Below are 246,808 nucleotides of genomic sequence, written 5' to 3' on the forward strand. Positions count from 1 at the left end.
ATGTAATTTTTTCACGTAATATTTGAAAAATGTATACTTAATTTAACAACTTACTACAGTAGAGTCTTTATGTTTATTGTATATATTATACGTATAACTGATATGTGTGGTAATATTCTCATAAAATAGGTAAGTAATAGGTATGTATGTATTCATAGCATAACTGTAGCTATACGAAATGTACGTGGCTTGTCAAATGCATATTTCCCATTTGGGGGAGGGGGCGCAATTGCAGTGGTTCGCCAGGGGCGAATGGATTTCGAACGAAATGCTTTTGGCGATTAACAGCAGGTCTTCTGAAACATTCGTTAAGATGTTCAACCGATGTTTACGAAAGTTGGTTTTCCTATATTAGGTGGAAACGGTTTAGACTCTAGACTACTACTTCTTCACGAAAGACCGGACAAGCTCACCATTAGTTTGTATAGCTTTCGGCCTCTCATTTGCATGCTAAATATAACTGATAAATCATTTGAGAAGTTTCTCCTTCTGAGGCTTAACGAACACCTCGATCAGACTGGCGGACTATTCTTATATTATTATTTTTTATTTTATCATGAGATGCAGTACGACCTGCAATCGCCCGATGAGTTATTAATTGTATTATGTATAATGTATATGTATTACATGTTTGCAGCATTCGTATACATCAATAAACGATGGCAGCAGAGGAGTAGTATTATTCAAACAAAGCTGTCGGTTAACAGGAAAAAAAATATACGTACAATTTTTTTGCCTCTATTTGGTGTTTAATAATAAAATAATAACTGTACAAACATTTTTTTACAGGAATACAGTTTAATATGATAACAAAATCATAGAATAAAGAAGGTGAAATAGCGGCGAATGATATATATATATATTATTCTAGTATTAAAAGATAACAGTCTACTGACGATTATCATTGACACGTATAAAATAAGTCTGTTGGATTTTAATCGCAGAATTTGAGATACTGAGTAATGACATCATTAGATTTTAGATTAGACAGTATTATTATTTGTATTGAATACGTTTTAAATTATTAAAATAATATTGAAACGGCGTTATTTAAGTTAAAATTAATACTACGCTGTAAAGTGTAATTTGTTTGGTAATTTTTCCTTTCAAACCGTATATTTTAATAGTTTTTACTTATTACCTATATCATACATTTATATTGGTTACTACTGCATAGTAGAGTTGAAAATTTATTTTATGATTTGATCATATTTACAAATATAATTTAATTATCTGCATAATTATATTATACAACGTGCCTGTATAAGCGTACTATATAATTTAGTAAATATGTTTATAGATAAAGTGGTTATTTTGAATAGTAACATTGGTTTACTATATGGTATATTAATACTATACCTGCACTATACTTATAATTATTAGGCTATGTCATTAAAGAAAATCACGATATTTACGATGGGACTTAATAACACTGCCCCGCAATAAAATATTTTAAATTTTTTACTTTTATTTGAATGTTTGAAATTTAACTTGTCTGAATACAAATCGGAAGGTCTTGATTTAATTATTATTCGCTATGGATCAAGTTTGCCTTTCACGAATGTATTTTAATTTAAATGATCCGTAAAAAATGTGTATGAATACATTATTATAATCAGATTTTATTTGTGTTTAGGCTTACTATTTTAAATATATGCATAAGGAATTTATATAAATATTCACGAGCATTGGATACGAATATATACATATATATATATATATATATACAAGGTGCATTATTCTGAGTTTTGAAAACATTAGCACGTTTCTTAGTTAATTTATAAATAATACTGTTTCAGTAAAATATATTTTAGATTTTGAGTGGAGCGATGAAAGTATTGATTTTACAATGATGTGTGTTTTTAGAACACCGGATGTAGCTTGTATTTTAGAGAAATAAAAATTAAAAATAAGTATTTTTTTTTGTAATTGGGAAAAATAATCAAAAAATTAAAGGAAAACAGGAATTTTTATGCTAAACCTAGGCTGAACCAGATTTTGACTAAACTAAGATATTTTGTTATAATTCAAAAACGCATTAACACAGACAATTTTCATCATAAATTTATATTATCATTTTAAAAGTATTTTGATGCAGACTTACTGGTGTTTAGTCATGAGGTAGACACGGGATATTGAGTATAAAGTAATTGCCTTGAAAAATATTATTTTAACAGGCTCAATAAATTATTATAAGTTTAATTCATATACGAGGTATAATGATTCCAAATTACGGAACTATACTATGATATAAGCGATATTTTTGTTGAAAAATTAATTTTTATGATCTTTATTGTACTAAACGGAAAACGCAATCGACAAAAAATGGATTTGGATACACTAGAGAGAATATAACAATGGAGAGCGTCAAAGAAGACACTTGTAGTATTGTCTGTATCAAGGGACAATGAGGTCAGTGCTCAATTATAAGATGCAAGAAATTTAATTACCTATGCTTGTGTAGTCAGCCTTTTTGAAATTAAAAAAATGCGAGAATCCTTAATGATAAAAAATGATGATTTTTAACTAAAGAAAAAATCTGTTATAATAGAAATATTTCTCTTCACCTATTAAAACATATTGATAAACATCCAATGCCATTTATACATAAGCGTCATACCTGTAACCATAAATAATGGAAATCGTAGAGATTGAGTTTTTACATATTTTACAATAAATAAACATTTACAAATTAAATTTATTTGTATTCATTTATGTGTGTCATAACTTTAAGTATCTTAGTAATTGAATAAGAGTTTTAAGAAATATATTATGGTAAAATAAACAATTAAAGTGTATAAATACACTTAACGAGTGTACAATAACCATGGTGCGTAGTAGCACTTTAAATAAATCTCTAAATTTAAAAATAATAAAAGTTGGTCACAGATATTTTCATAAAATATATAATATTTTTTTAAGTGCTGAAATAGCAGGAGGGAAAAATAAATTATTAGCTAAATTATTTCAAGTAATGCAAAATATAAATTACCATAAACAGATTTCACAGTGTTTTGTTTTAATTATCCATAGTTTTCTATTAATCTTCCTGGTTATATGTAATGGGAATTATGATTTTAAGAATTTAGTAGTTATTACTTATATTTATTTTAGAGTCTTGGTCTTTTGGAATCAAACTTAGTATCTCATTAAAAAAAAAAATGTGATTAAAAAAATATATATAAATTTATTATATTTAATATAATTAAGCGTGTCCTTTGTTTACAATCATTAATACTCGTAAGTAGTGGATCGTTAAAAACTAAGAAAAAAAAAATAATAATTGTAAATTGGTTTTGGATTCTCGATTAAATGATTATTGAAAGGAATAAACTTAAACGTATGCAATAGTTATATGATATGTAACCATGTAGGCTAAAGTTATAACTTATTGTGATAAGTTTTAATTTTGCCTGTGCTATAATGTTTGTTAATAATTTATTTTTGAACTTTTGACGTGTATTTAACCCGCTTTCTTTGAACGATTTATCAATGATCGTACGAACAAAAGACCTTTTACTAGTTTACTATCTGGCACGCATCATGCATCCGACACCTCAACGAGTCAATACTTCATATTATTGTAGTAAAACAAATAAAGTTCGTTTGGTGACATCAACGTCCGACATAATACTATTATACTATTATAATAGCACGCGTGAAAGTGTTAAAGTAATATATATATATTATGTACATATCTAAGTACACGATAAATTCCTACTTGAACGTATTGAGTATAATATAATATGTCATACCTATTGTGTACACTAGCTTGTCCAAAATAATATTGCAATATATTTTTAATATAGTACTTGAGTTGATTTTTTTTCTGTTTTAAAAACATATTTCTTTAAAAAATCAATAACCGTTTCTGCATAATTATATAATGTCTTGTGAATTCTATTGTTGTAATTATATTTTTACTCTCAATTTTCAATTAAATCAAAAATTATAACTATAAAGTATACGTATTTATTATTCATCTATAATCTATATAATATTAACCTTTAGGTATATATTGATCTTTAATTTAATACACTGGGAACTTTTTATACATAAATATTTTTTTTAAATTTCAATTAAAAAAGTAATAATTAAATTCATATTCTACCTGCTAATTATTGTGATTAATGATTTGAAATAATATGTAATTATTCTAGAATAATTATAATAAATAAATTACAGAGTCTCGCAAGGATTTACTTATTTAAAATTTTGGAAACCACATTACCCCGCCACTTCAAATCAGTTAATCCTCATGAGACATCCTGCATATTATATACAGCATTCAACCAAGTTTAGAACGAGTCGTATAGATAATTAATTATAAAACTTTTAAAAGCATTTTGGTGTATGATAGTGAAGTACTCTATTCGTAGGTAAGTATTTTATTTATTTATTTTCAATAATACATTTATAAATATTTAAGTTATACTAATAAAATAACATTAAGTTTCTACATCCTATAAAAATGTATTAATTGTAATTTGGAACATATTAAATCTTTCTTATATAAACAATTTTCGTTGGATTTTTCGTAATTGATTTCTATAAATAATTCTATAGTGAATGAGAAAAAATAGTTAAAAGTTTCGTTTCAAATATTTGAAAGTATTTTATACATTTGTATATACATAGCTATATATATATATATATATATATATACGATATATGCATATTATGATTATCGGTTACTTATTTAGGATAATGATTTTAATAATTGGATTTGAACATTGTTACATTGTTAGAAACTGCGTTAGAATTTTAAATGACTGATCTACTGGTTCCAATTAAAATCTAACTTACACACATTTTCTGGAGTACTTGGAATTTAACAATTTCACATTTCAATGAATTTGTATTGTAACAAAAATATACTTTCTGAATTTTTGATAATATGATATAGTCAGATGTATAACACAACAAAAAATTCAAACATTTAGAATAGAGTTTAAATATCTTGTTAGTTGTCCAATTTAAAATACATATTGAAGTTGAATAAACTTAATTGAAAAAAAAAATGCGAATAATAAAATGTTTTAAATTTATATTATTATGATATTATATCGTGTTCATTGATCTCTCATAATTCTCATAATTTCTTTCTTTTTGGGCTTAGAAATTTATAATTTTGGCGTACAATATGAATCGGTAAAGTATTTACGCGTTTGTTCATATGATAATATTGTATTTAATGTTAAAATTATTTACAGACATTTTTACCGTCCTCCATAATATGTATTATATTTATGCAATTGCTTGAACGTGCAAAATATAACATATTATTTCATACAATAAATCAAATGAGTATCATAAATCGTAACACGTATAACTTGATAATGCACTCGAAATGTATGCATTTATTAATGCTCCCATGGTCGTTCAACAAAAATATATATTGTTAAATCGTAATTTTGGAAATACGAAAAATCGTTATTCAATTTTTGTATATGCATATGAAGAGAACCACCGAAGTCACTTGCAATACAGCAGGTAATTATTAGTGTTTGACGTCATTAATTAGGTTATTGTAACTCTGTAAATTTTAATTAAAAAATTAATTAATTAGATAATTAAAAAGACGATTCTAACCGATGGTATACTTACTGTGTCTGCTTATAATATTTCTAAGGATATTATATAATATAATAGATATTAGTTATTTAATTGATATTCGCTGAAACATTGCATATATTTTAAAATTTTATAGTGATTATAATACTGTTTCATATAACATTTTTAGCTGATACTAATGTATACAAACATAACTACGTATTACGTGATGTAGAATGAGGTGAATAGATAAACAGCTTAAAAATAAGAATATAATATTTTGAAAATGTCATTATTTATAGAAATAGATTTATGTTGTAGTGAAATATTTCAAGTTTCTATACTTAATACTTTTTAAACAGTAACAAAATAACAAAAGTTATATATCTATCCAATAGCATCAACATTTGAACTTAAGTTTCTCGTCATAAGTTAATGTGGATCAATATTTAATTTTTTTTTTTTGATAAAATTCCAGTTATAAAACTTATAAAGGACTTAGCATTAAGTTTGTAAGTTCTTTAATCGAGTATTTATTTTTTGTATCAGTTTTTTTTATTGTGTAAAATGCTAATATTAATATCTGATGAAAATGTCATGTATCCATTGTTACTTTTTTTTAATAACAAATGAAATAACAAAATCGATTTATTGAAAAACTGGAGTAACGTAAATATTCTCATTTTACGTAATTTATTTTTAGATTTTCCTGATTATTGAGACAATTTACTTGACAATTTTAAATTCTAAGAGGATAAATTATTTGAATTATTACGAATATTGATTTTATAATAATGAGTTTTATACTATTTGTCAATTTTTTGTTATCTTTTGGGCAGTACAGATGGTTTGATTTGCAATATTTCCGGTGGTCTATAGTTTAAAATTCCAGTTTTTGATAAAATCAATTTTATTATTTTTGGTGTAATTCAAAAAGCAAATTAATCTTAGATAATTAAAATTTTCACCAAATTTTTATATTAGTATTTTGTAAACATGCTATGATTTTAAAAATATTTTGACTTTTTTTAACATTTTTTTTATTTATAAATGGCAATAAAAATTATTTCACTGCGTAGAAAAAAATTGAAAATATAATGCTAAGTTTTTAATATGTTTTATTATAGTAATTTAAAAATATTAATTAATGTACATACATGGTCATTAATACAAGAATTCGAAATTTGAATTTTGAAAAAATTAGTAGAATAAATCATGGAATTTGAAATTTTTTTTGTTGTTAAAAATATTTAGTGTACCTATTCACTGTTTAATGACAGAGACTATCCAATGACAACTGACGAGATACATTCGATTTAGAGTACCGCCAACAGTAGATTATTTACCTACTTATGGTATTTTTGAATTCCTGGTAGGCATTAACTAGATATTTTAACAATGATTGAACCATTTTTTTTAGTTTTTCTAGACACAAAAAAAAAAAACACATGTTGTAAAACCAATATATTACATTCATTTATCAACTCAGAATCTAAAACTAATTTCATAAAATATTAAAATTCAAAATTGAATTACAGATAAAAGATTTACTATACATAAATTATAGACTGTTGTCTATTAAGCGGAATAATACAATTGTAAAATATAGTTTATGTTGTACGTACCTATACTGTATATTATTGTATTCGTATACGCGATTCGGCTTTATAATTCTTACTAGAATATTATGTAGTTCCAATAGTTCAGTATAATCTTACGTGTATACAATAGGTATTATTTTAACATATAGGGTACCATTAGATATTTATTGCAAGTTATGCAACATTAAACGTGACAGTCCACATAATACGAGTATACGAGTGGAATTATTAGACTTGCGTTATTATAGTACCTAAGGATTTTATCGTTGTATTCTGGTTATTGAATATTTTTTGTGTTCAGTGAACATAACCGAAAAACATCGAGTCAGGAGTTATGAGAAAAAAAATCCATAAGATAGGGTTTAAACATTTTGGCACTGCAACGGAATAGTGTCATCGTCCTATATCGGCAATCGTCCCTCAGTTTTAGTCTGATTATACTGATTATATCTGTGCGAATATGTATAATATGTATATACATGGATGTAGATTCAAGGCCGGCGTTAGCAAATATTGATGGGGGGGGATATAAATATATGGATTTGTCGACTACATTTTAAAACAAAATCTGCAAGTGTTGTCTCTGTCGACAATCTCACACACATTAAAATAGAGTAACATGGACAATTTTTCATTCAGAATAATTCAATAATTAAAATAATCCATTTAGTTATGTTATTTTACAACTAGAGTAAATTTATATATTGTAAAATTTAATGATAAATTTATTATCCGGGCGTATTGGAAAATGTTATTGACATTTTAATATTGAAGAAAGTTAGTATTTTAAAATTATAATCTTTTTGTAGATTTTCAAATTAACATAACTTGCTTCATGTTTAAAATATCAATAAAACACTGAAATGCCCTAGATAATAATCTTTACTTTAAATTGTACACTAATTTTTTATGTACATTATTAAAAAAATATAAAAACAGCACCTTTTTATCATATTATGTAAATTATTTTTATTAAAGTCTTATAGTTACAATGGACATTTGTATTTGTATTAGAATCGTGGGTAATACAATAGCGATTATTTATCCACACTTTCAAAACATGTTCACCATTACTGCTACCTATACATTTTTGAAAAACACTTGTAATGTCGAAACTATAGGTTGCTGTGATGGTGAGAATGTTTTAACTTCGTGAACTATTAATCGCTATTGTATCATCCATTATTATAGAACAGTACTAAGTTTTGTGTTCTACAACTCCTATTGCCATTTGATAGAATCATTAACAAATGTAGGTAATTGGATTAGCCGGATGGTTCCGGTATGAAATTATCTGTCTCCAGAACCGTTTCATCAAATTCCAGATTATTTGTGTTTAGATCGAATTCCGGTATATATTGAATGTCTACGCTTGGTAATGAAATATTTTTATTCTCTTTCAGAGTGACACTAACACTATTTTTGTCTATAGCTTGTACATCATGTTCCACACCGTACAATAAATCCTTTAAACAATATTATGATTGAATTATTTTCAGGTATTGTATATTTATTAAAAGCGCAATCTGTAGGATTAATCTTTTTTTTTAGTAGGCGTCCTCTCTATTGCTTTATCTTATTTCTGTTACATAGGGCGTTACCACAAATATTTATTATATTATTTTTACACAATTATTATACTAAAAAATGATAAATATTATCTTGCATTATATTTTGTACATGTTGATTGTTGAGTGTTGTTTCGTAAGAAACTTAACTATACATTTACTGATCAGCTATAGACGTATATTTTATGAAAAAATTCTTAAGACTATTTAATACTGGCCAATTTTTCCGTCAAAAACTACCCATTTAACTTCAATAAATTCGATCATTGTATTGAAGCAATAAGACTTCTGAAAATGTATATGAATTCGGCATGAAGTATATTTGAGATCGATCGGACTGTTTTTTTAATTTTGACCTTAAAATTCCACAAATTTGATTTAAATTGTTTGACTTGAAAATCACTCGAGACTTAAAGTCTAATCTGCGAGTCTTGGTCGTGATAATACGCACGAGTGTATATTTAGCTGTTGGCCTCGTATACACCCGCATAATACGATATACTGTATAATATAATATAATATGTCCGTTTTATAGGTCGTAATCAAGGGTTAAGGCCGACAATAATAATATATAATGTCGGTTTAGGCGTATACGCTCGGCGCTGAAATCATCGGTTAACGAGTGAAGTTCAATAGCAGCAGCAGTATATAGTGTATACGTCCTACGAGTATATTATACGCATATATTTTGAATATAATACGCCGTTGATGAATAGAGGCGCCCTCTAAATTATTCCTACAGCTCACAATAGGGTACAACAATATAGACGTATAATATTATACGACGTGCGCGTCATATCGTAAATGCGAATCCTTTTGTGTCCCCGTAATTATGCAGTTCGTACCTGTGTATTTTGTACGCGCCACGTGTCTGTGGTTCACCCGACGTGCACTCCTGTGTAGGGGCTGCTTTTGGTGCCACGTTGGGAGAAACACATCAATAGACGTTTAGCAATTCGACTGCGTGTTTGTTCGCAGTACATTGTATTTTTACCGCAGTTATACGATTGCAGGACCGTCCTCGAGATAAAAATTGCGAGGCGTAATGTAAATAGAAATTTAATAGTGTCTTTAAAATGGCTACTCGCTTTTTCCATTCATATCAACAGGTTCAAAACTAACGAATATCTGTAGAAGAACAAAATTGTCATTTTTTCGGTAAAAATAGAAAAACAGTGCAGTCTTTGAATTACCAAAAATAAGTTATGGTTGGTTGGTACGGATACGATACTATCATAATGATATATCACCAATAAGTCAATATTATAGCTTTAAGTAGTGTACGAAACAAATAAAAATAGACTTTAGTGTTGTCTGAAAGTATAAGTATGGTAGTACTCCCTCCCCTTGATTTGTCTTACCATATTTTCTCCATCATCATATATTTTTTGTCTCAAATGCGACAATAATTTATTTATCAATTTTATTTAAATGTATTTGTTTTTCTGTAAAACATAATTTTAAAACTATGGAAAAATATAACTTTTATTTTTACATGATGACTCTTCTAGAATGATTCTGATTAGTTGTTGTTTCTGTCAAAGTGGGTTTCAGTGATTGGAAGATCAATGACACACGTCAAAGAGACACATAGAATCCTTATTGTTTTATAAATTTTTTACATCCACAAGGAGATCGCACACTGAATAATTGTTCTACCTAATCTGCAGCAGGGTGGACAATTATTGGAAAAATGATATAAGTTAATCTTTTATATATATAAACATACATTTTATCCATTTAATGATTATTTTTTTCAAATAAATTTCAAACTTTTTTTAGAATAATGTCTTTTATTCACTTATAGAATACTTGCATTATTTTTTATACTAGGTTAATCACTTTTTTTGTCCAGAGGGTATGATTGGTAAGTCATAAACTTTACTTCTGCCACAAACATCTAACGCTTGTCTAGAAGTTTTATTTTTACCAAAATAAAAGCACTGAAGATGCTTCACAAACATTGCATTTGTTATATTGGCCGTTTTTATAGGATTATGTTGTATTGTCTAAAATATGCGGTGAGGACATTCAAAAATGTCTCTGGTCCCAAGGGTGATTAAAAACCGCTTGATTACAGAAGCTGCTGTTAAAATATTCTCTTATTTTAAGCTGCATTTAATATAATATATGAATTACATAACCATTTTGTGTGGATGTAGATTAACGGGTACAGACCCGTCGTAGGGGTCGTATTCGTAGAACGTAATCGTTGGCCGATATCCAAGGTTTTTTTTACATTTAAACTTTGTTTGATAATTAAAATGCTGTGTAAATTAATTTGGGAAATCAAATTATATAGTCTGTATAATTAAAAAGTATAATATGGGAGGTATGTGGAGCACTCAGAAAGGGAGGGAAGTAATTCAATGAGTGTTTAAAGAAATGAGAGGGAAGTTAGGCGTGGCCAAATCGGAAACGGAAAAATTATGTTATGTATTACCTGTAAAGATTTAGTTTCTGAAAATAGTGTTGTATATCCAAAATAATTGTGTGTTTTTTTTTTTAATTTATAATTTTGCTTCTAAGTATTCACTAAAATGGGATTAAATAAATGATTATTTTTAAATTTTAAATTAAATTAAAATTTCACTATAACAAATTGATTATGTATTACATTTTCGGCAGTTATTTAAAGACTAAAATTACATTAATTTGTTATAGGTATTATATAATATCATATGAACTAAGTATACTATATTCGTATACTTGCTCACTTACACGTCTTATAATATTGTTATATGCACCTATGTATGAAAAAGCGGGAAATGGTGTAGCTAAATTGCCTATCCAGGATGCCGTGTCATCTGAATAATCGAAAAATATGATGTTTATCTTTTAATTATTGATATAAACATATATTATATAATTGTATAGTAAATGCAAAATACTCACTTTATTCGTTTTCTAAATTTAGATGACTGTGCAAAACACATTAAATATATATATATATATATATATATTGTAATATATTTTCATTTTACGGCGAATGTTAATTTTATAATTATATATTTTATTAATTTTGCAGTATCATTAAATATCACCTCTCGTGTTTGTTGCTTGGTGTATTTATTGTTTTACTTAATAATATTTAGGATAGCATAGTACTGTTATTCTGAACTACGTGAACGATGAATACCTGCGTCGGTACAAATACAAAGTTCAAGTACATTGGCTGTCATTTTGACTCATGTCAAGTTAGCGTCAAATGTCCGGTAAACACTTATGTGACCGATGACAGGCGTCTATCTAGAAATCTGGAAGTGCTACATTTTTTTTCAGAAAAAATAGAACTATAATCTTAGTACATAACATACTACAGATATAAGATTTAATAATATTATTAACAATTTTATTTATATTTTAAATTTATAGATTTTAATATTATGAACATATTTATTATATAAATAAGTACATACTACATAAAGTTCCCAGAGGAGGGAGGAGAGGTAGTATTTTATAGATCTCCTCGACAAATAATAACAATACTGTGAACGATCGAATAGCCGTTCATACGAATATATTTTGTCACGTGATTTTCGCTTTTATACGCTGCGCATATACGTACTTGGACCGCGTACTTATCGTGGTCGTTAAAACTGGGACATTATCGACGACGGTACATTTATTGGTAGGTACCTACCTCTGATTGAAGTTTTACGATGTATGTTTACGAGAGGGCGAACAAATGTTCAGCTGGTAGGCGACATTTTAGGTAGGTATATATTGGTAGCCGAGCGGATAGGTAATTTTATTTTATTTTTATCACATCTCGCGACCGTCGTACATGATATAATTTTATTGCCGTACCATACTAGTGTCGGGCAACGATCGCGTGCTTGAGCGCTTGTATAATATTTCACGGATAACTGTGTAAAACACGACACTGAGAAGAACTATAATAAATGACAAATTGCAAAAAATACAATACGGGATTGATGACGTAACGCGACTCACCACTCCTGTATATTATTAATAGTGCCCCCAGGGACGGTGAATGTGCGTGCGTGTGTGCGTCCATCGGTGGCACATCTGCCGCAGATTGATTGATACGACGAAATTGCGATAATTAAATGAAATAGAAATCGACGAATTTCATCACGAGTCACGGTCTTGCATAGTAAATGTTCATTTACATTGGCAGCGTTTAATATTTTTAAAACCAGTTAGAGTTAAAGCTGAAATTTTATCCTTCGATTGGCCACTGAAAACAGTTCACAGTTGGTAATTGTAAACAACACGAATTTATAGGAACAAGTTATTAATCATTTTAATGTCAAAATCCTTATTAAATTAACCTCGAAGAACATATTATAAATCACTAAATGACTTTTTTATGAGTTTACTATAATAATTATATATAATAATAGTTTATTATTTTTTTTAGTTTAACTGATTATATGTTATACACATATTATTTATTCTATTTCTAATATCACTATACGGTTTTTACTGCTATCCGCTCATTTAATATTATTAGTTAATATTATATATTATTTTTAATATAATATTATTACGTAACGGTTTGTTTGATATTCATAATTATTTATTATATTTTATAAATTTCAAGTTCCTAATTTTATTACAATTTTTACTTAAAACCTACATTTTTTTTAAGAATTTTCATGATTGTTCAAAACTTAAAATCCACTAATTTTTTTTTTTTAATTCTCGTAGAGGCGTTAGTGTGAATAATTTAAATTATAATTTACTTCGACTACGTCAAAATAATAAACGAAAAAAAAATACGGCCTGTCGAAATATCATTAATAAAGTTTCCTTCGTGCCGATTAAGATTTATTAATTTAAGGAAGAAGTACGAAAACATTTTCACTTGAACGATCAAGTGTAAAATGTTTGGGATTTTTCGGTCCATTACATACAAAAACATATATAGGATATGACGCGCAAAACATGTGAGACGTAGACGAGTAGCTGTTAGAATGGTGTAGCGGGTAGTTGATTAATTTTTTTTAACTTGGAATATGAAGGCTAATACGAAGGCTACTCGAACATTTTACCATCAGACTTTGATTTATGCATGTGCCTGAAGAGTAAGAGCACACACGTTTTCTTAATTCTTAGAATCCCCCTAAATACATAATACCAAAAATAAAAAATAGTTTACTTTAAATTATTATTTTTTTAAATTGTTCTGTATTTAATGAGCTATTACTGTGGGCGAAATTGTTATGTTTTATAATAATGTATACGATATTATAAATTATAATATACTACACGCGTGTAAATGATAAACACTAAGTCGTAGATTAAATTTTCTTATAGCCCGTGATTGCCAATGGTATTCTGGTTATCGCACTATTTACACTGTATAGTTATTATAAATGTATACCTACTGCTAATATAAATAGAAGAAAATAATTGATTACGTTGAAATCGACTCTTCCATTGTACATTCGCTTAAAAAAAATATTATTGAGATTTACGATTAAACCTATATTTGGTACATACAATCTTAAATATAGATTGTTTTAATTTTTCAATGTTTTTATCAATGTTTGTGAGGACCGCTTGCAACGGCGCTTTGGTTTTTTTTATATCAGGTTATTATTATACCATGACAAATCCTGATTGTTTACCGTTTTCTAGAGTATAGCATGTTTTCTTTTGAGACTACGGTTTTGGGTCTGTAACGTAAACTTCAGTCCGGCGATAACGTTCATCATGAACGCACGGTCATTACGCTCGCTCCGTTATCTGTTTTTCATACGCTAATATTATATTATTACTTTCTGCCGTTTACGTTTACGTAATATGGCGGCCCAATCGTCGAATAATCGTGTCACAACTAAAATTAATTCAACTTCAAGCAAAAGAAATCTTTCGTCTTCTTCGCTCTCACCCAAGCCAGATGATAAGAAATCAAAAATATTCATAACTCCTAACCGGTACTCAGTTCTCACCACACTTAAAGACTCAAACGACAACACACAGCCAAACAAAACTCAAACACATACTCAAAATATCCTACCAAAACCACCAGCAGTTTATATCAAAGGCGTGAGTAATTTTTCCAGTTTCACCTCAAACTTGATGAAAATTTTCAATACAACAGAATTTATCTGTAAAACCACACCTTCTTACCTGATCGTCCATACTCATTTCTATGAGCATTACAGACTACTCATTAAATATCTAATTGAAAACAGCATCAGTTTTCATTCATACCAGCAGTATGATAAGCGTCCATTACGGGTGGTGATCCGCAATCTCCACCCTTCTACCTCTACTGAAGATATAATTACTTCTCTATCGGAACTGGGACACCAGGTTACCCACGTTCATAACATTAAGCGCTCTTCCGATAAATCACCTCTACCTCTATTTTTCGTCGACCTCAAAATAGCCACCAACAACATGGATTTATATAAAATCGAGTATCTATTGCACACCAAAATTGTTGTCGAAAAGCCCCATCCACGTAAAGGCCCACCTCAATGCCATCGTTGCCTGTCTTACGGGCACACTCAGGGTTACTGCAACCACATTCCACGATGCATCAGATGTGGCGAAGAACACAGATCTGACGTATGCACTATGTCACCAGAATCTCCGGCCAGGTGTGCTTTATGCCAAGGTAGCCACCCTGCCAATTACAAAGGCTGTCCCGTTTATAAAAAACTTAATTACAGACCACCTCGTCGTAAACATTTCATATCTACTCCCAAATCTCATACAAACTTCCTTAAATCCACCTTAAATTCCAATACCGATAAACCATCATATGCCGAAGCCACTTCCTCCAATCATAACCATTCCCACCTATCTCCTAATATAGAAACTTTATTTACATCTTTTATTACCGAATTCAGTGCAATCATAAAACCCCTCCTGTCTCTCCTAACGGCTTTATTAAATAAAGGTAATTTGTAATTCCATATACCGTTATACGTCCACCATAATATATTGTATCATTTCATTTTATATTGTTATCTAATCACCAAATTATCTAAATTATGCTATAATTAAGATTCTATTTATTGTAAATCTTTTATACATATATTATATATTGTAATAACTGTCGAACTATAATAGTTATATACTGAAAGTTCTAAATAAAAAAAAAAAAAAAAAAAAAAAAAAAAAAACGTAAACTTAATCAATAATATAAATTACTTGTATCGTTTTTCATTTTCTGCGTATAGAAATGTAATTGCCGAATTCGGAATTGCAATTTACACATTTTATTAAGTTTTATTTTTTTCAATCATGGCAGATAACGGTATTCATTAGGTAAAATAACGTGAATCAAAATTATTCATATGGCGAGCCGTTATGATTCGATACGATGTTTAAACTGCATTATTCTATAACCTTGAATTCCCTTCGTTATGCGATGCGCTGTCAAAATACAATATCATGTTTTAAGTTTTATCAGACATATCATATAATTCATTACGACCCTTCAGACCATGTGTCGTCGTTGGGTTTCGTAAGGGAGGAAAATGCGTGTTTGATTACCTATACGAATATATGAGACGAACATTTATAAAGATTTCTGGAAGACACTACATTTGTTTATTTATATTATATGCTATATAGGCATTTGTTTGACAGCGTCCGACCCCTGAACACCACGTCTCGTTCTTGATTTGGGTCTATGTATATATTTTATTTTTGTGCGTACCTATAAACAAAACATGTTCTCACACGCATCTCGGCGAAAAGGCAAAAAAAAAAAACAAAAACAAAAAAACAATCTGTTATTGTCGGAAACAAATATTTCTTGACTTTTTTTTTAATCGACTCTTCAAAGTGCTTGACTTATACAGGTGTATAAAATACATAATTTTACTTTTCGAAACAATTAAGATATCGGCACACATCTGGTTTCATAAAACGGAAAAAAAAATTAAACATATTACATACATAATACAATTAAAATCATCTCTATACTATTTAGTGGAACAATACGTTACGTAGTCGATTAACTTTTGTTGTATACAACACATTTAAATGCAAAATGTCAACAGCGTTATTTGAATACAAAAAATATATATAAATATTGAATAATGTATAACTGTTAACCCTTTAACCGACCGTTGACTATGGTAGTGGAGAAAACGCAGTAGAAATAATATGCGATAGTAGCGTATAATATGTAATAATAATAATAATTAAACATTATATGAACAGGATATATTCTTGTGGTTTTAAGTCAGTTGAGCCGATCAACTAGTTTAACATAAAGGAAGAAAACGAAAAACAAAAAGAACTACATATAATGACGACTTACTATTTCGTTTCTGACTGACAACGTTTCGTAAATGTTAGTTTTAAAATGACTTGTAACAATAATTTATATTATTGATATTGTAAGTCCTTTTTTTTACAATTTTTATCCACATAATAATAATAATAATAATAATAATAATAAAAAAAAATAATAATAATAGCGCGTTAACAAAACAAAAATTATAATTACGAAATTTGATTTAATCATAATTGCCTAATAGTATACAACACTGCAACGAAAATTTATAATAATAAAATAATAACCAATAATAGTTTTGAAAATGAAAACAAATAATAATATTATTGTTCGTTGTATATGTATATAAATCCTATACGGATAAGGATACGAAGCTGTTATATTGTGTGATGTTCCTTTTTAATATGTCAGCACATGGGCCCAACACTCTTTCAAACCTGAAAAAAAAAATAAGAATACGTTTAATTATGTAGTAGTATTGTACATATTTAGTGACAATTCCACGTCCTCTTCTATACACGTGTTATAATAATAAAGATGCGGATAAAATACATAAAATAATAATATGTCCTTTTATTATGATTTATATTTTTCATCTCGGATACTTCTTTAGAAGCCACATTTCTTTTCCTTTTTGTCGTCTAATTGTCGTCATGTTTTACAAAAATAGACTATACATTTAACATAATAATATAACATTTGTATAACATTATATAACATTGTTCGTTTACATGAGATTATATTCTAGCATACAGCATATTCTTATAATGGCAAGCCCGTTTCTATTTTGTTTTCTTTTTTACTGTGTATATCACTCAATTAGTGTTTTGTTTTTCATTATACTTATAACGTAGAGAAATATATGAGAAACACGTTTTTTATTTTATTATTTAGTTAATAATGAAAGTAAATGTAGGTGTTAAAGGTATTATTTTTAAATTTAATTGTTGAAATTTGAATGAAATAGTAAGCATTTTTTAACAACAAGTCAGTAAAATTGATGCGTTTTAATAGAAATATGTAAAAAAATGTAGTACCTATGTTTAATTTAAAAGAGAAATTTATCATGATCGATCTATTAGATGACAAATTTTTGTTGTTACTGTTCTCACTGGTAAAATTCAATACACTAATCGTTGTTGTATTATATCTCAGAAACTTGTCTGACTTGTCTTTTTAAGCACGATATTAATTTTTTTTTAGAGTAAACGTTATATTTTCATAACACATTATCAAGCATTTAGGTGATTTTGATGGATAGGTTTTATATCAAATAATAATAAAGTGCTATAATTGAAAATTGGATATACAGTTGAGTAACGATAATTCAAAACATTTTCAAGTCGAAATAATAATAATTTTATCTCTCTTTAAGATTATTGAGACTCGCCAACGCGAGTTCACCAATTATTTGAAAAAAAAAAACAAATTAAAGAAAAAACAATTCTAATAATCATTGGAACAATTGAAATGTTAGGTACGAATAATTTTCACCAAGAGTAAAATTTAGAATAAATAAACACTTTATTTATATTAACTATAGTTACTCAGCATTATAGTAATAATTATAGTAATTAATTCAACTAGAGGCAAAATTAAAGTACAATTTATATTTGCTTAGTAACTTGTAACAATTTTTTTTTCTAAATAACAAGATAAATTTATTACATACCGTTTATAATAAATCTGTTCATTCACAGAAATTTGATACTTCCGGTTAGTGGATACACGTTATATGACGTGTGCACAATTTGAATATTATAAATCGTTTTTTCATAGTTTTAGTAAAAATTCTAAAGCATTTTTGAAGAACGTCAACATTTTACTACGTTGTTTCCCGTATTCTTGGTACATATTATATAATTTTCTACTCGGAAGACTAGTTTTAATTAATTAACTCACTTCCGTATTTTTGTGAGTGTCAGGTCGTTTACAGATTTTACTTACTGGCACTCGGTAGATAGAATAAATGGCGTATAGGTAAAGTTTTCCAGGCGTGGAAAAACAATAAATATTCTGTGTGCGTAGATAAGGTAAATAGCTTAATTAAATAAATTATTATTTAATACGTGAAAGTCACTGGCAATGAGGTGCTAAAATTATTTAGGTCATATTGTGTAGTAGGTACCTATGAAACACATACGCATTAATTAGGTTACAGATGTTTATATACGCTGTTTAGACAGAAGTCTTATATCGGATTTAATCATCTTACTTTATCCGTATGCAAAAGATATTTTCAATAAATGAGCAATTAATTGAAATTTTTGAAATGCGATTACTTTATTATTTGAAATAGCATTTATATAATGCAAGTTAGTTAAGAGCAAAAATAGTTAATTAAAATCAAAGATATTAAAGGAAAAATGTTATGATAATAAACAAAAATATTTTTAGTAATAAGTACTATAAAGTGTATCTAATATAAAACAGGAATATATCTAAAAGAATAATATTTTCAAAATATTTTTAAACAGACAAAAATATTTAGGTTTGTCAAGATGTAGATATTAAAAATATAACTATAATATATACCTACTCGTTTTATAAATTTTGGATAGTTCGTCGTACTTTCAATAGGAAATTCGATTTAAAATTTAAAATTGAATAAGATAAATATTATTTATTTATTTATTAAGAGAAAACTTTTATTATAAGAGAAAATAGTAGCACTTAAGACATACAAATAATTATGGAAGTGGTAAATTCGACATTTTTACATTTTAATAAAAGTAATTTAAATGACTGCTAAAATTAAATAATTAAAGAATCAAAAATCAATCTATCAATTTTATGATATGAACTAGAAACGTATTTTATGTTTGAACATGATAAATTATTGCTACTATGTGACGTTATTATATTCGTAAATAATAAATACCAGAGCATATTATAAATATTTTTTACACTGTATATAAATCATCTTAATATTATTTATTGTATTGATTGCTAGACTGTATCTACTATTTGATGAATGAAAAACAATTTTGCGAATACCACAAATTATAACGAATTGATTACACGCTGTGTATATAAAATAGAATTACCTAAAGATTATTTAAGAACTGTAATGCATAATGCATATTATAAATGATATATGATTACCATGAAATTATGTTAAAATATTTAAGAAAAATGAAAAAATAACATATTTGTAAACAATTAATTGACAGCGTATGGCTTAAAACGAATAATAAGGTACTAAAAAAGTTTCCCATGTTTAAAATGAAATACGTCTATACCCCACATGATGCCACAATAAAACTTTTACTTTGAAGTTAAAAATTTTTCCAAGTGTAACGAATAAATATGAAGTTAAACTCAATGTTTTAAACTCGTTTAAAGTAAAATTTAAAATTTAAAAAGTGGTAATGCAGTATACATAGCATACAATATATTATAGTTTTATATTCATATTATATCACAAACGAATTATTATACCAATCTATTTTTGGAGTTATATTAATATAATATGGTTTGTGATGTCTCGGGAGAAGGGTATCGCGAGATCCTATCACAGATCACATTTAAACTTTTAATCCCGTGAGGTTTAAAAAAAAAAAATTTTAACGCGTAAATATTGCATCGAACCGCATACGCGGAGTTTTCCCGGGATAATATTCTTAAATATAACTTTAATTCATAGTGCATATTATTTTTGTACAATAAGGGCTTAGGTACACACAGTTTTAATTATGATATTACCATTTAATTGCGTGACGTACTATTTAATATTCACCAGTATATTAAAGTTTTTTATAAGTAATTGGATTGGATGGTATTTGTGACCCAAATAAACTATGGGGGGGGGGGGGTAAAAAGTGAAAAGTCATCCACAGAACAATTTTATCGTTTCGCACTTTATACGAGACACCGACTTAAAAACAATTTCAACTAGTATGAATCTAAGTAGTGATGACCACATCTCATATAGAAAAATGCACATGGTTTTATGTTTTCGTATTTTTCTAAACATACAAACTATACATATATGTATATTGTTTATTATAAAGTTTATAATTACAAAAGAAGAATCAAATCTATATTACTATTACTTATATAAATACGCAATGAATAACAGTGAACTTTCGAACAAAATATATTTTAAGAGGATGGAATATAAATCGTTTTGTTCGGTTAAAATTCTTGAACTGAACTAAAGGAAATGTTCACAATGGAAAAAAAAAGTAAATAATTCGCAGAGACAAGATTAAGTTCTATTTTAGAGTAAAAAGCTTTTAACAAAATAATTCAAGGAAAACTATACATTTTATAGTTTTTGTAAATTGTATTAATTAATTTATCTTCTCAGTAGAAGTTTATAGGTAAACGAATACTATAGCATTAAGCAAGGAAAAATGCGATTATGTATGTGATATGTTGCAAATCTACAAGTTAAAATAATATACGCAAAACAAAAACAATAAATTAACTTGTTAATAATAAAATGAATAAAAGGCTAACTAACCCAAATATATTCGATTATTTAGTATTAGGTAAAAATAAAATAAAAGTGATCAAGAATGAAATTTATTTTTATTAAAGTACTACATTTTAAAAACTATTTGGTTTATTTAAAAACGATACAGAGTTGAGTACTTTTTGAAAATGATTTTACTTGAATTTACATTATATTTACAAGTTTTTATTTCCAAGTATTTAAGAATTATAAAAATATTAAAATCGGCCATTAAGACAATAAATTGATTCATATATATTCTAAATAGGCATACATAGAATTTCCGTTCAAATACATATATTATAAACTACGTACATTGTGTACAATATTTAGTTCAAGAATATGAAACATTTTGATTCCCACCGTAATTACGGTCTATAATATATTATTTTAAACGACTCAAACGTACGAAGAAGTTACTTGTTATCAATATATCTCCTGTTCCAGGCAGACTTTTAAGATTTTAAAGAGTTCTGTGACGCATTACGTATAACATTCAAGGAGGCTTTTAACACCCACCAGATATCCGGTATACAAAAATAATGGATTTCGCCCGACTCATCGTTAGAAAGGTTAAATAACATAATATTATCATACATTACCTGGCCCGATCGAGTTTCACACACTTCAGCGGACCATTGGCGACGACGGTCGCTGCTCGTGGACGGTCTAGTAACAGTGCAATTTCACCTGAAACAGAATGTTTAGAATATTGCAATCATTAGCGATGTTGATCAATTAGCCGGCGGCGTAAACGGCGACGGTATGAGGTTATTGCGCGCATTTCAATCAACGACACGAATAAACGGCGTTTTTCGTCTGCAATCTATATCGGATGTCCTGCGCGCAGCGCCCGATCGATGTGAGTCTCCGGTGGACAACATACGACAGTAGGTTTGGAAGTATACAAATTGAACACATTAGACGCGTCGTACATATATACACGACGGCTGTTGGAACCGTGCCGCCCTTTTACGCGGGACGGGAGATGAAACGAGCAATAACTCGTAACGAGCGTAATTTTTCATCGCATCAGTCGGGTCCGAGTTTCAATTGACGCAGACGGCGATCGAACCGCAGCGATTGGCAAGGTTTTTCGTGCGATTTCGTCACATTTCATCGAGACCGTAGAATTTCGGGCGGACGGAGATCAGCATTCATAGCTACGCGCAATACCTACGCGGTTCACTTCGCCGGATACCGACGAAAAGCCCCTATAATCCGGTGTGCGCGTGACGAGAATTTAAAATTGGATCCGCCGGCGACGAACACGCGTAACGCGTTTATATGCGATAAGATATCCGACTGCGAGTGTTGACGTTTACCAATCATTTTGGGTCATTTATTAGAGAAACAAATAGGTAAAGATAAAATAGACAAAATAATCAAATACAGATAAATAAATAATTTAACATAATAACACATTTATTATATCGTGATTATCCTTTATTTATCACAAACACGGTGAAAACTATCCTGAAACTTATAGTCGCAAAGTATTCCTCCGATCTTACAACTTCAATTTTTTTAGTTACATTATTATTTATCAATTGCGTTTTATACTGAACCCCTGTTGTTTTATACTGCCCCTGCGATAGAACGAAAACGTCTTAATATTATTGAAAATATCTTATAGTGTCGCGCTTCAAGTGAGGTCAACATTTACCAAACACTAATAATTGTAAACGTCAACAGTCGCCGGTGTATGGCCGCGTAGACCGTCAACATGCACATACTGTGGTCGTATACATATTATTATACCGTACCTATTGATTACCGTACGTATATATAACACATATATTCACACCATCACTACGACGATATAATCAACATTTACAGATGCGTACCGCGGTGATAGATTGTGTGACCCGAAGGCGACATGGCTTGGCATTTACAAAGTCCTTTGTACGGACGCGTGTCCTGTGCACAGATCTGCTGTAGTGACGTCAAGCGTGACCGACGACGTTATACTCTATACGGGGGCGCACAATGGTGACAAACAGTCACTTACGCTCTCCCTTTTATCTATTGAAATTATTGCGTTCCTTTCACTGGTTTTCTACAAATATCGGTATACGATTTTTTTTTTAATACTATTTAAACACTGTCGTGTCTGTTTGAATCACTATACACAGAGAGGGCGTGGGGTTAGCCACGAATTATTATTTTTATTACATCTAGTTTTAATGTATGCATTATAAACAAAAATATATTTCGAGTACAATCGACACCGATGCGGTTATATAAATTATAATTGATCGACGGCACCAAATTCCGTGGAATCTATTGGTATCCCTTAGGAGTAACGATTGACTCATTATTATCATACGACTTTTGCGCGCCACCTATGCATATACGTATTACATGCATACACTGTGCGTGTATGCATATCATAACGGCGTGTTGATATCAGGGTGAGTAAGGAAGTGTGTGTGCGGGGAGGGTAAAAAATACAAGAAGCGAGGAGGAGAGCGGGGTTAGAAGAAAGACTAAAGTGGAGTCAATAATTTTATTTCTACCCCACTCTCGGCCCTTTTACTCCAACGTTCGAGTTTCGCTTCTCGCGAAACGTAACCGTCGGCGGTCTCGTTAACTCGAGTGCGTTATCGTCACAAGTACCTATACATTTTTATACTTATAGTATACATACACTGTATACAATATACATAATATATAGAAGGCAAGTATATATACAAAATAGTCGGACGGTGCGAGTCTGCCAACTTCGATCAGAGTCTCTCCTTCAACCCTCTGCTGTAGGACGAGCGCCGTTCCTTCGATTGTAAAAATCGTCCTCCTTGTTCGCCTTGTCTGACAATCGTTTCGCCGTCATCGAACGATACGGGTTCCAGGGCATCGGCCACTGTCAGTCCTCTCCCATTTGTCTAGACTCTCTGTGAACATACATACGCATACAGGTGTAAGATTTATCATCATACATTTATAAATACATTAATTTAAAGACAAGTAAATAAAAAATTAGTCCAATATTTTTTTTTATCAACCCATAATAGAAAACCAATGAAAAATAACATTATTTCTTATATTACGTTTATCATGATATTAATAACATATATAACAATTAAAATATTTATAATATTAAAATGTTTGTACTCATTATTAGAATAGTGTTGACAGAATTTTAAATACATAAGAAAACCAGGAAAATTGTTTAGTTGTTTAAGTGGTTTCGAGTATAGGTATATCTCGTTTTTGAGTAAATTATTTTAATGGATGTTTTAAATTTGAATTCGTCGAGAAAAAATTACATACATTTTGATGCAACACGATTTTTAAAGGATACTAATGTTAACTTTTATTTTTAAGAAATGTTCATAGTTCATTTATATTACTGTGATGGTAATTTATTTTTCAACTAGTAATACGGTAGATTGAACTAATTTTTGGCAAAAACATTGCATTCGTTATATATAATATATATATATCATTGACATTAACTGATAAGTCTAACCTAACGCGTGATGTATAATACAATTGTGTAAATAAGTTCATGGTATAAATAGCTTAAAATTAGTTTAAATATATACAAAAAGTATTGTGTACACGAATACATAGAAAACGCATATATAAATAATTGATAAACATTTCAAGTAAAACAAGTAACGGTAAAATAAAAAAAAAATCGTTGTTTTACGTTAAGTTTACGTCTTATAAAGCTTATTAAAAATAATTTGGATAAATGTAGTTTCAATATGTTGTATGAATAGCTTTTAAAGAACTATATATTAAATGTAATGTTCAAGCTTTTTGACTTGGAAACAAAAATATCAACACAAATTTAAAATTATTTAAAATTTAAAATATCTATAAATAACTGAAAAATAGTCAAAATGATCTATAAATTATACCATATATATACAGAAAATACTAGTATGAGTATTTGGTAATAAATTCAAGTTTTTAAAAATTTTCAATTAAAAAAAAATTGATTTTGTCGAAAACTTGTGTTATGTAATTATTCTCGGTGTTTTGTATTATTATTTTTCAGTTATTTTAAAAAGTATTTTTTAGTTTTTATTTGTGATTATAAACTAGATTAAATGTTCTATCAAAAGCCACCCATATTTAAGTATTTTATTTTCTGGTATAAAAAGCGTCTACCATCGATCGCATCGCCCGTGAGCAATATAGGTACATTATATATGCTTGTACATATTATTAATGGATGGTAATTAATGGTTCGAATAAAGTGCTGAAACAGCTATTTTAATATATTTTTCAATGCGTCTAGTCGCATTGTGTTGATATTTATAAACGATATACACACATTATCGATGTATTATATCCATATCGTATAGGCATTTCGCGTTAAGTGCAATTTTTAATGAACAAAGTTCAATCAAACAACAGTAATGGTTACTGTTGGTAAATATCGACGTTGATTGACAGTATAGAATAATTAAATAAGACTATATTATAGGGATTAATTATAAGGAAATGAGCAAAAAATTGCAAATTAAACGTTTTCTACAACTGTGTGGTACATCCAATATATATTTGACGGTTTTCGACATTGAAATTATTTACACATTATATGTAAATTCATTGGAAACGAGTTTTGAAGTTCTAATTTTCATTTACAGGTTTGTATATTAAATAAATTTATTAATAGGTACTAAGAAAATTATAATTTGATTATTTTTCTACGTGTTGTTAGCAAATAATAATAATATTATTATATTAATACAATTCAAAACAAGTTTCTAACGCACAACCATTTTAACGCTAAAATATCTTATTAACAATTTTCAAGAATTCATTACAACAACTTTGACTGTGGTTTAATTTTGTTCAGACAAATCCACTTACGTTACAATAAATGTATTTAGAAATAAAGATCACGTTCAGGACCCGTATAAAACTAGCTAGACTTAACATCTTTTATTTTGTTTCCCTGCAGGATATATCAGCTAAAGTTAATAAAACTTGGGTTTATAGTTTTTACATACAACCAAAAGTTTAATATATTTTTCTCGCGCTTCTCCGTAGAGTATACTACGAGTGTTGTATATTTTTATAAATGTCCATAAACAAAACGGTAAATTCAAATTGTTGTTCGTTTAGTACATTTTATGCTGATGCAAAAACACTGTATGAGAAAAATATTTAATAAATTCGTTTGGAATAAAATCAAAATCCAGAAGTAATCATAACTGAACTATAGACAATATCTAAATTAAAACTAATTTTATAAAAATCAAAAAAAATTATATAATTAAAGCGGTAAAATCTTTGGCTTTCACACATTTCGTTTACTCATATTTAAATATACCTATTATGCATTTAAATAACTTTTTAAACAGTATAAAAACACTATAAACTTAGTATATATTTCTGACTATTAAAACAAAAAATTCAGCGCAGATTTTTTTGACATGATAAATATCAATATTGGGTAATATATCAGACGATACAATTTTTTATGAGTGCATTATGTACATACGTTTTGTTTATAAATTTGGAACATTTCTACAAATATGGTCAATTTGGCGGAGTTTAAAAAGAATAACATTAACTAAATACTAGTTGGAGTATGTATAAACGTCAACTGACCTAAAATTAAACTATATTATTATTGGTCTATATGATTGGTATATAGAGAACTATAATTGATGTTATTATTGTGCTAAATAAATCAATATCACGGGTTTTGACTCATACGACGGATTAACAGTCATTAATTATAACTAGATTTATATGATAATTGTATATTTTGAATTTACCCTCAAGGATCTTTCACGGATTTCCAAACCCAATATTGTGTATAAATTGTAATATCAAAGCAAATCGGTGTATGATCGGAACATGCTTAAAATCTCGAAAATGTTTGTAAACGAAATAATGTTTTTTTTTTTAAATAGACAAATAGACGCAAGTAATTACCTATTAAGCATAGAAGTCAAAAGACAAGAATATAAAATGATTATTTTTTATATAATATTTTTTAATTTAACTTTCATCATCAGATAATATTGTATCACGGTATCTACGGTACCAATTAAATTCATAATAGGAATCAAAAATAAAATAAGATTTTTAAAATAACATGTTTATATAAACTATAACTACTGGTATACCTATATATACTTATTGCATTGTGTAAGTACATAATTATATACATAAAGAATGATACAATTTAAATAATAATAATAAATAAATTATGTAGTTTGTGATGAAAATATCTCGTAAAATTATTTTGTTTACCTAACTTTTAATACTACTTACTTTAAAATATAGATACACTAGAAATATATTAATATCTGATATAAAATAATACTATCCATTAGTTATAAAATGTGATATTAAATTAATATTAAATTTTAAGTTTCAAATCTGTTAAAACGATTAATCAACCTTATCTTTGCGTATGCGAGTACCTTTAATACGAGTATACAAAGTCACGCAAGTGTGAAAGACTGCAAGTAGGTATAATGTAAAAAATAAATGTTTTTTTTTTTAAATCATTTAAAAACCTAATTGTTGATAACAATTTTTAAGCAACGTGTTCATAATAATAATAAAAAATAGCGTTTTGTACGTATATAACGCATGTTTGGGATTTGTTTTCATGTACCTATTAGGTTCTCACTATTTTTCATCATCATGCATAATCATTAATCATATAAGGTGTTTTCTAAAAACATGATAATGTGCAAACGACACCATATTGTTCTACGGCATTAAAATAATTATTTTCATTGTATACATTAGGTTTTGTTGTTTTTGCCTCCCACGAACAAAAACAATATCCAAAAGACGCGCGAATGGCTCCGTTCTTAATTTTTATTTTCCAGGGTAAACCCTTATAATTATGTTTTTTCTTTCTTTTTATTCGTCGTGACCATTAGTCCTTAACAAAGATGAATGGATCTATTTCTTGAACGTAGAACGGTTGGGGGACGATACTCTTTAATTATACTTTACCCACCATCACTTTACTATTATGTAAATAAAAGGTAAATTTCCCACTGTCATTAACGAGGGTTAAACATACAATTGATTTTAATCAATACAAAGCGAAAAAAATCTGGATCAAGGTTTTAACAAACCATGAAATAATAATCTTGACATTTAGGATGTAAAAAAAAAGAAATTACAACAGCCTTTGGCAATATAATTTTCATTTTTATCGTTAAATGTTGGCATTTAAAAAAATCGTCAATTATATGGTATACTATCAGCTAGCCATTTACATGTTCGGTCGAGTTGCAAAATAAGTTTTAACTTTATTCAATAATTTTGACAGATATGTTCTAGTTTTTAAATTTTTAAGTTTTTGTTTATTAAATTAATCTTAGATTAATACAATTTTTGAAATATTTGTTACTTATTTGGGTTAAACCGTCAATTTTTATTTTATTTTTATACATAAATTAAAATAAAATATTTGTAAAATGTTATTGTGTATTATGTATATGGTAAGAATTTTTTCACACTTGTTTATTTCATTTGGAATGTGAATTACCTACAATTATTAAAATCAATAATAATATTTTTGCATTTAATAAAAAGTAAGTGATTTTTAATAAATTATAATCTGAGAAACTGAAACTAAAAAAAAATTGCTTGTAATAATATCGTATAAGTATATTGTTTGATAATATCATTTATTGAAACCTTTTAAATGATTCTTTGATCAAATTGTCTGTAAATAAGTATGTCAAATATTTATGTTTAAATTATTATTATTGTCGATCGATTATTATTATCAACTATTATAGGAGGCTTCATTAAATGTATTTGTTGAGTTCATGATTGTAAAACAAGTAAAATATTTATTTAGGTATTATTTTTATGTAAATTCGATCTTTTTTAAAACCCTTTAAATTATGTATGATGCGTTAAAAAAATTCTAACAATGTTTACAATACGTGAACAAACAAAATTAGTATTTACAATGTTTAAAGGAAAAATCTGAGTTGAAAAAATTGGTAGGCATACACTTCACAGTATATAAAATGGTAAACTTCTATATTTATACTCGTTCGATAGTATCTTTCAACTTCTTATTTTGATAAAAAATTAAACTGTTTTCCGACAAGTGTAATACATACAAAAAATATACACCATTTTTTTCAAAATAAGTAATAATAATAGTAATAATCTTATCGCGTTATAATATTAAATAGATACCCATAAAATTATTTTTATATACGAATAGCTAGAATAATTAATTGATAAAAATATATCTAATTCGTCAAACCAAAATTCTATAAAAATTACCTTTATATTTTTAAAATCATATTTCTGTGCTCTATAAAATAAATCTATATAACTAATAGTTAGGCTGAAAAAAGTCAATTAATATTTTAACTCGTAGAGTTAACTTTACAACTAAATGGTACTCTTACTTTATAACTTGTAAAAGTAATATGGTAAGTAGAAAGAAGAAACTTCTCTTGATTAAAAATTAGCTACATTTTTTTAAAATTTTAAATAATTTTTTACAATAGATTTTAAACCACAATTAGTAATCATATTAAAATAAGTACGAATATATAAAAACAAAAAAAGATATAATGATTGAAATTTATAACAACGGAAATTATTAATTATTTAGGTTATTATTACCTATTGTTAGTTAATTTTTTTATGAGATCATAGAACAAACGTCTTTTCAAATACAGAGCATTTTGGTGATATGTGATTTTCTATAGTATGTAAACACGTCTTATAAGTTAATTTGATCTTTCTTAAAATATAGAAATAATGCAATATTTAAAATGTATGGTTTAAATAAGAAAAAAAAATTCAGTAAGATAGAAATTAGTTAAAAAAAGTAACTTGTTATGTAACTTATCTCAAACTCTCTTAACTATAATTCTTTCTTCTTTCTAAAAATGTTGTATAGTTAAAATAAGTAATACATAATACAGTAAATCGACAATATTTTGTTCCTGATTTCTTTCTACGTTTTATTAAATTTTCTATGCCTACTAATCCCTTTAAAAGTATGTTGGCGCCAAGACTGCAAAGACTGGAGAATTAATTAGATCTGTATCTAGTACATCAAATGACGACTTGATGAAAATGTTTATGTCCTTTAAATTCGACGTACTTGCTGAAAATAAAGAACTTTCTGACTCGTAGTCTTTACAATTGAAAACTTTGAAAGAAGAAATGAAGAAAGTTTTGGAACAAGTTAAGGAGTTCAAGCTGAAAATTTACTGCTAAAATGTGAAATCGATGCTTTCAAATTAAAATTTACTAGCCCCTAAAACAAAAATTCTTCTACTCGTTCCTCCTATATTACCTCTTAAATTCTGCAATAATCATTTGTACCCTATTGCTGTGAATTCTATAAAATACTTTATCATATGTGTTACGGAATCTACCTATTTAGCAGTTGCTGATCAAATATCTCATAACAAATGTACAGTTGATAAATATTTCAATGCATTAAGGTTAGTCTGTTCTTTCTAGTTTTAATTTAAACTGTTTAGGTTAACAAAAGTCCAATAATTCTTGTTCACTAAAATTAATTTGTTCTGCCAAAAAAGAAGCCAAATTTTTGTTTCGATACAATGACCTCGAGCGATCAGATTTCTCGAAGATTTTAGGCTTGTCAGGGATAAAACAAAAATTGAGCACCACATGGTCACTTATCTCCGATATTGTTCTCTTTATTTGTTAACAATGCGTGTAAAGTTTTAAATCATACAGCAGAGCGATACCCACTTGCCCACTTATTTTTTTTAATAAATTTAGTTATCAAACATTAAAAATATACTTAATATTGCATTTTAAACTGTTTTAAAACGTATTATGAAGTTTTATAAATTAAGAGTGGATTGATAATAAATTCTTAGACATAGTTTATTAAAAATTTAACGCAATATAAAATAGAATATATTTAAAATGCATCAAATTAAATTAAAGAAAACTCATTCAAACTTTTAGTTTCACAACTAAATAAAATAATTTAAAAAAATATATAGTTTAATAAAATTATAATTATTAAATAATAATAATATATTAATTGACCTTAAGAACTTTGAGATACGACAAGAGGTTATCTCTTAAACTGCCCAAACGATTATCTATGTTCGATATCTACTACCTAGAGCAATTTATAAGAGTATATTTTTTATTGTAACACTGAATTGTATTTCTTTATATACATTATTTCTTTCATACAATATAAATATGTAAATATCAAAATTAAATTACAAAGATTGTAAATAATGAAGAGTTACAGAGCTACTGATTTTATAATTATTTATTATAAATATATTATTTGGTAGAATAAAAAAATTATTTTTTTTTAAATAGTTTTTTAAAACTTGAAACATTTTATACAGAAATTATAAGTAGAAAATGTGACACAGATTCAATTTTTGAAATGTCATTCTTTGAAAATCTCAGGAATTTTCGACAAACCTACGATAATATAAATATGTACTGGGAATTTTTATTTTTGAACTAAACTGAACCATATTCAAAGTTGATGATAGAAGAAAATTTATTACTCTCAAGGTTTTGACAGACTTGTAAAATAAAAAATTTAAATATATATTATGTATGAAAAAAAATATATTTATTAATATGAAGTTATTGAATATAAACTGATAGCTTTTTTCTATTTAAAAAAATACATGTTATCTGTCAAGTTATTTATGTGTGTTTTTAAGCGTTTATGTTGCTATAATAAAGTTATGAGTAAGATTAAATTATATACAAATGCAAAATAAATTTATGGTAGGCTGAACAATTTACTAATATGCGAAATAAACATAATTTTAATACTGAAAACAGTTAAAGTCTACGAAAAAACGTTATAGCTTAAATTATTGCAAAACTAAGGAAGAATCTGCAGATAGGGAGGGCGATCAACGAGTAGGATTGAAATCTTATTTGATAGTCTTTCGAAATATTAACTGGTCGGATTTTCATAGTTCAATTCATTGTAGGCACTTGGAATCGTATTGCGTATACAAGTCGCAACGTGCTATATGGTCGCGGATTGTTGTATTGTATGCGAAAATACAAAATAACATTACACACAGGAACGCACAAATGAATATATTATTTTACTGTTCGCGTTTGAGTTATTTTCAATTATTTTGACCTATCAGTGATCGCTTAATTAAACGTATGATTTTACTCAATATTATAGAGTATACAACATGAAATCAGGTTTGTTTGTCATTCGGGGTTTCAATTGGGTCGCACCCTTTCTTTTGTATTCGTAGCATTGGAGCAGTAACCAAAGGTAAAATTGATGGTCGGCGTACGAATTAATATCAGCGTGACATCAGAGTAACCGCAAACAACAATTGGAATTCAGTCACAAAACGATATATACACCTATAAGTGATGTATCAAAGTTTCAAAGTATAATCAGTTTTCAATTGATTTGTATTTTCTATACCAGACGTACATGTTGTATGTCGATAAAAGCATATAATACCTTTATCACTTTATCAGACAAACACGAAAATTAATGCGATTTTAATTATTTTAATATTACACACTACACAGGGTGATTCGCCATGTATACTCGCCCAAATTTTTTCACTTAAATAAAATTTTGATTTTTAGAATTTTCAAGTATCTATACTTAAAATAATATTGGATCTAATATTTATCATACTTGGACAATTTAAATAAATTATAAGTTTTGATAGATAAATATAAATTAATGCATTTTTTAAATTACTATATCCCTCAAATCTTTCAAACGTATTATCATTGACCAATCGTCCTTAGTAAACAAAGTTAAATAATTCTTAAAATACTTATATGCGTTGGAATTTTGATTTTAATACGTCAAAACGAGGTGTCTAAGAATATTGGAATTTGTTTTTCCGCTGTACACTACAATACTGCCATTCGGGTACGCCATTTATGATAATAGTCCCGAGTCGTTGATGTTATAGTTTTATGTCTGTAAAGTTATCATTGGACATTATGGAACGTGTTTCGGGGAATCTACGTCGAATAAAGAAGTAGTGGTACCGAAAGTCTGTCTTTATGATGCAATCAGTTTGATTACCACCAGTTTACTCGTCGCGTATTCTAAACGTCGTTATGGGAAAACTTATTCTTCTACAACGGTTTTCTTGTTTGCGAAAGTTGCGACTCATTAAGAACTTGAATTAATTGCAAAGTCGCTAAGTTAATTGGCCGTATAATAATAAATGCCAGGTTAAAATAATGTTATGATTTTGAAAATGTTGAAATTACTAACTCTTTTTTTCCATGGCTAGAAATAATAATTATAAGTACGTATTTATTGTCGATGACGGTTTGTAAAATCAAACTTTGGATAGATTAGAATTATTAGTTTAATAAAGAGTTACTCCTATCTAGAATGATATAAGGTTCATAAAAACATTATATTTGTCCCTAAACGACTTAATTAGCTTGAAATAATCTATGCAGGTCGGTTGCTTAGCATTAAATTATTATACTAATGATATAAATATAAGTAAGCTCGTATATAATGAAAATAAATGAGTTTAATTAATTAATTGTCTTTCGGTTATTATAAATTATGTTATAGAAGACGAGCTGGAAGGCTTTTTTCCATTTTTATTAACTTTGGTTTGAAATTTAATTTGACACCTACGAATTAATAGTACTATTACGAACTACGACTGATACCAGTGTTTTCTATTTAAGAGAAACATTAAAGTATTATATTTTTTTCATGAATACATGTATAAACCTATATATTACATATACAATACACATGATACATGCATAAATATATATATGTATGTATAAATATTAAATATAAAAATACGGCCTAAGTACGCAATGAACATGATTCATATTTATAAAATCAAGTGGTTTAATTTAATGTTGTAATTACGTACGTAACGGTCAGAATGTACTGACTACGCTTACCTAGAATAGAGACGCGTGACAAGAATTCTTCATACATTTTCCTCTTTCGGATCGTCGACCCCATAAGTATTCTTCTGTAACTGTCTCGATCCAAGCCCCAGAGCTTCATGTCAGTCTTAGCACGTACCGTGGCAGCTCTCGGTGTACCATGGATCAAAGCCAGCTCTCCAAAACTTCCACCTTCACCGATCACTGTCACCAGTTCCGAATTTACGTACACCTAAATCGTGTAACACACAGTGCGCAAGACGTAAATATTTTGTGTAATAATATTTGCGTACAATGTACACGGACAGCCGGATAGGAACAATACAAAATAACGAGTCGTCAGTGACAAACAGTTAAGAAAGTGTATGGGATATCTTACCTCGACTTCGCCAACATCAATTACGTAAAAATTGTCTCCCTCGTCACCCTGTTGAATAATAGATTCGCCCTGTAGAAACGTGACGGGGAACATTGCGTCGAATATATCCGACCGTTCGTTCTCGTCTAGATGAGAGAACAATATGTTTTTGGCTATGGCTTTTGATAAAGCAGCCATTGTTTTGTAATCTTTTGGTACTACCTGAAACGTATCGAAGGATAAATTATTATTGAAACAAACTATAGGTTCCCATAATATTATTCTATTTATACTAATAACTTTTCAATTATCGCAACTATCGCTCAAACAAAACAATTAGAAAATAACTATTTTAATAAATTATGAACTAGGTATATTGGATATTATTCTAGAATCAGCTAATTTAAATGGTATTTTATACGTTTCAAAAATACTAAAATATACTAAGTTAAATTAATTTCAATGTGAGTGGAATCAATAAGTACTAAACATAATTTAATAAATTAACGAAGAAGTTGTACAACTACTGAAATACGATATACATTTAGACTTAGATGTTCTAATAAAATAATAACTTTCACTTTATTTTGATCTAGCACGCGATATGTTTACTAAATGCGTAAAAGGTACAGCTAGAAACGCTAGTTATATTACAGACATTATAATATAAACCATTACGTTATCTAACATATATTTTACAAGTTAATATATTTATAAAAAATTTTCAGTTTTGTGAATGTTCCTTTAGATACTATTCACCAATAAAAGTAAACACTAACCAGACAAAAATAATCCGTACAACAGAATACATATCTTATAAGATACAATTTTTTCTCAATGATCTAATGCGTAAAAAGTATTAAAATAATAAAATTTTAATTTATAAAATAAAAACACATCATTAATTTTTGATAAAAGTCAAGGTGATATACACATTGTGCAATACATTGTATTTTCTTAACTTTATAAGTAAGTTTAACATTTTTTAACTTATCGCCAAGTATTTCAACTGAAAACTTTTATTTTTATTTGAGAGCATTATTATATAAATGATAACCCAAGGTTTTTTAGTCTATTGGTTAGCTTTCGCGAGTCCTTAAAATATTATAATAGTTATTGTAGTAACTGATCTCAAGTTTAACTGTAATATAAATAACTACAAAAATATGAGTAAAAGTATAATGTTAACAGTAAAGTTTATACAGATTTTTATAATACACTGTTCATTAGGGTGAAGTATAGAAAGCTGTTTAGTTGATTGTTTTTTGTTCATACTTTTTTCAAACGGCTGTTATCAAAGTAAACTCGTCTATTGTACGTATAGTAGGTACAGATAGTTTCTAAAATATTAGTACCATTAAAGAAGAAAACATGTTTTTTGTGTTGCTGCCTACGTAACGTCATAATAAATTGTGAAAGCTTAGAGCCCACTATGGTAAAGGTTCACAAAAAGGGGAAAAAACGGAATGAAATAAGCCGAAATAAAAAAAGTTTTTTTTTTTATTCATAACACCATAATTTAAGAGTTGGCATTTTTGGAGAACTGGTGTGACATACTGACACTTCATGAATGTTTTTTATGAGAACAAAACTATTTTTTACGACATTTTTATGCAGTATATTTAATTTTAACTCTGCCAACGGTAAAATATACCAAACGGTCATAATATATCTATTATTCATAAATCAACCTCATTGAAAAGTGACGCACGCTCTTAACCAATTAATCAAAAATGAATAAAAATATAATATTAATATCTAAGTATATATATTGTAAGAATAACTAATTTAAATTTTTTTCTTTGCTTACGTTTAAATTAAAAAATAGATTTTTAATAATTAATATGTATCCCTGTGAATCCTGTATATTGTTTATTCAGTATCTTAGTTTAAAAATAATTGGACAATTCTTGTTCCTGTGTCATCAAAAATATATAATACATATATAATTGTTAAATTATATTTTAAAGAAAATATATTGCAATTATGCAGTAGGTTAGGTTCAGCCATTTGGGTCTCATTTCAGAAATATGTCCAAATAAAGTCTTAATTATTTAGCAGCAGTTGTTAATATTTGAAACAAAAACATACAAGAGTAATAGGGGTTGAGTGGGTAGACTCAAGTTTTTAGTTTCAAAAATACGTGTAGGAGGACTATAGTATAAATTTGAAAGAATAAAACATCTTAAATCTAGATAATTTCATTTATTTTTTGTTTTTTAATTTAAAATAACAACAAATAAATTTGATACTTGATTAAACAGCATTTAATTACAATTTAATTATTTTATTATGTTTAAAAGGCTTACAACAATTAAAATAACATGACAGCTCATCTTTAGTATTAATATTTATGATTTAATTTTTAATTTTTAATGAATATTCAGAATCTTAAAAGTGTGTTACTAAATTTTTAATTCATTCAAATAAATTTACAGCGGGCGAGAAGGGCTTATAGTGAATAATTAGGAAATTTATTTTATGTAAATAAAAGGTTGTGAATATATATATTATTATATACACTCATTTTATTAGTTGTTTTAGATGTTGAGTATACAAACAATACATCGATAGATAAATACATTTTAATACGTCACAAGATTAAAACCTAAAAATAAAAATAGTATTCATAATATTTTATAAAAAATTAAAACATCAATAAAAACACATAGGCAAACAGATAATTTTAAAATCTTCAAATTTCAAGTAAATAGGCTTATGTTTTTTTTAATGTGTACTTTTGATTTGATGAAGCGGAATGTAAAGTTGCTTATATGTCACACGCATTGTCTATACAAAGACAACAAAATTATAAATTATTTTAACTGACTGTCATATTTAATATAAACTTTTTACTTTCATAATAATTATAGATTTCAAATTATTTTAAAATTAATTACAAGCAATTAATATTTATTGACGTTAATCATAGATAATTCAATGCTGTATATGATTTCAATTGAGTATAAAGGTCAACAATTTAGAGAATTATATCTTTTATACGAATATCGTTTATTTTTGTAGCAATAGAACTAGTTGATACTTTCACTCTCAAAGTAGAATAATAATAATAAAAAAATACCAACCAGCTTAATATAGTTGACCTTTGATATTACTTTAACAATTATTATTACTTATCATGCGAATGGGTAATATTAGAATGTGAAATGAGGTTATAATAGCCTGCAAATACCAACGAGTTATTAAACATTGGTCACTAAGTAATAGGTATAATAAGAAAGATATTACTATTACAATTTTATAATCTTAATAATTAATAAAAGATTCAAAATACCTTTAAAATAAATCTTTAAATTAATATATTTCTATAATATTTTTAGACGATTAACTTCTCTTTCCTTCGACATAATAATATTTCAGATGCAGTGCTGACTCTCGTAATAACCTTGAGTGTAAAATCCTTCGTACCCGAACATCTGCATTACGAACCTCATAGATTTATTAATTATAGGACATTAAATTTTAAACAGGAAAAATTACATTCACAAATTATAGTTACTGTTATAAGACGTATACAAATAACATTTTGATCGATGCATTAACAAGATCGATAAAATTTTACGAGTATTTATGTTATAAATGTTTAATTAAATATTTAAAATATAGTTTTGAATATTAAACGAGTGAGATATCGCAATATTTTTTACGTACATGGGTATAATTAAACCGAAATAATTAATCCTATAGTGCATTTTTTTTTTATTTTTAGCAATATTTCATGTGGTCAACAATTTCTAAATACTCGACCTAACATCACTCACTGCTGCAATATATAAATGTGATCGATAAGTATATACTCTTATATAATAAAATATAATAATATATCAAGGGTTATACACGAGGTGTGCACCAATACCAGAGAAATTTATTTGACTGTCATTTTTATCAGCTCAAATCACTCGTGACAAAACTGACTACGCTATTATGAACGACATCATAATAAAACGACGTAGGTACATACGGTTTCATTTTAATTTTTTAACGTTTTTAAGCATATTAGCACCGCGTTCAACTCACTTTCTTGACATAGCTAGTAGCTTCTTCTTCAGAAACGTGCTCAGCCGATATGCCACCTCTTCGCCGGATCGATTGTTGGACGTGACTTGCAGGACCTGACGTTGGTGCCGACTGGAAGAATTCATCTGTTTCTCCATGCTGGCTGTCGCTTCCCTGCTCTTGTTCCTGCGTGAAAAAAAAATGTTAAGAGAAAGTCTAACTTTAAAAAATAATTGATAAATGTAAGACACAATATACGTTTTGTTTTTAATTTAGGAGCCAAGTATTGATACTCTAAACAGTCTAAACAGTCTAAACAAACGCACTAAAAAACCTACATCATTGTCGCTCATAATAAAATATACACAAAAAATATCCTTAAACTTGTTAAGGCTCCTTAAATTATTTAAAAATATAAATATTATGTTTATTATGATAACTTTTCTGATTTTATGTACGAAAAATGAAATTTAATAGTTAAGATAAATAAATTGTAAATAATAAAATGTAAAACTATAAATAATAAACATATAATTAACTAAAGATTTTCTATCAAGCAGATTAAAATAACTAAAAACAATTTAAAATTATAAATAATTATTAAAATAATGCCCTTGAAATTAAACTTTTGTTTAGATTCAGATGTTTTTAAACTAGATGTTTAGCTGAACAAGTACTAGTCTAAGTTTTAGATAATAATTGTAGAAAAAAAGGTATTATTTCATCAACATTTCTCAGGCTTTAATTATTATAAATTATATCGTAAGCATTATATAGCACGAAGGACAATACAGTCCACAGTGGTTTAGATATGATGATACAATAACATTAAAATATTAAGTGTGCAGTTAAAAGAAAATGATACTCGTCTAATATGCCTGGTAATATAAATAAAAATAATATAATAATAAAAATGTAATGTATACTACATAGTAAATATTCACTCTCCAACCACGTGACTCTTCCGTTCGGTGGGTATATTATGATGCGTTTATTACGTTTTTCGGTCGATCGACTGACATCAAACAAAAAGTGTTTACCCTATAATATTTAAGTCAATAAACAGTGTACTAAACATGTGTGAAAAGAGTCAAAGGGTTTAATGTATAATCGATGTTACGCATAATCATACGTTCGTTAACAGGTCGGGGGGGAGGGGATATTTATGTTAAAACGAGTATTTAATTTTGTTATGGAATAAATTGTAATAATATTATGTTGAAATAAAAACCATAAAGTAACATGTTTCCTTCTTTAACTGGTATACGCATTTATTAATCTGACGTTTAGTTAAATTCACGGTTGCAAAACATTAGTTAATAATGATCACCATCCAATTTTAACAATGTTTCAAGAAAAACAATAACATACCTATACCTACTTTAGGCATATTGAATTTAAAATTATAAATATTATGAAAAATTATGGATGGACAATTAATCTTAGTACTTTTTTCTTTTGACATCAATTGGAAGCCGTTATGTTTTTATTAAAATATGTAAATCAACTAAAGTTTTTTTGTTTTTGATATAAAAGTATTTTTAACATCACAACAAAACGGTTATTTTACAATATACCATAAAGCTCATTGAATTAGTTTATTACGAATAATAATAATAATAAAAAAACAGGACAATTTAAAATTACTTATTTTTTTTAAAAACAAGTGTTTTTCATAAATATACCGACCAATTTTACGATGTAAGACAGATTTAATTTTACTGATCGTATAACGATATAAAAATGCTGCAAACATCACTAACAAGAACAGATTTTTAAGCAAGATTAACTCCAAAAATGTAAATAAATAATCTCAAAATTCAAAGAACGTTTTCATGCTTTTTTCTGTTTGCGTATTTCAGTGTTAATACGACGAAAATAACAAAGAAAGACAACATGAGTAAAGAAAAAACATTCACAAATCCGACCGTGCATAATATTCATATCGCGTGTTAGGGCGCATTTGATGTGAAAATAAGAAAAGTGGTCGCTGTTGGTCGACGGCGGTGAGGCGATAAAAACGTAAGATAAGGACTCATATAAAAACAGAATAGCGGAATAGAGGCAAATCGAATATACAATATAAAGGACTAAAGGAGACGAAAACTAAAAGGAAACGCTCAGCCGGAGACAAAAAAAAAAGGAAAAATAAGGATATGGTTTTGGACACACCGAGATATCTGTCACGAGAAATGCAATAAGCAAATCGTCGCGGTTGCCGAGGTGATCCGCCCGCCGTGAACCATATTCTATATATTATTATTATTTTATACGTCCATCCGTCGAGTGGAATGTCTGATCTCAAATTCGCACACGTTTTCGGGACGTGGGTTTATAATGTAATATTTTGGCGTCGAGCGGCATTATGGCACCTTATTTATACGTATATCTATAAATATAAATGCATATTTATTATACACAGAGCGTGGTGTTTTGCTGTTTTAGCTATGTATGGGCTGAGGGCGAGCTCGTGGAATATTTCGATGAATACAATTGTCAACTATAAGTGACGCACTCTGTATTTACGAATAGAAAACGGTAAGATAGATGGTCAGTATAGCGAAAGTATCGATATGGGGCAGTGGAGCGAGGGAGAGGAAAAAAGGAGTTAAGGCTGCAGCGATAAATGACATCATTCATTTTTCATTTCTAGCGATAGGCAGTAGGCACATTTAATACATCACATCATATTTTATATCTACAAAAATAGGTATGATAGACAACCTTATTTTACAAATACCTCATTTAGGGAAAAGATGATGTTTCTAGAACATTTTAGAATAATTATTATTATTACATAAATGAATTATTTTTAATAAGATATAATAAAATATATTTATCGGTAGTAATATTATTGCCTTGAATAATCAGAAAAGCTGAATACTATTATATTATAGAAGGTATGATAGAACGAAAGAGAACTGTGAGGCGTTCTATCGAAATTTTTCTTACATAGGACAAATTAAAAATTGATGCGAGATACAAATTTTCAAAACGTTTAAGGAACTCAAAAATAGGCCAGCAATTAACTAGAACGGAGAATTGAATTAAACTTACGGGTTAGAAAAAAAATCAATAATATTACTGATAAATGGTGAAATGACCAAATATATCAAAATCGGCGTAGAGTTCATAATACGACAAATAGCAATGCGCTCATTAATTAATTTTCCATTAACGATGTGTACCGTATGACGAAGAAAACTACACAATCGTTACGAATTTGTGTATCAGACCCGCGCAAAGTACCTATATAGCGGTCATCGTTAAGTATTTTGGCGATTAATGGCGAAGGAATTTTGACCAAAAACACACTTGTCCCCTCGCAAGAAATGTTGGTTGTTAAAATATTTTTCAAGAGGATTCTGTGGATAGATTATTATTATTATCATCATCATTTCGAAACGCTGTCTGTGCTACTCCGTGGCAGGGGATGCGTGCGTCCATTACTCGATCGTATGACATTGTTGTAATTTCGGCCTCTGGGGCACTTCCGGGAGGAGGAACGAACAGTTATACAATATTATGATAATAATAATATATTATGACCCAATTTCCGCGGGTCATCGTATACTTCTCTTGGAGTGTGTACTTCCGCGAGCTGTTTTTGCGGAAAACCTCCAATCGTTCGATTATACAACTACACAGTATTATGTATACGTAAACTGTTTGACAAGGCGATGTACTCCACGCACACATACGAAACATCAACACAAACCATCTACACATTTATTATATACCCTTGTCGGGCACGTATTGCATAGTACCTAGGTACTTATAATATATGTGTACAGGATTTTATATTATGTAACGTTGTATTACGATCGCTCGGAGTTGGCACCAAGTGTCCTCTCTCGCGTTGTTGTGTTTAAGTATTTTTCCACGACGCATTTTATTACAAGTGATAAAAAAATATCGCGACGTCATACAACGAAATCGAAACAATGACGGTATGAAAAATTGGACTTTGGTATCTTTATGGAAAGAAACACACACATACGCTAACGTTTTTTGTTCAACTGAAATTCCGTCATGAAGATAATAATACTCTGTATTCTTAGAGTCCCGAAGTTTTATGCATTGCGATTTTTCTGTAAAAATATTCGACATCTATGTAATATAATAAACAGAACATTTTTTACCAACGACGTAGTTTGCACTATAATAAATTGTATATGTGTGATGTATGTTGTAATATTATAAATGAGCTTAACAAATGATCGTCTATATAAATTGTTAAAAAAAAAAATAATTTACACGAATAATTATATCAATAATTAATAACGTCTATTAGCTCAATCGTTTCGAAAGGACAAAACTAAAAATATGTCAGACAGCAGTTTATATTAAAACAATAAACTATAGCTGACACGCAATTTTTTCGAAAACTTCCATATGATGAATAATAGTTATTCAATGGAGCAAAATGTGGTATTTCAATTACTCTGAATTTAGTACCTATATTATTATAATAGTAGGTAACAAGCTTTCAGTAATACAAAATACAGGACAATCATCATTTGTCAGTTCTAAAGTTGGAACGATATATTTTTTTAATTTTAAAATCTAGGTCGTTTCAATAGATATATCACGTTTATATCTTTATTATATTATTCATAAAAAATGAAATATATTTGTTCATTAATCACATAATTTTTAAACAGAGACTTTCGAATTCTAGTAAAATATAACATTAAAGTGTAACTGTGAGATCATTGTCTATTATACCAATTTATTATTATGCAATACAATTTATTAATAAAATTGATAAATTAGTAGGTACACTCATTTTAAATTCGTATTTAACTAATCGTTAAAAAATAAATGGTAAATTGTTCAATTTTAAATTGGTTTTATTCATATTATTTACAAGTACCTATATAAGTTAAATAGCAATTTGTTGTCAGATGAAAAAAGTGGACAAACATTAGAAATTGAAAAATAAATGTAATTTGATTGCATCATACAATTATAATAAATATATTACAGGTATATTGCATTAGGTAATGTTTACATTTTTTTATGAGTATATCATTTTTAAATTGTCATACAACAGAAAAAATATGAAATATGAAATTCAGTTAAACTAAATTATAATAATAAAAAAAATGTTAAAACGAGATTAAAGGGTTCTGCAAGTATTGTTTAGTCCAAAAATGATCCTAGTATAGTTGATTTATGAGAATAATAATTTATAAGCAAGGTTATAGGAGTTGCACGATATTACATATATATATTATATTTTGTTGTTTAAAATTCGAAAATAAATTTTAAATACTTTGATAGCTTTTGAAATATCATAAATGTCCACGTCATAACAAATATATCACAGTGGGAGGCATAATATTCAAATATTAATATGAACATGACAAATGTAGGCGCTGTTTGAAAAGAAACCAAATAAAATAACTATAATACACACGAATATAATGATTAGAAACAAATACATATTCATATTATATTGTTTTAAGAAATAAACAAATGTTTTTGTAAGATTTTACGACAAAGGTTTTAAATATTTGATAATAATAATATAACATGTGGCACGGTCGATACTGTGCTTTTAAGTAGAATACGTTAAAACTTAAAGGAATTATATACACTTTAAAAACGCTTTAAAAATGTTAATAATGGGTAAAAATAAAAATGAACGACACATAACATTGACAACTGCTACATTATTATTTATAAAGATTTAAGTTACTACGTTACTAAGTTGCGTGATTTGAAATAGAACAAGAAAATTGTGTTAGCTCCGCCTTCACGGTCAGCGTATTATAATATAGATGGGTGAGAACTAAAAACCTGCAAAGGCAATAAAACTGTATAACGGTTTATGAACATTAAATATTAATGTTAATAATTATGTAATGAATAAAAACTTAAAATGTTATTTACTAGTTTAACGCGTAGATAAGAAATTATGCAAACCATAAATAAATAAATACTTTCAAAATAAATGTTTACAAGTTTTTTTTTTACTATCTATCTTAATTTAATTTAACACGGTAGGAATACAATATGATTTCACAAATGACGATTGCGTAAAAGAATTATTAAATAAAAAATAAATAAATAATAAAAATAATTTAATGTAAATACACCTTCTACTTGTCTTATTATAATTATTCATGGAAGTCGGTATTTTTTAGAAACTATCTATATTCTAAAACGAGTGTTGGGCGTTGGTCTCGAATAAATATCTATGAAAATAGAAGTTAAACAATTTGTTTTTTTTTTTTTACTTACAATTTTTGCTTTTGACCCTTTAAAGTTTGTCAACTTTTATTCATTACAGTTATTTCTAAACTTTGAAATGTTATAATTTAAGATTACGACTGAAACTATACAAAATAATGCTGCGGTATTGTTACCAAACAAAGTGAAAATGGTTTAATCATAGAACAGTATACAGAGTGCGAAACTTTTATACAACCTTTTTAATTAAAAATAAGTATAATAATTTATAATAATATATATGTTTTAGATAAAAAAAAACCCTAAATCTAGAGTTACTCTATATCGATTATAATATAGAATAACTTGGTAGGCAATAATGTTGATGGAACCTTTAGATTTTTTTCTGTAAAAAATTCACATATTTATATGCATAAGTATTTTTTCGTATATTGGTATTATAGAAGTGGAGGAAAAAAACTACAAGAAAATCGATTTATGTAGTGTTCCGGCTGACGTGGGTCGAAAAAAGATTGATAAATAATGTGACCCACCACACTTATGCACAGTATAAAAATCTTAGAAATACTCTCTCGCTCACACACACAGAGAAAGGTCATTAAATCCCTGATCAAATTGTCAATGGTGTTACTGTGGAATTAATCAAACGGTCATTTTGGTTAATTGGTTGCAAAAACTACTTTAAAACGTTGGAAATCACTTGGAAAAAATTTAAATAATGGCAGGAGAAACGCCATTATTATTGATTTTGTTTAAGTCTTTGTTAAAAGAGTTGGTTAGTTAGAATACTTTCCATATGAATAAATAAAAAACTAAATAAGTAAGAATTTAAATTATTTTAGCAGAATTGATTTTATTAAGTACCGACATAGTATATCAAGTAATAATATATTTTTTTAAATATCAATAATTAGTTTTTTATTAATGTCAAACTTTTTTTATATAAATAAGTAATTCTGTGCTTGAATTTAAATAATTTTATATTATACATAGAGATTAAAATAAATTAAGATTAATAGGCACTTTATTGCTTAAATAAAAATATATGCTGATTCCATCTAGAATAGAAAGGTTATTATTATAAAAATGCAGTTTTAAACTTTGAGTTTTTATACATTTTAAGTTTTCCATACATTTGAAAAATTAATTTTATAAAATGACTGAAATTAAATTTTAATGAGTTATGCGTTTGACTAAAGACACAGAATAACAAAAATGTATCACTAACATAATGTTAATGTATTAATACAATTATACTCAATAATAAAGGGCCGTGATTAAACTATACCTATCATGGGAATATTTAATTAATTTAATTTAAAGTACCCGCATCATAAACAAATACTTTACCTTTTATGGCTGAGCATGCCACTTTAGTGGGTGCTATATCAATATTTCAAATTAACTTCGACAGTCTTTACCAACGCCTTTAGAATATTTTGGAAAATTTCATTAATTTAGAAAGGCATTCATTTTTTAATACGGTGAACAATAATTAATGAACATTTGAAGGATTCTAATTATAAAATAATTATTTACAACTTTAAAGTTTTAAATCGAATTTCCGATCGAAAAACCTAACCTTACCTAAAAGTTTTATGTTTTTAAGTATCTTAAAGTACCTGAAAAAGGGGGAAAGAAAAAATTGAAAATCAATGTTCATAATCTATATATACGGTTCGATAATAACTCATAAAGTAAATTTAGTAATCACACTATTAGATTCAAAATAATTAATTAAAAATATAAATTTATATTTTAATTGGTAAAAAATAATTAGCTACATTGATTTACTATGATTTATTCGTTAAACTTAATTTTCATTATTGCCAACAATTCATTTTAATAATAACGTCATGTAGGTTTCCAATACTGAGAGACGCTCTCATTTAATAATGTCTGCTGAAAGGGAAATAATACGATATTTTAAACTACTTGGAGTGTACACAATACATGAAATGCATTATATTATTAGGCCTATATTTGTAGATGATATATCTTAGATAGTATTTTATGCACATTAATAGCAGATTCATTTGATTGTATTAGAATGAAATATATTTTTTAGTGTCTAGGAGATTGTTATTCATATTTTATTTTACGGAATATGTACGTATATACATTATATACATGTGTTGGTTCCAATTTTCAAAGTAGGTTAGTAAATCAATAATTCAATTGAAACTTTTTAATTTGATTTTATTCCGAAAATAATATTAAAGTTTAGTTTTGAAACGAAAAGTGTTATTTATAAATTGAAACTCTTCATCGTTAATATACTAACTATTAATACCAATAATAATTGTAATGTAATTGGTCACCTGCAGTGTGACAAAATACAAGAGAAGGCGTATTTGGTATATATAATACTATTAACCTTATTAAGTATTATACTTGATACTAGTTTTATAATAGTCTTTTAAGGATAATTGAATGTAATAAAATTGGAATTACAAAATATAAATCATAAAGTATAACGGTGATATGATTGCGAATCAACAATAATTTAATGTTTATAAAAAATAAAATTATAGTACTCTTGATGTTAATAATATATAGTAGGTCACAATCATTTAATAATTTATAGCTAAAGAACGCGATAATATTTTTAAGCACATACCTATAGGTAAGTGTATTATATTGAATGGTGTACAATATTATTTTAACTGGACTAGTAGAAGAACTTACAGAAGTTTATATTATGGAGAAGTGTAGACGGTATAGAACGAAATGACAAAATTCCCAAGCGTAGGCCGTATTATGCCTGCTAGAAACTTTGGCGCATCTTAACTTTACCGCAGTTTGCCACAAGATGATTAATAATTCATTATTTTACGTCACATAGATTGGCTACGTATAATGTTTAAACTTTCTAAGATACGTCTGTATATCTAACGTACACCAAAATAAAAATGTCTCGATGTACGTGCTCATTTCATAATTTACCGAGTATATCCTACCGTACACCTACTTAACTACATTTACGTATCAATATAATATTATTTGAAAATTATGAAATATACATATATCGAGACGCACTTGAGACGTCTATTTTGTCTTTAAAAAGTGTAAGACGTGATAAAAAAAACAAAATATTAAGATTAATAGAATAAATAATATAGGCTCGATTAAAACGTATACATATTGAATAATGGATTTATCATTAAGCTACGGATAAAACAAACCAGTTTTTTTCAAGAAGCCTACTTACATTATAGTAAACTTTTCATTGATTTTCACGTAGATTTATGACAAAAGTAAAGTATGTAACACGATTTCTTTTTTAATTTGAATCAAATGGTCATGTAAAATGTCAGTATATCATGGGAAATTAAAATAATTTGTTGAAATATCTATATCATGAATATTGTCAACGAAATGTTCTGAAAGAACAGTTAAAATAGTGACATTTAACTTGACACAGTATGGCAACATTTATTATCACTAAGAAATCCCTTAAATCTATTTTGATATTGCAATAATTCTTTTAATAAATACAATAATTGTTCATAGTATTTCATGATCGAAAATAATTTAACTAAATCACTTTTACCACATAACTGATAATATATGATAAACATATTATCAACTAGATGTAATGTTTATGATTTCAATTAACAAACCTGGTAAATTTAAATGAAAATTAAGACTGCTTCAAAAATAATTGTAGTGACGCAGGTTTCTTATTTCATTGGTGTATTACTCCGCGATAATTACGGTTTTTAATTAAATAAAAAGCTCTAATAACAATGATCCATCAAGTATTATCTCTAGATCATCAATCTTTGGCGTACCACCCATAAGAAAACCAATCCAACACTAGTCGGGGTAAATGTAAGTGGCCGACTTAGTGAGTGCATAACGCCGAGCTTACGGGTAGGGGTGGGGGGAAATACGAGCTTTTTCACGCGCTTCTTTTGCGAATATTCGACGGATAGCCAACAATCCGTCATCCATATACAACCCTGGAAGTACATTGTTAGGCTCGAATTTCGTTTATATGTTTTAGCCTTCGTTTTTGATACATGATAATCTGGACATGATATTCAATATTTATCAAATTCAATCAAAACCATAATGCATTATAAAAGTCCAATGCGTTCATTAATATCAATCTGTTATATTTTTTTGATTAAATACTACATAACGGGTTTAATTAAAAACACACAGTATTGTTTCGGAAAAGACTTTGATGATTGATGAATTATTCATTTTTTACTGAAAATCTCTTTTCGTACTGTTGTTAGCGTATTGAATGAAGACAAAATATATATTTTATAACATAATGTGATTTTATCCCTGAATGCATTATATCCTTATTTAATTAAAATTCTATTCATATGAAAATTAACATAATAATTACCCAAAAAGTTGATACAATAATTATTATTTAAAACCACTAACTTTATTATGATTTCTGAAATAAGAATAATGATATATTTTTATGTATAACATATGTCAAGCGGTATAGTATTTTTGGTTTTGTGTATTTTGTTTGTCAGATAAGGATATATATACGTACGTTTATAAATAACCAGGAAAACGGGATTTGACGACATCAAATGCGCATCGGGGTTTTACTAAATAACTATCTACTAAGTTTGCGATTTGACAACTTAAATCTTTCACCGTTATACACGGTTATAAGTATTTAATCAAGTTAATCGCCATTATTAATAACAGTTTTGATATCTGAGGAACTACAGATAGATATTTATTTATATAATTTAAGTTTATTCACTTATTTTGCCTTAATGTAGAATAAAAAGGTACTCATTAGAAAAACTCAATTTTATTTTTTATAATCTCGGCGATATTGTGCGTAAAATATTAGTTAAATATGAACATATCGTTATTGATGTTGGTAACGAATATTGCTATGTTTTAAAACATTGCGTAAAACGTGATGTTGCATTGTAAAATTATAATTAACGTATCAATTTATTTCAAGGACTTAGTGTTTTTCTTGGATCCGATTATGACTGTATTCAGATCTTCAACAAGGTAATATATTAAAATATTTGTCGACAGTATGTTAACTATACTTGTATTTTAATTTACATTAATTGCAATGAGATCAATGGATACTGGTAAATAATATAGTTCGAATTAAACAGACATTTTCAGTTATTTCATTTACAAGTCTACGGAATTTAATTTATAATTAAAATGACGAAGCATCGGTACCTATTTACCATTTTAAATTTATAATTAATTTAATTATATATACTTAATTCAATTTACTTTTTAATATGTATACTTAAAAAACATTAGATAAATATTTTAAAATTTTGTAGACTTATAGCATAATTTAAAAAATATTTTATCCTATAATGTTAAATTATTTACCCTCGTTTTTTTTACCTAAATTATTCATTATGACGTTTAGCTATGCCATTGGAGACAGAAACTTATTACATGATACAACACACATTTTTTGTTTACCGTACGCGTCAATGCATTGCACAGACAATATATAAACGCGTTTAATCTAAACACGTTTATATTAATTAATAAAAAAAAATTTAACACTATACTTGTGAAATATTTTAATCTTGCCAGTATTAAAAAATGTAATTACAACATTAAAAATATTTTGGAATTACAAAACTACAAAAACTAATAATTAAGTTATAGCATTAAAGTTATTCAGAGTAATTACAACATTTAAAAAACCAAAATTTACAAAGCGCAAACATTTATAACTGCATATTAATTATTATGCAAACTTATTAAATTAAAATTCATGTTTCAACTTCAGATTGATTTCATAAATAAACTAACTATTCAAAGATTATTATTTTTTTTTTTTTTTAGTTCGCAATTAAATACAAAATTATTCAATGAAAATGTTTACAATAAAATAATCGTGAAAATGTTATTAACATTTCAAAGATGTGAATTAATTATTTATTTTTATAATAAACAATACAAAACCATTATGTACAATAGCTATATTGTGTATATGAAAATAAAGTAAACTACTATATGCAATTCAATAATTTTATAATCAAATACAGATGCATTTAATAGTGAAAAAATTATTTCAGTGCGATATAATATTATTTAGTTAACATACACTAAAGGTAGGTACTGCATGGGTGTACAATTATTTAAGATTTTAGTATAGTTGAATTTAGAATTTGGTTGCCAAGTTTTATTTATGATTTGTAAATTTCCCAAACGCGCGCGTTGAAATTAGACAGCCAGTCTTGTTAGAAGAGTTTGCACTACTAATTTAATGGACAAAAATGAAACCTTGATGATCAATTATTATTCGGCCAACGCTGATTGATGACAAAACTTGTATCAGATCACAGAAAGTATCGTTTCTCAGTCTACCAGCGGCGCTCTTGTAAAATCATTTATCAATAGTACAAACGCTGCCATTGCCATGCCAAGTTTGAGTTTTTGAAATGTAATATCATTTGGCCGGCATTCAATACATTCCTAAGTCGTAACATTTTTTTTTACTAAAACTTATTTTAAAACAATTCATTAACTCTATTAATCCAAAAATTATAAATTACTCAAACATTTAATCTTTTTAAATAGGACTTACATATCTCGGGCATGGTATTCAATGTAATCAAATATAATTAAGTGTATTACCAACTTAACTAAATATACAATGTTCGATTTAAGATAAATAATTATTTTCGAATTTTATGAAATAGGTAGCAAATAGCAATAAATATAATAATCATATTGAACACAGAGAATTAAATAAATAAATGGGATATATAGATACCTATATATATATATATATATAGTATATACACATTTGTTTCTACTACGATTTTAATTGAATTTACTATTCTACAAACAAACTATATTTATTATTACTATTTTGAATCGTATATAACGTGTAAGATTTAAATCTTAAACAGTTTAACTATTTTATTTAAATATATAAAATAAATTTAATTTATAGTAATTTAAGTATTTTGATCCTTACAAGTTATAATAAATTAACAATATTTACTTTACTCTTTATAGTTTATACTATCGTAATAACATTATGCAAGTACGTATTATGATAAAACAATATACAATATGTTAAGGTTTCAAAGAATTCTCGGTCATAATGTAGTAAATTAAATGAAAAATGTGAACCCTCTTTTAGAGTATTTCAAAAGCGTAGTCCAAATTAAAATAATTATTTATACATTATTGTTAATATTTTATGAATCGATCGAAATTTATCATTTTTGGCTGTGTTTGATAATATAAAGAACACAATTCGAAACAAAACCCATTATGAAAATTACGCGACACCCTTAAAATATATATATATATATTAATCGATGAATTTGGTTTTTATTCTCATCAACCACCGAAACGAGTGTACCAAGAAACACATCAAGGGTGTTACTCTTGTATAAACGCATAGTGCATTAAACTATTATTATATCGATAGTCATTGCATTCGAAATAACAAATAATATACAATTTATTATATCAGTCAACTTTATTCGAAAGAATACCGAGCGCTCGTCGGATTATTAAATGGTATACACAAAGTGTCTTACCATTTTTTTTAAGTTTATTTAAAAACAATATTTTATATAATTTAAGAGTATTCTGTGGTGAAATAAACTTTCTTTTTTCAAATAAGAACCATATTTTTACTGTAAATACATTGTCAGATACTCAGATGATACTTTAAAATTGATGGCGTACCTAAATCAAATGAGTAGTTTTCGAGTTATTAAACTTTATATTACGAAGGATAAAAGTCCTCAATAAATAAAATATATAATATAATATTTAGTTGTGTTAATATTTAGTCTAGGGTACTTATTATAAATAAGCTCACATTTTAAAAATTTCAAGATTTCACTGAGTTAATATTAATTAATTAAATTTTAAAATCATCATAGCCTTTTATTGATTATTATCATTAGCCATTAGTCCTTAAAGTTTAATAATTTAAAAACTACTATGATTCCAATTTCGATATATGTATATATATATAATTAATAAAAATATCATATTCTTAACAATTTGCAATAAAAATTATGGGTGGGGGAGTATTGACGATTTGGCCATGCTTGTTGAGTCACTCTGTACTTATACCTAAAGTAAACTGGCAGGTAAGTTATGCACGAGGACTAATACGATAATATTCAGTAAATATTAAACAGCGTATAAAGACGTTTAACGATTAACACACGCACATTTGATTATATTTATTGTAATAATATGATGGTAAAAATGACGGGGCAATAATATTATAGAATAATATAGTACATACAACTATATGTAGTATTTTTAGAGACGGCATACAGTTCATTATTTGCGCACATAGTTTACCCGTGCCTGGGGGTGACATAATTACACGTATATTTACAACAGTTATATTATATGCATTTCAGAAATGTTTACTAGACATTATATGAAAGGCAGCAGCTGGTATACAAAAAATATATAATTCACGTGTACACCCACGGCCATCACTTCCTCATCAACGACGAAAATCATCATCCTTAAGAAGGCGTCACACCGGCATGTGTTGTATCCGTCTTAAAAGTGTGTAATATAGAAAATTTACGCTCAGCAGATCACGTTTAAGTCCGTTAGTTTAAAAATTAAAGTGAATCGACCTATAATGAAATTTGATGGTAAGAACATTAGCTGTGTTTGTATGTTGATTTTTACGATAGTTCAAGTTTTTAGCAAATTATACGTATATAGTATATATATATATATAATATAGCATAAATTAAAAATGCTCATAACTCACTTAAAAACTAAATATTCGTAAAAACACCAATATACAAACATAAATAATGTTCTCACCATCCAGTTTCATAATAGGTAGATTCACACTAATACTTAAACTAACGGAGCTAAACGTGATCTGCTGAGCGTAAATTTGTTATGTAGCGTCATAGTATCATATAATAATAATAATAATAATAATATATAATTTAGGTATTATTGTTTTCCTATTTATTATTATGTACTCGCCGCTGGCGTGTGCGTATAATAATTATATTGTTGTTTACCGTGTACAGTACGATACTACACACAACGATGTACCTGTATACTTACACGTATAATACATTAATTGGTTGTCGGTTGTAATCTGATTCAACCACCACTGTATACCTACGCACGAGTAAATAAAGACCGCGCACCGCACATCGCAGGTATATAAACGTTGTTAGTGTCGTATCAGTAACATAATATACTTATATTCATGTATTTGTTTCATTGTTTGACGAAAATTCGTTTAATTAATTTATGTGCAATCCTATACGCGAACACGCGCAATTAAATCAACACACTACGGCCAATTACATATCACGAGTAAAACACTAAACAACGTTTGACGTATAGTTTTATTTTACAGAAATCAAACCCAGCATATTGTAAACCTACGTAAGTCCTCCTACCTATATAATTAATTGGATATAGAATCATTTTGTTTGCGTGCACGATATTTTTCGACGGGGCTTAATACGTATGATGGCGGTACATGTGCTACATAGGCGTTTTAATTAAATAGGCATAATATCAAACCAGGATAACTTAAAAAAAATCAATAAACTTGTATTAAATTATCACCCTCACGTATTTACATTCGCGGTTGCCGATCAACCTAAGAAGGTACACGTTATTCATTTCACTCGAAAAATATTCCTGTTGACCCCAAATTAAATATTGAAATACCTACATAATGCCATTGGCTTTACATGATGGAATGTAAAAAAATTGTCCAAGGCAAAATCACCAGATAAATGCATGTATATAAATACAAAGATACATTTCTTAATGTATTGTTACCGTTTATGTCATACACTACAATACTACTACTATAAACTTTTTTCTCTCGGATAATTTTTACCTTTTTAACGTGCAGTAAATACTCTCTTAGTCGATTTCGAGCACATTATTATATATATATTTATTTATTTATTATAATAACAATAGGTTAGGTGCGTTCTTCGTTTTTAATATATTTTACTTTCCTGCTCTCGGAAATTTAAGCTTCAAAAGTTTTATATTCTCGTGTTCAAGGACCGCGGGGTTTTTATTTTCAAAACGAAACACAACAACAGTCGTAACACTGTACTGCATCCCTACCCACGCACGACTACACTCCGTTGTCATTTAATATAAGAACAAACACGTAGAAAGCACTGCCCCTACACCCGTTTATATGTGACGAATATACATGATACGCGGTGGCAGAGCTAAAAATGGAGAAAAAGGGCTAGCGACTACGATAGCACTATTGCGAACGGGCACAGTACATAATATCAATGATGTAATAACGATAACAGTAATAATTATAATTACAAATAACAAGTTTTTAGAAGCGCGGGTGGAAAATCTCGGGTACGTTGACGACGGTATTACGTGGACACGGATGGTAGCGGGCGACGTCTTTTTAATATAATAATATTATTATGTCGTATTATAATAAATAATAATGGTCGAAAGTTGTTCCGAACGGATATAATCGCCGTGCGCGTTGATAATTGCCGTCTTAAACGTTCGGCAAGGTATTATTATTGTCACGCTGACACACAAATATATGTACCCGGCGTGTCCTAAGGAAATCGGTCGGAATTAATTTTCAGACGATAATAGCGACCTGCGCCACCGTTAAACTACAATTGCGTTATAACATAACAAATGTTGCACAGCGATGCCACTTATTATTACTATTATCAAGATCATTTGACTTTGTTGAACTTTGTATTTAATAATATATCTATATATGACTGATGGTCGGTATAGTGTGGGATTGACTTAGTACCAGAGCGATGGCGGATCGACGTTCGATTTGTACCAAAAATATTAATTGTAGATAATATATTATAAGTATTAATATTATTATATGAACGCGGGAGAGTAAAACCAATTTCCAACTTACGGATGACAAGATAAAAAACGAAAAAAAAAATGATCACATCAATATATACCTATATGTAAACGACGGTGAAAAAATACGTGTGGCCGCCGATACATTATGCGTTATAATAAAGGTATCGTTATATACAACAATGTTATTATTATATACGGTTTTACTCGATCAACGTTAATTGAAATTTAATGGGCTGAGAGTAAAGAATTAAAGATTTTACCGTTTTCATCGTGCATCCACGAACGTAGTGATTCTGATAATGTATTACATTTTATAGTTATGGCTTTTTGAAATATTATAAAGCCGGAAAGGATTAGTAATTTTTAATATATAGATTAAAATACAACTTTTTTTTTCATAAAATTGAACTAACAAACAAGCAATATAAAATATAACGACCATCATATTTTTAATTACGTTAATGCAATGCCATTTATAGCTTGCAAAAAAAAAGTGATATTTATATTTATAATAATATAATATTTATGATGTATTCAAAGGAATTGGTTTTTTTTATTTTTATAATGTAAATTCATACACCGTAATATACGTTGTTAGACTAGTAAAAATATCAATCAATTTAGAAAAAAACTATGTTTATATAATATATTCACAAATAGTAAATAGATAAACAGTGGTTTTTCTTAAGATAATATGAAATGTTTTTATTGAAACTTGTATCGAGTTTAAAATAATATTTTTATTTTTATGAAAACAATTTTTTTTATAGATATGATGAATATCAAAAATTAAAAACAAAGAAAATACATCATACTAGTTTTTTTTTTTATCGTAGTAAGAATTGAAATTCACACGCTTTAACATAAAATTTACTATGGATATATTTATTAAAAAAAAATCTATAGAATATGCAATATAAGTACTCACAGCAATATGTTTATTAATACTTGTGAAACCTACAACAGATTATACTCAAATGTTGATGCGTATTTTTTTTAGAAAGCATCTATTGAACGTATGGGATCATTTCAATATACGACGTATATTATACACGTAGAATATGAAGTAGTGAGACATGTGCAGTAAGTATAACGGAACAAGTACGTAAAAGGTAAGACTGAACTAGAGAAAATTCCTACTTGCAGCAGTTTTTAACGACATAATATACTGGTTCATTCCATTTATTTATTTGTGTTTAAAAAACAGTGGGGATAACATTAGGTGTCGTAGTCTCTACTATACGAGTATTGCAGCGCATATTTTCGAAAATCGTATTTGATATGAAAAATGTTTACTGGAACTCTATATTATGAGCTAATTCAATCAATTTAAGTCAATACTGTTTTTCATAATGACAAAAGTTAATAAATAAATAGACTTCGTAATAGAGATATTACAGGATAAATTACATTTTTAATACAAACAATTATCCATTAGGAATGTGTAAATATAAATGAGTTGTTTTCACATTTTTTTTTTTTCATAAATTCGTTAGGTACTATTTAAATTGAATTTCGTACAATAATTCTGCAGATTAATTTATATTTTACAATTGTGTATTAATTGTATTAATCAATATTGATGACATTTTAAAGTATATTCATTTGGAATGCACATCAGCACAGATAATAATTAACTTTAGGTTTACAATGAAATAAATAAATTGTAAATACGTTTTAATATTAATACCGGAAAAAATGTATTGTTTTATTCAGTATAATAACTAAAGTGTATTTAAAAATCTAATAAAAGAATTCAAAATATGCTTGGCAAACTTTATAGTTTTTTTAAAATTATATACAAAAAAAAAAATCAAATACCTAAACCAATCCGGTCTTTTAACGAGCATTTATACATGGTTCACACACTTTACACAAAGATAAACATTTTTTTCTTCAATTTGAAAATGTGTTAATTATTTTACCCCACATTTATTTATGAATTTGTAGCGGTAGAGGTAAACAAAGACAAGATTTGAAAAAAAATATCAGTTTACTTTAATGATATAATAATATCAAAAATATATATAAATGCGCGCAAAAATAAAAGCATAATATACTTATATAAATACTAATTTTTTCTTTCAAAAATACATAACTAGTGAAAGTACACAAAAGGGAGGTTGATTAGTGTGCCAGTGTATGTTTGTATATTATACATAGATCTGCCAGGCTGCTGCATTCTTTTTATGTATTCGAAACTAGGTCAACGTCAGCTCTCTGGAATTGCGCCCTTTCAGGACTTTGTGGCTCATGGCCGCCTATAAGCTGCCATTATGGCTGTTGATATTGTTTTACCTCCTTCTTTCTTTCTTTCTTTCTTTATGCCTTTATTACTTTGTAACCGATATGAAAAACAAAATATATCATTGTAAGATAACGCACTTAAAAATGAAAATTTAATGGAAACCGTTGTCCAACGCAAAGTTATAATGAAATAATATATACAAAACTACGATAAAAACCAATTAAATAAAACAAATCGTTATCATATACTTTTTTACATTTACCTACTGAAGCTATAGTAACTATTTTAATGGAAGTGTAACTGGTTCAATGACTGAAGCATATATTATTGATATAATGATATCGACAATATTAACATAACCTCAGGGTTTACAATATTTGAAATTTTAAAAATTTGAATAAACCTAATGAAACAATTTTAATTTAAAATAAACGAACTGTCCCAAATAATAATTATTATTATTATGATTATTTGATTCTACAAATAATACACATGAAATAAAAGTCTATTAAATATCATTCTACGAGCTTTCATAAAACAAATAAATATTTTTTATTGTCCATTATTTATATTATATTTACTTTTGATAAAATTCATTGAAGAATTTTGCATTTCAGAAGTTAGTTTAAAATTAAATTAACAGTTATAATAAGGTTAAACTCATAATATTATGATCAAATAAAAAAAAAATAAAAAAATGAATTAATTTTGCTGTGATACTTTATACTTAATGACGTAACTAATTATTAAATAAACTTACGACACATCCTATAATTTATTATTATCTCGGAAAAATAAATTAAATACTATACCTACTTAATTGTTGATTATTTTCACTTTAAAGAATAATTAAATAGAGTATAATTATGACAATAATAATTTAAAAAAATTATTCATACACACATTTAAAGAATTAGATAGTAGTACTAAGTACCCAATAATAATAAAAATTAATGCAGCAAACAAAAAACTATATGAGTATGTATATAATTTACTAATAAGTAATAGTTAAATTTTTAATAGTAAAATGTTCGTTGCATAAATTATTAAAAAACTTAATGTGTTTATAAACAACAACTTAAAATACACAAAACAATAAAAATTACACTATGTATTTGGGTGATAGAGATTTTATCCATAAGATTTTAACATTACTTGCAAGTTTTAATTAAACAATTATCTTAATTTGGTCAAATTATAGATAATTTAGTATAAATATTCAGAACAAAAGAAAATATACAGACTTTTTTCGAGCAATGGGTTATTCTTGATGAGTCACTAGTATATTATCAAATTATTCTTAATTATTATTTTATAATGTATTACGGAATTTTAAACGATTCTCAATGAAAAATATTTAACTTTTTCTTGTTTTTACAAAAATATTAAATTCAATTTAATATCTTTTAAAGTATTTTGATATAATTATTTATTGATTTAATATTACTATACATGGAAGTAATTAAATGTATAGCTTTATTCCTTTAATAAATATATCAAATAATATATATTTTGTTATATTATAACAAAAGAAATAATAAATACTCATCAAAGTTTAAAAAAAAATATATATATAAAATAAGTATATAATATTTTAACTGACATTTTTTCACGAGTACAATAATATATAGTCTGACTATAATACTCGTATATTTGTAATTGTAAAAATTTCTTTTTACTTCAAAAATCTGTAACATAATTTAAAATGATTTTAGTCAGATGATTAATAATAATAAATATTAAAATATATTTTTTTAAATTTAACCTAGTTGTTTTATGGTTGTATTGGTGTGTTATAAAAACATTTTTAACGTTTTCAAGATATTTTTTATGTTTGACCAACTTCTAGGAATGATAAAAAAAAATGAATTTTAAATATTTTTGTTTCAAATTGAATAAAAAAACACAAATTAAACATTTTTTTATATATAAAAATTATTTATTAAATACAATGATTTTAAAAGATGTAGTAGATGTTTTTAATTTTTTTAGGGCCTTAAAATTTTAACCCTAAATTAACTAATAATGATTTATTCAAACAATGTTTGGTGTAACTAAATGGCATACACATTTTACTTGAGTTTGATTAACTGCTTTTCGCTTATTAAGCCTTATTGAAAGTTCAATACAGTAGTTCTATACAGCTACCTATAGTTTATACTTTTATAGGGTCAAACTTCTGGTTAACAGTAGGCACACTTACTATGATGAGCCTACTAATTGGAATTCAACCTTATGATTTATAAGCTTTAATTGATATTTTATAGTCCCCGCGCTAAATCGTTAACAATCTTCATATTCTCTACGTCGCTATAATATTACACTGTTCACCAGAGTATCACCATAACAATACTATATTTCCCGTTAAAATGACCTTGTTTTCGTGATTTATCGTTCCAAACGACTTATGTTTAAAACATAACTTGATTGAGTAGGTATAATACAACCATATAATATACTATATAACCATATAACGTTTATACTAATCGAATCGAAATTGTATTGAAAAGATAATATGTATTCCAGTGTATCCGAGCATCGTAACGTTAGTATACATTGCTATATACGACAGGTCAAACTCATCATGATAATATAAATATATACAAATTATAAATTAATAATAATCGCCAAGAGACTACATAGATATGTGACTTGTATATACCTACAGGCATCACGGGGGGTACATGAATTATATAATAATACAAAACGTATATTATTCAGCGTCAAAGATGAAAATCAAAAACATTTATTATTTCATCATTGCATATTATAACATATTGTTTACTTTCAAACTGATTAAACGTTCGTCGTATTCAAATATATATGTGATGACGACGAACAAATATTATATTTTTCCTATCGAATTTTTATAACAAACAGTCTCACACATCATAAAATATGCAAAATAATTTTACAAAATATACAAGGTACCTATACTATATACCCACATACAGTCGTATACATTATCTGATTATCGCATCACGGCCGTCGATAGTAATACAAAATCTGTTGGTTTTTATTTTATAGTTATCAATACACAATATATTCAGTTTAAACAATTTTTTTCAACGTCACATGAAAAATTAATACATTTCAAACATTGTTGTGCTCCATGTATAATGTATATGAATGCAGTTTAAAATATTTAATTTTGTTTATTAAAATTGAAGCACGCGCGTATTTTGTTACCGAGTTATTGAGAAACTAAAAGACGTTGTCAATTTAAATATGAATTATACATTATTTTGTCGTTCTTCGAATAAATTCATTCTGGAAAGATATTTCATGACTAAAATTTTGTGCATTTCGGTCTTTTGTAGTACCTACATAATTCAATGGTTTATTTCAAATATTGTTATTATATAGCGTTCGGTATAAAACTTTTGTAGATACGAAAAAACAATTAATAATTGAGAGATAAAATATAACGTTTGTAACTATTAGATATGACAAAAAAACTACAAAAATCAAAGTTATAGTTTCTAACGTCTAAAAATTCCATTATTTAAATTTAGTAATCTTGTGTATACCGTTTCAGCAAATCCACATAGAATATATCAGTTTGAAGATTACCTAGATAAACTTTTCAACCTTTTTCCCGTTGATGGGTTTAAACGTCAAGGCAACTCCGTGCTAGTTTATTGTGTTTGTTTTTTTGACATTGAGGGGCTGTTTTTAACTTAGCGTATTGCAGGCTTGTAATTATTAATTCGAGGACGTCATATTCAACAAAATTTACAATTCAACAACATAATATCTTAGATATTTCAAGTAATAATGATATACGGTAGCCTAAACATTCATATGGCGCTAAAATAATATAATATACTTTCACTAACGTCTCATTTTCTTGCTACTTGAAACACGCCCATAAAGTATTATGCTTAAATCCGGAGCCAATGCATAAGTGTCGAGTAAAATAAGTTAAATAACAAAGCGGCTTATTAAATTTAACCGAACACTGTTGTTTAGTAATTAACTTAAAATTTCATTATTTTACATGCTAAATCGATATCTAGAATATTTTCAAAGAATGTAACTGTTAAAAAGGCAATACTAATAATTCATTAAAGGAGAAAATCTAACTTCTGTGATTTAAATTATGAATATAATAATAATATATATATATATATAATAATTAATAATAATAATAATATAAAATATAACATAATATACTATTTTATATAATTTAAGATTTTGATGAAAAATATCATTGTATTGATATTTATTTGATACTAAAATCAAATTTATTAAAACAAAAATATTATAGTATTAGTGATTTAGTTATTTAACTAAGGTCCCGTACAATCAAATTTGACTTGTTAGCTTTAATATTAGAATGAATTGACTGATATAATGGTGATACTTAAAGGTAAGAAAATATCTGTTGTCTCTCGTCGGATTTTTACGATATTTTAATTTTAAACGAGATACGAGAATTTTTATATTTTAGTATTTTACATGCTCATAACTCGTTTACAAATTAAAATATCGTTAAAAACCGGCGATAGATAATAATATTCTTACCTTTAGTTTGATTCTATGTCAATTTATTGAAGCTAACAAGATATAAATGGTTTTACTATACACAAATTTGCTATGTTTTACGTTTCTCAGGACTGAGGAGATAACAAATGTGGGTGTAGTATTCTGTTAATATCAAATTACGTTAATTTAATATTATATTATTTAATTCTTTAATTACTATAAGTTAAGTTAACTGCAGATAAGACAATGGGAGTAATGGAAAAATAATTAAATTTACTAGCATATACTATATGTATTGGAATTAACTAAATATATGTACTTATAATAATAACTTGTAGGAAAATTATAAAAGTAGATATCATTATCCGAGTAATACTTTAAATTGCTTAAAAAATGTATTGACATTTATGCATTTTTAAAAAAGTTAATTTGTAAGTACTTTAATTGAGTTGTGGAGGGATAGAAAACGAATAATATAAAGCTACATGACTATGATTTAATATGAATTTTATCTGATTATACAAAGAACATTCAATTGAAGAATATAATAGTTTTTATTTTTATAATTGTATGCTAAAAATAATATTATCAAAGATACATTACTGTGTGGTTAAATTAAAGGATTGTACTTTGAAACTGTGTATAATAGAGGTCAAATTTTTGGACGGATTGAGCAATCAAAATACAAGTAAAAACTACAGATATTTTCAAAGAATACAACGGTATAATATTGTAGCTTAGTCTCAAATTAAATTATTCTTTATATCAATGTGTTTGTCCTATAACTGCTCTTTATTTTTGTTAAAGTAACGAATACTCGTGTCTTATACACTTATTATGAAATTCAAAACATTTTGCTAAAGGAAAAAAATGTAGTTATACCTACATAATAAGAAAAAAATACAATACAATTTACGTTTGATCCAGTACAATGCACCCTCGTCAAAAACTTATTTTGCACCGAATGACGCGAACAATAAACTGTAACGTGTTAACCTCCTATTTAACAATTATTAAATTAAAAAAATAATATTTAATAATAATAATAATAAAACAGAAATATAATACAATTACATAATCGTACATTTTGTACACGTCAAAACGCTCAATATAGAATACCAAATCATAATAATTACAGTATATTAAGGTAACGGGTTAACGATCCAATAACATTTGTTTTTAGAAGCTATAGGTGTACAATGTACATAGGGTGACTTTAATAGTATATTATATCGTGATGCCTCGCGTTCGTGACTAGTATTGTTTGATGTTACTAATATATCCAATATTATAATTATAAAACGCCAACCATTTTTCGTTTAATCAATTAAACAGAATGATAAAAAGATCGTGCGGCGCACGCATGAGGGAAACGTAATAACAATACTTGGGAAACGGTTCTCGTGAGCTACAGTTATGCTGAATATACCTTGTTTAGACGCCAGTATGAAGACGATCTGACGTCAGTTGACCTATCTATTTATAATTTTAAATCCGGTAGCCAACATTCCTGGTGAATATATTATACAAACACGAAAATACATAATTCGTTTCATATTTTTTTAAAACCCTACCACAACCACAAATGCGACACTCAAGGTTGACGGAAATAATAAGTTCCAAAATTACAATTTTATATATAATATATATATATATATATATATATAGGTGGAAATATCAAATAAACCGACTATCGCTGGTCGAGAGAACTACGACGGAGATTATAAAGAGATCGACAAAAGAATATAAAAATAAGAGCCTTGAAGTGTATACATAGCCGAGAGCGTGTTTGTACGGATTTATAAAGAAAATCACGATTAAGTCTGCGTGCAAATTATTTAGTTCAATGAAAAGGTTTCTTATTTAACACTCTAAGGTCAGTGTTGACCTTTCATAGAATGATAAACAAAATATCTGCAGGGCATATCATTTTTATTTTTTAAACGCATTTAATATTTTCCAAACGATACATATGGATTAAAAACATAGGTGAGATAATTGTATTTTTCTATTTTCCCATAAACCAAGACCGAAAAACAGAAAAACATTGTACAATCTAAAACCTATTATCTATGAATTTAAAGAAAAACACAGAATCTCAACTACCAGTGGACAATTTATAACAACACTCCGCAAAAGAAACATGAGAACCGGAAAAATATACATTCAATGCATTATATATTATATAAAATGAATGAAACAAATATTAATTTATGAAATGGTATTTTAAAAAGAACATATAGTATAATTAAATCTAGTTAAGAGAATCGAGTAGTTCAATCGATAATTTATTGTGTTAGTTATTTAATTAAATTGCAATTAAATCCAAAAAACTAAATTAAATACCTCGATAACAATATATATATATATATATATATATATAAACATCATATTTTAACGTAGAAAAAAATACTGGTTCTCCCTTTTATAACAGCTAGACTAAATGATATAAAACCCAAATGCTAACAGTGATGATATAACAATATAACTTATTAGTGTTATTAGTCTGTATCGTAGATTGGGCTATTACTTATTACATCTATCAAATCAAATCATTCGATTGATTAAAATATAATTGTAACTGTTGAGATAGTTTGAATGTTCGGTATTTTTTATTTTATTTAGTATATTTTAAATGTGATAAAGTGTTATAAGTCATAACAATTTTAATAATTCGAGTGAACATAATATCAACAATTTGAGAATTGAAAAAAAATATATTCTGGTTAGTGATAATAAATATTGGATTTAAATAATATATGAGATAAAGATTGTGTGTAACTGTTTAAGCATTTCGCGTCACTATAAGAGTTATCAGTGTCATTCAAAAATACGATTATATTATGACGTTCGGAGTTGTATTCGCGGTCTATTTTTTGGTTTGGTTCCTAGTTTGTAGTACTGAAGGACTTTTTGAATATTTCAGGTTCGGTACACTATAATATGTTAATCAGGATGGACATGCGGATATGAATGTAAATTAAATTTCTACAAAGGCCAGAAAATTTTTCATTTGAGTGAACTAAATAAATACATCTAGTTACTAATTTATTTAGTATATTCAGCATGATATTATGATACAGATGGTATAATATAAACACTTATCTATTTTATAGGCCAGTGGTTTACAAACTATGAGGCGCACCTCATTTGGAAGGCCCAAGCACTTAACAGATGAGGTGCAAGATAAAATTTGATATTGTACTTATAAACTATAAGTACTAATAAAAAATTTTGTTTCATTTATTCAAGCGAGAAACAAATTAATTTTTTTTTTATTTTTGGGGATACGTGAATCAAAAATGTTTGGAAACCACTGGCAAGGGCTATATATATAAGTATAAATAAAAACACATAAAACCTAAATAAAAAGCTATTGTAGAAACACGTTAACTATTACTTTAGTATGGTCCTAAAAAAATAATTGTGAACGTTCATCGATCTAAACTATTAATGTTATATAATTGTAACAAAACAAATACAGATATATATATATATATATATATATATATATACACATTATAAATTATGTATATTTATTATAGAACATTTGTTTTTTTTTAATAACCTATAAAATATTTTTTGATTTATAGTCAATTTAAAGTTGACTAAACAGTACTTAGTATATGTATACAAAGGCTAGACTTCCTTAAACTGTAGTACCTACGTAGAAGACCACATGGTGATGCGTGAAAAGGCCACATGATAAGAAAAATAAACTCGTATTTTATTTGTTAATATTTGTGAAAGATATAATTGTATTTTATATTTTGTGTGAATTATTATTGTCGTATGTTATTACATAACTATTATCCCGAATCGCGGAAATACGTAAATAATTCGTGATCTATGACACACATCTAAAACTATAACTTAACTAAAACTATAATCAAGTACAACAGAACCTGGCATTTCCTTGCTAATTTAAATCTCAAAACTGCATCTTTATCACTAAAGTTTTGAAATTTTTTGATAAATAAAGACATAATAATATAAAGATATCTATTTAAGTATTATAATTTTTACAGTCTTATTATTTTTATATAAATGTATTGGTATTTTTAACACTTCTATTTTTATTCATTAATTGTATGCGAATAATGAATAATGATTCGTAATAAACACGAGAAAATGGGAAAAAAATGTTTGAAGCCTTTGATATAAGCAATTCGTAAATCGAAGTATTCGTAAATTGTATATTTAGTATACCATACAATAAAATTATAGAACATTCGTATCGATGCCAAACGGAGGTAAATAATATTTTATTCAAATAATCATACATAATATTAAACATACGCGTTGGTGATTTTTTTTTTATTAATTTGGGATAAACGAGTGACTATAAAAGCTACATTAAATGCATATAATATGATGTCTAAATGTTTTTTTTTTCATTTTTCATCGGATTATTAAATTGATCATTTTGGGGGTTATTTTGAAATTTTATAAAGTCATGTCAAAAAAATAAGTGTATGTATGGTCGCGTTTATGGTTTAAAATGTTAGATATGGTATACATCCATTTCCGTTGAAAAATGACCCCGTCCAAAGGGTCAATTTTATTTTTAACCTTAACCACGCAGTTGTATAGTATATATAATAAGAAAATTAGTAGAATTTCATGCTCACAAAACGATTTTTTTTATCTCGTTTTGTTGACTTGGAAACAATTTCCTAGTAAAGTACTTTTAAAACTTTTTTTTTAATGTATTTTAAATTTAATGAAAAAAAATATATAAATAACAAATTACATTAAACAAATATTTAGTACGAAAAAATTTTATGTTTAACATAATAATATATGGTGATATAATAAATAGACATTTAAACTGTTAATCAAATAATTAAATAACATAATCATAATATGTCTATATAACAAGTATACTAATCATGAATATCTATAATATCTATAATAAATATAAATATCTAATATATATAGATTATAAGGAAAAATGTGTTTTATATATATTATTTTATAATATTTTTAAAGTGTTTAACAAATCAATTAATAAAATAGACATTGCTAAGTATATTAGTGGTACATAAAAACTATATCGAGTTCCAATAATTTCGATGTTATCTTATAATTTGTCCGTTTAAAATATCATCGTAATTAATAAAACATTTTAATTTATCGTAATGCCCATTTGATTGACACGGAAATTCGATATAGAAATAAAAACCATAGCAATAGCGCAGCAATAGTGGATGTTAAATTTGGGCGCTAATGGAAAAGTGACGTAATTGGATCATGCGTCTCTTGTCATCGTATAATGGTAATTTCTTTTTTAATAATAATTATTATATAGTGTTGCTTAGAAATATTATCACTTATTTAACGAATAAGTTTAGTAAGTCAAATAGTATGTGTAAGTATACTATAAATGTTTTATGCGTCGTAGCTGGTGTGTACGTTTGACAAAATATATAATTACGCAACTCGCATAACCTGGTTGGTGCGCGGGTGTAGAGCGGGAATTTCACGTGCAAACACGAGCAGCTAAATCTTTGATTTACGATATCTCACCACCCACGGTATTTACAACAACACGTTGTTCGAACTAGCATTCAAATATAATATATAAATGTGTGCGTCATTTTTGTCGCCTACACAAGAATAGGATTTATGCGTTTGTTGTACACCGGGGAAAAAAATGTTCCTACTATGTAGATTTTCTGAACCTCTAAATACGTGAAAAATCTCGAAGACTCGGCAGCGGTCTACCGACGAAATACTACTATACCCTATTGCTTGTTAACTACGTATGCTATACTTGGACACTTGTGTAAAAATATGTATTTATTTATTTTGTTGAAAACAGTCTTGGTCCAAAGTGCAGTATCGCAGTAATATAATAAGTATATAATACATGCAGGCAACAAGTCTGTAGAAGTAAAATTAAACCAGGTAAAATTAAGGTAAGATAATGTGTAAACGTTATTAGCAAAGCATATTATGTGGAGATTTGGGTTATTTGAACTATAGTGATTCGCAATATACTATAGTGTACATAGAGTAACAAAGAAAACCTGCAATTCTTATTTTTAAACAAAGTATATTTACAATCTGAAATATTATTATTTACAATTAATAAATAAATAATTTTGGTAGTATTCGATAACTACAACATGAATAAAGTAAGGGGGAAGCCAACCAGTATGAAAACCTTCAGACTCGAGAGGGGGAGAAAAATATGTAATTAAAAAACTAACTATAATACAATATAATAACTTATATTATTATTATCATAAAAAAAATGTTATATTGATAAGAATAAAAGTTATTATATAATTAGTTAATTAGAATTATTAGCTAATTCTGTTACACACTATATATTTTTTATCCAATTTTCGGGAAGTATTTACTATTTAGTGTAAAAAATAAATTTGTCCACATCATAAAAAAATTTCTAAAAATTAGTTTTGAATCAAATTATAAATTTGTTGATTTTTACCACAGTGGCCAAACACGTAAATATAGCTATGATATTCGATATTACCGATAATCAAATCACCCGTTAAAAGCACATTATTGTTAGTATTATAGTTGTGTATCATAAACAAGTAGGTATGGATACTACGCAGACAAGTCTGGGAACTTGACCGCGTTAGTGTATAATAAAATAGGCTTTCGTGGGCGACATTCCGGCCACCATTAGGTTATTCGATAAAACATGAACAATACACTAAATAACGTCTCCAAAAAAATGATAATATAAAAAGAAAGTAGTTACGAAATATTACAGATATTGCAGAACAGTATCATGCCAATGACGATGAGAAGAAAATATACTCTAGCTATCGGATCACTGTAATATTGGTGTGAGTTTTACAGGATTGATAAACGACTTACAACACGGATATTCAATTCAAAGACGTAGAAATAATTCGGCAGCGGCTTTTTTTTTCTTCGTAGAATATAATACGCAACTATATTTAACCAAGCAGAATAAAACAGATTTCACATTGATCACTCTTTAGTATATTTTTTTTCAAAATTTGAAACACATTTCTGTAGTACTTACAAAATAGGGATTTCAATAAAACTGAATTTATTTTAAAATGGTTTAAAGTGTTTGAACGTCAAGGTAGTAATTATTATAAATATTACAATGCCTAGTAATAATTAAATCATAATTTGTTCATAAATACAAAATACTGTTTATTATTACTTTTATTGATCGTTAAGTTGTATCGACTAATAGCGCACACTTGAGGTATTTAGTACAATGTATTTTACCAAATCGACAAACAGTTAGACATAGATGCCTCCAGGATATTTGTCAGGGGGAGGCGCAGAAAATTTGCTGATTTCTATATAATTAAAGTAAATACTTAAGTAATAAGTAGGGTTAGTTGATAATTATGTAAAACAAAATATTTGCACTACCATTCATTACTTTTAAATATATGTATATATATATATATTTTTTTTGAAAAGCCAGAGGGGCGCAAGTGTCCCCTAGTGTTACCACTTTTCACCCTCCCTCCTTGCGATGCTCATGCAGTTAGATTTTGAAAAGTCCACGCAAATACGCATTGTTAAAATTGAAAAATTCGGTATCGACAATAACTGATTGTGGAGAATTGTTTTTGATTGTATGACGAATGGTTGTGATTTGAGGAAACATTTGAATGTGTACACAACCGTCATTGCAAAAGTTTTTGTTTATTTGACGCATTATATGTTTAATATTATGCTATAAATTAACTTAGTTTTATATAATGTTAATACTTGTTTTTGTTGAATTTTACGCGAAATATTTGACCTTTCAAACAAACAGACAAAAAAAATTAATTGAAATTGATAATATATATATAAGAGATAATATGTATTAATTGTGCACATATGTATAATATGTATACAGCAATACGAATAATAGATTTAAAATGCATTATATATTAAATGTATTGTGTGAAAATCCTAAATACAATAATTAATAAAAAAAAATAAAAAAATTAGGACTATTTAATTTCCTACTGTATAATAACTTAATGCGGAGAATTATTTAGGTTTTGATATAGTTTATTAAATAAATAGTAACTGATAAATAAATCAGTTACTTAATGGTAAAGGTTCTTAAAATTTGCGATATTTGAATAAATATTACATTTAAGATACAATAATAACAAACAAAAAATAAACAAGGTCAGAAACTAAAAAAATAATAATCTAGCTACTTTATACACATCTGCGTAAGATTGTACATTTTATCAATATTTAGACGGAATATATATTATGTTAAATTGTATTAAAATTCTTGCAGATAAAAAATAATATTATCATTTAGACAAAATTATAACATGTAAAATCAAAAGTTAGCGTATACTTCAAAGGAAATTTAAAAAACAAACAAAAAAAATAGTATATAATTATAGGAAAAATAATATGGAATCTAATAAAACCCTATTAGAATATTTAATTTGAGTATTATTTGTTTCAATCGATTAACGCATTTAATGTAATAAGGTTAACTTACACCTTCCAGAAGCCGGGAATACAAGTGCAACATAAATGTGTGCACCTCTATGCTTAATGTCAAAAATCAATGATAGTGAAATAAAACACAACAAACATTGTTAATACAGTAAATATCAAAACACATATCCAAATATTGTATTAGTCACGGCATAACACAATTTAAAGGTGATGTTTCAGAGTTGATTTTGAATAAGTATAAAATACGAAACCAATATAGAATATGTAATACAGTTTTTGAGTGACAGCTTTTAAATTGCAATAGCTTCTTCGACTGGGGTTATATTAGAAAATGACGTTAGATTTACAAACACCATTACCCATATATTGTACATGTTTCATCATTATGAAAGTTTATATAAGTTAAGATGTTTTGCACTAATTGAACTAAATGTTTCTTATAATATACAAGTAAACTAATATATTAAATTAGTTTTAACTTTTTTTTTTTTTAATGTAAGAAGACGTTGTACCATCATCATATTTATCAATATCATTGTTACAAACTAACCATATCTTAGACTGTTTTTAGATGATAATGTTTTATATAAAAGTTTATGAAAACAGTTAGGAAAAAAAATCTTCGTTAAAATATTTTTAACGCAATTAAATATTATGTATATAATATATACATAAGTATATGACATTAAATAAATACACAACTAATTAATACTATTTAATATTATTGGAAAGAGGTATTTATAATTATTAATTTTACTATTACAAAATTAAATGTGTGATAAAAAATAATTACACGTGTTTTAGGATAATTAACATGAGTAATTACTAATTACTACATTGGGATTGTAAAACAATACATAATTATATTAATTATCAATATTGTTTATAACTTTTCATTATCCTATTTCGTTTTAAAGCACTACCTATTTGTATAACAATGCAATTTTTATGCAGGCGAATTCTACAACTATTTTCATTTAAATTTAAAGTCATAATTTAATTTACCCTAATCTTATGATGAACTATTAAAACTTTTTACAACTTGAAATAACTTTATAAGTTTAAAAATGAATTAAATCATTTTTGTTAAAGTATAATATTTTAAGAATAATTTCCACGCTGTAAACATATAAATATAAAATGTTATAGAATCGTCATTTACCAAATATAGAAATTGTTTTTATAAAGCATAATGTAATTATAAAAGAAAATATAAAATTGTGTACATAAATGTGGTATCTACTATCCACAGAATTATTGAAACAAGCAAGCAAGTGCACTTATATATATCGTTACTAGTAACTAATAAGTCTATTTAAAATTCTTAAAATAAGAAATTAATAATTAGAAATGACTAGTGAAATTAAAATATCAGCAATTATCATAGTAAAAAAGCAGAATAGTATCAATAAAATTCAATTAAATGCATAAACAAATAGGTACAATAAAGAATTAAATATATAATGAATTGTGAGTATAGTGATATTATAACTAAAAATACATATTTCCGATAAAAAAAGAATGTACCTATTAATAAAATGGTCATCTGATGAGAAATTGTTCAACAAATATAAAAAAATATATTATTTACACTTTACACTTAGGTTTTCAAATTGTAGCAAACTTCATGTTTATACTATCCCTCTATATGAATTGAAAAAAGAAAATGTCGATTTAACGAAGCAAACGTACAAAAATTCAACCACATACTGTTCGACGTAAAATACATGTAGACAGACGAATCGGACATCAGAATTCTATTCGTTCCCATCAAATCCTTCGGGTTGGAAATGAAACCATTCGACCATACATGAGTATGAACATATACATGTATACGTGAAGAAGATAAATATAAATATATATTATATTTAAATAATTTATGAAGTTCAATGGAACAGACATTTCACAACGTTAAACATTTACTCACGAAATCGGCGTTACTATTTCGAACTTGTCGACTCTGTTGAAAAATAAAATTTCCAAAAGATCTATGAGTAAAATTCATCATAACGGAAATATTTAAAAGCTTAGTAATATACCAGAAACTTAAAATTATTATTAAATAAAAGTTACATGTCAAAATAAATACTACTGAAAAAAAATCTTAGTAAACATCTAATAATATATTTCATACAGTTAATATATGATATATACATAAATATTTAATCAAGCTACTATATAATATATTAAGTTTAAACTTAAATATAAATACGAGTATAAAATTGAACTAAACTATAATGATACAAAATTAAAATTACATTAAATTGTTTTTATGAAATCTAATAAAATTAGGTATAGGCACTATAATTACTAAAAAAACAAACAAGTTTATTTAATAAAATAAATTTTTTTCTTATGAATATATTGAATAGTTCGATTATTTTAGTATTTTAGTACATACGTATATATTTGATATACAATTTAAACGATAACATAAGTTTATGTAATTACGTTGATAAGACATATCATAATTTAAATGTGCACATAAGAAATATTTACTGATGTATTGCTTAATTATTATAACCATAAACCAAATAGATTGAAAGTAAAACAATAGATCAACTTTGTATGATTATTTAATATGTTGCACAATAATTAAGTATATTGTAATAGAGTTGCAAAAATTGTAATTGAAAGTGCAAGAAGATAATTGCAATGTTTAAATGCCATTTTTGTTTATATTTTACTATACTAATAATCGCATGTGTATATTATGTATAAAATAACAAAAATAAAATACCTTGTCTTATTTATTACAAAAAATTTATAAAATATCTCATATTACAAAAAGTATGAGATTTCATGAAGATTCGTCTTTATACATTATAATATTTAAATATAGAGTACTTAATTTAGTAAAGAATGAAAAAAAAACCATTTATACATTACAATGTTTATTATATTATATAAAGATATTTGTTCATATCTACTAATATAATTTAAAAGAACATACATTTTTTAAACAACGTTTTTAAAATTAAATTAGTTCGTATCAATAGAAATACTTATTTACAAAGTATACACATCCAAATATCCAATATTCACACATTCAAATAACCTATTTCAAAAAACAGTATGTTTTTTTTCGTTTAATTAAATAATCATCATTCATAGCCGTCTATGAACGGTTAAATTCAAAGGGCATTAATTTGACAAAATTAATCTGTTCAAATAAAACCACATAATTTATTAGGTATTACGAATTGATCGTTTGAAATAATTGTAATTTTTTTATTTTTTAATGTCATCAGATTGCTTTCTATACCTACATCAAAGTAGTACCTACTACCTATAGATAGTAGCTAAGAATACCTATATACCATATATAAGTATAAGCCTGACGACCATAAAGCGCATATGAGTTTAAACCAGTTTTTTCCCACCAAGCAAGTATAATATTATGTCTTTGGCACACACATATCAGATACTCGTATTTATACATACACATACGCGCGTATTTGTACGATTCAAATAATATAAAACGTACACACACAAATAAAAAACAAATTTTTGCAGAAGCTCATGTTTTATTCAAAGCTAGGATAACCTTAATGAAAATCTGAGTTTAACTTATTTTGTGAATGGCCTATAGCTTTTCATATTTTCATATTTTCAATGTTTTTTGTAAAATTCACATGATAAACAAATTTTAAACATAGTTCTTTTTCTCATCTTAAGCCTAGTAAAATAATGAAATTACTATACATAGTTATCAACAGTGCATAGTTGTTTTACGAACTATTATCACGACGAAGCGTATAAATTACTCACATCCGATAACACATTATACTTGACATTTTTGGCAGATTTTAAACTGTGTATATATTATACATATTTTATTCAAGAATACGTGATGTAATGCATATATACTATTCGTTTAACCTTAAAAGCTATAAAGTAGAAAAATCGTTTAAATAGTGTACCTTGGTAGCCGACATGATTTTATGTGGGAATTCGCAACGATGTCATAAAACGACGAATTGGACGTTATATTTTGATTTTATCCCTCTGAATATAATATAATATATATTATGGCTTGAAAAATCCAAAAAATATACGATGTGACAATTTTTTTTTCGTTTTGTTTTCAAAAGATGACAATATTGCGTAATGCGGATTGCAGTTGTTCGTAATTTAATTTTTTTAAATTTTTTTTTCTTTTTATTAAAATTTAAATCGCGAGAAAAACATTTGAAATTCAAAAAAAAAACCCCGAATTGTTTTACAACAGTCGTAATTTATTTTTAATTTTACTATCGTTACTATTATTTTATCACGGTATATTATAATAATATAATATACGACGAGACAGCATGTAAACGCGGCACACGACACGAGACACCGGCGTCGGCGGCGACAGCGTATCTATACTATAGAGGCAACTGTGCGGGCGACCAAACGGTACAAACGACAGTAACGCCGCCGCGAGGAGAGCGTAAAAGCAGTGGCGGCGGCGCGCGGAGTTCTCGGATGGTCGGAAAGGTATACAGGATGATTCACCAAGCGTGCTAACCCCCGTTTTTTCATTTAATAATGTATTTATTTAAATTCTAATTTTTGAAATGTTTGAATATAATTATTAAAGACCATATTTTCAAATTCTTGAAATTGAATGCACTACTTAAGGATAGTCCTTTGACGATACAAACATCTATTTTTTCAAATTATGCCCCCCCCCCCATTTTACAGTAACTTATTTAGTGGATACTGGATATATATATATATTTATTTTTATTTGGTGTACCTTATTCAAATTTTGAAAGAATAGCCTTTCAGTTATTAAAATGTTTATATAAGGGAAAGTCCTTAAAAATAGTAGTTTTACAAAAATATAAGATGGGTGTAATATTAGATCCATTGCAGTTTATAATACTGAATCACTTTTAAAATGTATAAATGTTGATAGATTAATATGATTACTAAATTTTTAAAGGCACTATAGCCCACATATCTTCCAAATCCACCATTATGTGTCTAGCTATTATCCTTAGTACACGAAGTTATATAGGTAACTCAAAAACTTCTTGTTCTAATTTTGAATTTGAACGCTATTATTTTCAGAAAATATCGAGCAAACAATTAACAATATGAGTTTTTCAAATTTGAAAAACAGAAATTCGTATTTCCACAAGATACTTCTGAAGAAGGTAGTACAAAAAATCTCAAAAATTAGAAAATATGATTTAAAAATATATTTAAAAATTCCAAAAATCAGATTTAGAACAACTGCAATATTAAAGAAAAAAGGAAGTGAGCACGCTTAGTGAATTGAATCACTCTGTATTTTTATATATATAAATATATTATATATGTATATAATAAATATATAAGTAAGCATACACGTATATTATGTAGTATTGGTAGGGGAGGCGCGGCAGCGGTGGGGGAACTTTATGTACGACGACGCCCCCTTGGCGCTGTGAACGCGAAAGTTCTGCCACCGCTGCCGCGCTACCAAACGGACAACTGCTGTATCACGCGCGTCATAAACGCCCGCGGGAGAGCCAGCTACGTATCTTTGTATTAGCCGTACGCATAATATAATTCATCGCAAACCCGCAGCCGCAGGTCTATGCGTATTATTATGATATCTTGTCCAATTATACGTTACCGGAATTACCGAATTAGGTATAGCTATAATAATTATGTACATAAACGTACAATGTACAAAACCTTTACGCACGTATGCGTACGCGGGGGCGGGTGCACTTTGCATTTATACATGCACGTATACATACATAAAACGGGCAAAAATCGAGTCTGAAAGGAATACTTGAACATAAAAAACAGCATATCATATTTTGGAATCACTACTAAATAAACGGTAGGTATACGTGAGTACGTGCCGATGCGTTTTACGGAGCCTTATACGCGCAACACACTTGAACACCTCATCGGAGTATCAAGAAGATTCAAAGTTCGTCGTTTATAACTTTAGGTGCGACAGTACACGTTTTTATTGTGGCAATTAATAAAATTAAAATTAAACATACATTTTTTGACTTGAACAAATAATAGAAATTGTTCCACACAAACTTCTCATATTACCATAAAATCCACTGAGTACTGACTAAAATAACAAATAGAATGCAACAACGACCAATCGATGACGGGCAGGGATGAAACTGGAGGAAAGCATTAATAAATACATATTCTGGACTGTAACGACAGAAATTGAATGTACATTTTTAAACATTAATATGAATGTTTTATAATTTTAACACCACCAAGATTAAATGTCTATATAGTCTTAGACACAGATAAATTGACTACATTTCAAAAATGTAAAGAAATCCTTAATTAGCATTAAGAACAAAGGATCACTAACGATAACATACGTTAAAGATAAAAAAAAAGTAAATAAAAACTGATAAGATTTGTTGATATACAAAAATATACATAATCTTATAATTTTTAATTAATTGTTAAACGTTGCGTTTTATCACGATACCTGATAACATCATACAATTTGATGTCCACAGTAAATTTAAGTTCATTGAACTTTCAAAACACGCTGTATGTGTGTATATATAATATTATATATTATATACATGCCACGGCTTTAAGGTAGATGTATGGAGGAAGAACTGTTTGAGGCATATTTATATATATATATTACCACTGCTTGAGAGAAAAGAATTGAAGTGAAAATTTGACGAGTACCTACTTATATAATATTATGTATAATGTAAATTGAGAAAAGCAGATCATATGGTAGAGTGGACACAACAATCTTCAAACAAAATATTATTATATTTTTACCAAAACAAAATGTCTGTTGTTTCGTTTCATATATATGACAGGTTCATTTTCGAAGAATATTCAAAATTAGATTGTCTAGCAGACGGTCTCCATGAAGTTAGAAAAAAGAGAAAATTATTAAATATTGATAAAGTACTGTTGGAATCTTGAAATAAAACAATAATTTTATTGTTCTAATAGGTATATTATGGCCACTAATCTGTATACGATGTTCTAGGGCCTAGGCTATTATCTAGTAACCGATAAATACAATTATACAATTTATAATTAAACACAACTATGGACTGGTTTTCTAGTAAAGCAATAGAGGATAGAACGTTGCTTAATATATTTTTGTATTAATTATATTAATTTGTGTACATGATTATACAGAATGAGTCAGAGTTCCTGCGTTTTTGTCCCTTATAACTATAACCATTACATACGTTCTTAAAGTTTGTAGTGATTATATTGAAGTAATCATATTATTGAGGAAAAATAAACATCAGTATAAAATAAATATAGTTAAACTAGATAGCATAATACAATTTACTAATCTTAAAACAAAATAAACAATATTTTCTAGAATTTTTTTAATCATAGCACTAATAATTGACCAATGACCACAGAAAAGTCCACAACATTTAACATTAGTATCTCAACCTTCAAACAGAATTTTTTTTAACTTAACGATGTATCGCTGCTACACAATATAATAAAATAATAATAAATAATAAAATTCTATTTTTTACCTTTGTAAATTAATGATGAACTAAACTCTTAGGGAAATTTTATCAATCTCCAGTTAAAAAAATGTAATCTTCAGTTAACATTAATCCCCAGGTTAACTATGATTTTATCATCACTCGATTAATATTTTAATTGGACTTTAACCGCAAATTAATTAATCTGAGATATTTTACCGGTTAAAGAGTTTAAAAAAAGAGCGTACTCGCTTAACTTTTAAACTCATTATGTATAATATATGTATATATAACAATATAACAATAACAATTATTTTAAACGAAATATTTTTTTTTATTAAAAGTATTTGAAAATAAGTTAGACATTAAATGCAGTAGCTAGCTGAATTATCAACTAAGTTATTTAATTTGTATTCAATAGTCATTATAGATAGTCAATAGTCATTACATACATTACACATATTATTTTAATTATTAAAAAACAATAAGAACATAATTGATTAATTGATAATAAATAACTGGTGATTGATGACTATAATAGCTGTATTATTAATATTATTGTAAGGTGAAATATTTATTTGTTATAATTTCCAATTTTAAACTAACAATAAGACAGACTCACATTTTTAAGTATAAATAAATTTAATATAAACCGTATATCAAACAATATAGTGTATAATGTTAGGTGTGTATGTGTGTGTGTGATTTATATGTAGTTAAAATAAATAAAATATATGTATTGAGTATATATGGAGTTTATTTATTTACTAATTATATTTTTTTATTTAAGACATATTTGATTATGTTATTTTAGAAGGCTGGCTTTATACAACTGTTATAACTTATAAGTTATAAGTGACGAAATATTCTACAATGCTATTAATTATTGCCCATTGGATAATTGATTATATTAGAGCAGAAATTTTCAGATTTTGATAATATTTCAATCATTTTTTATACCTATAGAATTTGACCGTTTCATTTATAGTTAGAAAAAGAAGGAGTAAAAAGTAAAAGTTATAGAGTAAAAATACAAATTAAAAACAAAAAGTCGAGTATCTTTTTCACTGTTATAATAATATGGATAATAAGATTTAATATGAGGTTTGTCATGTATGATTAAAGTTATCAATAGAAAAGTTTACGCATTGAAAATTATAAACATAATTTACACCTTCGTCAAACATTACTTCTTCGTATAATTAAAATAGAGGTAAGACTTTTGGATAGAAGTTTGTAATGATATAAGCTTTGAAAACGATATACTTTCAATAGGTGCAACATTTTACAGGCCAATAAAATTTTTACTTATAAGACTATAAACTTAAAAATAAAATTTTGTAAATTGTGGAAATTTAATCTTCGTGTTGAATAATCATTTAAATATCAGAGTGGTATTAAAGTATATTTCTAAGTTTTTAACACATTTACCTAAAATTCATAATTATCTCGAAAAATAATTTAAATACTATATTTAAATCATTATATTTATTGGTCCAAATGAGACTTAATTATATTGATATTAATTTATCAGTAATACAATACAAATATATATATATATTCAATAATTGTGATTATTAATTTATTATATTTTAAATATTTATTTAAAGAATGATAAAGATTCATAAAAAGTTTCCATTTCTGAGAGCATTGAATTTTTTTTTAATTGATTAAAAATATTTGTTTCTATTAAGAAAAATGTTTAAAAAATATAAATAATACTGATGATTAACATGAAATTATTAAAAAAGAATTTACGAAATAAAACCAGGTTTATGGAAAACATTACTAGTACTAATAATATAAATCGGTATACCCACTTGAAAAAATGCTGATAGATACGACGTAACAGTGAATAGTGTGTATTATGAAGTATTCGCGTCAATATTATTAATTGAACAATATTGTAAATGGAAAAAGGGCAAAAACATTTTATGCAAGCATTATTTAAAAACAAATATATAAATTCTTAAGTGGAATTTATTACATTAAGCAAAAATTAAATTTTTTTTTCCTTTAATTTTTATTGTAAAGCGTACAATCTGTAATTATTATTACAATAAGTATACATACGGAAATTTATAAAGCTTGACACATAGGTACATGATAAAAGCAGCCACCCAATGGCGACATTTTATAAACTTAAATTGATCGTAGATTATAATATGCAAATTTATCAATTTATCAATTTTTTCAAATAATATAATTTAAAATATTATCTTTAGGATTTATTAAACAATTTTATAAAATATTATGTTATAATATATTGTTTATGAATGGCTGTCAATCAGGTCATAAAAATATTAAAATAACAATTATTTTCTTAAATATATATCTACCGATATATTTTTTGTTAATTATTAAGTTAATTTAAGTAAGCAAAATATATACAGTTGTTATACTCCTGCAGTGTCAACTAGACAATGGTGACCACTGACTAAATATCCTTTTGTCTCAAAAAACTTCAAAAAGAACGCTTTTTACCTCGTTAACTCCATATTATAATATTTTATATATAATATGCGTAAAAAAAACCTATATATACACAAAACAAAATATACAGAAAAATCTTTTTTTAGTTTTAAATTGAATAATAATTATTTACTAATTGAAATTAAAGTTCAGCAATAAGTATGTGATATAATATGTAGTATATTGGCGTATTTTATAGTGTAATAATATTATGAAACCACTCTTCCGTCAACCGTTTAAAACAACACACCTTATCTAACAAACTAAAAAATATCTTTACAGACATAACAATTATCAAACATTAATTTAGAGTTAAGCTAAAATTGTTTGTCTACTTTTTTTTATATAAATACTATAGACACTACTATTAGTCTGGACATGGTGGGCGTCTATACATGCGCAGAACGACGGCAGTTGTTCTGTTTCCACTGCGTTTGTACACAGCAAGAAAAACGTAAGTACCTTTAGCAACTTTTTAATAAATATTTAATTTTAAACTAATTCTCTAATTAGCATTATTATTGATAATTAAAATAACAAATAATTCATTAAGCTATTCAGCCATATGTCTGCGTTTTATACATTTTATAACTCCTATTTTAACCAGTTTGAACTAGAACTAAAAAAAATATTTCTAAGTCTGTATGGCTGTAAAATTAGCATATTTACTATTTTAAAATACATAATTTCGGCATTACTATAGTAGGTACTGTATCCATTTATTATAATAGTCTAACGCTATGTGATAAACAGTTTACCTAATATGCTACTTGCAGTTGTTATTTAAGATTTAACATACCTACCTATTAATTATTATAAGACTATACTTGTAATAATTGATTTAAATTTATTATTTTTAGCTTATATTATAATAATACACTTAATACAGTATCTTATGCATGATCATATTATGTTGTACTCAATACAGTATAGGGGCATAGAGGTAATCATAATTATTTAAGTACGTATTGACAAGTATTTTATTTACTAGAATAGATATAATATAGGTACTATTGCCGTAAGAATTCAAAATCACAAAATGCTGAATATAATCATATTTATATATATATACACATATTGGGTAGCTCTAAACTGAAGTTTCCTGTAATATTTTTGCACCCATATAAGTTAACGATTTTGATACTTTTTTTTAACTAACAATAATAATTTAAGAGTGAAATTGTTTAATATTTGAATGATATACTGTACAATTTATGATGTAATATTATTATACTAAAAAAAGGCGATTTGATTACTACTTTATAAAAATATAAACTATAATGGGCGTAACACGTTTCCACCAAATAAGATATTGGAATCTAACAATTTCTACAGGTACTACGGTTATATTAAAATTTATATTAATTGAATAGTTTCCAATTTTCCATTTATCGATATTCGATTCTTTTCAATTATTAATTCCCAATTTTATCGATTGATTGTCCATTCAATAACAATTATTAATTATCTATTACAAAATGGTAATGGGTTTTAGTTGTTTTTAATGGAGTCGATATTAATTTTATTGATTTAAACTTTTTTCGCCATTGATATTTAGTCCCGATTCTAATTAAACTTGATATCGATATAATCGAAGTTTTATCGATTTTCATTTGATTTAACCCGATTCTGAATTCTTTGAAAAAGATTCCATCGATTTCTTTTTAACCACATAAGTCAATAACATTAGGAATCGATCCAATCAATCGCTAATTATTATATAATATTATAAAGTAAAAAAGTAATCATTCATTAAAAGTTTTCTAACAATTCACCTTAAATCAAGCGTTTCACTGAATAATAGAAACTTGAAAGCTATTAGATATCACTATAACACTGCAACAAGTTTAGTCACAAGCCGTGTCCAGACCAAAGAAATATTTATCGGAAACACATATTTTCGACAATGTTTCCGATTTCCGCTCATAAGCGGTATCATAAATATTTATCGACAATGTCGGAAATAAATGTTGCCGACAAGTTTTTCTTGGTGTGGACGCGGACACGCGCACAATTATAACAACTTATCGTCAAACACCCGTCGTTATAATTACCCGTGCAAGGAATGTTATTGATAATGTGATGAGTACTATAATAAGTACCATCGATATGGTTACCATCTTAAAATCCTGTAGTATTCAGCCCAATTTTACCGAAATTATTGAGAAATAATCAAGTGGTTAAATATCGTTGAAACTCAACATTTAAATTGTAAATATAAATAGTTTTCAAATAAAAATAATTTAGGTACTATCTAAACCAGTGTTTCCCAACTTTTTTTAATGGCGACCCTCAAATTTACCCCTTGTTGGTTACGACCCACCCCAACTAATAAAAAAAATTTATTTTATTTTATTTATTTTTGGGTAAGTTTAGCCAGTCGCGACCCTAAATTGGGGTCATAGGTTGGGAAACACTGATCTAAATAGTCATTGAGATCGAAAGTAATTTTATTAATATAACTAAATATAGGTAGTTTAGAGACTATAGAATGGTTGAGGCTTATCAAAGTATCGAGATCGAATTAGAATTTTTAATTATTCAATATACTGTCCGTAGCTGAATGTAATTGAAAGTAAGTGATTTAATGCCTTCAATTAAAACAATAATACCTGATAAATAAATTACATAACACGTGTCAGATCAAGTTCATATAGCATTAAAATAGGTAATTGATTATTAGGTATAACGATCATTGAATAGTTTAATTACTTCAAAGTTAAAATATTCTATACATTTTAGATATATATATATATATAAAATGACGCACATGCATGTTGGGATCCATTAAGCACGCAGCAATTTAGCTTCGATGTATTGAGCATTCGGCGGGCATTTACATCCAATTTACATAAAAAGTAGAATCCTAGCTATTCGATAGATATCAAACCAGAGGACTGCCAGGGTGCCAGAATACAATACTGACTAGTAACTACTAACTACTAGTATACTGTAATATTTTATCAATTATGAGATAACCTAAAAATTATCATTATTTTAATTCCAACGCCATATAATGCTGTCGGAAGGAGAAAACCGAAACAATGAGCGATGAAACACGATTGCGTACGGTCTTTATCGACATACGCAATCGTGAACATTTGGTGTTCACGATTGCGTATACGATTTTTATCTACAACTTTGAAGCACTGTTGCCATTTGATTTGAACTAATATTGAATGTACAATTTAAAATTAATCCGAAAGTTTTCATCGAACTTATAACGCTCAATTTCATAGTTTCCATCCTTCTGGAAAGATGAACGAAAATGCAATTAGTATTTAAAGAACATATTGAAAAAATGGAAATGCTGATTTAATTAGTTTAAAAGAAACCATGAAAGAATATAATAATTAATAAAAAAATTATAACATTTGTCAAAAATTAGTTATTTAAGTGATACCGAGGTAAACAATTCTAAATTGAATACACTTTTACAATTCATTATTTTAACCTTTTATTATTTTTAAATATTTCGATTTATGTTTTTGACTTGTCATTTTTTCAAAATTTAATTTTTATTGATCACAAATAAAAACTTAAATGTAGCAATATTGCACAGCAAATCATACAGCAATCATTTAACTTTTGGGGTAAATATTAAAGTTAATTGTTAAACGTACGCCATCGTATTAACGTACGCAATCGTGTTAACATACGCAAACGTATTCCCAAAAAGTTGCATCGTACGCAATCGTGTGGTACACACAATGAGACCCCTATATAATAATATAAACAGGTAGTGTTGTAACCTATAACATTAAGGGGATGCTGCTAGTTTCCGCCAAATTAAAAAAAACATTACTCCTTTTTCCACCAGTTTTAAATTATAGAATTTTAAAGTTTGAGAATCCTTACGTAAAGATTTTATAATGATATACATTTTTAGTAACTATATGTGTGTATATGTACACTCTATACAGTTAAATATAATGATTGTACAATTTGTACACCTAGAAAACTATTTAAATCATTAAGCACGACTTTTTTCAAATTATTATATTAGTACAATATTATAAAGATATTATTTAAATTCTTAAGAAATACTTATAATAAATAAATACTACTGAAATTTGTTTTTGTGAATACTTTTGCCTTACATAATTTTATTAATACATCCCGACGTAGATACTTTATTTTTACCTCTGTACGCTTTACTAAATCTAAAATTATTAAGTAATTATAATTTGTGGATTTTCATGTTTATTACAAATTATTTTTGTGGATATAACTATAAGTCTATAACTTATCTTACTTTAAGTCTCATCACACATTGTCCACTAATCGGTGATCAATACTCAATACTAATAGGTTTCAATAAATCGATCAAGTTTCAGTATGGTATCAGAGACAGATAAGATAATATAATATTTTCTACGTAGATACAGATACACAGATATTAAAACTTTAAAATTCTATGATTTGTAACTGACAAAAAAAGGAATTAGGTACGTCTTTTCTTATTTGGCGGAAACTGGCTATACCTCATTAGGGGTAGTTTTTTTTGGGATCAGATACAGATTTATTAACTAAGACGAACGCGTATCGTCGCAAATGATCAAAATGCATAGTCGTAAAGCGCACATTTATTGAAATGCATATTTTATTATTGGTGCAGGTCTTCGTGCATGGTATATTTTGATGACTAAAAACGAACAAATTTCAATTTAACATTGAAGTGGTGTTACTGAACCGTGAAAACTCGTCGTCCTGGGTTGTTATGTGTCATGTAGGTATGGGTGGGGAGAAAGAAATAACAACAAAACGAATCGAGTGAATGTCAATAATGTTTAGTTTAGTTTATCTTATGATAAAAAGCGCAGGGGGGTTAGCCATCATGGACGTTATACTTAATAGTTAATAATAAAAGTAAGAATGATAATAATATTATTTGTCGTCCAAACGTTGCAACATTGTTACTAGGGTAGCGGCAGTGGGGCGCGTCTCACTGGGTCACCGAGAAACGGTTGAATGGCGGGGAGGTTGGGGTAAAATATACGCGTGGTTGGCAGCAATGTATCTCGATGAGGCATGTGTTTCTTCCCACCTTTCCACGGTCGAAAACAATAACACTGATTTGGCGAATGTTCACGTTAGGAGTCTTTTCGTTTTTTCTCTCCTTGCACCGTCTGCAAAGATTTCGTATGGTTTCCACAGCCACCGCTGCCGCCAATTCCCAGACATTTGAGATTACCGTCAAACGCACACATACAGACACAGCGTGACTAACCCGGAACCCCCTACGACCGGGCGTCGATCTTATGGAATTGAAACATTTCTACCGACTACGTGCAAACGAACATTAGAGTACTTAGTAATAGATAGAATAATATTAATAAAATTAATAGTTATTAGGTGTTTATTATACCTATATCAAATATACGAGAACACTATGGCAGATCCGATAGAGCCAAAAAACATTGCTGACGACGTGATCGGGGCACCTGGTGATAAGAGAAAGATGTCATCTGACATGAGTCCAGAACAGGCCAACGTCATAAAAAAGCTTAAAGAGACCAAAACTCAACCGGGTAAGTAATTGATGAATACATACCGATATTAAACGGAACATTCACTTTCTAACTTGGATTAATTGTACATTTATATTGTCAGACACATTGTGCCAGTGCCCTCAGAAATGTTCAGAACGTGTACCGCAGCGGTCTAAGGATGAGTTATTTAAAATTTTTGTGGAAATGGACAGTGAAGATGTACAAAACAAATTTTTACAGAAGTTTATTGAAGCTCGACCTGTTGCCAATCGATTGTTTAGTAAAGAGACTACAGCTAATGGTAAACTATTAAGAAGGATTCACTGCAAGTATAGAATACCTTCTTTCATATCCGAAGATTTTATGTCAAGTAAGTTATAGACAGTTATTTAGTAAAAAAAATATACTTCATGAATAAATCTGGTATCTTTGAATAAATAACATAAGTATTAAGTAATTTGGTAGTTTAACCTGGATATCTAGATCTAACAAATTAATTTATATCATTTTTTATGAAATAAGCATAAATTATAAATATTATCTTCCCAAAAAATTTATCTATTTAAAATTATCTATAATTGTAGTGTGCTTATTTAATCACTTGCTCTTGTCTAGAATAAAAAAACAATAGAAATTGTCCATTCTTTGTTTTCATTGAATATGAAAATGTAACTAAATTAATCATTGACATTTTAATACAATTTGAAAAATTAATGTAATATATCTAAATATATTTTACAGATATAAATTGTGATTCAGACAAAGACGAAGAATCAGACTTTGATGAAACATCTTCAGTGGCGTCTTTGGATTCCAAAGAAGAGAATGACAAATCATTAGAAAGTGATTCAACTGAGACATCAAGAAAATCTTTAAGTCGTTACAACTGTGTAGATGTCTGTCAAAAAGCATTTCTTAATTTGTTCGGTTTATCAGATAAACGTTTAAAAACTGTTAGAGAGTTATTGATAATTAAAGCACGCCAAAAGCACATGAAACGTATGATGGAAAAGGAAGAAAATCAAATAGAAGTATCTTTAGCAAAGGATCTTGCACAGGGTTGTTTGCCATTGATGGCACTTTTTAACAAAGAAGATAGTAAAAAAGTATCTGATCAATTGATGACTGCTATTAGCAATGACATAAATTTAGTAAATAACTTTTTTTGCAATCAGCTATGGAAACCAGAGTACATTAACCAAAAGCCATCTGAATGAGTATAAATTATTTTTAATATATATTTCGATGATTTTTAAATGTAATTGATTGGATTAGTAATTTGTTTAAAATCAATTGTCTGGTACTACTTTATTATAAATCCAATTCAATATTGTTCTGAATTCAGGGGATTATACTTAATGTACATTTTTATAATATTGTACTAGTTTATTAAACGTTAGTTGACTGGGGTTGTTAAAATATCTATGTTTTCTAACTATTCAATGTTTTTAATCACTTATTTTGGTGTTATACCTAATTAAATAAGTATGTTATGTTATATCGTCTAACAATTTATTTTTTTAAAGTTAAACAATTATATATTATTACAATGTATGTACAAGAACAAATAAACAAAAATACAAAATTTTAAGTTTAAGTTTATTATTATTATTTTTATTATTATTATTATTATACATATTTTTATAGTATAAAAACATAGAATTATGATTGGCTCTTGGTTTATATTATTATTATTATTATTATTATTATTATATTTAATGTTAACAAAAAGAAACCTTATTAAATAGTACAAAGCTAAGTAAATAGGTGACACAACTATAGTACTACATTAAGTTTTTGTTTAACTTAATATTTTATTAAGGTGTCTAAATTATGTTATATATTGACTTGCAGATATGTTATAAATTCAAATGAATAAAAAATAGTAAATTTATTCTGTACATTTAGAAACTAAGAAGTTAGTATTCCTTTTTTAGATTTTAAGATTAGTAGCCTCCATTAATTATGTATGAGTTAATTTTGTCCGAGTAATATTATATTATTGTCAGTATTTATTTATTTTATTTGTATACATCTAATTATGCATTGTATGACTCCATTTTTTGTTTTTGTTTTTTATATTGGTACTTTAATTATTCTAAGGGAGATGATACCAAATCCACATTAATTATGGTGGTCTTAATTATACCAAACACCCAACAACTATTCATTGTAAAATGGGTTACATCATTTTATATATTATATACATTTTTATTTTTTAACTATATTTTTATTAAAACTACTATTATTTTTACATGTAAACTTTAATTCAAGATTCAAATTAGATTATAAGATGTGTTAATAACTTGTGACGAATTTATAATAGTAATACATAAAAACTATATTTATAAAATATTTTCACAAAATAATTTTATATTTTCAAGACCAATGGCGTACCAATGTATAGTTTTATGAATTTAAATTTGTTTAAAGCCTATTTTTCAAATATATATTTTTTCACAAGTATTAATATAATTAAATGGAATACCAATATTTTATAAAACCCCAAGCCAAATAAAAGAACGATATTAAATTTCTTTGTTTTTATTATTATTATTTATATATTATATAACAAAACTTTTCTGATAATGTCAATTTGTTGATGAGAAGAATAGATTCTGAAGGTAAGTAATTACATTTTAGTGTGTTTTAAATAATTGGAAAATCAAAACAAAACTGTTTAGTTTTGATAAAAAAAAAAAATTGTATTATTATATATATAAGTTAATATACATGTTAAATGTTTTATATAATTATGACAATTTTATTTTAAATAAATATTATGGATGACAAAAATTCTATAAATAAATCATTTGAATTCATTAATTTAGTAAGTGCATATTATATAAATATACATTTAAAATAAGTTAGTAACCTACTAGTAATAGATGGTAGATCGGACATTAAATTTATTTTATTTCCATCATCTATACATGGTTTTCAAATTGTATTTAAGTTTTTAAGAAAATTTACTTAACCTGTATTTTATAGATCTTTAAAACTAGACAAGTAAATATTACTCATCTATAAATTAATATTAAACAACAATAATTTATAATAAAAATGTCATACTACTGTATTCATTAGAAGTTCACTCAATTATATTTAAATAATTAGACAACAATTTTTTGTTAAATATGCCACAAATTAGAATTGTTTGATCAAATATACATAATAGTCAATTTTAAAAATTTACATTTCAAAACCAAATTCCCTCTCTAGACTTAGGCATTTTAGACAGTATAATTAGTAACACACATTAACCATTAAATAATATACCTCTTATTATATAACAAAAAACTAAACACAGTTCATACATGTACCGATTTAAACAATGTGTTAAAATATTTTTGTTTACTTGTCAATATACTTTTCATTTAATTTTATAAAAATTATATTATTATAACACCAATATTTCATATTTTCATAATACACAAGTAGATTAAGAGTATGCCAAAATTCATATTTATGTCTTGATACGTTACAGTTAAAATTTGTTTGTACACATAATTGATAAAGGATTAAAGTATTAATAGAATATGTGTACTCACCATTTCCAATTTTTGAAAGTATTGTCTAAAAAATGTTAAAGGCCTTTCTGGTTTTACAATGCATAGCTGAACAATACAGTCTTTTAATATTTGTTGAATATTATGTCGTTGAACGTACAATTCACAGTCATCGACATTTAAATCGTCATAAACATTAGATGTCATCTTGAAATTGTTTATTTTTTATGAACACAGTTTAAACGAACATTCATTAACGGTTTATTGATGGGATCTATACACAATTTTTAAGTTTATGGTAGCATTTGAATAATATAATATTGCTTGAAAATTTATGTCCAATGGAAACTTTCAAATGATAAAAACAAATAACCAATATATAGATACATTCACTTAATAATATTAATTTTTGAGCTAATTTTTATTTTTATATTTTATGAATACTTAGAAAAATAAAATAAATAAATCAATATGAAAATTAGTTTAAAAAACACAATGTCAGAATATTAAAAATTTGTAACTGGTTGACATTTATCTATTTAGTATTTAGTGTTTGGTTTAGGAAAGGGTTATCAAATATAATTTATATAACCCCGTACCATGATAACGAGCGCGTAGAGCTTGCTGATAAGTGACTTAAGATAACATTATCTACAACCACGGTTACACGATTTCATCAATTCTACACTAAATTTACGCCGTAACCACGGTGAGGTTATGCCATTGGTTTTTACTTTTTTGTCTTCCTTGGCTAAAACAGTATCGTGTGATATATAAACATTAAACATGTGATGGTTTTGTCAGTTGTCGAGCTTTGCTGTATTGGTGTCCGCCGTCCGGTACCTTGTAGGCATTATTTGTTATTTTTGTGTATAACAGTGTAAACTACTGAATATTGTTACCGCTTACCAGCCAGTCGCCGGTTGTGTGCTCGGTCAATAATATTAAATCGGAGTGCAACGTTATTAAGTTATAACTTTCACACTTCACAGTTTTTTTTTTTATTCAATGGTTTTCCATTGCCTGTGTACTAGGTAAACGTACATAGGTTAGGTGCACATACATTGTAGAAGACTTGGTACCAACTTTACTGTCGAGCTGTTGGTTCAAGTGAGGTACGTTTTTATTATTTTGTTTCATCAGCATCATTAATATAGTACAATATTAATCTACTTAATGTAGCCAATGTTGACCGAACGAGAGCATAGTTTAATCGAATCATGTCAGTAACATGAAACAATGTGGTTTGTCGACAGTGATAACTGTTGGGCATTGGCGATTAAGTACTACTGTTGATGTTGATGTCGGATGTGAAGCACAAACGTAGTACACCATGACAAGCTTTACCGAAGGAGGTCTGAACAAGCGACTGAAAGAACTAAACTCGTCCCAGCAGAGTATACAGACTCTGTCCCTTTGGTTGATCCACCATAGAAAGTATGCTCATACTGTTGTCAAGATTTGGTCTAAAGAAATATTGACAGGTAAAAACATCAATAGAATTAAATATAGTTAGATATAAACGTTAGTGTTAGTATATTAATTGTTCAGTTAGGTTAAATTATAACAATTTCAATTACCTATTACTCGACCTATTATATTTATATTTGATATGCCTACTGACCAATACTTCAACTATAATAATAAATAAAAAAATATTGAATTTTTTATTACTAATGTTGATTATCATGTTATAAAAAGGTATGTAAAAACAATTGAAAGTACTTATTTTCCACAAAAAAAAATGTATATACATAATAGTTACTAATTACTATAATATATAATGTATCTACTTATTTTCAATATCTAATTAAGAAATATTGTATTTTAAATATTTAAATAAATAAAATATAAAAAATATATTCTTTATTTGGCTTATAGGTACTCTACTATAAAAATATTTCTACCTATGGTTATAGTAGTTACTATTCATTTTTATTTAAAAGTTGTATTGAATAGGTAATTGACTATTTGAAACAAACAATACCTATACCAATTTTAAGGAATATGTTGGTAATATTTTTTTTTATTTTACAAAAATTCCATTAATTATATTATTAGATACTAACTGTAGTAATTTAAGTTTTGATGAAATTAAATACTTACAAAATAAATATAAATAATTATATATAATTAATACATATATTTTTGATTTGATATACGTATTGCAAATCTGTTAGCTTATATTAATAGTAAAAGTTTATTAGATGCGAGAATGATGTTGAATCTATATAATTCATGTTAACCATATTCATAATTAATTGTAAATACTTATATGTTGTAACTATACAAATTTAATAGTAAAATTGATTTTTGTGTTGTTTCATTGCTGAATGAAGGATTTGATATTACTCTGATAAGGTTATGTGGGCAGTTTTCTAATCCATAAATATGTGGATATTCTGTTTTGAAATTCCAATGTACAATTATGGTTGATGACTTGCAATGTCCATTCAAGGTTGTTAGTTATAATATTTGTTTTTCTGAAAATAAATTTAAACACAGCATGTAGCATTGGCATTAATCATTTTATACATTATTATTTGAGTAAAATATATTATAACACTTGAAAATTATATGATAAATAAAATGAATAAATTTATATTTTGGGTTCAATGTTTGGTTTTTTTCTTTTTTAGATTTCACACTAAGAAAATATCTTAAGTATTTTTGTTGTAAAACTGTATTCTAAAGACTTAAATATAAACTTATACTGTACATTTTAAAATTGTGCAAAAATAACATCCATAGATAGGGTTACCATATTGTTTTTAGACCAAATCTTGATATCAGTTCTGTTTCAGGGGGAAAGGGGTAAATTGAAGATAATGATAAAACAATATTGTTATTTCATTAATACAATTTTATTTAGATAATATATAAATAAAATGTCAAAATAAGAGTTATTAGGTTAATTATAATATGTTATAAAATGTGTCATTTATCATTTTTTTTTTTTTTTGTGATAATAATGGGTACGTACTAGGTACCTAGTCACTTATCGTTACGTCCCGGGAAAAAGTATGAGCAAAAGTAGAAATTACATATAACACATTTATATTGAGTGTACACAAAAATTTATCACCTGACATAACTTTTTGTATCATGTTTTTTTCAACTATATTAAACGGTTAACTTTGTAAAATCCGGACGCATGGTAACCCTATCCATAGATCATATTATACATGCAATTATGTAAAATAATACCTTGTATAAGTTTAGTCATTAAAGAACAATTAACATTAGTTGCTATACAAATTCATTCACAAAATATATGATCTATATGGTCTTTTATGTTTCTAATGTTTATAATAAATTTTTTTTTTCCGTTATAACCGACGATGCCACGGAATCTACTTCGCGGCGCATAAAAAATGTACTTTAATAATAAAAATATTAATCTAAGCATTTTATTATTGCTTTCAGGCTCAGAATCCAAACAATTGACGTTAATGTACTTGGCTAATGATGTTATTCAAAATAGTAAAAAGAAGGGTCCTGAATACGGACAAGAGTTTGGCAAAGAATTAGCCAAAGCATTTAAGCAAATATCTTTAAACAACTGTTCCTCCAAGACCAGACAGAGTTTGACTCGACTATTGAATATATGGGAAGAAAGAGGTGTTTACAGTAAAATCCAAATAGATGAATTCAAGGATGCTTTTGGTATAATATTTTGATAATATTTAGTATTCAATTCTAAATAACTTGATTTTTCTTTAAATTTGTAGGTAAAGAAACAGCTAAAAAGACTACAGATGAACCACCAAAAAAAAAAGTAAAACATTCACATAATCACAAGCCAAAGAAGACAAAATCTCAAAACAATGGCATCAAAAAAGATAAAGAAATTATTATTGAAGTGGATGGTACCAAAGAATTGCATGTGACTTTATCTCCTAAAACTCCTGTCAATGATCCTCCTGAACCAGAAGAATTAATTAAAGCTCTAAATGTACATAGATGAGTTATTTATTAAAATATTTATAGAAAAAAAAAACAAAATATTTGAAATCAAACTATTGAAATATTGATTAATTTATTTTATCTGTGTTGTAATGTTATTTTATGAAGTTTTTACTGTATTTATCGATGCTAAAAACATATTGCCGATATTTTCAAAATGGAATTTATTATTTAAATAGCATTCACCAAATTTAAAAAAATATCTACAAAATTTATTTTTGTTCAAATATATTAAGAAAAGAAAACTGATTTGATATATTGAAGGCACCAATTGGATTCATTTATACTATTTATATGTCATAAATAGTCCTAATTCAAGTGAAAAAATTATAACTTTTTCTTATTTTTAACATAACAAAATAAATTGTTAATATTTTTACAAAATTTCAAAAGATCATAATCTTAACTTTTCTACCAAAGAACTATAACTGAAAATAAAATTATTTATTACCTTGAAAATGGAAATTAAATATCCAACATAAAAATATTAATCCTTAAAATCATTGAATAATACATGTATAGGTAAAATTTGTTTTTAAATGTTACAAATATTTATCCATAATAATTGTTATTACTTAGAAAAAAATATATTATTTTAATTTTTATAATTTTTGTGTATTAAAGATTTTATTTTATTTTAATTTTGGTCCCCATTTTAATAACTTTTTTGAACCATAATAATACTATTAAAACGATGTACAAATGTTAAACACTGGACGAACTAATTTATAAGTTATAAAATTTTACAACAAAAATGGTAAATTAATACTTAATACCAGATAACATTTTGGTTTTTAATAATCATCTCAATTTAAAATGTATTGTTATTAAATACTTTAATTAGTTAATTACTCAAAATTTGATTAAAAAAATTGAGTTATGTATGCATTACCTTATAAATAAATATATCTATAGTAAAAAAAATTAACTTAAACTTTTTAATCAAATGTGCAATTTTAATATGTAACGTAGGAATTTGTTTCAATATGCTGAAAATTATTAAATTTATAAAATAATTATATTATACTTTGATTTTCAGGATTTAGAAAATGCACCTTCATGTGATGCGATTGTACGAGAACGAATTTCTAAACTTCCTCCTGAAATTGCTGATGTCAGTTTACTCTCTCAGTTAAAAGGTTACTATTATTTTGTATTATTTTGTATTTTGTTCAGTTCTAAAAAAGTGAATTGTAATAAAACATATGTAAATTGTTTATTTTCTGTAATATATTATTGGAATTTATTATGTTTGTTTAGATTTGAATGAATAATGACAATTTCATTTTATTTTTGTATGCTACATTATGTGTTAACATTTCCTTCAGTATTCCAACCATTTTAATAATAATTTTACGGTGTGTAAATATTGAAATTAAAATGTATTGTTATAAAAAGGAGGTATCCCATAACAAATATTTATTAAAAACAGTGGAATGTACATTATCTTGCTATTTTAAAAACTTGTAATTGCTTGTGTCATTATGCTTATAAGTTTTCAAGTATGCCTGGTAGTATATATTTTGCCCCCATTGTAATAATTGTAGACTTAATATAAAATACTGATAGATAATTCAAACTTGTCTAAATTAATGAGCATAAATTCTAATCATTCAATTAACATATATATTTTTACATTATTAAAAATATTTGATTTTTGTTTTATTATATTTAGGTAAAGACGAAGGTGAAGAACTATTGCGCAAAGTAAATGATGCTGTTGCCTTGTTGACCGATTATAACACTAGACTGGTGTGTGAAATGGAAGACCGTAAGAAGGTCTCTTCTATGTTACACGATTTCATTCAATCTCAAAGAGACCTAATTGATCAAGCTGAACAAAGATTACAGGCAAGTTATAATCATATTTTTATTTATTTATTATAACTGACTAAAAATAAAAAGCATTTGTTCGGTATAATTTGTTAAAGATAATTTTTAATATCTAAGTATCTGCATAATTTATAACCCCAATCAATAAATGGTATATTATTAATCATTACTCATTTCAATAATAGGTATTGTTAAAAAAGCATAAATCTATATAATTTGCTTTACTTAGACAAAGCTAAATTTAATCAAATAAACTATACTTTTTAGAAAAAAAAATTTTTTAAAATGTTTAAAACTAGCCAATAATATACTAAGGCTATAAGATTGTTAAAGCTATTCCAAAAAAAAATCATAATTCTATGTATAAGTATAACGATGTCACATCTAGTGCCCACCATATGTACAAACGTTCAACATACCAAATCCGTGTCCAGTAAAACCAATTTTGTGTTGTTAGCTTTAATATTAGAGTGAAAAAACTTGAATAAATATAAGAATATAAATCTAAGGTATCTTTAACATCGAGTCGTAGACTTTTATTGATATTTTATTTTTTCAGTGAGTTATAAGAATTTTATGACTAGTATTTTATGTTGTTAAAACTCACTTTAAAATTAAAAAAGTAAAATGTAAAATCAATAAGAACCTACAACACAAAATGGGTTTTATATGTTGTATGTTTACATGATAGAAACAACATATAGGGGCGTGGTGTCTTCTTAAAATCTACATTGGAATATTGTAACACTAAGCTGAATATAGAAAATATTAATCACATTACACATTACATAGATTAAAAAAAAAAGTTAAAATCGTAAATATTTCTATTACTGCCTGCTTATTCTCGGCGTTCAGTGTTTTAAGATAAAAAAAAAATATATCAAAGCGCTCACCTGAGGGTTAAGAATACTAAGCTATTAGTATTAAATATTATAAATATAGTTATATAGTGTAAACAATATTTGTTAAAAATACGAAACACTTGAATTGAAGCTTCTGGTCTAAATTGTTATCCTAGAACTACACATATTATAAATATGCCCTTAAATACACTATATGATCACATATTCACCGATACCACGCAGATCGTAGTTCCTAAGGAGACTGTCTTAGTTGCAATTCTTTTAGGCTTTCTAGAAAATTACGTATTCCTAAAGGTCATGTGTTCGTGCTCTTTCGAGTACAAACATATTAAATTTTATGGTTAAGACTTCCCAGGATCTATAGATGCGATGGGATTTCTTTATATAATTCGTCACGATAGTTCCACCAGTTCCGGTGGAGACCTATACATGCTATTGTGTAAGCATAATAACAGACATTATAGTATTTGATGATAATACCAGTGTTGCTAGCAGAAAGACGTACATTTGTTTGGGTGTTTAAAATGAGGGCGTGACCGCAAACTCACTTACAATAGTTGCATTCTGTTTTTAAATGTGTGTCGAACCCGGGGTTGAAACTCATCTTATATAGTTTCGTATTAAATAATATGCCCTATTTTTTTTTATTAAAAATGAAACATACAGTATAATGTTAAAACTTAAAAATAAATAATATTTGTTAATATAATAATACTAAACTTATTGCTTTGTATAATTATAGTAGTATGGAAATAAAATAAAACGAGATTAGTTATTCAGCATGTATAATGTCTGTATTCTTTATACTTTTATACAAATATTATAGTAATATATACGCAGGTACGTCTCTATTAACGAGAATAAATTAATAAGTAAAAACTTAAACAATTTTGGTAAAATCATTTAATATTTTTTGTGTTATTGAGATATAAATACTATTTAAATAAATATATTATTTTTAATTTGTATAGAATCGTAGGTAGGCGCACTTAAAATAACAAACTCTATATTAATATGAAAAATATTCGAATTATTAACGTCTACTATATCAAATTTTACATAAGATTGTTAACATTATAGTTTCACTGCTTTAGAAAACTAATACGTTTTTCTAATCATATCATACTATAATATATTTTATTTAAGAGTTATTACGTATTTTTTGCCTGTATTAATATAATTAGTTTGAATAATCGTAATATTTTTCTTTACACAACTTTATTGGTTATTATTTTGTGATTTTAATTGTATTGAAGACTGAAGTTTATTTTTAAATTATAAATCTCTATAGTCATGACATATTATTATAGTTAAACTAATATTATTTTATTATAATGGAAAAATATGATGTATAATAATTTTACAACAAATTATTTTTTTTAGTGATTATAATTTGGATCATTTAATTAGGTTCAATAGCTATAATATTTACAATTATTCCGATTATCGATTAACACTCATATATTTTACGGTACCTACAAGTTGTAACTATCAATATAACACTTATCGCGTATACTTGCTTTTAAGATAAAATGTAAGAAATTGCATAAAATATCGATTATTCTCGTTAGAACTATTAAAGTTTTTGAAAACTATCAAGTCACCAATATCTACGGTCTGATAAATCATCGATAAGACCAAACTTTTGTGGGGTAATATTATATCGAAAACGTGTATTTTAAGGTTGCGTATACATAGGCTTTATATATGGCTATATATTCAATAAAACCGTTCGATATGAACCAACATTCTGGGTTCATTCTGGTTTCCATATAGTCTCGTTCGATGTTTGTACAATTGAAATTTAATATATTTATCATATTTATGTATTTAATATGCCGCAAAAGTACCTATAGTAATACAATGGCGGCGAAATTCATCCGGTTGCATAATCAATAGTAATTGGTACTGTTAATGTTTCAGGAATATCAAGGTAAACTTCAAAAAGTTTGCCAAGTGCGACAAGAGGTTAACACGCACTTACAAAATCTACCGGATTTAGCACAATTGCCCAGTGTTAAAGGCGGCCTCGCGCCTCTTCCGTCAGCGGGCGATTTGTTCACAGTGGGTTGATGACTATTTTGGCTGTAGCTATACATGGTCACTTAGGCTGGTCAAGCATGTCCAAGATTACGCACGCTCGTCCTAAGTGTTTTGAGTAACAATAAAACTTGTTTGAATTTAAAAACATAACTCCCTGGTTATAATGTGTATTAGTTAAATTATTGTATTAAGTAAAATAATATGGCATTTGATAATAATTTTCTTATTATTAAGCATTACACGATTTCAATATTTTTATTAAGTCTATATCATATATTTTAATGTAATGTATTTTACAGTTCTCAAAGTGTATAATAATATGTTATAATTAATATTAAATTTGTCATTAAAAAAAAAAATAAGTTTTTATGGTGTACCAACAACTCGTGTATTATTGTTAATTGAACCATTAATTATAAATAGTATTTATAATCAATGATTGAACACGTAAAGCTACTTATACGGTCATGAATTCATGATGCGCATTTGGTGGAGAGACTATTACGACGTATAAAATATAGACATGGCTAGAAAAACTTGTTTTTCGTGGACACTTTTTTGGAGCCAATGTGCATGTGTCTACAAATATTTTTGTTTATTATTATTAATACTTTTTTGTCTGTCTGTAGACTCGTATTTGTATCGATTTTTTTTGTTATTGAATAATTATTTCTTAGGCAGGGGTTAAATCTCTACCTACCCCCCTCCCCCCCAAAAAATAAACAAAAATATCAGTAGACACGATCAGATCGTGACGGCGAGTTCAATGAAATGAGTACTGTTGCACTGGCGGCCCGCACCATTTTGCGATGAACTCCAATGTCTGTTTTACAGCCGACGACTGAACGGTTTTCGATGCGGTCATTACTTTGGTCCAGTCATCCTTGATGGCCATCCTTCCGTTCTCGAACGTCACCGCGTTACTCTTTTTTGTGTCGATCACCGGCCATCCGGACACGATGCACACTGGATACGTGCCTCCGTCAGGTGCCGTTAGGTTCGACGGGTAAAGCTTCCTCTGGTCCGATGGCAAACTCTGCAAACCGAAAATAATAATATGTGACATTGTGTAAGTATAGGTTTGTGTAATGTGAATATTATATAATAGTTTTTGGGGTTGACGTTGATTTGGACTTGATCCGAAAACAGTCGTGTGCTGTCGACTTTGTATCATTATGGTTAAGCACGCCCACAATAATACAATTTTACACCGGGAACGATTTCAAAATGTAATGGCTAAATCAGTTAGTATATATATTTGGTTTATTTGTGTTACGGTAAAGGTACATTAAGTATTTATATATAATAGCATTTTACATCATAATAAAATATTTTCATTCAGAAATATATTATTAACTATAATATTCTACAATATTGTGATATGAAATACGCGTGATATTAAATTATGTACAGTTAAATAAATCCCGGGGGTGTAATGGCCCCTTTGTCATTCTCTCTGCAGTTGGTGTCCTGTCTATATGTTATGTGGCGAGCATATCCACTAATACTATAGGCGAAAATAAACTATAATATAATTAGTTAAAAAAAAATACACGAGAATAAGTTAAATTAATTTGGTATACCTCAGTGGCGTTATTTTAGATTTTTAAATAGGTAACGCGGAGAGGTCGAACAAATTAAATTACAATACTAAACACGACGACTATTATGGTACTGAAAATTAAAAAAAAAAAATTATAAGGTGTTTCTTATAAACTAGGTTTATTTCATAGATAAATGTAAGAGTTATTGTTTTGGTTTTAAAATAAAAATTATTATGTCAGTTGATAAAAATTAGTATTAAAACGAACAAATAAAATTATATGCGATTATAATATTATGATGTTACTGTAAAAATGTCCATTTATTGTATCTTTGTAAGTACCTATATTTACTAAATGTGTAACAATATAATATCCGTGTCTTTGTTTGACAGAAAAAGTAGGTAGTATAATCAGCAGGTTATGTTTCTTCAAGCAACAAACACTCACTAAATCTTATACAGGTACACAGCCACATACGTATATAATATATAGGTATTCGAAATTAAAAAAACTATAGTAAAATGTGATTGTCCGCCGTCATATGACCACAATATTTATATAATATTATAATGCGATAAGCAATTCAATAAAGGAACACACATTTAGCTACCTACCTCTATATACAGTAGCGCCACGATAATCCAAACGGTTTCGAGTGTACATCACCCATTCGCCCACATTCTATTATTGTATTATTTGTACTTATATATAATTTAAAATAATTAAAACAATTTTAAGTTTAAAATGAAAGAATTTTGTAACAAAGTCATAGGTAATCCGAACGACCACTAAATTTATTATTTTATTGTTGATGTATAATTTCCTACTATTTACCTAATATTAAATTCTCTCAAAATTATAAAAATAACTAGGTATGTTCTTTCACCAACAACAGAGGCCTATATTGGAGTACATTTAAAATCGGACAGGAGAAAATTTCCATCTACCCCTCCCCCCCTAAAATTACGCCACTGGTCTTTGCGTATAACATTTTGAGGTGCTTTTAAGAGTATATCCCACCATTGTGTACGTTTATACGTTTACAGAATTTTATTCTAAAGTCCCAGTTATTATATTATAAGTTATTAATTCCATGCACCATATTATGTCTTAATAAACTAAACCGTATATAGTTTATATAATATAATGTAGCATTGACTACCCCGAAAGTGGGATTCATCGATAGACTTATTATAATGAATATTTTAAATCAAATTGATGTCATTACAGACTATGATTGCAAAGGACAAAAATATAGACCCTTCTGGAACGTTTAATGAAAATTATTTATTTATCTGTTTTTGGATGATGTTATGACCCACTATAGTTATATTCCTAACAATAATATTCCACCAATAACTGTTGGCGTGGATTTAAAACATGATTGTAATTAAATCGATAATAGCAGTTATTGGTTATGTATATACCTACGTATATTAAAATTAGCTTAATATTATAATATGCATAAATATAACTAACGTAATTTATATATAAGCCCTGTTTTTTTTTTATTATAAATTAATATACACCAATTAATCTCATTTAATTATAATTATTTAGTTATACGCCATCCTTTATCGACTATACCTACCTAACTTTATTATATCTACTATATAATATAAGTACAGTAACTTATAATACCTAAATTGATTTTATAATAAAGTTATTACACTGAAAACAAAATACACCGCAAATTCTGTATCCAATCTGCCACATGCAGATCTCCCATTTCAGACAGATTTGTCCACAAAACGAAGTGCACTACGGATACTGATAATTTGCCCGTGAACTGATTGAACCAAGGTACTAGGTAGTATGTCAAACCGAAACAGAGCGCCGTATTTTATATTTTCTGGGCGAAGTCGGATAATACAGCTTATTTAATAATATATATATATATATATATATATATATATATAAATTACATAACAATATAGTCCACAATACAGTAAAAGAAAATAGAAAATAAAAAAAATATTAATTACAAAAGACTTACATCAACCCTTTAAGAAGGAAACAAAAGTATGCGCTTATATACCATGTAATTATTACGATAACATTAAATACCATTAAAAATGTTTAATTAATTTTTATGACTATATCGCGATTAACAATGACATTTTGTAAGAGTTTCGGGTAATTTACCCTGGATTCTTATAACCACTCATTTTTTTGGAAAGTTCAATTGAAAATTGAATTCGTTAATTTTCATTTTAATATATTAAGGTTAAACATGTGAACGTGCTCAAAAGTTGTCAGTGCAATATGCAATATTTGAAATCCTCAGACCCACGTACTACATAGGTAAAACGCATTCAGGTTAAATAGTTTTTATGTTCTTTGAATAACCATTAGAATAAAATTGTCTATTACAAAAATTATAGGTAATGAATATTATTTTTGATAGTTTAAGATTTCGGTTTTATATTGTATTATTATTCTACTTTGTATTGACTGTAAAAATAAAAAACAAATTGTAAATTCTTAATGAGAATTTAATTGTTTTGGGTCAATATTTAGACATATCGATATGACATAGGTATCCTATTGAAAATATTATTGTCTATCATTTTTTTAATGTAGGTAATATTACATAAAAAAAAAAAAACGATTTTATGATAATGCGTTATATATATATATATATATGTTGCGCGTGGGCCTAAAATAGAAAACTAACAGTGAACTATATCCTCTTAAGAAAAAAGAACAACTTTCATTTTTATTTTTTTATTATTAGTTTATAAATATTATGAGAAAATTGAACGATAAGTTTCCCATTATCAATTTTAATTGAAGTTTATTGCTTTATGGTATGTAATAATTAAATTATACATAATAATAATAATTATTGTTTATATTATATGCAAATATGTACCATTATACTATTATTACCATTTACCATTGCAATAAAATGAGTTATAAAATAAAATACGTTACTTGAATAAATTACGAGTATAATCAGTCATTTATTGGAATACATATTATAATGTTATATTATTTTTTGTATTTATAAAATATTCAATCTATAGGTAACTCTAGGCATGTATGTATATGATAACAGGTAGGTACGTACCTAAATATAATTATGAAACATTTTGAAAAATATGCCGCCCGCTCCAGATAAAATTTAAAACTATGATATAATTTATTTGCATTACAAAAATTAATCAAAATAGTTTATCTACATTGAGGGGGGATGCCAGGGAGTCTTATAATGTAAATATGCATATTAATCTAAACACCGACCGTATATGATATGACTTGAATTATGTGTTCGAAAACCATTTTTAGGTTTATGTTATGTTAATATGTATTTCAAATGTCATTTTTAGGACATAGGTACATATTTATTGTTTACCAATTACGTTGTTTGTATATTATTTTTATAAATGTTTATATTTATTATTTTATCGGTGTATGTATTATCATTTTATGAAATTGTACATATATTATACATGTGTTATAATATAAGCATTTTATAAAATTATTCGAACCTTTGTATCTGGTATTCCCTTAGCTGCACGATAAAATATTATTATGATCATAAATATACATATGAAATCAAGTAGGGGAGGATAATTAAACATTTTACGTGAGCGCAAAATACGTTTAATGCAATTATTTCAAACCATAATTATTGTCATCATCAGCAGATCAATGAATAATATTATAATATGTGTAAACTTAAGTATTTCTACCGTAAAATTATTATAATTTATAACGTTTTTAATCGTAAGTATTAAACGTTTAATTAATTAATATTTTCTTGACGTAAGAAAAAATGAACATTTTTTTTCCTTATAATCAAATTTAACATTAACGAATAAGAGAGTAGGTATCATATACCTACCATATTATAATGTATATAATAAATAAGCATTGAAGTAATTATATACAATATATTACATATTGATTACATTATAATTATTCGTATGTATATAAGGTCGTAAGGGAACCTACATAACTCAAGTGATTTATGCTATAATTGCGTATTTAGGAATTTTTCACGGTTAGAGAGTTTCCGAAAATTTACTGGACAATGTTTTGTGGGGTGTCTTCACCCCAACCATAGATGAAAATAGGTGGATTGAGGGGATTAAGCGTCCAAAAATATATTTGGAAAATAAATTAAATACCTAGTCACGAAAAATATTATCTTCAATCCCAAAAATTGGCTAAGACGGTATACTGCAAAATTATTTCTAAAACGTTGGTCCTCCCAACATTAAAGAACATGTCGAAAATAAAGAGCATTATTATATATTACAAATATTACTATTTGTATATTAAAAATTTAAAAATCTAAAAATTTAAAAGAAAAAACATCTGAAAATAAATTTAAAAACAAATATATATACTTATTAAGTATGTAAATTAATGTAAACTTATATATCTATTATAATACGCAACTTAACAAATATACAGACTTATAAGTTTCTCTACTAACATAGAGAATCGTAAAGAAATTATACTCCCTCAAAGAAAAATATGGTCTTACGACATTTGAAATTTTATGTAAGTACAGATAATCTGATAAACGATAATTATAATAAGTGTCAAATAGTTTTTACAACACTCTTCATTCATTGTAGTATAACGAATAATGATAATTATGTTATCATTACTTTTTTTTATTTAGGGTCACAAAGCTGCATAATATACTGCGGGTGTTGCAGCAAAATGTTGCTGGACAAAATTTAACTCTATCGCAATAGCATCAGTGCTCGCCAAAGAAACATAATTTTACCACCACCAAAGCGCCTTTTTTATTTCTTTATCATCAATGATAATATTCATGCAATCAACATATTTGTATATATTATTTGTGCATTAACAAGTGACAAATGTATCGTGATATTACATTGAATATTGATGCGAAGGGGGGATCGGGATACAGACTCCCCCGCCGTAAATATGCCACTCCTACAATATTGTTACGCCTCTTGCGTGCTTTTATGTTGTAATATTACAATATTATACTATATAATTATAATTATTGATTGTTAAAAAATGTGTTTAACGGGACGTTTTCAATCTTTTTCAAAGTAATTTGAGATTTATAAAAAAAATATTTAAAATGACTTATATAACATAGTTTATAATATGACATTATTTTCTGAATGCCCAACCCTATGTATCTAAATTCTAAATACATTTCTTGTACGCTCCCATAACAAAATCTATAACGTATAGCCAGTAGGTATTAATATTATTGATTATTATTTAATATATTTTATTATACAATCTGGTATGAACTACATTATGGCCACTATGTCTATGATGTATTTACTGTTACGAAAATGGAATTTATGAAAATTGTATAGTCAATATTCATGTATACATATAGTACATACATATATTATAATATATGCATGCGCACGACAATGACAACGACAATTTAAAACTTACGAACAGAACGGGTTGGCGTTTGAATTGCAGTTGGCGAAACGTTGCATCTGTAGTGCGAATGGCAAATTCCCAAGAGCGAAAAAAGGAAATTTATGTACCTACCTATTTTTGTTTTTTGTTTTTCAGAAAAGTTCAAAAGTACTATCTACTTTTCACCATTTCAATTTTGATGAGACTTTAATCGTATTTTCAATTTTGTTCGGGTTATTACATTCTTTTATCAGCAGTAGTACTTAATATAATACTAGGTAGTATAAATACTTAACAATGAATTTTCAATCGGTTTTTTATTAGGTAGGTAAGTACGAACCTTACATACCTATGTGTACAAGTATGAAGTGTACAACTACAAACTACAGTAATTTCTATTAATTTACCAATTAATAATACTTAAGTGAACGTTTAATTATTTGATTCTAATTTATATTTTAACATTATTTTGGTAAATAACATTATAATAATAATTCTATTGTTTTAACGTTTTACGTCAGTTTAAAAGTATGAAAAACTCTGTTTGAGCCTACTTTCATTAAAAAAAAATGATGGTTTAGTGGAAGTACTCATATAGTATACATAATATAAATATATTTTAGATATTTTACGAGGTAACATTTTATAGCTCTCAACTAAACACACAGGACGATAAAAACCTTTTATAACTATTTATACAAGGTAAATTATAGTTTTTCTTTAACCTTTAAGCCTTAAAGCAAAACAGAATAGTTAACTAGTCCATCCTGTAGAAGTAATATTTTTATAAACATTTTTTTTTAAACTCAATTTAAAATTTAATGTTGTTAAGGAAAAATTACCTTTAAAAGAAACATTTACAACCACCCAGGGCCCAGGGGTACTACAATAATTAAACTTTTATGTTTACTATTTAATATATTTTGTTTTATTTATATGAAGTGAACTTTGGTGAGAAGTTTTTAATATTATCGTTCATTTAAAAAATATAACGATTGAATAATCGTAAAATTGGAAAAAAAATGTTTATGTAAAAGCTAGTAACGCTTAGTTAACGTCAATAACAACTTTTGTATGTTTTTGTATTGTAAAAACGATTGACATATTGGTAAAAAAAATATTTGTTCAAAGACCAAAATATCTTTGTAATATTTAATGATTTTTGTTCAGCTGTAAATGTATAGATACAATATAGAACTTTAGATACGTTTAGAATGCAATAAATTGTTTAATTGTTGTATCGAATATAAAATTTAAAAAAAAAATAATAATAATAAAAAATATAGGAACTAGGTACGGATACAATTTAACTTATAATCTAATGAAATACATCAAACAAGTGAATATTTTAATATTCGTGAAAAAATTCTAAATAGTTTATGTGATAAAATACATTTTGATTTATCTCAAGGTAACAATACAATTTTTTTTTAATGAATACATTTTTTTTATTTATTTGTTATTGAGAATATTAATTAAATTATTTTAAACTCTCATAAAAAAAGTATATCTTAATACTTAATAATATTTTAATATTTTATAAATTGTAATTATATACTAACGTTTATTCAGGTGGTTCAAAAAATAAAAACTGTAATTCATATCAACCCATGAATTTTAATCATTAATTTTTCGTAAGACATTCTTCTGCGCATATATTTTTTAATTTTTCTTTTTTATTTATTCGATTGCAATCGAACCTTAAGGTTTACGGCCCGTGAGATCGATACCCGTCCAAATGCGTGACACGAGACCTTATTAAAAAAAAAAGAAGTAAAACGATTTTTGAATGGCGGAGACAATACGACGATTGTCGTACTTTGGACACTGACAGCTAGTCGACTTACATACCGAGTTTTTATAGGCCACTTTATATTATTGCCTTTATTTCGCTTTTCCTATTTATTTTTTCTTTAACAGATTATTATTAAACAGAGCATGATGTTATTTCGTATGGGAAAAACTTCGTGTGACATGACAAATTGTTTTATAAATTAATATAGTATTAAAAACGCATACCACTTAAAATTAATAGAATATAAAAGTATATGTCCGATAACCTTATATAATAAATTGTAATACGGTTTTCTGTGATACCTATGGTGATAAAAGTGCACATTTTGGAAAATGAATCGAAACACGTAAAGAAACTGATTCAATAACAATTATGGTAGTGTTAAAATCAAATTATTTTATTGATTTAATATAAACGAGTGAGTCCTTTTTTTAAGAGATTACAATGTACTCGTAATTATAAAGCAAGTACAAAATAGACTAACTCAGTCAATTGAAGGTTTAGGACCATGGTCGACAGATCAATGTGACTTTAAAAAATTCGACTACTCATAGGTATCTAGTTAATAATTGTAACCCTTGTTATTTTGCCCAAGTGGAGTTGCGAAAGGTATAACAACTCGTAATTTGATCGAAGGTCATCGGGCTGAGTGGTACTATAAGACGTCACAATATATTCCTGTATATATGAAATATTCTAATTTGGTTAGTACGGATATAAAAGTGCTGATATTTAAAATGAAAAATAAAATAAAAAATGACTAAACATTGATTCGAAGAGATTTATTTTGAAAGAATATATAGATTTTATTAATAATACTATTAGTAGTATTAGTCTGTGTGTACAGTTCAGAAAAACTACTTTTCATACACAATTGTAGGTATGTACGGTGTTAAACGTATCAAATTGATAATCTCAACATTACAGATAATAATTAAAATACATTTAAGTGATTGTACACGGGTATAAATATATGAGTATTTGTTTTTTCACCTGACTGATGTCTCGGTCCATGGCGTTTGTTAGAATCCATTCCCTTACTAGTTCGTGTTGTTCGTTTTCAACGTGCATGGTTTGCGGTAGTGGTACATTGGTTGGGAAGTCTGTACCTTGCAAGTCTGTGTCGTCGATCATCTCGTTTTGACCATCTGCTATGGCATCAGTGATGTCCAAATAATGGTTCAGAAAAACGAATGCCTCCGCATTACGATTACCGTCCTGAAACGGAACGAATACATTTAAAGCACTTCGAGACGGGGAACATTTTTCGTATAATAAATAATTTTAATAATATAGTCATTGCGAGTTAACAAACCGAATGAAGATGTCATGACACAATTATATGATGATGATAATAATAATAATAACAATATGCTGTGTGTACGATGTACTTGAGCCAATAAGCATGTAATATTTTTAATTTAATATATTTTTATTGTAACTACAGCATCGCGGCCATTTGGGATTTTAGGAGTGTCACAGTTGTCTTTGAAATAAAGAATTAATTATTAACATTAAATAGATAAAAAAAAAAAAAATAGTTATGTCATATCTATTATAGTTTAATAGGTATTCAACTTATTAAACTTAGGGTATTATAAATATTACTTATAAAAGAGTTTAGAGGTGATGATGACATTTTTTAGTATTTTGATAAAAATGTTTGCTGCCAACCACAAATGTTTAGCAGTGCTTATACTGGTTAATCTTAGCTGTATTAATTATTTATAAAATAAATTTGCATTTTATTTATTCTACGCAAAATATGCATGATATATTTACACATATACGTATCTTATTGTGTAAGTACACAATAACTATGGTATAATGATAATTACTCAATAAGTAAATATTTTATACTATAAATATTCTCCAATTTATAAATTGTATTAAAATTACTTTCTGTTAAATCAATACATTTTAATTTAAGTTAATTTGAAAATATGATTTATAAATATAGTAAAATTGTATATTTAATTATTAATAGCGTTTATGTTAAATTTAAAACAATGAAAATACAATTTGTAGTTTTTGTTCTGGAAGTAAAGGTATTTTCCCATTTTTGCCTAGTGCATCTAGTAATAGTATACCTAGTAAGCAATTTGTTCATTATGAAAATCTACAGCTCAATCTGGTCCACTGACCTTTTGTTGACAGTAGCATTTTATTTAAAGGTTTTCATAATTTATTACGGAATTCTGTTACAATGCGTTTTATGTAAGGCGAATTCCACGTAAAAAGCACATTTTAGGTTATTATATATTTTTATCCATAAGGAGACTGATTGTGACATGACATAAGATAGATATGGACATTATAGTCGATACAGCCAAATGTAATCTAGTTATTGCGGTTATTACCTTGATATTATTTATAGTACATACTAATATACTATTATAATCAGACATTTTACATCCTTAATTTTTTTCGGTGCATGTGTTTTCTAACTTAATCTACATGCAGCATCTTGATAAGTTTACTACTCAGTCAATATTGAGAAGTAATATGGAGAAAAATATGAAATTAAATCAATCATTTGTTTTTGAAAATCTTGATTATTTTAGACTAAACTGAGCTGCGTTTAAAATAATTATTAAAATGCAACAATTTTCCAGTTGAAACCCAAGATACTAATTTTCAACCATTATTTTCCGGCTCACATTTATTAACTTGTAAATTCACAATAAAGTAATACAATAAATAATAATACATTTGTTAGTTCTGATTATAATATATTAATATAGATATAGCCAATATAGGTACGTGTTATTTTTATCGAATACATTATTTATACTTAATTTTCATTAAAAAAATTATTATAAACTTGCTTTTTGAGATAATATCATTCAAATATTTTGTAAATTGAAAAACTTATTTTCATTTTATTATGTGTTTCATGCTTATTAATGTAATGTTGATGAAGATTATTTGATAACAAATAAATGCATATTGGCGCATGAGAAATATTGAAGATGAGTGCTAAAAATGGGTTCTAAAATTATGTTTTAAAGCTAGGTGCCGATTAATTAGCGAACCTTTAAGGGAAATGAGATGAACATCATCGGTTAAAATCGGCCGTTGTTATTTTAGACACGAAACGGATAACGTTCATATACAGTATACAGCACTATACACAATACATATTTATATATTATATATACTCCTCGTATTATTATTATTATTACCGACCTACCCATCTACATTGTTTTCAAATGTATACGAATATTATATTATATACGTACAATATGTATACGGTACCTACTATTATTATTATTATACGCCACGTAGCCAATTTGTTGGTGCTAAATGTGCGGGGATTAATATTGTTATTTATTCAAGAAAATTACGTTTCCAGAGAGGGGACAACGTCTTTTGACTCGTAAAGTCGGGAGTTTTATGTAAAGAGATGATGTATCATAGAAAATAACATTTCATTGTATTACACACAAAGTAGGTAGGTAAATAAGTTAACGTTACCGACCGTGTCTCTCGCACAGTCGTTTTTTTTTCGTTAACCTTTCAACCCATGTAAAGCGGCACACCCTTCAACGTATCGTCCATGAGATAATGTATTTCACCTAACTAAATACATAAGTTACAAGTTTGTTTTTTAATTTTAGCACACTAATTTATTACCGCTGGGAGTGAAAAAGAAGTATTATTGTATACATATTATACCTTCTTTAGAACAATATGGTTATTTTGGATGTAATGATTTTTTTTCTTTAAATTGTTTAAGCACTGTCTTTTAGAATATTGAATAATAATACGCCATTTTAATTTTAGGATAGTTTTTTCACGTTAAGTTAAGTATTATGGTCTGTGTGAAGGACTAGCATGCAAACATTATTCTCATAAATAACATCAACGGTGTTATTAATTAGCCATTTAGTCAAAAGTTATCCGAATTCTTATCCGTTAAAATGTTTATAATAAACATAGTATGTGTCATGTGTGATTTAAATATTTTTACTACCGGAAGTGTTTATTAGTCGTTACAAGATTTATACAATTTATGTACAAAATGGCTGTCTAATATGTATACTAGGGAGGTAGGTACTTGCATTAATAATTGCAATTATTTAACGGTAAAATATCGTACTGTTTTGTTCCCGTGAAATAGATAAATAAATTATGCAATGAAAATTATTCAGTCATGTTACCTAACTAATAAGATAATATTATATCATTCGTCTTTAAAATGATTGAAATATTTTTAAATTTTTGCTTCATACTTTTTATGATGATAAATTGTTTTTAGGATATTATGTTTCACTACAATTAAATTATGAAGCATACATGTTTACAAATAATATTATGTAAATAAGACAAAGTATAACAAGTATTGTATTTTTTATTTTTTATAGGTCAATGTCTTTAAATCGATTACGAGTTTTGTTAAAAATGATCGCCAGATGGCTTATTATTGTTTTTACTATACAGCCAAAATTCGAAAATCGGGATTGGCTCCATTATTTGATATCAAAAATGATCATATTTTAGATTTTGAGCGGAAAAGATAATGTATTGATTTCACAATGATGTGTATTTTTTTTTGGTGTTATCACCTTATGGGGCTGTAAAAATGATTTAATTTTTAACTTTAAGAGTAATTTAAAGTAATACATTGAATTGTATTAGATTTATTTTAAGATATTATACCTATGAAAGTATTCAGACAATTTAAAACTTAAAAGTAAGATGGTATTGACTCAAAAGTTAAAACTAATAACAAATATACATTATTCTAATAATAAAATAAATGTAATGTTCTCGGAAAATATTAAATCAACCTCCCATAATATCAAATAGTATAATGAATTATTTTAATAGAAATATCAGTAAACAAATCATGAAATATACTTCGTGATGATCTTTCTTCAGAATCATTTTTTGTATTCAACAATATATAAATCATTGAATTAAAATTTAACATATCCATTATAGTGACCAACTTCTAATGTATAGTAGAGCGCCAGAGCAGTAAATCGACGCACCTCAGAATATCACGAGGGGCTCCGTATGTCTCCGATCTCATTTCATTATTTCAATGAAAGATTTATATCCTAATACTTGTTACTTATTTTCTCATAATAATCAAAAGATCAAAAAAAAAAATATATAAAATAAAAATTTATTTTAAAGTTATGACATAAAAAAAAATAAGCAAATCGATCTAAGATGATTGAAAATCCGCTATCCTTATTTATTAATGGTATGCATTAAATCAATTCAAACTAGTTGATTTACATAAAAATGGGCTGAAATCTTTTTCACTAAGTCTACTTTTTAGAAATGCTGATAATAAATTATATACGAAAATATCACCGGTAAAGTATTTTAAAAAGTGGTCGAGTTGATTCACAAATTTTTCAAAACATTTTTATAAAATCTCTTAAAAATTCCAATTTAATATTATGCCTTTTGTGTAATATTTTAATATAATTATATATATTATATTGTATGTTAAATTACGTAATAAGGTATTGAAAATACAAATTTAGTGGATTAACATATATTTTTTTGGTGATTATTATATTTGTATGAAAAGTTTACAATTATAAAGTATTAAAAAATACTATAAATTTAAATATGTAGTATACTAATAAAAACTTTTTATTCTTATTATCTCATGCGGAATAAATCTAAACATTGCTACTAGTAAAATGTTATATAATATTAAACATAACAAGTGTATGTTGAATTCATTATTATGACGATGTAACTTGGCATATATTTTAAGAAAAATGTATTTGGTATGTCGCTATGATATTCAATGGCACAAAAAAAGTAAAACTTTTCCATATTAATAAATATTATAATAATACGAATTTTCATCTACCTAGCATAATAATAATTGTATATTTTGAGTTTTAACTTTTATAAAATGTATTTACTGATATGCTATGTTTATAAAATTTGTATAATTGAGAATTGTATAGATACGTGGGGTTACGATGTAGAAAAAAAGTCCTAGACGTTCCGTTTCAAAATACTTGAAATACATTATTGTGCAATGCGTATAAAGAGCAAAGAGTTGTCTACCCCGTTGACTGTTGTCATCAATTCCAAGTTTAGTACTTTCTGCTTTTTCTACTTATTTAAATTTTGTAGAATATATATATTTTTTAAATTTATTTTTACCACTAACGTTATTGTATTAACTACTAATACTTTTAGGTTTTTGTTTATGAAAAAGTTTTTAACGGAGTGATTTTAAGTTAAAATAAACTCTAAGTTATTAAATAGATAAAAATAATTTTTAATACTTAGTATAATATACGTGTTTGTGCTTAAGCCTTTTAATCACCTTAATGTTTAGTTTAAAAAAGTTTTTTAGTGTATTTATGAATTTATGATATTTTATTCTTCACTTAAGGTACCTAGCAATTAATTTAATGTGAAAGTATAATAATATTGTAAAGGTGATTTATTTTCAATGATGAAAAAAATAATATTATTTATGCACTACCTACCTACAATTACTTTTAACCAAAAAAGTATTTTATAATAATATTAGCATTAACAAAATGCATATTTGAAGTTAGACGGCTTCTATTTAGAGCATTATTTTATTCAAAACTTTATTAAAATAGTAATAAAAGATCATATTGTGTTTATTAAAACATAATATAATATTCATAGTCAAATTATTTTTCTTTCAAAATAATGTGTTTCAAAATGTATTTTTTAAATTTAAAATTACTGAAGTAGGTATATAGATATAACATAAATTATTGTTTTAAAATAAAAACTTAATGATAATTTATTGAAATGATTAAACGAATAATAGAACTATATAATATAAGGTATTGTATTTCTATCATACACACAAGATTAATTAATGCCTATTTTAAACAAACAAATAATATTATTAACTTTAATTTAATTTATACATAATATATATAATTTTTAAATTTAATTAATATACTAATTATTGTGAATAATTATAATGTCATGTTAAATGATTACCCTTAAATGATTCTTTAATCTATTTTATAGACAAATAAATAACATTTGTATAGTTAAATACGATTAATTATAATGTTTTTGACATTCAAACTTACCATAATTTGTAATTGTTTAATACGATAAACAAAATATTATCTGTTAATTATTAAAATTATTTGATATAGTAGATTTATATTATGTTGTTTACTCTTGATATACAGTGTAAGACTACTCAAAAAGGAATTTTTAATGTTCTCATTTAGAGATCTTTCTAGATATATGATATATATATATTACACATGTAGATAAATGATTCTCGTTCGTTATCTTGTATTCTCTTTATGATTATAAACCTGACCTTTGATTTTGAATACTATATTAATTACTTCGAATATCACGTTACACCTCCTTTTCTTATTAATATAACGTCTAATATGTACGAAGGACATAGTGAAAGCTGTAATTATCTAGTGAGCAGTGGCTTATAGTTATTTTGAATACAAATAATATGACGTAAATAAAGCTCAAAAATGTTTTTATTTTAATGCAACGTGACAATTGAATATCTAAAATATATCATAATAATAGTCTTAGATTTTATTTAAATGATTTTATGTAAAACCATGATAGTCGCAAAAACCACATTATTTGATTTTAAGTATATAATTTTTTCAGTAATACTTCTCCTTATAGTTAAAAAGAATATCACTAACTTGTATAATGATATTAATAATATAATACTTTACCAGTTTAAATTGTAATTTGATTAAAATAATCACGAGTGTTATAATTTCTTCAATCCTCAGAATTTGAGCAAATACACACTTAATATTATATTGTAATTATCATTACCCCATTGTTTAATTGGTCTTTACATACGCGAACTGAAATTCCTGCTTCGTAGTATCCTTTATCTGCTGGAATAATATCCGTGTATCTTAAAAGAGCAACCAACAATTTCACAACCAATGCGCTGAGTGACGATATTTCACCAAAAGCACATCGCATGGCGTATAAATGAGATATGAACATGTACTTTTCGAACTCTTTCCAAATTTCTGAATTTGGTTGATTGGTATTCTCCATCTAAAAAAAAATATTATATTATATATTACTAATATTGCTTAACGCAGATATTTTTCAAGCATTTGTATGTACATTGTGTTGCGAATTAATCAATAATGTACTGTTTATTTTCGAAAATAAGAATTATTCGATGAAACCAATGTATACTAGATCGGCTAATATATTTAACTATACTTTATAATATGTGGTTTTTTTTAAAAATATATGAAATTACTATTAAGCAGCTATTGTGCTGCAGAGTAAATATTAAACTATTTGAAATATACATACGACAATAATACTAGCTAAATAATTATGCAAAAGTTATTTAAAAAACAGTAAAGTTGTGAATTTATAACTGAAACTTTTAAATTGTTATATGTTTTGACATAGAAATAATAATAAATAAACTATATACATTTGAATTCATATTATAACTCCATCTACTTATACATATTTTTTAGAAATACCTCTCTGAAAAAAAATATATAGAGATCTAATAAAATGAAAATATGTATTACCGGCATTACCACATAAAGAGTGTAAATTCATAGAATACAAGTCTATACTCGTACATTTGAAGTTGAAATTATTATATTATGATCTTTGTATTTTTTGTTTTTTTTTTTTTTATTCAAATTCAGTTGGATCTGTATTGCAATCGAGATCAATTTGAAAATACATATTGTGAAACAAAGGCCTTGAATTATTTATGAACTTTGGGAGATCAAAATTCCCATGAGAATAGGGTCTGTTTTGTAAAGATGGTACCTTTTTACAACGTGCAGCATAATATTTATAGGTATTGTTAACTGCTATCATCGCAAGACTATATGCAAAACCGTTTACGTTAACACATTATATTATGTGTTATAAATTGTAATGAAGTAATAGATGAAAACATATATTTAAATAAATGTAATATATACTAAATATTTTAACGCAATGATTTAGTTAAATTAACAACAAAAAAGTATAGTAAGTTATTTAAATAAATTCCATTAGATTGAATTAAAGTCAATAAATATCAGCAAATTATAATTTATCATAGTTATTGATATAAGTATTTTTTTAGGAGTATTTTAATTTTTTTAGTTACATTAAAAATAAAGATATTAATGAATATCAAAATGTTATTATGTTTTGATAAAGCGTAGTATTATGTGTTTAAGAATGCTATTAAAAAAAAAAAAGTATATAACAATGCCTCAATATATTATTAATAATAATAAAATAATAGCTACTAAAAATAGATCTTACGAAACAAAAGTATAACTTGTACATACATTTAAATATTTAATTAAGATTCTTTAATATCTATTGGCATTGTTTTAGTTTGAAGATGAGGTATATACTATTTAAATAAGAACGTAAGAAATTATATAATTGTATTAACTATTTTTTGATATAATAATGTTTGATTATAAATGTGGTTTATTAAAAAAAACTAATTTAATGCGATTTATTCGTGCTTGGACGTTTGCATTGGTTAACTCACTAAAATGAAAAAAAAATACACTGAAATAAATCAATAGTAATAATATTGTGTAATGTTGATTTTATACCAATTTGAAAAACATATCTCTCAGCTTGGCCCAGATATCGTAGCTTTCTACTTTGTCCATCTCTCGTTTACTGAATACATCTAATGCTATACGTCTGTATATATTGAAATTCTGAGGAAAGGCTGGTACGTCATACTGTGTATATAAGTTCAATGCTTCAAAAGCATTACCTTCCTGAAAAGGAAATACACATTTTGTTCATTGATATGTATATAATTTTAAGTTAGATACATTTTGTATTCTTCCCACACAGCTACATTAAATTTAATATTGCAATTATTTAATCAAAATTGTCACGAAAGCAAATTGTAACTAATAGCCATTAACATCAATCTTGTTTTCGAGTTTAATACAAACAAATAACATACATAAATTAACCAATATATGATTATAGATTTTAATTAAAAATAATCATAAATCCATAAATAAATGAAGATATAAACAATTACATTATTAGTAATATTTCAAAAACGTATGGTACTATAATAATATTTTGAATTTTTTCTTATTTTAGTGTTCTACCATTTAAATGCAGGTACTGTAATTTTATAATATTATATTTTTATTTTTACTGAAATATTTTAATGTTTATTTTTTTTATATTCTTCAACATGATTTGATACTATTTTATAAACAGTAAAGCAACTGGATTGGGTATTACTTCGGTTGACATGTATAACTATAGAATAAGTTTAATCTAAACCTATTTTACCCTAAGCAAGTCTGTGACATATAATGCAATATATTTGTGAAGAACAACTTGTCCGTGTGGTCGGGCGACGTCCAAGCATTTGGACCATTTGCCCTGGGCTGATAACATGTCTAGCGCCTCTTCCACATCCATGTCAGCCAACAACTGTTCTGGTTTTCCTTCCCTTTTAAGACTATCTTTATAACACTCCGAAACATATCTCTCAAATCTGAAAATCAAATAATGCGTTTCGCTTAATTTATTTTTATGATATAATTAATTTAAGTTGTTTGGTTTGATATTAATTCAATTTATTTTAAATTGAAAAATAAAATACAATTAGAAATGAATTACATTTGTGTTTGATGCTAATGACTATACTACTATAGTCTTGACTCTTGGAACATATTAAAAAATTGTCTGAAATGCATATATCATACTTTTATTGTCAAACAGTTAAGTCTTATAAGATTTACTTAATTGCTAAGTAATAAGAATTGTTAAATATTCAATGTTTACGGGATGAAATTAAAAAAATATCAAAATATTTGTTATTTTAAGAATGTTATAAATCAATATAACATTTTAAAATATAATTTTATGCCTATGATAATATTATCAAAATATGTTATTTTTACCTTGCATTTTTCTTAGAGATATAGATATTAATAAACTTACTTAATAAAAATAGGTACGTTTTGAATCATATTTTGTAATTTTATTAGATTTTGCGATATACTTATATATTTGATGAATCGATAGTTGTGGTTCATTGAAAAAAGATTGACACTTTGACAGATTAAAGATAATTAATATGTCAATAAATATAATTCAACTTACGAAGAATCTAGTTCAGAAGATAGTTTTCTGGCTTTAGACCAATAATCACCAGCAATGAATGCATCTATTGCTTCTTTCATCATATCGGCACATACAAACACTTTAGCTGCTAATAAGTATTCTTCGTATTCTATTAAACGTGGTCCTGTAAAAAATCGTTTGGTAGTGATAACAATATAATTCAAACATAAATTACTAAAAATGACATACTTCTTTATCGATAAATGTATTATAATCTTGCATATTTAATAACAAAATAAGACAAAAATATATGATAATAGTTTAATTTTAAGTGACCCACTTTACGTGTTACATTAATTTTCTGTTTGTATTTTTAAAATATCAATTTAAAAATGGTATTTGTGTATTATAAAAATGTTAGATAAATAATATACAATTGTATAAAGATGAAAAATAAATAATAATTATAATTTGTATGTATTGTTATTAGATTAACTGAACACAATTTTAATTTTGTTGCCAAATAATAGAAATTCAACCCAAATTACTTCACTAAATTTCGGTGTTTTACCTTTCAAGATTCAACATATGATAATACCATGTACATTATACTCAGGAAAATAATAATTTAAACACTGAAATGTATGCCATAACGATATAGATTATTAGCAAAAGAAATAAATATTTTTTTAAAAATTATTTTAAATATTTATTTATTGGAATTTTCTTCTTAGGATATTATTATTGAATTTTATCAATTTCCTAGACGACACGTATTTTTATCTCTAGTTATACAACCAACGATGATAGTACCTACAGCAAATCTATTTTATGTATTTACTATTAGTCCATCGAATTTGAATTCAATAAAATTTACCGAAAACATTCCAACATAAAATAATATTACATTTAATTTAATTATGGTATAAAACATAATGAATAAACAAGCATTGTTCCAGAAAATTGTTTTACATTGTGTATACATTGTATGCATTAACAATGCTTTATTATTAAAGAGTGGAATTACCGTTATAATATTATTGTTTAAAATTATCCATAAAGCAGTTTTACAGTTGTTATATACAGATTTTAGGCAAAAATACACGTATTATTTGTGTATCTATAATATTACTTTGAATGTTTAACGCTGACTGACACTTCCAAACGAATTGCCATCATTCCGCCACTTTGTACACGGTCGGTATCAGCTGGCAGCTCGTCGAAAATTAAATTATTAGCTGACCCGTACAAAGCTTTCACACATTATAACTAGTACGTTTAACTGAATTATAAAAAGTGGTAATCTGTCATTTTGCTGATGTAATCCAATAAGATTAACGTTATTAAATCTTCAATTTATTTCCATTAATATGTATCGAAAAAGCTTTATTTCAAGCTAGAAAATCTCCAGAAGAGGCAGTGGAGGTACCGTGTAATAAATTGCGTGTCAAAATCGATATAGAAAATATTCATCATTCTCCTTTGTAATTTCTAGCATTGGAAAAGGATAATGGGATTAATGATAACACTCAATTTATTTTACGAAGAGAAGACGGTGTTTCAACGAAGTTTGTATTAAAATATTAAATTACTCGTTAGCTGAATATAAATTGTATGATATTGTGTTTGTTTGAACGAGTGAAAATAATAATAATATATTTACCTAATTGTTGTATTTGTATTCATACCTAAATATATTTAAATCAGTGACGTTTTAATATTTAAGTACATTTTTCATTATGTGTTAAATTTAACTATTTAAACGACAATACATTTCAAGATTTAAACCATAAATTTCTAAAATCAAAAACTTCATAATTCATACAGTATATGATAGAGTAAATAAAATTTAAAAAAACTTGTAATACAACCTTTTGGAACTTACCTAATTTTTTAGCAGCGTCCACACACTCTCCGCCATCTAAGTATTTTAATGTCATTCGCGTCGCTTCGTTGAGCGTTTTTGATATAATACGGTCGTCTTTACAGTTGGTTGAAGTGACCTTTTCACACATATAAATATCTATTAATACAGTCTATGGATAAAATTTAAAGAGATAACTCAATTGGAAAAATTCTCAAATGTTTGCTTTTGTTGAATATTCCCATACATAAATGTATTTTTAATCAAATATTTCAAAAAACTAAAAATGTTCTTTACGTCTATGATAATATTTTATAATAATATAATGCTTAGTGTTATATAAGTACTTGAATTAATTCTACATGTTTAAAAAGTTTATAGTAGGTATTTAACAATACATTTTTTATTCACGTTATACTCCATTGGGTCTATAAAAAAAAAAAAAAATATATAATATAGATTATGAATTCGTCACGTCGTTTAACATATAAGTGACTTTGGTGTGGAGGATAATGCATTCAAAAAAATATTAGAAAACATTTTTATCAAAATATTTACCAGTGAAAATTAAAGAAAATAAAAACAACATTTACACATTTTGCTAACTAAATAGTTTAGAATATCTATAAATTATAATATAATAGAGTAAAAAATTAATATATAATGATTTCATTGAGTATACCTTGAGCAAACAATCCACAGCTGTTTTGAACTCTCCATTTTGCTCCCACTGGCTGGCTTGCGCGAACAGACTGTTAATGTCTCTGGTCACTCGAGCGCCGCACTCTCTGTCGTATTCTGCTTGCACCTCATCTACTTTGGCTGGCAAGTATTCACGACACGACTTCAATGCTTCAACCCACATCCCTTTTTCCTGTAACACCATTATTTTATTTACATACATTTTTTTTGTTTCTATACTATTAATTTCTTTTTAAATAAACTTTATCTAAACACCTATATAATTTTAAAATTTTTAGATAATAGTTATTACACTTATTACAATTGTGTGTATACTTATGTTATTTTGAAATAACCGAGTGTTATCAAAGTCACTATAATTATAGGAAAAAAATATATTAAAAGAGAGAAAATAAGCTAACTAAGTTTGAAACACTATGTATTATGTATGTAGGCACAGAAAACATTGACGATCAACGGGTCCCAAGAGGGCAAGAGATAGGTATTAATTGAAATATTCTAATGAATAAGTTAGTTCAAAGACTAAAATTATTTTTATTTTCATTTCTTTCATAAATTCATCTAATTGAATTAAAATACTTACTTCTCATGTCACGTAAAATATATTAACCTTTAATCGAGGTTTCGTATTTTATCTTGTAACGATAATTATATTTAAAGTTATATCTGCTTAACCAGTGTTAACTTTAAAAGATAAAAATGCTAAGCAATATCGAATTAAAGAAGATTAAAATATAATAATTTATTTAATGATGTATATATATAATGTATATTTAACTGAATTGCTTGGATCCATAATCATGAAATTAATATTGTTAAATGTATGGTATTATTATATGTATGCATTAAAATTAATAATAATTTCCTATTTTTGTTATACTTAACTACTTTGCTACTATAAAAAAATAAGTTTTAAATATTTTTCTAAAAGAATAAAATTAATGTAGGTCAACTTAAATCAAAATTGGTAATTCCTACAGCTGTATCTGATAAGCTGATAAATATACATTCAAACAAATATTGTATCTAAATAAAACTTTCAACGCCATTTTAGTTTGGTTTAACTTATATTTTATTTTATACAGGTATATGTATATAATATATACATATTTATAAATATATATACACTGTTTTATACACATACTTGTATTTTCAGTTAAACATTTTTTTTAGTAATGAGTTTGTCAGGTCATTAAGCATTAATTTGTGCTTATGTTTCAGCAAAAATTCATTAATAATAATTATTTTTAACGTTTCAGCGATTATATATGATGTTTTTTAATCGAAGATTTAACAGATCAGTATTTAAAATATTTTATTATATTTTGAATTATTTTAAATATTCATATATGTATATGTTCGTATTAAAATAACAAAGAAAAGATAAAATCTTCGGAGTTAAATATAAATTTGAGAGCTATATATAATTAGTTATAGTAAAATTTGGAGAAATGTAGTATTGGTATCATATAATTTAAATTTGTAGTTTTTAACCAAATCAGACTAATATTATCAAAAACTAACTGTAGTTATGTTTTGATGTATAAATAAGCTAAATTTTTAAATAGATATACAATTATATAACTGTCACCGGTGCAAAACTAGATTTTTTTATTTACTAATATAATATATACATAGCTTGATATATTAAAAATAAAATCACTTTGTATATTATAAAATATGTATATATATTTTGATAATGCAATTTATTATGTAAAATAATGTTTAAAATGTTCATTTTATTTTAGATGGCGTTTTCCGTCGTTAATTATAGCTTTCGATTCACTTTGAAAAAAAAGTACACTTCAAAATATTATAATTAATTAGCATTAAGTTAACAAAACATTTTTAACGTACTACTTTTATTAAATAAATTAAAAATGTATATATACAGGAAGATTCAAAATCTATGTTATTTTTTATTAAATTAAATATTATACATATATTCAAAATAGAGGAAAATGCATAATACGAAACATTTTTTTATTAACAAACATCTAAAATGATTTGTAGATTTTATATTCTTTTTACAATATTTTATGGAAGTTTCAGTGAGTCAGCTTTAAAAAATCACATAAGAACGTAAACTTTTTTTGTAAACTTAATTTAAAGACATTTGTTTAATATTAATCAATATTATTGAACAATATTAATTAATACAAAACTCTATACTTAAGGCAATTTAATGATTTTGAAAATATTACAATTATTAAATTTTGACCACATGTGTGATAGATGACGATTATATCATTATTAGTTACTTAGCTAAAACTATTTCATATTGTATTTTTGTTTAATTTATTTGTCTTTAATAATTAGACATTATAACAAATATAACGTATTTGTTTATCAAAACATTTGTTTCTTAAAAGTCTGCACAGAGTGACAATAAGAGAAAACGATATGCCAATCAATCTTAATCTTTTATCTTTTATCGATCCAATAAATTTATTTTTTGACCAAACCAAATGATTTAAAGCGTTTTTCTGGTGAAATAACAACTAAATGTGGCACTGAAAAATACGGATCTCATTTACGAATTACACTCAATTTTTTTCACTGTAAACCCAATCATGTGTATAACTCATTCGTTTCTGTCGATTTATTGATGTCCGTTTACATAAACATTATATTCATGTGTCGCCTGGTTTAAAAAAATAAACAATGCAATACGTTTTTAGGACAAAATATAAAATATAGATTATAAAGCTAGCAAATTTTATTGTCTTAGACAAAATATTAAGATTATTTTGTGGAAGTTTCTTGAGTAAAATACAGTAATGCAATGGTTTACTGCTATATTAATGCACACTTAAATATTAGTAGACAGATTTAAATTTATAACCAATACCACTTCAAATATATGTAAAATACTAAAACAAATATGTTTGTATGGTTGTTTTTGAATAAAAACAAAGAATTGAAATAATTTAAAAAAATATTTAGTTGGTAAAGAATTATTAAACTAACCATAAATTATTTATATATATATATATATAATATAAATCTCTATAAATATATTAAGGGGGAATTCGTTTTAAAAGAAAAAATACTTATATACTGTCTTCCACAGTGCTTAATGGCTTCGTTTCATAAAAAAAATGTATAAGAAAATATATATAATTTACTAAAATAACTATTATCGTGTCATTCATCACTACAAATATATAGTTCTGTTCATGACGGTTTAATTTTTAAAGTTATTTTTTCATGCATATATTTATGTAAGTTATTCTTATTGTTAAACATATTATATTCGAGTACTATAAATACCTTATGGCTTATAATAATATGTTTGTGGACAAAATAGTATTAATAATATACTATTATAAATCAGTATTGTACTATTATACAAAATATATCAATTGGGTTACAATGTAAGTACGTACCTAAGTTAAATTCTGATTTAAATTTGCTTTATAATGTTTAGCTGAAATATGTATTATATTTCAATATGTTTATTCTACTAACAAATTTTAAAAATAAGTTATACAATTATTTTATTCACTAAAAATATTGAAAACAGTTGAACAGAGTGTGTTCACAGTATTAGACAATAGCATCAACTAAATTGATATGCATAATATTAACTGCTAGAGTTAATTTCTAACAAATATTATATTGATTTAAATTTTAGCTATTGTAGCGTTTTGTTTATTGTTTATTTAATTTAACTGTTAGGCAAGGATATTATAATGATATATACTCGTATGATAGTATGTGTCAAATTTAATAAAATCAAATGAAGCATACCCAACCCCAAATAATATTCTATATATGACAATAAATATCATACTACGAGGCATGTTATAGTAAACCTGCAGTTAACCATATTCTATACCTGATATTGTTTGACAATGAGTTCAGGCTTATGACAACGCAACATCAACGCCTCGAACCGCGGATAATTGGCTGCTTCAAACTCTATCTTGGCCCTGGACAGTAGCACATCGGACATGGCGCTCTTGTCGTGTTGTTCGGCAACACGTTCCGCGTTGTCCCAATCCTGGTTATGTATGTACCTGCATGTAGTCCGAAATGGTGTGCCGTTTTAAACATAGATATCATGTCTTCCCGAATATTTAACCGTATATCGTAATAACTTATAGTGTAACAATTTATGTTATTACCTACACTAAATTATTCAACATCAAATTTTATTTTAATAATAAATGTACTCAAACTCAGATTATGACTAGAGTTTTAAGAATGATTTATGTAATGATATTAAAATAGTGAGTGTTTATATATTTTGTGTCTACATTTTAAACAGTAAAAATGTTTAGTTTTTCTTTTTTAATATATTTTCTGATAAGAAAATTAATCTAGTAGGTATATAAATTTTAGATTTTAAATTAAAATATATAAAAGGGATCGATTAATATATTCATTTTATTACGATGTGTTTTGATTTTTTTTTTATGGATGAATTTAATATATTCATATACAAGTCACGTGTGATATATCACATATGATAAGTTGTCAATAAAATGCTTCGATTTTCAAAAATGGTGGTGAATGATGATCTAGTTTGTACTTCAGAGGTAAAATTTAAAAATGATCAGTACTTATTTTTATAATCGGGAAAAATAAACAAAAATGTATAAAAACGGGTATTTTTACGTAAAAATTTTCAACAAAATTTATTTTGGTTTTAATTGTTATAATGTAATTCCATTTTCAATTTTTATTAGTTTTATTTTATAAATGTCGATAAAAATTATACACTAAGTCAAACTTCTTGAAAATGCTATACAAGATTTTTCGTAAGTATTTCATACTGAAACCATAAAACTTTAAAAGATAATCATTTTGTAATGACAATTTAAATTTTAATTTCCAATTTGGTCGAAATTACTTATTTAAATGAAGTTCGATATAATATTGTATACATATTATATTATTATGATAATTAAATTCATATAATATAATAAATTCAATATTTTCGGAAAAAATTACATCAACCTATCCTAATACTAAAAGTAAAATAAATGACTTTAATAGTTATATCAAAAAAACATTATCACTTGGTGATTATAGGCTGATAGGTTGTTTCTACTCAGAATCGTTTTGTGTTTACAATAATATATTATTGAATTCAAATTTAACACATTTATATAATAGTAATCCACTTGAAACCTAATATACAGCAGAGTGCCAGAGCGGTAACCACTTACTTCCTTTTTTTCTATAAATGTCGATAAAAAATTTCCACTAGGTTAAAAATCTTTGAAATTCAATACAAGGTTCTTCGTAAGTTGGTACTAAAGAAGTTTAAAAATATTAAAACTTTATATTTATATTTTTATTTTTTATAAGCATAAATAGCTTAATTTATCATTGCTTATGATTTTATATTCAGACAATTTTTATAATTTTATATTAATTATTAAATGTGAATTTATAAGTATGTATAGAATATACGTAAATGTAGTAATATTATTACTAATTACTATAATTTTAAGTTTTTTCTGAATAAGTTAACATGTATCTAGTATACAAAATTAAATAACTTTAAACACCTTATTTCCAAAGTAGGTATATTAAAAAAGTCATCTTCTTAACAATTTGTATGTAAAAAGAATGATTTTTGATTAAAAAAATTAATTGGAATTGCAGTGTTGCACAGGATACTCTTTAAAAGGTAAACAAAATCTAAATATTTTGAAATATGGTCTTAAACTAAAAATTTCTATAACCAGAATTTGAATAAATTTATTATTAAATGAAAAATGGGGTGATAATATTTGGTGAATCAACCTGTATAATATTATGATATTACACTAATCAGAATTTCCGACCGTAGTTACGTTGAGTTATGACAGAGTACGCCTTCCCCCACCGTTATGGTGTTACAGATATTATACAATATTATGATATTAAGTATTAATCGGCGTTTTCGGCCGTCGCGCGTCGTAACGTCGAGTTCTGTCAGTATCGCTTTATTGGTAGAATATTATCACCGATGGCGTATTATCATAATATTATATTTGGTAGAAACCAACTATTAATTTAATTAAAAATTGGTAAACACTGAGTTTATTGTACGTCGCGTGATGCGCCAATATTAAATTGCATACATTTATTAAGGTCATATTTTATAGGTAGTGTACTTGATTTGGCTTAGTTTCGAAAGTATGCCAAAAATCAAGGCTTAATAATTTGCTATTTGTAAATTACTACGTAATAAATTTAAATTAGAAATTGGCCATAAGGAATTTATTTTTTCGACTATTGCTAGACTACTTTTATCTAAAAAAATTTTAAAATTTCTGTTTATAGATATGTTAAATAAAAATTGAATTGAGTTTTAATAGTTTTAATCAAAACTACATTTTGTATTATTTTATAGTAAAACAAACAAATGTATATTATTATAGGTTTATAACATTATTGTTTTGTAAAACATTGCAGTTTAATTAATTCAATATGGATATGATGACATGATTTACGTTTATAAAATAATTTAACCATTTTAATAGCTTTTATAAATCAACTTACTTACACAATATAGTTCTACTTACATTAATACTGCTTCTTTAGGTTTCATTCCAGCCACAAAATTTTTTTCCGCTTCCTGAAATTTACCATCATCTTCAAGCACAAGAGCGTATTTATAGTGCACTTCAGTCAAACGCTCGGTACCTCCGGAGCGAGCCAATTCGAAAGCAAAATCAAACTATTTAGAAGCATATGTTAATAATATATTAGTACTATAATAATTATTAATTATAGTCCAGTCAAATTAGATCTAAAATCAACAAAGATCTGAAAAATAACCCAAACTTAAATTTTGGTACACAAAAATAGTAGTTTATCATCCTATTGGTCATACTAAAAGCCCCCACCTCTTCTAATAAGTAAAATCTACCCTCCAAGCATTTTCTGTAAAACGTATTAACTATTGAATTTATGAATAAAAAAAAGTAAACAATAAATTATGGATGGCAACACACAAGAGGGTAGGCATGAGGACTTTTTTTTTGTATATCCATTGGAAAAGTATATAGTAAATAAGTGTTTATATTCAGCTTTCGTTAAATTGTTAAATCAATTTTATTATATTATGTTCAAAATTAGTTTATATTATAAAACGTTCAATTATAATGCCACTCAATATAACAACATCCCTGAAATGTACGGTAAATACATGTATTATATATTAAAAAAAAAAGTAAAATATGATATAATGTGTAAAAATGTAAGAATTGAATTTTTCTAATAGAACTATTAACTACTAAAAAAAAATTTAGTTATCGTTATGCCGTGAAAATGTATGTATGAAAATGGTTTATTTTTATAGAAAACTTTAAGACCTATAATTTTTGTTTGTACATTTTTTCCGTAAGTTAAACAGTTATTAATGAGTTATATGGAAAACAGTGAGAAGTTAGATTTAATTCCTTTTTGGGGGTAGAGGGCGCAGATGTTAAGTTTTAAGACTTTTAGTATGTTCAATAAGATAATAAAGGGTTTGTGTATACCAAAATTCAGCTTTGGATCAATTTTTTCTTATTTTGACTTGGCTATTATTTAAAATGAGTGACATATTTCTTATTATTAATAAAATCATAACATAATTAGTATAAAAAATAAATATTTTTCGATAATTCATATTGTTTGAATATTAATATAATATACAGTATCGAATTGTTTTATAATATAATTTATTTAAAATTATTTTTATTTCAAAAATTGAATTTTGTCGTTTGATTATTCATTAATATTAATAATTTACCATATTTTATCAACTTTATAAGAAATATTAATTGTTACATTTAAAATTGCCGAAAAATAATACATTAATAATTAATTATATATTGCGAGTATTTAGATATAAAATATGTTTAACGTCTATCAGAATCAGTGGCGCCGAAGTTTTTAAAATGTGGTCGAGCAATTTCAAAACTTCGTGGCTCCAATACTCATTGGCGTAAAAAAAATATTCAATTGGGGTGACGGGGGTGTAAAAATATAAATTTACTCATAATAAAGTTATAATGTGGCTTACTAGCTGGCATGTCCTTAACATGGATTTTGGCTTTGCTGATCAGAATTATATAATTATTGATATTATTATGGACATAATAATTTATTCTTTGATATTTTTATTAAACCAGGTATAATTTAACCTATAGTATACTAGAGATAGAAAACTCAATGTTACTAGAGGGCAGATTTTTTTAAAAGTGAAAATCTAGTAGGCTAGAAAACATAAAAAGCAACAAAAAAAGAGTCAATAAAATTTACAGTTGACATTTATAGTTCAATACTAGATAAGAATTCATATATGTCTACGTTTAAAAATAAAAGTTATGTTGATATTATTAAAATAATAAAATAAAATACAGAAAAATTCTAACATTTTATACTTTTATAAAGTAATTTGAAATGTAGCACGGGCCAAAAATGGTACGCGGACTGCCAGTTGCCCATCCCTGATATAGACCATAAAGACCGTACTGGATTGGTAACTGTATTTTAATGATATTATATTATTATTTAATTACTTGATAACTATCACTGGCATGATCAATACACTCATTTAGAAGACCAAGACGATTCAGTAACTTGATAGCCGAATCTCCACCTAACGATTTAGCCCACAAAAATGCTACTTGTTCAGCTGCATATTCTCCACCATTGTTTTTTGCAATCTAAAAATATAGTAAAATTATTTATTTTTAATTTATGAGTCAGATATCCACTATAATTAATATTTTCGTCAGAAACAAACTGTCAATAGAAAACTTATTACAGTATATGTTTTTATACTAAAATATTTTTAAATAAAATCGAATTTATTCTTTATACCACAGAACATTTCAAAATTTTACAAAATCATTTTCAAAAATAATAATTGTTTTTTTCCTCGTATGAAATGATTTATAAATCATTTGAGTTCCAATTTTCATGATATATTTTATTGTCACGGTGGTGTAAAATCGAATTAACATCAATATTTTATTTTATCTAAATCATTTTTACAATAACATATGATATAACAGAAGTTTATATTTAATTTTAATATTTATTATTTTAATCTGCATTATAAGATCAATAAATTAAAGATACGTTATAGTATAGAAATCTCTAAATATCTGAAATCATAGTCATATTAATTGTGTTATTGATTCTTGATATGAGGTTATCAAAAGGAATGATTGAAATTCGAGAATATGCTGTGCCTTGATTTATTATTATAAGAGCGGTGTTCTGGAGATTGAAATTTTGTACCTATGTAAAAGGATACGCCAGTTCTGTGATGCATGTCATTTACTCCGTTGCCATGTATACTATAGTAGATGGAATAGTGTTCGATAGTGCAGTAATATTATACATTCATTACCTAACTATATTATATTTAATATTTATAATAGTTACCCGTTAACATATGACGTTATAATTATTGAATGTATTAATATTAATAATTTATAATTCCCTTTTAAAATATTTGGTAAAATTAGATAATTTTTTTTTTAATTTCATTTTTTAGTCATTCTTAATCAATCAAATATTGTGATCCAGTCTAAATAGAATAATATTACGAATATTTAAGACTATCGAAACACGTATCCATTGTTATCAGTTTTTATTTCATAAAATATTGCTAACTAAAAATAAAAAAACTTTTATCAATTATTAATATTGAGCGTTGTTTAAACTTACATCAGACACTTTGCTGATATATAATTAGTCATATGGTTTTATGAATATCAAATGTGATTAGGTTAAGAGTAAAATATTGACTCGCTCATTGTCCAATTATTTTAAACTTTGTTTACTTGCATTCCACAATAATAATATACAAACAAAATATTAATCACACGCACGTGTACATACTCGTATTGTGTATACATAATACAAATTTTTAGGGAATCATATAATGGTGTAGGTACCTTATATGCTTCCTCCCACATATCCAACGATCGATACATTTTTACCGCGAGTTTCCATTCTCCGGCCTGTACAAAATGGTGTTCCGCTGCCCTGTAGTTGCCCCGAGTCTCACACTCGTGAGCTAAATGGACGTGGGTGGTGCTCACTAAATCACTGTGGTACTTGCTCACAAGAGACATCATCTGTTGGAAACGTAAGGTTTGCGTTTTACGCCCGTTGCAGAGGAATAATCGTTGAAACGTACGTACCTCGTCGTATCGTTGACAGTTCTTGTACATGTTGATGGCCAGATCTATTTTTTCCAAAGCTATATAAAGCTTTTCCGCTTCCTTAATCCTGCCCATGTTTTCCAACTTTTTGCCATAAGTTTCTAATTCTTCACTCAAGTCTGTCAAGGTTGGGTTGTTCTTTAAAAGCTTATGTGCCTTCTCCCAATTCCCTGAATGTACACGATAGTGTTTGAATATCAAATGTATATATAGGTACACATATTATTTTAATCGTTTTCAAAATATGATAAATTAATTAAATTAACCTGTTTCTAAATAGAGTTGAATAGCTTCTCTGTGCATTCCACATTCCATATAAAGCTTCTCAGCAGTCTTATAGTCGTTAACTGTTTTAAAATGTTCAGCCAAATGAGATCCATATTTGGTTATCAATGTTTTATCTTCAATGACCTGTGAATTAAAAATGTATATAAAGTTACTTATATGAATTTATATATTATATTTTAACAGGCATGTTCAAAACCTGCTAGACTGCAAATTAGAATTTAACAATTATTACCTAAGAAAAAGTGTTAACACCTCATAAAATAGTGGCGTGTCGTATAATGTACATATGCTATAATAATAATAGTTATTTTAATTTCCTTGAAATAAATTATCAATAAACTTACGATAATATAGACGTTAAGTCAATATAAAAAACTCATCATATTATTTATTTAAATTTTGCGCTATGCTTGAACTATAGGTATGTTTTATTTTTTTTTTTACACAAAAAAGTTGTACTAGGAAATTAATTTGATATACAAAACAATAATGGTTTTAATAAAAAAAAATAACTATACCTAACATTTAAATAAAATCCATTATTCGGTATTTCTTGTCTTTTATAATAATATTTTACAACTTGTAACTAATATAGTAACATAAAATATTTATAACATTAATTGTATGTGTTTGTATGTGTATATATATGTAAGCGCCACAACTAAGTCTATCGCACTTAGCGCTCTGAAATTTGGTACATAGATAATCCTATACTCGAGTTCCTCTTTGAAGTCAATTTTTTAATTTTTAATTTGAAAGAGAGTTATACACATAAGGATTTGTTGCCTCATGAAAAAATAAATATTTTTTTGTTTTTATAGAGTTACCATAATTTTAATAAAATAATTATTATATAAAATACAAGTCTAAAATAATATACAATTATTTTAGATCTATATTTTTTATTAAGTCGAAACTATCCAAATGTTGTGTTATATTTATTTGTAGATTATTATTATTAGTTAATTTAACGGTGTTTAAGATTATGGTAAATTCATTAGCATTGTTAAACTTGTCACGAATGATGCCTTTCAAGATCAGCTATAGTGTATTATATGTTTATATGTATACAATATTTTTAATAAATTATTGAATTTTTGACTAAAATATTTTAATATATGTTTATTTGTATTTAATGTCTTTGATAAAAATATTATAAGGTTATGATATCTATTGTTATAATTAATATTAAATAATTTATTCTTGTATAATTATTATTAGAAAATATTAGCAATATTGTGTAAATATATTATATATATTTAATGCATTTGTAGTAAACTGGATTTAATTAAGTTTATATGTATTTAAATTTAAAATGTTATGTTTAATCAATTTACTTACCTTACTTATCTTTGATCCAAATAATATTACAATACAGATGAATTCGTTTGATCATTTAATATCAGATGTTATTGTCGTTATAAGTAAACAATATATGTAATGTTAAAGCCAAACATAGAATTTACGATATTTACCTGCATAATTTGCATTGATTTTTTCCACTGTCTGGCACCAATGGAAGCTTCTAAGGCCTTTACTGTATTTCCGGATTCAATATAATGAGATATAGCAGCATCTTGTTGTTTCTGGCAAACTAAGAAATCTCCCCACTTTTCTTCTAAAGAAACTACCTCTGAAAAATTATTTAACAAAATAAAGCTCAGGTGATTAATATTTCAATGTTTTAATATCTTAAATGTTTTGGTAAATTGGTCGTGTAAAAGGTGTCCCATAGCGCGATAATACACCCTTATTGCATATATATTGCGTCACATTCTAACGTAACTTTAAAATTATTATATTTATGTATAATAATATTATTACGACACATTAATATAAGTCTTTAATAATAATTATCTACTTGGACATATTTTGGCATCATATATAGACAAAATTAGTATACAAACATGATAAAAGTTAATAATTGTTCATTAGGTACCATATTTGTGGAGTACAAACAGAAAATGTACAAAAAAAATCATCAATAAATGCTTTGAATAGTTTTAATAATTATGTTAGGTTATTGCATCCAATTATCATTTGTGAGTTTGAAGTACAAATAAAAGTATTAAGTAGTAGAACAGAATAGTAGGCAATTGTTTCACAGTTTCATGCACTTTGAAACAAAATTGTAGGTATGTAAACTTTAAGAAAATGACATTCATAAAATGTCAATAAAGAAGCTATATACATTATATTTAAATATTATATTTAACATTAATAACATGGTAAATTAAGTTAAAAAAAATGATTTATAAAGATTGCTGAGAAATTTTAGGCATTCTTGGAAATCAGTAAGTTTAATATAATATTAAAATTCCAAGTTTTTAAACTCAAATTATATTAGTATTGTAATATATAGTAGTAATCTCTAAGTATAATAATATTTTCATACAATTTTTGAGTTATTGTTAGAAAGCATAATAATTATTATCTATGAGTGTACATCACTCGTATCTATGTAAATGTTTGATTAAAACCATTTTCTTTTAAATAATTTATAATTATATTTTTATGATATTAATACAATAAACTATTAACTATAGCAAATTGTATAAAAAATTAGCTAATCTAAATAAACATAACTCTGAATTGATCAAAGAGATACTTATATAATATAACCTATATTAAAACCACTCTAAGTTTTTTTTCATTATATCTACTACGCTATTGGAAATTTGCATATTTGCATATATTAAAATTGACCCACCAATACTTTCAGATGGAACGCAAAAAATATGTCATCATGTTTTGTTTACATACGAAGTCATACTTCGTAAACATATAAAATGTACACCACACCTGATGGGGATATGAATCTTGCCAACTCCACGGCCTTAGCGTATATGTTTCCTCTACAGTAAAATTCCATAGCTTTGCCAGGATTCCCCTGCGATTGACAAAGTTCTCCTGCAACGTGATAGTTTTCCAGTCTTAGCAATCCAGACAGTACTTTTTCTACAACTGAATCAGCCAAAAGTTCTGGGTCATCTTGAACAAGCCTGTACGATTTCAATTTGAATTATATTTTTATAATGTCTGGAGAGAAATTTGTTTGGCGGTATGGTCTCAATGACCGAGGACAGAAAAAATAAATTATATTATTATGTCACACTCACGTAATAAATACAGCTATGTACGCAAAATTCGATTAAGGTTTTTGTAATCATACGAGTATACCATTGTATCACATAAATAATATTATTTATTATAATATTGTATTATACAAAAGCTAAATAGTTATAGTAGTTTATGTGAACTATCCAACTTTTCCAACTATTCTAATTTTTAAAACGATATATGATTTAAATAATATTATATAACACATTTTATTCTTGAGATTAAATATAAAAAATAATTTTAATACATACAATATTTAAAAAAATATATATTTAAACAAGTATAATGTACGAGTCTACTTATTGGAATTTGATTATATCAGAAGTTTACAAAAAGTTAATGGTTTATATGTAAAATTGATTGACTTATTCAACAGAAACTTTTTCACTGTATTGTTAATAAAAATAATATATTTTTGTATTATATGGATATCAAATAAATTGAAGTGGTTCAAATTATATATATATAAATTTTAGCTAATATAATTTTATTCAAAGTTTTTTTTTATTATTATTACGTTTTCCAAAGAATGTCAGTTTTTAAAATACCATTCAAAATTCATGTATAGAAATTTTTAAACCTATCAGTTTATTATTTCAAATACTTTGTACATAATCATTATGGTTAGTACTAAATTTGGTATGAAAAAAATTCACCGAAAACATGAATTGTAAATTTCAATAGTCAGTGGTATAAAATTTAAATTAAAAAGTGTATAATACCATATTTTATTATTTAAAAATGTTTATATAAATAGAAGTATTATGCATCTATACATCTATCATGTTAGATTATCGTGTAGACAGTTAAAATATTAGTTGTTGTGAACCTGTATATTATTAAATCATTTAAATTTTTCTTGATAAAATTATTAATTGTATCTGTTTGAAATTCACAATTTGTTATGAATGTTTACTTTGAATTTAATTATGATATTTTTAATATAGTGAGTTTGTCTATTGAAATTAAAATGTATCTGTTTCTTATTGTTATTAGAAAAATAACGATTTTACAAAAAAAGATTTTAAATATTCCTCGTAACATTATATAATTATTGGAAAAGGGTAGATAATATGATTAAAATTAAATGGCTGATGGTGAAATTTATTTATATTGAATATAATATATATTTAAAAAAATGTATTTTAATCACTGGTTAATTTCGCATAATTTATTTATTTACTAAATACAAATTCATGTGAAAAAATAAAATACAATTTAATATAATGTATGATTTATAGTTTATATTAATACTTTCTTGTTAGAAGTATATCATTAAGTTTTTATCTCAAAAACATATTCAAAAATAATTTTCATTTCTAAAAATATTAAAATATTTTAATTCATATATCTGAATTTAACTTTATTTCTTGATTTTAAATAAACAAAAAAAGGTTATTTTATAATTAAAATTCTTAAAGGATTTCGCTTAAACAATATATATCCATTTCCACAACATTTAAACAGACAACTTCCTTATCTGTCCGACAACGTTATCGTTAGTCCTTGTTCATTATTTTATTGATTATAGCTACAAGCTACAACTCTAATCATTATTCTAATCTTAATGTGACAATTTAATCCGTGGACTACATAATATTTTAAATGGACTTATACTACAAGAATTTTATCAATTTTTCATTTACAATAAAGTAATACTAGGATAAATTATTTATAATTAGTTTTACATTAATATTAAGATTATTATAAGTAAATCGAAATGTGAAATTTTACATTTAAAAAAAGAAACATAATAATATTCTGTATTATATGTTTTATATATATTTATTCTCTTCAGTTTTTATTATTGTATATACTTATTATACTTATACATGGTTCATTATGATGTAATGAATAATTTATGCAAATAATATAATAATTAAATGAGATTAAGTTGTGTTTATATTTAAATTATTTGTATTTATAAAAATAAAAAAATATGTATTATTCATTATACTTGTGCACAACAAATAGCAAACAAAATTTTAATACAAGTATTATACAAGTCGTTAGTTTTATCAAAATTAGATAACTTATCGGTATTAAAATACCACAACATTCAACATAATAATAAAACCTATTCATAACACAAGCTTACACATTGTAATAGGTCACAAATCAAACCCTATTGAAAATATATAAATTATATCACCTTCTCCTTTACATTTGAAGAATATACCTATGCCTATCATATGGCACTTGCATTGAATACAGCTATAGCTATACATAATCATACCAAATAAAATACATAACAAAATTATGACATTAATCTAAAGGACTGAAGATCATAAAAAAAAAATAAAAAATTATAATAATCAAATTGGACCCCTAGGTGTCATAATCAATACAAACTGAAATGCACTAAAAATAAAACAAAATAATAATAACAACAAACGAATTAACTTAAAACAATTTACTTTCATCAAAATAAATATAAATAAAAAATCTATAAAGAAATATATATCAAAATCAAAATGTAGAAGTTACAATTTCAGTCACTACTAAAACCACAGCGTTAACAAAAAAAATATATGAACGACCACTGTTCGATCTACACTTCCACTACCATCGTAGGAAGTTCAATATATTTCCAACTAAGACACACAACAATAGCTAATCCTCAACGACTCACTAAGCACACTAACAAGCCTCCAAAATCCATTCAACCCTAGTGAAATATCAGTCTAAATAGACAATTCAATAAATGGACTTGATAAAAAAAAATCGCTCTAATATATGGATACCCTGCCACATCAACATTCAAAGTAACGAAATAGCAAATACATCTTCTAAAGAAATTGTACAAGCAAACCATAAAAAAATACTAACATACACCAACACCAAAAATCATATAAAAATATCAACTCATTAGAATAGTATAAAATATGGCAAAAATTCGTAATAAAAAACTAAACGAAATAAAAATAACAACAGTTCAGGAAAAAACGAGTTAGATAGATTCCTAATAGATAAAAATTTGCCATACAAAGGTAACTTAAGGTTTCTTAATAACTAAAGAAAAATATATCTCAATATGCATCACTCGAGGAATTCAACTCACTATAAAACATATTTTAACAGAATGTCACCAATACGAAACCGAATGAAAAGAAAAACAATTTACATCAACTTAATAATATTTTGGGATCTTAAATTGAAGCAATGAATAAAAATATTATACAAATATTCCAACGTGTATACATGGTATTTAAAGAACATAAATTATAAACAAAATCAATCAAAAAAATGTAAGTTTAATACATATTATAACACTACCTAATAACCTTTGATGATGAAACGAAATTATCAATGTAAAATAAATAAATAATATGATTGAGGTAAAAGCAGGTCATTATAAAAAATATGTAATTTTTGTTTTTGTTGTTTTTTTATTTATATTTGTAGACGTACGATACAATATTTAAAGCTATTAGTTATCTGTAAAAAAACAATAATGTGAAATAAAAATTCTGGTAAAATAGTTTATATTTAATTTATTGCATTATTTGTCTTCGTTCGGTTTTGAATCGTATATATAGTTCATAAATTCCATATTATAGACCAAAAATCGTATGAAATATGCTCTAATAAAATTAGTATAAAAGTTTAGCACTCATAATATTGTGATCTACATAAGCACGACATATATTATGTGTAAATGATTATGACAAATGCAAAATAATATCGTTTATGTGTTATTATGAAATTAATATTCATTTACACTTACTTTGCAGCTTTGCTAAAAAGACCAGCTTTCATGTATAACTGAAGCGCCGACCTTTTATCTCCTTCCATTTCTTTAATTTCAGCTGCTTTTTCTTCTTGACACGTATCTAGTAGCCAAAAATGATATTGTGATTTCAAATCATCGACGTCTGGACGGTTTTTGGATTCAGCCAAATGAATAGCTAAAATTATAGTATAACAAAATATAATATATATTTAAACAATAGTTTCTAAATTAAATTTTCTTGTTTTACCATTTTCCCATTTATGTAATGACAAATACATCTGAATTGCTTTTTCCACTTTATTTTGTTCTAGGTATAATACTTCAGCTGCTTGTAATTGACCATTCAGTACTGCTATCCGAGCCCACACCTCTGGACAATCCATTCCGTCATTATCTAGAAACAAATAATGATACTACAAATTATGTAAATAATGATATTATACCTATATTTATTACTTAACAATTTTATCATAGAGTATAATAATATAAAATATATTCTTTTGTGAGCAGTTTTACATAAAACATTTTAAATATCAGTATCACGCTGATAATGTAATGTTGAATAATAATGTATAATTAATATATATTATTTTTTCTTATGTCCTTAGATTAATTAATGATAAATTAAAGAAAAAAAAATTACCATATTTTATTGAAATAATAAAGTACCTATTGCAATAAAATATTACTATCTTGACAATTAAAAAATATAATATGCTATTAAGAATTAAGAGGAAGCTGCAATGTATTTTCACCGGCTTACAAACTAACAACATTGAAAATTTGGATTTAGTAAAGCCAAATATTATATTGCTAGCTTTAATATTAGAGTGAATTGACCTATTATCAAATTTAAATATTAGAATATTATCTACACATTTATTATTATAAATAAGTCTTTTATTGATATATTTATTTTTAAGTGATTGATGTCTATGTAAAATACAATTTTAAAATAATCATAGTTCGTTTAAATTTGTTTATAAAAAATACATGCAGGTATCTTCATAGAATATAAAAAAAATTATTTGCTATAACTTGATAACTTGAATTAATATTGGTTATAAAATATATTTAATTTATTTTTAGTAACTGTCAAAACAAAATAATATATTGAATTCAGATCCAAATAATCTGAATTTAAATTGATGTTATTTATTTTTATTTTTGTAAATTCTTTTTAAGCTAGTTAAAATGTTTATCAATTGCATTATCGTCACTGTAGACAAAACACTAATTATTAGTCTATACAAGTATGTATAACTATATATTTTTTTTAAATTTAATAGTTAATTTTAACAATTCACACGATTTATGAATATTATATTAATTAAATGTAAACAAGGAAAACTTTTGTATTTAATTTTTACCTTTTCGAAAAATTAACACCGTTCAAAACAGTTATTTTAATGAATAATAGCTATATAATGTCCTCAAAATGTAAAGGTTAGTCTACTCTTTAGCGAGCAAATTAATCTCGTATTATAATTTTTGTCAGTGTAATGAAGTACCTACTACCTACATTAAAAATTCAAATAATTTATAAAATAATAATGTTCATTCGAATTAATAATTAAAAATAACTACCAGTGGCGTATATAGGGTTTTTAAAAGGCCATGCAACACCAAAAAATAGACACCCACTCACAGACCAAAGTGTGTTCTAGAGAATTTAATTTTTAGCTTCCCTAAAAATTAAAGTTGTGACAACCCATGCAGCTGCATATATTTGAGGCCATAGATATACGCCACTGATATAACTACTATAAGCTACTAAATATTATAAGTTAATAACACTTTTAGTGCTATAGTTTTGGGCGTTTTGGCAGTTTTTTTATAATAAAAAAAAAATGCTTTATGGAATCAACCAGTTAATAGAATCAAAATGATCTGAACCGATATGATCACTTTAAGCGGAACTCCCTGTATTTTGTGTTTTCAACTATCATGTCATGAATACATTTGAATTTGTTTTTAATAGAATTTAGTTTTTTCCATCTCTTTTATTGTCATCTTAAAAATCTAATTGATGAGTGTTTGTAATAAAATAATATCTGACTTTCGTTATATTAAATTAAATGAAGTAAGTCCATATGTAAAAACTGTATTTGATATTAAAGATTATAACCCATAATTTGATTGAATAGGTATATTATTATTTTTCGAACTATAAGCCTCTTAGCTCTTATTATTATAAAATATGTTTTAATTAAAAGTTTTTAAATAGGTTTTGTAAATAATAATATTAATTTTAAGTTATAAATATTATAGAAAATTTTAAGTTAACATTAACATATCTTCAATAGTTGAGTAGATTAATTCAATAATAGTACATTGCATATAAGCACCAAATTATTTTGGAAATTTCATAAAATAAGATTTTAATCAAACATTGTATTTTTTGTTTATTATCTTTTCTAAATTATAATATGGTATATTTCATATTCGAGTTGATAAATGCTGTTTCATGTAAAGTTATTGTACGTATCTTATTTGCTTTCTAAAATGCAGTTTAGAAAAAAATTTTCATATTTAAATTCTTAAAAAATCTCTACTTGTATCAATTTTATATCTCTTATCACTAATACTTTAACTTCATTAATAAAATCTAACGCAACTCATAAACCATCAGACTTAATTTAGTTTTTAAAAAGATATTAGAAACATAAATATAAATACAAAAAAAAAATGAATTTCGTAAGTTGTAGTTTAATAAATTACAATAAATTAATTTTACTTAAAATACAATAGAGTTTTTATTATAGTAAATATTATGAAACAATTAATACATGTTTCTATTTTTACAGATTAGTTGTTTCATAAAAATGAAATAATAAAAAATTTGTATAAATGCAATACTTCGTAAGATTTTAAATTTAATCATTGTTGATCAAACATCAATTACAATTGAACAATAGAAACAATAAAACATCGTGTAACTAACCAATTCAAATTTTAAAATACTATTACTTTATTCTTTATTTAATAATCTAAAAATAATTGTCATAGTATTATAAAAATCTCGTTATAGTTGTTGAACCATAAAAGAAAAAAATATAATTTTATGATTTATTTTCACTTACGAAAACAGGGATGCTGAATGTTTCTATTTAAATTAAAATCAAAATCAACTCATTTTGTTATATCAAGCAATAATATTTTATTATTTGATTTAAAACATTAAATTTGTAATCAAATTGTCTTTTATTAGGTAAAATATGAGATTACATTTCTTTTTATGAATTAATTCTCTAATGTCAATTTACACAAATATTTAGGTTGATGCTAATGTACTATACAATTGCATGATATTAATTTGTATTATAAATTTAACAATTATTGTCGATTATCTAGCTGATAATCTATACTGATGTACTGATTTTTTTTAAAAATCATAAAAAGCTAATTAGGTACAATTTTTTTACGTAATACCAAAATCTAAAATAAATTATATAATTATTATTTGTATTATAATAATAAGTATAATTCCATTATTTTTTATCATATATTTTTATTTGTTTAAATTATTAACGAATTTTAATATTTTCATAGCCTAAATACATGCATAATATTTTAGCGATACGTAAACTTTTAATATATATTGTATATGTATAAAAATGGACTGACAAATTATGACGGATTCAAAAAAAAAACTTATACATGTGAACACAGTAGTCATGAATGATGAATGCTGTTTAATATTTTTACAAAAGCACCTTTAAACAGTTCTTAAATATACATTTCATATCGCTAAGGTCAAGAGACATTAAATCCTTCAAGTAATAATTTAAATTTCACAGTAGCTCAAAAATAAATGAGTATTCTATGTAAACTCGTTATTTTATAAATATTCAGAAAAAACATAACGTATATGGTACAGTAATCTGTTTCCTGGAATAATTATTATCAATGTAATACAAATAAAGGACAATATTATTACGCAGTGACAAATAAATGTACAGGAGTTACAACACTGTGATAATTATTTCTTACACCACATTAGGTTTTGATAAACAAACACAGTAATAATAAACATTTTGAATATTTAACACAATAAATAATGGGTATAACAATTGGTATTTCCATTAAGGTCATTCTGGATAACTTATATAATTTCCACATTACATAGAATTTGCATATTTCGGCAATTTCAACTATTGATAATTCTAGAATTTATTCTAATCATAATAAACTTTTGAAATTCTAAGTTCATTTATTAAGTTTCATTGGTTGACCATTAGTTTTAATTTGAATGTTCAATTAATATAATTATAAATTAAGTATTTCCTTTATGTTAATATTAATACTATCTAAATGATAAGATAAACAAATATTATTTCAAATTATGTTAATTTTAAGTTAACAATTATAAATTTACACAGAGACTTAAATTTAAATTTATAATTATTCTTAATATTAATACTATGGTCTTTAGTATTTTAGTTATACAATTAAAAACAAATTACTTTTGTTTATAATTTAAACTGAAATATGAATAATATTGATAAAAATTGTTGCACCTGAATAGTTGTAACACAAAAATGCCTTGTACAACATAAATATAAAAAAAAAAATATTGTACGAGATATCTTTATTGCCCATATAATAATTTAAAAACATTTAACATTTTTAATATTTTCTGTGAGTATGAAATTTGATTATTGATAAAATCAAATCAGATTCAAACTTTATATTAAAATCATTTTATCGACAATTTAGAAATTTTTTTTTAAATAGTGATGTTGCGTAAAAATTAATGTAGGAGCTTATGTTATGATATAGATATAAGATTAATATTTACCGTTTGTAAATATTAAAAAAAAATCTATTTAAATTTTTAACATACTTTTTTTTACTTTAATTATAATAAAAACAAATAAACATATGAATTTAAAAATTTTAAATTATTATATTTGGCCAATTACAAGTATTAAAATCTATTTAAGATAAACAAAACAATTTATTGAATATTTAAATTTAATTTTTCATACACAAAAATGACTTAATCATTCATTTATGAAATTACCATGGAGCATATATTTTTAATATTTATAACAGAGGTTATTTAATCTAAACTCAAGTTAAAGAGAAGCTGTTGTTTTTTGTGTCCATGAGATCTCACCTATAACTTATTTATTATGTGATGTTAATTTTAAATGAAGTAATAAATATATTATTGATTTCATTATAAATAAATATCGTCCTTAATGACTGAGAATGTTTATTTTATATTTGAAACATTTTTAATTCATAAATATTATAATAATATATGGCATATGTGTTTAATTTTTGTGAATTTTTAATTATAAGGTTGTACAATATAAAGGACTCAATTCATTTTTATAAAAGTATAAGAGTTATAGCTGAGTATAATATATATATAAAAGAAAAATTATATTCTAACACGAACATTCACACCTTAACCTATACATTGTACAGCACATTTAACTTAACCGATACAATGTTTAGAATTAAATACGAACAACATTGTGCACAATTATTAGGTTTAAGAGATAAATACAACAAATTTAACAGATGTGAATAACTGAAAAATATGTAGCATATACAAATTTTATTTTGAAAACACAAAAAAATCCTCTTGTCTCTTTCTTATTTCTCTTAAAATTTCATTCGCTTATCATTAATCACGATTCATTAAAAAATATAAATTATAAATTCAAACAAATATTTTCAATAGTCTAAGAAATATGAGAAATTAAATAATTCATTTCGAAAAACTTAAATACTACAATTGGTAAAAATGCCATCCATGTAGATTATCAATCATTGTTTGAATTAGAAAAAAATATAAGCTAAGTCAATTTTGTTGAAAATAGCTGTGCCGTAAATTTTTATTATTATTATTTTTTTTTTGTAATTTATTGATTGTTTTTTCTCACTTAGGAAAACTACTGTGAAAATCGAAAAACAACTTCTTCAAAACACCAACTAGATCATTTTTCTAATCTAAAAAGTTACTATATGGTACTTTTGAAGTTATTCTCCACCATAAATACCGGACAGTGGACAGATACATTACAACGATAGAATAAAAAACACAATTTAAAAAAAAAATAAAGTCTAAATGCCACTTGAAATCCAAAATGATTATTGAAAAAAAATTGAATAAAGCTTGATCGAAAACAAAACTTATTGCGTTTTGGGTACTGAATTCGCTTTGTTCATCTTGTTTCAAAAATATAGCATTATATTATTAAAATTTTTAAGAAATTATGTTAGGTAAATATCACGCTTTTTGGAGTTGCTTAAACAAATTTCAATAACGAATTTAGGAAAAAAATTTTTTGTACTACATAAAACTATTTAAAAAACAAAAAACAATTTCTATTAATCTATTCAGTATGTTAGATAAATCCATAATGAGTTAAAATCAATATAAAGACGCTTAAATCAATATTTAATAAGAGCTATGTGAATGTTTAAAGCGCTTTTTTTACTCGAAAATATTCACAGAAAAACAATAATACACGAATTATTGTAATACAATTTTATACACAAAGGTGAACAATTAAAACAAAAATTATTAATATGCACTGTGATTAAATAATGTTCTTTTTTAATGATAATCATTTTTAATTTAAATATTTTGTTTAGCATATTATTATTATTATACTATATTATTTAGTATACTGATTAGGTATTATATGAATAGTTTATACTTAATAATTAATTTAAAATAATAAAATGTTACAAAATATACTACATTTTTGAATAAATATTTATAAAATTTAAATAAATAAAGTATCACAATTTTAAAACCTAATTATATATATATATATTATTTTTGTTTAGTAGGTACACAGTACACACAGAGTAATGCCTTCAAACTAACTTATATTTTATTTTTACAGTGACTATATAATGATCTTAAACTTATAAATAAATATTTTTATAAATACAATCTGTATACTTAATTTGTTTGGTCAAAATATAATTGATACAAATAGTCTCTATAAAGTTAAAATAATAAATTGTTTTTAATATTATTTTAAATTATATAAATTAAAGCAATGATCTAGTTTTATTAAATATAATTTTTATAAAGTATGTCTAACACACATAACAGGATCGTATAATTTATTTTAAAATTATTGCAATTATAAAGACATAAAACATATGCGTGATATAGTTGTTCGAAACAAATAGAGCTAATTTGTAAAAAAAAGTGAATTTATGGTATAAAAATATTAAAAGAAAAGTGTAATAGTAAAACTAAATAGACAATATCAAGGGAGTTGACAATATTATTAATGATTCCAACTGTTAATAAAATATCGAATGTTTTCCTTTGGGTAGATTAGAATAGTATCTTGGGCGTCAATGAACATTTTAAAAGAAACTTTTGTTATGTTATCAAATATAATAAATTATGTGCACCCACATATAGTTAGTGGAATGTCTGTATTACATTATTTTAGAAAAAAAGTTTTTTTTTTATCTGGTTGTATTTATATCCTTTGTGATCGTATTGTAGAACGATATGAATGTAGAAAGTGCTATAGGCTTCCGTGTGTTCTGAATATCTTCCAATACAGACGAGAGCATCAACATATTAAAAAAAATAACTTATAAGTTATACCTACCACATTAAATAAATTATACTTAATATTATAATTTATATACGAGTACTTTTTAAAAAAAGTCTAAATATGTTATAACTAAGCTACGCATACAACCATAGTGACAAGAAAAAACGTTAATCGTCAAGAACAACAGCGAACGAAAAGCTTATAACCCTAAATTCTTTTCATCAAAATTCCTTGAACGTTTTCATTGATCGGGTTTCTAGTGTCTATCACCTTGTGCAATTTGCAACTTAGTGTGTATAAATCCACAACCACGGCACTGAGTCCATTGATAGTAGACATATTTTTCCCTCCACTCATCCTTCAGTCATTTATCCTTTACGATACATTTGTCTCTTTATCAACCCGATAAATTATGATAATTGCAAATGTCGCGACCGGGCGATTCTCCACGACTTGGGTGATTATAAATGGGGAAATATTCTCTCCGGAATTCTCTTTTGCGTCAAAAGATAAATGGCCTAAATGTGCTGAAATAATACGACGTGTACTACCGCCGACGATACTGTTTCTTTACAGTTTGTTTTCATTCATTATTCCTCTAGAATAATAACGAATATTGACCGTCAACGGTACCGTGAATATGTTGGTCAAAAGATTAAGAAAACACTATCGTTTTTAATTAGACTCATCTCTTGTGTCTGTACGATACGCATTGTATAAATATAGAAACACTATGGTAAATATGGCGTAATACAAAATTCATTTAACTGTTTAAAATGTTGATTTTGGTAATGTTGTATTATGAATATTAGGCAAAATAAATTAAATACTTACATAAATATAATTACTATTGATAAGTTTTACTTTAAATTTAATATAACAATATTATTAATTCAATTTATTTATCTACACAAATAGGAATTTTATTATGTTACAGTTACACTATACGATTTAAGAAATGTAAATCTTATTTTAAACCAATTATTGCATAGATATTTAATGGGACGTCACCTAAATGAAACGTAAATACAGTGAATAGTTTTCCAATCGCATCACACTAGATTATTACCATGCATTTAATGTAGAGTACTTAATAGTTAATACGATTATATTAGTATTTCAGCTATATCACAAGTTAATTGAATATTGTGTGTTATAATTGTGTGATAAGATTAGTAATCATATTCAATGCTATAAATATCATAAAATTAACTTAAACTATTTATTATGTAAGTATTTTGATAAAGGTTTGAATCTTCTGATATCTTCTCAAATAAAAATAAAAGAATATGTAAAATTTCATATTCATTTGAAATAATTGTTATACAAAATATTAGACTATTCTTCTACTTCTCGAAGTAATAAATCAACTTGTTATTTATAAATTGTTATGAAGTATCAAATATAGAATTGAAAATAAACGATGAAACATTATAACGATCGGTGGTAGTTTGAGTTCTGATCTATGATTGTAAGTACAACAGGTGGCTAGTATTTAAATAAATAATTTTGCCCAAAAAAAAGTGTGTTATATGGGCCATTTATATGCTTTTATTACATATGTATGAGCAAATCGATTGTGTAATTTATTTATTATTGTACTTTACGTAACAGTTATTTAGATTTTAAGGGTATGTTCACAACATACATAATACTATACACTAAACATACTAATGAACTTGCGACGTTTCATTACTTAAAATATATTAAATATATAATGTATTTATATTTTCACTCCAATCATAAGACATGGTGAAATTTAAATAAATAAAGGTCAAGTATATAGTAATATAATTAAGAGTGATTAGAATGATATTAGTCATTTATCAATAGTTTTAAATTTTAAGCGAAGCGATAAATATGTACCTATTGATTTTATGATCATTTTTGTTTGTTTGTATATACGATGAGTAATTGATACAATTTTAAAATTTAAGGGTGGTTTTGGATAGCAGACTAGATTTAGTTTGTACTTTAAATTCCCAGTATTTTATATATATATATATATATATATATATAAATTATATATAATCGAAAAAAACAAGCTAACAGTTGAAAAAATCTTCACGTAAATTCAATTTTTGACAAAATCGATATATTTTAGATGTAACTTAAGAAGCAATAATTCTAAATACTTGAAATTTTCACTAAACGTTTATATTATTGCCTTTTTAATCAATTTATAGGTAAGAGATACTTTAAATGTTTTTTAATTTTATTTTCTAAAATGGTCGATTAAAAATTATTCATAAGGTAAAAATGTTTGAACATTAAATACAAAGCTCTTCATAAGTTGTTTATGTATGATGTATGAATTAAAAGTCTTCAAAAATCTATGATATTAATCTTTAAATATTTTTTTATAAGCGTTTAAAGTTAAAATTTTGACAAAATTCATCAAACCTCAAAAATTAAAATGTATTTTGTAGTTAGTAATTTATAAATAATTTTAAATTTATACATATGATTTGAAACTTTAACACGAGGTTATTTATAAGTTGAGCAATTTATATAATTATGTTTTTATGAACATTTGAATTTAAAATATTGGATATTTACCCATAAAATATGGTTAATTTATAAGTTTTTTATATTATAATTTGCACCTAGGTATTAGATAAAATTTATTTTTAGAGAAAATAATATGGTATCTTGATTAGCTTAAATCAATATATTGCAGAATTTATAAAAATATGATCTTATTTGCCCTGCGTTGAGATAAATCGTGATACTTTTAAGATTTATAGATTAAATCATGAACACGTTTAATTTAATACACATAAATAATATGTGTACATCGAAATTATAAATACAAAACAAATTGGTAAATATCTACGAGTTTCTTATATTTTGATACCTAGAAAGTTAAAAACATACTTAATAAAAATAAAAAATGTAATATGTAGGTGACGTATTATTATAAACAACTATAATAAAGATATATAGAAATATCAATTTTTTTTTGTCATAGCCACTACTTTGTTTCACGTATTAATAATTATTTACAATTTACAAATTTACAATTTGCAATCTGAAAATGTAAGTTCAAAAAAGTACTAAATATGTTGTTTAAGGTTAAATATAAAACAAATACCTGCATTATACATATACAGTCAAAATATAAAATACACCTATATCAAAAACTGTACAGATATACAAGAAGTATAATATTTATGATATTAATATATAATATATTATTATTTGTGATATTATGTGATACGCGAAGGAAATAATTGTAATAATGATAAAATTAAAAATATAGGATAGTACCATCGGAAAATATACTGACGATATGTACGATACATAGGTAGATTAATATTGTAGGACAAACGTTTAAATGATTTCAGTACACTTGTTAAATTTTAAAAATATTTAATTTTGGTAGTGATGGCATTGATCTCTATACAGATTCAATAGTCACCAAGACACTCTCTCTAGCTGTCGCTCTTGATAGTTCGTCAATTATAGAGTCTGAAAAGCATATGATGAATTGAACATTTTCTCTATGATATGAATGCCTTAGCAAATTACTATAAATAACTAATAAGTTTAATATAACTATAAAATAAAATATTTTTTTTTTTTTTTTTGTTTAATCATTCGTTATTTTGGTAAATTTTATGGGAAAAACATTTTATAATATTACATAATAATATAAAAAAAAAACATTATTACTTGATGATATAGGCGACACTCTGACAGACTGTCTCTACTCAGAATCATTTTTTGTATACAATGTTATATCATTGAATTTAAATTTAACCCATCCATAACAGTAACCCATTCAACTCTTAATGTACAGTACAGCAGCACCATAGAAAATTTAACTATTCTAATTACTCATTGAATGTCACATACGTGAAAACCGTGTATAATATTTTACCTAAATACATTATTAATAATATGATTCAATTTGTGAGTGAGACTGTTAGTGATATTGTATTAAAGCTTATTGATATCAATAAGTCTAGCGTTCGTATACAACGAATTACACCAATATATATGGAAGTTAAACGACTGTTTGTTTTGTTATTAAATGGTTTTTTCATTCCTATTTTATCATAAAAATTATTCTCTCTTTTTTTATTGTTATTTAATTGTATCTGTCGGGTAACATCGAGATAGAAATAGAAAATTTATTGAGTGGGTAGATTCTTAATAAATTGACGTTAAATGAGTGCGAAGCAGTTAAAACATTAAACTTGGAAAAAAGTTTCTTTTTTCTTCAGCTTAATATGTTGAAATTACAATTTTAGAACCGTTTATTAATGCATTCAACTATACCAAATAACTAATTAATTTCACTTAAAAATAACAGACAGAGTTTTTCAAAGTATTTCTCAATTGTTAATTGACCACACTAAACTTCTTAATTTTTAAAACAATATTAAATTATAAATAAATTAGATGCAAGCAACAAGCAATATTAAAAAATCACATTTTCATTTAAAAAAATACAGAGTTAATTCTTAAAAAATAATTGTTTATTATTTTTGTTTTATCCTTACTATTGTTAATATATATTTTTATAATCAAAAAATGTATGAACATTTATTATACTTAAAAGTATAATTTCTACTAATTCTAATTAAATTAGGTCCATTTTGAAAGAACCTATTATACTTTTGTGTTTTGTGTTAAAAATGAAAAAAATATATTGTTTATCATTATATATATATATATTTATTTATATTATATAAATGCAAATTTAGTGCTAAAATATTTTTAAGGATTTTAAATTTTTCTAAATAGATTTTTTTATTAATGCTATCTATTAACATATATTTCTTTTCTTTTATATAGGGAAACTATTTTAATTAATTTGAATTTAATAAATAAAATATAATATTTTTTAATGATTATCAAAAATAAAGTTTATTGTTCTCTATTCTTATCTTATGTGCACGATTAAACGAAGTTAATATAATATATGATTATACATTACTATTTTCCTTTGCGAAATTTTCAGCTAACTTATAAGTTTCTTGTAGATACCATGCTTTGCAATAGTCACCGACACCTGCCAAACATCTTGCAGCTACTGGCAAGTTCATTAGCTGTAGGCCAATATCTGATAGGTTTTGCCACATGCCATCAACCTCGTACTGATGATCATCACTGTCCTCTAAACTTTCCAGGTATAATATAGCCCGTCCAAAATCGCTATCGTGTACAGCCGTACCAAATTCTACAAGACGTTCGTCCAAGTCGTAAGTGTAATGTCGTTCACCTTCTTGGCAACGAATCTGCGAACAAATATGAAATGAAATAAAATAAAAACTATTGAACATTGTATTATTTTTTTATGTCAAACATACTCTTAACTACGGGGTACGAAAAAATAATCGTGAATAGATAAATTATTATTTTAAAATGTGTATCTACATAAATGGCGCATATATATAAAATTGTAAAGGTTATTTTTAAATCGTATAAACAAAATGAATTACAATATTTGAAACTTAGTATGATCATTCATAGATTCATAGATTATTAACGGTAAGACAAGTTATTTACAGCGTGTAACACTATTTTTGTACATAATTATGTTTTAATGAGTACAATATAAAATAAAATATGTAAATTAGCTACAGGATTGTCTTATATTATTGTTAGTTACATTGTTTTTATCTTTAAATGTACATTATCATTACTTTTGAGTTATGATTTATTACTCTTAGTAAATATTTCTCTAAAAAAAAAAAAAATAAACGATATAATTAACATGATAAAATTTTATTTGGAATGATTTATTATAAATAATTCTTTATAATTGTATATTTAATATTTATTAACTTATGTAAATAATTAAATGTAAATTTGTGATAATAACGACCTTTGAAAATTATTCATTTGATTTATGATATAATTATATAAAAACTAAAATAAAGTAATGCATTTTTAAAAAAACTATAGAAAAGTTAGAAATTTGTTTGGCAATTTGTAAAAGTACTACACTTGTGATTTTTCATAACATTAAAAAATATATACAACCGTATGTTTATATTTTTATTGACTTATTTATAATATGGTTGTTGAAAAAAAATAACTACGAGTAGAATTTATAATTTTTTCATCAAATTCTTAAATGTTAAGTTGATAAATAATTATAAGTATTCCTATAATATAAAATGTGTAGAACTATGGGTTTGTTAGGTTTTTTTTATTTTTATTTACTCGCACAAAATAAAATATATCAACATTTAAATGCATAATCATTTTTTTTTTATCATTAATTTTAAATTACATAAATATTATCATAATAATAAATTTAGTATAATTTTGTGACAGAAAAAAAAAGAAAGAAAATTAAGGAAAAAAATAATAAAAAGGGTGGGCAAGTGGATATCGCACTGCTGTATAATAGTAGAGATGGGGAGTAGGTCACTATAATGGATGTGTTAAATTTGAATGCAATGACAGGTATCATTGTATATAAAAAACTATTCTGAACGGAGATGATTTGTCAGTTTGGATAATTAGTAGAATATATTATATTATTAGAGACTAATAATTTATTACCTATATTTAAATTGTAATATATAGTTATTTTATGCGATTTCGTAAAAAATTAAATTTCATACACTCATAAAATTATTTCTATATTGACGCTAGAATTTTTTTTTCAGCTAAAAGTTGTAAATATAATTTTTTATAATATAATATGTATAAATAAATATTATTATGATAAATAAAAACTAAATAATATAAGAAATTGTATTATATCACCTTACAATAATATTACAATTATTAAGATAAATTACTTTAATAGTTTTATCAAAAAAACATCACTTAGTTATTCTAGGCTGATAGACTGTTTCTGCTCAGAATCGTTTTTGGTATATAATGATAAATCTTTGAATTCAAATTAAACAGACCTATCGGCTATCACCTATAGTAGTAAACCACGCCTAATATAGAGCAGAGCGGTACTCACTTACCTACCTTTTTATTAATTATATATTAAATGTGGGTACATAATTATATTAATTGCCTCAATAGGAAGTTAACTACCATTGTTCTGTTTTTAATATTATCTAAAAAAAATTTAGGCTGGATATGTTACATATGTTTTCTAATTTTTAAAATACTACTATATTTGAAAATCTACCGAATAATGCGATTTATGATTTAACTCTGACTTCTTGAAATAATATATTAATACATAAATTGAAAATAAAAATATTTAGTTTCATTTTTTTAGCTTGTAACAATCTTTTTATACATATTATATTTTATAATAATAATACTATGCATAATATTTAGATACGTGGAAATTAATCAAATTTAAATCATTAACCATTAATCACTTAATACATATTTATATACAATTCGTATGTATTATGTGTATTATTGAATATATTTCTTAGTCAATAATGTAAATTACAATTACTCAGCCAAAAATTATATGTTAATTCGTTACAATATAAAAGATACTAGAGAATAATCCTTAAATTACCTTAAAAATTATAACAATTTATTTTATTACTGTAATTTATTTAAAACAATTTTATTAAAAACACATAATATTATATACTTTTATAAAAGGTATGCAAATATATAAATATTCTAATACTGTAATCACCAAATAATCGATATGAATACTATAATTAAATTATAAAATATATTATATAATAATATAAAAAAAATATTAAATGAAAAATATTTTTATAATTAACTATTCTAAAATAGATAATCTAAATGAATTAATGTTTTGCTACAATATACTATTATGTTCACAAAGCTAATTATTGAATTCAGAAAGACACTTTTGAGTTGAACTCTGTTTACTAAAGTGTGTAACAGTGGGGGTACTGGGGTATCACTAATTTAACATGATGAGGTAATGGAATTTACATTACCTTCCCACTTTAAATTACCAAATTCCCATAGGATACTGCATTATATTCTTATGAAATTTTTGAAACTTAAGTGATTAAAACACAATTAAGAACCAAGATTTGAAGAATTTATAAATATTTTTAGATTATATGATTAAGTTACAATGGGATTAATGTACATTTAGTGAAAATAATAATTTTACAAATATTCAACAGAATTTGAAACAAAATTTAAAAAAAAAGCCGATGCAGAAGTTAAGAAGACCATTGAATATTGTGTGTGTGTGAAATTTTTTCATAATACATCTTATAGTGACATCAAATAATCGGAAAACACATTAATAATAATTTAAATTTTAGGTCATTTTAGCTAAACATTTTTTACGTAATACTTTTCTCGGTACAATTTTTCATTATTTTAATCTCCTGAATAAATCAAAAAATTATATTTTTTCATTACCTTATATATAAAATTATAAAATTTCTGTTTTTCGTGTAATTATTGTTATTTTTGTCATTGATATTAAATCACCAACTTAAGTATTGCATTTTATAAACAAATTAATTAAAGATACGACATTAAGGATTTGAATGAATTTAATTTCAACCTCGACTGTTCAATTTTAATAATCGGTAGGAACGCCAAACAGTTTAATTTTTTATATTTGTATGATAGGTATTTCAATAAAGAATGTTTTACGATTACATAGTTTTCTCATGTATTTTATTTAACCAATCATTTTTATTTATTACATTATTTTGCCTATTTGTTTTGTTGTATAATAATTAGTGATAACAAGTACCTACTATCACTTACACTCCATCATAAAAGACATTTATAGTGGTAAAATAATATTAATAGCTGTTAAATATTAAGTACTCTCCATACTTATACTTAGATTACCATAAATAATTATGTAAGAGGAAGTGATGAAATCAAAAGGTTTAACATGTATTTACCAGACATATGATTGTACAAAAACCCACGAATATTTATTGCAAGATTTTTGTCATTCAATAAAATTATTTCTGAAATTCACTGAATTTTGTTTCTTACGTGAACGGAATCTCAATGAAAATAACAAACAATACTTATAGATAGTTTCTCAAGTATGTAATACGTATCGAGTTAGCAAAGTGCACGGTTGTGTGTGCCTGCGTGCGTGCGTATGTCTGAGTAGGTATAGATACGTCTCGCCTATGTGTACCTCCCATTAGCTGTTAAATCGTGTCCTTATCATGGAATTGCTTACAGTAGAACACTGTTGTAGAGTAAAAATAATCAATATTATTCTCTTTTAGACGGTCTGTCCTGGAAACATAATAAACCGCTGAGCATACGAAAGAAAAGTCCATCTACAGTTCGTGCGAATAATGACGTATTTTGAACCTGCCCGTGCTTCGCGGAAATCAAGAAGGGTATCAAGTAAATAGGTATAAGGATAGTATTTGACCTATACACATTTTGGCCTACGCTTTGGGTTCTAGTTAATGTTAATAACTCTTAGCTTGTCAATTTTATAATTATGCTAAAACGTACGTCGACAAGTCTTGTTTAACTAACTGACATCAATTAAAATGTAACCAAGGTACATTTTTAAAAAACAGACGCTAATTATTATTATAATATTAATTGCATCAATAAGCAAGTGTGTACTGAAACCCTTTTAATTTATATCCATACTCTAAGTGCCCTGTCATTATTTTACACTGTGTCTATTTTTTCTTTGTATCCATCAAGAAAATTGAATAGTATTTAATTATATAAAACTAATATAAATAATTATCCGTTTTCTTCAAAATCATTTTTTTTTTTTAAAACATTTTAATAATGGAATGTGTTTATGAATTGGTTTTAAAATAATATATAACACTTTTAACTGTATAAATATGGATCAATAAAAATACGGAAACGTATTTATTATTACGATATATGAATAATTATGATTAATGTATAGTATAATTTCATAATTATAAGTTTACAAAAAACAGTTTAACTTTATTTCTTGTTCTTTGGAATTGACAAAAACATAATTAATCGTTTTAATTTTGATCGTTTAAAACTTGTTCATTTATATCAATTATTTATCTGAATTTCATGAATGTTTATTATTACAAAAGTTTACACAATAAGCTCTTACTTATTTTACTATTTAAGTAAATTATTATAGCATAATAAATAAAACAAATTAATAATTATGAAAAATGTATACTTATTTATTCTATACACTCATCTGTTTTTAATTTGTGAAAGAATACATTTTAAATTTAATCAGATTTATATTTAGAACACAAAATCAGTGATTTTAAAATTCTATATTACACAAAAATATATTTAATATAATTATATGTGTACGAAGATTTTACTAGAGATTTCTACTAAGATTTCATTTTCAATTTCAAGGTTAAAAGGTTAAAAAATGTTCCAAAAAAATGGTTATTAATTAAGATTTCAATGATAATGGGGAAATATTAAAATGCTAAACATATCAAAATATTTGTTCAGGAAACTTCGTGATTTAAAATTATATTAAAATAACTATAATTGTTTATCAAAAATGGTAATCGGAAAAAAGCCTCAGAAAAAAAGTCCCTGACAACATTCATCGGAAAAAAAGCTCCGTATTAATTAAATACATTATTTGTTATTTTATTACGATTTACATAATTAAATAATGTAATCATTACATTTATCTATGTAAAATTTCTTTAACATATCTAAAAGTATAACTGCACTCTGCATTTAACATTGTCAATAATTGTCATTTGTTATTTGTACCTACATAATTTAAAAAATGTTTTAGGGTAAACATTTAAAATAATTAAAAAATATAAATTAATTGTCATTTGTATATAATTTAAATAATTTATTTAAAATTTTTTAAATTATATAATACAAATGACAAATTACAATTATTTTAAATATTAACCCTTAAATATTTTTTAAATTATGTAGGTACAAATAACAAATGAAAATTATTGACAATGTTAGTTACAGATTGAAAATAATATACTTATAAATATGTTAAAAAAGTATTACATAAATAAATATTCTAATGATTATAATATATAATTATGTAAACCATAATAAAATAACGAATAATATATTTAATTGATACGGGGCTTTTTTTTCCGATGAATGTTGTTAGGGGCTTTTTTTTCCCTAGATTTATCAAAAATATAATATGTATATATTATATTTATTTATATGTACAAGGTAGTTTGTATATTTAGTAGAAATAAATTAACTATACATTTAAAAAAATATTATTGTGTTTATTGATTTGAAATAAATGTAAAGACAGTAAAATTGTTATGATATCAAACTGATATTGTGACAAAGAACAAATTACTATTTATTACTATTTTTTTCTTGTTAATTATTGTAAACTCGTCTGTTGCATTGTTTAATGTTATGGATTTGCAAATTGCAATGTGATGGGTTATGTATATTACATTTCTACAACAGAAGAACCAATAATGTGTTTTTGTATTACAACTTACCGTTGTCTTTCCCGAAATTCGGTCGACGGACATTACGTCGCCAGCCACTGTTAACACAGTTACTCGGTCGGGCGTGTCAATATTGTACCAAACACAAGCGCCTTGTCGTCCCTGAGCCACGACGACATCACTGCCAATCACCCACTGTGCACCGAAAATACAATACAACGTTATACATAGGTTCAGCTGTGTCTACAATAATCTGATATTATTTAGTAAAACGATTATTGTGTTCGATGCGAATCCGTTCATTATTATAACTAAAACTGTTCAATGTTTCGCGGGACCCAGAACAACGTTTTCAATAATGTTTAACACTAAACACACTAAAAGCCATTTAATAATACTATGGTTGGAGTAATATTGTAATTTTGTTAAATACCATTCATTTTATTCACTAATAATTATTATATGTGTTTGGCGTTAAAATAATTTTGCATTCAAAGAAATAGAAACAAGTTCTTATAATAAAATAGTAAGTTAATGAAAAATAATACTAATTTATTGCTAAATTGTTAATAATGAATAAATTTTGATGAATTCCGATGCATAGAAATTTTATGATTATTTTACAAATTTAAAAATGATTTTAATGAATTTAAAAGTCACTATTTTTTTAAAATGCAATTATAATACCTAGGTTCTAGACCAATCTTCATAAAAAAGTGTGTTAATATTGGAATGATATTCAATATTATTCATATTATGTATAATGTATATAAAAGTATATATATTTGAAAAATTAAATATAATTCCCTTTTTAGCTTGTATAATATATAAACGATATTTAATAAAATACAATTGAACATTTTTAATATTGTTAAATATAACTATAGGTAACTGTAGGTTCCTATCTTGTATTCATGTATGGTTCGACGTTTAAGTTTTCAAGAATTGAGAAGTCTTCGAATTAAATCCAATTTAATTAGTCTTTAGATATAGAATGAAATTAATAATTATATTGATTTTAAGTAAACAGTTCAAATATCTTCAATCAAAATTAATTTTATTGCTACTGTTATTATAGTAATAACCTTTCCGACTTCATTATAAGTGAATTGTAATGTAATTCTCATTTATGATTTCCACGAAGGAAAATTTTCTTTTACAGAATTTACATAAAAACAAAATTGATTCTTATTAATTCTTCAGTAAAATATATTAACCAATTAAAATTTTTCAAATTCCATGTTTAAAGTTTATTTTTACTATCGTGTTTTCAGTTAAATAACAATTTTCGTAGTACTATAATATCCATCAATTTTAATTTATGTATAAATATTAAATATATGTATTAAATGATAACCAAATTAGTTATAAATTAAATAATTTCGCAGTGAATACGTTGAGTAAAAAAAAATGTTTATCGTACATATTTTTATTTTTTTTGAAATGCACAAATATAAAAATAAATATTCTATAAATTATATGACTTTTTTTCCTAAACTATAAATTATTATTAAATTACATATATTTAAAAACCATTTAAATTATTAGTTATTTTATAAACATAATTTATTTAACTTACTTGTACAAAAGAACACCCATTCAGTAATATTTCCTTATGACCGGTTCTTGCATCTAACAGTGTAAGTGTTGTACTTTTATCTCGATATAATAACTTATGACCCGTTTCATTCAATTCGAGCCAATCAATTTTTGTTGCGTGGCCAATCTGTAGGTCAACAACTCCTACAACTAAATCCACTGAAAGATATAAAAAAATGACTGAAAAAGGTATGTATAATAGGTAGCAAAAATCTACATCAGTTAAAATAATTTATATTTGTACATTATCAAATAAACCATTATTTTGTAAAAATGTTATTTAACAATTGCGTGAAATCAAGTTATTAAGACAGCCTGTACCATAACTGCATAAGACAGAAATAATGAGAAAGATAACTTAACTTGATCATTTGCAATATTAGAATCTTGTGGAAAAAAATTTCCTAGATACAAAACTATCTACAATCATTTAGTAACCGATCTTAAAGGTAAATTAGTTTAGTATAGATTTGGACAATTCAGTTTAAACCTAAGAACTTTGGATTCTAACTCAATTTACTATCCACATTTGAAAAACTTATCGAAAAATAATTTTACATTAAAATTAAACCAATAAATATTAATTGATCAACATAATGTAAGTACTACAAAAATTTCAGTTTGGATTTAATCCCTGAAAATACAATATAAATCAATTCCATAGAATCATGGATACAATTTTAGCTTCCATTGAGGTAAAGAAATACCCTTACTTAAATTTAATATTAAACAAATTTCACTTCAACAGTCTACAAAATACCTTGTTATCACTCTAGAAAAAAAGTTAATATGGTCAAATAACACTAAAAAAAAAAAGAAAAACAACTTCACGCATCCGCCTACTTCGATCTATACTAAAATCAAACATAAGCTTTAATATTAAACTTCTCGTATACAAATAAATCATTAGACTAATATGATTTCATAGAATTTAAATTTGGGATCCTGCAATCCCTTAAATATCTGCCCTATTAAAGTTTTCCAAGTCAATTAAGTCACCTTAAGACTCAACACAGGTGCTCCTTGGTACATAACAAATACAATCCTACATAATGATATAAAATTAAAAAGTAGTTAAAGAACATTCAAACTACAAGGTTCTACAAAAAATTTCATTCAAAATTAATCAACCATACAAATCCTTTCATTAGAAATACCTTAAATTGTCACTATGTATTCCCCATAAATTTAAAAGAGACTGAGCGCTAAAGGAATTTTGAAGTAAATTAAGAAAAAAATAAACAAAAACAAAAAAAAGGAATAAATTAAATTTTAATTTCTGAAGTTCTGTCAATAGATTGTCTTTTCTTCGTGTCATTAATGCCATTGTGCTTAATTTTTCTTACCTTTGTTGCTTAATGTTTATGTAAAACGGATTGCAGATATATTTTAATAAAAAAACACTGTACTATAAACATATTATTGTATTATTGTATCATTCGGTACCTAATAAAAATAAATATTTTTAAATTATATTTTCAGTCATTTCTGATCAAATCAATATAATGTATACAATATACATGGGTCAATTTAAAATTTAAATGTACGATTAAATAATAATATAATATTAGTCATTTTATGAAAGTTAATTTAGAGCATATGTTTAAATAAAAACCAATAAATACTTTTATCTTCTAAAATCATAATTATTTGATTACCTTTATAATATATCAATAATATAAATTGGATTAAGCCGTATTATAATGTCAACATTTTGATTTATTTAAACAAATCATAAGTAGGTAAACAATTTTGATCTTATTATAATTTTATAAATTAGATAAGTAAACGTGGAAATTAAATTTAGTCATTCATTAAATATTTATGGCTTTTACCTAACACAATACACATATTTTAATCTTATTGTTTTATAACTTAGATATTAACTATTTGAGATATTATTTTATTTATATAATATTATGCTTTAGTTTTAATTACACTTTTTAGTGTTAAGATAAAATAAAAAAAAAGTCTACAATGATCCATAAAAATACTTTTTACAAGGAACATTGTTGTGTGAAGCATTAAGGTGAAGGATATAAGCTAAACTTGGTTACACCTTAAAGAGGTATTTCACAATGTTGTGTATAAAATGTGAAATCTATTTTAAACTGCTGGGATTGCTGAAAAATATTTAAAGTGTTTATATTATGTAGGTATATAATATTAAAATTACTATATAAGTGTCGTCAACTGTTATGTATTGAATAGTGATAATTTTTTGTACTTAAGCTAATTATTAGATAATTCAATTTTAATTAATGTATAATATATTTTATAAATGTTTACATATGGAGATAATGTTTTAAAAAAAAAACTATTATTTGGTTCAACTTTTTTATCTAAATGTATGAAATAAATTAACTTAATTGATGTTCTTTATTTTCATAGTCAATAATTCGTATGATATACCCCAAGAAAAAAAATACCAGCAATTTTGCGTTAATACTACTTATCTTATAAATTGAATAGTCTTCGTTTATGTTTTATTACTTGAGTCATAAATTTTTATTTATTATTGATTGTAAAAATTCTAAGATATCTGGTAAGCTCATATAACCTTTGACTATATTATAGTGTCTAAAACTAGAATGTTTTGGTTTTCCATTTAGTAATAAAAATCGGTGTAAAATGTGGAATAAATAGTTTAGTGAGGTATAATAATTCGATGATGAGCATGGGGCAGCGGCGAGAAGTAAGAATATAAAAACTAGGACGTTGATAATAAAATACTATTTTCTATTACCGATACAAATTGTCTTTAAGTCCAGTAAATAGGCGAGTTTTTTGTTTTCTTCGTTGGAGTTGAATTGTTTGCGTTCATTCAGCCGTACACTGATCAAATGAGGATTTACAAACTCAGTTCTAAAAAAAAAACCAAAAATAAAATATATCTATGTACTATATTGATGCATTATATAAGCACAGGTATAAAATCGAGGATGGTACATATAGGCATGTGATTTTTACAGCTTAAATGACAAATCGTGAAGAGCTTTTTGAGTATATTCTACAAAATACGAGGTCGATTCCATGCCAATAATATACCCAGCAATAAGATAGCTCTAGTAAAACTTCAGAAACAGTAGGTAGAAGTATTCGTTTACTGAATATTAATAGATATTTTGAGAAATTTAAATGCATAACATTCTTTGTTTTTTATTTTATTAATCGAAAGTGAAACATTTTATTTATTCGGTTTTATTATATTTTTAACGATTAAATTGTAAATGTACATTTTAGATAATATAATATTTTGTGTATATATAAATAATATATGAACTACACATTTTAGCTTTAATTTAAAAGATAGTTATTTTGTGAAAAATATTAACTATATAGTATATTATTAGATTTAAGGAACGACAAAAATTAAAATTTTTCTGTTTTTAAAAATTCGTAGAATATACATAAATATGGCTTGATAATATTAAATTCTATTATCGTTTGGAATATGAATAATTTTCTAACGAAATATAATTTTCAATACCTAGAAGATTTTTAATTTTTTAAGATTATTACGAACACAGTCATCTGACTTATTCAACTTTTATTTGTAGGAATCATTTACAACTTATTATGTCATTTTTAATAATTCTTAGAAACTTATTAATCATATAATAGGTAAGTATATGTTGTCAATGTTAATTATAATAATATCGATCGAGCGATAATAAAAAAGACATAAAATTATAAATAGTACACTATGTATGTATTTTTAAACTAAATCAATGTGACTTTAAATAACACCAAACCCGTATAATTCCCCTATTAAAACTTTACATCGTAATAAATGTATTATAGTATTAAAAATGTGTTAAATATTATTTCAACATAATTCTATTGAAACCACAATTTTTTTTATATAATTGTACATACTACTTAGCCATATAGGTACTTTATTAGATCGTCGTTTAACGATTGAAATTTATCAGATAAAAATATGAATTGGAGTAAAAGTACATTGCATACATAGTTAGAAGTAATTTATGTACGTTTAATTATGTAAAACGAGACCGTATTATTTTGAATTAAGGTTATCTTACGCAAAACCGATTCCATAACAATTGTTCATTGTTCTTTAACGGAATTTACGGACCCAAATTTATGTATCACATCGTGCATTTTGTGTATGACCATTCCATATAATTAATGATCCACCACTGTATTATTCTGTCGTATTCACCATACCAAAAATACATTTTAATCGTTCAAAACACTCGAAAATTATAATTAAACAATATACGACAACTAAGGTGTGAAGATCTGAAAACATTTATGTTCACCATCTATGTTAGTAAAAACCTATGTTTAGGGTAATTCACATAAAAAAAAGTTTTTTTATGAATTGAAGAAAAAATAATATATTATTAAAGTTTAGCAAAGTTATTTATATAATATATATTATATCTACCTATGTATTATTTATTATTGTCACTTCCATTTGCATCACACAAAATCATAAGTTGTAATCTGACGGTAAATCAATTTTTCTATCAACTACTACGTTAATCTCTGGTTATTAATATAATAAGTAACAACACAACCAAGATTATTTTAACCATGTTTGTTTTTATTTTATTTTTTTTTTTTATTATACGTTATTATATTTATAGATATTGCGTATATTTTAATTGTAATTAATGGTCCTCTATTTCGGCCAGCCTTGTCGTTATTTTGTAAGATTTTTGTAGAGTGATGTGACAGCTTTCTCGTTACACTTAATTATAATTAATGCTTCACCGTGCTCCAATCACGTCTATATCAGATAATGGTTTTGTAATTAAACATCGGTAGAAAAAAAAGTAGAAAATACATTGACCCTCCATCCCCTTTCCCAACAGTAGATGGTTTTTTTTTTATTTAATGTTTTAGCGCATATTTGATTACCTGACGGTCACTAGTATCTGATCGTTTCCGTATTCCACGAGGGTCAATTCACCACAATTGAAAATCATACATACACTTGGATTTTCGAAGTAGAATTTCTCATTTCTTTCAGAATAAGGCCACACAACTTCGCTCAGCAAATTCCTTTCCATATCACCTATTACGATGGCTTACATTATTAAGATTATTATTAAATGCCAGAGCAGTTGCATAATGTATTACACTGGCAATGTTTTAATTAATGTATGTTATGTTTATTTAATTTTCGTTTGTTCTTAAGGAATGTAAGATTCGTTCTTAGAAACATTTGAGACTATGCAATATATTTACAGTATCTAAGTATACCGTTTCATAGTGATTTCAAGCATTAAATTTTTTTTATCGTTATTTTATTATAAGTAGATTGTTATAACATATTAATTCTTAAATTATTAGTTAACTGTTAGTTACCTAATAACAAAGTGTCTCTTGTACGACCAATCAAATAACGATCTTCTCCCATTACTCGAACATCTTCAATTTCATGGCCATATTGAGATTTAAGTATCACACCATGTGATGATTGGTTGTTAGATTCGTTATTGAGTGGTTTCACTAAAACTTGACTTGGCCCTACGTAGGTCATTTCGAATTTATTTTTCCATACGGTTCGTCTAAAAAAATAGCAGCTGAGTTATTAAACTAACTTATCAATATAAAATAAAATCAATTATTCATGACAGTTTACATTGTACCTAAATTTAATGTAATGTAAGATTAATTTATCATAATCAATTTTTAAAGTTTTTCGGGGGTAATAAAATACTTGATATTACCCATACTCAAATAAACTTTAAACTTTAATGAGGTTATTTAATGCAATTATAAATAATGTGTTTTAGATACTAAGTGAAACAAAATTTACAATTGTGGTTTTTTTTTGTACATTTTTTGTAGTGGAAAAAATGAAAAAAAATAAAGTGTTGTGTTGCTATATAATATAGGTTGTAAATTTAACATAGGTAGTATTTTAGAGACGACATTATTTTTGTAAATGATAGAATAGATTAAATGCCGTATTAAAAAATTATGATAAATGCCATTTATTTAGAGTAAATTTTCATAGATTTAACTATAGAAAATAAATTAATAAGAAGATATTATTCATTCTTTGCTTAACAATATCAGCAAAAAATGAATGACTCTTACATATTAAATCACAAAATCATTGTGTTTTAATTAACTATTGAATGTGTAAAAAATCCTTCAATATTTATTTATATATTTATAAATAATTATTAATTAATTCAGTACAGACAATTTAATTTTCTTACTTTATAACAGATTCAAAGAGTTCCATGCCTCCACATAAAGTACCACAGATAATGCGTGATCCATCTCTTTTCCATGCCAATGCAGAAACTGTATACATATTGGGTATATACATGACATTTTCTTCTTCCCATGTTAGTTTAGATGGGCTCCATGAGTACAACCGTAACCTGAGTTTATTTAACAAATTATATTATATTCTGCTATTATAGTTTTATAGAAAAGAAAGTTTAATTTTTTTGAATATAAATAATATCCCATTCATACATTGATAATAATTTATACTTAAGTATAAAATATTGATAAAAGTGTAGGTGTGTAACCATAATTTGTTTATTTCCCATAAAATAACATTCATAATGCGATTTTAATACCTACATATTATTTAGAATATTATTGATAATCAACAAGAAACCTATATACTTATAAATAAAAAAATAACCTAGCCTATAGAGAATAGAGATCTATATAGTGTTTGTTAGAAATTATAACTTATACACAATATACGTAGAAATTGTTTGTATTCATTTAAATGATGCGATATTTTTTTAGTAATTAACTATTGGATTTAATGAAAGATGACAAAACTATAGGAGATAGTGTATTACCGTTTTGAAATGTTTCCGCCATTATTTCCTGCCGTTTTCAGAATATAATATATGATTTAGTATATACTTATGTTCCATACGTATTTAGTATATCTAATTCATATATATATATATATGTATAAGTATATAAATATATATTGTGGGTGTGAGTATAGCTCATGAGATATACATAAATTATATAAATAATCAAATTTTTTTTTAAGTGTTTTTTTTAACAAACTGTATTGTTTTAATTGTTTTATCTGTTATACTTATCATTGTTTTAGATAAAATATAATAAAATTACACATATAAAATATAAGTATAACCGCAAGTGCATGATTCTTTACTATGTATTTATGTTGAAAAGTATAATGATTTATGTAAAAATTATTTGCCAAAAACCATTAAATTAGCTGAAGTTGAACATTAGAGATAATTTGAAACACTATGGTTACAGAAGATATTTGAGTCCCGCATTCCAAACTCATTTATCACATCCATGTTAAAAGCATGTGCACATAGTACTTACACGTGCTGTTCAATTATTGTACACTTTCACTAATAAGGAATGTATCCCTTTTTACTTTGATGCACATATGTTAAGCTGAAAATATCTTCTAAAGATTCACAAAGAGTATATATATTTTATAAAATAACGAAAAACATGAAGTTAATTCAGGCTCAAATGCAGGATTTAAATAATTATTACAGGGGGAAATGGAAAACATCAATGTGTGTTATTGTATGTAGGTCATAGTATTATTTATTACAAAATCATTGTTCAATGAAGAAAAATAAAATGTAAATAATAAAAAAAAATACAATAAATTATGATGTGCATTTGGTGAAAGGCTCTTTATGACTTAGAATATACTATATACTACGCTCAACAAATAAAATAATTAATGATTAATATAAATTCAGTAGCGAATAACTTTTTTTTTGTTGTGGATACTTTTACTAAAGTATGTTACTAGTTTTATTTGAATATTGAATACTAAATATAAAATATCATGAAGTACGTGTAGTGCATTTGATTATAATTATTTATATGTGTTTAAACGTTTATATACACATAATTCAAAGATATTTCACGTTGTTAGATGGTAATCGATATTATTTGACGTTGTTTTGAAAAGTTAAATTATTTTTTCCTTTCAAACTTTTCAAATTATTTTATTAAAACCATCGGTAAATGGTAATATTTATAAATCGAACCTATTGAAACTGCCAATGACAACTGCTTGTCCGCTGGGACTACTGCAGCCCACGGTAAACTCCTTTTGGTCAGGACAATTACTGTCTGGTGAATAATCAAACTGTTTGCAGGAACGTCCGTTTTGGTCGTAAAACTGCACTGAAAAATCACATCCTGCTGCAATGATACATCCAGAAGCCCAACACAACGCATATGGAGGGACCGGATGAACAACAATGCGTCCCTGAAATAATAGTTAATAAGTAAACATATTATTCAGCACAGTGATTAACTACTTGAAGAACTTTTTAAACTTAGATATGAAAAAGAATATAGGTTCACATTAGACCCTGAGGTAATTAGATACGTAACTGTTTTTTTTTGAGAAATGTATATTATAAATAAACCTAAATACTTTATTATTAATAAAAATATAATAAATATATCAAATTTCGTCGTTACTTTGATAATTATACAATGTACAAGTCATCACTTTTAATTTTTATAAAAATAAATTTATAAAATATATTAAAAATTAGTAATATATTTTTTTATTTTTTTATCGAATTGTTTTATTTATATTATTATGTTTGTACCCAAATAAAAATATTTTATCGATAAATATTTGTTTTTTACCAATAATACAGGTAATGAAATGTATATGAAATATATAAAATAAAATTATGTAAAAAGTTATTGAAAATAAAATTAAATATTCACATGTTAATTCTTCAAAAAAAGTTTTAATTTTGTTTTTATTACAGCCATTTATGATTGAGTTTTGATTAATTTCTTTGCTGATCTTTTTTTTTAACTATGAATAAAACTCATTTATCAGAATCGATTATCATTAAGCTTTTAAATGTGTAATATAATTTTCTTTGTATTTAAATACTGGAACTCTAGAATAAATTTAATCTGATTTAAATGTATCCTAAATATTCGTTAGTAGTTAATTTCAGAATGAAACATCCAAAAATAGTTCATCGACTAATATGTTACATTATAATTTAATTCAAAATACTTGAAGCTTAGTATAACGATATAAAAATTCAAATAACAGAAAGTGGAAAAATATATTTTTTGTATGCATATTGTGTAGATAATTAGGATATCAAACTTAAAATTAGTAATTTTTAGATTACAACTTTTAAGTTTATTTGGGACAAATATATTTTAAATTAAAATTTCATCTTCTTATTACTACAGTTATTTATGCACATTAAAACACGAAATAAATACAATATTAAACTAATTACAATTTTACTATCACACTTTATTTGATTTTAGAAAGTTTAGTCTATGGCTAAATTTAAAATTCTACTATAGTTCAGTATAACTGTTTGAGCACTTTAATTAACTTTAGAAAAAATAAATATATCAAAGTAAGACTCAGAAGTTCCTTAAAATATCAAAAGTAACTTATTAAATATTAATTTTAATGGCTACAAAAATAAGTTTACCTACAAACAAAATATCTAGGATCATTTAACTTGGTCTATTCCTATTATAAAGAAAATGTATAGCATCCAAAAATGAAACAAAATTAAAGGTGTAACTAAAACTACCACTATCTGTTATTCAATATTGTACCTGTAATATTACACGACAATACTGTACATTGTACACTAATACACTATATACTAAATATTATTGATACGTTTGATTGGACATCGTTTTCAGCCAATCAAGTTTTCCGAATAGTATGACGAAGCAATTTTCAAAGAGTTCGTAACAACAATACCATAATATAGTATTTACTACTATATAATAATAGTGCAATCTACATCGTATTCGGACGTTTGGAGTTATCGTGGCGTACGAATAATATACGACACATAATACTCATGTACACACACACACACACACACACACACACACACACACACACATCCACGCTGATATATATATATGTGTAGGATATAGGTACGGAGTTTAGAACATCTTTATTTTTCATTCTCATTGCATTATGTCTTCCATAAATATGTACGTATTATGTGTACTTTACGTCATATACCCCATTCGTCTGTCTCCTTCTTGTTTTTAGTCTCCTACCATCTAATTTTATTTACCACGTGGATCACTCTCTTAATAACTTTAAAAAACAGCGCAATCAAATGTTTTCTTTTAATCAATTAATTCAATAGAAAGGTATAATATACGTAGGTACAAAAAAATACAATTTTAATTAGAGACTAAGATTTTAAAATTGTTTTGACTTAATCATTTGTGTATGATAGGTTGATAATATTTAGATGTGTAATCCTTATAACTATACTTTATGACACTTTTAATAGACTTATGTACTATATTATACTAATAGTATAGCCTGTACAGTAAGCATACGTATATGTAAATTTATTTTGTCAGAAATAAAAATGTTTTTTGTGAAAACAACATGATAGACTATTTGTGTAACATTTTTAATTGTATAGTTTTAGTAAAACTTAGGTACTTACAATAATCAAATACGTGTAGGTATTGTGTAAATGATTCACCTTAATTGACAGATTATTTTAAAATTAAAACCAAGTTATCTATAAATGAGATTTTAGATGCCGTACTTATTTTATTCTGTAATATATTGTTTTATTCAAAATACAACAGATGATGAAATATGATGAAATTATCATTGAACAAGGTCGAAACAAGTAATATTTTAAGGAACTTTTTTCAAGTTATTTTTTTGAATGTTTTTAAAGATAATTTTTATCAGTTGAGTGCACATTTTTTTTAATGTCGGTAAGGAGGTTGTTATAGCCTGGTTTTGGATGATTAAGACCTCAGATAAGCTAAAGATTTTCCCGAACTATGATCGAAAAAACACTAGTCATCCCAAAACCGATGTTGTTATTCGCGTTTTTAAACGCACACGTGATAGCCTATTGCAAAAATTTAAAGAGACAGCTGTTGGTAGCAGTAGAATAGAAGTACAGCGAAAAAAGTGGAAAGCCTATTATAAGATGAGGAGAAAATAATAATAAAATGTACAAATTTAAATCGAATGGCTAAGACGCACTCTTAACGTCCACACTGGTTGATATAATATGCTGCGTAGACCGATAAAATACACATATTATAATAAAACATGAAAAATGTGTCGTGTATTATTATAATATCATAATAATATTAAAATAGCGATACAACAGAGACACGACCGCTTTCGATACGTTCGTTGTTTCTCAGGCGCAAGTGATTTAGGCCCTTTGAAAAACAATACTTGAAACTGTGTAACATTGGCATGTAGTACATGTGTGATGTCTGCGGATCACACGTCGTCGCGTATATTATGCAGGTTACCCTGAAATCGCCGCCAACTACGTTGAACACGATCTTTGTGTGTAACTACATAATACTATAGACTGTCTGGACCGTGTAATAACATCGCGATAACTATGTACGTATAAACGTAAATTTCGAGTATATGGTTTTGTGTCGCAGTTAAAACATCATTAACAATAGTAGGTATCATGGTATATGGTATATCATAGGTATATAATATCTATAATTGTAGAATAGTCTCCATTGAGAAACACTCCCGGCCCCAGCAAAGTCATTTAGTCCCGTCGTTAAAAGCGTTTCGACAATTTTGTTTTTTATACTGTTTTTTCAAAATTTTCTTCACGTTCAATGGTTTATTATATTATTATGTTGCACGACAACATATTAAAATCCTTCAACGGTTTTTTTTATTTATTTATTAGAGAGCGTTTTGTTTTGACTTAGTCTCCGTCGGAGAACATCACCTCCCCCTACGCAATAGTTCAATCTTGTCGTTAAAAGCGTTTCGATGATTTTGTTTTTCATACTATTTTTTAAATTTTTGTTCACGTTCAATGGTGTATTATATTATTATGTTGAACGACAACGGATTAAAATCCCTTAACGGTTTTTTTTTATTTATTTATTTATTAGAGAGCATTTTGTTTTGAGTTACACGTTTTTAAACACTCATTTGAAATTTTACATTTTACACACGTATACTTTTAAAAGGATATTTGTTTCAAGATTAAAAATACAATATTACCTACATCCCATAATCCTAAAAAAGTCAAAATAGCCGTTTCATAAATGCAATCACGTTATACAGTATATTTTTTTTAACCCAGCTAACGGATAAAACTGTAGTTACCAAATACAAATACAATAATACTATGTAACTATGCATAACACAAAAACGTGATTGGTTTACATCAGTAAAATACTTTTTAATATAATTTTTTTTATTCAGATATTTAGAATAAAATGATAAATCAATATCTATATTCATTTAGGCCAGTATACCTTTTATTGGAAAAATGATATTTTGATATAATTGCAGCCACTTTTTTTTAGTTAAAATTTGAATCTCTTTGAATATAATTTTAAAAAAAAATCCGTGCGATTTTGTATTAATTCTTATGATTTTTTTATTTATTTGTAATTATACAGTGTATATAATATGTATGTACGAGTATATGTATATACATTTATTAATATGCTAAGGTATTTGTATTATATTAGTATTGGTGTAATGTCTTTTTTATAATATAAACTCTATACTACTTAGATTATACAGATATAAAACGATTAACCACTGACCGATAATAATATATTTACAAATTGTAAGATATATGAAAAATACACACGATGCATGATTCTACGAACACCATCACTAGATACACTAAGAGGCTTGGTACGACTACGACCCAGTAACCTTCACCTAATATTGTAAAACATTATTCACCTACTCTGTAAGTAGTTAGTAGGCATTACAACCTAATAATATCTGTAATTGAGTCATGAGTCCTTGTTATTGAAACTACTATAAGATTCTATTATCTAACGAACCCAAGTTACGGTAAATATATTTATAAGGTATTACAATATTCCCTAGATATTGTATGCTTACTATAGGTTACCGAATTGTCCATGGACTGTGTTACAATATAATTCTCAAAATCGTCCATTGAACAGTAAGTTAAATAACTATTGAGACAAGGTTTAATTTTAATTTAGTAAATTTGTCTAGTTATACGTCTTGTATATTATAATTTATAACACTTACATTTTAAATTACACCAATACAAATAATAAATTATTGTTGTAGAAACATATTAATTTATTTTATTTTATTTTAAAAAAATACCAGGACTCAAAAAAAAATCTCTTATTTAGAGTATTAAATATTTCTAGTTATTATATATATCTAAATAATCATAAATTAATCACATAAAATGTCTTATTGATCAATACAACTTAATAAATTAATAAATGATGGGTTTCAAATAAATACAAAAAGTAATAATAAATAAAAACAAAATAAATGTATATATTTTATAATAACAACAATATAATTTCATCAAAATTTTAAAGAAGTAAAATATTATTTATTAAGATTTTTTTTATTTTGAAATAATTTTTTTTATTAATAACATTAGTAAAATAATTATTATTTAGTTTTTATTAACATTGATTAATTATTTATTTATTTTTAATGATTATTATTTTTATGTTTTTAATTGTTGATCATTGTGCCCGTTCATAAAAATATATATAAATTATTAAGAAATAAGAGTTTTGACGTCATAACGTTTAACAGTTAAGTTTTTTAAAATATATATTGCTAAGTTATTCCTGTAAGAATACCTTTATCTCTATAAGAAGCCGTGAATAATAATAATATAAATTATGTATCGTAATGTGCTAAGTTACTTATTGACGTACGCGCTCGACTTGTAATTCTTCTAAAATGAGTGACGTGTTTAATCAGATCGGGGTTTTTTGAATTATATTGCATTTTTGAATTATTTGAGTGCGATATTATCAAAATTATGTAGGTACCGTAATATGCAATACCTATACAATTTAGTATATTTATATAAATGATAATAACTCGTTTTTCTAGGATTTTATCACACTGCGAGTGCGTATTACACACCATTATTAATAAATATTTACGTTCACTCGAGAAAACAAATTCAACAGTACAGTATGCATGATCGTATAAAACTAATACATTTATGTTAGATAATAAGAAATATACCTTTGTCATACTTGTACACATACGCGTATAAATAGAATTTTACCTTCGGTGTATAATACCATGCTTTCCGTGGGTTCACTGCAGCTAACTTGTCTGTTATGCCATATTCAGAAATTGAACTCGATTAAATTTTGGAAATGTTCTGGTAGATCGTAGTTTTTTGAATAATTCTATGATAAAAATGGTCAATCAGGACATGACGAAAGACACAAAATGTTACAGACGACGTAGCAGCTGCTATGAACCCGGTTAATAATATGGACGTCACGCGTCGGTCTTGGTATAAAGTACGCCACATCAACCATGGTATAAAGTACGCCACATAAACCATGGTATAAAATCTACCTAAACACATATAGTGGTAGATTTCTGCACACTCGACCACGATCCATATTGTATATGGTGGTATACCCACGTTCGGGTAACCTCGACGACTTCCGATAATGTTCCCTTTGTCCACCGAGCTGAACGATCGCCGAGCCGATGCTCAACTGTTTTCGCATTATCGTTCATAAATGCGTAGAGAATTGTGAAGTATAACAATATTTCAGCAAAACTAGAGTTTTAAATATAACTACATTACATTTACATGTATTCATATTTTAAACGTAAATATTTTAGAGCGTCATCAGGTCTTCTGGTCTAACTAAATACGTTGCCTGTTTCCCGAGGATTACCAGGATCGACGCTACGATTGAGTAAGACGCACATCATGTTACCTATATTATTCACAAGTTCCATGCACTTTGAAAATTATTTAGAGTTTGTATTGGAATTTTTCATTATGTAGTAAATATATTATATCTAAAAACAACCTTGATAAAATAGCGGTTGAGTGATCAAAAAAAAAAAATATTTTAAAAATTGGTTCGTAGACATTATAGGTACATAAGTACTCTTAAATTTAAATTATAAAAGTAATACATTTAATGAATTCACAATTCAAGCTTTATATTTGGCTAAAAATCATCAAGTTTAAAGTCAATAGATAAACATATTATCTCGCATATTATATACACGGATATGTAATTACAAGAGAGGTCCAAGGATCGCTCTTAGTATACAACTTTTTTAAATTGAGTCTGTAATTCTTTTTACAAATATTTTAATTTTATTGGAAAACTTTTTTTCCTCATTATTTTGCATACGAATTGACCTGCTCCAAAGGGCCATTGTCGAGTTCCTTAAAGCTACAATTTATTTAGTTTAATATATATATATATCACATAATATTGTAAAAAATTAATTTGTACTGTCAAAAAGTGGATAGGAAAAAAAATAAAACAGGAATATAAATATCTTGATTACAACTCTAGTGAGATATGTAAATTGTTATCACCCTTGTATTTATACTTAACAATATTAACAATTATATACTTAAAACCTATAATATGTTTGCTTTTTATGTGGACATTGATTTAAAAATTATTTATCTGTAAATGTATTTAAAGAATACGGTTACGTTAAAAAAGCCATACATTTATTTTTCGTAAATGTATGGCTTTATTTTAAGTTAAACTCAACATTGCATATTAATATATCTCTTTTTTTAATACCACAATACGTATTTCATTTATTATTTTCGCATAATTATAATTTATAAAGTACATATATTTTGTATAAAAATTAGTTATATTATAATATAGTTTATATTTCTATTAAAAAAGGAAAGTATTTTTCAAATATTAACTTTTAAAAAAACACTATATTATGGATTAAAAAACAAATTTATTTATTAGAATTAGATTATAGTAAAATTTAAAAACTTGACACACACTTTTCTGAAATTATATTCACAGAGCATCTAAAAGATAATATATATAATAATTGAATTACACAAAGAATAATCTGTATAATGGCATTGCATATACATTTAAAATACATCATTAGTATTACGAAACGTTGCATATTTACCAGAGCATAATATCGAGGAATCTCATAATGGATGCGATGAAGAATAAAATATGACATCTGCACAGAAATTCGTGGGAAAAAACCGTCAATATAAAATATGATGAACGCCTCGTCGGCTTTTATTGTCAATTAATTCCAAGGTATAATCGAATAATAACCATGGATGGCAATAAACGGATTCTTTCTGTCGTTGTTTCGAAAAAATAAATTTCTGTACAAACGATTGTATTAGTTTTTTTTTTGCATTTACGTATAAATTAATTTCATAATGTGTAACAAATTGGCTACTTAAGGATTTTATCGTAAAAACATTTACATTGTAATAAAATCACCATTCACCATAGTCCATAGTGATATCAGTCATTAGTTTACTTCTCTTGATAATCTTGGTGTTGCGGTTTAACTCATTGTAACTTTAATGTGAGTTTAAAATTCGGTTTGGAAATTATTTTATAAAGGGCAACCGATTAATGGTTATGGAATAGGTACTTAATTAGAAACCATCCCTTGAGGGTTGGAAACGGTCCTAATTTTAGGGACTAAGCATTGGCAATCTGCATACCCATATTTATTACATTCATACCCAAGTTAACCTACCATTTTATAGAGCGAACTATAACTGCAATTTTCTAAAAACATATTTAATCATTTCATTTCATAGAAAATCAGTATTATTCAGTACCTATTTTATTATTTTTGAATTAAAAAAATTGTATATTATAAAATGATTGAAAACATCAATATAGTTCTTAGCAAAAAAAGAAATATGCTTGGTATAATTAGTAAAAATAATACAAGCTATTTTACTTTATAACTTAATTTGAAATGCATATTATAAAAAAAAATAAGTACATTATTCAACTCTATTTTATATAAATATAATATAACGATTGCTTTCTTTAAATAATAATTTAAAAGGTCAAAGGTTTAGTTTTGTAAACTTAAATATTTTATTTTAAAATTTAGCAAAACAAACTAACCTGTTGTTCAGTTGATGACCCTTCTGTGATTATATATCTCACAATCGATCCATCAGCATGTCCAGATATAAACGCTGTTCCACGTGTACTAAAAATAATAGTAATTAAAATTGATTGTATATAAAATTATCTAGGTGTTGTAGCTATTGTTAGATTTAATTAAAATATTAAACGCTGATACATAACATTATTATAATGCTTGTAGTAATAGGTAATTGAATATTATTATTAGCATTTTTATTTGCTTATAAAGATACTAAATATACAGTAGTAGAAAAAAAGTCGAGGATCCCATTGTAGTCCCCCAGTCTTTGAATTGATATGAATACTGAATATATTATAATAATTTACATACAATTTCGAATTTATAAAATAAATATACCTAGCTTATATAAATGTATTAGATATACCTAATATAATTTTATAATAATATTATTATTAATTAAAACAATTATATTTAATAATTATTTAATTCGCTTAAAGGCTAAATAAATCTGTAATGGATGTATAATATATTATATTTAAGTCAGTTGAAAATTTGAAAAATATAAAATAAATAATGTATATGTTTTATTAATAGGTACCTATTTAGGTTTCTCTTGGTTTTAGTGTATCTCACTACACAGACAAATCAGGATCAGTGTACCTCGTTTTATGAGTTAATTCAATCGAGTACTCGGTACATTTTTCAATATATATAATGCTACACTGTACACTTTCTTAATATTTCTAAAATCTCTGTTATGTTCGTTAAAATCGGCCGTGTAGTGTTCAAGTATACATTCATTAATATATATATATTTATAAAATTGTACAAAAGTCTCATTTGTATCTGTAATCAATAGAAACTATAAAATGCATAAAACGAAAAATATTAGACTTTTGTGAGTTACCCTATAGCAACTTATATACGGAATAAAAAACGAATTTATTAACATTCCTCAAATCTTAAGGAATATGTGTACAAAATTTGGTGAAAGTTGATTTAGAAGTTCCCGAGATTACTATATACTGACAAGCTAAATAAAAAAAAAATGTACGTATACAATATTACCTATAATAGTATATGATAATGTATACTTTATATATGTGTAAGAAAATTATAAGTATATTGTATAATTATCACACATGTGCATCAAATTATTAAATTATTTAAATATTTGTTAAAAAAAAATTGCAACAAAACACAGGAATACATAGTCCTTTTCTCTCAGTACCACATATAATACTAAAGCCATTGTAGAATACAAAATGTGAAGGTATTGTCATATTAAATTTGAATACATCAGTAATAAATCGTTGAATGTGCAAAAAAAAAAAATGTTAAGCTGAGCTCGTATAGTTAATTTAATTTTATACACTAATACACTATTATTCGAAATCATATATAAGTACAATATTTTTAATAAAACAATTATATAATATTCCATTTTTATTACTGAAATATAATGATAAAGAATGAATAATATCTTTAAAATGGAACCAATGCCGTATGTTAATGCTCAATGAAATTCTTTATGAAATCAAACAACCCTACATTATTTGAATATGCGTGAATTTACCCGAATATGGAGTTACATTTTTCTCTAAAATATTACCTATTACATTTTAAAAAGAAGAAATTACTGTCTATATTAAATAATATTAATGGCCAAAGAACAATTTAAAAGATGAATACAATCCCATTCCATGTTATAGAGAAATAAAATAATTATATTTTATACTTGTGATTATTATTGTGTAGGAAATTTAATTTTTCAATTAAACTAATCTACTTCATATTCACAGAACAAAAATAATTTATTATACCTTTATAATACATAGTTTGAATCTGATGTAGCCTCAACACTTTGAAAGAATAACAAATTTAGAATATTATTTAAATAGATTCGACATAACTGTTGTGTAAAATCATTTTTTTTATTTTACTGTAAATTTTAATCTTATTACCTATTATATTTAATAAACTATATTATTAATTTATTAACTATAATAATAAATCTATATATATATTAATAATTATTTACTATTTTTAATTTGAATTTTACACCAGTTGTACACTTAATATAATTAGTATAACTAAAGATAAGTCATGAATATGATTTAAATTTATCATATAATTAATTATAAATAAATAAAATACGATTTTATGTTCCAAAATATTGATGAGAAAGAGAATTAGTACCTAGAATAATATAAATATATTGTATAAAATACTGGTTAGTATTTTTTTTTATTTTTACTACTCAGGTATATTGAAATATTAGCTAATTTAAAAAGTAAACAATTGTTTGATGAATTGAATACAAATAACTATTTAAGGTTAGATTATTGCCTGATCAAATTGAATATGTCAAATTATTATTACTTTTACAGTTAACTCATTTTAGTAAGACTGGATTTATATTTTATACCAACTACGACATTATATATATAGTACCTATTTATATATACGAAATAATATGAGCTAATATTGTACGTCAATATCAATATCAAATAATATATTTTTTTTTAATTTACGACTCGTTTGTTTACATTTTTTTAAGCATCATAAATATTCATAGTATTTTAAGTTATATTCTTGTAAAATCAACAGTAAGCTTGTTAGTTATAACTATATTAATAAAATGTGTATTAAATGAACACAAAGAGATTTATTTTCGTGTGCATACTAGTTTTAGCAATTTTCAAAAGTGACATGTAGTTTTTTTGAATTAGCTCTCAGCATATTTTATAATAATATCTCGACTACGTAATTTATTTATTTTTTTTAATAGTTTACCTAAACATAAAACTACAATAAACATTAAAGATTTTTTATTTAATAAAATGTATTATAATATTAATCCAGTAGCTTCATTAAGATTTGTTTTTATGGTATGGTTAAATCTATCCTTTCAAATTTAATATCACACTGTAAAAACATTATGTATGTTGACTTAATTAATTAAATAAATAATAAAATAAAATCAATATTGTTACATAAATACCTAATAATATGTACATACAATCCACCGATCTCCTCAATTTTGCATCTCACTGATTATAATTTTGAAATTGGTATCTATATTTTTTTTTTACAAACTAAATGAGCGGAAATAATTTGACATAAAACAGCATATGTAATAAAGGGATATTCAAACAAAAATTCAACATATCTTAAGTTAAATAACAAACATTAAAAAAGAAAATATATTATTGAGAGCTTTGTAATGAATGTTATCTTATTATTCTCTATTAATTTTTGTAGTTTCCTATCTTTATTTTCTATATCTAATTCACTATATCAAAGATAGCATAAAGTTGAACTTAAAATAGAAATGGTTATTATTTAATAATACGTATTACGTATATTGCATATCTCATTCAATCATGGATTTATAACTTTTTTTTAAATTATTTTTTAATCTCATTGTAATATATATACATTATACAAGTAATATACCAATTTAAAGTAAAATATTGTATAATATTCAGTCAACTTTCTATAGTTCGAAGTTCAGAGTAGAGGAAAAATTCAAGTTATCAAAAACCAATTAAGTATTAAGTTGTCTGAAGAAAAATTGTTTATATTCAAGATATCAAGGATTAAGTTACCGAAAGTCGACTGTATAAGAATAATTATAAAGTTGCTCTACTTATTTTTTTTTAGTTAGAATCATTGAATAGAGTAGTTGAGCAAAATTATATACTAAATTAAAATTCTCCAATTTCAATATTACATTCATATTTAATTATACATTCTTATAATATTGTAACGTGTTAATATCAAATATTTAAGAAGAATGTAGCATAATCTATTTAAATTGATTAATATGTAAGGAATTGTATAAACTATTTTTCAATAGTTTTTTTTTTTTTGGACCAGTCAAGTTGTTTTTATGTATGAGTGAGGTTTTTTTTAATGGTTTTATTCCCTTGTCTCTTTTTTTGACCTATGACTTTTGGTCAAAAAAAAAAAATAATAATAATAAATAACAACCACAGTGGCTATAATACTATTAAGATGGGAAATTTCCCTTGGGGTATTTAAAAAAAATAATTCAGTAAAATTTAATTTTATAACACATATGTAAGTATAAAACAAACATTTGTATTTAAGAAAATATTTTCCATACTTGTATATATTTTTATATAGTTATAATAATATATATAAATAATTAATTTTACAAAAAAAAAATTGGGTTCCTGGTCATAATTCATGAAGACCATATGCCATCGTTGTATAAAACCAATACAGTATCATGTAAATTTAATACAGCAAAACTATTATAACTTTAAAATTTAAACCATTTAATTAACAAATTATTATAACAATTAAAATGTAAAAAAACCTATTTAAAAAGTGCATTGAATGATTTAAACATATTATTCAAATAATCGCATTGATTGCGGTGCATTTAGCGGTAGAAAAGGCTTACTTGGAGGCTAGTGACACGACGTACGAACCAGTGGCGTAAAGGGTCTGAGATTTATTGGATTTGTAGTGGGCAGCCCGTATCTTGCCGTCTAATTGCCCGTAAATTATCGGCCCCTCAGACATCCACAGCATGCAGGTCACCGGAGACTGTGTTCCGAATTTATTGCATATCACCTTTTTGGCTCCCCTGTAATTCGAATTTTATATACAAACACGTGTACATAAAAATATACATGTATAGATTATACACGTCGAGTTAACAAGGTTAATTGTAGAACTGTGGAAGCGCAAGGTGCACAGTGCACGCTTAAACAAAAATTTTACATTAATTATACATAACTGATTTTTTTCCGTAACTTACCAACTATCGCCAATTTTGTATACAAACACCATGTTGTCGGTCTGTCCCACGGCTATTCTCGTAGAATCAGGAGAAAACGCCAAACCTTTGACCGTATAACTTTTACGACCAGCCTATTGCATCAAACGAAAAAACAAATTAAAGTGAAAATAAGTTCTCGCGTACCGGGGAATATTTTAATACTACAATATAGAGCATCATAATAATAACTTGAAAATCGAGAGGCGAACATAAACAAACAGTGAGTTATTAAGTTTTAATTTAAGGTAATATGAATTGGAATATATTAATGAGATTAAATTATTTTTAAAGGAAATGTCGAGTAACTAATAGATATTTGAGGAATGTTTAAAAATATATTACTATTTAATACAATCATTTTACTATACATTTATTTTGAAATAAAATAATAAATATTTTAAAATAAACAAAAATCTATTTATATAAATAACATGACTTATATAAAACATAATAATATGGTTTAATTAAGTATTATAGAAACAAACGTATGTGCTATATGCCATATAAGTAATACTGAAAACAAATTATATGAGAACTTTTGATCAGAATAAAATATATTTTGTGTAAAACCAAACGTTTCATTTTGGAAATTCATATTTGAAGAGAATAGTCGAAGAAATATATAATTGTATTATGAAGAACGTTATTTATTGTTTATGTGGATTGCTAGAGTTTCGTGTTATATTAGTTCAATACAATGTAATTAAATTACATAATTTCAAGGACCAATAATACTGTTACAATCATAATTTCATCATACAATTTTCTCCAAGGGCTTTAGAATTGAGGTCCCTCGTCTAGACAGTACACTAAAACGAAAACCACAAACCTTTTTCAAAGAATTTTTGCGAAATTAATGGTTTAGTAGTAGTATTTTTTTACTTTGTCAGTTTAATCATATAACTTTATCAAATATATTTTACCATAATAATGGTTTTATAAATTATATTTTTTTCTAAGTGATACAAAAAGCATGTATGATTTTAAATTTACTTAATACTTGTACTTATATTTCAATAGCTTGATCATAATTTTTGGCCTACCAATATCGAGTGATATCCATGAACAGTTTGAAAATGATTTGACGAATGTTTATGAATGGCGGAAATTCAGTTTTCATACACTGTATTATTTAAGGTAATTTACTTTTCTCTTTTTTTATAATCTGGATTTATTTTTGCTTATGGCTTAAGTTATATATTGTTTTATTTATTTGTATAAATTTATATTATCGTAAAATAAATTAAATCACGTAAACTAAAAATTATGTAGTATATTTTGATTTTTTTAACAACTAAAATAATTTATTTAAATATAATAAATCACTATAATAAATAAATACATACATTTATATACTAAAACTGAAAGGCGATTTAATGTAAATTATTGACTTAAATACATTGCTTTTATTAAAAAAACATCATGCATATTCATATTTAATTACATCCTCTAATAACTACTATATACAGCAAAATGATGCAATTTATCCAATATTGTGATTATCTTGATAGTTTTATTATTATTTTTGATCATTTATCGATTTTAAAATAAAAATTAACTTTAATTATGATAAAAACTAAACTCAATTGTATACAATTATTTTGAAATACTAATGTAAACTCAGGTACTATCTAATTAATTATAATAATTTAATTGCTATTTTTCTCATTAATTTACAAGGTTTTTAATAACTTCAGCTGATACATTAAAATAATGTACCTGTAGTGAAGTCTCATTATTAATTGATATATAAAAATACTTAGAAAGTGCGAGTACAAATTGTATAACGCTTTTCAAATAATGAATTATTAAAATTGTTTGGTCAGGTGTTTGTTTGGTAAAATAACAATTAAAAAATATAGGCAACGATATAATATATATTGTTATTATTATTATTATTATTATTGGTTGTTAACTAAACAGCCTGGAGTAAATTTGTCCGAATAACGTTTAAAATAATAGCTTAACAATAGGGCGTACTTCTACATGGATGCCCTGGGTGTACCTCAAAACTTTGATGACTATATATTTCCCTCTCTCAATCACATTCGATCACTCACTCACAATCTCTCCCTAAGGATTTTATATACACGAGTACAGTTTCATTTCCCGCATATACCTAAAATTCTGGCCGGGTATGGTAGTGGCAGTGGTATGCAGGTATACCTCAATAAAAATAAAATAGACTAGTTAAAAGGAAGGTGTGGTGAATGGTTGGTAGGTCAAAGGCCAGTCCTGGGATATGGTTTTATAGTCTCGTTCGGACGAGACTCTCTTCCCCACCATCTCTTCGACCCTTTATACTTCACCCAATCGTGTAGTATTGTACTCCTCTAGCCTGTTCTCGCCGTGAAAGTGTTTGTGTGTTCGAGTCGTAACGTATATAGATGTATAAATACAGCGATTAGTAGTCTGCTCGCGCGTAATATACTATACATATACATAGTGTATATATATATAAGGGCTGATAGTGGCCCGCGTGCGCTTTTTATTTACCCCATGCTCAGCGGGCTTAGTGGGAAACTTGTCCCTTTTCACGCCAGCCTCATCGAACAGCAACACCACTCTGTCGTTGTTGCATACCGCCAGTTTTTGGTTGTTAGGTGACCACGTGGCTGCCAACACTTGGAATGGACCATCCTGTCGAAAACATAGAAAATAAACATAACAGCACTGCCACTTATATACTGTCGTTTCTGTTAAATAATAACAATTATAATAACTGTTATTATTATAATGGTGAAGACAACGGCTAAAACATAGCCGCTTACCATGGTTATTCACATTAATAATAATATTATTTGGATATTATCGTGACAGCTGTCGATGACCCACGTCCCATGGTAATTCTGTTTGTGAAGTGGTCGAAAACTCATTAACATTGAAGCGTGTTAAAAATACAATATTGTGTTATGTAAGGCTGTAATATCGGCTCGACCACAACCACCGTTCAATAACAGCCGTCGAGTTGTCGATGTCACTAAAATTACAATTGTCGAAACTTACCCTACCAAGAGACTCAAAATAGGCACTAACATAAAATGCATAAGAAGTGTGTACACAATTTAAACGTATGTTGGAGAGTAAAATGATCTATAATATAATAATATAATATGGTTACGATTTTATCAATTATTTGACTGAGTGTGACATATTCTTTGTATTATACTATTCAAGAAATGCATGAAAATTGTCTCTTACCTTTATTAAGGTAGTTTTTATTAAAAAAATAAACTACGATTAGCTTAATAAAATAATTGAAATCGCACTATTAATAGTGTTATTCTAAAAATTAATAGTTCTTATATGGCTAGGCAAAGATTTAACTAAATAATAATATGTATAATATTTTTAAGTTAAATAATGAGGAGAATTCCAGTTATCGGAAGTACAAATTTACTACGTAAAATATTATTAAATATTGATTCATATTATATAATGTATTTTTATACGAGTATTATTATTTTATATTACGGGCAAAATCATCCAGAGTTATTTAGAAATATATTGAAATCATTTGTCTTCAATGGATAACTTATAACTTATAAGTTATTATTATTTTAAAACTTAAAAAGTAACGGAAAACTTTTTAACTCACAATTATAAATTATTTGTTTTTAACATAGTTAAGATTTTAATTCAAATCTTATAGTTTTCACTTTACGCTAATTAACTAATAGATACTTCAATAATTTTTAAAACACGTAAAGTATAAAATTATCAATAATTTTTTATTAAAATGTTGTAAACACTAGGGATATTAGTTAACATACTATTGTGTAAATGAAAAATAAAAATACATTATCAACAGGTTAAAAAATATATATTAAATTATTCTAATAAATAATAATTTCTTAAAAGCATAACATTAGTATTAGAATAGTAAAAATAGTAAAATTACACATACAATAAATTTTCAACTAAATCATTTTTCAATGCCTGTGTATGTAATTGTTCACACTTTTTTAGACCTTTTATTTATTTTTATTTGTATTGTTCTTAATGCGCATCCAGGCGGAACAAAAAAAACGTATATAATAATGAAGGTGGATATATAGAGGTATCAACACTTCCTATTTTATACCATAATGATAGTGGACCTAAAAAATTACTCCAGTTATTATAACTGCCACTAGGAGCACTGTCAACCTAGAAAACTTATATAGAAACTATAATAATATGTTATGCATTTATAATTATTAATATTTTAAATTTTATATAGTGTTTAACTTAAAAATAATAAGTGCACTTTTAATTCATATATTTTATTAGTTTGATAATGTCTTATTATTTATTAATATAAAGTATTTTTGACATGGTCATCAAAACTTATTTTTATAAAAATTTAAAACACAATTTTTTCATCTATCATTCATTTTTTTGAAGGCTAAAATAGTAAAATTATTAGGCTGTATTTAATATAATATTTATATACATACACACAATAATATTAGTTTATTTTTATTAGTAATAAACTTTTTGAATTACAATTTTTATATGAAGATTTCATAAATTTATTTGGCTATTAACCCCTGGAAGCAACAATTTTTATACTATTATAACAAAACTTACAAATCTTAGTTAACAGAAAACATTTTAAATTTGCCTGTATGATAGTTTTAAATTTAATTAAATTTTAAAGTTTAAAAAATTTATTGCCCCAAAAAAATAATGGTCAGTTAAAATATAAGAGAATGTATACAATAAAATGTAGTACTTATTTGAGTTTATTGTGGAGACAAAAGAAAAAATGAACGCATATTACTTATAGATCATGTTTTTTTTTTTTTGTAACAATAGGACAATAAGTTCCTAGCCCCTAACTTCTAGAATTCACAACATTACACATTATCTTATATATTGATAGGCATTTTTTTGTGGGTTTAAAAGTTTTTTTTTTTTAAAACAAAAATCTTCATTATCAAAAATCTGTAATGCCAAATGTAATGTTGATAACGTATAATTAATTTGGTAAAATACAAGTATATACGTATAAAAATCAATATATTATTTGGAAAATAACTTCATGACATTGATTAAATTAAGGAATAGTATTATTATATGAACATATATAATGATAATATTTTAAAAGAGTATCATATTATTTGACACACAATAGTTTCCAACAAAACAAATAGAATGAGGAGAAATAAAATATTTTTCAAAATAAAAAATGTTTCTTTTTATTAAAAATAATAGTGTGACTGGTGTGACTCTCGAAAAATAATAAAAATTTAAATCTTGTATATTATATTATTTCAATTCCTTTTTAAAAATGATTTACGAACGAGTTGACTTTATTTGATGAACAGATAATTGAAAAATACAATCATTATCAATTTCGATTTACCTATGTAGGTACCTTAAATATATTAATATTTATGAAATATAAAATCATTTTTTTATCACAAAAAAAGTATCATAAATCATAAATTACCATTATTAATTATTATAGATGAAATAAAAATTTAAAATTGTAGCTTGTGAGATACTCAATAATATTTATTTTTTGTTAAATATTACAAAGAATAACATTAAACTGAATAAAAATTCCTTGCATAGACAACACTAATTAAACAGTTAACGAATAATATTTTGTTCAATATTAAATTGTACTTATTGTAGTTATATATAATAAAATTCATTTCAAAAATCAATATAAATTTACGTTTGATACATAAACCATATTATTATTTTATTAAGCATATTATAATATTGTATTGGATAATAAATGTATGAGTCTTACAAAAACTAACAAAATGTGATAAACGAACTTCAAACTCATTTTATAATATAACCATAGAAAAGTTGTAGAGCGATTTTACTTTAGTCTTTATTACTAAAATTATCACACTGTTCAAAGAAATATGTATAACTCTTTAATATGCAAAATAAAAAAGTGCTCTCCGTTTTGCATAATCAAATATTCTCTTAAAAACATTTTATTCGTCAAGAGAAATTATTCGCAGCCGGTATTACTAACCTTAAAATTTCTACTCAGACGTGCTCTTTTCTTATGTATTCTCTCCCCCATACCAACGAAAAATGTAACAAATACGTCACTTGTGTCATGAAATAAGTATTCACATTGTGTTGTTGACAGCAATGAAATTTTCAAAAAGTTTCGTTCACAGTTTGCCTACGTATTATTCTATATTGCCCAGAGACCACTTACCTCCGTCTGTTGTGTCAACGACTGCAAATGTTTCAACTTCATAACACTAATGAAATATTATAAGCAAATTTTGGTGATTTAATCTTCCAACAAAATAAATACAAGCGAAAACTGTAAAACAAAACATATCGAAATACATCAAAATACACGTAGAGTTTGCACGCGCTCCATTTGTTGTGACATCGAAATCAGTCGCTATGACTACGACTATAATATTATGTTTCGCATGACCGACGGCTACAGCTGGTGGCGAAGTGTTGTGAACGAACAAAATAAACGTTCTAAAAGAACGGACCAAATGATAAAATGTAAGCAATAATAGTCTTAATGTGCAATTTTTTTTTTTTTTACTTAAATAAAATAGAAAAATATCTCTATCCCCAGTGGTAGTAAATAATATCATGATGTGGAATGACGTTTTCATTTAAAACCTAGCCCTAGACGCATTCCAGAGCGTGCTTCTTTCGTTCTTTTAATACCATTAGTTTATATGTATGTCTCTATAAACACAACCCTATGGAGTATGCTTACTATATATTATTTATAATACATATCGGTATATTCCACTTAAAATGTTATTTGTTTGTACACAAATATATATTACATCAATAGTTTTTACTCATCAGGATAAGCACCTTTCGATTAAACAAAAAAAAAAAAAACGTTAACAATTATAAAATAAACAGCCATTTTTGAACATTGAAAGCTGGGGTAGGTTTAGTGCGTATATATAATGCGTAAATATTATTTTTTAGTTTAGAAGCTTAATACTTAAACGAAATGGAAAACCTATCGATTAATATTGTATTTGTATGGTTTAAAAATGTTTGGGAAGTACATGGATTTCCAGTATTTAAAAAATATATAATACGTTTTTTTAGTTTCATAAGCTGTACAATACTTATATTCAGAAAAATAATAAATACATTTTTTTTCAAAATAAAAACAACACTTTGTATCTCCTGTCATTATTTATTAAAAATACATTTTATCTTTTTTTAGTAAAAAAATAAATAAAAACTAGTCATACAAATATCTTATTTAAAAATATACTTTGAGTTGAATATGTTATCTTGTAACATATATTTCAAATTCTAAGTTTGGTCATATTATACCAGTTAATGCTATGCATTATTTAAAAATAAACCATTGAGGTACTACCTCCATGTCTGACTAATAGCGACTTCTTTCTTGATTGTGATATACATATAAATATATATAATAATGTATAATACTTTGTAGATAATAATATCTACATTGAGGCCAAGTCTACTCTTTCTTTAGTCTAAAACATCACTTACACTATTTTCATGGGTGAAAATGCTCTTTTATTCGTTCAGCACAATAGTTGACTAATTTCTGAATTGGTATCTTGTATGTGATCAACATCTAGCACAGATACCCAAGGTATTTCATTTTTTGATTTCGAAGTTTTTTAATGATACATAAAATGGACTTTGACATAATAAAGATATCCCTACTTTGATAGTTTAACATTTTTGGGAAGTTTTTCCGCATTATTTTATTTTATTCTGAGTTCTCTTACTTTTATCTCCCACTCGTTAGGTTGTTAGACAACCTGCACAGTATTCGGGAATACAAATAAAAGAACATTGTAGCTCGTAAAAGTAGGAGTGAAGTGAGGTTATGGACTAAAGAATGAGAGCTACAATGATATATACTTTGATAGGCTGACTTTTTTTGTTAAGTGGTCTTTGACTAAATCACTTATAATGGTTAAGTTTTTGATTAAGATATAATTACTTTTTTTGGCTTCAGTATCATAGATATTAGATGTTGTCTTTGTTTTTAATTATAATTGGCTGGATTTTATCTGTCTTGGATTTTATTTTAGATGATTGTTTTGGCATATTTTGTAGACCTGAGTGATTGTCCTCTTGAGCGTTGTCAAAATTAGGCATAGATGTATTCGAGTATGATCTTTTATTTTGTGTTGGCAATTTTTTTGAATTATAATGCAAGTTAATTAATTTTGGCTTATACAAACATTGTAAATAATTGTATTTAACAATAATACTATAAAATTACTATTTAATGCTTTCACGTAACAGTGATCAAAGTTAATCAGATGAATCCGTGCAAACTGTTCACCCCAGATAGAGCCATGTAAGTGGGCCAATACGAAAAAGAACATGAGTTACCAATATCTAATAAAATATTTTCCAAACTTTAACGTCGGGCTTATGAATGCTAATGGTGTACGCTAAGTAAATGAGACATTTAAATACCTAGATTTTTCTGTGTCGAAGAATAAGTTAATATGTATAAAAAAAAACAGTTGAAACATTAGAGCCAATTAAAAGTCAACTCAGTGACACTCGTGACTCATCATTATTCTAAAATTTTTCTTCGGTAATATATGAAAATATAATTTATTCTTTTAAGTTTTTTTTAGTTTTTTAAAAGACGTCATTTGGTGCAACAGAGATAATAAAAAGACATATTATGCCTAAATTTGAAATTTAATATCAGCTATATTGTCATACAATTGGTTTACTATTACCAAGCAATAATGAACAACATTTTTTTTAAATATATTTAAAAAAAAAAATCAAATCTTAACATAAAATATTCGTGAGCACAATTACAATTCCTTTTGTTATTTGAAACTCATTTACTTTTCTTTATGTCAACACATAAAGACAATTCCTAATCTAGACGTTGTAGGATTTATGTAAGAAATGATAGAAAGAAAGATTAATTTTAACCCGGGCGCAATCGGGTAATACAGACAGTCTTCAGTATATAATACAAAAATATCCTAGGTGATGATTTAAATTCCCTCTTTCTTCGGCACGAACCGACATTTATTTTTGATTTATGTTTTGGTTGCCATTGTAAATGATTATTATTTTCAAAATGATTTTACGCATTTAGAACTCGTTCTCTAAAGCATCAATACTTTTTAAAACAATTGCAATTTTAAGATTTTTGTTTTTACTTGTACTATATCAACAATCTTTGTTCCAAATTTCACATTTCTAGATAAGCAGAAAGTCCCTTATTATAATTTTGTTAACGAGTAAATAAATGAGTGAATGACTGAGCCAAACAGTAATAAAAATTTAAACTGAAATTTTTCCATGTTTAAATAGATTTTTATTATGTACTTAAAGTATTATATTATTCTTAACTAGTTTTGCTTAATCAATGTTTCAAATTTTATTTTCAAAGAAAATCAGGAAGCAGAACTATTATGTTAAGAGAATGTGAGTGCATTGGTTCATATAAATATGTATAGCATTCTAATTGAACTTAGCCTGACGCACTTCTGTACACTTAATTACAATATAGTGAAACGATTTGAAATATATTTTAAGAAGGCGTTACACCCGCATGTATTGTCACCGTCTTACGAGTACATAACGTACCAAATTTAAATTCAGTAGATCACGTTTAGCTCCATTAGTTTAAAAGTAGAGTTAATCGATCTATTATGAAACTTGATGGTAAGAATATTATGTGTGTTTGTATGTTGGTTTTTTAAAATAGTTTATTTTTTTAGCAAGTTATATGAGTATATAATATAGCGTAAATTAAAAATACTCATAACTCACGTAAAAACTGAATAATCGTAAAAAACCACCACAGATAATATTTTTACCATTAAGTTTTATAATCGGTCAATTCACTCTAATTTTTTAACTAATGGAGCTAAATGTGATCTACTGAGCGTAAATTTGGTATGTTGCGCAATTGTATGACGGAGACAATACATGTGGGTGTTGCGTCCTCTTAATATATTGTATTAACATCTAAACAAAATGAATTAATAATTGTAATAACACTAATAACTAATAATGTTTAATACTTTAATTAGTTTTTACTATTATATGTTTATTGCTTAATTTATAGAAAGAATAAATAATATTATAAACCACATTAAATGCCTATAAAATATATGTTATCTCGGAATAATTAAATAAAGATTAATACAGATACAAAATATTAATTTCACGAAGTATTTAATTATTTTTTCATAAATTATAATATATAGCTAATAATTAATAATCAAAACTTCTTTATTTAAGATAATGATTTTATTTTGACTCTACATGATTATATGAGATACTTGTGTAACACTACCGATTCAAAATCAGTCGTAATAAATACTTAGATTATATTTTTTTTATTTTTATTTGTCGTGAATTTTTCTAAGGGATAGTTCGGGCCAACCTCTCAAAACGCCTTGCGCTTAGAGTGTCTGCATTATATCTTAAAAATAACATTGACGCCTCATTCAATAATATACTCTGTTTATCTCAATACAATTATGGTTTTGTTTATGTAGATGTTTGTTTAATATAGTGTTTATACGTTGAATTTTAATAAACTTAACATATTTTGCTTGATTGGTGGCTTAACATTTTAACAAACTGCCATTAGTGATTTTTCGGTGTGTGAAAATCATACTAATAGATAGGAAATAAATAGTACTAATTTTAAATTAGAATAAATTGAAATGTTATGATTCAGAAACTGTGTAATTGATTACACGTCTTATTATTTCTGCATATCTATAAAGTAATTTTAGTCACGTGCATTACACCCCCCTCCCTCACATCAAAAAATAATCAATATATTATTATGTATAATTAGTACGTAATTAGCATGAATTTGTACGACCATTTTTGAAATTTGTACACAAATCATTCTACGAGAAAAATCCATTTTTACCTGGGTAACGTTATTTCAGGCCCCCCCTTCCCCCACACACAAAAATGGATTTTTCTCGTAGAACGAGTTGCCTACAAATTTCAAAAATAGTCGTGCAAATTCATACTAATTACGTACTAATTATACATAGTAATATATTGATTGTTTTTAGAAGTGAGGGGCCGGCGTAATGCACGTATTCTAGTCTCTATTAAACAACGCCACAACATTAAATTTGTATTGTTACATATTAATTGTATTTACATTTCTGTCGTTTTATATTGTTGAACTAATATGGTTATCGATTTATTTTACTTTTTATGTTATTGGGTATATACAATATTCTCTTTTGTACCTATTAACAAAAGACTTAATATGACACTTTATTTGACCCATCAAAAATATCTAAAGAAAATGCTATTCAACCAATAAGTTCCATAGTGGCACATTGTAATGTAATGTGTAAAGTTATTTGTGTCATTTCGTGTATTAAAATCTATTTTTTCACCGTCAATGAATTAAAAATTATTGAAATGAAATTACAAAAAATGAATGTCTAAAGTAAAAAAAAATTAAATACTTTCATGTATTTCACAGATTTTTTCACAGTTTCTGGTATAAAACGTGTGTTATTCAAAACTTTGGAAATAAGCCAATGCTTTCAAATTTCGACAACTCGGGTCCTTTTAAACGGTTTCTCGGTATTGATAGGCTTTCCATGATACGGCCAATAACGCGCATAACAGACCGCGTCATGGAGTTAAAATAGAATTGGACGGTGGTCAATGAAAATCGTTTTCACCGGAACGTGCATAACTCGTTCGCGGTCGTTTAAGCTGTCTAAAATCATGTTTAATATTGTAACCGGCATTCCACCCTTCCCTGCCGTCAAAGTCTGTTTATCTTATTTACTATTTGTTAATATAGTTGGTATAATTTCGTCACAGCGTATCAAGACTTATTTCACATAACTTGTTCTGGACAACGTCCAAACAAGTGTTTTTTAATTACGTTTATAAACGATCATAATCGTAAAAAATGATCACAGTCAAAACTAATTGGTGTCATATTATGTTGATATCAAACGTAACGTTTATAAGTAGGTATTCAAATCCCTGTGTTCACAATATTTATGTCTTTACCAAATAATCATATTAAGATATAATACACGCATACATAGTATAAGTAATATTTAATTAAACAATATACATAATATACTATATTATATAAAACATTTTAAATTGAAAATAATAAATATTACCTAGACACCTAGGTACTAACTACTTTGAGATAATTAATAAATATTTGGATTTAAATAATTAAAAGCTAATAAAATTACATTTGATGTAGTACATGGTTATTTCACTTATTTAATGGTAGCTACTTCATCCCTAGATACACACAAAGCTTTGTTTACCTCCATGCAGGATGTTTTATTTATTTTGTTTTTAAATATATAATACCTATAATGATGGACGATGATAATAAATTATTAAAAAAATACTTAATAATTAAAAAGTTTAGTTAGACGTTAGACCAAAAGAAATACTGAGTATATTATTATATCTTCCTATGTTGTATAAAAAAACTATAGACAAACTTAATTTTAGATTCTGAAAGAAACGATGAATGTATTGATTTTACAATGATGTGTATTTTTTGAGAATGAGTACATGATAAATTGTTTCAAATTTCAATTTCAATCAATTTTGTGTTTTTTGCTTAACTCAAAAACAAATGACCGTAGATACTTGAAATTTTCACAAAATATATATATAGTCATTTTCTATTTACGATAAACTTTTCAAATTTGTTTTACTATTTTTAAGCTTTATATAGCCATGAGAAAATTTCTTTTATAATTATTGATTAAATATTAATGAAAATACAATATTTTTTTATAAGCGTTTAAAGTAAGAGTTTTGATGAATTTCTTAAAAATTGCGAAAAATTTCAAATTATTTTCTAGTTAATGGTATTCATAAAATTTTTTTTTTGAATCTAATTTATGAATATTAAATATTAAATTCTCATCAGTAGTTCGTACTAAAACCATAAAATCTAAAAAATGCATAAAGAAAATTATTTTTTATAGATAATATTTTAAGTTCCATTTAAGACGAAATTACTTATTTAAACAATAAAGAACGATATGTTGATTATTTTATTATAATTTAAAAAAATCTTTGTAGGAACTTAAAATTGTATATATTTCACATTATTGTGAACTTTTTTATTACTAAATAAAATAACATTTTTGATTTATTTTAAAATATTAGCTATTTATAGGTACTATGGATCTATTTTTACGGTTTTCGGGTTTTACAATAATTACATAAATATCTTATTAAATTTTTAGTTATATAAACTGTTATAATATGGTATACATATATATTATTATGATAATTAAATACTATATTACAACTATAATACTAAAAGTAAAATAAATGACTTTAATGGCTATATCAAATAAGTATATCACTTGGTGATACTAATAGGCTGATAAACCGTTTCCTCTAAGAATCATTTTTTGAATACAACAATATATAATTTAATTAAAATTTAACAACACCTTTAATAGTGACCCACTCAACACATTGTATACATTAGAACGGTACTCACTTTACATTCATTTTTTAATTTGTTTTTAATAACTGTAAAATTAACAACAATAATTGTTTTTGATGTTATTATAATTGATAAGTTTATAGTATACTCATATATTATTACGTACATTATAATAATAATTTTTATCAGTCTCATAATTTATAATATCAGTATACTTTTCAAACACAATTTAATTATTTTTAAAATAAACAAATTACATTAAATAAGAATAATAAAAAATGCATTTTATGATTTGTTAAAAATCACTTAAGGATTTAGATATTTATTTAATAAAACTGTAAGCAGCTTAAAGCTGATATTAAGAATTAGTATAACAATTAAGTGTGAATTGAAATACAAACAATGTTATTTACAGTTAGAAGTACCCATTTAGATCGTAGTTTCCTTAGGGAATCCATTAACGTCCCTACAGGAGGGTTTCTTTGAACAAATAGTAACATTAGCTACTACATCGATACATTGGTCAAAAAAAGCACTTAAGAGACCCATCAAGATTTTGTAGAAAACTGAGACCAATTGATCCTTGAACATTTTAGGATTTGTGTCCAATATAAAATATAACTATGATATGAAATATCAGGCACTAGTTATAAGATTATTATACATGGTTAATTTATGTTATTGTAAATTAATTGTTTGTATTTGACTACAATGTCAGAATTGATTAGTTAATGCAACAAAAATAGGATTAAAATGATTACTGAGCTTCGTTCAAAAACATAGTATGACCTTCAGTATTTAATAATTGTTTTATAATAATAAATCATCACATTCTGACAATTCGGAATTCGGATCAACACTTTGAATTTCTGTAATATAATTTAATATCATAACGCATTACTATCGTGTGATGGCTGCAGTTTGTTTAATTTTTCTGTAATTTTCGGGTGACAAAGCTTTTTTTAGTCCCTCGAGCAGTTTTTCCAGATTCACCATCATTGAAGTGACACAAAATCGTATAAATAAACTCCTAACAACACTATTATAAGAATATATATATATAGTATTAATATATGTAATTATTTAGTGTGTGTTCGTAGCCCTCAGTGATCCGCAATCGTCTCTTCAATAATATCATTGTAAACAAAATTTGTACTAAACTTACTATACCAGGGGTAGCCAAACTTATTTTGGTTACGATCTACTAAAAATATATTTTTAATACTTCACCTTTGAGGATCGACTTTTATAGAACATTTTTTTATTATTGAATAACTATAAGAAACATACTTGCATAAAGTGAATATAAACATACAACAAGTATTGTTAAATAATTACTAATTACTAAAAATAATATAATAATACTACAATTTCGATTAATTTTCGTGCGCTTGGCCCTTAAAATAAATTCTAACATAATCGCGATCGATCGTTTGGTCACTCCTTAACTATACTTTACTTGTGTGATTACTTTTTTGAAATTATGAGACTTACGTTTACTATGAACTAAACTAAACCGCTGACATCAGTATTGTTGTATTGTTATAAATACATATATTTATTTACCCATAAAATAAACCTTATATTATTACGCTTTATACCTAATGAATTTTACTCTTGAAAAAAAAAGATAATAATATACAATACTATACACTTATAAAAGTTTAATCTTCTAGTCCATGGTCATTACTTTGCTACTATTATTATCATTATTATTATTATTATTATTATTAACAGTGAGCTGTAAAGCAGCGTGCTGAAACTTAATGATCGGCTAGAACGAGATACCATATGTGTGTAACGGTCATTTTTTGTATAGGTCGTTTATACCACCAATGAGGTGCAGAACGTGTTATAATAATATAACGTATTAACTTTTCTAAACCCAGTAACATGACACGTGAAAGTGTATAAGGGACAAGACAAATAAAAGTTAAACATTATAAGTTCTTGCTACGTGACAGTCGTATCTAACAAGTAAAATTAGTGGGATATACAAAGAAAGGAGAAATCTACAAAAATCCATCTTGAATAATGTTTTCCATTACTTGTCATATTCAAACGTGCTTTCGACTTTTCGTATAGTCTGTTTAGTGTCTCTATTTCAAACGTTAACATATCCGGTAAATTCGATTTTTTTTTAATCTAAAGTTTATTATAAAAATATACTTTCCATTGCGTACCTAATTTCAATTAATTGTAATCATATTAACAATTGATTCGTATGAAATGTTTGATATTTACGTGATTTCGACCAGAGATTTAATATGACAAAATAAATTAGAGTATTTTTATTAATTAGTTTATCATACATGTGACAGCTAAACGTAATAATGAAACGCGGAAACAAAAACTCTGAACGAACAGCCATGAAACGCAATGTAACGCGATTTTATATTTAAATGTTGTAGTTTTTCACTGGTGCGGTGTGATATTACACTGGAAAAATAGTTTCCACATCCCTTTTTTATATTTACGAACTACGGCAGCTATATACGTACATAGTAAAGTACCATTATCAACAAAAAATTCATATTTTTTCTCAAAAAGCCACAAATAAAACAACAATATTTACTACAATTTGACATAAATTTGCGGACTATTAATATAATATTATAATCAATCTAATACATTATTTGAGTATTGATGATTAAATAATTTGTGAATAACGAATACTTTTTCTGTATTAAATACAAGAATATTATTTAATGCTTTTACTTTTCTCAAACTTTTTTTAAGAATATATACGCCTTTATATAATGTATAAATACTATATATGTATATTTATATTGATAATACGCGTATTATTTTGTATACAATTATGAATGAATGAAACCATTTTATTTTAAAATTTTTGAAAAAAAAAATACAAATTAGTAAATAAAAAATTAATTAAAAAAGAATCACATTTTTGTGAATAACACTTACTTTTTAACTATCTGAATTATTATTTTTATCAAAGTTATATTTTATTTACAACATTTATTAATATTTAAAACGAGAAAAGTTAATTAGTGAATACCATAGTAAGAGTGTGACATTTTTTTAAGTCATTAAGATGGAATATTTAAGTCAAATTACCTTTGTATAAGGTGATATTGTTTTTTCCAAAAGAAATAGTGATATTAATGAGCTGATAAATTATAAGTGTTGAAATTTTACAACTTTTTAATAAGTAAAAAGTTATACATAATTTATTATATTAAATTTGATATACCTAATAAATTAAAAAAAAAAGACTTGTAAATATATTGTATATTGATTAATACATATCATATAATAACTTATAATATAATTTAATGTAATATTGTAGCTATCGTAGGTGCATTAAAAATTTTTTTTTCTTGTGTTATAGAAACTTTGTTAGTAACTGCGTTGTATTAAATTAATCTCAACCATACATTTAAGACTTACATAATATTAAAATAAAGAAATTGTAAGCCATTTTCGATTTTTCAAGTTAATTTTTAGTTATTAAATAAAAAAATAAAAAATGAAATGATATGTATTTACTATTTGAAATACTACAAGATAAAGTAAATTATTTATAGAACTCACGATATAATTTAAACATAATATAATTTAACTTCCACATTATTTTTCCCAAATTAAAAATTGTAGCCATTTAAAATCTAAATAATATAAAATTTCAAACCATATTCTTACTATAAACCTAAAATAGTTATTTCGAAATATTGTTTTGGGTTTTTTTAACTTTTATTTTAATCGTAGATTAGTAGGAAAACATTTTATTAAAATAACAGTTACCAAATCTGAAAATCTACGGAAATACCTTTATTTATTAATAACAAATTTCTCATTATACGTCTTATAATATTCTTATGAACCTATATAAATATTATATTCAAGTCATCATGCTCTTTAGGAATTGTTTCTTTTAATATTTTAATGTAATTTAAAGTTTTATAAATATCTTATAAGCAACATCTTATTATTAAATTTAATTTTAATCAAGAAGGCCAATAATTTTTTTTTTGTAATCTGAGCAATGGTCATTGTTATAAAATATCAAACACTGTTGATATAATATTTAATATATAATTTATAATAATATAAAATTACAATTTATTAAATTATACTATTACATTATTAATATTTTGTATCATTAAATCTTTATAATATATTATTTACTTTAAAATTAATAATTTAATGGATCAGATGTTTAACGATTCAGTTTCAGTATACGTATACCAAATTATATTAGGTATGAGTTTGATGTTAATGTAATCGTATTTTATGATATTAATTCAAGCTTATCAAGAATAAATTCACTGATTTACAATTAGTAACCATTGATATCTATTGTTATACATATTTTTATATGTAGGGTTATATAATTATATGATTTTATTTTATATAAATTGTGGTTCTATGAATTGTTTTGTATAGAATATTAATACAAATTGAAATATTGTTTTAATCATTAAAGCGACAATTATATTTATTTCTATTTTTATTTTTATTGTTCTAATGATATAATTTATAAATAACTTGCAGCATATATTTATTTAACATATTTTCATTAGTGTATTATAAGATAAAAATATGAATAATAATAGTATATGTATCTGAATAATAGTTTGGCGCTATATTACATATTAATAGTATTATCAATTATTCTTAATGACCTCAATATATTATATTTTTTAATAAAGTCTATTTTTTTGATTCATTCAACTAAATTTTAACAATAATAAATTCTTGTCACAAACTCACAAATAGATATTTATATAAAAATAACTATGAATCAAAATAAAAAAATTTAAAATAAATATTATGCTAAATACATTTTTAAAATTAAGACTTATTTTTAAATTTTTGAATCTAACATAGAAATTCCATATTTTTTGTTTAAGTATATTTCAAAAACTAAACAATATATTTATAATGCTTAGATACGAACTTCGAAAAGTAAATACAATTATTTTTGCCATCCATAAAGTAAATAATATCCTTTATATTAAATAAAAGTATAATGTTGTATAATTTCGATTGTAATTTGTAATGCAGTTGATTACATAAACACAACTCCCCGTGCGTACAATATTATATAGGTATAATTTAAAAAATAAGTTAAGGACATTTTTTTTAATTGTGAGCTATATAGGCACCTATGTGTTTAATATATATTCGATGTACTAATTATAATATTTAAACTCGTTTTTTTTATTTGAAACAAAATTTAATATATTTACAATCTGTATTTACATGTTATACAATAAATAAATTGGATGGTATTTGATTGACAGTGGGGGAAGTTTTGAATTAACTTTTTTTTTAAAAGTATCTTTTTAGTTATCATATTATAATTTTAGATTTAAGATTTCTAATAGGCTAAACTTATAAATTCGTGAAATGTGTAATGCATACATTAAGCTTATACGTTATAACAAATTGAGGTGAGGAATTATAGTATAAAATAAAAAGAAAACGTTAGGAATGTTAATATCAATAAAAAAAAGTGCGCAAGTCATATTTTCCGTGGCATTTATTTTAAGCTAATAAAACTTTAAAATGTTTATTTAATTTTAATACATAAAAAATGTCAAATAAACAGTGTTTCTCTGGATAAGAAAAACTATTTCTTTCAATGGTCATTTTAACCCAAATTACCTCATATATTTTCATCATTCAGAACTGGTATTTACTCCGAAAACCATATTTCATCTTTTTCTCACGTTTACTTATATACCCGTGATTCCCAAGATATTGGATCACGCAGGACTCGTTCGTATTAACAATGCGTTCAGCTTGGCTTTTCGAACAATGTTACATCAATTTTTCCCAACATCTCATACATCACATTGGGAGACAATTCTCTTGTTAGACAAGAAAGGTTTGAAAAAATATCTTCAAAAAGACGCCAAATGTCGAGTGTAAAAAATAAAAGACATGTGCAAGATGGACGATACATTTTTTCCAACGAATCAGAATGTCACATTTTCTCTAGTTTGTTGTACCCCTTTTTAGTATTGACCATTGGCTACAATTGTTCACAAAGTGATTGTTATTGTGTCTGTTTACCACTTCATTCAATATTCTAAAAATCGATTTAAAATTTCTAAACATTTTAAGTTTTAAATGCTATGTACAACATTAATATAAAATTAATTGATTCAAAACAGAATTTTTTTCGACATAATACTGAGAAATATATTGATGCCCTGAAGGTATTGACTTATAATAATATACAATTTTAATTTACTAAAAGTTTAGTATTCCATTTAATGTTAAAATAAACGTTTATTATCGTGAAATTTAATATCGAAATTCTTAGAAAATGCTGTAAGTTACTGCCTGCATGTAACATATTGGTGTGAAATGTGAATGTGAATAAAAAAATTATATTATCATAAATTAGTTATACCTAAACGTTTAAGTTTTGTACAATGATAATTGTATATTTTTTTCTTTTAATTTTCTATTTTCTTAATTACAACAATGTAATAAAATAAAACCTATATAATATATTAAACATATAAGTACTAGCGTAAATTATTAGCGCGTGTGTTACAATATTAGTTTAATAAATAAACCCTGTGTGATAACTGTGATTTAATAAAATATAATGAAATAACTAAGTAACAATTAATGTAAATTACACAATACATAGTTCAATATACAAACGTATATTCTCTGAACACTTTCAAACGAGTGCCCTAATTATATCTAGTAAATTAAAATGCTTAATTTAATATTTGTACCCAATGTTTATCATAGATAAGTCAAACGAATTTACATTTTATATAATATTATATTTATATAAAAAAAAAAAGAAGAATATGTAAGTATTAGGTACTATAAAAATTTTATTTACAAAACACAAAAACACAATTTTATAACCCTACTAGGTACTATAAATGCTGTGTATGATGGTTTTTATAAAAAAATAGATCTAAATTAATTATTTTTTTAAGTTAGAAGGTAACAAGTAAAACTGTAAAACAGAATATTATTTTTCAATATTATCGAACAGACCGTTGTTGTATACTATTTATTTTCCTAATCACTTTTCAATTGATTGCTATGAATGAAATATATAAGCGATTTATAACTGAATAATTGAATGAGGGTGGTGCGAAAACGCTGATTCACAGTTTCTGAATAAGTTTATATTCATTTTTGTCTCGTTCCTCGCCCTTGGGGGTTGTCGTTTAAATTATTGGAAATAAATCACAAGAAACGACGAAAAAAACTAAGTTTGACATAGACAGTAGACAGATGAGTTTGTGTAATTTGCGATACATTGGGTATAAGATGGTGTCGTGTACAAATGGTAATTGATTTAAAAATACAATACCAGCGTTCAGCGGGGGTTCATAATATTATATATACCCATCTAGCTGCTATGTATATTTTAGTATTTTACCCACTAGCACCTATAGCAATACACGATAATGAGCTTCAATTTATACTTAGCTCCCTTTAAATATTCAACTTTTTCAATATACTATATTGACTCACTATTAGGAAATTATTTTATTGTCCACTCGTGAATATATAGACACAATTACAATTTATCGATTTATCAATATTTTATAATGAAAAATAATTTCTATACTATGTAAAATATTTTTACCACACAATTTCTACAGTGTCATTCTGTAAATTGTATTTTTAATTTTATGCTTTTTAAATTATAAAATTATGTATGGTAGGAATGAAGCTATTAGTTTAACAATAATAGACTTATATTTTTATTTAAATTGTATATAATATGTTTTGTAAATCGGATACAGATGGTAATTTGTGTTATTTAAAATCGATTTTTTTATTAGTTTAAGAAAAAAAATGTCTATTCCCATATGAAAAATAATCAAATAAGCAATATAATCGCAAAGCAAATTAAGCTCTCACTCATTCAGATCAGAATAGAAAATACTTAATTTAATTGTATATTATGTAAATACTAAATACTAAACATAAATAAATAATTTGTAGGTTGGTACCCTACGGAAAGAATATTTATTCATTGTGTACTTTAGAAATTTAAGTAAGTATAGTAGATATTGAGAGTTTAATGATGTAGGATTTACCACCCAAAATTAATTTAGCTAATTTTACGATATAACGAAAATTTCAGTGAAAATAAAATAAGTAGGTACACTTTTATTGTACTCTGAATTCCTAACACACTAAAAACGTTTCTCTAATTATAGTAATTTTGTATTTATTTTTATTTTATGGTCAAAACTTAAATCATCGGCTTGTGTTATTGATCAACTCTTTACCCAACAGACCTAGGCAATGTCTCGTTTGTATTTCCACCACAAAAATTGGTCATTTACCAACTCCAATATAAGGAACACAGGTATCCCAGAAATTGTTTCTTTATAACGAAAAATGTTTCCTACACAATATTTATCGTTTAGGAGACTTTTTGGCCACGATTTTCGTAACGGAAACGGATCGGGTTAGCAAATATGCAAGAACGGAAGTTGGATGAACTCTTTCTACCTATTTTTTTTTACATGTGTATATAATATATGTATATGGCTGGGATCATTCTATAAATTTGTGCGATATCATGTGTGGTCGTCAGGTCACTTAAGAAACCATATAGATCAAACCAATATCGATAAATTAGTCAGTGGCCATAAGACATAATATACATGTCCACGATGTATCTGCATGCACTTGAGATACTCGTACGTAACGACGGCAACCGGTACCGGTGTTACGGACAGCGGACAGCGATACAGAGATTTTTTGCGGAAGTGACGTCAACGAATACCACCGTCGTATTATCGCTGTATATCGTAAACCGTTTTCACTTTTATCACCGCACGTCACTGGTGCGCAACACGGAATAATATTATGTACACGACGTGCACACTCCGTAACAATGTTAATATTTTACCGGGTCGGGGGTGTGTGGGTAGAGGGTAGATGCAGAACGGTGACTTACGGCGGGTCGAGGGGTTGTCGTTGTCACCGACGTCGCCGTCGTCGTCGGTGGTTGGTTGGTTAAGGCCACCGTGCCGATGACAGTTTCAAACTACTGTCGCTTTTCATTGTGTTACCACATTGGCGACTGGCCAAACGCCCGCCAAGGTGTGTAAACATATCAAATTCACCGTAACCGCAATTTAACGGCTCATAAAATAATTATTGTATTAGTTATCAGCGACGCGAATGCACGCATAAAAATATTGCATTGTCTCGGGGAATACGTCTCTACTAGCAAAATATATAAAACGCAAAAAACCGTGGATGACGGATAGTATTATATTTTCGTGTGTGTGTGTGTGTGTGTGTGTGTGTGTGTGTGTGTGTGTGTGTGAATAAATCGATCCGTTCGGTTTTTGGCGATTCCGTTTGATCGACCGTCCGACACACGAAAATATAAATAAATCAGACACCGATGGTATAGTGAGTTCTCGCGCGGGCCAAATTGGAAGATGCATACCACGTATAATAATGTGTAACTATACGGCGGAGAAAACCCACCCTAACGCGATGCAGTGTAGTGACTGCGTCATCAACGTCGCTCTAACACGTATTAAATTGCCATGGACCACAAAATGATACGGTGTATGCGTTTTCGTTTTTCGTATACACGACGCGAAAAATCCTAGGTAGTTGGAATCACGTTATGTCAAAGAAAGTGGGACCTACTTAGTGCCTACCGTTAGTAGACATCAAAGGCAATGTACAAATGAATAACACTGGAAAAGAAATAGCGACTCTCGTGATGCGGGAAAGAAACATCCATATATAATATACATATTGTATATATATATATATATTATATTTATAAATTACCTATTGAATTTAACATTATTTTAGAGAAAAGAATTATTTCATATACGATGATTGGTTTATAGCGCTTAGTGTGAGGAAATGATTAAAAATAAAAAATCAATGTTGTACGTTATCGTTTAGAAATACGAGATTCAAAAATGATTGTATAAAAGCCGTCAGGAAATAAATGGTATATAAACGAATATAATTTAATCTCCTCAATTACAATAAAATCTAATAGTAAGGATCATGAGGCGTAGTGGTAGGTCATGCCACTGAAAGAATAAAATATCTAATTAAAAATCATAGGTAGGATGCAAAAAGTACCTTCTAGCAAAATTAAAGCAACATAAAAAACGCAAATCGTAAAACTTTAAGTGCATTCAGCATAATCAGCTTTAATTCGATAACAAGAATGCATAAATTAATAAAAATATCAACCATAAAATATTAATAACCAACGCATTAAACGTATAATTAAACAGCAAACTGTATAAGTACAACATATTATTATACTATCATTGTTGGAAAAAATAAAATAATAAAATTCATCAAATTGCATGGGAACACAATTATTGTTAATTGCATTATGTTACTTCATATTATATTATTCAATCATTATTAAAATGACTGTTTGTCAACGATTTTAGTTGACCTATTTTATAATAAACTAAGTTATAGGTACACTAAAATAATTTAATAGAATATTAAATGGTTAGGTCATCTCCTATGACTGTAGATTAGGCTGGTTAGAGAGAAGCCGTTCTCTGACATGTAGTAGGTTCACATTAGATGTGATAAATTTTAATTAATTGATAAACATTGCTACTTACAAAAAAACAATTCTCAGTGCAGACATTGTGTCCTACTCTAATTCTAAGGATATTCTTTATTTGTACAACTATAAGATAGTAATTCATTTTTCTATTGAGAACTGTGTTTTGTATCAAATATGGCATATATCATACAATTATTATTATTAAATTATATTATTATTTACTTATTATTTTATTAGTTTATAACTTATAATTTTATAAATCAATACCAATGACGCGTGTGAATATCATAGTACACATAGTTTAAAATTAAATATTTTTCGGTGCCTAAATGTATACTTAAAAGTCCCTTATATTTAGAGACATATTATATAATTATATATTCCGGGATATATATTTCACTTAAATATTCGATTCCATCAAAATTTAAATTTTTAATTTCTATCTAAAAATCATGTATTTTTAATATTTGTAATTGTTAAAAGATGAATATCAGAGTATCTATGAATTATATTGTATTACATTTTTACCTTAGCTATTAAAATTTAAAGTTTGAGAATTTTTATTATTTATCAATAATTCATTTTTTTTAATTATATTAAAATAACAAAATCAATTTTGTTAAAAACTGGAATCGTTGAAATTATCACATTTACCGTTATTTATTTATTTTTATAGTTTTTCCTGATTATTTTGAAATTAACTGAGAATATAAAAAGAAAGTACCAACTTGACCCAATTTGCTACCTGATATATTTTCATTATTGCAAATTAAAGCATTTTCACTGCTCCAATGGTGATGATGGACACAGAAATACATTTAAATAAATAAAAAAATATATCATTGCAAGGTTGCCCCATTTATCAGAATGTAAAACTGAAAAATTAATTGATAGTAATAATATTTTTGCAGTTTTTTTTAGCTTAGTTTTTATACAATTATCATAACATTAATTTATGTATGAATAATTCAAAGAAACTTGGAAGTAAATCTGTAGATAATATACAACTTAATTTCTAGATATTCAAATAGATCAAAATGGACATCGGGGGAGTAAACAATACAAAATATTTTATATCATTGATTAAGTTTAGCTCAATATCCAAACTAGTATAGTTTTTTTATAAAAAATATATCAACAATCTTAATCTTAAATAGCTAGGTATTGAAAAAAAAATATGTTAAAAAAAAAACTAATCAATACAATATTATAATTGTTCGTGCATTTTATATGTACCTAAAATTATTATTATACCTACTATTTAATTATATCGAAACCAATTGGATTTTTTTTTTTAAGTGATATAAAGTTTACAGTTTACTAAAAAAATGTAATTTTTTTTGCTGTTAAATAAATTCAAAAAAATACCCATATACTTATTTATATAAAATTTTTTGATTAAAATCGAAAATTTAACCTTATTTTCATACCATTTGATTATTAATACAAAAATACTTATTATAGGTAATTTATTTCATGTGGAAACCGGAAATCAAACTATGTGTTTTATTTATAGTTTACATTTATATTATATTTTTCAATCGACGTAGATGCATAACCTAAGACCTATGTACAGCCTATAACAATTGTAATAAAATCGAAATTCACATCTCGACCAAAAGTGATTCAAAGTACAGTACTTGTTATAAAATTGGTTTCGATTAAAATATAACTGAAGACAATTTTAGAAAATATGGCGTCAGTACAGGCACGTGTACACGAGGGTTTAAGAGTTCAACTTCCTCCGAAATGCTTTCAAAAAATAGAAAATCTAACCGCTGGATGCAACACGCGCCCAACACAACGCGCTTGACGTTTCGCCACACTGCGAATAAACGTCCATGACAGCGGGAAGCGCGTTGTGGGGGGTGTTGCACCCGGCTTAAGCCAACCGACTTGCTGACCAAAACTGTTTTCGACCTCAGGGCTCTTGACCAGCATGATGCTGTCACACACGAGACTGGCCCGCCTTTCACGACTGCAGCCGTTTCGGTGTCGGCGATTTCGACGGACTGCAGTTGTTCAGACGGGGCGTCTCCGCGAGACGAAGACTCGCAGACCGACCGCACCAGTTTCTCCACGACGTCAGCGATCACCATTTATACCGTCTCGTCTTCAATTCTTCATGATCAATGATGTTCAGTATGTCGACTATGTCGTCTATGATTGAATCGAGATCAAGGATCGTGTAATTTAGTTTTTGTAGTGACGTTATCTTCAATCAAGGAAGCCATTTTTTGGTTGAAAATTTTATGCGAGCGTGCGTCGAAGTTTAAATCGGAAATAAACTTATTTATAATATCGTCGGACACCGTGACAAAAAATCAGCTATTATCACCCTATTACGAACCAGTGAGTACCTATGTTCATCAATTATAGTCGGCCAATACTTAAGGATTTCACGGGCCCGTTTATTTAAAAAAAACACTATTATAATTATTTAAAATTAAAATCCATATTCATAGATCTTTAACTTATTATCTAGTTTTATTAGTTCGATTTTCTTTCCATTACCATTTTTCTTATACTAAAGAAAGAGCAACAATGGTATTTTTTTTTTTAGTTTATTTATATTTCATTTCGTGAAATTGACCATTAGCACTAGGTATATGACTGTACATTATTTTATTATATAACTATTTATATTGTTAAAAGTTACCCTTGAAAGTCTAATATCTATAATATTGATTAATAGTTATAATAATATTTAATATATATATATATTTATTACTCTACTACCTGCACTTCTCCGTTATAATGTATATAGGTTATACATTAGTGTGTAAACTATATTATTATGATATACCTCAAAAACAATATTTTTAGAAATTAATCACACAAACAAAGTGTTATTTAATTTTTGTTTGATAATAATTGAAATGTTTTTAATGTTAGTTTAATGAAGAACTTCTAGCTCTCCTGATTAAATTATAGCAAAGTAATATAATATATTTTATAGTTAAATCTGTATTACGTAGATACTTATTACACTTATGCCAAATTTTTTATTTTACTAAGAATATTCTAATTTATAAAAAAATATAAATATTTTAAACCAACACTACTCATTAAAAATTTAACGCACTAACTTAAACTTTGATCCATACTTGTGTACAAATCCTTACAAAAACAAACTTGGACCTGTGGCTTTCATACGCTTGAAAATAGCAATACCTCTGATCTAAAAATAATAACAATCTCTATCCACTCTATTTATCTAATCACATTCATCGTAATTATTTGTTTCTAATAATAGATCAGGAAGGAGCAAAACATATCTATAAGATTTTCCAAAGTCATCTTGGCTCTCACCCCAACTCATTGATTCAAAAATTATAAATTCCCCGGTATTAAACCGGAGACGCTTGCAATGTTAGAGAGGTGTTTATCTAATAAATGATAAAAAAACAAATAGGTGTCACCGTAACCTTTTCCGTGAAACTATTAATTTACCTCATAATTTTATTGTATTTAAAGATGTATAATATTTAACACATACAATAAATAAAAACATTTATTTATGCTAGGTATACACATAAATAATTAGTCAAATTAGTATTTTTTTATTTTTATTTTAGATAAAATATCATTAAATTTGTATTGTTATAATATTATACTGTTGGTATTAATAATTTAATGGTTGGCTCAAAACAAAATGTAAATAACATTTTCACATAGGTACATTATTTTATCTGATATGCATTTTGAAGATATATAAATTACTAATCGTATTTATAATTTGTATAAATGTATTCTGTTATAGATCGTAACTGTGAATTAACAACTTAATCAAACGACACATTTATTTTGCCAATTGGGAATACACATAGAATTTGGCCTGCATTAATGTGACAAAAATAATAACTGACTTAATTATGAGACTTTGTGAATAAACTATGCGTTTTACCTTTTCAGTTCAATAATAGACACTATACCAGCGGTTCCCAAACTTTTTTCTTTCGCGGCACATTATTATTAGTTATTATAAGTCACGGCACACTTTGAATAAATATTATCTACTTATCGAATAATACGTAGCTAACATCTGATTTGATAATTAATCATCTCATAATTTTAAAAGAAAAAATGAAAAAGTACTTCCCACTTTGCCTATTAACGAATATGATTGGGTGCGCAATCCTTTTGCAGAAACATCAGATGTAATATCACATCTACAGGATTAGTTGAACAAGAACAACTTTTAGAACTTCAATCTGATCGTTCATTGAAATTAAAATTTATTTAATGAACTTAAACTGTTCCAGTTTTGGAGTCTTATTAAAACATAGTATCCGATAATTACAGAAATTTCAATAAATTTATTATTACCATTTTCTACAACATACCTACCTCTGTGAACTTAGGTATTCCGCACTAACAAATATTAGAAACAAAAAACGTTAACTACTTTTATCAGTTGAACAAGAAATGCTGGTGTGTTAATTTTAAATCCCTCCTAGAATTGAACTATTATGTACACAACATCAAGCACACGTTTTACACTAGAATTTATTATTATATCTCTTTTTTTGTAATTTTAATGTTCATTTTTATATTAATTATATTTAAGTATTTTAAAACAAATCATGATATGTTTTTTTATAAAAAAAGTTCAACTTATCGCGGCCACCTTTCAAATTTCACGGCACACCCTTTGGGAAACACTGCACTATACAGTTCTGAATAAATTATTTTCCATTTTTAGTTCTCGCGACGATTTTATGTTGTATTTTGAATATTATAGTTATATTAATAGACTAAATTTAATTATTTATAAAATTTTCATTATAAAGTTGGTACTTACAAAAATACATATTTTTAATATTATACTAATAGTATACTATATGGTATTACTATTTTGACATTATATCCATAAATAACTATTCTTTTAGGAATTAATAATTGTTATTATAAACTTTGTAACATTTTTACAAAAAAATCGTGTTTATTGTCTTACTTTATATTCTATTAAAAAAAAAATATACATAAGAAAGCAGAAATAAGGTCATGATAATCTTTAAACCAATTTTATGATAATAAGCTTCGACATCCAGGCGAATTGGTTGACAATTGTTCACTTATATAATATAATACAATAGCGTTAATCCTGATATACATGTTTGGTGGTATTACAATAAATTATCTATACTAGTTTACTTAATGATTTTTGTCTATTCTTGTCCTGTCTTGTCCTAGACCCTAGTGATTGATGGAAGTATTTGGATATTTCTGACAATATATATCTATTTGTCGTCATTCAACGAGGAGATACTTGATAGATAATTATTATACTACACTGGCTGTGCATTGGGTTTCGTCTTCATTATACATACGATAACCTTATTATGTATCAGATACTTCTGCTATCCATGCTATATTCATATAAACGCGTTAGAATTATGTATTCTCTTCTATATGAATTATTTTCCAACGTTTTGTTGTACATTTCACTACATCGAGTTGTTTTATTTTATGCTATACTCTCATAACCACTTTATACCAATTTTATATGATTATAGTTTTTATGGCGTCTTCATAATATGTGCAAAATTTTAAATTTATATCTCTGGTCGTTATTTTCCGATTATATTGCCAGTTTATCTACTTTATAATATCTCTAAATATAGCTATTCCCTGGTATCCAAGCAACACTAATATTGTTTTCACTGTTTTTTTCTTTCATGGTTTTATTTTTAAATTCAGGTCACTTTTGTTTTCGCTATTCATTAAACTTGACACGGAAAGTTATATATTTTATAATAAATATGAAAATTAATATTTGCTTTTTATTATATAATTTCAAGTAGTATTCAAGAAATTTGTTATTATTAATTAAATTATCAATTTAACAAGTGATACATTAGTATGAAATGTAATTTTTGAATTAAAAAAATATTTTAAATTATATGAAAATATATTACTTGGCAATAGTTGTAGATTATTTTTTTCAAATAAATAACAATACATGTTGCTTTTTCAATACGCTAATTTATGGTTAATTGATATATTATAATATGATTAAATACAATCTCATAAAACTTACTTATGACTTTTTATAATTTTTTTTTAAAGTTGTCCCCAGTTATTAAATAATCTAGTTTCTTATACTATCAAAATTAATTAATGTACATTAATCATACCATATTATTAACATATGAGTCAAGAAAATCTGTCAAAGTTAAACGATTTTCAGGAAAAAAATATTTTAATTGCAACATAATTCGTTTTTAGATTACCACACTTTCTGCTTATATAACTGTATACGAAAAAGATGTTTAAGTTCATATAATAATTTATCATAGTCTTAATAATATATTATACTATGACTAAACGCATTGCAACATTATTAATAAAATAATGTAATTGATGTTTTATGCATTATTATTCAAAAAGTTGAAAACTGTCTCAATAATATTTTTATAAATAAATTCTGATATGTGTCCGACTATAAATTGCGTCATTAAACGATTATTTTCAGGAAGTTATTTTTTTCACATGTAATACCTCAATAAATATAAAAAAAAATTGTATTTTGTAAACTTCAAGTGCTTTTTTCATATGATATTAGTCGACGGATAATCGATAATTCTGTGCAGAAATTGTACCGTAGCTCGTAGGAGCTAATCGACGAGCATAATATAATTTTTCAAAATAATGAATGATGAATGGTAAAAAAAAAATAACCCATAAAAAGTATAAGGTAGGTAAGTTCATTTATCATTTTTTTTTTATGAAACTAAACACGAAAAAAATAAACATCATTAATATTTTAAAAGTGAGGATATATTTTGGCGTTTGCTATATAATTATAAAATAATAGGCTATCTGAACTTATCATTATGTTTTATAATTAGGCAAATATACAAACAAACAACTATATCAATTATTGATTAGATATGTCTGTATATTATTTTTCTGTTATTGATATATTTTTTTAATTGTAATGTAATATTATAATGTTGCATTTGTTAAACTACAGATTAACTCAATATTTTAGTGAAGTTTTTAAATCCAAAATTCAAAACTCACGGTTTTTAGTTTTACATTTCTCTGAAACCCCAAAATTCGTTGTATGTTGTAATTCAGTTCATGAGCACAATATTGGTTAAAAATCTATTTAATAATAATATGTTAATGGTTATAGTTTACATTAGCTTATTAAGAATTTTATAATATTATGTTAATTAAATTAAATTAATTCAAACAGTGTATAGTTTAAAAACATGTATATTATATATAATATTTATAGGCAAACTTATTCTATAGGTATGTATTAGGTACACGTTATTTATAATAAATTAGCTTAATAATAGTTTATAAACATAATTTCTGAAAAACAAATTATTATTATAATATTTATTTTGGTACCGTTGGAAATTTAATTATGATTTGTTACATTTGTTAACAAAATAAATGCACTTACAGTATGTAGAATATTTGATAATTAAAATTAGACCAAATGAATTAAGTACACAGTGAGAAAATAACTTGTACTTCATTCTATTTATATCATTAACCGAAATAAATTGCGTGTTCTATACCTACTACTATGTTTTTAAAAGACACAATAATTTATCTGTGTATTTATGAACAAGTTTTTACGTGAATTCTTATTTATAGATCACTTAAACACTATTTACAGTAATATTATAATGTTAATTATCCATGTAGAAGATAAAAACTAATTCCAAACAATTTAAAATTTGAAACTGATACCTAAAAATATTTTAGTCAATCACACCTAAAACAAAAAATAAAATATAAGTACTATATTTACTTTTAAGCAGCTTTTATTTTAGCAGTCTATATAGTTGTATTGACCTACCGAAAGCTGTAACCCTGGTACTACAATGAACACAATGACGCCCACCATTTATTCAACGTTCAAGTTAAGTATACAATACTAGCACAAAGGCACAGTATAGTGTATACGTATTTTAAACAGACAAAAACAAATAAATGATACAAAACCAGTTATACAGGTAGAGGCTAAAACTTTGAATATTATTTTTGTCATATTGTATGCATTTAAATTAACATAATATTTATTTTAATATGTATACATAATAATTTTAATAATATTAAAGATAAATAATTTAAGTAGAATGAATACATTGACACAATGTATATTATTTGAATCAATTTTTATCGTTAAATTCGAATAAATGTTTTAACCTTTTTAATAATATTCATAACAACTTATAAAGTTTCTGTCACTTAGCTATAAACAATATTTTAAAAAATAATATAAATTTGTAGAAATGGTAAAAAAAATATGGTAATACATTTTTTTTAAATCTTGAAATACATTGACAATATTGAACTTAGTTTTTTTTTAAAAATAACAACAATGAAGACTATAAATAGTTATCTTGTGCAGTCTGAAAACGTTAAAAATAATGTATAAATTTAACTCAGTATGCGTTAATATAGTACATAATAACAATGATAAAATCGTACATATTAATATAGTACACAATTAAACTCCTATTGATTGAAATTTAAATGTAAAATAAAATTATTTTTTAATTTAAATCAACAAAAAAAAAAAATCATCTTAACAATTAGTACAATACCTTTTTAAACATTTATATTAGACTCCTTTAATTTTAACGTATTAATGTTTTGTTCTCTCATGCATTTTTTCTTAACCGTGAAAAAATACTTAATGTTTGTTTAACACTACTGACGTGAAACTTTAAAAATACATATATTATACTGAAATTTCTTAAAGTTAAAAGTATTACCATGATCATATTTTAGTGTTTGCTCCGAAATTTATTAAAGTAAATATTTTTTGAACCATATTAAATAACAAATATTATCACAAAAATTGTAGATTATCGATGGTGAAAACGTATGGAACAATCTACGTCAAGTTGTCAACTTTTTAATTAAAAAATAATTTATTTGTATTTTATTAATATATTATTAGTTATTAATTTTAAACTACTTATTATCTATGCGTATTGTGTGTAATCCATTAATTAATTAATTATAGTTTAAATATAAAGTAAGTAAATCAACTTAAATGACATTTATTTTAAGATATTGTTTAATGTTTAATCGATATAAAAATATGTAGGTAATCTATAATAGGAAAATCAAGTGTGTGAATAGATATGTACATAATTCTACAATGGATATTGTCATCCTCGCTGTCAGCGCTTATATTTTATACCAGAGACCAAATTCATTATAATATGTATAATTCATATTAATATGTTTTAATATTCATAATACATATTTATTTTGCATGTTCATGTAGGTATAATAAAGAATTTCTCACGGAAGACTCACTAATTATTTCGGAAGTAAAAATTAAACTCGTATGATGCAATTAATAGTAACACAAATAAATTAATAATAAAAATAAATTTCATTTGATAAGTTAAATACCATTTAAAAACCACAAAATTGTATTGGAGATTGCTTATTGTCGTAACTCGTGATTATTTGAAATTTAATAGTCTTTATGATATGCGACAATAAATAACAACATCGCACTATAGAACATGGCACGGTTGAAAACAACAATAAGTACGATTCAACGTATAACTATATTTATATTCGTGGTACAATAATAATATATTAAATTCATCTTAAATCTTAGCGTTTGTAATCAATTATTAATCAGTCTATTTAAAACTTTCTAAAAATATAAAAACAATCGAAACAATAATAACGTTAGTCCCGATTAATTTTGTGAACAGATATATTTTTATTTAAGACTTTATGAGTGTGTATGTTTCGAAATTTTCGATCACACACAGTCAATGTATCAATATTGACACAACCAGAACCCTCTAGGTATATTTAATATTTTAATATAAACACTCATTTTCCATAAATTTGAATGAATTCTATTTATTGTGCGCGCGCAGTCATACCAGCTGAATGTTTATATTACTATTTAAATTAAATGTTCATCAGTTTAGTCTTGTTGCATGCATATTATATTGGAGTAATGGTAATATATTTGAAATTTGGCAAAAAGTGGATCTATATCGAACTGATATGGATATAAATAAAATAAACACAAATGCACGAGTTTACATGATATACAGATAATTCATTTTAAACGATTATAATTTATAGGTATTCAATATTATTAAACCCACTAACATAGTAATTATTTTTCGTGTCATATATCAGCCCCTATTCCATTTACTAAATCTAAATGTATAAATTGCAAATACGTTTTAATAAAAATATAAACATATATATATATAATATATTTATTTATATATCTGTGTATTTAAAAAGAATATTATGTATTATGAATTATAATGCAACACTTTGTATAATTAAAAGAAAAATTAACTTATTTTGATTTAACTAATATGATTTTTATTGTACACGAGTTACATTTATAAGTTATAACTTATAAGTATATAAATTATTTTTTTTTACTTATTCGATTTCATTATAATTAAAAATATGATTTATAAAATTAAGAATCTTTAAAACTATAATAGAGAGCTAAAATGATATTGAAAAAATATTATTTTTAATTATATTAATTATTTAGTACCATAAAATATTAAATAACTAGTATAAAATTAAAATTTCATAAGAAAATAATGCATGTTTAATATGTTTTTTACATGATATGTTGAAATAAACTATTGTACATTATTAGGTAAAGTGCATTGATAATACAATATATTTACTTAAAATATTATGCAATGATTGTTGTGTAACACCATAAAACATATTATTACATCAGTAAATTACAGTTTTGTACTTTTTAGTGATTACTATTTTAATCTAACAAATAGGATTTTGTTCACTCGAAATAAATCAAAGGAATTTTAGTTGAAAAAAATTCATTTCATGAATTAATTAAAGTTTGCATCCTTGTACAGTGTGTTTTACTTTAATTATTGCTTAGATTACATCACAATAAACACTTAAATTTATGTACAATGCAATTTAATTTAATTTTAGTTGGATTTCAATTAAAATTCGAAAAATATACTCTTATATTGTATGGATTAAATATTTGGTATGCTTGATTATGTAGTCAAAAAACGTTTGTACCTATAAGTACTATAGGTATGCAATATGCATAATACATTGTATAATGTATATATTTATAATCCACTTTTAAATCTTTTCATAAATCATCATTGTTACAAGAAAATCTCAATACGATTAAGTAGTTTAATTTATTATAATTGTTTGTTTAATTTCAATACCCAGAGAATAACTTTGTTTGCTATCGACGTATAGTTGCATCACTAAAATATTATCATACATAATACTGGAATCGTGAATATTAATTTCTTACGTTTTGTGCATAATTTAAAAGAAAGAAATAACAAGGAATTTTAACAATCAAAATTAACTATTGATAATATAACTTCTCGTTGTATTGAGTCTTGATACATTTTACTTGTCCATATTGTGAATTTATAGCTTATTTTAATTGATTCAGCAAACTGCAGGAAATTACAATAAATTAATTTTACGTCATGATTGACTTTATTAGGTTATTAGAGTTTTGTAAACAATATGTACTGATAGTATTCATGCAGTGTTTGGGAGTGGAACAATTATTATTATATGCCGTTTACGTAAATAATTATACATAATATTTTGTATAATATTTAATCCAAGGTGGATATATACATCCACCTTTTTAATCCCTAGAATATTGATTTTATCTAAACACTGGACGAACAATCCTATTTAATTGACTTGTTTTTAATTTGTTCGTATTTTGATATCCAACTCAATAAATCGAGTAAAATATATAGACCAAGTGGATAATCATAAATATATTTTTATTTTCTAAGTAATTTTTTATCATAATTTAAAGTGTTATTTTTATTTGGGTAGCTTGATTTTCAATATTTTTCATGTTTATTTGTTATTGTATTATGCGTCTAGAGGTAAAGTTATTATGATATCCAAATGAAATATTTATTTTAAGACAATATTTATATAATTATTTTAATATGCGTACAAGAAAATTATAAAAATATGCCACGTGGCTATTACGGGTATTAATCACTCTGTTGTAGGTAGCGTCGTTGTAAAAAATTGCAATAGTATCAAAGGTTCAAAAATAAATATTGAACGTACTGGATGGCATAGAAATGAATGTAAACCTAAGCATGTAATACGTGTCTCCTAACCAAATGTCCCGCATAATGTTGGGTGGTTAAAAAAATGTCATACTGCTTTCTAATTTCGTTGGTCACTAGTCTTGTGTATAACACATAATTGACCAAGCCACTATAATATAGCACCGATTATATAGCAAGGGCGGATACAGTGGTCCGGAACGGGGGGGGGGGGCAATTTGTTAGTTATCGACTAAAAAAAGGTCATCATCTACTTAAAAAAAAAACTTTGTTGGAATATATGATACTTTTTTTGTGGACTGGGGGAGGCAATTGCCCTTATTGCCCTCCCTTGTATCCACCCTTGGTAAATAGGACATAACCGTGGTTATCACAACTATTACAACTTTTTGTAGTTTCACATCGGTAAATTGGACGAGAATGGCGATATAAAATAACACTGTATAACTACAGAATAATTATAACACGGGTGTTCTGATTTTTGAGATAATAATAACATATTCCGATAAATCAGAGCGAGTACAGAGCCGATGAAATTGTATAAATAACCATTGGTAATAACCGTTGACATTTACTGGTATTTATACCTAACCTAACCAGAACTAAATATACTCTCATTCACTGTTTTGGTGTCCACTACTCCACTAGCTAACGCTCAAAATAATTTGACAAGTATCTATGGAGAGCCAGGATCAGTAACTAAAAATCCAGCTGCTTTACATCTTGGGAGAGCATCAAATAACTAATAATACAAATTCATCGACCGAGAGAGATACAATTGCACTGACAGTGACTAATTAGCTAACGTAAATAACATATTTTAAAGCTGACGTTTTCATGGTAATCGGCCAAGAAGCTATAGTATTCCATTAGGAACACTGTCATCACACGGTTATTTTTTTAACCAGGTTGTCAATTTTACACCCATGCTTCTCCGTTGTTGGCTAATCATACGTAACCGGATATATTAGTATTCTAGGATACATATCCAACGTCTAACTATGAAGTCATATTGCTCTCTTAGCCCTTGGGGATCGACCGAAGAACGATTATTCCAATTGTTCCATTTTTAGTTATCAGATCGAGTATCAATAACGAATCCATTGATTAATATTATGGCTGCATGCCTTATTAAAATTAAGTGAGACCTTAGGATTCCATTGTTTTCATAACAAATCAATATTGAAAAGCTGACTCACAGTGACTAATCAACTGTTACTGCCTGATCATCCACATTTCCACGCGTTAAAAAATACTGACAAATAGTTAGATTGAAATGAGATCATCAGATGTATTCCACAACGAAGTTTAGATCGAAATCTTTCACAAGAGAATGGACTATTAACACCGGCGAATCATTGCCAAGTACTAGGCTATTACAAGAGCCGATGATGCATTCTGGGGTTTATTATAGTGGCCACTCTCAACCAGAGATCCCAACTGTGTAATGATGATTTTACAATCCTTTACATGGCTTGGGTAGACTAATAATTATAGTAAGTTATACATTATACGATTGGAGCGTATAATACCACTCCGCTACAAGGACGTAATTACGAGGGAAGGATATGGGGAATAGATCCTCCTCATAAGCTGTATTTATATATTAAATTTTACCTACAAATAATTTAAATATAAATTTATAAATTATTACAAACCTAAATCAAATAAAATATTTAGTTGTATTAGTATTTAATTAGTTTATTACTCGGTAAACCAGGGGTAGCCAACCTGTGGCAAGCGTGCCTTTTGTGGCGCATTTGACGTTATTGAATCATATTTAAGCATAAAATAAAATAACATATATTATATTTTTGTATAGTAAATAATAATTATTAATTTTTTATGGCACATTCTCAATTTTTTATTTTTTTATTTGGCACAATATAGAAAAAGGTTAGCCACCCCTGCGGTAAGCAATAAGCATGATTTTTAAAATAAATGGTTATTTCACTTTCATTGTTATCTTATTGATTTATAAACACGCGGTGCCCTAATACACATTTTATCGAATTAGTAATTACAATGCCTATTACTTATATATGCTATATACACAGAGATATGAGATAGAAAATATTCCAATAATTGATAAAACCGCAATCCCAAAAATACAAGTACGCCAGAAAGTATATTTTTAGTCCTTAAAAAAATCAACACGTATTTTCGAAACAGTATGTTATAGATTGGTAATTTAATAGCTGTGCTTAATAAAATACATTTTCATAATGACTAATAAGTAGGGTTCGGGACTTGCATTTTCATGTTTTTTTGTAGTGGCCGTAGATTATTCTAGGTGAGTTATAAATTTATTTCATGAAATGGTAAAACTAAATACTAAGTTTAAATTTCCATATTTTTACATAATATTTCGTTATATTTTAGGAAAAGTGCATATTTGAGCAATTTTTAGCATATTTGTACATATTATGCATTATTTAAATTTGTATGTACGTACAATTGTCGGGAAAAATCATACTTGGAAATCATTCAAAAATATTTTTTAAATAAATTAAGACCGTAGTCTGACATATAAAATAATTATATTGATAGGTGATGAGGTATAAAATGTATTTGGGAGGGGGGCAAAGTCTTCTCAAAAGGCAGTTTTAAATATTTATTTTTATAACCCCTTCATGAAACATTCTCGATTACGCCATTGCTCCGCTATAAACTTATATTCGATAAACATTTTTTTTTTTATTCCATTAATGGTATTCAAGGGCACAATTATTACATTGAGAAACTAATGATGTAACCCTTTATTTTTTCAATTAGTCTTACGATGAACATTATAATGATCAACTTCTCCATCTGTACCAGATAATAATTATTGATTATATACAATAATAGTTCTGTATCGTACAATTGTGTATAATAATAGATTAATATAAAATAAGAACTAATTATTAATCATGAGTAATGTGCATTATTAGGGCGCTGATTTCAAAACTGGTGGTAGGTATACTAACGCTAACTCAACTCTTCCTGATAATTGCGAATACAAATGTATGTTATGTTTTAATTGTACTAGTACTATATACGTATTAAGACAAGCAATGGTAGTGAGAATTAAAGACATGCTCGTTATCCAGTCGTTGAAATATTATCATATCTTGAGTACAAACAACGTGACGAAGTTATCTTGGCGACAGAGACGACTCCGACGTCGTAGATGAATAGGATGTGTCAAGGATCGTGGTTGCATCTGGTATCGCACGACTGTATGCAGCTTAAGAGGCCGATCTCAGATATGACGCTTATTAGTCGTATTATTGAGAATAATATACACATGTGTACAGTAGATACAGGGTGGTTCTACGACAAATCGCATAATCAGGATAAACATAATCGGTGACAGTCAATTTCTAAGATTGAAGATCTCAACATTTTCAAACTCAAAAACCATAAGTTATTATTTAAATTAAACACCTGCTTATGTTTTAAAAATGAATATTCCATAATAACAAGATTTTTTTTCAAAAATTCGCCAGTTATTGACAGGTAAATGCAAAAAAACATTTTGATAAGGAAAAACTGACATTGACAGGTATAATTAAGTACAAATAATGAAATAACTATGGTAGTAACTATGTGCTATAAGTGCAAGAATTTATAAATTTCGTTTTTGGTAAACTACAATAATTATCAGCGTAATAGTGTCATTGGTAGTAGAAACACCCTGTATATGCTTATAGCATATTTGTACTCTTATGACGACAACGGGATTGTTCTTATTGTGCTTGTATTACGCATTATACCCACCACCGAACAGCGTCAGTGGCAGCAGCCGACAATATGATAATGTATTATACATGATTATGAACCATTAGTGGTAGGTACCCTACGTTATAATGTACGAACTCCGGTAAGTCATCCCTTCCCATACAGTCACGCTTTAAGCCATGCCATCGTATCGTGGCTAACGGATTTCATACGATGAGTTTGTCTTGTGTGCCATCATATGATATTATAATATTAGTATAACATATTATCGTCATCGTCATGGTGGTTCGAGGCCAAGTCTTCTTATACAGGTACCTAATAATTCGCATACGGCGATGACAACGACAACGACAACGGCTATAACACGGATATTATAATAAGGTTTCCGGTATAAAAATATATTAATGCTATACCGCTCGAGCATAATCGACTTATGACAGTGTATATAAAGGTATAGGTATAGGTACGATTGTTATTGTTATTATGTATTTATCGTTACCACACAATGGCAGTCATGAAAATGACGTCCTAACGGCCACCAACAGTTTTCTCACCATATATACGTATGACATTATAGTGACGACATTAATCAACCCTCGTTTCAAACCGGATTCACGTGATATTTAAACCAGTTGGTATGCTCTGTAGTGTCTAAGTTCGCATTTGGCGAACAACCGACAAACCGAATAACGTCGACATACAGCATAGACATATCGACAATAATAATTATCAAATTAATTCAAATTGCACAAATCAATACATATTAAACAATAATTGATTAAAAAATTTGTTGTTGAAAAATGATTTGCATAACAAATAAAAGGTACTATGAATTTTATTATTTTTACTATCATAATACACAGGTAATGATTATCTAAAGTCATTTTTATTATTTTTAATTTTATCAACACTCATAAATTTATGTTTATCGACCACCAGCGAATTCGGAATTCTCCATATTATCATAATAATATATACACTACTTTACACCACTAAATCAGTGTACTCGAGTTATCCGAGTCGAACAGACGCGTTTGATATAATATCAACACGTCCCCACCATCAAAACCATTTGACCTATTCACATACGTATTGTTATAATTATAACTATTATTATTATTATTATTTTAGTATTGTTAGCCATAAGCACATGGTATATACACCATATTGTCGTAATACGTATAACGTTCGTAATGTCTTTAGCGTCGTATCCACGTATAGGGTTGTTCATCTTTGATGTTGAACTTTTCCGCCGACAGCACCTGGTATACCGTAATAATAATAATTATTGTTAACAGCGATTTACGGCCGCCTCCGGCGAGTGTAGTAATTATCATACTTGAACACTAATTGATAACTGCAACCGTGTTGTTATTATTATTATTATTATTAGAATATTATTATCTGTTTGCATTATCTTATTGTTCAAAGTGTGCGAGACACCTCTCCACGAGAAAAGTTTCCACCCGCTGGTATTTCTGGCGGTTACGTTCAACGTGTATATTATTATTATTATAACAACGCATAATAGCAATACCGCAAATCAAAATTAAAAAACCATAACTTTGATGCATGGCTCTGGTATTTTCGGAAACTGCTTCACTTTGTGCCAGGGATTTAATTTCACGGCAACATCACTTACTGTTTGAGACTAAATATTGTTGGATTTTAATTTTGTTCTTGCTTTTATGACCATAAAATCGTTACATTAATTATGCATATAATATAAATAAAAACGGTAATTATAAGAAGCTATTTTTGTGGGGTTTGATTATTTTAATTTAATTTATTTTTATTATTATTATTATTACAAATTTCAATTTTTCAAAATTATTATTTACAACAGCTAAAAAAATACTCAAATAAATTCCTTACAAACTCTTAAAGTGAATAACAATATTCAATATTTTCTACACTTTATTTAAAAAGATAAATAAATTAAATCTCGTTCAGAAATTGGACAATTTTCTACACTAGAGAATTTATGCTGAACACAATAATTAACAATTTGTAGCATTTGATTTAATTGTTTTATTTTTACAATTATAAATTTTTTTTAATAACTGTATCAAGTGTTGAAGTGTGTATAAAATATAAATACTTTAATATTAAATAGTTTATGAGTATTTTATAAAATAAGTTATAAACTGTAATAGCATTTAATTTAAAATGTTTGGACAAATGTCAATATTGTTAAATATATTTAATATAGATATTTGTATACTGCGTGATAGGTACTTTTATTTGTACATCATAAAATATACATATTATTATTTATCATGCTAATAGATATATTTTAGAATTCAGCTTTATCTTTTTTATTGTGCCCTTGGGAATCGCATAATAAAATAAAAATATAATCTTGTCATTTATTTTCAAAATACATACTTATTTGTTAATCACACATATATATATAATAGAGAAAAATCAACTGTTAAATTTGTAATCGATGTGTTTGTCCAAAAACCATTACTACAAAATCAATGTTAGTCATTTTTAGACAACTAAAATAATTGTTTTTGAACATACAACATACAACTGTTTAAAAAAATATATTAGATTTTTCTAAACCTCATAAATTCTAGTTTATTTACTTATCTCTTTATACATATGGTTTATAGGCAAAGTATTATAGATTTTATATTATATGTGGCCGCGTAGTTTGTATTTTATGCAACGCTGATAGTGATTATCTTCAAAATATTATTTTATTTAAATATAAAAATAATCTTATAATACTTCAGGTTTAACTGATCCAGAATAAAAATATGTTTTAGGTGATAAGTATTTTTAAATATTTTAAATAAATTTACTTTACTTGATTTTAAATGTAAAGATTAAAAGTAATCAATCGCAGAAAATTAACTAGAAAATAAGTTGAATCATTTATTTTTATCAATACTAAATAACTTGAATTTAAATAGTAAAACATTGCCTATTTGTATTATAATAAGTAATATAATATTATGTATAATATCCAATTAAAAAAATATAAAATTTCTACTTAATGAATAATCTGTATATTTAAATATTTATTTATAGTATGTATTATACAAAAAAAGAGGGATTAGGTAATATTAAGCAATTTCTGGATACCGTGGATACAGGTGGTCGGAATAAAAATAATTTGATTTAACTTCGGTTTTCATATTGAAATACATGGATACTTTAGCCACAATCAATATATTCAATTTAACCAACAAATAACAGTTACACACCATTTTATTATAAAAAATAATTGAACCTAGATAGATAAGGGCGATGAGGCTATATCATTATACATCGCTGTGTTCGATATATTATAATTCTATCGATAAAATAATTAATGGTAAAGGTATTAGAAGATTGAAATAGCAAACAACTCAGAGGTTAACTATAATAAGAAGACATGGAAACATAAAATATTGAAAGGTACTATAATATCCTACAAATATATTAGTTTATCCAAAAATTAATTAGTAGTGAATTACAAAGGAAAACAAATCTGTTTAATAAAATACTGAACTATTATCTCATCAATTTATAACAATAAATATACATAATTATATAATAACGTATAATACACCTATTTTACCTGTTCTATAATTCAAGTGTAAGATAACCAGTAAAGTGCAGGAATATTATGACAATATTGAAAACAATATAGTTTATTTAAAGATAATTGTAAACTAAAAATTGAATATTCTAAGATAGGGTATTTGGTGAATGTTGAAAATTGTCAAATAAATAACTGAAATCATTAAAATAATAGTGTTTTTTTTTACATTTGCATACCTAATATTATTTGATTTTTACCCTTTCATTGTTCATTATTGCTATAAGGCATGTTCTAATCTATTTTCAAACCCTCATATTTGAAAATTATGCAAAATTGTCCTTGTAAATCTACCTCTGTTAGGAATTCAGTCAATATTGTTAGAAATTAATCTCAACAACTTAGCAATTCTTGGGCATACAACTCAATAAAAGGTAATTAGATGTTCATTAAATGGCAAAATACAATTTCCTAGTCGTGTGTAGTCTAATTTATCAAAGAAATGTGCGCTTCGGATGATTAAAACCCATAAGGTACAACGATTAATTATTGCTATTGTGCATAATGTATGCGTTTTGTCTAATTTAAAGCATAATATACAGCGTATTATTATGTCATTCTGAGACTTCATATGCCCCATTGCCCCAAGACTGTTTTCGATTAAAAACTGTTAGTAAAAAATGTATAACTTTTTATTTATAAACTTAAAAAATTCCGCATGACAGACTACTTTCTGATTTATGTCATAGCCACCCTTATCTTGTTTTATATACTCGACCATATGGAAGATTATTAATTCATAATTTAATCTGAAATAAATACATTTTCCTAAATATTTCTAAAAATTGAAAGTATTATTATTATTATGTTTAGTGTCCAAACATAACCATTAATAGCGTTACCCAGCTATTAATTGTATTGTATCGTCGTTAAATATAGATAAATTATACACTGCTTCACAATTATTAACGACAATATTCTTAAATGTTATATTAAAATTAATAATTGAATATATGCATTTTAAGTTTACAATATTATAAATCAACCAAAATAGTTAAAAAAAAAAAATTAAAAATTAAAAATGTAAACATTCAGTATTAGTTATTATTTATACATAAGTATAAATTTATAACCATTATACTAGTAATTATATATAAAAGAATAGTTATATAGATCTAAGCAGATGAATTCCTGTATAAATATATGATATAAATTTACTGAACTATTTTTTTGTTTCTAATATTTGACTTATAAATATGCCGACTTACAGGTATATTCTGTTATTTTGTAATAAATTAAGACCATATAACTTATAAACTTTTTTAATAATCTTTGGAGATTTGCGATTTTTTTGTTGTTCACGCTAGTCTTTTAGTATGTACAAACTGAAACAATAACTTATTGAAGAAAATAAATATACTAGATTTGTTTATAACAATATGAATAATTAATTATAAATACCTTAGATTATCTCAATCAAAAAGGTACTTATAAAATTAATTTTAATTAAAGGTAATATAACAAATTCAAATAATACGTACCATATAACCATACTTGACATATTATAAAAAATTGTGTGTAGGAACTTGTATATTTTATTTTATTATTTGTTTTCAATTTTTTATTTATGCATACTCATACATTTTATATCTACAAAACACAATTTATTAGGTACTCATAATAATAATATGTTATATTATGTTTATTATTATAGCTATAATACTATATATAAATTTGCGTTGTTGACATTTCTTTGATGAGCATTTTTTTTTTATCAAATATTCATGAATAAGAACAAATTGCACTTCTACAAAAATTAAGTTCTTATGAAAACTTGCGCAATATAAAAATCTATAATCTTATCAGAATTTCGTAAAACAGGCAATAGAAATTATAAATATGACTGTAAATGTTTTAAAGAATTCAACGGGGGTTTAATGTAATTTGTCTTACTATAAAGGGTATATGCAAATGCTTAACCATTTCTTGGTATAATAATAAAACCTACTGAATTATGAACACAAAAATAGCGTTCTGTATAGAGTCAAATTGTAGATGAATGATATGGCATATTTCCCGTTTTGTCTTCCAAACCCATTTTTCATTGCTAAAAAGCTTGTGTCGCGTCGCAGGCGCGCAAATACAAATAACGGACAGAAGGTGGGTAAACTTGGTATATGATTTGCGACCAGTGCATTTTACTGAAGGGCGTTAACGTTGTATACATTAACACCGCGTCAGTCCAATTAAGTGTATCCCGATAAATTCGGAAGAACTATATCGTTTAAAAACAAATTTGGGTGAGAGAATAAACGTTTTGGTCTTGTGTTTTCTGTCTACTATAACAAATGACCATGTCACTCTCAACGATTCAACGATTTAACGATAGGAGAGGGGATGTGAATCGTAGTGATGTTAAACGATCATGATTTAAATTTCACTAACGCTGAACTTAAAGTTTTACTTAGTGAGAAAGTGTTTTTAATGTTATTTTTTTATCTTGTTAAAAATATCAACATAATAACATACGTCATTCATAAAGCATATATTATTTTACTCATCCACGATACAAATAGGTACTAGATATTTAACATGTTTTTAGTTTTGATATTTTCGACACAATGTAATAATATTATCTATCTCTATCAAAATAAAAAAATTATTATTATTTTAAATTACAACCAATTCTTAAACGATTCTGAGCATTACTCTTCGTTTAATATACTGTAGATTAGTCTCAGGTAACTATTAAAATATTGACATATTATTATAACTATAGTATATATTCTATTATATATTAGGTATAAATACATCAAAAGTTGTTAATTTTATAATTCACATTATATATTTAAAAAAAATTTATTTTTAAAATTAATAAGTATGCAATAATATTTAAAATTCAAAATGTTTATATTATACTTGTTTAAGATTTCAGAAGAAAATGTAATAGTTATTGTAATATTTTAATGTGACATCATAAACATCATAAATACATTTCTTTTGATATTATAAACATGCGTAAATAATTAGCTTACAAATCAAATTAAGAACAAAAAAACAATAAAATATATTAAATTAAATTAACATAATTATCCAATAATAATGATAAAAACAAAATCATATACCAAAATTATTTAATAAAAATTTCAAAAGACGTAAGTATTTGACTTAAACTTTAAATTGAAATTGATATCCACTATTATATTCTATTAGACTACTACAATACAGATAAAGCAACATTATAAAATCAGTAGATATGTTTTACTTAACGCTTTGATTATAATTTCAAATGTTTAGGTTATTTCAAACATGGTAAAAATACAAAAATTAATGAATTAAATGTATAAAATTAGATTTATTTAATTTATTCATAAGAAATAGTATTTAATATTTTTTTTAAAAATGCGTGACAATAGAAGAGATTATATAGAATTACATTATTCATTTTAAACGAAGAATTTTCTAAATAAAATAATTTTTTTTTCGTATTATGTTTAATTTAAAAATATGAGTCGAAAATGCATAATAATCAACAGGTAAAAATTATCATAAAATATTTCATAGTAAAATATATTTAAATAATAAACGAATATAACATTATATATTATACATATTATATAAACCACACAAAGCTTAAAAAAGTTATCAACAATTATAAGAATACATTTACATTTTTAGTAACTTATTTATCTCTAATTTTCTTAATTATTTTTTTTCCGTAAATCTAATTGTTTTATTATTCATGATTTATTTAATTATTTTATTTAGTTGTAAAAAGAACCAAAACCATCAATTTAAAATGATTTTACAAAGTCGTAATGTACTTCAAATATTTTTAAATACACACATATTATTATAAGTACTTAATTTTTTTCAAATATTGCTCTTATTATAATATTTTCAGTTATTATGGATGGGAGGAAAAGATACTTAAAAAGCAAAATTAGGTTTACAATTAAAAAAAAAATAAAGTCAAATTCTACATATTACTTTAAACCAAACAAGGACTACTTGCTCATCGTAGTTAATTTTTAGTCGCAAAAATAAATAAGTGACATTAATTACACAATATGTACACAATCATTTTTATGAGTGAGAAATAATCAAATAAACAATCAAAGATTTTTAAAACAATTTTAACAATTTCATCATCAACAGTTTTATAAACATAGTATAATATTATCCTATATTGATTAGAATTTTAATAAATAATATCTACTACCTAAATATAAGTTACTACTTACAAGTTACTTCGACAACCAGTTATCTCGTTATTACAATATCATGGTTCACGGGGATCTAATTTCATCTAATAAATCTTTAAATTAATATTATCGTCGGACAAATACAATATTTACTTATTTTTCTGCAAATATTAGGTATATATAATGATAATATAATTAATTATATGAAAATAACAACGATTGTCATTTTATATTAGTATTTTTCTCTTCGGATTATATATTCAACATTTAGATAAAAATCAACATCTATTACTCATATTAAACCAATAATTTATAGTCATGTTTGTAAATCGAACAAGCGATCATAGACTGTTTTATCGTTATCAATAATTGTGTGCATGCAACCACCACTTGATTATAATATTTTTTTTCGATTATTTGTTTTAATAAATTATTTTACAATATATAATGATTTAAGAATGAAAGTGAAAATATAATATTATGAATGTAACAAGTATTTACCTGTAGTTGAAATTGTGCTTAATATAATTACGGGCATTACGGCATAAGTAATATACATGAGAATAAAATAATTAATTATGGTTATGTCAAATAAATGAAAAACATTAAAACAATGAATGTTAGATTAGAGACATTTGAATGGATAGGTGTGGGGATTAATAATATGTATTAAGCCCTACCAGACGTAAATTCCAACAAATAAAAATAAACATTGTCTTGATAAAAATGTCATGAAGAAAATTATTAGATTAATATCGTCACATACTCGTATTGTTATTATTATTATTATAGTCCCGGAGGTTAAAAAAATGCTGCGAAACGCGATCGCTAAATGTATAGGTATAATATTGTATAAGCTGGGGCTGTACACAGCATTTTTTGTCGCGCATTCCGCAATGTTTTCGGTCGGATTCAATACTTATTCATTGTTTTGTATTTAAGTGGTTATAAACGACGGATGTGATCCACTACGTTTTTACCCGCGACGGAAAACGTTGTCAGCTCTTGTTTTTTTGTCGAAACGCCGGAACGCCGGAGCAATTAAAACGCAAATCGCCGCTAATTTTCTATTGGTTTTAAACGGGACCGGGCTATATACAACGGAAATGGTGAGTATTTATAATAATTTCATGAATATACAATAATTTTATGTTTTATTAAAAATTTAAATATATTTTTCTCTATTATTTATGTAACATTAAAGGAACAAATTGATTTTTTGTTTTTTGAAAAAGGAATAAAAATAATATACTAATATGATTATATAATTTGTATAATTAGTCGAGGTTGAATCGACCTTTGTTCGATATATTTGATATTGTTTTATTTCAAATTTATTTGTATTAGAAATTAAGTTTGGAAGTTAATTCTCTAAAAATATGTCCTCTATTTTAATTATTTTATTACAATTATTCTAAAAATAAAACAACAGTAGTGATTAGATATTTGGAACAAAATTTGCATTATATACATATATAATGATCGCAGTATAGAACACTGCGATTGGTTCCCACAATAATTATTTAAACGACGTAGCACGTTCAACGTAGTCTCGTTATGTTGTTGAGAAATGTAGATGAAAAACAGAACACTTGTACTTTTGAATAATGATAATTAAAACAGTTTATTGACTATGATATAATAAAAAGTAATTATATACTTAAACTTTACTAAAGCTGGGAATGACTATGTACTCGTCACGATGTGGCTTTAACAAAGTCCACGACGAGCAATAGTTTTAAAATGTAGGATAATAACCAGTCTAGTACTGTTTACCTTCTGTCTTTCGAAGTAATCTATAGGAACTCTATTCCTATGTATATGCATCCAAGTGATAACGTATGTGAACGTGTTTTTGATTGAAATATGGCCTATTGGCAGTGCTCGACTTGGCAAAATTAAAGTAAGGGGACTCTGTTTACTTTATAAAAAAAGCGTCCCTATTACTTATTTAACATTATTGAGCCATGGGGACTATGCCCTCACACCTCCTAATACCCCTCTTTAAATCATGAAAAATATTTGTAAATAGGTAATCAATTAGAAAAAAAAATAAGTTAATATAAAACATAGGTAATTACTAATTAGTAAGGTATTGTACCTATTATATATATATAAGAAATAATAACTAACTCAAAAAGATAATAAAAGTAAATAAATAAAAAAAACATCGATTTTTAACTATTTATTTTTATAGATGTACGATTTTGAAATAATCCATAAGACAAATTATGATGAAGCGTTTCCCCTAAAAATAATAGTAGGGGTACGTCAAAATGTCTGAAAAATTAGTTGGGGTACTCCGTCACTCCCCAAATCGAGCACTGCCTATGGCCTATTATATCGAGTTATTCTATAATGTCGAGTTTCCGCTAATTGATATATAGTTTCCGTGGTGGAAATATCAAATAACATGCTTATGATCTTTTATTACCGGTATATTATATGTAAACCATTTATTAAAATTGTATATAAATAGTATATTTTAATAATGTATTAACATGTTAGTTTATTGGGCTTACTACACGTACACGCATATATTATTATTATATTTGCACAATGGTTTTTTCAAAATATTTAGACTATAATCTTAAGCTGTTTAAAATACTTGAATATGTTGATAAAGTTTAAACATAAAGGCTTTACATTTTTTTTAGATTCTAAGTGGAGTGATAAATGTATTGATTTTACGTGTATAATATGTCAATTACACAAGAAATCGAAGGTAAGAAAAAAATTATGATGGAATTCAAAAAGGTTGTACATCAAATTGCGCTAGACGATAGGTATCGAATTTTACCTGCAAAGTATACGTGTATCCCGCCAGAAATCACAATAATATTATGTTCATGGTTAGGACAAACGGGTTTTGTCTGACCGCCGCCGCTCGACGTAAACTGGTTGCCGCCGAAGGCTGATCTTATTCGGAATAGACTGAATTGAGTATAGTTAAATTGGGATTTCGGATTTTACAATGACCGTTTTTTTTTTTTTTTATATATACATGATAACAAGATAAACAATTATTTTGATTTTCAACTTAAATAACTTTTCTGATAGAAAATAGATCATTGGTACTTTTGGGTAGTCAAAATTGAAAAGTTTCTCAGTAAATATTTTTAAATACTAATAGGGATAAAAAAACAAGTAGACTAGTGGATACCGTTTTGTTTTTCTATAGGTAATGAATTGTGGTAATTATAATGAAAATGTTTAATTAAATTTCAATGATACAAGTAAATAATTTTATACAAAACAATTTTTCTGAGTGAAGACGGTTTGTCAAGTGTTATAATTTCAAAAAAAAATCTCTAGATGTATGATCTAATTATTATCTACTCATATACAATATATACATACATGAATACATACATATAATATATAAATATATATATTTCTAATAAAGTAATTTATTTTAATATTGGTATTACGGTATATTGATTTAATTATTTTAGAAAAAAATGTTTATTATTAGTATTTAATTATTATAATAATATATATATATATTTATACCATTGTATATTATTGTTATTAGATTTTGAATCAATACCGCCTTACCGTAAAACCCTGTGAATAAGCTCGTAGTACAAATCGTTAATACCTGTAATTAATCTACACATTTTGAAATGCCATTGAGTATAGTAAAATTCATGGTATTTAAACATACAAGTTTTAAGTCACCACAAATAATGTTTTTGAATTAAAACAACATAACTGACATCGTTATAGTTCGTTTAAGTATGTAATTTCGTCAAATTTGAATTTCAATATATCAATATAAAATAGATATTTTTATTTTTACAAATTTCCAACCACAAAATAATTTGAAATGTTCGTGATTTTGATTAAAATCGTCAACATTTTAATATCAAACGCATATAAAAAAATATTGTAACTATGTATTTTACAAATGCTCGTGAATACCTCTTCCCTGCTAACAGATGTTATAATTAATTGCTTTTATATTTTCATGAAAACTTATAATAAGTATCAGTATTTGAATTGACACGTATGCTTATTAGTGTTTACTTGAGAATAATATCGTTAATCTTTCTATTGGTACTATAATTATTATTGTATCTCATTTAATGTTAGGTTTTTTTTTCAAGTAAATTTTAACAATATTTAATAGTTCATCGAATGTATCAATAGGCATTGTAAAATAACTAAACAACTTATTTAAATAACATTTTCGCAATTTTTCATACATAAAAAATTAATTGTCGTTTTTTACATTTTTCTTTATTTTAATATGGATACACAACATTTATTCTATTTGCAGGAACTGATTAATTTCCGCCTGTTTCAATGATGGCTGCAATATGATTGACATGCTGTTACTTGTGTATATATAGTCGTGTCAACTTCCAACAATCCTAAATAAGTTATGCCAAGTGCGATAACGTACGTCAAAGAATTTATCAAATGTAAATTAATTATAAGTAAATGTATGATATGATGTTAATTGATAAATGACAATACACTTGGTTATAAAACTTATAATATTACGTTTCATAATAATATAATTTGAAATATTGTAAAAGAAAACGTGATGGAGTACGCCGAGAAATTATTCGCGTCCCGTTGTCACGTTTGGTTCTAGATCAAATCCAAGGGTGCAACTGTGAGCCGTAAATCTCGTGATTTTGTGGTGGGTGAAAAGGAGGGGTCCCGTAAATTTGAACCTCTAGCAGTCTAGCACTTCCTAAAAAAAATATAAAAGGATTAACTCGAATCTGATTTTATCACTACCTGGTGGTTTTTACAGGCTCAATCTTATCGTACGCGATAACGATGTTTAACAAGAAATATGTTTATAACTTTCAGATTTCGATGAAATTATTAGAATTATTGAAAACACCGTTTCCAAGTATATTATAACTACCTGTAACGCGTATACCTAAATAATAATATAAATATAAATAAATATACATGAATTGGCTTTCCCAGGTTCGACGAAACGATTAAATCGTTTCACGCAGCCCAGCATAACCATATAACAACATAGCTTTATGGCGTGGATTTCTATGTAAATATATAATTTTATTAAATGCAAATGTTTAACTGTGATTAAAAATAAGCACGTTTCATAACACCCTCAATAAAATGAGACTTTTATTTTACATGTTTTCACATATTTTGATGTAAATATATATTTTTAAATATTTTACCAATATTTACATGTTTTGTAAATATTTCGTAATTTCATAACTATTATATAGTTTTTGTTTGTTTTAAAATTATTAATGTGGAACTTAAACATTTTTTTGGATATTAAATTAAAACCATCTGATATAATATAATCATGTATGAAATATGTCCCATTACTAATTTCGGTCAACGTTGAACGCTCCTTCACTCACTACATGTCAACTTTGAGACCTAACCACTGTACGTTTGAATTTTAAAATCTCCAAATGTACGTTGCATTTAATTGTTTCCAAGAAGACAACGATGTAGTTGATCACACGAATAATTATTAATTACAATTTCAAAAAAATGTATATAGTAATATATAATAGACCTATAATATGGCTATATCTACAACAGGTACTTTGTACTTATTATCGAAACAATATAATGTATATGATTATATATATTATTTATGATCATTGATAAACAATTCCAAATTAATATAAAATACAGATTTATTTTTACTGAATATTTGATGTTTTTCATATCTTGGAAAAAATAAAAACAAACATTTATAAGTATTGACTTTTTTATTACATAAAAACCCACCCCTACTTATTATTATTATTATTATACTAGATACCACTATATTGTTGTATGTGCTTAAGTTGAAGGTTGGGGTATTGATAGAAATGGCAGCTTTGAACGATATATTTTAATCTGCAATTTCGTTAACTTATATTCCACTGTGTCCGGTTATTCATAAAATATGATATATTTATTCCTTTTTCGCGCGCTTTAGGTATAATATGGTATATCTTGTATTAGGTTGAATGGTTGAGTTAAGGATATCTACGAGCTGCTGAGCAAGTCGCTGATTGTTAAATTAATAGCCGTTATATGTTATTCCATGATTTTATTTATATTATTTGATTTGTTAATTACTAGAGCATTTAAGTAGAAGTTTGTTTGAAGTGATTACATTTTCTGTTACTATATAAATACTGCGCCGTTTTCTAATTTATATGCGTCGGTATAAACTATAAATGTGTATGTAGCTATGATATTTTTGAATTATGTCATGGAAAAAATGTTTGTACATCATTGTTTATCGTATAAATTGTAATATTTAAAATAGACATCATACTCGTTATTGTTATTTTATAACATTTATAAAACAAAATATTAATAACATGATATAAATAATTATTTGGGGAAGAGAGATCAAGTATAATAATTTAGTATTAAATACATATAAAACGTACATTATACTATAATATGTAGATGTTTTGGGTCAATATTTTAATCGATTATTTTATTATTATTATTATTATTCAAGAAGTTCCATCGCTGGATGGATTCTTCGCTCAAGTCATCAGTCCCTTTTATTTTATTTTTATTATATTCCTATCTTATTAACACTTATACTCATTGTAAAAAATAATATATTTACAGATTGTATAATAAAACAAATTAAAAAAAAAAAAATTATTAATATTATTATTAATAATAATAAATTATATTGTCATTGAAAAAAGTGTACGATATCGAAATCAACATGGATAATATGTATGTGAAATACTTATGTAAATGGTGGTACTATGATGAGCACCTAAAGAAAAAAAATCGTCATTCGTGGCCCGAAGATGCATATCATACATTACAGTGGCAGCCTTTTTTGTGACGAAGCAGTATCATAATATAATAACATAGTCTACGTTTAGTATCCAATTAGGTATTGTATGCCATCCGACATTTTTACTATATATTAATATTATATCGACAATCGCGTTTATACAATATATAATATATATTATATACGTCGTATAAAATGTTAGATTTTTGTTAGAATTCTATAAACGAGTGAATCAAAAACCGAAATTTATTCTTTAATGCACATTATTATGTCATAACTTTTTATATTTGTAATTTGTCTCGAATAAAATGTAGTAATCGTGTTGTTGGTTGGTGCGAAAGAATGATGGTTTTCTTTTTATAAATTGGTGAACAAATTATTTTTTTATTGAACTCTATTATTATATACATTTTTTAAATAAGTATATCAGTATATGTTTACGCGAGTAATATAATAACAATGTGCACTGCAGCATTGAGGTTGACGGTTGACATTACTGAAAATGGCAGAAAAAAATTCAAAAAAAAAAAATAAATTATATTTTAGATAAATATATTATATATTTTGTAGAGCAATGATAATTATTAAACAACGCTTAGACGTACCGGAATAAATATAGAGTCGATAAATCAAATGATTAATTTGAATAGTTCTAATACAAAATATAATCGAGCTATATTAATCGTCAACTATATAGATGTTTATTTTTGATAGGTAAGAAATGTCCGTACAGTGTATTGGGTCTTAGTGAGTCTTACGTCTTATGATAGAACTATAAGGTGTTATACACATTATATTTTTATGATAGGGCCTAGCTACAGCATTTCGAAACTGTAAAATAGTCATCCTGTGGCATTCTTGAACAACCTTTGTGTTAATCGCCACATGAATGTTAAACTGAATCAGTTAACAATAAATTAACGTTGAATTTGTATCGCGTCTAAAAGTTACAGACGCGGTAAGACTTCCATTATTCTACGATGGCGTTTAATTTCATCGCTGAATATTTTTAAATAATATTAAATAACAGCACCAACAAAATGTAATATAATTGTAAATATTTTAAATAATTGCATAAACAAAAATATACTACTAAAATCAGTAAATATTTAACAAAAGTGCATTTTTGTAAAATACCAAATCGCTTGAGATTTTGATTTTAAAACTTCAAATTCAAGTTATTTTTAGAATTTTGCCTACGCTGTAAATTAAAGTAGATATTTTAAATAATAATTATCATAATATAACTATCTATTATCTATTCGTATTATGTGTGCGTATTCGAAGTTCATTTTCACATTTAAAATAATATTATACATGTAGTTGAATTATCATTATTCAATTTTAATATGTATTAAATTATACAGGTAGTTCTTTTATTTTAAACTATTGTACATTATAATTTATAACATTCCAATGAAAATGTTGTGTATGTATATGAACGTACAATCTACATATTATTTTATGTTTTGAATATTTATTTAAAATGTATTATATATTTTGAAATTATCCTTATTATTATTAAACATTATACCTATAAAAGTATGAAAATAAATATCATAATATTATGTTTATAATTTTATAATATCAATGTGATAAAAAATAAAGTTTCAAAAATTGTTCCTTGTTTTTAGAAAATATTGTTTCAAAATTAATAATACTTAAAGTTATATATAATTTGTACAGTATATATTGTAGATACATGGTATTAAGTTGTTAGTTTTGATTATATTATAATTAATATACTAATTACTAATGTATGAGTATAACCGTAATCGAATAATAAAAATTAAATAATACCTAATGATTAAAGTGATATTAAGTAAAGTTTAAAAAGCTTTTCTGTACTTATGTACTTATTAATGGTAGATTAATAATAATGTTTAATTAAAATACATTTAACTCGCGTGTTTTATTTTAATTTAATATTCAAAGATATCCACGCCGGAGCGTATATGGACTGTTTGATGAATGAAAGTGCCACTGTCAAATTAGATTTTACTCAAGGTATGCGTATAACAGCACAAACAGAAAATATGGAGGACAAAAAGCAACGCCGAGAACTTTAATTTCCGGAATTCGCGACCGGGATGATGTGATGCTACTCGTCGAGGAAATCGTCTAACAATTTTTACACATTCTCAGAAACAGACCACCTTGGTGCTCCTTGGTGTGGGATTAAAATTATAAAAATTCGTTTGAGACTTTGTAAAATACATTTTATACTTATATAATAATAATAATAATAATATAATGGTCTGCACAGACTAAAGCGGCAGCGGAGAGGTACCAAAATCCTGTGACGGGACTAGGCCACAATCGCGACGTTATACACGTCCGTAAATCAGTTTGTCAAGTGCGATGCGTGTAAGGACAACGAGAATTATTTTTAAATATTTTACGCAGGTATCACCCGAAGTTTAATTGGAACTTTCGAGGCAACCGTGATGTAGTGTATAAAGCTGACGGACTGAAGTCCGTTCGGAGCTGCGAATCCCAAAACACTAGCAGATGAAGATTTTGACACGATTTGCCGTGCGAGATAATTAACAAATGGTATAACTTCACGTGAGTTAGAGAAAAGACACGTGGCACGGTTGTGGGTAGGTAGGTACTTAATTCAGTTTCCATTTGAAATAAATCAAGGGACATCGCACATAAACCCCGGCATCTAAACAGCATGCGACAAAATAATGTTATCTCGCAAAAAATGTCACACGAACATTAACATTTCTTCGTTTGAGTATAAAAATAATTCGTATGCACTAGTTTTAATAGTTTGTGTGATAGTATTATACATCATTAAAATATAAATTGAAACCCATACCGGTTTTATTTAAAAAAATACGTGTCCTGCCATAATATTTAAAGTGAAACCACTTTAGTGGAAATGTTTATACAACTATAAACACGGTTTCCTTTACAACCGATTTTTAATACAAAATTAATACTACGATAATATTAAAATGTTGTTTGGATAGGCAGTATAAAATTATAATGTAAAAAATATCTTATGTTTTTTCAGTATCATAAATCGTGTAATATAAAAATGAAATAAAAATAAAATTCTCGAATCAAAGTCAGTGTTTCATAATATTTATATTTTATACAGTTTTAAGCATTTAACAGCATTTTCAAAGTCATGTATTATATTTGTATAGGACATAATATAAAATCCAATTTACAAATAAAAAAAACTGCGCATTGGTATTTTTAAATATATTAATTCTAAATTCAATCTGCAAGATGTGTAGTTTAAAATATAAATGCATAATATTATATTGTTATATTCCGTACAGTATATATAATAAAATAATATATTACAATGCAGTTTTATTTAAATTTAATTATACAAAATTTTCAGAATTATTATTTGGATTTTTTTCTGTACTTATACATATTTGTGTTGATTTATTTACTAAATATTATACATAAATTATGTGACATAATCTAAACCTCAAAACAACGTGAAAAACATTTTTTTCTTAGAAAAAATAGTATAAATAATTATAATACAGTGAAACTTCCATGTAATGAACCACCATTTTACAGAATTTTCTGTTTAACGAAATATTTTTAAGAACTATGACCTTCATTGTTAATGAGAATACGTAATTCTATTTAAAGAATTCCTCCATATTACGATTTTTTTTTGTTGCTCATTCGACTTCGTTTTATGGAAGTTTTACTGTATAATATCTGATAAAAATAAAGGTTACATAATGTATTAAGTTACTTACCATAATATTTATGATATTATTATATCTGAGTAGTTTCAGAAAGACGAAAACATAATTTGTTTGAACTATTTATAATTATTGTTGTCATTTTGTATGACAAAGAGAAAATTAAATATTTTTAATTTCTATTAAATGGCCCATAAGGTTACAGAGTGCCTAGTGTTACTGATAGGCTATTCAAAAATATCAAGACATTTTAAAAATACTTTATTGTTCTATGAACGAATTTCGTAAGGTAATACGAAATTTTATTTTAAGTTTTAATGATTATAAACTATAAAATTATATGTATAGTACTATAGTAATTATGAATCGAATTGTACCTATATTTTATAATTTTAATATTATATATACTTAGGTAATAGTAGCACTTTATAATTACTATAAAATACTATACATGTAATACTATATATAATATCAGTGGAGTCGATTCTTATACATTTTAGCGGAGTGAAATCTAATTATGTACACTGTACATACCAATCTACCTATATATAATAATTTAAGTTGTGTATTTTAATTCTCAAGCAAGTTATTTAATACTTAAAATATTTTTATCCAGTACTGGTAGCCCTTAGGTAATTATACTTATGAGTAAACGCACCTTACCGGGTTAAATATAATCAAATCTTTTTTTTTGTTGCACTTGAAATCTATTCCCAATAGACACGCAGCAATATTCTTATCGTGAAAATTGAAGAGGATCAATATCTAGTTTATATGTATATCCAATAAATCCTGTTATAAAAATATAGTAAATGTTGTATTTAATTAAACATTTTAAACCAAATATTATAGTAATTACGAATTTATAATGTAAAATAGAATGAGGCATAATATTTAATCTATAAACAATCTAATATCTATTAACATTTACCCGTTCTCGAGTTATTAAATCTTACTATTTTAGCGGATAACCTCTTTGATCTTAATATACATGTACCATGATATTATACATACTTTAGCTTATTCATGACGTGTGTTCACTGTCTTCTACAATATTATTAAAATAAATAACAGCAGATCTGATACAGGTACTAGGTTTACGATTTGAATCTATTCCCAGAATACTAATTAATAGCGATTACTTTTAATTTATTAGCTAGTAAGAATAAAATATAATAATATGTATATAATATGATAAACATAAATAATATAATATATAACCTTATTTGTAGCTTATGAACCCGTCTACTACAAATTACAATATTATTAAAATAAATAATTATGTATAGTAATGATGTAGGTATTTTATACCTTTATAGGTCGATAAATTACGATTTTGAACTTCCCAGAATATTAATTAACAGAGATTAGTTATAAATGATATAATGTATTAGCTAGTTAGATTAAACTTACTAATATATTACTATCGGGCATCGATCGGTCGTCTTAAATTGTAATAATTGGGAAATATTATTAATAATAGCCCATACATTTTAATTTTAAATGATTATTCCGAAATGTGTTATTTAAAACTAATATAATTGATACTGATAAATTATAATAGCAATATTAAAAAAAAAAACCACACATACAACATAAATGTACTGAATGATATAGGCCTGACAGACAGATCGTCCCTGCTCAGAATCGCTTTTATATGCAATAATATATTATTAAATTCAAATTTAACACATCCATTATAGTGACCCATTCGACACCTACATAGGGCAGAGCGGTATTTACTTTTCTACCTTTTTTTCACCTATTATAAATACATTTGCGGTGTAAATGTGTAATAAACTTAAGTGAAAAACCACTGGTAAAATTACATGCACATTTGTTAAAAAAATTATGTAGCGACTGCACCTTGGAAGGTGTTAATATTATTAATAAAATATTGTTAACTATCTAATACATTTTTTTGACCACAGTTTCTTGAGTCTTGTTACTTCTTGCATGATTTTTAGCGAGTGAGTGGCAGGATAGATTTTTATAAGGGGATTTGAGTGTTTGTGTGCATAATATAATATGAGTATATATGACTAAACTAAATGGATCTATTTTTATTCATTATATTATAGATGCACAAAGTTTATTTTTATGTTTAATTATTAAAGAATTTTCAAAATCTTATATTTTAGAGCATTAATTCTATAATCAATTATACTTACGATGTTATAAAACCACATATTATACGAATATACGATTGCCTACTATAATATATTATTCAAGAATGAAAAATTTTGGCTTAATAAAATTTGTTATCTAATTTTTAGGTATATTTTTTTTTTATCTAGCTATGTCAAATAGTTAATAATAAAATAAATATAATTAACTATTAATAGTTAATCACGTTATAATAATATAAACTATTTGATATATACTAGTATAATAGACAATTCAATTTTAATTATAATTTGAATTCATTTATATCCATTACAAATAATATGTTGTGTATAATAAATAACGTACCAAACGTTTATAAATCATTGTACATATCTTGTTTTTAATCTTCATACTAAATTTATATTATAATATATCCAAATTGTAGAAAATTATAGATACTAACTAATTAAAGATATTGTTTTGTGATAACACTATTAATACCATTATTAACTACATTCGAATAATTTGTGTTATCACATGTCCATAAATTAATTATTTTGTATTTATTTTTTTTGTTTTGTTCCAAAAATAAATATTTATTATTTTGTCGTTTACTAGTTTAACATTTTATTTATGTACATATTATTCAACTTGGCTAGAGGCAACATTATATTTTGTTGTATATATTATAATACCTTTTACATAATATTATCTAATTATTATGATTTACTTAAAAAACCATTATTAATTTATTATTATAATTATTATGTAATTAATACCCAATTTAGTATTACATTATTATAGTTTACTATTGCTGTCACAGACATACATGTAAAGCAAATAATATTTTGATTACTAATTTTAAAATAGTACCTATTAATTGTAAATTCTGGTTATTTTAATTGTTTATTGTTCTAACAAGCAAACTAATTATATTTTATAATTATCATAATATTGTTTTATTAATTAAAACAATTTATTTACGTGAATAAATGATGTTTTGTTTGAATAAATTATAAAAATTATGTTAGACAAATGTGTTGGATGTGTCACTTTTGAGGGTGTCATTAAATTTGAAATCAATGATCCATTATATCATATTTAGAGAACTAGAGAAGAGTTGAGGGTTGAATTTAAAAATAAATAACCTTAGATAAATAACATTTTCACCAAATTTTTATGTTAGCATTTTATTTGAATAATGTAATTTTCAAAATATTTTAACTCTTTTTGAATTATCTAAAGACATTTGATCTTTTCATTTTTTTTAGTTTTTTCCCTATAAATGTTTATAAAATAATTCTCGCTTATTAAATATGACTTTGATTAATATTTAAATTACTTTAATTTAATATGAAGTTTATCAAAAGTTGAATATTTATTATTTAAAAAATATCGAAAATGTAGACATAATATTTGAATATACGTATATAAGTGTTTAAAGTCAGAATTCTCACATAATATTCCGTCTAAATTTTAAAATTTCATAAATTATTTTAAAGTCAGAAATTCAATAAACTTTTTTTTGTATAAATTTAAAAATTAAATATAAGATTCCAAATTAGTTTTTCTACCAATAAAATAAATAAATAAATAAATAAATAAAATGTTTATCAGATAGACGCTTTTATTTTACAATCATATAGCATTATTCAATACTTAGTATAGTACTTATTTGGTACGCTATAGCCCATATTTACATATATCATTAACAATTATAGCTATATTAGTTGATTTTTTTTATTAGAAAGTTATTAATTTAATAACTTATTTGCAGTACATAACTGAATTCAATGAATTTCAATTCATTGGAATTCTTATGGTTATGTACTCCAATGCGACACTCTGTTGTTTCCCAAATTTGATAGTAATCCGTTTTTCTATTAAAAGGTCGGCTTAAAGGCGCCGGCCGTGGTTAAGCTACAGCTTGAAAGATAAAACAGACCCTTTTTACAGCTCAAGGTTTAACTTGATTGCATGCATTCGTTTAAAATGAAATGTTTGTGTGTGTGTGTGTGTTGGTAAATAACACACATAAATAATTAAAACAAAATCAATTGTAATTTTAAACATTTTTAAGCATATCATATTTTTTATTAATAATCAACTTATCTTTATTATATAAAATAATTCAGTTTAGCTATACTTATTTTTGACATTCTAAGAAATTTTTTTTAGAAATTAAATTTAATATTTGAAATTTTAACATAAATAATAAACATGCGTAATAAACATCATATTACTAAGTATAGTAATATGATAATATAGCAGTAACTACACTTTTATTCTATTATATCGACATACCTCGCTTCCTTTAATTCCTATCCTGTCCACTAAAATAAACTAAGCTTCAAAAATAATTATGTATGTGTTGAATGTAGTTGATCTATAATCCAATCTCGGTGATCACAATTATTAACTTTTTCCTTTTTAACAGTATCTGTTTAACCACTGTAAACACCGAAGATCGTCCAAATTGTGTATTAAAATGTTGTAGTTTAGTTAATAAATTTAGAAACGTATTAAATATTGTATAACTTGTTTTGACGATTTAAATAATTTTGAAGTTTTGTAGTGAAGATCATAAGAAAATATGATGATAATATAAACATATTTTAACTTACATGGTATATGAAGAGGGATGCTCCGGTGGCAGAACACAAAAGATTTTTAAAAATAATTTAAATATATATAATATATATATTGTTATTACTATTTAAATATTTTAAATATCAAATTAAAAAAAAAAATAATAATATGAATTTTATTTCCATACTGTGCTTATGCAATTATTATTTTTTTTTACTTAATCAAAACTAATAGAATCTGTACAAAAAATCACAATAAGTAATTGGTTTAATCGATATAATATATAAAAGCTCGAAATGAAACCATCCTATCGTATTTATAAAACTAGAATTTTTTTCAATCGTTGTGTGCACACTATTTTTTTCTCCTTTATTTAATGAACTAACAGGGTCTTCTTTAAGTTTCTATTATCAAACCAAATCTTTAAAATAGTATTGATAATGTGAATTCTTCTTTTCAAACACGAAATTTTCATTTGAAACAATAAGGATATAGACTTTTACAAATTATTATAATTTTCATATTTAAACTCGTAAATTTAATCCTGTTATTTCATTACATATAGAAGATATAATAAACTGCTCTAGGCTTAATTTCTTTTCGAACCCGAACAATCTGCATAACGGTATAGTACACTATTTTTTTTTTATTGTACGAGATTTATATACAATAATTTTTAAATTCTAATCGTTACGATGAATAAATAGGTTTTAGTGATTTTACAACGGATTTTTTTTATTTATTTATTTATTTAATTTTTGTTTTTGTGTCTACCATTATCTTTATTTTAAACAGTAAAAATGCTTGGATATTTCAATATTAATCTTATATATATTTTCTCTGGTAGGAAAGTGAATCTTATTTGAAGTTGAACTTTTTGCAGTAAAAAGTAAAAAAAAAAGTGCAGTATTTTTTTTAATAATTGGGAATAAACTATTTTATGAATTCATATGTAATGGTTTATGTTTATTATTGAATTCTAATTTAACACATAATGCATTACAGTGACCTACTCAATAATGTGGTTATTTCAACGGCTATTGTACAGAAAAGCGGTTACGTACTTTTTCCTTTTTTTGAATATTTTAGGTATTAAAATCTAAAAAATGTTTACAATATCAATACAAAATTTTCTTTCATCATTTTATTTGTTTAATCAATTTAATTTGTATTTTATCATATATTTTACTTTTATAACACTTAGCCTAAGTATTACATAAATAATTTTTTTTTTTTTTTGACTATTTAAAATTTGTTTTGCTTGTGTTTCTGTTGACATTGCATATCTGCTCAAAAACAATACTAAAAATACTAAATAAAACTATTTGTTTATACATTTTTTTGACTTCTTCTCTATTAAACAATTTCACCTTGAATGATTATTATGTGTATATTTTATTGTTATTATTATAAGATTTTAAATTATTATTACTTTTATTATTATTACACTACACAAATATTAATATATGTTTATATGGACATTCACATAAAATGATTTAAATGCATATTTTCTTATCTTACTCTTCTTATATTCGTAGTACCTATTTAAATTTAATGTGTACTCAACTAACTCTATTTTACCGTAACTTTCATGATACTCAATTTATTACTATAATGTTTGTTTGTAAATGTTCTTTATGGAATGAAATTATGTCATAACCTCACACATTATTATCATAATCCTAGACAGGATTATTATTCATTTACGTTACTGTGTACAATTTATTTTATAGTACTTAAATTTTAAATTCTAACTTTTGAGAATTAGAAAAAAAGTTTTGTCAATATGTAAATATAAACTAGTTATAAAGTATAATACAATTGGTATATCATGCTATTTATACTCACATATTTACAATACCTTTTTTTGTGTTTTTATAACAATTGTTGAAAAAAATATTATAAGTTTTTATTATTTTAAACAATTGTATAATTTTTAATTGGCGATAATGAAAGTTTATTTAAAAAAATAATTCATTATACTTAATATTAATTAATTTATATTAATTCTATCATCATAGTATAATACGGTTAAATAAAGAAAACTATTTAATAATTGTTAAGTACAGGATAATAAATCAAGTAAAATTTAAAAATTGATAAAAATAAAATAAATGTCCTATTCTATTAGTATCTAAATACAATACGAGGTTATGTATTTCGTGATAAATAAACATTAAATATATTATTATTGTAATAGATATAAATAATATAATAGTATGATATCACATTAAATCAATTTCACAGAAATAAATGTTAGGCGTAATCGTGTGTGAAAAAAATTGTGTTTAAAGAGTTTCCATAGATACATTTTAATATTTTATACACTTTTCATGTCAATAGCGTATTGTGCAATTTTAGGGGAAAATATTGCGATATCAAAAAATAAATAAATAGAATAAAGAATAAGTATGCACGTAATATGATCATTCTTGCGATAAGAAAAATATATCCTTATAATATATTGTTCCACCAGTGAAAGCTGTTTGATTCATTGCTTAAATGTTTCCAAAACCTTGTTAATTGGTAGAGTTCAAGATATTCTAATGCTACATTTTATTTAAAGCAATAATTTATACGTACCCGAATTCACATAATATATGATAAATGGTTATTTTATAAGCTATAGATTTTTTTTTTTTTTTTTTTATGACATCGGATGTCGCATTAAGTGTTTTAGTATAGTCTATATCAATTTATTTATTGTTATTATTGTTATTTCAATTATATTTTAATTTATCAAAGTGGATAATGGTGCAAAAAAATTAGTGGCCTAAGTATTATTTGAATTTATTACATGTTATTTCGATGTACATATTTACGTACTTTTTCTCAAAGTAAAATAAAACACGGTACATTACAAATAATTTCTCGACTACGTTAAGTAAACTTGTTGACCTAATTTGAAATTATTCCACTTAAAACAATGTTTGCTGTAAAAGCCGCATTTCAAGCATATTATATTTTTCACTTGCGTCGGATCGTTGATCCTGGAGAAAGAGGGGTTATTGTTTTTTCATTTGGATTTGTCGTTCATGACATGACTGTTCACTTTGGAAGCTGTTATCGTGTGTACTTATTCTGTTTTGTTGTGTTTCTGGCAACACTATTTGATAACAAACCCAAACTCCATATTTAGCCATTTTATACGGTTGGGTGAATACTTTTGTTTGAAACTTTGCTATCATACAATTATATTTCTTCAGTCAAAATTTAATAAGTCTTCATAAAAGTGTACTTACTGTACTTCCAGATTTGGAAATAAGTTTAAAAAATTTTCTTTGACGCTGACAATACATTTCGTAAAAATAAATTTAAAACATTGCATATTGTGTTCCAATAACTTGGATTTATTAACTTTTAGTAACTTATCTGAAATAGGTAAATCATTATACGTATTTCAATCATTTTATCGATGTAACATTACGGTTCATATTTTATTAGTAGTCAAATTTAAAACCAAAATACCTATTATCTGAATATGATAATATTTTTTTAATGAGTTGGTCAGTACCAATATGATTTTTTATGCAATTGTAGGTTAATTAGGGATTGCATAAATTACCGTAAAAAGTACTGTTTTACTATTTTCGAAAATTGCATATACGCTTTCCATGTTTGATGTTTCAAGCCATCATCGGGTCACATTTGTGGTTTTTCTGGTTATATGTATACGATACAGTGCGCTTTAAAAGGAAGTGAATATCCTTTCCAACACATAATACACGAACGGCGTCATTCAGTTAATGATCGTCCGTGTTCCTGCCCCTTGTATTATTTTCTTTTTTCTTCCTTATAGTCTGCAACGGTCGGCGAATGAAGGGTCGTCTAG

At 25.7% G+C, this 246,808-nt stretch overlaps 4 protein-coding genes across 5 annotated transcripts; 2 read left to right on the forward strand and 2 right to left on the reverse strand.

The window, feature by feature from the left end:
- Positions 1 to 16,446: 16,446 nt before the first annotated feature.
- On the reverse strand, positions 16,447 to 90,272 carry LOC132921122 (cAMP-dependent protein kinase type I regulatory subunit). Its single transcript, XM_060983972.1, is given in 9 exon segments — positions 16,447 to 17,392; positions 22,017 to 22,104; positions 24,108 to 24,200; positions 24,203 to 24,284; positions 24,286 to 24,308; positions 34,288 to 34,507; positions 34,655 to 34,855; positions 38,672 to 38,836; positions 89,826 to 90,272. Coding segments are annotated over 9 exon segments (1,122 nt in total). The 5' UTR covers positions 89,991 to 90,272; the 3' UTR covers positions 16,447 to 17,307.
- Positions 85,821 to 88,807, forward strand: LOC132921124 (uncharacterized). The gene is made up of 3 exons (XM_060983976.1): positions 85,821 to 86,313; positions 86,396 to 86,644; positions 87,016 to 88,807. Exons 1-3 carry the CDS (start codon positions 86,175 to 86,177, stop codon positions 87,489 to 87,491), a joined length of 864 nt encoding a protein of 287 aa, XP_060839959.1. The 5' UTR covers positions 85,821 to 86,174; the 3' UTR covers positions 87,492 to 88,807.
- A 303-nt stretch (positions 90,273 to 90,575) lies between the features above and the next one.
- Positions 90,576 to 98,871, forward strand: LOC132921123 (regulation of nuclear pre-mRNA domain-containing protein 1B). 2 transcript variants are annotated; one of them, XM_060983973.1, is made up of 7 exons: positions 90,576 to 90,898; positions 90,966 to 91,267; positions 93,210 to 93,449; positions 93,515 to 93,738; positions 94,789 to 94,888; positions 95,425 to 95,600; positions 98,369 to 98,871. In XM_060983973.1, exons 2-7 carry the CDS (start codon positions 91,117 to 91,119, stop codon positions 98,516 to 98,518), a joined length of 1,041 nt encoding a protein of 346 aa, XP_060839956.1. In that variant the 5' UTR covers positions 90,576 to 90,898; positions 90,966 to 91,116; the 3' UTR covers positions 98,519 to 98,871. The 2 variants fall into 2 exon arrangements, with proteins under 2 accessions (XP_060839956.1, XP_060839957.1); XM_060983974.1 differs by having other exon boundaries at positions 91,040 to 91,267.
- On the reverse strand, positions 98,758 to 186,639 carry LOC132921121 (intraflagellar transport protein 172 homolog). The gene is made up of 31 exons (XM_060983971.1): positions 186,484 to 186,639; positions 182,805 to 182,948; positions 180,288 to 180,400; positions 179,928 to 180,113; positions 175,507 to 175,594; positions 166,608 to 166,831; positions 164,802 to 164,969; positions 163,939 to 164,141; positions 163,489 to 163,645; positions 161,345 to 161,463; positions 158,579 to 158,757; positions 157,051 to 157,194; positions 150,651 to 150,951; positions 138,403 to 138,549; positions 138,150 to 138,330; positions 134,105 to 134,304; positions 132,778 to 132,935; positions 131,281 to 131,425; positions 130,994 to 131,184; positions 130,745 to 130,927; positions 129,356 to 129,502; positions 127,370 to 127,524; positions 124,687 to 124,867; positions 120,826 to 121,017; positions 120,165 to 120,282; positions 118,319 to 118,463; positions 117,500 to 117,707; positions 116,788 to 116,961; positions 115,037 to 115,243; positions 108,200 to 108,424; positions 98,758 to 99,524 (listed from the first exon to the last, which is right to left on the reverse strand). The coding sequence occupies exons 1-31, from the start codon at positions 186,523 to 186,525 to the stop codon at positions 99,252 to 99,254; spliced, it is 5,298 nt and encodes a 1,765-aa protein (XP_060839954.1). The 5' UTR covers positions 186,526 to 186,639; the 3' UTR covers positions 98,758 to 99,251.
- Between the last annotated feature and the right edge of the window lie 60,169 nt (positions 186,640 to 246,808).

This window comes from Rhopalosiphum padi, chromosome 2 (genome assembly GCF_020882245.1).
Source record: "Rhopalosiphum padi isolate XX-2018 chromosome 2, ASM2088224v1, whole genome shotgun sequence".
Classification (NCBI taxonomy): Eukaryota; Metazoa; Arthropoda; class Insecta; order Hemiptera; family Aphididae; genus Rhopalosiphum; species Rhopalosiphum padi.

Excerpts from the sequence above, each read along its gene's own strand:
- LOC132921124 (XM_060983976.1), top strand. The coding sequence starts at position 86,175 with ATGGCAGATCCGATAGAGCCAAAAAACATTGCTGACGACGTGATCGGG. Across the intron at positions 86,314-86,395 it reads AGAGACCAAAACTCAACCGG|ACACATTGTGCCAGTGCCCT; the intron begins GTAAGTAATTGA and ends TTATATTGTCAG. Across the intron at positions 86,645-87,015 it reads ATCCGAAGATTTTATGTCAA|ATATAAATTGTGATTCAGAC; the intron begins GTAAGTTATAGA and ends TATATTTTACAG.
- LOC132921123 (XM_060983973.1), top strand. The coding sequence starts at position 91,117 with ATGACAAGCTTTACCGAAGGAGGTCTGAACAAGCGACTGAAAGAACTA. Across the intron at positions 94,889-95,424 it reads TTTACTCTCTCAGTTAAAAG|GTAAAGACGAAGGTGAAGAA; the intron begins GTTACTATTATT and ends TATTATATTTAG. Across the intron at positions 95,601-98,368 it reads AAGCTGAACAAAGATTACAG|GAATATCAAGGTAAACTTCA; the intron begins GCAAGTTATAAT and ends TTAATGTTTCAG.
- LOC132921121 (XM_060983971.1), bottom strand. The coding sequence starts at position 186,525 with ATGAAGTTGAAACATTTGCAGTCGTTGACACAACAGACGGAG. Across the intron at positions 164,142-164,801 it reads CTCTTTGAATCTGTTATAAA|ACGAACCGTATGGAAAAATA; the intron begins GTAAGAAAATTA and ends CTATTTTTTTAG. Across the intron at positions 131,185-131,280 it reads TCAACTCTATTTAGAAACAG|GGAATTGGGAGAAGGCACAT; the intron begins GTTAATTTAATT and ends GTGTACATTCAG.